The sequence below is a fragment of the Monodelphis domestica genome, chromosome 4 (genome assembly GCF_027887165.1).
Source record: "Monodelphis domestica isolate mMonDom1 chromosome 4, mMonDom1.pri, whole genome shotgun sequence".
In the NCBI taxonomy this organism is placed as follows: Eukaryota; Metazoa; Chordata; class Mammalia; order Didelphimorphia; family Didelphidae; genus Monodelphis; species Monodelphis domestica.
Genome location: NC_077230.1, coordinates 72,762,889 through 73,007,499, shown reverse-complemented (window position 1 = coordinate 73,007,499; position 244,611 = coordinate 72,762,889). Strand labels below are relative to the sequence as shown.

Sequence of the window (244,611 nt, the reverse complement as noted above, 5' to 3'; positions counted from 1 at the left end):
AACTTTAAAGTTCAACTATTGAACTTTAAACCAACTATCTTATTCATATAAGATCACATCCCCATTCTCCCTATCAATCAGATTTGAAATATTTGCCTAGTTCTCTCCTTTGATTCTGATACTCACTAAGTGGTCAATTTTTTGGGTTTCAACTTACAAAATCTTTCATAATTTTCTGCTTTTCCTCTCTTCTGACACTATGCTAATTCAAATGCTTACAGTGACTTTTTTAAGTAAATTTTTTTCCGAGTAACCAAACTCTTTTTCTCTCCTTTCCACCTTCCCCTAATTGAAAACAAAGGGCTTGTAACCTATAATCAAGTGAAGCAAATTCATACTATGTAGATTTCTATATCTATCTCAAGCGGTACAGTACGGGGTATTCAGAGAAGACTACAGCTTCTGGTGTGAGAGCTTTCAGAGCCCTTTTGGGGGCTGCTTTCTTCCTTTAGTGTTCTGTCACTCAGCTCTCACCTGTGGCTCCAAGAAGCTGAAGCTAAAGCATGCCCAGAAGACACACTCTGGTAAACCATTTTACAGGCAGACTAAACCAGGTTGAGGGTAACCCACAGGCCTCAAACTCATCAGTGAGCTGGGGGTGGTGGTGTCTATCCCAGGCCTGTGAAAATTTCCCTTGACAGAAGGAACAGATGAGAACAATTTGTTCCAACAGTCACTAAGGTGGCAGAAGTGCTGACCTGTGGAGTGCTTAGAGCTTGGTTAGATGTCAAAGAAGCCAAGGTCATCTCTAGGTCATCCACTGCATCCTGAGCCATCACCAGTCATCTTGACTTTTGTCCTGCCACTGGACTTTAATGAATCTGGAAGGGAGAGTGAGGCTGAGACTTTGTACAATTCTGTTTCACTTAAATACAATTTGTGTGAGGACCAAAAGACATCACCTACTGATGCCATTTTGGTATGAAGGACAACGACCACCACCATATATTTATCTATATAACCAATATCTATATTTAGTTATCTAGAACAGTGGTTCTCAACCTTTCTAATGCCGGGACCCCACAATACAGTTCCTCATGTTGCCATGACCCCAAACCAAAAAATTATTTTGGTGGCTACTTCAAAACTGTCATTTTGCTAATTATGATTTGGAATGGAAATACCTGATATGCATTATGTATTCTCATGGCTACAAATTGAGAGGTTGAGAACCACTGATCTAGAAATAGATATAGATACATATACATAGATATACATATCTGTTTACTTATATGACAGGTTGTTTATTATGTAGCTCTTTATAAGTAAATCAAGGATCTATTTGCCCTCAATAAAAAATGACAGCATTTGGAGAAAGAGTGAGCTGTTTGCCTTTTGGAGTTGTAGGTGGGAAGAGTAATAGAATTCAGCTGGGAAATACTGAATTTAAGATGCTTAAGAGACATATAGTTGAAAATGTTCAACAAGCTGGTAATTGAGATTGGAGCTCAGGATAGAGATGAACACTGCACATATATATCTAAGATTCATTAGTAAGCTAGTCAATAAGTACTTAAGTGCTTTGTTGAAGCCATGGCAGCTGATAGGTATTCAATACTATTCTCAATACTCTTATACTATTCTTTGCTGAATCTCCCCCTACCTATCTGATCATTCTTTCTCAAGTTTATTTTGTAGACCACCACAATCTCCCATTCTCTAAGTGTAAATTCATGATGTGTGAATTTTATCAACTTTTATGAAGCATTTGTGACTTTTTTTTGCTAAGTACAGGAGATATGAAAATGTATGAGCACAACATTTCTTTTCCTCAAAGAGTTTACATTCTTATTAGTTACATATTATAGTGGGAAGGTACCAAAAAGCACATGAAAGGGAGCTAGAATTTGAAAGGTGGTGAATGAACATGGGCTGGTATAATTTGGAAGTGATGTGGTAGCCTCATTTTGCACAAGACAAGGTGAAAGTCTAGTCCAACTTCAGTATCCCAGAAGTTTCATCTGAGTTCCGGTGGAAGGTGAAAGAGGGCAAGGGTGTAGTCCTCACAGTTTGAAAACAGCTGGAGCAAGGTATACAGAGAAAAGAAAGGGTCCAGGACAGAGCCTATGTTCACTCTTAGAGTTGGGCAGATCAAGGTCGTCTCCAAAATAATAGTGAGAAAGAATGACCAGATGGGTAGGAGGAAACTCAGAAAAGAGTAGCATCAAGGAAACTAAAGAAGGAGGGCATAAACAGGAAGAGGAGGGTCGCCAGCAGTATGAATAGTAACATCAGAAGGACAAGAAGCAACAAAATTTAGCAACTAAGGAGTCTTTGCTAACCTTGAAGAGAGCAGTTACAGTTGACTAGTAAGGATGAAAAAAAGATTACAAAGTTCTTGAGAAATGAGTGAGAGGAGAGAAAGTTGAAACAAGTAGCAGAGGCTTTATCTGGGAGTTTGGCAGTGAAGGAAAGCGATACATGGTATATTAACTTTCTGTTTTAAATAATTATTCCTACCATCTAAGTGCTAATTAGACTACATGCAGCCTTTACAGAACTGGGATGGGGAAGGAGGACAGCTGACACCCTTTTCCACCTAACTATTTCTTCCTTCAACCACCACCAACCCTGTCTGCATGCAGGCTCAGAACTGGTCACCCATTTCTCCTCTTCAGGAAGACACTGGTTGAGGACTAGTCCCAGGTGGTAAGAGTACCCACTCAACACTGGCTGAGCTGATGCAGTCTTACCCTTACCTTGTTGGGTATAAGGATAGAGGCCATAGAAGAGGAGAGCACATTAATGGAGAATAATGGGGATCCTCCCATTTTTCATAATATCTATCTCTTCCTCATCCCATTATTGAGAAAGTTCACTGGGAGGGGGAGGGGGCCTGTTTTAGTCTGGTGATGGGTGCCAAAGCTGTGCAGGTCCTCACATTTTGGCCCCCACATATTCCATCTTCCTCTAGGGAAGTCCTAGTTGGAAAGGGCCTGAAGGATAAAAAATAGCATTTCTTTTGGAGGCTGCCTACTAGAGTCAGGGCAGTATCTTGATTTTCACTCCCTACTTCTTCTATACCCAGCTTGATCCCAGTAGGGGCCATTCACCAATCCTATTCCCATCCCCTCACAAACCTCTAGGCCTGCAACTGAGTGAGAGATGCCTGGAAAATACATCATTTAAGGACACTGATGTAGATTCATCCCTGTCACTCTCTCAATTTTGGAAAAGAGCTGCCTTCTCCATCAAAAAACCCCAAGAGATTGTCAAAATACTCTTCCTTTGAGTAATTTGACCCCTGCCTTTCATCACCCTGTCACAGTCTCTGCCCAGTCACAGTTATGCCCCCTTTTACCCCACCAACCTCAGGTTGTATCTCTATATCCTTCCACACTAAAAGGAATACGGCGGCACTTTAAAAATTCTTGCTCTGTTGTAAATTTACACTTTGGGACAAAGACCCTTTTCCCAGTCCCAGTTAAACCCCAGATATTCATCCTCCTCCTTATTTTATATATGTTCCTTATTAATAATAAGGAATAGGTGGAATAGGTAACACTGAGACCTTTGCCCTTCATATAATCATTCCTTTCTTTACCTTCAATAGACTCAAAAGGAAGAAGAGGTTATCCTCCTTGTTTCTTTCAAGTACCAAATATGGAAGCTTCATTTATTCAGAAACTATTACTAAATGAGGAGGGTAATATTTAACCTGCCTGGAGGTCATCAGACAATCTGAGAAAACAATAGCCTAGTTCTCTGAGCCTCTCAGACTCTATATAACTTCATGGGAGACAAGTACATGCTCCATCGACAAAGTGAATCATCTCCTTCTCATCTTCATTTTGATAAAGCACTGATTTAAATGATGCCCTGGTAGGTTGATATTTACTTACCAGATTTCCTGGTCTGGTTTCCCTTCTGATTTTATGCCCAGCTCCCCAGTGTTTGCAGACAGAAATAGTTGAGTCTACTGCCCCTTAATGAAGTTGGTCCTCCATCATCATAGAACCTCAGAGAGATTCATGGTGTGGGAGTTGATAGGAGAAAGTCTGTGGCTATTTATGGCTAGAAAACTCCCATTTCCTCCTTTAGTAATTCAGAATTGTCATTTTCTAATTGAAAACAAACAAACAAACAAACTTTCCCTCCATCTTTTATTTCCTTGCACAGTTCAGCCTTGATTATCCCTGGTCTCAATTTCATTAAGCTCCCTGAACCATCACTATTGTTATTAAACTCTAATTCATCTAAGATGCCCTCTTCTAGTCCTTTTTTCCATTTTCTTTACCGTAAGGAAATAGAACTCCCTTCCCTACAAAAAGTTGGGCCCTGAAGAGAGTGCTGGGCATGAATCCAGAAAGATTTTAGTTCAAATCTTGTTTTGGATACTTAACTGTGTGACCCCCAAGCAAGCCACTTAACCTGTTCCTCAGTTTCCTCATCTATAAAGTGGAAATAAATAATAGTATGATCCAATGAAATAACATATGCAGAATGATTTTAAAACCTAAATTTAAATGTTTTTGTTTTTATAACTAGTTTTTATTATTAATATTCTATATATATGGTCACCCTCTTCAGGAAGATGTTTATTTTCTCATTCTCTCCCTCATTAATGTCCCTTTTAATAATCCCCCTTTCTTCTGTATTTCTCCCTGCTTCACTCCCTTTAAACTTATTTTTTCATCCTTATTGCAATTCCTTCACAGATATTTGTTCCCTTAATCCATTGTATAATCCAGATCAAATTGATTACTACCTTCAAGAATGAAACAATTTGGATCTTATCCTTTTTGAAAATGTATGTTGAAAATTGTTATTATATGTAATTGGAAAAATAAAATATCTTTGAGTAAAAATCAAATAAAAACAAAACAATGTAACCAACTTCACAGATTATTGTGGAGAGAAAATGAGATATCTGTAAAGTACTATTTGTGACACAAAATAAATAATATCAATAATTTAATCCTGTTTAGTCTTCTCATTAATAATTTAATTATAAAGATATAATAATTATAAGTAAAAAAAAGCTTTAATACATTTTTGTTCCCTCCCCTCCCCCCCTTTAAAGCAAGGACTATTTCATTGTTATTCATATCCTACTATCTCCTACTTAATGATCATTTAATAAATATTTGTGTCAAAAGGACAGGGACTTTGCTAGAGAAAATTGTCAGTTTGTGCCCTTGCAGACAATTTCTGTGGTTAGGCTTTAGTGACAAAGGGACAGGATGCAAATATAAAGGGTTCATAGAAAAGGGTCCATATATTTCTCTTCAGCTTCAGAAAGATTCTTTGAGAGATCTTGAATATGTGTGTATATGTATGGGGTCCCTGCAAGAAGAAAATGGAATTCAGTTGGTCTGAGAACTCTTTTCTGGGAAGAGTAACTCAAAGTTTTATGGCAGATTGAGCAGCTCTTTTATTTGCTAGCCAGTAAAGAGCTGGGAGGCTGAATAACAGTGAAAAGGAGTTGACTGACCACAATGTTTCTCACTCTAAACAAGTAAAAATAACAAAGCATCAGTGGCAGCTACAATAAAAGAGAGGCAGCAGAGAAGCAGTGGATAGCAACTTTGGAAAAAGAGAGTAATAGCAGAGAATGGGAACAACCCTAAAGAAAAAGGATATGCCATTATAGACCAGGCACAGAAATCAGAAGACACGGGAAATGCCATGGGAGTTGTAGGACTTTCTTGGTAACTACTGTACTTGTGATTGTACAGTTTGAAATAATATTTTTATCAAGTTTTAAACAGATATTGAATTTTGTTTGATTGAATTTCTGTTTACAAATGTAATAAGCCAAAGTGTAGCAAAGCTCAAAAAGAGCTTATATCCTATCAGATTGATGAATTTATTCAGACTTTATTCAACTGTTCAATCAAGATTTGAGATTTTAAATGTCTTATTTATTCTGAGAGTATGATATTTGAGTAGAACTTAAGCAGAATGACAGCTGTTAAGCCAGAGAGGGAAAAGAGCAGCAAGGAAGCTCAGGAACCTCACCAAGAATCTAGGACAAAGAGAGTCAACACAGTGAGGTCCAGATGTTCATCAAGGACAATGACAGGGGGAAGATAGGTGGCTCAGTGGATTGAAAACCAGACCAGGAGAGGGAGATCCTGGGTTCAATTCTGAATTCAGACACTTCCTAGCTGTGTGATCCTGGACAAGTCACTTAACCCCCATTGCCTAGCCTTTACCATTACTGTTTGTGCCTTAGACCCAATACATAGTATTGATTGTAATATGGAAAGTAAGGATTTTTTTTTTAAGGAGAGAACTATAGGAGAGCCATGAGAACTTGGGCAGGAAAGGTATGTCTGGTTACAGTGAAAGGCAGATGCCAATAAAGTTAAAACTCTTCCTCGTCTAAAAATATAAGATTTCCCGAGATTCACACCCCCTTCTCATCAGTGCATAAATATGTGGAAGATTATATCCATTTATTCATGGGAGCTAAGAATGATCCTAGGATGAAAGCCTGAGAATATCTATAATATAGATTTAGTGCTGGAAAGAAGCTCAGAGACCACCCAGGCCAACCTCCTAATTTTACAGATGAGAAAATTGAAATTTAGAGGCAGATAGAGATAGCTAGGTGATGTAGATAAAGCTCTAAGCCTAGTGTCAATTCAATCCAGCCTCAGATACTAGCTCTGTGACCCTGAACAAATCACTTCACCTCTTTTTTCTTTTAAACCTTCCCTCTCATCTTGGAATCAATACTAAGTATTGGTTCTAAGTTAGAAGAGCAGTAAGGGCTAGGTAGTGAGGGTGAGTAATTTGCCCGTCATCACACAGATAGGAAGTGTCTGGGGTCTGATTTGAACCCAGGATCCCGGTCTTTAGGCCTGGCTATCAATCCACTGAGCCACCCACTTAACTGCCCCATTTAACTTCTTTCTGTATAAGTTTCTTTAACTGTAGAAGGGAGATAATAGTAGTAGCTACCTACAAAGGTTTTTGGAAGGATCAAATAAGGTAAGATTTGTTCAGCACTTAGCACACGGTGTCTGGAATATAATAGGTGCTTTAAAAATGCTAGCCTCCTTTCCTTTAGAAAGGTGCAAAGACTTGCTTAATGTCACATAAATTAGTTATAGTCAGAAATTGAATTTAGGTCCCATGACTCCAAATTCAATACTTTTTACCAGTATGCTTTCCCTACTATTATTCACTTTGCTCTTCTATTGAAATTAAATATTATCCTATGGGAGACTTAATTCCTTCCTGGGTTTTTGATGGGCATTCAGCCCATTTTTGTCCCCCAAAATGAATCCAAATAATCCATGATTTCACAGAGGAATGACATGCTCAGACATTTGAATAGACTTATGAATGATCCTTGACTGGACCTTTGCCTTCAATCTCTTCCCCATCTTTCAGTTCACTAAGCCTTTATGGAGCAAGGGTTCACCAATTCTCACCATCCTCACTATCACCTGCTGACCAACTACCACTGATGGGCAGATAAGAACAAGAAGACTTTCTCAGATCAGGAAATCTGGTCCCACACTAATTGTACAGGGCAACTGGCTTGTTGTGATGTATCTAAGCAACTGGCTCTGTAGGTGCTGTGAGTCCTGGCTTCTCAGCAACCAAAACTACTAAAGACCTGGAAAGGGAACTTCTCACTACTAAAGTCCTTGTCACTTTCAAGTGATTTGACTTTAGAAATGGAGATATTTTTGTCATTGGGAATGAAATTAAAGATGTATTATTATCTGTCATGTACTTGCACCCTAAAACCATGGATCCTTTTTATCTAACTTAAAACTGAAAATTCTTACATTCCTTCTCTCCTCTTATTAGAATATGAGCTGTGGGAGAGAAATAGTTGTCTTGCTTTCCCACTTTTATTCTAAATACTTAGCACAGTGTTTTGTACATAATAAGAGCTAAATAAATGCTGCTTCATTTATTCAGTACACTCTATAAACTGCTTGGTGGATTTAGCTTCTTAAAGCACAATTCTCATCATTTTGAAAGCCTCTAATAGTTCTTTCTCAAGTTTGTATTCAAGGAGCTCAACAATATGACTCCAACCCACCTTTACAATCTTATGTCCCACCAATGGGTAATTGTAATGGATTAAAAATCTCAAGTCTCTTTTGTAGGGAGGTGGCATGTGGCTAGCAGCCAATGTCCTTGAACAAGAAGAACAGGAAGAGACAAAATGAGCACTCTGTGTAATAAATTATATCCAGATAAGTTTTTTTTAAATCACAAAGCATCCGGATAATAACCATTTTCCTACTAAGTTATCTAATATTATGCATGATGTGTGGATGACAGCCATCATTGTTCTAGAACAGTATAAATTGAGGAAACATCCTTCAGAAGCTTTCCCTTGATTTTGGTTCCTGAAGTGGTAGATATGAGGCATGGAGAATGATGACTTTGAATGCTGGCAACTAGAAGCCCAAAGGCCAAGCACCTTCAAGATGATCCTGTCTCCAGAATGTGGTGATGTACATATTTCACTTTTAATGGAGGATTCATCCAAGTCAACCCCTTTACCAGGAAAGCAACTTTTCCCTTCAACAGTGTGTCCTGATCTGCTTGCTGAAGAATCTCTATGAGCCTTCACAGAACGGACTGGTGTCTGAAGTGTGATTTTTTCTTTTAACAAAGATGGGCTTTTTCAGAAGAAAAGTTAAGAAAGAAAAGGAACCAGAGGTTCTTAAGAGAATTCCTGGTTGGCCATACACCAATAAGTGGTATTGTGTGGCTAAAGTGCTTTCCCAGGTGAGCTGTCCTGTGCAGTGGGACAAAGAGGAATGTCCCATAGACCCCGATGGGGTGAGTCAGTGGATTATTTGCAGACTTCGGCTTAAGCGGAGGGGTGCCACAGGCGGTTTGCTGTGGTTGATGCTCACTGTCATTGAGAAATTGGCTGTACAGCTGGACGGAGCTCAGGAGAAACTTCAGGACATACAGAACAAGAATACGAGAGCAGCTGCCCACACCTTTTTTGAAGAGGCCTTGAAAGCTCAGATTACCAAGATAGAAGCTCTGGAGGCGCAGTTAGTGCCTTCACTGGGACCTTTACTCTCAATGCCCACCTCTCCAACCTCGGAGGCCGAGCCTGAACTGCAGTCTGCGCAGAAGGCTCCTTCTCCCGCTTCGCATGCCTTTTCCCACTCCCCGACTTGGGCGCTTTCCCTTGCTCCCACCTCGGTCTCTTTCCCACCCCCTTTCCAGGGCACTTCCTCTTCTGGATCTGCTCCCTTTTCTCCTCCAGCCGCCTCTTCTGCCTATTCTCTTGATTCTTTCTCTTCTCCTTCTGATCCGACCCTTCCTGGACAGATTCAACCAGCACCTCCTCCCCGGGTTTCTTCTCCACACCAACAGGCACCCGAACCGTCACTAACGTCCCAGCCGGCACCTCTCCAACAGGCACTCACACCCGGAGCTACATCTCCTCCTCCCCGAGATTCCCAGAAGTTACTAACATCACTACCAACGTCTTCGTCAGCATCTCCCCAACAGGCAACCACACGAGCAGCTACATCTCCTCCTCCCCGAGATCCCCAGCAGTTAGCGACACCACCACCTACGTCCTCGTCAGCACCTCCCCAACAGGCATTCACACCAGCAACCGCGTCTCTGTCCCAAACTTCCCTACAACTACCTGCCCCATCAACAACTTCCTCGTCAGCACCTCCCCAACAGGCCCCTTCATCATCAAGAGCGCCTCAGTCATCCTCTCTCCAACCCGCATCTCCAGACTCTCAGGGAGCGAATGGCCGAAAGGTAAAGAAGAAACTAACTTTCCGGGAGAACGATAGAAACTGGGAAAGGACCTTTCTGGGGGATAACCCTAGAACACCTCCCTTTACACAGTGGGAGCACAAGGTGTGGGTCACGCCTAAATCTCCTGTCACAGACCTCCGAGGGCAACAGAGTGCATTAAGAGAGTTTCCAAGCTTTAGTGCTTATGAACTGGCTTCACTTACTGAGAAATACCAGCAGAAACCAGGAGAATCCTTGAAAGCATGGATTCTGAACGTGCTGGACAAAGGGGCAGATTCCCTGCTGTTGGACGCTAAGACGCTAAGATCTTTAGGGCCGCTGACTAACGACATGGTTTACAACGCAATCCTGCGGGGCGCTCCCCTAGGACTTCCCTGCGCTAGCCTCTTACACTGGTGCCTGAAGTGCTGGAAGCAAAGGTGGCCCTTTCTGGAGGACTATACTGAAACTTTGCCAAGCCCGTGGATGTCCTTGGAGGCGGCGGTGCAGCGCCTGCGTGAGGAAGCGATGATGGAATGGATTTATCTGGGGAAGGCTGAGGGCCTGGAAGGACCCGATGAGGTAATATTGTCAAATCACAACAGGGCCCAGTTAATCCACTCGGCTCCCTTGCAGTGGAAGTCACTCATCACAATGCTCTTATCTGAGCACACCGGAACCATCGGAGAAATGATTCCTATCCTGAGGGAGCATCTTTCCAGAAGTAAGAAGAAAAACACTGTGCAGTGCATAAACGAAGGAAGGAGACCAATACAAGCTCAAGCCAACTGTAGAGCTACTGTTCAGCAAAAGGAGAGAAACTGTTACTTAGGACTCTCCGTGGAAAAAGAAATAGACTCTATAATTGAAGCTCAAAAGGCAAAAATGGCAACCTGGGTTTAAGGCCCTTTTTAGACTTCTCTCCAGCTGAGAAATGGAGGTGAGTTATGAGTTCAGAGTTATGGGTTTTTCCTGGAGAAAATCTGCTATAAACATAAATTGCCTTTAATACAACTGAGGTGGTGGCTGTATGTCAAGAGAAGCAAGTAGTCACTGGTAAGCAGCCACACTGACCTCAGAACAAGCTCATCTAGAACACAGTACAAAGGATGTTATTGCTAGGGTAGATAGTAAAAGAGAAGGGTTTTTGTGCTGGAAGCCAGAGAGGTTATCTAAAATGCAACAGTCCCAGGTTGTATCCCTAGGGAGCTCGGGAGACTTCTAATATTTTTTTTAAAGCTTAAATTCACAAGTATCATAGTATCATTCCAGTGGAAACTGGGTGGACAAAAATATTGGAATCAATCTTTTGGAGTACCAGATATTGGGAACATTTGTCTAAGGAACCTGGTGGTACTCTCCCTCTAGCAAATTTGAACGCTTTTATGGTTCACTAGCAAATCTGCTGTCTTCTTTGAGGAAAGTATCCCTGTTTGTTGTTTCAATGTGTGTGCTCACTGGCGTTCTAATAATTTAGTTAAAGAAGTAAGCTTTCCTTTTCCTTCACAGAATATTAAAAATGTATCAGTCCTTGACCATTTTAATGAGAAGTGAGAACTTAACAGTGTGGGTTGGGGAGTTCAATATTTCAGGGAAAGAAAAAGTTCTGAAAGTCCAGATACATGGAAGAGTGGACTCTGAAGTTCTTTTAATTTAGCACAAATGGTTGATAAAACTTGGAATGTAATCTCATAGTTTGGCCAAAGTAGCAGGAGGACGAATTTTTGCATAAGATTGTTTGTCAAGGTTATTTTCAATTTTTCCTAATTGTTGCATTACTATGTGATTATATTTTAGTGAGAAGTAAAAAGTCTGCTTTCAAGAAAAAAGGATTTGGATCCCGTTTCATCATATTTGCCTCTTTTGGCATATTGCATTGAATTTTATGGTAAAAGATGAAAAACTCTTGGAATATGTGTAAATTACAGGAATTATTCTAGTATTTAAGATTAAATTAAGCTTAAGATTTCGGTAATGGGAGAGAAGACAAAAGAGTTTCAAAGACAAAATAAGTTTTATTTCATTTTTGTTTCAAAAGTTCTTACCTTCTGTAGTAGAATCATTCATTGGTTCCAGAGAGATGAGGGCTAGGCAATTGGGGTTAAGAGATTTTTCCATGGTCACATACCTAGACACATAGTGTCTGAGATCGGATTTGAATCCAGAATCTCCCATTTCTAGGCCTGACTTTCTATGCACTGAGCCACCTAGCTGCCTCCTGAAATTAGTTTTGGAAAGTGAGTTCCATATAGGTCTACTTTTAAAATACAGATGAAGCTAGTCATAATCATAGCTCACTTTTATATAACACTTAAGGTCTGTAAACCTTAAGGTCTACATAATGCCATCTTATGGATGAGTCATGGAAGTGGATCCTTTTCCCCCCTCCCAAGCAAGAGCTGGTATCCCATTTGCTTCCTGTCATTCATGATGAATCTTTTAATCAGCTGATGAATTTTGTGGAGATACTAAAGGAGCAATGCTTGCCCCTAAGGCCTTTTCATTTTGACTTTAAGGTTTAAGAATGACTTTCTGAACTACCGGAGGTTGCTTGGAGGATGTCCTTTTTCATATTGGGTCTCAAGTCATGAGCTCATTGCCCCTTAGGCAGAACTGGGTCTGAGATGAGGACTGCCTCTTGTTTGTGTCTTCTTTCCTTGGGTATAGGCTGCTCTGAGTTCTCTAAAAGGAGTTGGCATCTTCCTCTCCCCCCACCAGTACCTGTACTGAAACATTAGTGGAATTAGTAGCAAAGGAGACTGGCCAAGAGAAAGGGAGACAGACAGACAGACAGACAGACAGACAGACAGACAGACAGACAGACAGACAGACAGAGACAGAGACAGAGACAGAGAGACAGAGATATCTGAAGTAATGCCATCACTTAGCACTGAGTGATATTCAGTAGATATGTAATGTAAAATAGATAATAAGCAACTTTTTCAATGAAGCTTTTTACAAATGTTTCAGTGAGGTCTGAATACTGATCTCTCAATTGATTCTAATAACTCTGTGATTATTTATTTCTTAGCAATCCCTTTCCTGTATAGGGATAAAACTATGTCTGTAGTCTGTGTGCCTTTTTAATTTTGATTTATTTTCTTCAACTCCTTCAATGAGCACTCAAAATAGAATTATTTCATTATTTCTCAGGAATCTGAGGGGTGGGGAGGAGAGATAGAGAGAGAATAGCAAAATTGAAGCAGTTGGTGCCTTGTTCCCCTACTAAAGAGACAAGCAACCCCAGAGCAATGACCTTGGGACAAATCCAGGAGGAATGGGAAGGGTCAGCAGTTGGGGTGTTCTTAACCTAGCAGTTGTTGACTGGTTAAAGGGCTGTGTTTACAGAGCAACCACGTGCTTTCATGAAAGACACAAGCCATCCGGTGAAGTAGGTGCTACAGCCATAATTATTCCCATTTTATTGAGGACTACATGACAACCCAGGCTTCCCAATTCCTGATCCTGCCCTCTAGGTATTGGTCCAAGCTTCTGTTAAATATGTCTGAATAGCTGGACAAGATTAAAAAAAAGAGGGGGAATTATTCATAATGATATAGACAGCATAAAAAGTTCAAGAACATGTTACATTAGAAAATATCATTTTTTTTAATTTATAGCAGCTCTTTTCGTGGAGGCAAAGAGTTGGAAATTAAGGAGATGCCCATCAATTGGGGGATGGCTGAAAATGTTGTGACATATGATTGTAATGTCATACTATTGTGCTATAAGAAATAACAAGTGGGATGATATCAGAAAAACCTGGGGAGACTTCTATATACTGATACAAATGGAAGTGAACAGAACCAGGAGAACATTGTACATAGTTCTGATCAATTGTAAATAAGTTAGTTATTCTCAGCAATACAAAGATCCAAGACAATTCTGAAGGAGGACCTGTGTTGAAAAATGCTATTTACCTCCAGAGAAATAAATGATGGATCTGAATGCAGATGGAAGCATACTTAAAAAAAAACCACATGTTTTTCTTGCTTTTGTCTGTTTAATAACATCATTAATATAGAAGTATATTTTGCATTATTGTACATATATAAACTTTATCAAATTGCTTATGTCCTTAATGAGGAGGGAGCAGGGGGGAGTGAGAGAGAATTTGGAACCCAAAATTAAAAAAAAATGTTTAAAAATGTTTTTATAGATAATTAGGAAAAATCAAATAATTCAGATACTTGAAAAATATAATTTTGTTTTAAACTCTTACCTTCTGTCTTAGTACTAATTCTAAGACAGAAGAGTAGCAAAGGTTAGGCAATTAGTTAAGTGACTTGCCAAGGGTCACACAGCTAGGAGTGTCTGAGGCCAAATTTGAACCAATCTCCTCCAAAATCCAGGTCTCCTGCTTTATACTGTGCTACCTAGCTGCCACCCAAAAATATTATTTTTAAATATAACAAAATTATTCAAGAATTTAATGTGATATATTTGTGACTCCAAGTAAATTTAAGCCATTAAAAACTTGTACAGGGGTCAGCTGATGTTGATATTGTTGGTTTATTGAAGTTTTTATTGCATTTGCTTGAATAACTATTTCTGTAATTATTCTTGAAATACAAGTGTTTAAGCCTAGGGTGCCTTTCATCGAACTGACGGGATATAACATGAAGCCTTCAGAGAAAGTGTGGGACTGTGACCAGAGACACAAGAAGAACAACTGGACAATGCAACAGACCTATGAGACCACAGAACCCAGAAGATAGCTCTGGAAACAATTCGAGTCTTAAGAATTGGAAGAAGGGTCTGGATTGTGATGAAAATGAACATTTGGGACAATTTTTTGCAACGCTGAGGCACTGAAGACACTAAAGCTGGATTGTGGTGGTTGATTGTCCTCTGTAGCAATGCTACATGGGAGAACTGGTATGGTGGACTTAAATGTGAATCCTGACAAACTTTGTGATTTGTTGTTTTTACTGCATAGTGGATGATACCTAGAAATTTGGGTAGCTTGGACGGCAGGGGCTTGTGAGGGGGAGCAGATGGGGTCTCCATTTCATTTGGAGAGTTCAGATTTATTTAAATTTTGTCTATCTATCCAGTATTAAGTGCATCTTAAAATGATATTGCATGGTTTTGGTTTTTGTTCTGCTGTTATTAACTTGACTCAATGACATTGGTTTTGGAATTTGGTGGGATAATTATGTGACATGTATATGAATGAGATACAAGACCGGAAACATAAAAAGAAAAGAAAAGACCTAGAAATTAAGGAGTCACAGTAAGATATTTACTGATAGATAGGCTAGATATTTCATCTATTAATGTTTTAGCTGAAAACTAATTGGACATTGCTAATGTTGACGAAGAACTAAGATAGTTAAATGAGAACATGATATTTATGCACATACCTCTCGAAAAGCTCAAACTGCAGAACTTACTGTGTAAGATGGAACCCATTAGGAACACAGTTACTTCTTCACATTTATTTGTGGCTCTGTTTTGATCTTGGGATCACATGCTAGATCAAACTCACTAAATTAGATGACCAAACTGGTGCCTTAACCTACTGTTGATGAGGTGGGCACTGATGAATCAGCAACAAAATGAATCAGCAAGAAGGGGCAAATATCAGCAGTCACTAAAAGACATACTGCAGGCCCACTAGTGGTTCTGAGAGGTCTATCTATTGAATAGATCCCAGGTAGAGATAATGGAGCAGTGGGAAGGATTCGAAAAGCGGCCTCACGAAGGTGGTGGCAGGACTTTTCTGAAGGTCCCATTGTTTCCCCTCCCTTGAACAGGGAAGCCCTCACCTGGATGATGACGGTCCTGACAATTGCACCCCTGGATTTCATACATATTGCATGATTCTATAATTCTGGAACCTAATTTGACAAAGATTCAAAATATGATTTTTAAAAATAGGTAAGGTCAGGCTGTAATTCCCAGATCAAAATCTGTAGAATGTAATCAGTGTCATTATAAGAGTTCCTCTCTTTTCCTTCTTTCACAGTAAATTCTTCAGGTCTTTAAAGAAGATACTTATATGGTCTATTGCTTACACAATTGTACAAAATACCTTAAAAATGAAGTAGAAATCCTAACTCTTAGTCTGTTCTCAGATAAAGGATGCTTTTTTGAGAAGGAGCTCAAGTGGCTAAAAAAAAATCTCAAACCCTTTATAGAGTCAGGTGGCAGAAGCCTAAAAGGTAATCTGTTGGACTAGGCAAGACAGAATAGGAGGATATCAAGTTGGCCCATATTATGGCTAATAATCCTACAATTCTATACACTATCCAGATGATTGATATCTTTTGTTCCAAGTCACATAATGCTATAGATGATACCTGAGTGATAGCCACCACCATTATCCTAGATCCTGATACATTTAGAAAATCCCTCAGCCTGGAGGGTCTGCCTCTCAGGCTTGGTATGCATAGTCATGTGTATGAAACACCTACTCAGAGAAGGCTATTCAAGCACCCTAGGATCTAGACATATCTAGGACAAGCAGGACCAGGGATTTGCTTAACAAACCCATTTCCATTCATGGTGATGTATACAATTGCTTCTGATTTTAATTATGTGTCCTTCAGATCTTCCAACTAAGAATGTTTCCAACTAAGAATGGGTATTCTGATTCTTGTTTTAAATTTAAATAAATCTGACCCAAAAGATATGCCCAACTAAGCTACAAAGTATGTCACCTTTTACTATCTCAAGGTCTTTCCTCCTGGTACTTTTTTCCTTGCTAAAAAGTCCATCTTTCATGATCCATCTCAAATATTGATTTCTTCATGAAGTTCTCATTGAGCCTTCCAATTAGGTGTAATCTCTGCCTTTGGTCTTTATTAAAAACAATTTTGTTTTAAATCACTCTTAATTAGAGAAATGCAAATTAAAACAACTCTGCAGTACCATTTCATACCTATTATATTAGCCAATATGACAGTAAAGGAAAGTGATAAATGTTGAAGGGGATGTGGCAAAATTGGTACACTAATGCATCGTTGGTGGAATTGTGAACTGATCCAACCATTTTGGAGGACAATTGCCCAAAGGGCTATAAAACTGTGCATATTCTTTAATCTTGAAATGCCATTATTGGGTCTGTATCCCAAAGAGATCATAAAAAGAGGGAAAGGGCCTACTTGTACAAAAATATTTATAACAGTTCTTTCTGTGGTGGCAAAAAATTGGAAATTAAGATGTCCATCAATTGAGGACTGGATGAATAAATTGTGATGTATGTTGGTAATGGAATACTATTGTGCTATAAGAAATGATAAGCAAGATGATTTCAGAAAGAGCCGGAAAGATCTGCATGAACTGATGCAGAGAGAGAAGCAGAACCAGAATATTGTACACAGTAAGAGCAATATTGTACAATGATCTACTGTGAAAGACTTAGCTACTCTCAGCAATACAATGATCTGGGACAATTCCAAAGGCCTTATGACAAAGAATGCTATTCACCTCCAGAGAAAGAACTGTTGGGAGTCAGAAGCAGATCAAACCATACTATCTTTCACATTAGTTTATTTATGTTTCATTTGGGGGGGTTGGTTTTATATGAGTATTCTCTTATAACAATAACCAATATGGAAGTATGTTTTGCAGGATAATACATGTATAATCCAGATCAAAGTGCTTACCATGAGGGAGATGATTTGGATCTTATAATTTCGGGAAATGTCTATTGAAAAGTGTTATTACATGTAATGGAGAAAATAAAATATCTTTGAATTAATTTTTAAAAAGGAAATAATTTTGTTTTACTTTTCTTATGATAAACATAAGACTCCATTGAATTGGGGGGGGGGGGGCAACTAAGTGGCACAGTAGATAAAGCACTCATCTTCCTGAGTTCATATCTGGCTTTAGACACTTACTAGTTGTGTGACCCTGGACAAGTCACTTAACCCTGTTTGCCCCAGGTTCCTCATCTGTAAAATAAGCTGGAGAAGAAAATAGCAAACCACTCCAGTATCCTTGCCAAGAAAACTCTAAGTGGAGTCATGAAGAATAGAACATGATTGGACATGACTCAAGAACAACAATAGCACCTTGAATTATCATCACATACAGATAAATGATCATACTCACAATTCAACAGGAACATAGATTTAGAGCTAGGAGGCACCTTAAGAATCATGTTATAGATGCAAAAACTGAGGCAAGTTTAAGCAGGCAGTAAGCAAGAGAGTCAGAATTTGAATTAAGTATTTTGACTCAAAATCTAGCACTTTTCCCTATTGTACCAGAGTAGTACAGTGTAGTGTGTCAGGGGATAGAGCATTGAGTCTAGATTTCAGGAAGATCTAAGTTTGACTCCAGTCTCAGACAGTTAAAAGCTGTGTGATCTTGGCCAAGGCACTTAACTTCTGCCTCAGTTTTCTCAATTGTAAAATTGTTATAATAATAGCACTTACCTCCCAGAGTTGTGATGATCAAATGAAATAATATGTGTAACATGATTAGCACAGTGCCTGGCACATAGCAGGCTGTATATAAATGTTAGTTGTTTATTACGATGATTGTGTCCACGGGGAAGTCTAGAAGTCGCCAGTTTATTTACTTGAGAGGTAGAAAGCCCAGGTTTGGACCTTGTCACAGGAGAGTTTCCCCCTGAGGGAAGGTCCCACTTCGCCAGACAATGGACATCCACTTCAGGTGGGAGCTAAGAGTGACTCTTTGGCTCCAGAACCCTTTCCCAGCATATCACACTCTCCTTCCCATGATTGAACTCGGGACCTTCAGCTTGCCATACTGACACGCTGCCTATAGCGCCAAAGAGTCACTAGACTTCCGATTGGGCTTAACTCCCACCTGAAGTGGGATTCCATGTTGACAACGGTAATGATAACAATGATGGAAAGAGCATGGTTCATTTCTCAGTTCTCATACATATAAATTGTGTGACCCTTAGGAAGTCGCGTTAGCTCTCTGAGCCTCCATTTCTTCATCTATAAAATGGGCATAACTGTATCTGCATCATAACACCCTAACATGTGTCCTGACCCTTCTCACAAATCTCCTGACCCCCCCCCCCAAACTACCCCCTTTTGTGGTTTGTCAGTGTGTTAGTGAAGCCTTCAGTCCTTGAGGGACTTAATACAACCTACTTAAGAGCACTATCCTGCAGTCTAATTAACTGTGTTTTTTTAATTAAAAAATTTTTGAGCAATCTTGCCAACTATGCAAAGAAAGTGAAATGCCACAAAAGCTATTGAGCAGTTTCTAGGTGGTATGTTCCTTAGGAACAAGGATTGGAACTAAGCATCTCTAGTCTCTACGGTAGCTAACACAATGTCTTATACACAAAGGGAGAACTCAAATAAAGATCCTTGAATTAAATGGACAAAGTGAACTTAGATATACAACGGAATCTATAAAATAAATGGAATAAAACAAGAAAACAACGTGCTCAAATAACTAGAGCGATGCAAATGGGGGGGGGGGGACCCCTATATTAAAGAATGAAAGTGAATACTGAGTAATTGCAGTGATTGTGTTTAGCCCTGGAGAGGAGAGGAGAAAACATATTTCAGTCCCTTCTTGGCAGAGGAGGGAGGATTAAAGGTGGGGCCCACTTAAATAATGTCAGATTCAGTTAATATCCTGATTAATGGTCTCTTTATTTTTGATTGTTTGTGACAATAAGTGGCTAACTGGGTAGCGAACGGGGTACAATATTTTCATAAGTGATGGTGATATAAAAACAAAAGATATCAATTTATTTAAATATAGCATATTTTTCATATTTCTCACTCTTCCCCCCCAAAAAAAAACAACAACCCTTATATCTCCATTTTCCCTCCTTAACATTCCCAGAAAGGGATGCCTTGGGCTACATTTCATCACTTGGTCACCTAAGTGAAATCTGCTTTGGGTGAATTGATTGCCTGATAAGCCATGTTCCTTTTTCCTAGAACCTTTATGCTTGATGAATTCCTGATTTCAATGGACTCTTTCCCTCCCTTCCCCCACTCTGACCTTTCCACTGACTGCTGGGATTACTTCATGCTCTTGCAGATTTATATATCTGGAAATGCCCTCAGCCAAACAGACACAGCAGATGCAAAATATAATAGGTGGCCTCATTTATCCTTCCTCTCCATTGGCATTTGCCTTATCTCCTTCAATTGCCTTCACATTCAAAATGTCATGTGTTCTTGTAAATAATGCAAGGCTTCCAGAATGGGAGGTTTTCTAAGGGCTGATGTTATGGCTAGTGCATGCCATATTAAATGCATGACAAAATAGTTTTAGGTCAGAGAAGCAAAAAGCTTGCAAGATGAGCACTGGGTAAATAGAAAAGGCACTGCATTAACTTGGATCTTAAATCTTATTGATTCGGTCCCCATTAAAATTGAATTCAAGGTTAGGAAAACTTTAGTCAAACCAGACTAATTTATCAGTTTGAATAATGGAGAAAGGATTTATTAAGCATGTTGTTGTGTAATGACAAATTTATGTGTGTGTGTGTGTGTGTATTTTATTGCCCTTTAGGAGAAGGATTAGATTTATTCTCCTTGATCTCAGAAGGAATAAGTGCTTGAAAGAGTAGTAGAAGTTGCAGGAAATTGATTTTGTCATGGGACAGCTTTGAGGCAAAGTCCCAGGTTTGAGACAGAATGCAAGACTCCAAAGCTTAGTTTGAAAATAAAAAGAGAAATGTATTAATTTGGAAGTAATGTTGAATGGCCAGAAGACAGGTGTAACGGTAGACATTGTTCCCCCCTCCCCAAGGAAATGGGGTCTGGGGTTTTTATGATCCTTTGACAACAGGGATTACAGGATAAGAAAGGTGGGATAGGGTGAATCAGGAATGAGGTGATTCATTGAGTAGGGGGTATAAGGGATGATCTGTGGAATTCAAAGGATGATTAGATTAGGTACCACCCAATGCTTATTAGGGTGGAACTGGGAAATGCATGTCTATGTTAACTGAAGATCTAAGACAAAAGTCAAGGGAGATATTCCTTTCAGGGAGCAGAAAGGAAAATCCTATGTCCTTTCTGATCCAGAGGGCTTCTGGAGTTAGGGGTATCCAGAGGGAACCCATGGGTCCCATGACAATTTCAATGCATAAAAAATAACTTTCCCAAAATTAGAAGTTTTCAACAGTGGAATGTACTGTCTAAGACACTGTAGGTTCATCTTCTGTGACAGTCATCAAGTCTAAGCAAGATGATCACTTGTTCTGAAATTATTTCATACAGACATAAACAAATTGTGTTTATGATTATGGAGCATTTTCTATTAAGTAAATCTAGTAAAAAAAATGGTAAGTATTGGGAGTGCTCAGCATTTTAACTTGCAAGTACTTATAGCAGCTTTCTTTAAAACAGAAAATATTTCTTTATAAAATAAATATTCTGCAGCTAAGGCATTTTACAGTTTCATACTGATAGGTCTCTAGAATCAGAATTAGAAAAGATTTTTTGCCATAATAATGGGACAGATTATATTAGGTAAAGTCAATAGTCATTTACTAAACCCTTAACAGCATGCCGGCCACTATGCTAACTGTATATCAAATAATTAAAGAAATTAATAGAAAAACACAGTTGGGGCAGCGAGGTAACTCAAAGGATAGAGATGCAAGCCTGGAATTATGAGGTTTAAATCTGACATCTTATACTTTCTAGCTGTGTGACCCTGGGCAAGTCACAACTCCAATTATCTAGCCTTTACTACTTTTCTGCCTTGGAACTGATACTTAGTTTTGATTCTAGACAGAAACGAAGGAAAGAAGGAAAGAAGGAAAGAAGGAAAGAAAGAAAGAAAGAAAGAAAGAAAGAAAGAAAGAAAGAAAGAAAGAAAGAAAGAAAGAAAGAAAGAAAGAAAGAAAGAAAGAAAGAAAGAAAGAAAGAAAGAAAGAAAGAAAGAAAGAAAGAAAGAAAGAAAGAAAGAAAGAAAGGAAGGAAGGAAGGAAGGAAGGAAGGAAGGAAGGAAGGAAGGAAGGAAGGAAGGAAGGAAGGAAGGAAGGAAGGAAGGAAGGAAGGAAGGAAGAAAGAAAGAAAGAAAGAAAGAAAGAAAGAAAGAAAGAAAGAAAGAAAGAAAGAAAGAAAGAAAGAAAGAAAGAAAGAAAGAAAGAAAGAAAGAAAGAAAGAAAGAAAAAACAGTCAATGTAGTTAATATGGCTAGTCTCTTTAGCAAATGTTTAAATAATGAAGTCACATAATGTAACTAACCATAATACACAAAACAACTTAAAATTCATTGCACACAATCATAGCCTAAGTGACAGTGTTGCACATATATTACCAAAAATACAAGCCTCTTTAATAAATGGCACGTAGAACATCTGAAAGTTACATGCAATAATCAAATATATAGGACAGTGATGGTGAACCTTTTGGAGATAGAATGCTGGACCCCACCCTCTACAGATCATGCACAATGCCTACCCCTCCCAGAGACCATGTACTATGCCTCTCCAACTGAGTGCTGGGAGCCCTCTGCCCCCTTACCCCACATAGGGGAGGGGGAAAGTACTCCCATCAGGCAGCTAGGCAGAGGGGTGGGTGAAGTAAAGAATGTCCTTATCAAGTGTAGAGAGGGGGAGGAGAGTAGTCTGAGCACTTCACTCCCCTCCAGCTCTTCTGCCTATGAGCCGCCCACCTTACTCACTGTGTGCTCCCATTGGCTACCAGGCAGAGGTTCAGTGATATGAAAAAAAACAAACATCATCAGGCCCAGTGGAGGGAGGGAAGGAAGCAGCTCCAACTGAGTCCCTCTGCCTTTTTAGTAACAAATGGGGGGAGAGGGCACTAGTGTCCACAGAGAATGCTCTGGGTGCCATAGGTTTACCATCACTGATATAGGACATGGGCAGAAACACAATAGCAAGTAGTTGATCAACAAATATTTCAATGAATTGTCTAACATATCAGGTATGATATACCAGGGATACATAGACCAAAAAGTTAAATAAAATTAATTGATTTATTGGTTAAGTAAAAATTTAAGTAGTAAAAGAGCTTACCATCTATGAGGAGAGAGACAACACCAACTCCAGTATCTTTTAAAAACTTTCACAAACTGCCCCTCTTCTGTCTTTCTTACCTTATTATATATTCCTTCCCACCCTGTACACTGAGGTCCAGTCAAACTTGTATGCTCTCTGTCCTTCCATCTGCTATCTCCATGTCTTTTCCTTGATTAACTCCCATGCCTGGATTATACTCCTTTCTCACTTCCACCTTAGAGAATACTTTTCTTTAAAGACACAGCTCAAGTTACCACCTACTACTTGAAGCTTTTCCTGACCTTCCCTCCTTATATTCCTCACACTCACTCCCAATGCTAATGTCTTTCTTCCTAAACCAACTTGTATTTATTCCTTTTGTTCTCCTGGATCTGGAACCAAGAAGACCGGAGTTCAAATCCAATGTTAGGCACTTAATTGCTGTTGTGAAATTGAAAATTGTCTTCATTCTATTTTTGTTAAGACTTAATCAAGCTAGATTTAATATTCCCCTCCACTGTAAGTTTTACTCAGGTAACCTCAGGCCACTCAGGTCACAATTCTTATCTTGTAACTAGTACCTCCATCCTTATTTTGAAAGTTGGATCTCTACTTTTATAACTTTACTCACTACCCAAATTCTGGAGAAATTGTTGTGGCAAGTCCAAAACCTTCAAACTAATCCCATCACCTGTGAACTACTCCATCATCTGAGAACTAATCTCATCTCAAAATGCTGTAATGAAGAGGAGCTAATATGACATTTATCCCACCTCCTCATTGAAATATCTACTATTTTGGATCCCCTTATCTTTGTCAGGTAATCTGAATCACATGTTTTGTTTATGACTAAGGGAGTTTCAGATGGAGAAGTCTAAACAATTATATCAAACTTATATAAGAGGGTTGTTTTTTTTTTTAACTTTCTGGCCAACCAGAAGAAGATGCAGGTATGTTGCTGAAGATTTTGCTGTCATCCTATTAATTGCCATAAAAGACCCTATCCTTTACTTGGGGGTTTGACCCTGTTTATTGTCTAATGTAGCCTAGCTAATAAATGGATTGTGCTTAGATCTTTGCTGCCCCAGTCTATCTTTATTCAATGTGACTCTGTTGGCCATCATCAAGGAACCTAAGATTGGACTTTGGCTTCTGGAGCCAGGTAACTTTCAAATCTTTGTGAGCCCCAAGTCCCCAGCAAATAAATATAGTACACATATAGTTGGAGATCACTCAAACACCATCTGAACTACTTAGACTGCTGACTAGGTAAGGGATATTAGCCAGTAAAGAGATGAGTATTTCCTAGAATTTAGCAGTATTGCAATAAAAATATTATTTTTGAAAGGAAAAATCTGACTAGGAAAGTTTTTAAAATGTCTCAAAATTTTTATTTCATTTTTGAACACTGGCAAAGAGCCTAGAGGGTTAGAGTTCCTCTGGGTAGCATGAACTTTGCTCTTCCAATTGGCATGTGTGTGTCTGTGTTAGTAAGAGTGAATTGACCTTTTTTCCTGGCCTTAAACATAAACTGAGTACTCAGACAAGAACTTAACCCATTGCCAGCCACACTTACAGTGGAGGAGTATAGCAGTGTGAGCAGGGTCAATAGAGGAACCCTGCCTCCTCCCAGGAAGCTCCCCCTCCAGCCTAGTTAGGATTTCCTGGGTTGCATGGATTCATAAGCCAAGGAGCAGGTCTGTGACTAAGGTATCCTGCACCTGGTAGGCCAATCTGGCTGACCTGAAGGGTCAAGGGCTGAGGGATTCAGCTGAACCACATGACTCTTCAGATAAGGACTTCCTTAGGAGAAATTAGAGGTAAGGATTTTAGAGCTTTGCCAGCAATTGTTTTTTGTTCTTTCACTTATAGTATTATTTGTCTGTTTGTCTGTGGCAGTTAGAACAACCCCTCCAGCAATTAAGGGAGTTTGTTGTAGATAGAGCAACATCTCTTGCAAATAGGGGCATCACAACCATTTTTCCTACACCCAGGAAAAATCATTCTACAGATAAAGCGGCATCTCATAAGTCTCTGCAGCAGGTAGAGAGTTCTCTTTATAAAGGGGAAAGGGCTGGATTCCTAAAACTTTACCAGTTTTTGTTTCAAACTAACTGACTCCTTTTTCGATGAGCTAAGAATGACAATTTTTTTCTCTTTTGACCAGCAAAACTAGTATTGCAAATATTTCTAACAGTTTGCAGTTCACAATTTATCGAGCCTCAAAAGAGACAAAATGTAGAAAAATAATGGAATCCAAATGATCATGTCAAAAGGAATCCCTGTAGAAACATGGAATCAAGGAAAACTCTCCATTCAAATGGGAAAGATCAGAAAATACACTATTTATTACATTATGTGCTGATGATACCTGTCTACCTTTTTCTATTGCCTTGCCTTCTCCACCTTTTACCTCTCCTTTTTTTCCTACCATTGGAGAATTTGACTGGAAGGACTCATGCTAGTGTCCTTCCCTCCCCAAACCAGGTGGATACCATAGTGCCCATTAGCCCCTGAGGTATCGCCAAACTTTTATTCCTTTTCTTCTCTCCATGGAAGAGAGAAACTGAATTTTAATGAAGATCCTGTTTGGGGGGGGGGGGAGTTGGGGAAGGGGCAGAACTTCTTTCTTTGGCTTATAGTGCTGTGTTTTAATATGAATCAAAAGCAAGTGTATTTCTGTCTTACCACTTTCTTAAATTATGAATTGATTGTGTTTGTGGATGTTTATGATATCTCAAAACTATAGTTTGTTTTAAAAGAAAAAAAGATTTCATACAGGCCACTTTAATTAGTTTAGATAAAGAAGTTTTCACTTGTTTTAAAGGTCAGCTTCAGTAAGATTTTAAAGACAGTTTACAATTTGAACTTTCTTCTTGACCACAGAAGGAGGGAAGTTTGTTTAAATCAAGGAATGATTGAGGGTGAATGATACTTAATCCTTACTTTCAAGTAATTTAAATTAAAGTGATTTTCAATATTAGAAATTACAAAGTCATATTTAATTGGGTTCTAAAACTAAATTTTGTAGAGTATGGTTCAGTGGGATAAAACAAAATGGCCACCCCACCCCCAAATTATAATTATAAACCTGGAGTCAGAGAATAGATAGTATAAGAAGCAGGCTTTATTCTTTCTCATGAGGAAGAGGCAATTGCCCTGATGATAATGCCAGTGCAGGAGTGCAAATAGAAACATTTTATAGGTTTCCTGCCCCTCTCTGTCTGATACCCTATCATCTGGGGGCCGATTTACAATCTAGGGGAGAAGGTCTACCCAATCAGAAAACAGCAAGATACATAGCATGAGTTCCTCAGGAGCTTCCTCCATGGAGGGGATAAGTTGTGGAGAGATAGCCCTGTCTTCAGGAGTGACTCCTGAATATAGGAATAGGTTTATATATAATAAGGAATAAGGAAAAGGTTTATAGGAATGTAAGTAATGACACTAGGAATCTTTGAAAATAAGCCAAATCAACAACAATAAGTCTTAAAAGTGTTCCTATCTAATGGCCCAACATTAAGAGATTTCAAATGGTATAATATGTGATTGTAAAAGCAGAGGTGATTTAACTTCATTAAGGTTTTTCTTAAAACTAATTTAAGGTGAGACGTGTTCTCCTATTAGGCTAATTATGGAAAATTAGAACAGCTATAACAACTTCGATTACTATTTGAAATCAAGAAATTTATTGGTTGTGTAACCATAGGCACTTTATTTCTCCTCTGTTTATCTCAGATTATTAATCTATAAAGTGGATAAAAATATTACCTACCATATCGGGGTTGTTGGGAGGACCAAATAATATAATGATTGTGAAATGCTTAACATAGTGTCTAACATAAATTTGGTAAATAATTGTATGAGATACATTGTATAAGAAAATTATCTTTTATGCTAGATTCTGTTATTATTATTAATATTTATGAAATGTTTTAAATTAAACATTTTATATTTTTATAAACATTTTATATATTTATAAATATATTTAAATATATAAAATATTTTATATATTTATAAACAAATTATTAAAATTTGATTTTATATGTTAACTTATTATTAAAAGAATGAAGTAAAAATGTTTAAAAACTGTTTAGAAATGTAAAAGATAATGATAATAATTTTCTATAAATATGATAAAGGAAAAATCTTTTACAATATCCTTCTCTGTGAAAGACAAAATCCTAAGAGTTTACCAGTCCCGCTATGGATTTAAAGTAAATAAATTTGAGAAATAATATTAGAGTGTCTTGCAAAATACTGGCAAATGGGTAGAACTTCAGCACTTTAAGATTCCAAGAACTACACCTACACCTACACCTACACCTTCCTACACCTAGGCTAGAGTCAGGTAATTTAATTTTGGTAATATTTGGAAAATTTTGGAAAGTAATAGCAAGGGTAACCCATCCACACAAAAATCATAATTCAATCTAGAAATTACAAAGAGAACAGATTCAGTTCATATCTCTGCCCACAACACCACACTGCCTTGTCATGAAATCTTAACAAGAAATCTTAGTACACTAGTTATCAGTATTAGTATTATTAGTACACTGTTCTAAGATTTAAAACTCTAGGGTAAACCTTGCTAATGTGTGGAAGAAGCTAGTTAGAACACTTAGCTCCTGATCTCATTATTAAATGTGGGAGAAATGCTGATGAAAGAACATATGGAAAGTAGCTAATTGCTTTCTTCCCTTTAGCTCATTCTATGAAATACATTTTAACCTTAATCAGATTTTGCATACAGGAAATTTCACAATGGGATTTCTAATGATATATTAACATGAGATAAATGATAGTAGATAGTTACCAATACATAGTTTCCCTGAAAAGCTAGGAGAGAACTCACAAGTTTGCTTTGAATATAAAACTGATTTTATGATGATTTGTGATTATGAAAACAACAGTAATGGTCCTGGACCCATGCTGTGATCACTCCAATTTTTCGATTTAAGATTATATCTCATGGGACTTTAATTCAATATTGTTTTAAGCTTTAATTTCAGGTATGATTGCCTGCACTGTCATGAAACCAATAGTCCACTCTTTAAGACGAGTGCTACATGCTACTACGGGATGTCTGCCCATATGGAAAATTGAGGGGATGACCTTGGCATGGACAAACACAGGATCCTCTTCATTCAGTTTCCCCATCATGTTATTTGCTTTTTAACGAGGAAATTTCCCTACCTCAATTCTGGAACTGGCTATAATACCTTATAAATAAACTTGAACAAGATTCCTCATTAAATATGCTTCATGCCTACGAATCAAATGGAACTAAGGCAGTTTTTCCCTGATACAGGTTATATCAAGTTGGACTGTGCCCATGAGTGGACTGTCTTGATATTGTCATAACTATGTCCCTCATTTTTCCTTTCTCAGCAAATTTCTGTATTCCAGGCAAAGGACCCATTGCAACCATTTGTAACAGCATTAAATCTACTGATACAGTAATTAAAATGGAAACAATCTGAGAACTGTAAGTTTTTCTGCTTGCCATACACTTGGTATGGTCCCTGTTGATCCTCTCTTGACTCTTTTTGCTCCACACCAAAGTCTCCTGTGATTTTACCACTATTTCATGCTTCCCTGATGATTCTTCATCTCTAGAGATACCTGATGATCCCTTTTCCCTTGTCTACAACATTTCTTGGGTCTAGGAACTCCTGCAGGTTTCTCATTTCTCCCAGATGATTCTATCATTAGATAACTTAACTAATTATTATATTTTATATTTATTTTATTTTATGTAGATTATGTTATTACTATAAAATTAGATAACGTTTAACTAATATGCTTTCCAAAATGTCTTTGATGGTTGCTCATTAGCTTATACTTCACTAATTGGCATATCCCACTGTTTTTGATAAGATAGGGATAATTTCCTTTTAAGGGTAGGCTCATTGTTCTTAAAATTAGTTGGCCAGTTGGGGTAAACTTTTATTGCTAAGTTGTGAACACTAAGACATCTGACTTAATGGAAGCTCATATTAAAAAAACCTACATTGCTGGTAGAAAACATCAATTCCATATCCTAACCCACTAAATAAAAGAGTTTTTTGATCTTGTTACCCCCTTTAAGAATTGTGTGTTCACTCTCCACAAAACTAAAACTAGACTTGAGCAATTGGAAAAACATTAACTGCTCATGGATAGGATGAGCCAATATAATAAAAATGAGCATCCTACCCAAACTTATATATCTATTTAGTGCCATACCCACTGAACTGCCAAAAAATTTCTTTACTGATTTAGAAAAAACCATAACAAAGTTCATTTGGAATAACAAAGGATCAAGGATATCCAGGGAAATAATGAAAAAAAAATACAAAGGAAGGGGGCCTTGCAGTCCCAGATCTCAAACTATATTACAAAGCAGCAGTCATCAAAACAATTTGGTACTGGCTAAGAGACAGAAAGGAGGATCAGTGGAATAGACTTGGGGCAAGTGACCTCAGCAAGACAGTATATGATAAACCCAAAGATCCCAGCTTTTGGGACAAAAATCCACTATTCTATAAAAACTGCTGGGAAAATTGGAAGACAGTGTGGGAGAGATTAGGTCTGGATAACCTCATACCCTACACCAAGATAAATTCAAAATGGGTGAATGACTTGAACATAAAGAAGGAAACCATAAGTAAATTAGGTAAACACAGAATAGTATACATGTCAGACCTTTGGGAAGGGAAAGATTTTAAAACCAAGCAAGACATAGAAAGAGTCACAAAATGTAAAATAAATAATTTAGACTACATCAAATTAAAAAGCTTTTGTACAAACAAAACCAATATAACTAAAATCAGAAGGGAAGCAACAAATTGGGAAACAATCTTCATAAAAACCTCTGACAAAGGTTTAATTACTCAAATTTATAAAGAGCTAAATCAATTGTACAAAAAATCAAGCCATTCTCCAATTGATAAATGGGCAAGGGACATGAATAGGCAGTTTTCAGATAAAGAAATCAAAACTATTAATAAGCACATGAAAAAGTGCTCTAAATCTCTAATAATCAGAGAAATGAAAATCAAAACAACTCTGAGGTATCACCTCACACCGAGCAGATTGGCTAACATGACAGCAAAGGAAAGCAGTGAATGCTGGAGGGGATGTGGCAAAGTAGGGACATTAATTCATTACTGGTGGAGTTGTAAACTGATCCAACCATTCTGGAGGGCAATTTGGAACTATGCCCAAAGGGTGATAAAAGACTGTCTGCCCTTTGATCCAGCCATAGCACTGCTGGGTTTGTACCCCAAAGAGATAATAAGGAAAAAGACTTGTACAAGAATATTCATAGCTGTGCTCTTTGTGGTGGCCAAAAATTGGAAAACGAGAGGATGCCCATCAATTGGGGAATGGCTGAACAAATTGTGGTATATATATGTTGGTGATGGAATACTATTGTGCAAAAAGGAATAATAAAGTGGAGGAATTCCATGGAGACTGGAACAACCTCTAGGAAGTGATGCAGAGTGAGAGGAGCAGAACCAGGAGAACATTGTACACAGAGACTGATACACTGTGGTACAATCGAACATAATGGACTTCTCCATTAGTGGCAATGTAATGTCCCTCAACAATCTGCAGGGATCTAGGAGAAAAACACTATCCACAAGCAGAAGACAAACTGTGGGCGTAGAAACACCGAGGAAAAGCAACTGCTTGACTACAGCAGTTGAGGGGACATGTCTGAGGAGAGACTCTAAACGAACACTCTAATGCAAATACTAACAACATGGCAATGGGTTCGAATCAAGAACACATGTGATACCCAGTGGAATCACGTGTTGGCTATGGGGGGGGGAAGAAAATGATCTTAAAATATTATTTAAAAATTTAAAAAAAGAGAAGAATTTCACAGTGATGGGCACAGGCTTTTGGATAGATATACAGCATATTCCAAAAGTCTTAGTGACATTTAAAGCTATTAAAGGTATTTAAGCTTAAATACTCCAGAACATATTGATTTCAAAAAGCATATATTTACACAGTCTGCTGGTAGAGGAGTGTGATAATAGTGTATATATATATATATATATATATATATATACTGTAGTCTCTCGGTGATCGAGAATGACGATTGTCTTTGTGCAGTTTCATCTACGGTGTACCCTCATGTGGCTTTGAAGTCCAAAGGCTGAGGCGCACAGTTTGTGGCACATGGCACATGGGACGCCAGTTGTTACGGGAGGTGCGGCTGTGGCCTGGTGTCGGCGTTCACGCGCAGCGGCAAGACGTCGACATCGCTCATCTTCAAAGGTGGTGGCGGCATGGTGAATGTGGGTTCGCCAGCTGCTTCTGAAGAGGCAGCGAGTTCTAGTTGCTTTGGTGTAATGCCAGCCCACTTCAAGTTGGACTTTAGCTGATCCTTGAATCTTTTCTTTGGTCAGCCTTGTTTCCTGAGTCCAGCTGACAGTTCACCATAGAATACCTGTCTTGGTATTCGCTGTGGGTCCATGCAGATGACGTGTCCAGACCATCGTAGCTGGGTTTTGAGGACCAGGACTTCGATGCTGGTGGAGTTGGCTCTGTCGAGGACTTCCTGGTTGGTGATTCGGTCCTGCCATCGGATCCTCATGACTGACCGGAGGGAGCGTTGGTGGAATTGCTCCAGCTGCTTCATGTGCTTCCGGTACAGTGTCCATGTCTCACAGCCGTACAGGAGCGAGCTGAGGACCACTGCATTATACACTTTGAGCTTCATTGCAGTGCTTACACCGCTGTGTTGGAGGACTTTGCAGCGCAGCCGCCCAAGTGCCTGGCTGGCCTTTTGGATCCTGGCATTGATCTCGTGGTCTAGGGACCCGTCGTTGGCGATGGTGCTGCCCAGGTACTTGAAAGTGTTGACGTTGGAAATCTGCGTGCTGTCGATTGTAATGCACGGCTGGTTCGTTGGCCTCCCTGGTGCAGGTTGGAGCAGCACCTCTGTTTTGCTGAGGCTGATAGTCAGGCCAAACAGTTTTGTTGCAGTGGAGAACCTGTCCACAATGGTTTGGAGATGATTTTCTTGGTGGGCCATGAGAGCACAGTCAGCTGTGAAGAGAGCTTCCAGGATGAGTCTCTCTGTTGTCTTTGTTTTTGCAGTCAGGCGGCGAAGGTTGAATAGAGAGCCATCCAGTTGGTATTTGATATAGACGCCCAGGTCTAGATCCATCACAGCATGTCATAATACTTGGGTAAAGAATAGGTTGAATAGTACCAGAGCAAGGACACAGCCTTGTTTCACGCCATTGGAGATGTTTAAGTGATCGGAAGTCTCTCCACCAGGACTTCCCCTGTCATGTCGACATGAAAGAGCTGGATCAGTTTGACAAATTTTGCTGGGCAACCGAGCTTGCTGAGGATCACCCACAATGCGTCCCTGTTCATTGTGTCGAACGCCTTTGTCAGGTCTGTGAAGACAATGTAGAGACTCAGGTTCTGCTCAAGGCATTTTTCTTGCAAGACCATGTCGATGGTGCTAAGATCTGGTCAGAAGCCACATTGTGATCCAGGCAGGTTCTGCTCTGAAACAGATGACAGGAGTCTGTTGAGTATAACACGGGCGAGGATCTTTCCAGCAGTGGAGAGAAGTGAGATGCCTCTGTAGTTGTCACAGGCTGCTTGTGAGCCTTTGTTCTTGTATAGGGCTACGATGGAGGCATCTCTGAGTTCTGGGGGCATGTCTTCCTCTTCCCATATGCTGGTCAGCACTATGTGGAATGCCTGGAGCGCCTTTCCATTTAAGGCCTTGTACACCTTGGTTGGGATCCCATCTTTACTGGGTGCCTTGCCTGCACTCATTTGTTTAATGGCTTCGGCTGAACAGATGGAAGAAACCAATAAGAAGGTTCAATGGCTGAGAGGGTGATGCAGCGAAGCACTGTGGAGTGCTTAAGGAGTGTTGGAGCACAAAGGACAACATGGCCATCCAATGCAGCTGAGGAAGTCTCCAGACGTAACAATTTTTTCATACCACTGGACCCAGGCTTCCAATGCCAAGAGAGTGGGACTGTCTCTGTGCATCGGCTTTTCCACTTAAATCTCCTTCACGCACAAGTGTCTTTGTGCACACTCATCTATCCTGACCCCGTCCACCCTCTTCAAGACCTGCGGCGATGGGGGAGTGATGACGCAACAGGTGGAGGTGACCACTGGCAGTTGTAGTCACGATCCTGCACGTAGGCGGCCCACGGACCAGTGGTCCCTCAGCCCTGTGGGCAGCAGGGACATTCAGCAGCATCCTGGGCGACTGAGCAGCCCTCTCTAGGACAGCACTGCTCACCCTAATCAAGGGAGGGGACTAGAAAAGGTGTCCCAAACATTGCCTGCCCTACAAACACCTGGTCAGCACACTGCGGCTGGCGGGTCATCCCCTTTAAGCGGTCGAAATCAAAGAAAAAATACAAAGAAACTCCTACTAGGAGCCTGGAACATCAGAACATTACTTGATAGAGAGAATACCCCAAGACCTGAGAGAAGAACAGCTCTAATCGGTAAAAAACTGGCGCAATATAACATCGACATCGCAGCATTAAGCGAAACACGCTTATCAGAAGAGGGATCATTCAGTGAACCCACCACTGGATACACCTTCTTCTGGAAAGGTAGAGCCTCAAATGAAGACAGAATCCACGGTGTTGGCCTGGCCATCAAGACCATTTTGCTCAAACAGCTGCCAGACTTACCTGTGGGCATCAGCGAGAGGCTCATGAAGATCCATTTGCCTCTCAGCAAAGACCGGTATGCCACAATCATCAGCACATATGCCCCAACACTGACCAGCACAAAGGAGACCATTGAGCAGCTCTACTCTGACCTGAGTGCCGTCCTGCACTCAGTGCCCACCAATGACAAGCTGATACTACTGGGAGACTTCAACGCCTGCGTTGGCCAGGACCATGAAAGATGGAAAGGAGTGCTCGGCAAACACGGTGTGGGCAAAATGAACAACAATGTCCTACTGCTACTCAGCAAATGCTCAGAGTTCAAACTCACCATCACAAACACTGTTTTCAGAATGGCGAACAAATATAAAACAACGTGGATGAACCAAAGATCAAAACAGTCGCATCTCATTGACTACATCATTGTACGCCGGCGAGACATCCAGGATGTAAAGATCACCAGAGCCATGAGAGGAGCTGAATGCTGGACAGACTACCGATTGGTTAGAGCGACTCTTCAATGTGCATTGCGCCTCGCCATCCAAAACGCACCCAGACAGTTCGTGCATTTTACAATGTGAGTTGTCTTAGAGATCCATCTTATTTGCAAATATTCCAGTCCTGCCTGGATGACAAGCTGTCTGCCAAGGGACCACTCACTGGAAGCTCAACTGAGAAATGGAACCAGTTCAGAGATGCAGTGAAGGAAACATCAAAGGCAGTCCTAGGCCCAAAACAACACAACCACCAGGACTGGTTCGAGGAGAACAACACTGCTATTGAAGACCTATTGAGCAAGAAGAACAAAGCCTTTATGGAGTGGCAAAATAACCCAAACTCTGCTCCTAAAAAGGACAGATTCAAGTCTCTCCAAGCCATGGCGCAGCGTGAGATCAGGAAGATGCAAGACCGATGGTAGGAAAAAAAGGCAGAAGAAATCTAGCGGTTTGCTGATATGAAAAACTACAAACAATTTTTCAGTGCCCTCAAGACTGTCTATGGGCCATCAAAACCCACCACCACTCCCTTGCTATCCTCTGACAGTGACACTCTCATAAAAGATAAAAAAGGCATCAGCAACAAGTGGAAAGAACACTTCAGTCAGCTTCTCAACCGACCCTCTTCAGTCGACCAAAGCGCCCTTGACCAGATCCCCCAAAACCACTCCATTAAACAACTTGATGTGATAATAGTAATAGAGACTAAAAGGTACGTAGGCTTAAATAGCTTTAATAGAGTAAAGCTGAACTAAGATTTTGGAACATCCCAGATAGCTCTGTCCTACAAATAACCTCTTACTAATGTTGGGTAATGGCTTTTAATGGGCTCCAATTTCTTTGGGAATGGCACATGCTTGGTGGTCACAATCTGGCTTTAGACTTCTTTTCTAGTCTCATTTTCTCTCCAGCACGTAATTGGCACTCAGTAGGTGCTAAATAAATGCTTGGTGACTGAGTAAGAAAAACAAAAAAAGAATTGTGTGTTCATCGGCAAGTACAACTATTGTCAGTAATGCAAGGACCCAGGACAACTCCAAGGGACTCATAATGAAAAGTGCTATCTTCTACCATAGAATGAACTAACAGAGATGAAGACCAAGTACAGATCGAAGCCATACCAGTTGTCACTTGATTCCCTTCATGAATGAATTTTTTCTTGTATATGTGATATGTATCTTCTTTCACAAAATAATGAATATGGAACATATGTACTGCATGATAACAAATGTATAATTTATGTCCAATCACTAACTATTTCAAGAAAGGAGAGAGCTTAGATTGCAAAAATGTCAGAAAACAAATGTTAAAAATTGTTTCTATGAGTAATGGGGGGATACAATAAAATATTACTGGTGGTAAAAAGAAGTGTGTGTTCATGTATGAGAATATTGTTGTTGCTCGGTGCTTTCAGGTGTATCTGACTCTTTGTCATCCCAGTTGGAGTTTTCTTGGCTTAGATCCTAGAATGGTTTGCCATTTTCTTTTCCAACTCAGTTCCCAGATGAAGAAACTGAGGCAAACAGGGTTAGGTGACTTGCCCAGCAGGGTCAACAAGGTAGTCAAATGTCTGAGGTCACATTTGAACTCAGATCTGACTCCAGATCTTATGCTCTCTCCACTGCACCATATAGCTGCTGGCTTGAAAGAATAGGGATTGCTTGTCTTTGCATTTGTGTCTTTGTTATCAAGCCCAGAGCCTGGCACCTACAAGGGAATTAATCAATATTTATAGATTGCATAATTGATTTAAGTGTATGTAAACTGTATGGAAAGTAAATACAACACAATTTTTTTGGGGGGGGGGAGGGAGAACACTAGCAGAAGCTAGAAGGGTAAGGAAAGACTTCATATAGAAGGCTGAAGCTGAGTTTTCAAGGAAAAAAAAAGGAGTTCTAAAAGGCAGAGGTAAGAAGGAAGTGCATTCTAGGAATGGGGACAGCCAGTGCAAAAGCAAGAAGATAGGAGATGGCTCTGTATCTGTCTCTATATTGTGTGTGTGTGTGTGTGTGTGTGTGTGTCTGTCTGTCTGTCTGTGTCCCTGTCTCTGACTGTCCCTCATTCAGTCTTGAAGTTATCCTTAATCCATCTATCTCCCCCCACCCCACCCACCACCACCACCACCACCACCACGTTCAATCAATTGGAAAGTCTCAGTTCAATCACTACATTCCCTTTTCTCCATCCACACCCTGATTCAACCTCTCATTATATACACTACTGTAATAGCCCCCTAACCCGCGTCCCTGCCTCCATCCCCTCCTCTTTCCAACTCATCTTCCTTACAACAAAGCAATCTCCCTCTGGGACAGATCTGGCTGTGTCACAATCACCCCTCAGAAATCCAGCACTTCTTTATGCTGCTGGAATATGACACAAAGAAGGTAGAAACTTAGGATAAGGGCCTCCTGGGACAAGGCAGAAACTCCTCAGTTTGTCATTTACAGCCCTCCAAACCGGATGCAGTCTAGCCTACCAGACCATGATGAGAAATGAGTCCTCCTTCTCCTGTGTTCTACTAGCAAACTTGGACAACGGGTCTTTAGGCTCAGCATTCTCTCTCCACACCTGTTCTTCATCACTGTAGTACACTCCCGGGGCTTGGTACTCTGAGCCTCCTCAAGGTTTGACTTGGATACGGCTCAGGATTTCCTCGAGTTTTTCATAATCTTTCCTTAAATTACTTTGCATTTACTTTTCTGGGTACAGGTATCCCTCCGCAGTAAAATGGAGATAAGGTACTCGCTCCAGGGCAAGGACTGCTGGGCTGTAGTCTTTGTATTTCTGGTGGCTGGCGGACTGTCTTGTGTGGAGTATTTAATTAGCATGTTTGTTAAATTGAATAGGATAAGGGCAGATAGGGAGATAGAATGCCAGATCTGGAATTGGGAAGACCTGGGTTCAAATGTGACTCTGGGCAAATCACATCTTCATTTACCTAGCCCTTGCCACTCTTCTATCTTAGAACTGATACTAAGACAAAAGGTAAGGGTTTGGAAAAAAAATGGGCTTGGAGCAAGTTCAAATTCAGTTGATTCTAACTGGGCAACATTTCTTGCATTTATTCTCTCCTCTCTCCTCAGACTTACATCACTCTCTCACAGACAGAAGACCCTCACCACACTCCCCTACTCATAGCTTCCTAATGGTGTTGTCCACACTTTTTCCTTACCTAAAAATCCCAAAGTTCTGGACCTGCTACTCCTGCAATATCTGGGATCTTCTTTCTCCATTTCTTTGCCTACAAAATTCCTGCACATCTTTTAAAGTCAATCTCAGATGCCCACTCGTGCAGGCAACCTCCCTTGATTCTCTATCAGTAGCCATCTTCCTCGGGCTTCACATAAGATTTGTGTATTTGTACTTGGGTATGTATGTAATGTATTATCATCATTTAACCTTTCTCTGTCAGCAAGCATATATTAAGTGCTTCCTAGGTGCCAAGCTCTGTGTTAATTGCTGGGGATCCAAATCATAGCTGGTGTCAGCTTTGCCAAACCCTTCAAAGGTTAATGATCTCTACCGTGAGTTTTGACCTTCAAATGTAGCTTAAGTTTTCTATAAACATCCTAAGTGCTGATGCATGGTGACAAATGGAATTACCTTCTTTTCCTGCGTGCCTCATTCCCCCCAAAATGATTGCCACAGAAAACTCATTCTTTATGAGTAGAAGAATAAAAAGTCTTTTATACTAGTCAGCCCGTTATCATTGCCCGATCAGGAATTGTTCTTCGATAAACTTGTATCCTGGACCTCCAGGTCCTGTTCCTAATACTTGTATTCAGTCCCACTCACTGCTTAGCACTGAATCTCGGGCATCCTGATAGTGTGAGCCTATGGTACCTCCTTTTTCTAGGATACAGGAGGATATGAGATCCAGTTCTGAGATGGAGTATAGCAGTTGCCTTGATTAGAAAAAAGCTTTTCACTTACTATAGTAGGCATTAGGGACAAGTGAAACTCACATAATAAAAGTGGCACACGTACCCTTCCTAGAACTCGAGTGTCACTAACATGTGACATACATGATTGATAACAAACTGGCTTTCTTGTGTTCTCTTGGTGGGAATACATATGTAAACAATTTTTTTTCTCTTTGTTTTCCCCATGCCCATTTGTTTATCTCTCTTTTCCTGTCTGACTTTAAAAACATTCCCATATCTGTCCCTCACATGACCCTATATTTATAATTTTTTTTGACTGATGATTTACTTAAATGTATCACATATTAGAGTTTGCTTTTTTTTTTTTTTTACCAAAGCATGTCTGCTGTCTTTGGAAAGGTTTATTTGAAGAAATCAAGGGCAGAAATGTACTTTGAAGGGGTGGGGAGTAAGTGGGTCCTGACATTGTAAACAACCTGACTGGTCATTGCTAATTTAACATCCAGACTTTAATTCTTTTTTTTTTTTTAAACCCTTACCTTCCATTTTGGAGTCAATACTGTGTATTGGCTTCAAGGCAGAAGAGTGGTAAGGGCTAGGCAATGGGGGTCAAGTGACTTGCCCAGGGTCACACAGCAGACTTTAATTCTTAAACAAATAAAATCAGGGATAGAATTCTCATTTGATTTATACAACATAATCTGCAAGTTCTCACCTATCCCTACACAGAGGAGGTGCATTCCCCTCCCCACACAGGACAGTAACTTACTACCTTCTTTTGGTCAACATAGACTATACTTTTTCATACTTTTAAGAAGGAATTTTTACCAGATGCATGAATAAGTTAATGTTTAAACAAACATGTCCATCTTCAAAAATGGACAAATGTTGAAGGATAACTACCTGTTGCAGGGAAATGGACACTGGAAAAGATGAAGAAAGATGTCAGCAAGTTATAATCTTACTGTTACCTTTAAAATAAAATGTACCATTCAGCTTACTGGACATGAATGCAATTCTAGTGATTTGGTTGATTCTATGTTTTTATAACAAGAATGTAGTCTTTTGTTATTTTAATTTTGGTTATATTTTAACAATATTATGATTAAAATTCACTGGAGCCCATATCTTAATTTTATAATTATTTATTAAGTAGCAAAAAGCAGGCAAGAGAATGAGGGAAGCACGAGCCACATGCAACTGGGTAGTTCTCCTCCACAAGCTGGCTGAGCTAGCCCAGAGTTGGACCTCATGCCCTACTCCTAAGCTGGTGATTCCAAGGAAAGAAAGTAACTTTCTGTGTCCTCCACAATTTGTGATGTTCCTTTCCTGAGCCTCTCTGATTGGTGGACTCAGACCTCAGTCTAGGCAAGAGGTGAGTCTTTGGGTTGAGTAACTATGCAGCTTTTATTTTATTTATTTATTTGTTTATTAATTCATTTACTTATTTTATTGTTTATTTATTAATTACCATGTGGCTTTTAGAATGGCTGCACAGAGTATATACAGCATCTCATAGCATGGTAGACAAAAGGAGAGGGGCTCTACCCAGGGCCTCAGAGAGATATAGTAAAGAATTTCAGTCCTAAGAATTTTTTGCTTTTAAATCCAAAGGCTGTTTGGGGGGCCAAAAAGGAGTCATGTTAATATTAACTTTTCACAACAACCTCTAGGAGCAGCCAAGTGGTACAATGGATAATGTACTAGGCTTGGAGCCAGGAAGATCTGAATCCAAATCTGGTCCGCAAATCACTTTGCCAACTTTGCCTCAGTTTCCTCATCTATGAAATAAAATGGGCTGGAGAAGGAAATGGCAAAACTCTCTAATATCTATGCCAAGAAAACTCCATGGATAAAAAGTCCATGGGATCACACAGATTCAGACATGACTGAACAGCAACAGGGTACCACTTATCATTCTTACTGCTCATAAGATTAATGTGGTTCAGCCCCAATCTAATTAGGAGGCTCACTTAGGGTCATTAAAAAGCATTTAACTATTAGTTCTGGGTCAAGTTTGGATGAATAAACAGACTCCTTCCAAATGAATAACAAAGAAGAAATGTTTCACAAGAACATTTCAGTGTTGCCATTGTTCTGCTTATAATCAGGAAGAAGAATTTAACATTTGTATAAGGAAGAATACAAATTCTGATTCTTTACAACTACCCTATGATCCTAAATGATACCCAATTAACTAATAACTAACCTTCTTGTCCTTCTGGCAACTTTTTGTCAATGGCAAGATTTCTAAATATAGCATACGATTAAATAATTTACTCATTGATCTTGTAGGACACACAATTTAAAATGCCAAATATTGAACTTATGAAATTAAAAATGATCATGCATTGATATTGTCCATTAAAATTACAATTTGATTCTATAGCATCATAGAACCTCCAAGTTAGAACACATGTTGGAGGTCAATAAGTCCGACATGTATGTGAACTGGAAACCCATCTCCATGATTTCTGAGGAGTAGCCATGCAGTCATTACTTGAAAACCTCCAGTGGTGAGGACCTCATTACCTATCAGTGTTCACAATTCTCTATTCTGGGACAGCTCTAGTTGTGAAGATTTTTAAAAAATATATATATCGAGTTCAGAAGCTTCATGGGCGCACACATCAAGAGCTGAGAAGGACTTCCAAGGTGGTCTATTTCAGTCACCTCATTTTATAGACCAAGAACCCAGAAGCTCTGGGAGCTTTCTGTGATTTGGCCAAGGGAATACAGGATCAGAGACAGCTTCTGTATCCACCTCCTCTGAGTCTGAAACAAGTGCTTTCCAGTTGTACCACATGAACTTCCACCTATTGCTCCTAATTCGCCTCTCTTGGGCTAAGCAAAAACAGCCAGTCTCTTTAATATCAGAGTCCTTCAGATGTCTGGATACAGCTATCATATCTGCTTCCCTTCCCAGGTCTTGTCTTCTCCACCCTACACATCCCTAGTTCCTTCTACTAATCTTTTTATTATTTATTTATTTTTTTATTATTTTCATAAATTTATTTATAATTTTTTTCCATGGTTACATGATTCATGTTCTTTCCTTCTCCTCCTTCTGCTAATCTTAGTAAGGTATGATTGGCATCCTCCCCATTCAGATTTTTCTTTGAACAATCTACAGCTTCCTGAAATATGATACCAAGAGCTGAACATAATAATCTAGATGTACCCTGATATGGTCAAATATAGCAATAAGTCAATCAACAACTACTTATTGTTAACTATATGCCAGGCACTGTCCTGGGAGCTGGGGTTATAAATATAAAGAATGTAAAAAATGGACTTGAACTCTGGACTTCAATCCCCACAAGTCCTTGCTCCACTTCCCCAAAATGCTTTGTAATCTCACTGAATTCTCAGGTGGGCCGTGTAAAAAATAGACTCGAACTCTAGACTTCAGTCCCCAGAAGTCCTTGCTCCACTTCCCCAGAATGCTTTCAATTCTCACATGGGCCGAGATAGAGAAGGTATTTAACCTGATTGCAAAGGCTTTTGAACTTTTTTTTGGACTTCCGTTTTGGAGCAGAGGCGTCTCTTCCATGATGTGAGGTTATCTTGTCTAGGCCTCTAGCCTAGGCACGTTTTTTTCCTTACTTGTATTTTCTTTAATCTTTAACCTTTAATAAACCTCTAAAAATATAATACTCCTTGCAGAGAGAAACTAATTTCTACCTGCCTCAGTTTTCCCTAAATTTTAATCTTTACAGTTTTGGCTCTCAATCTTCTGATTTCTTTTCTGATCTTTAGTTCAGCTTTAATAGCTAGTGCCTAGAAATTTTTTTTTAATCCACGTTTCTCTGGTCAAGGTGATTTTTTTTTACCCTCGCAAAGCTCGTTCCAGCCATTAGATAGCTCCCCCACCCGGCTCAGCCGGCCGGCCACTTCTCCGTTCCTGCCTGCAGTCCCGGATCCAGACCTGTTGCGTTTGCTACCCACCTGGCTCCTGGCTGCTTCATTCTGCCTGCCTGTTTCTCCTGCTGCTGCTCCTGACCTTTCTCTCGCTCACCTGGCCCACCTGATTCAACCAAGATTGCAATCACCTGGCTCCCGATCTCCCGGCCCTGCCCACCTGTTTCTTCGCCCCAGACCCACGAGCGAGCGCGACCCCAGCCGGCTCATCACCCAGATCCTCGGAGCAGATCGACCAGCTGGTAACTAACAAATGGGGGTATTGACTACGTGGGCGGATGGTAGCAGGGGAGAGAGAAAAGGGAGGAGAATAAACAGAACTTTTCAAACAGAAACTTAAAAGCAATGGGCTGTTTAAAAGGATACCTTTTGACTGTTCTGGTAATTTCATTGATTTCACCTGTGTGCCAGAAGAAAGATTCAGCCCAAAGATTCAACTTTGGGTTGGAAAATGGGTGGCCCAGCGAACTGGGAGCCAGGCCTAGAGATGGGAGGTCTCTAGTTGAAATCTGGCCTGAAACACTTCATGGCCGTGTGGCCCTGAGCAGATCCCTTAAACCCCATTGCTTAGCCCTTACCACTCTGCCATCGGACAATAGACATTTAAATGGATAAACACACCTAAGGAACTTTAAAGACTGGAGGTTATAAATTTTAAGGCATTTCAGACTCCAATGGTTTGTAAAAATCTCTGTATTCTATTGCACTTTTTGTTTAAGGTTTAACTTTGTGATTTTAAGTTCATATATTACTGGATTCAATATTCTGTTACACTGTTCACGTAATGTACTGAGTTTTTAAATTCTGTTGTTTTTCCCCTATAACTGTGCTGAATAAATATTATTGTAATTAAGCCCATATGAAAAAAAAACAGCCTTTCTATTTTGATTTTGTAAATTGTCATATAGAGGCAGAACTGGTTAAAATTGCTATAACAACCTTTGGAAAATTAATGTGCTAATTATCTCAACTGATTTTAAGGTTTTTTTTTTTAATATAATTTTTGAAATTTTTTAACAATCTCTGGTTATTTTGCCTGCCCCTACCACGAGGTAAGGCCCATTCTAGTAGCTGAAGTGAAATACATTTTATTACTCTCAACCTTCCCACATTTCTAAATATATGAATGGAAGTTGGGGCAGTTGATCTCAGGGCATTTGTACCCCAAATACGCCTCCAAAAAAAGGAGCACCCCTTTATTAATACTCTTCAGCTCACTATTTTACTTCCACCAGAATGATATATAGATTTCTTGATTATGTTCTTAACCCAAGATGAGTTTTACTTTGTTTAAAAATATGTTTATTACCAAGGTTGAAAGATTGCTACATTTGTAAAAAAAAAAAAAGTGTGACAAATGTCCATCAATTCATAGGTTTTTTTTAAATGCCATACAGCAACTTATGTGAAATATGATAGTGTATTTGTTTGCTATTGTAATTAATTGGGCTATTGAGAATTTTGGGGATATTGATAACTACATATTTGTACTACTGTTCAATTCATTTGCCTCATACTTACAGTGGAGCATGGCCAGATATTAAGAGGAAATGGATCTCATTTTTGGTGAGAAAGCCTTGTAATCTTTATTTTCTTAGCTGACACAATGTGTCAATGATTATAAGCTACATTCTTGAATTTTAAAGCTCTTTTATTATTATATTTGCTTGCATGTTGTAAAGATTAAAATTTACGGAATATGGGAGACTGAGGCAGGTAGAAATTAGTTTCTCTCTGCAAGGAGTATTATATTTTTTAGAGGTTTATTGAAGATTAAGGATTAAAGAAAATACAGGATAAGAGACACGTGTCCAGGCCATAGAGAGGCCTAGACACAACCTCACCTACATTATGAAAAAAAGCCAGGCCTGCCCCAAAATGGAAGTCCAAGAGAGCTGACAAGACCTTTGCCACCAACTTAAATCCTTCCTCGATCTCAGCCTACCTCAGAATTCCCGTGAGATTACAAAGCATTTTGGGGAAGTGGAGCAAAGGCTTGTGGGGATTGTAGTCCTGTATTCGAGTCTATTATTTACAATGTGCAATATACTCTTTCAGTTTATTTTTTTCTCTCCTTTTATATTTGAAGCACATGTCACCAGCATTAAGATTTTCTTTAACTTTTTGACTTTTCAGTTATAAGTTTAAGATACATTTGCCAATGCATAACCCCAAAAAGCTAGAGACTATAAAAATGATGCCACTAATTATTTAAATAAATTATGGGACTTTGCTTAATGATTCTGTCTGATTCCAGGACAAGATATACACACAAGAGCCATTGCACAGAGCCAAAGAAAAGTCAATCCAGGATGGATTGATGCACTTATAGACAATACAAAGGTCTTGAACCTAGTGTGAAGACTCGAGGTTACTGTGTTAGACATAGGCTTTCCTTGTGTCCACACTCACTCTGAAGATACTCACAGAGGAGTATCCCCAAAACCTTGGCTTCTATAATCTGGTCCCTTTCTTTTCTGCCTTTCATAGTGTGGTACCTTTTTGTAGTCCTAGCTATTGACTGGGTAAATGCATCATTGCTTAGATCATTTTGATTGGGCCCTGATTCAAGGACCTGTTATAGATTTATTTTTCTTTGCACTTGGAATTTTACACATAAGACTTTGATAGTCTGTATTTTCCTCCAGAAATTTTTCTTTTTTTGGATTTTTCTGATATCTTTTTAATATCTCTTGCCAATTGATTCATATACCTCATACCTCAGCCATACATCCCTAAGTGATCCTGTTTTTTTAATCACCCTCTTAACCGGGGGAATGTAAAAAATATCATTATTTAAATTACAAAGTTTAAATTCCTTTTGAGAAGAATTTTAGGTAAAGAAGATGCTACTTCCCTGAATCCAGAACTGAACTGTTGGAGAAGACATAATGAAGATGCCTCCAGACCACAAGCTGCACAAAAATGAACTTTGGGTGTAGTTGATTGAACGTTTATTTGTATGTATACTTTCATGCCAAAGGGGACTGCCCCCTAACTGGCTTTTTGTCAATGCACCCAGCAATTATTGGTTTTGTTCTTTTTTTTCTCTTATCCTCAAATTATTGTAATCTTTAAATTGATTATGTTTTCATGATCCTTTGGAAAAAAAATTATTTTTTTCAAATGATCAAATGGGGAGTATGTAAAAAATAGACTCGAACTCTGGACTTCAATCCCCAGAAGTCCTTGCTCCACTTCCTCAGAATGCTTTGAATTCTCACTTGGGCCGAGATCAAGAAGGTATTTAACCTGATTGCAAAGGTTTTTGAGCTCTCTTGGACTTCTGTTTTGGAGCAGACGTGGCTCTTTCCATAATGTAGGTGAGGTCTTGTCTAGGCCTCTGGCCTAGGCACGTGTTTTTTCTTCCATGTATATTCTTAAATTCTCAACCTTTAATAAACCTCATAAAATATAATACTCCTTGCAAAGAGAAACTAATTTCTACCTGCCTCAGTCTCCTCTAAATTTTAATCTTTACAGCCGAGATCGAGAAGGGATTTAACCTGATTGCAAAGGCTTTTGTGCTCTTTTGGACTTCCGTTTTGGAGCAGACACGGCTCTTTCATGATGTGAGGTTATCTTGTCTAATTTCTGGCCTAGACACGTGTTTTCTTCTTTTGTAATTTCTTTAATCTTTAATAAACCTCTAAAAATATAATACTCCTTGCAGAGAGAAACTAATTTCTACCTGCCTCAGTCTCCCCTAAACTTTTAACTATTACAAGAATGAAAGAATCTCTACGTTTAAGGATCTCACATTCAAAGATAGTGGGATAAAGGCAGTGAAACTCTAAATGCTCCCAAATTCCCTGCCAAACGACATTAACATAATACCCTAAAATGAATTCTGGAGTGGCAGAACTAACAAAGGGACAGTGAGAAGCAATGTTCTATCTTAAGAGGACTTGGAAGGTTGGCAGAAAAGGTCTGTTGCACTGAGGTAGCAAGGACTACCATCTAGTGCATTCTATGCCCAGCAAGCCATCAGCAAAGCATTCCTCCACCACTACCCTTCAAAGTCCCAAGCCTGGATGTAAGGCAGAAGGGAAGCCCCAAATCCTGGCATGAGGCAGTCTGAAGCAGGCCATACCCAGTCCAGGGCAAGTCAACAACAGGCCTTAGGGGTGACTGAATCCGGGGCAGGAGATGGTTTCCAGAACTCTCACTCTACAGACAGTAGGAAAACTGGTCAGAAGATTATAAGAGACTCTTTACTGGGACTAGGTGCAAGACTCTGTTTCATTGCCCATGAGTAGTTCTGGGGTGGAATTCCACGGAAAGGGGGAGGGCAAGCAGAAGCAGAGACCCAGACCACAGTTCCAGGAAGGAAAGGAATACTCTTAGTCTCTCACAGGCCAGAGTTTAGACTACAACAGCAGTGACCACACCTCTCTTTAGATCATACCATTTTGGAAGAACTAAAACTTATAGATACTCAAAACTAGCTCTCAAAAAACCTGAAGTGTAAGAGAATGCCCCTCCCACCCTGAGAACAGAGCCCAACTGTAAATCAGAGATAAAAGTCAAAAAGAAAGGTTGGGGAAATGAGCAAAGATTTTAAAAAAGAATCTAACCATAGAAAATTACCATGGTGAAAGGGAAGATCAAAGCACAAGCTCAGAAAAAGATAATTATATTAAAGTAGCTACATGCAAAGCCACAAAGAAAAATGAGAATTGGTCACACACCCTTGAAAAGCTCAAAAATTATTTTTAAAAGCAAATAAGAGAGATAAATGGGGAAAAGAAATGAAAGAAATATAAGAAGCAGTCAACAGCTGAAAATAGGACCTTAAAAAAACAGAATAGACAAAATGTTAGGAGGCATAAAAATGCACTGAATAGAACAATTCCTAAAAAAGCAGAATTGACCAAATGATAAAAAATGGTACAAAAATTTACTTAAGAGAATGCATACCCTTTGATCCAGCAATACCACTATTAGGTTTGTATCCCAAAGAGATTAAAAAAAAGTTTATACAAAAATATTATAGCCACATTCTTTGTGGTGGCAAAAAATTGGAAAACAAGGGAATATTCCTCTGGGGAATGGCTGAATAAATTGTCCAATATGATGATAGAATATTATTGTCCTATAAGGAATGATGAACTGCTTGATTTCTATAACAACTGGGAAGACCTCCATGAATGGATGTGGAGTGAAATGAGCAGAACCAGGAGAACATTGTACACAGTAACTGAAACATTATCGGACGATCAAATGTAATAGACTTTGCTACTAATAGCAATGCAATGATTTAGGATGATTCTGAGGGACTCATGAGAAAGAACGCTATCCACATCCAGAGAAAGAACTGTGGGAGCAGAAACTCAGAAGAAAAACATGATTTATTACTTGATTATATAGGTCTAGGATTTGGGGTTTTGGTTTTAAGAGACTATTCTATTACAAAAATGAATAATATGGAAATAAGTTTTGCATGATTATATATATATGTGTATATATATATATATATATATATATATATATATATATATATATATATATATATATATATAAAACCCAGAAGTATTGCTTGTTAGTTTATGGAGGAGGGGGAGGAAGACGGGAGGGAGTGAACATGAATCATGTAAATTTGGAAAAATACTTAAAAGTAAATAAAATTTAATTAAAAGTAAATAAAATAAAATGTGATTGGAAAATAAATAAACAAAAAATTCACTTAAGAACTCTTTAAAAGGTAGAATTGGGGTCAGCTATGTGGCTCAGTGAAGAGAGAGCTAGACTTAGAGACAGGAGATCCTAGGTTCCAATCTGGCCTCAGATCTTTCTTAGCGGTGTGACCTTGGGCAAGTCACTTAACTTCAGTTGCCCACCTCTTACCACTTTTCTGTCTTGGAACCAATACTTAGTACAAAAGTTCAATGAATAAAATAATTCCTTAAAAATTAGAATAGAGCAAGTGGAAACCAATCACTCTAAGAGACATCAAGGTACAATAGGACAAAATCAAAAGAACCAAAATATGAAAAAAAAAATGTGAAATATCTCATAAGAAAAGCAACCGATCTAGAAAATAGATTTAGGAGAGAGAATTTAAGAATTACTGGACTACTTAAAAGTCAATAATAACAACCAAAAAAGAGCCCAGACATCATATTACAAGAAATGATCAAGGAAAATTGCCTTGATATTCTTGAACAAGAGGGGAGAAAAGAAATTGAAAGATTCTACCAATCACTTCCTGAAAAAGATCCAAAGTTAAACTCTCAAGAATATCATACCAAATTCTAGAGTTATCAGGCCAAGGAGAAAATACAGCAAATGGCCAAAAATAAACAAATCATATATCATGGAGTCATAGTCAGGATTACATAGGACTTAGCAACACTAAAGTGTTAGGGGGCTTAGAATATATTATTCCTAAAAGGCAAAGGAACTAGGATTATAAGCAAGAATCACCTATTCATAAAAAAAGTATAATCTTTCAGGGGATAAAATGGATGTTAAATAACATAGAGGACTTTCAAGCATTCCTGGTAAAAGGCCAGAGCTGAACAGAAAATATGATTCTCAAATATAAGACTCAAGAAATGCATAAAAAGGTAAAGAAAGAACAAAAGGAATTCAATAAAGTTAAACTACTTACCTTCTTACATGGGAAGATGATAATTGTAACTCTTAAGAACCTTATCACTAATAAGGCAGAAGAAGTCTACATAGATAGTATATGACAGAACTATACATGAATATTTAAAAAAATTAAGGAATGCACTGAGAGAAGACAGAAGGGAGAGGTATAATAGGGTAAATTTGCTCACATGAAGAAGCACAAAAAGAGCTATTACAGTGGAGGGGAAGTTGGAAAGGTGAGAGGCAACACTTGAACTTTACTCTCACTGGAATTGGATCAAAGGGAAAAACATTCATATTCAGTTAGATATAGAAATCTACCTACCTATAGAGAAGTTGGAGGGGAAGAGGATAAAAGGAGGGCTGGCAAATTGGAGGAGGTGGTGGTCAGAAGGAAAACACTTTTAAGGGGAGAAAAGGTGAAATGAGAAAGAGAGAGAGAAAGATAAACAGAAAAAAATAGGAGAGAAGGAAATAGTAATCATAATTTTAAAGTGAATGGGATGAACTTATAAAAGAGAAGTGGACAGCACTGTGGATAAAAAACAGAAATCTATTTTTTTTTTAAATAAGAAACAGAGATGCATACAGAATAAAGGTAAGGGGTTGGAGCAGAAACTATTATTTTTGGCTGAAGTAAAAGAAAAGTAGGAATAGTAATTATGATAGACAAAACAAAAGCAAAAATAGATCTAATTAAAAGAAATAAGGAATTAACAGCATTGAAAATGAAAAGGATGACTTTATCACCAATGAAGACAAGATTAGAGCAACTGTTCAGAGCTATCTTGCCCAATTATATGCCAGTAAATTTGATGCTCTCAGTAAAATGGATAAATATTTACAAAAAATTATTCAGATCAAGAGAAGAGGAAATAGATTCCTTAAGTAACCTTATCACAATAAAAAGTAACTGAATAAGTCATCAATTAACTCTAATAAAAATATTTAGGACTAGATTGGATTAACAACTAAATTCTACCAAACATTTGAAGAATAATTAATTTCAAAACTGAGTAAAAAATCCCCTACCCCTTATGAGGATTAGATTTTATGTTAGCAGAGGTATCAAGTTAATCATAAAATGTAATTCTAAGATAGGTAACTAATGTTAGCCTAACTGATGATTTTAGTACGCTTTTGTGAATTATTAAGGTTGAATTAAGTAAGATAACTGAATTAATATATACTTTGTCAGCATTAGCATAGGCCTTAGTATCAGTCTCACCCTTCAAAATTGTTATATCATGTACCATAAGCAATAATTATGGTCTTATACTTGTGATCCAGTATATGTCACTAGGCCTGACCCTGGCTTCTGTAAATCTTGAAATTTCTCAGACTTGTGAATGTTAAAAATTTCCACATTGAGGCTTGGAGATCCTTAAATCCTTGGAGGCTTGGAGATAGGATCCTTGGAGATAGATCCTTTTGGAGGAGGCCCTTTGAAGATCTCTTGAGAAAAAGTCCCTTGGGAGGCTGACTCTGGCTGGAATTCCCTCTGGGGAGACTCTGTTCCCCAGACATCTTTGCTTAAGACAAACCTTGTGGTGAGTGATAAAAGACTGACTGACTGATCTCTCTCTTAAGACTCAGGTCTAGGCCATGTTGGCTTAAGGCCCTTCATACTTATTCCTTTCTTATTCTTTCTCTCATTACTCATTGTATTATTAATTAAATTCTCTATAAAACCCAGTTGACTTGGGCATATTCATAATTGGGAATATATTCCCTGGCGACCACCTTATATTTGATTTAAAAACCAAGACACTGTAGTGAAACATATTTCTGCGGTCAAATTTACTCACCCTCTCTTATATCTATCACAATTTATATCTTCCACCATTTTAACTCACTACAGTTTACAACATCAACCATTTTAAATCTTACAGTTTATGACATATACTCTTTTAATTGTAACACTTCAAAGCCTGGTACCATCCAACACACCAGCCACTCTTATCTTTTGCATCACTAGCCCAGACTCCCCTACTCCCCCCTTTTCTATCAAGTGACTTTCAAGTCATCATCAAGTGACTTCTTCTAACAATGAGAAGTACATCTTGCTCTATTTTTAACATGGTCTTGGATTATTTTTAACTTTGTATATAAGTTGTGATATTCTTTGGGGTATACAGGAAGTCCTTTCACAATGGTTGGGGTCTTTTGGTATTTTAAAAAATTTTTTATTTAGTCAATTTAGAACATTATTCCTTGGTTAAAAGAATCATATACTTTCCCTCCCTCCCCTCCCCTCTTCCCGTAGCTGACAGGCAATTCCACTGAGTATTACATGTGTCCTTGATCAGAACCTATTTCCATGTTGTTGATGTTTGCACTAGGATATTCATCTATAACCCCAACCACATCCCCTGGAACCATGTAACCAAGCAGTTGTTTGTCTTTGGTGTTTCTACTCCCACATTTTTTCTTCTAAATGTGGATAGTATTCTTTCTCATAGATCCCTCCAGGTTGCTCAGGGTCACTGCATTGCCACTAATGGAGAAGTCCATTACATTCAATTGTACCACAGTGTATCAGTCTCTGTGTATAATATTCTCCTGGTTCTACTCCTTTCATTCTGCATCACTTCTGGGAGGTTATTCCAGTCTCCATGGAATTCCTCCAGTTTATTATTCCTTTGAGGACAAGAATATTCCATCACCAACATATACCACTATTTCTTCAGCCATTCCCCAATTGAAGGGCATCCCCTCATTTTCCAATTTTTTGCCACCACAAAGAGCGCAGCTATGAATATTCTTGTACATGTCTTTTTCCTTATTATCTCTTTGGGGTACAAATCCAGCAGTGCTATGGCTGGATCAAAGGGAAGACAGTTGTTTAGTGCCCTTTGGACATAGTTCCAAATTGCCCTCCAGAATGGTTGGATCAATTCACACCAGCAATGCATTAATGTCCGAACTTTGCCACATCTCCTCCAGCATTCATTACTTTCCTTTGTTGTCATGTTAGCCAATCTGCTAGGTGTGAAGTGATACTTCTGAGTTGTTTTGATTGGCATTTCTCTGATTATAAGAGAGTTAGAACATATTTTCCTGTGATTATTAATAGTTTTTATTTCCTTAACTGAAAATTGCCTATTCGTGTCCCTTTCCCATTTATCAATTGGAGAATGACTTGATTTTTTTTGTACAATTGATTCAGCTCTTTATAAATTTGAGTAATTAGACCTTTGTCATAGGTTTTTGTTATGAAGATTATTCCCCAATTTGTTGCTTCCCATCTAATTTTGGTTGCATTGGTTTTGTTTGTACAGAAACTTTTTAATATGATGTAATCAAAATTATTTATTTTACATTTTGTTATTTTTTTCCTAATTCTTGCTTGGTTTTAAAATCTTTCCTTTCCCAAAGATCTGACATGAATACTATTGTGTTAACCTAATTTACTTATAGTTTCCTTCTTTATATTCAAGTTATTCACCCATTCTGAGTTTATCTTGGTGTAGGGTGTGAGATGTTGATGTAAACCTAATATCTTCCATACTGTCTTCCAATTTTCCCAGCAGTTTTTATCAAATAGTGGATTTTGGCCCCCAAAGCTGGGATCTTTGGGCTTATCATATAGTGTCTTGCTGAGGTCACTTACCCCAAGTCTATTCGATTGATCTTCCTTTTTCTCTCTTAGCCAGTACTGTATTGTTTTGATGACCACTGCTTTATAGTATAGTTTGAGATCTGGGACTGCAAGGCCACCTTCCTTCACATTTCTTTTCATTATTTCCCTGGATATCCTTGATCTTTTGTTCTTCCAAATGAACTTTGTTATGTTTTTTTCTAATTCAGTAGAAAAAGTTTTTTGGTAGTTCAATGGGCATAGCACCAAATAAGTAAATTAATTTGGGTAGGATTGTCATTTTTATTATGTTAGCTCATCCTACCCATGAGCAATCAATGTTTTTCCAATTGTTTAGATCTTGTTTTAATTGTGTGGAGAGTTTTTTGTAGTTGTGTTCATATAATTCCTGTCTTTGTCTTCAGATAGATTCTTAAGAATTTTATATTGTTTAGGGTGATTTTAAATGGAAGTTCTTTTTCTAATTCTTGCTGCTGAGATGGGTTGGAAATATATAGAAACACTGATGACTTATGTGGGTTGATTTTGTATCCTGCAACTTTGCTAACTTTGTTGATTATTTCCACTAGCTTTTTAGTTGATTTTCTAGGATTCTTTAAGTAGACCATCATATCATCTGCAAAGAGTGATAGCTTGGTCTCCTAATTGCCTATTTTAATACCTTCATTTTCTTTTTCTTCTCTAATTGCTACTGTTAGTGTTTCTAGTACAATGTCAAATAATAGAGGTGATAATGGGCATCCTTGTTTTACTCCTGATCTTATTGGGAAGACTTCTAGTTTATCCCCATTGTACATGATGTTGGCCGATGGTTTTATTTTTTTTTCCATTTGAATAAGTTTATTTAGTCAATTTAGAACATTATTCCTTGGTTACAATAAGTATATTATTTCCCTCCTTCCCATCCACCCACTCTGCCCGCAGCCAACACGCAATTTCATTGGGTATTACATATGTCCTTGATCAGAACCCATTTCCATGTTGTTGTTTACATTAGGATGTTCATTTAGAGTCTACATCCCCAACAATATGCCTTCAACCCATGTATTCAAGCAGTTGTTTTTCTTTAGTGTTTTTACTCCCACAGTGTTTCCTCTGGATGTGGATAGTGGTTTTTCTCGTAGGTTTCTCTAAGTTGTTTAGGGTCATAGAATTGCCATTAATGGAGAAGTCCATTACATTTGATTGTACCACAATGAATCAGTTTCTGCTCCTCTCACTCTGCATCAATTCCTGGAGATTATTCCCGTCCCCATGGAATTCCTGGATGATGGTTTTAGATAGATACTGTTTATTGTTTTTAGGAAAGTCCCTTCTATTCCTATGCTTTCTAGTGTTTTCAATAGGAATGGGCATTGTATTTTGTCAAAGGCTTTTACTCCATTTATTGAGATAATCATGTGGTTTTTGTTGGTTTGCTTGTTAAAATGGTCAATTATGTGGATGTGTTTTCCTAATATTGAACCATCCTTGCATTCCTGGTATGAATCCTACTTGGTCATAGTGAAATACTCTTGTGATTACTTGCTGGAGTCTTTTTGCTAGTATCCTATTTAAGATTTTTGCATTTATATTCATTAAGGAGATTGGTCTAAATTTTTTTTCTCTGCTTTTGACCTGCCTGGCTTTGCAATCAGTACCATATTTGTGTCATAAAAGGAATTTGGTAGAACTCCTTCTTTGCTTATTTTGTCAAATAGTTTCTTTAATATTGGGATTAGTTGTTCTTTGAATGTTTGGTAGAATTCATTTGTGAATCCATCTGGACCTAGGGACTTTTTTCTTAGGGAGTTCTTTGATGGCTTGTTAAATTTCTTTTTCTGATATGGGGTTTTTAGGTAGTCTATTTCTTCCTCTGTTTGTCTAGACAATTTAAATTTTTGTAAGTATTCATCCATATCACCTAGATTGCCATATTTATTGCTGTATAATAGGGCATAATAATTTTTAATGATTGCCTTTATTTCCTCTTCATTAGAGCTGAAGTCTCCCTTTTCATCTTGGATACTGTCGATTTGGTTTTCTTCTTTCCTTTTTTTAATTAGACTGACCAGTACTTTATTTGCTTTTTCAAAGTACCAGCTTCTAGTCTTATTTATTAAATCAATAATTCTTTGATGTTCAATTTTATTAATTTCTCCTTTGATTTTTAGGATTCTATAATTTAGTCTTCATCTGAAGATTTTTAATTTGTTCATTTTCAAGTTTTTTAATTTACCTGCCCAATTCATTGACCTCTGCCTTCTATTATTTTGTTAATATATGAACTCAAGGATATAAATTCCCCCCCCCCCCCAGTACTGCTTTGGCTGCATTCCATAGGTTTTGAAAGGATGTCTCATCATTGTCATTTTCTTCAATGAAATTGTTAATTGTTTCTATGATTCATTATTTAATTGATTTTGGAGAATCGTATTGTTTAGTTTCCAGTTAGTTTTTGATTTGCCTCTCCATGTACCCTTACTAATTATTATTTCCATTACACTGTGACCTGAGAAGGTCGCATATATTATTTCTCCTCTATTGCACTTGTTTGCAATGTTTTTATGTCCTAATACATGGCCAATTTTTGTGAATGTACCATGTGCTGCTGAAAAGGTGTGTTTCTTTTTGTCCCTATTTATTTTTCTCCACATGTCTACTAACTCTAATTTTTCTAAGATTTCATTCACTTCTCTTACCTCTTTCTTATTTATTTTTTGTTTTGATTTATCTAGTTCGGATAGAGGAAAGTTCAGGTATCCCACTAGTATAGTTTTTCTATCTGTTTCATCCTTGAGCTCCACTAGTTTCTCCTTTAGAAATTTGGATGCTATGCCATTTGGTGCATACATGTTGAGTACTGATATTTCCCCTTTGTCTATACTGCCTTTTACCAGGATGTAATTATGATCCCTATCCCTTTTAATCAGATCTATTTTTACTTTGGCTCTGTCAGATATCATGATTGCGACTCCTGCCTTCTTTTTATCAGTTAATGCCCAATAGATATTGCTCCATCCTCTTATTTTGACCCTCTGCGTATCTATCTTCCTCATATGTGTTTCTTGTAGACAGCATATGGTAGGATTTGGGATTCTAATCCACTCTGCTATTTGCTTGTGTTTTATGGGTGAGTTTATTCCATTCACATTCAGAGTTATGATTACCATCTGTCTTATTTCCCAGCATTTTGATTTCCACTCCTAGTCCTGTCCTTTCTTCTTTCACTATTTCCTTCTACACCAGAGTTTTATTTTTAATTGGTCCCCATAATTCCCACCCTTATTTTACTTCCCTTTCTACCCCCCTCCATTCTTATTCCCCTCTTATTTTCTTTACAGTCTTCTTAAACTACTCCACCACCCTCTCCCTCCCTCGTACTGCTTCCCTCCCCACCAGTCCATTTGTTACCTTCAACTTCTGTATAGGGCTCAAATCAATTCTCTGTCCCAATGTATTTGATTGTTCTTCCCTCTATGAGACAATTTCAATGCACATAAGAATTGAGTATTTCCTATCTCCAACCTCTTTACCCTTCCTGTGTATTAATGTTCTACCCCCTTTCTGCCATGAGCTTCTTTGTGACATATAAATTTACCCCATTTTGTTTCTTTTCCCATTTCTCTTAGTATCCTCTTTTTTAAACTCTAGTTGAGTGTGCATATATATATATATAAATTTATGCATACATATATCTATATACATATTTATGTCTTGGCATTTCATCCTATACAGTTTGTCACTGTTCCCTTTCAGTATAATTCTTCTAGCAGGTGATAATAACAATTTTCAAGAGTTACCAACATCCTCCTTTCTTATAGGGATATCATTTTAACTTATTGGGTCCCTTAAAAAAAGGTTTTTTTTTGTTTTGTTTTTCTTTTTTCCCCCTTTCTTAATTACCTTTTGATGATTTTCTTGGGTTCTGTTTTTGGGCATCAAATTTTCTGTTCAGGTCTGGTCTTTTCTTTACAAATGCTTGGAATTCTTCTATTTTATTAAAGGACCATACTTTCCCCTGTAAGAACATAGTCAAGTTTTGCTGGGTAGTTGATTCTTGGTGGTAGACCTAGTTCCTTTGCTTCTGGGGCCTTTTGGTCCTTCAGTGTAGATGCAGCCAGATCCTCTGTTATCCTCACTATATTTCCATGGTATCTGAATGACTTCTTCTTAGTAGCTTGTAATATTTTTTTTCCCTTATTCTGGTAGTTCTTGAATTTGGCTATAACATTCCTGGGTGTTGTCAGTTGGGGATTAAGTTCAGGAGGTGATCTGTGGATTCTTTCAATCTCCACTTTTCCTTCTTGTTCTAGAATGTTGAGGCAGTTTTCTTGGATAATTTCCTGTAGGATGATGTCCAGGCTTTTTCTTTTGTCATGGTCTTCTGGTAGACCAATGATTCTTAGGTTGTCTCTCCTGGAATGATTTTCTAAATCTTCTGTTTTGTGAATGAGATGTTTCATATTTTCCTCAATTTTTCATTCTTTTTAATTCATTTTATAGTTTCCTGCTGCCTTGTAAAGTTACTTGTTTCTAATTGTTGTATTCTGGTTTTTAAAGACTGAATTTCATTCCTGGCTTTTTGGTCATCCTTCTCCTTCTGGTGTGATTTTCTTTGGAAGCCATCTTTCATCTTCTTTGCCTCATCTTTCATCTTCTTTGCCTCATTTTCAAGCTGATTAATTTTGGCTTCCAAGATGCTATTTTCTGTTTCCAGATGATCTATCTTGCTTTTTAAGTTCTTTTCCCAGTTGTCTTCAGCCTCTCTTAATTGTGTTTTGAATTGTATTTTGCGTTCTTCCAAAGCCTGTTTCCAATTCACTGGAGTTTCTGTTTTTGCTGGGTGCTCCTTGATCCTCCTCTGTTCTATTTGCTCTTTGTTCATTGCTTGGATTGAAGCTGTCAATTGTAATTTTTCTTTTTCTGTTGTTTGCTCATATTTTCCCCGTTTTTTTTTCCCACTGTAGTTGCCTGCACTATTGCTTCTCTCATTATGTGTTGTATCTGTGGGTTTGGGCTTTTCTGTCAACCTCACTCTTGGAGCTTAGTAAGGCTCTCAGAGCAGTCTGTGGGGAGGGTGTTAGAGCTTGGGCTTCTCTGCCTTTAGGTTTGATAAGATTAAGCCCAGCAGAGTTGAAATTTCAAAGCTGGATGTGCCCTGAGGCCAAAACATGGGGGGGGGGGGTGGCGGCATGATGGAGTGTCTTACCTGGGACTAGGCTGCCTGCTCTGAGCTTCTTCTCCAACTACTTCCTCACTACCTGTGTTCAAAGCCCTGAGCCTGGCATAGCTTTGCCCACAAGGTACTCCTTCCAGACTAGTGTCCTTTCCCATCCAGAGATTCCAGCCACTGCTGGAGGCCCAGTACTGTAGGTAGGGGAGGGATCCTGGAACTTTCATCCTTCCTTCCCCTTAAACCCAAGTGTTCTTGAATTCAGGCTTTTTGGGGCCATACCTCTTAAGTTGATTCCAGCAGGAGGGTTCCTTGGTTCTGTTCTGTTGTTAGGTTTTGTTTTCAGTCCCCTAGGAGCATTTGGTTTTTAATTGGTAAGGAAGGCTTTTCAGAGGTCTGAACTTTCCCTGCCTCTATGCCGCCATCTTGACTCCGCTTCTGGGGTCTTTTGGTCTTGACTAGAAGTCTAGCTTTATGGTGAAACCAGCCCTCGTGCAACAAGCCTATTTTTTTTTTTGGCTTAGAGACTTAGTTTCCTTTACTTGTATCACTGCAGTTAGAAATTAGGTGACAAAACTATACAAATTACTTGGAAAAATTGGGAAATAAATCCTAACAAATGCCTTTTATGACATAAATATGGTGCAAGCTAAACCAGGAAGAGCACAAACAGAAAAAGAAAACTATATACCAATTCCCCTAAAGAATATTTGTGCAAAATTTCTAAATAAAATACTAGCAAAGAGATTATACCAATATATCACAAGAATCCTACACTGTAGCCAGGTGGGATTTATATCAGGAATGCAGAGCTGGTTCAATATTAGGAAAACTATCAGCATAATTGATCATATCAATAACAAACCAACAGAAATCATGTGATTATCTCAACGGGTGTAGAAAAAGCTTTTGACATAATACAATGCCTATTCCCATTGAGAACACTAAAGAGCACAAGTAGACTCTATCTAAAGCCTTCAGTAAGCCTTCCCAATAAGATCAGGGGTGGAGCAAGGATGCCCATTATCATCACTATTATTCAATATTGTACTAGAAATGCTAACTATAGCAGTGACAGATGAAAAAGAAACTGAAGGAATTAGAATAGGCAATGAGGGAACAAAATTATCATTTTGCAGATAATATGATGGTCTCCTTAGAGAATCCTAGAAAATCAACTAAAAAATATTATCAAAATGAATAACAAATTCGGCAAAGTTGCAAGATATCAAATAAACATACATAAATCATCAGCATTTTTATATGTCACCAAAAAAGTCCAGCAGCAAGATACAGAAAGAGAAATTTCATTTAAAACAACTTCGGATGATATAAAACAACTGGGATTTTACTACTTTGTGGACACAATTACAAAACACTTCTCACAAATAAAGTCAGATCTAAATAATTAGAAAAATGTTAAGTGCTTGTCAGTAGGTTGAGCCAATATAATAAAAATGATATTTCTACCTAAATTGACCTATTTATTCAATGCCATACCAAAATTCTTCTGGAAGAACAAAAGGGCAATAACATCAAAGAAATTAACAGAAAAAAAAATTAAAGAAGGTGGACTAACTGTACTAGATATGTCAAATTGTATTAGAAAGCAATTATCATCAAAGCAATCTGGTTTTCTAGTGAACAGTGGTGGCTTGATGTAATACTTTAGATACATAATACACAGTAGCAAATGACTAGAGTAATCTAGCATTTGTTAAACCCAAAGATTCAAGCTTTTTGAATTGGTCAGTATTTGAAAAAAACTTCTAGGAAAATTGAAAAAATATTGCAGAAATTAGGTATAGACCAGTATCTCACACTGTATACCAAGATAAGGTCAAAATGGGCACATAATTTACACAAAAGGTAATACCATAAGGAAATCAGGGTAGTATAGAATAGTGGGTGTCAGATCTCTGGATTATAGAGCAATTTATAACCAAAGAGAGCATTATGAAATGTAAAAGGGATAATTTTTATATTAAATTTAAAAGGTTTTGCACAAACAAAACCAATGCAACCAATTAGAAAAGCAAAAAGGTGAAGAAAATTTATAAACAAGTGTGTGATAAAGGCCTCATTTCTCACAGAATACTGAGTCAAATTTATAAGAATATAAGTCATTCCTCAATTGATATATAATTGGAGGATAGTTCTCAGATGAAGAAATGACCTCTCCAATCTTATGAAAAAATATTCTAAATCACAATTGATTAGAAAAACGCAAATTAAAACAACTCTAAGGTACTACCTCATATCTATTATATTGATCAATATGACAGAAATGGAACATGAGACATGATAGAAAAGATATAGGAAAATTGGGACATTAACACTCTTGGTGGAGTTGTGAACTGATCCAATCAGAATAGTTTGGCACTATGACCAAAGGACTAAAACTGTGCAACCCTAACCCTAACCCTAACCCTAACCCTTTGATCCAACAAAACAACTATTAGTACTATATAAAAAAAAAAAAGGGGAAGGGGACATATATGTACAAAAATGTTTGTAGCAGCTCTTTTTTTGTGGTGGCAAAGAATTGGAAATTAAGGAGCTGTCAATTAATTGGGGAAGGCTGAATAAGTTGTGTTGAAAATTTTTTTAGCCAATCTGAAAGAAAATAAAGAGGCAAAGTTCCAAGCCAGTAACAGGTTTATTGAGAGACCCATATTTTTCAGCAAAGCTGGGTCATTAGACTTCCATATACCAAAGGCAAACTGAATGAGTTTCTCCTTATATGCTCTCTCTCACAAAAACTGATATCTCTCAACAATTATGTCAAGATAACTTTGTTGTCTAGATGTCTTTCTAGTCCAGATATCTGTGTGCCCCATATGGTATAGCCTTCCACTTAGAGGGCATGACCAGTGAGAGATATTTCCACATCTTTTTGGTCTAGATGGCTTTTATGGTGTCGATATCTGTATGTACCATATTTGCTCAAGGGGCATGACTTGTAAATCTTGCATGCTTAGAAGGCATAGACCTTTTGAACCAAACCTCACTGCAAAATGCTGGCTTAGAATGCTACAGTATAAAAAGGGAAATTAGATATCCCATATAAATCACTTCCTATAGCTAAATATTGATTGATTCTATTATCTGGGATCTTATTTAAAGAGGTCAAAGGATTCTCATTCTCTTCATGTAGCATATCATTTTAATGGAATACTATTGTGACATATGAAATGACAAGTAGCATTATAGAAAAACCTGGGAGGACATGAACATATGCAAAATGAAATGAGCAGAACCAGGAGAACATTGTACATAGTAATGGCAATATTGTACAATGAGCTGTGAATGACTTAGTAATTCTCAGCAATATAATGATATGAGACAATTCCAAAGGAGGAATGATGTAAAATGCCATCTTCCTTCAGAAAAAAGAATTGATGGAGTCTCAATGCAGACCAAATCATACTATTTTTCACTTTATTTCCTAATTGTTGGCTTTTTTAACGTGTCTTCTTCCACAACATGGCAAATATGGAAATGTTTTACATGATATCACATGTATAACCTACACCAAACTGCTTACCATCTTATGGAGAGGCATAGGATGGAGAGAATTTCAACTCAAAACTTTGGAAAATGAATGTTTAAAATTGTATTTACATGTAATTGGAAAAAATAAAATATTTTTAGAAGGAACTTCCATTCTAATACGTACAAATATTAGCATATACAGAATAAATAAGAAAAAGGTTAAATTCAAGGTAGTTCATGAGGGAGAAATGGGGTGCTTGAACAGCATCTTAAAGGAAGAGGATGACTCTAGAAAGCAGAACTGAAGAAATAAATTCAACATGGAGTATGGGACACATGGGGTACAGCTAGTGGAAAAGCACAGGGATGGAAGACAGTGTCATGTCTGAGGTACATAGGTGAGTTTGGCTCTGCAAAATGGAATAATGTTCAATGCAGCTGGAAAGGTAAATTGTGCTTAGGCTGTGAAGGGCTTTAAAAGCTAAACAATTTACATCTTAGACTGGAGAGCATTGGGAATCACTAGAGTATTGAATATGGTACCGATATGGATAGATTTGCAATTGAGAAAAATCACTAAAAGAGGTAATGTGCAGGATGGACTAGAGTGAGCAGAGCCTTGAGACAAGGAGAACAATGAAGAGGTGATTGAAATAATCTAGGAAAGAGATTGAGGACATTAATTCAGGTAACAGCTGTGTAAGTAAAGAAAGGGTTAAATGCAAGAGATGCTACAGAGGTAGAAATGGCAAATGATTAAATATATGAGGCGAAGGACAGTGAAGGGTCAAGAATAATGCAAAGGTTATGAATCTGGGAGATCTCAATAGAAATGGAAAAGTTTGAAGGAAAGGTGGGTTTGGGATAGGGAAAAAAGAAAAAATTCTGTTTTGGACATTTTAAAATTAAAATTTAATTTAATGAAATTTAATTTAAAAAATTTAAATGTCTTCAGAATATCTGGTTTCAAATGCCTAATATATAATTGATGATGCAGGGCTGAAGCCCAGGGAAGAGACTGCAGTTGATGGGATATATAGATCTGGGAGTCACGTGAAGAGAGAGAATCAAATCCTTGGGAGCAATTTCTTTGCTTGATCTCATTTGTAAAATGGGGATAATATAATAATAGCATCTATCTCCCAAGATTGTTTTAAGGATCAAATGAAGTATTTGTTAAACACTTAGCAAAGTGTCTGGCACAGGGTAGACCTTCTCTAAATGCTAGTTATTAATTAGATGAACATGAAATGTAGTAGAGAGAGGGTCCAGGACAATCTTGGGGAACACTTGCAGTTATACAAATATAATGGACAATCATTCAGGGTCCTATACTTCCACTAATGGAATCAAAAATAACATTTTTTTTGGCTGCCATGTCTCCACTCTCTACCTCTCCTCCCCACCCCAAATCAATGAATTTGTAGTTACTATGACTTTCTTTCATTCCCACCTCCAAGTCTTTCTTATTGAACTCTATATAGAACTACTCAATCCTATATACCTGAGGTAATTTTTTTAACCCACACTAAAGACTTGAAAACTTAATCAGGAAAAACATAACCATATATTTATCTCATTTGTCATTGGTTACATGGTGAGGCATTTCATCCACATCATCAAACTGTACCTGTGTGCAAGGGAAAAGGGACAAAGAAGAAACTGTCTTATTTTCAAAGTTTCTTCTTCATGTGGAAGTGAGCCAGGATTCTTGAAGGCTATATCATTAAAAGGGAAGTTCTGGCAGGTCCTACCTAAGCCTGAAAATGTTCCACTCTAGTATAGAAACAAATCACTCAAGCTAAATGTGGGAACATTCAAAGGGTTGGCCATTAAATACTGAACTCTTTTAAGAATTCACAAAAGCACAGAGGGGTTATAATCTGCAACAGTCTAAAAGTACACACATGGATGTGGATTCTTGAAACTTTTTAATAAGTTTATACTTTTAAAATAAAATTAAATTTATAAACTGTCTATTTCATAATATCATGAAGACAGTTAGAATAACTTTCTGAGAACCTTAATTTAAAATATTCTAGAGGACCTATCAATGATGTATCCTTTATAAAAGCCACAACCTCTTAAATTTTGAATTTTATTATATTCATACTTTTTCAAATTTTAATTCCACTGAACAATTTTGATGCATTTTGTGAATTTGCATGTCTGAACATAAAACTATTAATTATTTCACAAATCTCCATATTTAATGGTCCTAAAAGTGAGAAACTAAGCTTTATTTATAATTCAAGGTAATGAGACATAACAGTTGGCACAGTCAACACAAACATTTTTTTGGTTAAAAAAAAGATATCAGAAACTAATGAAAAAAATCTAGGATGATAAAGGAAAAGGGTTTCCAAAAGCAACCTACACTTTATTCACAATTTCTGCCATCTGTGCAAATGTAGCATTGAGAAGATACTCATACAGTATTTATAATATGGAGGGGTAAGAAAAAAAACTTAAAGCCCAGTACTTTTCATTCGTCACTCCTTACAGCCTTCCTGATTCGTCAGTCTGCCATTTCAATTAAAAATAGGATTTTGGTCAACCACACAATAAAGTGTATACCTGTGCCACTGTGAACTCAAGTTACGGTGGAAAGCTTATCAATTAAGTCATCGATGGTGCACACCAGAAGTTTAATGTCCTCCTTCTCCTTCATTCGATGATCACCATTTTTACGGAGGATGACATCTACATCTTGGCTGATCACCCGGTCAGCAACTTGCATGGAAGTATGCCAAGGAATGACATCATCCTTCATGCCATGGAGCAATCTTACAGGGCATTTCACAGGGATGGGGCTGTGTAACAAGCAGTGGAGTTCTGCCTCTTTAATGAAACTGTACTTAAAGAGATAATGTCCATCTTCACTGTATTTTGATGGTATCTTCCATGTACCATTCACTTCTACTTCTTTTTTTGCCTGTTGGGAAAAGTTGGGACATTAACATAAGCACTTAGGTTTATATCCCATAGTTACAAACCACAAAGATTGAGAAAAGAGGAAAAACAACAAAAATATCATTGCTTTAGTATTTCAAACATTTCATTTTCAAACAAAGTATTTAAACATTGTGTGGCTATATCATATATATATATATTATGTATCTTATATATATGTATATATATATGTATATATCTTAAGAACAAAATAGAGTTGTATGAAACTTCAAATCAAATAGCAGCTACAGACAGAGTTCAGGAAAAAACTTGCTTGATTTCAAAATGCAAATATCACAATACATAGAGGGAATATAAAGAATAAATAAGATAGACTCTACATTCAAGGAGTTGATACTTCAGTAGGGGAATAAGATATGTATATAATAGCTGCAATACAAAGTAGGATGAGCCCAAGAGCATTCAGATGAGCAATGCTTCCAGCCCAGTGTCCTCAGCTACCATCCTAGGAAAATGTGGAGATGTAGCCTGGTGACTGGCTGTGTGAATGCCCTGGTCACAACTTCCTAAAGATCCAGAAAGGAAAGTTCTTGCCATCAAAGTCTCTGATGTTGTAAATGTAACAAAAAAATGTCCACATAAGTTTTCCGAAGTTATATGATCCAAATTGTCTCCCTCCTTTTTCCCCTCCCCTCTCCTAGAGCTGGCAAACAATTCCATCTGGGCTATACTTTTATTATCATGCCAAACATTTTCCATATTGTTTATTTTTATAAGTAAATAATCTTATAAAACCCAAACCCCAAAAGATACACCCCAATAAAGTCACACCAGATTTCTTAAGAAATGCTGAAAGGGACCAGTAGAGAAATTTAGAATCAGGACCTGAGGATGAAGCCAGGAAACTATAACACTGAAATAGTAGTTAAATCTGACCAAGAGGACTTTGGTTTCAAAAAGCCTGTGGTCACAAATGATGTGGCCAATCCAAGTGAACAGAAAATTAGTCCTGAGCAGGTACTTTTTTTTTTTAACCCCTATTTTCTGCCTTAGTATCAATTCTAAGATAAAAGAGCAGCAAGGGCTAGGCAATTAGGGTTAAGTGATTTGTGTGGGGTCATACTTGTAGGAAGAGTCAGAGGCCAGATTCGAACCCAAATCCTTCCAACTCTAGATCTTGCACTCTATCTACTGTGCTACCTAGCTGCATCTCTGAATATGTAATTTATGGCACATGGGCCAGTTATTAAAACCTAAAGAAAATACTGATGACACTACTTTCACCTTTTCTTTTCTCTTTCCTATATTTCCATCTTCTTATGCAACAGCAGTATAGCTAAGCAAAACTGACCCATGGCCTAAAACGAGAGTACTGACACCTGATGCCTGACAGGGCAGAAATTTTCATTTGCCTGGTTCAGTTGTAAAACTATGTAGAACTCTAATGCCAATTTTGTTTTTATTACTGTAGCTTGTAATGCCCTCAAACCAATGTCTTAGAATAAGTTGAGAGGTTTGCCAGCCTCTATTATTTCAAACAGTTTATCTCTGCCACAAATTTGTCTAAGTACAACCAACTTAACATCATAAAATGTTGAGATAAGAAGTAGAAAAAAAGGTATCAAATGAATGTTTAAACAACAAGCAAGGGTGAAATCAAAACAAAAATGGACAGGTGCAAAAGATCACAAAAGATGTGGACAAAATAAAATAATGTGATTAGTAAAGAAATATACCATGGAAGCAGTTTGAGAATGCAACCATGTATGGCTTAAGACCAAATCTGACAGAAAGACTTTGAATAAATAAGAAAATAAAATGAAGTGAACCTTGATGGGGCTGCAATAGCTAAGGAACTATTTATGAGAGCGTAAAAATAAGCAAAACAGGAACTGAACAAATGCAGAAAAGTTAGAAAAAAAGAAGTGCAGATCCTTAATTAGCAATGTTTTTATTCAGACATATATGTTTTTAACTTACCTCAAAGGAAAGTTGATTAAACTGTGATACCAAGGTATCTGCTGCTGTAGCTATACCAATGAGAGCCACTACCTTTTCCGGGCGTGCAATTGCAGCATGAAGCATTAGCCAACCGCCCATGCTAGATCCAACCAGTATCTAGAAATAAAATATTTTTTTAAGAAATAAGGTAGTAAAATCCATAAAACAGAACACTTTACATGAGGATCATCACTGATTTTAAACTATGGGCCTCTGATACATCTGAGAAGATGTACAGTTGAAGGATTAACTCTCCAAAAGTGGTTGAAAATCAGCAGAATGGATTGGAAAGAGTGCTGGAGGCTGCAAAAGCTAGAACTTGACTGAATCTTACTTCAACATTTATTCCTGTGATCATCACATTCATAGTTTCACTGAGCTCTAGTTCCCTCATCTGTAAATCAGAGATAATAATAATAAGAAGTACCTACTTCAAAGGACTAATGTGAGGCAAAATGAAATACTTTGTAAAACTGAAAATGACCCTGTAAGTATGAGCTATTATTACTATTACATTACATAGTTATTGTATAAAAAATTTTTTTAAAGAGAAAAAACCCAAGTAGCAAAATTTTGCCTATTACCTCTTCCCCTTAAAATTAGCAAGAATCTCATTTATTATTTGATGTCAATACTTAATTACATAAAATAACCTGAGGTCCTTCTGCTATGTCATCAATTATAGAGAGAACATCTTTCCTCCATTTCCCCAAAGTACATTCTTGGATATTGCCATCTGAACTTCCACATCCTGCATAATCAAACCTGTAAAATAATAGAATATGTAAATAGGATTTTCTGTTAATTTTGATTCCTAAAAGCAGAGATCACATTCTCCCCACCCCGACCCCATACTCTACAATGCAAATACAAAGGGAATCTGTCATAATATATAAAGACACATAACAATTGAGATGTTTAAAAAATAAGGTCTTAGCTAAATCAAACAAAAAATACTTAGTACAGTAGTATTTACTTTATCTTTATCTTTATAATGGCTCAAATGGGGGGGTTTCATCCTCAAAATAGGCAAACTAACCAAATTTCTAGTAAAAATATCAGTGAAATAGATTCTCAGAAATAAAATATAGGTGAAGGGGATAGGGTTTTTTCTTCCACAAATACCCAAAAAGATATTGAGTTTTATAAACCAAGAATATATAAAATGTTCAAGTAATGTGTTTGCATATTCCTTTAATTGCTTAAATATGTAAAAACCAGATATTCTTAAGATTCTATATCTATTGCAGATCACTCCAATTCCCATACAATGAGGACGAATTAAAATAAAACTTTTGACCACAATTACTTTGAAGGTAGAAGGGTTAAGAACTGTTTTATTTTATTTTTTCAAAAGAAAGTTCACCATTTTCCTTATTTATGGCTTTCTTGCTGACTTCATCTACAAGGGGTATGCATGTTTCTACCTTCCCAATTAGAACTCAGAAAATAAAACAGAATAGACTCTAGAATCCACTTATTCCTATCTTAGTCAATATACTGCTTTAGTAAAAAAAAAAAAAAGTCATTTATTCATAAGAGCAGAAATAAGGAATTCTGGCTTTCTTGTTCAAATAAGTACAAAGGTCTTGGAGTAAGAAATAAGAATCTGGTTCCAATAAAAGTTAAGCATCAGAAAAAGCAAATATTTTTGCTACTTATAGTTTAGAAAATAAGACTACTTAAAATTCCATACAGCAGAAGTTGGATTTAATCTCTTTTTGGGATCTTCCTCTCCCTCTAGTTCCTTTACTGAATGTAAGTCCTTTCTTTAGTGGCTTCAAACAGTGGAAGTCACTAAGACTATAGCCAAACTCATCACCTTCTTCTAAAGCCTGTGCTTCTCTAAATTCATCATTCTCCCAATAACATTAGCTGAAAATTTTAGTCATTTTTTGACTCTTCTCTCTCTAGCTACTTATGGCTAGTTACTGGTTATTTGGATTCAGATCCTAAAATGACGAGAAGTGTGTGTGCTGGGGATGTGTGGGGAGGCAGGGACCCCCCAAAAGGTCATACTTTGTAGTTACTATACATATTCAATATAAACTAAGGATATGACTTTTCCCATTTATATTTAACAACCTTTGAGGAATCGGTTATTAAATATAAATGGCAGAAGTCATATTCTCTAGGAGTCAAAATGCTACCTTTTTTTCCTATCCTGGGATATATTTGGAAATAAGTTATTTGATATACAGAGTTGAAGAAAAACTGATAAGTCTGAGAATTATTTATGGTTTAATCTATATAATTTTATGTGTAAATATCTATAAATTTACATGTAAACTGCTTTCCACACATTCATAAGGTTATGATTAATAGCAAAATATTGGGGCTGAAGGCAACCAAACTGGGTAAAAGAGTATAAGTCAGATATATAACAACAGCAAGGAACCACCTAATTCTAGTAATTAGGCAGAAAAATTAAAATATATGTTCACAGTTATGACCAAGTCAAAGAATGTCAAATTATGTTCAGTGTCTTATGTTTAAAAGCATAGCTAAGTACTTTGGATTTCCATCAAAATGTCTGAATTAAGTTTTTGGTCACCTGAAGGGCAATTAATCTAAAAATTTACTTAGGCAAAATTTCTTATCATGCTAGATAACGGATCTATTTGTTAATTACCTTACATTCCTTGAGTTATATAAAATGATTAGGTGGAAGGGAAATGGCCCAAGAAGATATTTGGACATCAATGAGAAGGCAGCCTAAAATTAAAAAAATTACAGTGGATAATCAAGAGTTTACACTCCCCTGGAAGTATGAACAGGTTTAAGGATATTATTGGCTATTGCCCATTTAGCTACATACACTGTTTTTCTAGGATAGTCCATTCCTTTTATGGACCATTTATTGTGAACAAAATATAATACACTACTTTAAGATGTAGCTAACAATGCATTGTTTTATGATTTCATTGGAAGATAATATAAAAATAAACAATCAGTTTATGCAGATAATAGTAATTTTCTAACTGCTTATGGCCGAGTGGGTCAAGTGGCTCCTCCACTCAGAAAAACATGCCCTGGGAAGCAAGGTCATAGAGGTCTGATCTAGCTTACTTGGCACTGCAGTTTGAAGGTGATAAAAATTTCCTAGATATTGCCTGACAATATACAAATGTACAACTGGGGGGGTTGAATAATCATGGAACCAATAGAAGATACACATAAACATGAAGACACAAACTATAAGGTTACTAAAACAACTGAAATAGTCAAAGCTAGATTTCTTTAGTAAAGATTTTACAAAGGAATTCAAATGTACAGTTTTAAAGGATATTAAGCTATAGAAAGAAAAAAGGTATAAGCAAAATTTAAGAAGTAGGATGTCAAGTTACTGCGCTAGGGATCTTGAAATTTGTGATTTCAATCTTAATGTATAGTTACACTGATAGAAGAGGTCTAAAAGTTATGAATAATCTGAATAGCTAACAACTTTTGGCTGCTTCATTATCTAGAATAAGACCTTTTATTTGGAGAGATAACTGGAGAGTGAAGTATTCCAAATTAATGGATTTTAATAAAAATAAATCAGCCCTTTAACAGAACAAACCTTTTAATTCATTGAGAGAACCCTTTACAAAATATTTGACCTAGAAAGTAAATTACATGGGGGCAGCTGGGTGGCTCAGTGGATTGAGAGTCAGGCCTAGAGAAGGGAGGTCCTGGGTTCAAATCTGAATTCAGACACTTCCTAGCTGGATGACCCTGGGCAAATCACCTAACCCCCATTGCCTAGCCCTTACCTCTCTTCTATCTTGGAACTAATATAGAGTATTGATTCTAAGATGGAAAGTAAGGGTTTAAAAAAAAAAAGAAAGTAAATTACAGTACAGTGATCTCTCACCTATCGTGAGTTATGCTCCAGAGACCCCCATGAGAGGTGAAAATCCACAAAGTAGTGGCATCATATTTATTTTATTACTTATATATATATATATATATATATATAAATTTAAGGCTTTATAAACCCTTCTCACTCCCCTATAAACATTTTCCACACTCTTATAAACACTGAACCAATCAGTATCCAAGATACAGAACACAGTGCTGTGGTTGGTCTCCTTTCATTCCATCAGTCAATAGAGTGCCGTGTACAATCTCACAATCTCATGATGGCAAACATGCAAATGGTAGTGGCAAACTGCATTTCCATTGTGTACAGTATGGTATTCATCTGTAAAATCCCACGATATCACAAAAATTCAGAAATACAGAATTAGATTTTTTTCTTAAAAACCCTCAAGTGGGAGTAGAAACACAGAAGAAAAACTGACTATGGGCCAATGGGGATATGATTGGGGATGTAGACTCTAAGTGATCACCCTAATGCAATTATTAATAATATGGAAATAGGTCTTGACCAATGATGCATGTAAAACCCAGTGGATTTGCTTGTTGGCTATAGGAGGGTGGTGGTGGGAGGAGAGGAGAGAAAGAACATTAATCATGTAACTATGGAAAAATATTCTAAATTAATTAATTAAATAACATTTTACAAATTAAAAAAAACCCTCAATACAGTGAAGCTGCAGTAAGTGAACCGTGATATAGTGAGGGACATAATTTGGTCTTTTTTGTGATTACTTAGAATCATTACTGTGTGAGTGCAAAATTGGGTTTGACTATATCTTAAAGCCAAGAACTACCAACTTGCTTTCTTGCAAAATTTCCTGAAAGAGGCAAATGAGCAAAAGCTTTCTCCAGAAGGTCAAATGTAGCAGTAGCATGTTCTTTGGGGCAATGTAACAGAGCTTCCTTGTTACAAAATTAACTATTGAATCAAAGGCCAAGGTAGACCTTTCTGAAGGTCAGGAACTATTTCTTTTCTTCTTTCTTCCTCCCTTTCCTCTTTTCCTTTCTCTTTTTCTTCCCTTCCTTTTTTTCTTCTTAAACTTGTGTATATCCTGTGCCATAAAATTGCTTTAAATAAGGTTTGTTCTCATTTTCCAGAAAAAAAAATCACTTCTTCATAATGGTACTTGATGTCTTTCTACTTGTCAGTAATTTTCAATACAATACTGCTATGTCTGTATCAGGCATTTCCTTATTTTAATCTGCTCTTTTAGTACAGTTGTTGTTATGAAACAGAAGACTAGTATACCTCATTTCAAGAATTTGCACAAGAATGTATTCTGGAGAGTCCTTACTCTAAAGCTTACAAATTATTTTACATCATTAGAAAACAGTCTACAAACAACACAGAGACCAATATTTCCAAAGTCCCTTCTTAATGTTGATGTATGAATTCCAGGCACAAACATTAAAATCGCATTTTTAACATTATAATGAGATTGATTTACAAGTTCTATATGGTAGACAAATTTTCCCATGAAATATTTCAACTCACATTTCACACTGTTAACACATTGGTTAATAGGCTGACCCAATGAGGTAACCCATTGGTGGATGAGAAGGATGCTAACTATCCCTGGGAGTATTAGTGCAAGCTCTATGTAATTTTAAAAATAACTTTGCTAATAACCTTGTGTGTAATGGCTCTGAAGTATTCTTTCAACAAAAATGATGGAACCAATCAGGTAAAAAAAATTGAATATAATCTATTGTAGATTTGTATTCCTTAAGAGGCAAATATGGCATCTCTGAAAGCTTTGGGGACTCTTTTGAAACGCCAAGGAATTTGTTTTATGGGACTCTATATTATAGAACATGTAAGGATAGTTCCAATCCACCTTATTCTGTGTAAATCTGGGGACAACTGACTGACAAGAACCTGCTAGAATTGATTTTGACGAGCATTGAAAAGTAGGCCATTTTCAACATTACATTAAAACTATTTTGGGGGCAGCTAGGTGGCTCAGAGGAGAGGGAGCAGGCCTAGAGACAGGAGCTTCTGGGTCCAAATCTGGTCTCAAGAGATTTCCTAGTTGTGTGACCCCAGACAAGTCACTCAACTTCCACTGCCTAACTCTTACCACTCCTCTGCCTGGAAACCTATACACAGTAGTGATTCTAAGATGGAAGGTGAGAGTTTTAAAAAAATAAACAAGAATTTTAAAAAATAAACAAAACAGTTTTTTCCTGGTTGTTTTTCATCATTTTAGTGTGGCATAGTGGAAAGAGAAATGGATTTAGAGAAAGAAGATTTGAATTGAAATTCTGGTTGACTTGGCCTATGGCATGTTCTTAATTTCCCTAGACTGTTTCCTCAGCAGTAAAATGAAGGAGGTCACCCTAATAAAAAGGATTCTTCCAGTCCTAAATCAAAATCTACATCTAACATTCTAACACTTAACAAACCACAGCTACCCATCAGAAAATATAAATTGTCCATCAACTCCATGTTCTTTATGTGCTTTTACAATAAAAACAAATAAAAATCTCTCAGCAAGTCCCATTAAGTGTAGGACACCATGGTTAAGTGATAAGTACAGAATAGTACATAATAGCCTAGACATAGGGGACCTTCTGATCTTTTTACTGACATTAACATTAAAAAAAAAAAACCCTTAACTACATTTGTGTTCTTACTATGTTCAAATCGTCTGCAAAGAGAATAGATTAGGCATCCTTTCTTGGTCTCCATCTGACATTTTTAAACAGCTTCTGCATGCAAGGCAATATTGCTAGTCATGGGGATACAAAGATGTTTTACAAAAATTCACAACTCTGAGAAATTCACATACTAGTCACATAATCAAACAAGGAACATTTTATTGAGTGCTTACTATATGCCTAATACTATGCCAGATACTGGGGATGAAAATGGTAACCTGTCATTGATCTCTAAAAGTTTACAATTTAACTAGGGGGGATAGCATGCCTATCATAGATAAAATAGATAAGAGATGATTTTTGGGGAAGCAATTTGCATGAAAGAGGGGGGATCAGGGAAGACTTCACATAAAATATGGTGCTTGAGTTAAGTCCTGAAGGAAACTAGAGATTTTGAGAGGCAGATAGAGTACTCTATATGAGGAACAGTAACATAACATCAAAACATCAAAAAACATCTCATGTTTACCCTTTTCAAGTCATATATAAATCTTTGGTAAATATACTTTTGCTTTGCTTTTTAAAAAAAATCCTTACCTTCCAACTTAGAATCAATATTGTGTATTGGTTCTAAGGCAGAAGAGTAGTAAGGGCTAGGCTAAGTTCAGGGTCACATAGCTAGGAAGTATCTGAGGTCACACTTGAACCCAGGACCTCCTGTCTCCAGGCCTGGCTCTCAATCCACTGAGCCACCCAGCTTCCCACTCCTGTTTTTTTGCTTTTAATGAGAAGTTTATCCTTTACATCAAGAGGGAGGGGTGGGACAATTCAACAACATATCTAAGTCTTACTAGATCTAGCATCTCATGAAGCAAAGTGTTGGAAGTCAGAATTGGAAGAATCCATACAATGTATCTGAAAAGATCCCTAAAAGAAAGCTAAGCCTCTGAGAAATATAAAGAACAATAATGGTCCCAGAAGACAGAGTGGTGCATTCTTCCTTTCAGCAGAGAACTGGGAGAGGCAGCACTGTTCGTGTGGTAGAGAGACAGTGTACTAAGGGGTTTCTGCTTCCTTGCTGGGGTAGAGGTGGGGGGAGATGACTGCCAGGCATGATTCTGATATAAAAATATAAGAGGTCGAATCGCTGAATCTAAGAGGTAGAAGGGACTTTCCTGATCATTCGGTATATCCACCTTCCCTTCTCCCCATTGTAGAGCTGTGGGAGGCTCAAAAAGGTTATATAATTTGCCAGAGGTCACACAGCTAGTTGGTTGGGCTATATAAAAAAGCACAGGCATCTTCCCAAACCAGCGCTCTTCCTTTTATAGCTCCTTTAGAACTCCTCTTGTGGTGCTTGTTCACATGCTACATATACACACTTTATATGCAGAACAACATTCATAGCCTGATTTCAATTTACAGGGATGTGTTTTATCGTATCACATTTTTAGTGCTGGACAGGGTCTTACATACCTACTACATACATGCCAGTTACGTATCTGTGGTTATATGTGTCAGATAATGACTAATTACATTTTCCAAAATTTTATGTGAATGCTAGTTAAATGTATAAGAAATTTCTGACAGAGTAATTTTTGAATTATCTCTTTAATATGGAAATAAATCGAATGCAATACAATAACTAAATCACTTATCTAAAACAGTGCCCAAATGAGAGCTCACTAAATGTAACCACTCTTTCTTAGTGTGATCTCATCTGTTATCCTGGTTTCATTACTACTCTTACAATGAATCAAATCTATTTTTTGCCAACTTCTTAGCTCTCTAGTTCTATATTTCCAACTATTTACATCTTAATGGTACCACAGACATTTAAATGCAACATGTTCAAAGCTCAAGTATTCATAATATCACCACCATTTTCCCAATCACTGAGGTTTGTAAGCTCAGGCCCTGTTTCCCACTCCCATACATATATTTTCCCAAAACATAGCCAGGCCCTCCATAATGGCAGGAATTTGATCTTTTTTTTTTTCCTGTGTCCTTTTTTAACCATGTGTCCTGCATGGTAGGTGCCTAAAAAGTGTTTGTTGAAAGCCTTCCAATTTTACCTGAAAACTCTTTTATATGCTTACCTTCCTCCTCTCAAGACTAAAATCTCCATAGTTCAGGCCCTTATTTTCTCATGCAGGCTATTATAATAACCTATCTTACTGCTTTTGGCTATTTCTTTTTCAGTCCAATCATTAGTCTTATTATTCCTTTTTTGGAATTCTTTTAAAAAAGATCTTCCTAATAATGCATGTGGTTTTCTGACAATGTCACTTCTCTATTCCAGAATTTCTATGGATATTAATTGCCTACCTACCATACTTGATCCTAGCCTTCAAGCCCCAGTCTGGCTGCATGCAACCAGCTTTCTCTTAATACTATTCTCTTCAAGGCCATTATCTTTTCCTCATTTCCTGCAGGCCAATGCTGATACAATACCCTAGGCCAGTGACAGCAAACCTTTTAGAGATCTGTATGCTGGGCCCTGCCTGCTGGGAGACCAAGTGCTGCCTTGCCCCTACCCCAGACAATGGGAGGAAAAAAAGGAGGGGAATGGCCTCTACTCAGGGGAAGGAGGAAGTTCTTCCATTGGGCTGCTTAGCAAAGGGGCAGGGAGAGGTGGTAGAGAGGGAGAGGGGAGTAGCTCCACCAGAGTCCCTCTGCCTTTCTAGTAACTAACTCTGGTGGGCAACAGCATGCATTCCCACAGAGAGGTCTCTGTGTGTCATCTTTGGCACATGTGTCATAGGTTTGCCATCATGGCCCTAGGCCTTCAATCGATTCCCTCTTTTACTATGCTCATATCTCATTCATCTCTTCCTATACCCTCCCCTCAATATATGTCTCCTGAAGTAGTTCTTATCTTTCAAGGACCAATTCAGGAGCTATATCCTCAACAAAGCTTCCTCTATTCAACTTTCCCTCACTCCCCAAACCAATCTTTCCCCCTAAATTCACTATATATCATTTTGGCTGAATTTGACTAGTTACCTCATTCTCCTTTATGTTGAGATGGGTGCAGCTACCCAAGTAGCTTATAGATAGAGAGCCAGGCCTGGGGTTAGGAGGATCTGGGTTCCAATCTGACCTCAGATACTTTTTCGCTATGTGACCCATGCCAAGTCACTTAACCCTAATTGCCTATCCCTTACTACTACTCTTCAGCCTTAGAACTGATAGTATTGGTTCTAAGATGGAAGGTACAGGTTAAAAAAAAAAGTTAGTTGTGTATATCTTTTCCATTCAATTATGAACTACTCAAGGACAGGGTGGCTTTTAATATTCAATGAACCATTTCTATTTGAGTAGAATCTCAGATATTTACTCCAATTTTTTAAATAAAATAGTCTTCCCCAAATTCAACTACTTGGATAAAGAAGTCAATCATTTATAAAATCAGTGAAAAGTCTGCATTGCATTATATTATTAAGTAAATGTAGTTTCAAGGAAAAAAAACACATCAAACTAGACTAAAAATATTACCATCAAATAAAGAATACTTTTAACTGATAAGAATATAATTATTGAATCCACTGTTCAAAAGTAGATGGTGCTTCTAAGGTGCTTAATAGGTTTATTCTCCAGTAAATTAACCATTCCTTTTGTACTATTAATTTACTTGGCACAATGTTCTTTTAAAAATTACATTTACCTGAATTAAGTTATGAAACTGTGCGTACCCTTTAACCCACTTCTAGGTCTATATCCCAAAGAGATCAAAGAAAGAAGAAAAGGATTCATATTTATGAAGCTATTTATAGCAGCTGTTTTTGTGGTAACAAAAAATTGGAAATTCTTGGGTATCAGGTGATGTCTAACTGGGAATTGGCTGAATAAGTTATGGTATATGAATGTGATGAAATTCTATTGTGCTATAGGAAATTATAAAAGGATGTTTCAGAGAAATCTTGGGAGACTTGTATGAATTGATACAAAGTGAAGGGTATAGAACTAGGAGAACAATTGCACAATAACAATATTGCAAAAATAGCCAACTTTGAAAGAATTAGAAACTCTCATCAAGGTTAAAATTATTGCAAAATCAATGTATTCTAAATTCACAATAGGTAAGTAATACTATTATAATAATAACCATATAAAAAGACTAAGTTATTACCAAATAGTCATCACTACCCTATATCATAGCAGTGTTTTCTCCCTGAAATGTTTCCTACCTTATATAGGAATGACCTAGAGATTTGCAAAACTCTTCAACTGCCACTGCTTTTGTTCCATTCATAGTAGAAAGATAGCCTGGGATGAAAATAACACCTGGGGTTTTGCCTTTTAGCCTCTTATAAGCCAGATTTGGAAGGTCTGGTCGATTAAGAAAAGAAAGAGTTGTCTTCCGCCTGAAAACTAAAAACAAAACAAAACAAAACAAAAAAACTTTGAAATATCTTCCTTTACCATATGTATAAACATTTTATTAGAAAAGCCTCAGTTTCAAAATTGACAAACAATTCCTATTTCATGTCACATATTTCATGAAAACATCAAATAGTTTATTGATTAAAGAATCACACCAAATGTGTATAATAAGAGCTATATACAGGCCCATATTATCAATCTACATAATTTATATTATTTTATCTGATCATTAAGGGGAAATCAAGTAAGGACTATTGACCAGTTTTGCATTAATTTGACAACACTATGTAAAATGAATTACAGTGGTTAGAGGTTGGAAGAAACTGGATAGATCAAGAAAGTACAACAGTCCAGATGAAAGGCAACAATGGCCTGAGCTTAACGGTGGCAATCCAAATTCTAGTGTGAAATTTGTTGTTTCAAGTCAACAGGACTTTATAACTGATAGGATTTACGGAGTGTGGAAAAGAGGAAAACCAAGGATAATATTAAGTTTTCAAGCACAAGTAATGATAGTGCTATTAAAAGGAAAAGGGCAGGAAGGAAATTTGGGAAAGAAATTATTTCAGTTTGAGCTATTAGGACATATTGGTAGAAATCTTAGGATCATAGATCAAGAGAGTGGGAAGAGCACTTAGCAATTATCTAGTTCTATTTCCACATTTTACAGATGAGGGAACTGAGAAGTTAAAAAACTTGTCACAAAAGCAGTAAGCAGAGGGGGGTTCTGAACCCAAATCCTGTGACTCCAACTTCAGTGGTTTTTCTCTGACATCTGTTAGGATGGTATTCCCTTTCTATCCTTTATCACACATCACAGTAGTAACTGGAAATGTGATTATAGACCTCAGGAGAGATGATGCCAAGACTAGAAACAAAGATTTTGAAATTAACTCCACTGTCACTTTAAGAACATGGCTGATGTTTTCTGTTTCTTTTCTATTCTTCCATGATATTTAATTCAATATTTAGACACAGAAGAATGCTCTTTGAATGAATGTCAGTAAATTTCCCTAGCAAGATTAAAAAATGTCTTTGTTCTACCAATACTGGTTAGAAATGGTTAATCTTCTTATACATTAAACAACTCCTTTCGTACCATTCACAAAGTTAAAAAAGATTTGCACAATCCATTCAATACAACAAACATTTATTAAGTGTTTTTACCATAGGCAAGATATGTGGACTTTTTAAAATTAAAAAAAAATTTTTATTAAAAATGTTTTTAAGAACCCTTACCCCTCTTCTAAGACAGACTGGGCAATGGGTTTAAGTGACTTGCCCAGTATCACACAGCTAGGAAGTGTCTGAGGCCAGATTTGAACCTAGGACCTCCTGTCTTTAGGCCTGGCTTTCAATCCACTGGGCCACCCAGCTGTCCCCAAGATATGTGACTCTTAGGCAACTCAAAGTCAAAGAATTATAAGGAGGCTGCAGTCTTCTTAAGGGAAATATAACATGTATACAAGTGAAAATAAAGTAATACAAAATAATTTTAAGAGGAAAAAAGTGCTAACAACTTGAGAGATTAAGAAAGGTCTCTAACACCTAAACTACACTGTATCCATAAACTAGAGATTTTTCAAGGTGGAGATGAGGAAGTTTGCACTGCAGACACAGGTACCAATTCATCATTTTAAATAGATGAACCAATGCCTTGGAAGAACCATTTCAAACAAAACAGCATGTTTTGGTTGCTAAAATGTCAAAGGGTAGCACTTCTAAACGTCTATATCTGAGCAAAACATAGGCAGATAACAATAAGAACATTTAAAAAAATCTTCTAACATATCCAAGAGTTGGATTTAATATATAATTAAAGATAAAAACATTTTTTTACAAAAATGAATAACAATTCTCACAATAATAATTTAGCCTAGTAAATGTTATATAAAAGACAAAAGGAGTTCCCCTCACTATAGTTCTTCAAATAAAGGCTGAGTAACTGTGTTGAGTATGTGGCAGACAGAAACTCTTCTTTAGATAAGAGTTGCATTCAGTGCCATCTGAAAATCTTTCCAAGTTTGAAATTCTGCAAAAAAAATTTTTGTGGTAAATCCACTAAACCAAATTATCCCTGTAATACATTTGAATGCAACATTAAATATCCAAATTTAGTTAAAATAAAAAAAAATCTTTATGTTAATTTAAATATTGGAGTATAAGATTGCTGTATCTTTATTCTTTCTCCTCAGTAACTTTTAGAGTTAAATATCAATGTGGTCTTATTTCTTATAATTAGGTACAGCTATCACCACTTTAAAGATAAAGAAACTCACTTGTCTAAAGTTAAAAGTTAGTGACAAGAGCTAGTACTAAAATCCAGGTCTCCTAACTCCAAGCCAAATGCTTATCCCACTATCCTGCAAGAAAAAAACCCAACAACTTTCAACAAATCCTATTTGTTTACTGAGTAGAACAGTCAACATGATATGACTAAATAATGACTTGGATGGGATGTTCTTAAACATCTTCCTGACAAAGGCTCTTCTGGCAGTCTGATAAAGCCTATGGGACTCTTCTTAGTATATTCTTTTTAAATGTATAACATAAAGGAAATCAATTGTATTGAAATACTTACTATAATATTAGGGAAAAAAGAAAAATAGGGGGCAGCTGGGTAGCTCAGTGGATTGAGAGCCAGGCCTAGAGATGGAAGGTCCTAGGTTCAAATCTGGCCTCAGACACTTCCCAGCTGTGTGACCCTGGGCAAGTCACTTGACCCCCATTGCCTAGCCCTTACCACTCTTCTGCCTTGGAGCCAATACACAGTATTGACTCCAAGATGGAAGGTAAGGGTTTAAAAAAACCTATATATGTTCATGGACTCTAGGTAAAGAATTCTTGATTTAGGAGGATGGTGTTGGTACTATCAAATTTTTATATAAAGATACACAGTCTCTAATGAATGCTGTATACACAATTGCTAGTGGAGTTTCAAAAAAAGCATAAACTCCTCCATGGCAGAAACTGAATTAGTTAGAAAGACAAGACAGTTAAGGATTAAAAAGGAAAAGAACAATAGAAGGTTGTTTAAGTGCCAAATGAATACTGCATATAAGAGAAATGTTATAGGAGTTCTGAATCATGAAAGACCAATATGAGCTGGTAAGACTTTGAGGAAATTCTGGGATTTGATATAAGTCTTGAAGGACTTCTATAGATGGAAAAAGAGAGAAAACAATACAGTTAGAAATATAGCATGAGTAAAGGCAAATAGAAATGTGCAACATGTGTTAAAAGATGTCTACAGTTAGCGGAAAAACAATACTTTAATAACCAAATAAATCAAAGCATTAAACTGGCAGAAGAATGTTCCACAGTAGGAAGGAATAAAAATGAAGAATATTTGTATGGCAGTGATGGCAAACCTCTTACTGATGGAGAGTCGGGCCTGCCCACCATCCCACCCCTCCCAGACCAAGTGCCATGTCTGCCTCCCACCCACAGTATGCCGTGCCCCTCCTTCACCACCTAATGTTGAGAGTGCCCTACCCCCTTCCCCCTTACCCCACATAGAAAAGGGAGAAAGCGAACTGTTGGGCAGCGGAGGGATGGGTGAGGTGAGGAATGTCCTCAGAGAGTATAGAATGGGGAAGGGAGTGGTCCAAATGCTCTGCTCCCTTCCAGCTCTGCCACCTCTGGGCTCCAATTGGGCTGCTGGGCAGAGGAGCAGGTGAAGTGAAACAACATCATCAGCCATGATAGAGATGGAGAGGGGTGTAGCTCTTCTTGAGTCCCTCTGCCTTTTTAGGAATGAACTGGGGGAGGAGGGGCTGGGGGTTACAAGCCACATGCCCACAAAGAATGCTCTGTGTGCCATCTTTGGCACTCATGCCATAGGTCTGCCATCACTATTGCATGGCATCTTAAAGTTTGCAAAGCATTTTTACATATTGTCCTATTTGGGGGAATAAGATTGGAATTATGAATTGGTTGTGGATAATGTACAAAATAAATAAGTTGAAAGCAAATTGACACATAAATAAAATGAAATATTTGAAGAAATAATCTCAAACAACCAAGGTTGTCAATGTACCCAGGTTCCTATCTCCACTTAGCCACTGACTCAATCTGACCTGTAGCAAATGTCTTTAAGACTCAACTTGTACAAGTATAAAATGAGGAGGATCTAAAAGGTCATTTCTAGGTCTAGCACTATGATTCTATGAATTCCTCTCTCTCAATGTTTCTAAAAGTAATATGATTTTGAGCTCAAATTCCCAATATCTTTAGGTTCATTTTAGGACCTCTATTCATAAATTCAAAGGATTTGTTGTTAAAAGGATCCTCACTTAAAGAGGACCAACCTCCTCAACCAACCCTAGCCTTCTATATGCTACATTCAATTCAACAATTCAACTGTTGTGCAAAATAAGAAACTATGCACAAAGCTCTGGGAATACAAAGGCAAACAGAAAATGGTCCTTTTCCTCAAATTGCTTATATTACATCATCTAAATGGGGAATTTTCTTAAAACTCTTATATGATGGACACCTGGAGTAATCTAGTGAAATCTATTGGCCCTCTTTCAGTAGGCAAGAAATCAATTATGTTGAAATCGTTATTAAAAAAATATATATTTAAGCCAAATTCAGACAACTGGATCCCAGGTTATGAACTGGTGCTAACAGCCCAAGATCAAATTCAACTCAGATCACCTGCGTAAATATGCATGCAGTACATAAGGAAAAGTCCTTAACTATTTAAAAACAAAACACATGAAACAAGTGGCTCCCAAAACAACCTGACTATTGCACAGGCCATTTTTCCTCCCCTACTCCCCATCCTAGCCTTGGTCAGATTTGAGGGGGGAAAAATAGCTGAAAATTATGGTACTGAAAATTGTGTGTGAATATGGAATGGTGCTGGGATTTAAAGTTGAAGAGGACACTAAGGATAGACCCTAGAAAAGAGGAGGGAGAAGCAGGCAGCACCAGCAGCAAAAAAGAGCCCTGCCCTTCCTTAAGGTGAGGGTAGAATGGGATAGTATGATGGAGGAAGGGGGAAGGGCATTTATACAAGAGGCAGGAGAAGAGGCCCAAGGCTGGTCAGGTCCTGGAGGACCGTAGGAGGTCCCGCTCCTCGGGACACTGACCTGGGATCCTCCGTGGTGATCTCTCGATCCTTCGGGAGGAAAGCATCGCCGCGGGCCTGAAGGAAATGGAGGCCCAGGCCCAACTCTTTCTCCGAACCGACACCAGCAACCCGCTTCCCGCCATCTTCCCGACACCCCGCCCCCTGACCCTCCTCTCCGCGCCTGCGCCCTTTGATCCCGGGCAAGAGGGGGCCCTTTAGAGTTTGCTCATGCCCCTCCCCCTGAGCTCACCTCCCTGCCCAGACTGGAGCGCTCCGCCCCGCCTCCGCTCCTCCCCCGCGCCCCTCGAAACTGATTAGAGAGAGATGAGACCTAATGACTCTGAGCTCCCTCTACTGGTTGATCCCCGAATAAATCCCAGGCGTAGTTTGGGAGGGAGGCATGGCTGTGTCTTTGTGTGTCTGTGTGTGCCTGTGTATGTAAAAGGAGAGTCATGCCTAGAATGTGTATGTGCGTGCGTGGGTGTGTGTATGAGAAGGGAAGCATGCATGGAAGATCACGCGCCTGTGTGTCTGTATGTGAGAAGGAAAGCATGTGTAGAACATTGTGTCTTTGTATCTGAATATGTATTTGCTCTCTCTGTGTCAGCGTCTGTGCATGTATATGTATCTCCTTCTCTGTCTTTCCTATGTGTTTGTTTATGCAAGGGAGAGGGGATAACTGGATAAAATCAAAGAGATTTGATGTGGGTAAAACACTATGAGATGGGCTGGGGTCGAGAATAAGAGAGTTTGAAATCCAAAGGTAAGAAGTCTGGGCATGTGTTATTGGCAGTGGGTAGGACATTGAGCTACTACTGGCTTTTTGAGTAGGCAAAGAGGCAAATTTTTAGGAAGATGCATTTAGCAATTCCCAAATTTACTCCTCCAAACCTTTTCTTATTTCCTCAAACTTCTAACTTTTCTACTTTTATCTCAGCAAGATTGAATTCATTTAATTGTGAGCCTCCCTTATGAGGTTAAACTTCTCCCTCTTCTCCTCTTGTTCTTCTCTTCCCTTTGTTCTCCAGGAATAAGGTGACTCTTCTCCGTATTCAGAATAACTCCCCCCAAACTTAAGCTCTTCTTTTTTTATTCTTTTAAAATTATCTGTTCCCCCCAGATTACATATAGATACAATTTTTAATAATTGTTTTCTGACATTTTGTGATCCATGATCTCTCCTTTCCTCCTTCCCTTCCCCATTGCAGAGACTGTGGGTAATTTAAAAAAAATCATGAAAGAAATAAAGTGAAAAATGGTATTGTTCAATCTTCTTTCAGACTCTTATCAGTTTCTTTTATAGCGGTGGATAGCCTTTTTGTCCTGAGTCTCTTGGAGTTGTGTGGCTGATAATAGTTAAGATACTCACAGTTGATTATTGGACATTATTGCTGTTACTATGTATAATGATTTCCTGGTTTTGTTCATTTCATTTTGTATCACTCCACAAAAGTCATTCCGGGATTTTTTGTGATCATCCTGTTTGTCATTTTTTATAGCACCTTAGTATTCAATTAGTCATATACCACAGCTTGTTCAGCTATTTTCGAATTGATGAATATTTCTTCACTTTTGAATTTTTTACTACCACAAAGAAGAACTTCTATAAATATTTTTGCACATGTAGATCTTTTCCCCCCTAACTTTGATCTCTTTGGGTTACAGATGTAGTAGCAGAGTTATGTGAACTTTAAATTACTCCACCCTACTTAGACCTTGCTTTATGGGAAGATAAAGTTGTAATATCCTGACTGAACAATGAAGGTACTTAGCTCTTACCTTATAGTGAAGCTAGAACTTTAAGCTAAGTCTATTTTTAGATCTTAATACAAAAAGGTGTTAAGTAACTATAAAGGTTAAATTAATCACAAAAAGGTCAAGTAACTAACAAAAGGTGAACTTAACAAAGAAGTGTTAAGTAACTCTAAAGATATAATCTAATCAAAGAAGATGAGAACTAAAGAATGGGCATTTAGAGGAGAGGACACAAGGGTGAAAGGTCTATATATTTGGCTCACTTCCTCTCTCCTGGACTTTTGGTGGTGGAGAGGTGGCTGACAGCAGCATACTGAGCCTTTTGGCATCTTGACGTGGCTACAGCTATTTTCCTGTTTGGTGGTGAGTTTCTGGCTGAAATTTCCCTTCTTTACTTTCCAACTTTATCCTCTTAGAAGCCTTTCATCTTCTTCAGAGACCTAGAGGTGGAGATTTAAAACTCCCTCTGGCACAGGCCAGGTGCGAGAAATCCAATATCCTCTTCCCTCCTTCTCCTTAAATTCCTTCCCTCTATATTAATTAAAATTACCATAAATTTCCAGACTTACTTGGGTATTTTATTTGGGATTTTCCCCCTGGCGACCAATTAATTTGGATAAGTCAAAATCCTAAAATTATCTTTACAGTTGCTGGGTCAAAGTTCCCTTATTTTTACCCCATCATTGCATCTCTGGCATTTGATAATGCACAATGGCTAGTAGATCCTTAATAAATGTTTTGCTTATTTTTTGCTTTTCTAAAAAAATTACACAGTACTGCTGCCTTAGCAATGCAATGATTTAAAAATGCAAATGGTATTCACTTTTAAATTCTCTGTATCTAATAGAAGTCAAAAAGAGAATCCCCATAAATAACAAGAAGCTCCATATGCTCCTGGTTTGGGGATGGCATTGTTCTGATTTCATGGAATCCTGGCACACTCCAGAGCCCACTCAATCTGCAGTCATTTGAAAGAGCTCAGCCTAGTCATTCATACTAGAAAAATAAGTGGATTAAAAAAGGTATTTTGCCAAATGCAATTGAATGGAAACCCCATTGAATCAGTTGTTTTTATGCATATAAGTAGATATGTGGTATGGGAATTTTCCTGGAATCAGCTTTCTGTGTATATAGTCAGGCTATCTAGTTGTGAGAATTAAAATCAGCATTATTATTAATTTTTTTAAAAAAGATATAATATTCAATTTAAACAACCCAAAACATTTATACAAGTAATTAGCAACTTGCCATTTCACAATTAACAGAATGATGTAGAAAATGTAGGATCAATTATTTTTTAAAAATGATTTAATGGAACAAAACTGATTTACAGGTTCTTTTACAACAAGGTAACACCCAGGGACACATTAAGATCATACAGGATTCTTTGAAATAGAGAATAGAAATTATTCCTTCTTACGTGATGAGCATGGACATATATGTATTGTATGGTAACACATACACAATATATATCATATTTCCTTCTATCTTTGGGATGGAAGTGGGATGGGAGAGGAGAAAACAGATAAAAAATGTTAGAAAATGATCATTGATGAATACATTATTAATTCATCATGAAGTGATTTAATTAATGAATTAATTAAATGAATTGTTTATAATTTTATTTTTACATATTGTATTTATATACAATATATACAATATTTAATATTATGAAATTAATTAAGAAAGAAACTTTTGTAGAAATATCTATATGTTTGACCAGAGGAATTCACTGAAGATCCAGCATGGAATTTAAAGGATAGAGTTTAAATTGAAAAAAAGTATTCCTTATGTTTATGGAAGATGAGGTCCTCCAGATGCTTCTGTTTATACGTGACATTTTATGGGTTGCATTAAGGCCTGGAATGCTGCAAAATCTATGAAAGGAACTACTCAAAGAAAATTTGCCTGACATCTTCAAAGGAAATATTCAATGGGTGAAGAAGCATGGCTATTGTCTATAATAACTTAAATTTGGACACAGAACCTATTGGCAAGGAGATAGACAGTATAGATCAACAATTAAATAATTGAATAAGAGAATGCATACTGGACTAACTTTAGGAAATTATGAACCTCCTTTAATTATCCTAAGCTCTCCATGAAAGCAAAGGTGCATATTTTTAATACCAATTTTTCTTAATGTTACTATTTGATAGAACATGGAATACACAAATCTTCAAAGATTTAAAAATTGTCACAAAAGGCAAGAAAGTGATATGGATTTAAGCAGCTTGTAACATATATTCAAGAGAGAACTCCTAAGAATAGGTGTAAAAATAGTTATTAATGAATTATAATAGAAAAAAGTTAGATGAACTGCTCATGGGTCAAGGGTAAGAATTACGTAGACAACCAGAATGCTCCATTAGTACTTGCAAAATGTCAGGCAAAAGCAAAGAGAGATTTTGGAATGTTTGGGGGACATTCATAAGAATTGTACAAGTTAGACAATAATAGCTGTCCTGCATTTTTCGTGGCTGGAAGGAAATCCAGAATCAGTGAAATAAGAAATATGCTCTCATATACAAGCAGGTAAGATTATGGGTGTTGCTATAGAGATACAGATATCTACATCAAAAAAGTCTTCCTTTGATCTGTCCATACCATGATAGCTATCATCCTAGTCTTTCATGGCTCAACTCAAGAAGGTGATTTATAATTGGTCCCTCCATTTCTTTTCCTTTTGTTCTCTTAACTCTCTGCAGTCCAATGTCATTATTCAACTGAAACTGCTCCTGTCATTATCTCATCTGTACACAGCTATTTGGATGTTATCTCCCACCCTGCATTGGACTCTGATAGGGCATAGACTATTTTTACCTTTCATTGCATCCCTAATACATAGTGCAGTGCCTGACACACAGAAGGCATTGCTACCAATTTGTATTCCTATTCCTCCCATCTACAAAATCTTTGATAGTTATCTTAAAAGTATTTTCAATAAGGATAAATGCTTATTATTTTGATTATATATCCATAGATCTTAAGACATGCATTGAACATAGATGATGGTTGGACTCAGAATTAAATAGGGGTGAAAGAGTACATTACATCTGGGAAAATAGACTTTCAGGAATCCCAAGCTGCTTCTTGCTTTCAAAACCCATCTTTTAAATGCGAACATCATCCTAATAATTTCTATAAATGTCTAGAAATAAATGTGATTTCTGAAAAATCAAAATTGCAAGTGAGCAAAAGGAATATTTAAAGATTTAGGTATATAGACCATACCATACAATATTTAACAGCAATGGCCTGGAGGTTAATTGTTTATTGCAAAAATGAACTTTAAAGAAAACAAGCTGGACATGGCAACATGGAGGGATTTGGATGGCCCATGAGGCATCTATGGAATATTAAAACACCTAGTTAAACGGTGGAAATGAATTGGGTGTGTTCTTGAAGGATGATTTACAGAAGGTCATGGAAAAGAATCACATGGGATTAGAAGGCACAGAGAGGTAGGAATTTGCATCCTGGAAGGTATAAGCAAGACTGAGATTATAGATCCATTTAGGTACTGTAATAATCAGCTCAGAGGCTCCACCTGCTGGTATGTTTCACTTTCCAGCTTTGATTTAAATTGACCAAAAGCCATTGTATAGTTTGAGGCCTTTAGTCCAATCATTATGTACAGAAGCAAAATTAAAAGCTTGCTTCCCCTTTATTCCCTGTGGCCACGTTTGTTCATTTTTGTTTCTCCTAAAGAAAATAGGATATAGATTTAGAGGCAGAAGGGCCCTTGGAAGCCAAATAGTCCAGTCCCCTCATTTTACAGTTGAGGAACAGAGCCCCAACAGTAAGGGGCAAATTCATGAACTGAACCAAGGTCTTCTAACTAAATGCAATGCTCTTTCTACCTTGCTGCTTTTGGAACCTAGATTGCATAGGGAAGCCCTCTGGCTTGCATGGAAGTGAAAGAATTTGATTCCATTATTAAAAGTGTTAGGAGTCCTAGGAAAGAGTTGTGGCATGATCCTAGGAATAAGAATAGATCTGTTCTTCGTACCTCAACTATTTATTTATCCAAGCAGTGCTATTTAAGATTTCTGTCACTTCCTTATCCCCAGAAGTTTCTATGAGTTTGAAAGTAATTTTGGAAAGCCTAACAGTATTTATCCTGATGGAAACAAATCAGATATTGTTCAGAATTCCATTTTCAAGGATACATGGCGCAATTAAGATATACCTAAATTCAAGAATTGGATAGGAGAGTGGGTTAGCCTTTAGCCATGGCTCTAAATTTGACATTTTAAAGTAATGTTGGTCTTGCAGTTTATACTTCTCTTGAGGATATTGTGTGAAGTGGGTTTGGGGGGGCTAGCACCCCCAGAAATTACTCTGATAAGCAGACAGGAGACTTAGATAAGATGGTGACAGGAAGTAGCCTTTATTAGAGAAAGAGCAGACAGCAGGGAACATTTCTGGCTTTTACCTCAGCCATGTCTGCTGGCTTACAAGGATCCCTATTTTATAGGAAATCTATACAACCGGTGCCTGGACTAACCATCTGTGTTTGAGTGCTTGGTTTCTTATCTGACAAATTCCTTACCCCCTTTTTGGCTCCCAGCTTTCTTTGAATCATGGGAACAATTTCTCCAATGAACACTTTTTCAGTTTTAGTCACAATTCAGGAATGTACAAGACCAGAGCCACAGCCTTCGTACTAATTTTCTAGCTAGGAGTTTTATTATATCTTCTAGGCTCTGTGGCCTCCTCATTGGACTGTTTGTACTGTAATTTTCCACAGAACTTCATTTTCTTAACCCTTGAAATGCTGATTGCAAGTCAATTGAGAATCAGTACCAAAGAAAAGGAAAGGTGTTTGGCGCCTCTGAAAGTACTAAAGGAAATCAGAATGGGGGTTGCATGGGGGAAAGGTCTATTCCAGTAATGACAAACCTTTTAGGAACCCTGTGCAGTGCCCTGCCCCACCCCCAGACTGTGTGTTGTGCCCCACTCCTCTGAATTGGAGGGGGGAAGGAAGAAGGGAAGAGGGAAGGGGAGGGGAAACCGGGACTGCTGTCAGGCTTAGATGGGCCAGGAAGGCCAGGTAAGGCTAAAGGGTACACAGGCTAGAGACCCAGCACCCCACTCTGCATTTGAGGGCGGTTTGCACCCAGGGAAGCTGCCTCTTGCTGCTACAGGGTCTGCTCCTGCATCCATCCCCACCTGCCTATTGGGCTGCATCCCACATGGAGCTGGGAGCAGGGGGCAGTGAGAGTGCAGTTAGCCTTAGTTGGGTGGGGTCATCCTCCATACTGGCAACCAGAAAGGAAGCATGGACAGGGATGGGGGACAGGGAGGGGCGTGGCCTGAGCACTCTGCTTGGGGGAGGGAGTAAGCACAGAGTGGTGGGGAAGTGGGTGTATGGGGGAAGTGTATTGGAAGCTCAATTACTAGGCTATTTAAGGTAAAGAGAAAAGCTGGAACAATGACTCTAAGAAATAAGGTCTAGGAGAGACTGATTTATCAATTTTCCTCCCCACACCCCTTCCTAATTCCTTCTATTTGATCCTAACAGCTATTCAGAGATGGTGATAGCAGCTTTCCATAGACTAATTTCACTTCAAAATACTGGAAAATGATTTATTTTAAAGGAAGAAAGGGTAGGGAGTGGGGAATAAGGGTAGAGGGAATTTTGGGTTTCCCTAATCTATTATAAATTCAATATCAATAAAACAGAGTTGAATTGACTTTAAGAGAATATTGTTAATAATTTGAAAAGACCTTCAGAGCTAAGCCCAAGTCTTCAAGTTGAAACCAGTAGCCAGAAACTAGAGAGTAAATCTGTCAGCTTTCTTCCTCAGAGTTTCAAGGAAGAAGAAGGTGAGTAAAAATCAGTTTGTGTGCCAGCTTATTCAAACTGCCTTCTTCCTGGCCACATTCTTCTCTGGAATTTTTCTGATTGACAGATCTTCAAAGTTCCATGGCTTGCACTTGCTTGCAAGTCTTTCTGTAGCAGTAATCAGTTTTTCACAAAATCCCTCTTTTACTTTTGCACAGAATACAACCTGTATTCTGTATCAACAGTACTTACCTCTTAATCCTATCTTGAAGAATTCCTGTCTAATCTTTAACCTCTCCTATTTTAAAATATTCTACTACCCTCCCCCCCCCAATAAAAAAATCCTACTCTGTCTTAACTATTCTAACTATTCCTATTCTAAGTTTTAGGTGTAGGACAATGGTGTAGGTCATAAAATTCAATACAGAACTGTGTTTTGAACATAATAGCAAACAATGCAACAATTTAAACAATTTTTGACAATGTAACTTCCTTATATTCTAATGACTACAATTTGTTCTAAGTACAAATTTTTATAAACAACAACTGTTACTAATATTATTATGTAGCTTAATTTATATTAATAATGCTATACATCTGTCCCTAAATTATCTAAGATTCTGAACAACTTTTCTAAATCTTGCTTTATGTGTTAGTAATTAGAAAGTCAGTAAATTACCCTAATACTGTTGGTCTGTTAGACCATTAGTATTTAAAAATGTACATAGTTTTTTATCTATACAGATTTTACATATTTTCAGTTATAATATAATTTTGTATGTGATTTCTGTGCAAATTCATGCAGATAAGAAAATTCTCTTTGAATTTTCCACAGAAACTCACAAGTATATCAGTATGAATTTCTTGTGTGTTGCAATTATGAAATATTTTATATACTTACCCAGTCTATGAGATTCCTTTCCACGTTGTATTTATGTATAGTTGCATATGTGTGTATGTACCTATATGTGAAGTTAACATGCATGTTGCATCCTTACATGACCTCTTGACCATCAGTTCAAGATTTCAAAGTCTTTCCCTGTCTTTGGTGTTGATTGTAGAAATCTAGGTTTTTCCTCTGTGCAGCATTCACATGTTGTCTGTCATCTCACCTTGATTGAAATTCTGTGTTCTTTAGCATACAGGAACATGCATGCATGTAAGCTTTTCATTTGCATGTATGTAAGATTGATTTTTGTTTGTGCATGGAAGTAAGGTTTGACTTCTTCATGAGTGCCTGTCAGTGTTCATGAGTTGATTCTTCATGCATGGAAGTATGCTTTCCTGTATGATAATCTTCATGTGTGGGTGTATGTAGTATGTTGTACTTTATAAATTTTTCTCCAGACATATGTTATGATTTTGAAATATGATATTATCTTATATCATTTGATGTTTGATATCACAAGGGGGTTTCATTTTGTGTAGATTGCTTCTTTAAGATGTTCATATTAAGAGATTCTCTTGAATTTTGAATTTCTCTAGGAGATAGAATTTTGCTTTTTACCCTATGGGTTTCTGTGTTCTTGTTGGTCTAGATAGAGTGATACATGATATTATGTATTTTGCAGAGTTGTGTCTTCTTATTTAAATAACTTTGTTTCCTTTTCCTTTTTCCTCTACTTTTGCAAGTAGAGACCATTTTTCATTGGAGCTATAATCCTAATGTGTATGTATGTCTGGAGATACTTCATCTTTGCTTTTGCAGTGATTGTATCTGTTGTAACGTACTCTCATGTCTTTCCTTTATATTATTATATTCAAAGTTTTCATATGTGTTCTTCTTGTCTTTTCATTCATAGCTTTCCATTTATAGGGACTGTTGTCAAATATTGCTAGGACCATTGTTATTGATGCTATTTTATTCATCTTCATTGCTGGTAAGGTTATGGGTATAATGTAATTTTACATTTGAAGCATAAAACTTTTCTTTTGCTTCTACTTTTATAGATGTAGGAGTCACCATAATGACATTTAAAGGACCTATCCATCTTGGTTCTGTAGGAAATTCTCTATTAAAATTCTTGACATATACTTTGTCTCCTGGTTTTATCTTATGCAATGAAAAATCCAGTGATATTCTTTGTACTAGTAATCCTAGCTTTCTTAATTTTTCCAGCCTGTTTTGTATTTCCACTAAATATTCATGAAGTACACGTTCCTCTTTTAACATGGACAGATATGGTGGTTTTGCAGTTCTGCCATGACATAATGGTTGACCATATAACATTTCGAATGGAGATATATGCAAGTCACATCTGGGTCTTGTTCTTTTTTGAAACAATGCAAGAGAAATAACATCTGTCCATTTCAAGTGTGTTTCTGAACAGAGTTTTCCTATTAGTGTTTTAAACTCTTTGTTCATTCTTTTCACTTGGCCTGAACTTTGAGGTCTGTAAATTTTGTGGAAACTGCATTTGATATCCAGGTTCTTGTATATTTCTTGCAAAATTTGGAAAGTAAAATGCAATCCCCTTTCCCAGTCTATGGTATTGGGAATGCCATACCTAGGAATAATTTCTTTCAGTAGAGATCTCACTGCTGTGGCTGTATCATTTTTCTTGACTGGATATGGTTCAACCCATCTTGTCAGTCTATCCACAATAACCAATGCCTACTTGTGTCCCTTGTCATTAGGCATGTCTATTTGTAGACATTGAAAAGGCATGTAACTTAGAGGTCTGCCTCCTGATGCTATGTTTTTAAACTATCCTTGATTGTATTTCCTACATATGTCACATGCATGACAAGTTCTAATGGCATTTGTTACTATCCCTGGTGCTCTCCAGAAATGTCATACTATATCCAAAATATCTTGCACCCCATAATGTCCTTTTGAATGAATCAAAGTGCATAGATCTTGATATAATTTTCTAGGAAGAATCAGTTTACCCCCTTGAGCCACCCAGATGCCTTTGGCTAATTTAGCACCAAGTTGCTCTTTCCATGACTGAACTTCATCTCCGCAGTAAGCTTCAATAAGATCATGCTTGTCCACCAGAGAGAAATTCAACACATGATAGGAACCAAATCTTGCCACATATTTTGCTGTAACATCTGCTCTTTCATTCCCCAGGGATATTCTTTCTTTTCCATGAGTATGTGTCTTCCATTGGATTATGGTCACCTCTTTTGAAAGTTCTACAGCTTTTATAAGACGATTTAATTTGCCACATTCAATTGGTTTCCCAGCTGATGTTCTGTACTCTCTGTTCTTCCAAATAAATCCAGATGAGTGAATGGTTGTAAAAAGATAAGAGGAATCCACATATATGTTTACTCTCTTGCCTTTTGCCAACTGTAGGGCTTCAAGCAGAGCTTTTAACTCGGCACCCTGGGCACTAACATGACTTGATAATGGTGCATACCAAAGTATTTTGTCATTGTTAACTACAGCAGCCCCTGTGACCCTGCGTCCTCTATGAATGTATGAGGATCCATCAGTGTATAATTCCATATCAGGATCACTAAGAGGTGTGTAATAATTAAAATAAATATTTCTCCCTAGATATATATTTTATAAAGTTTATTGGAAAGTAGACAATGTTCCTATAAGTAACCTGACCACATGGTGCCTAGCCTGCCAGTCTCTTCCTCATTCCTCCCTCACCTGCCTGCTCTGTCTCTTCTCGGTTCTCCCTTTCAATTCTCCCGCGGTTCTCCCGTGGTTCCCCCGATTCTGCCCCAAACCTTAACTTTTATTGATGTACAGAATGTACACCGACACAACCCTGGCGCAACTATGGTATGTCAGGAATATTTGATAGATAGGTAAAGTTCCTCAGGAGGGGGAGGGGATAAACTTCCTTGACACCAGTGTGTCTTTAAGATCTTCTCTAGTGGGGGCAGCTGGGTAGCTCAGTGGATTGAGAACCAGGCCTAGAGACGGGAGGTCCTAGGTTCAAATCCGGCCTCAGCCACTTCCTAGCTGTGTGACCCTGGGCAAGTCACTTGACCCCCATTGCCTAGCCCTTACCACTCTTCTGCCTTGGAGCCAATACACAGTATTGACTCCAAGACAGAAGGTAAGGGTTATTAAAAAAAAAAAAAAAGATCTTCTCTAGGTTTGTACATCATTTCCACAACTTGGTTGCAGTCATGTAGTGATTCTCCACCTAATGGCAAATCTAGAATTAGAGTAGCTGGGTTAAATGGTACACATCTGTGAATGGTGATATTGTCATTGCCTAGCAAAATGATTTCATACTGAAATATCCTCGCATTTGTAAAAGAATGCATATTCTGCAATCATAGTAGTTTTTCAATTTGATGTGCAGAATATTCATGTAACTTGCATCCCAGTACAATATCATATGCTTTCTTCACAATGAGAGCAGTTGCAACAATGCTTTTCAGGCAATGTACCATTCCCTGTGCAACAAGATTGAGGATAGAACTGTAAAATGCAAGAGCCCTTAAATTCAACCCAAAATGTGCTAACATTCCAGAAGTGATGCCTTTAGCTTCATGGTCATACAAATGGAACTCCTTTTTCTAAACAGGTATCCCTAATGCCAGTGCTGTTTAAATGGCTTCTTTCAACTTTGAAAAAGCATGTAAATGTTCTTTATTCAATTTCAAAGGTTGTTTAACTTCTTTCTTTGTCAAGTCAAATACTTGGAAATAAAGGAATATCTTACGATATACTGTCTCGAGAAACCAGCAACTCCTAGAAATGTCCTAAGTTGTTTCTTGGTACCAGGGATGCCTAGCTGCTATCCTTTTACTAGAGATTTTCCTGGTGCCCCCCACCAGGATAAATCTGAGATAGTTGATTTTGGGGAGTACCCACTGGATTTTATTTTTTAGAAACTTTATGTCCTCTCTTACAAAGCTCTATTAATAACTTCTTTGAATCTTCCAAGCACGTCTTTGAGTCAGATGATGCTAGCACTAAGTCATCTACGTAGTGTACTAGCTTGCTATGCTTGAAAGTGATGTTAGCTAGATGTCTTTGAAGAAGTTGACAAAATATAGAGGCTGATTCACAACATCCTTGTACTAATCTAGTATAACAAAGTTGATTTTATCCCCATTGGAAAGCAAAAAATGTTCTGGGAGTCAGGGTGCAATGGTATAGTAAAATAAGCATTGCTTAAATCTAACACTGTGTACCACCAGGCTGTGTGATTATATCATTTGGTGAAGGTGTTACCGTGTATGTCTTTTTTATATTCACTGCCTTAAGATCCATCACAAATCTCCAACATTGTTTTCCATCTGCCTTAACTTTGTCTTTCTTAATAGCCAGAATTGGACTATTAAATTCAGACACTGTAGGCCTTAAAATGCCTTGTTCCAACAAGCTATTTATAATTGATGTTATGCCTTCTATGGCTTCTTTGCTTAATTTGTACAGAGGAATCTTAGGAGGAACACCATCCCTGACTTCAATTTTTACCAGTGCCACTGATTTTATTCTACCCACATCATTCTGATGTTTAGCAAAAAGCCCCTTTTGGAATATCATCTGGGATTTCACATACTGATGTCAAAATTTGAATTTTCTCAGGCTTTTCTTCCAATTGATCCAGATATAGCAATGGGTAATGTTTTAGAGAATGTTTGGGCAAATGCAGGCATATTTTTCCAGAACCTTTGCATTGCAGGGTTGCCCAATCTTACATAAAAAAAATATCATCCTAACAAGTTATCTGGACATGAAGGGATCAATAGGAATGTATGATCAATGGTGAGAGAACCTAGTTTAACCATTGTGCTTTTGAGCTTGGGGACCTGTTGTATTTGTCCTGTAGCTCCAGCTACTGAAACCATACCTCCTATGGTGGTATCCCCTGGAAATGTCTTTAGGACTGATTTTTGAATCACTAGCATCCACGAAAGCTTTGCATTGTTTCTTCCCCACTTTAATCCATACATATGGTTCTGGTTTTTGTGTAGCTATTGAGTTAATTGTTAATTATTCATTTTGCACTGTACTGTTATCTTCTACCATTTGTATGGTTGAACCAGTTAAATCTTGGCGTAAATCATTTCCTAATTGACCTTTATTTAAATTTGACTATATTTTACTTTCTACTTCACTGGAATATGAATATAAACCATAGCTATCTTTAATTTCATATAGTTTTACTTGGCCAGACCTCCCCCCTCCATTTAGAATGTTGGCTTCATCGAAGTTGCTTGAACCCTTAGCTATCCTGGCAGTTGTTATGCCCTCCATTCCATCCATATTTTCAAATCTAACTGCTGTTTCACTTCAAATACATTGACTATGATATCACCTGTATTTTCAGCTGTCTTCTTTTAGATTTGAAATTTCCAAGTTATTTACTGTAGGATGAAAAACTTTAGTGTCTGGGTTCAAATTAGATATTTTTCTAAGGAATTCCGTACCATATAGCTTTTTGAAGTTTTAATAGGTTCTAATGGGGTTTTATGGTTGTCTGTGAACTTCTGTATCATGTTTCTTATAGCTCCTGCAACAGTTTCTGCAATAGTAATCTTAGTCTGCTTTTTCCTATTGTCATTTTGTTGTAGGGAATTGAAATTCTGTTTCACTGTTTCTTTCAGTAACTCCTGATCATGTTTATGTGAGTTTTCATGAATCCTTTTTGTCCTAAATTCAATCCCTGTGCCCAATTTGTACTTCAAAAGTTTTCCAAATATGCTTTTATCTGTTCTGTGCTTTTTTTCATGACTGGCTACCTAGGGAATTTTGGGTTTCCCTAATCTATTATAAATTCAATATCAATAAAAGAGAGTTGAATTGACTTTAAGAGAATATTGTTAATAATTTGAAAAGACCTTCAGAGCTAAGCCCAAGTCTTCAAGTTGAAACCAGTAGCCAGAAACTAGAGAGTAAATCTGTCAGCTTTCTTCCTCAGAGTTTCAAGGAAGAAGAAGGTGAGTAAAAATCAGTTTGTGTGCCAGCTTATTCAAACTGCCTTCTTCCTGGCCACATTCTTCTCTGGAATTTTTCTGATTGACAGATCTTCAAAGTTCCATGGCTTGCACTTGCTTGCAAGTCTTTCTGTAGCAGTAATCAGTTTTTCACAGAAGGGAGCAACTCTGCAGGGGACTGCCCTGAGTGCCCACAGGTTTGCCATCATGGGTCTATTCCCTTCAGGATAAGGATGTCTTTGCTGTTTGTTATGTAGAGATAGGCTTCTTTTCTCTCTTCCCTGAAGGGCTTAGCTGAACTAATTTATATAGGAGAATTACAGGGATATTTAATCAGAAATTATCACTACTACTATTAATCCTAATGCTAATCATAATTGTGAATAATATGCTACTAATTATTAATTTTTTCTCCACACAGATATGAAAAAAGAAAACAGCCTTCAAGGTTACTTTAAAGTTCTACCTGAATAATATTTCAAAGACATAAATACAAACAACAACAAAAAGCTTTGTGTGACTTTTTTTGCCATGACATTAGAAGAGAAGCAAGTGAAACATCTGGTAGTTTTAGTTTAATTACAAGTTGACTTGCTTAAATACATCCATTTTTCCCCTTGAAAGAATGTTAATATCTACTCCTTTGTGTATTAATTATACCAGTGAAGGAAAGTGAAATTTTTTTGCTGCCATGGGAAGGATAACTCTTTTTAAAAACCCTTACCTTTCATCTTAAAATCAATACTGTGTATTGGTCCCAAGGCAGAAGAGTGGTAAGGGCTAGGCAATGGGTGCTAAGTGACTTTCCCAGGGTCACATGGCTAGGAAATGTCTGAGATCACATTGGAACCCAGGTCCTCCCATCTTTTTCTTTTTTTTTTTTGATAGGGGACTCAGTCTGTATATCACTGAAACTTGCACTTGTGATCTTATAGCAGTTCATAACAGGGGTCCAGAACACTGTTTTATTTTTTTAATTTAATAACTGTAGAATTAGCTTCCACTACAAATCTTTGTAGATTATATATTCAAAAACATTATTCTAAGGAGGATTTCATAGATTTCACTAGACTGATAAAAAGGGGTCCCTATCTTGGAGAGATGTCTGAGGGGCACTAGGAGATTAAAGAACTCACTCAGTATCAGACATTATTTGTCAAAAGGAAAACTTAAACTTAGGTCAAGTCAAAGAACCTATTCCTTTGCTTCCAATCTTGCCTCTAATGCTTACCACCTGGGTGGCCTTGGGCATGTTACTGAGGCTCCAAGACTCCAGTGTCCTCATCTGTAAAATGAGGACCTTTGGTTTAGATGGTCTCTGAAATCACTTCAAGATCTAGGTTTTGATGGGTTGGGAGCTGTCTCCTGACAGCTTAGTAGTCAGTGAATAAAGAGCTAGGATAAAGAGCATAGAAAGTCCTGGGTTCCAATCTGGCCTCAGACACTTTCGAGTTGTGTGACCCTGGACAAGTCACTTGACCCCAATTGCCTACCCCTTACCTTACCTTACTCTTCTGCCTTGGAACCAATACACAGTATTGATTCTAAGATAGGAGATGAGGGTTAAAAAAACAACAACAAACAACCCTAGGTTTAGTGATCCACATTGCCTTTCAAAAGATCATTTAGTCTAGACCTTTTTTTCAGTAAATGTATCTCACTTTTCTGGCAGTAAAGATTTATTTTAATTCAGTTCCCTAAATGTTGCTAGAGGTATAGACTTCTTCAAGACTGCTCAAATCCCTACTTCTTCAGGAGGACTTCCACGGTCTTTTCCTTCTAAGTTAACATTCCATTTACACTGGAGATATCTTTTTTTGTGCAGTTATCTGAATGTCATTTCCCTGATTAGAATGTGAGCTCTTTGAGGTCATGGATAGTGTGTTCAACTTCTTTGTGTTGTCAGCACATAGCACAGTGCCCGGCACTGACTAGGACAAAAAAGAAAGATGGTTCCTGCTCTCATTTACCTTCTATTCTACCAGAAGAATCATTCCTAATGAAATATGTGTAAATATTTTAGTACCTTATGAATCTTTACATCAAAGAGAAAACAGTCAAGTGAGAGATATTTATAGATCCTTATTTCCTAGCTTAGAAACAATGTTAAGTATTGGTTCTAAGGTAGGAGAGCAGTAATGGCTAGGCAATGAGGGTTGAATGACTAGCCCACAGTCATACAGTTAGGTAGGATCTGAGGTCATGTTTGAACCAAGGACCTCCTGTCTCCAGGACTTCCTCTCTATCCACTAAGCTATCTAGCTGTCCCAGGATATATAATATTGAAAAATTCTGAGTACTGTTTATAAAATAGACATTACTGATTTGTCTGTTCTTTGACAGACAAGACTTTTCCAAATAAGTTTAGAGGTAGCTAGTGAATATTGCACTTGGAGTCAAGAAGACAAGTTTTAATCCAACTCCAGCTATTTACTAGCAATGTGACCATGATTAAATCATAAACTCTTCCTGCCTCAGTTTCCTCATCTGCAAATTAGGGATAATAATAGTACTTACCATCCAAGGTTATTGTGAGGATAAGATGACATATTATAAAGCACTTTGCAGACCATAAAGCTCTATAGAAGGGCTAACTATTATTATTTTTTTTCCTTTCTATTGTTCCTGGACAATTATTGTTCTTCCTTCCAATAAGTGGAAAGATAAATCAATTTTAAAATATGAACAGGGCAACATTTTTAATCTCCCAATAGCTTATTTAAAAATACATACAAATTGGTTTTCTTAATCATGCAAAATATAAAAGTTTGATCAGAAAATTTGTATAATTGGGGGCAGCTGGGTGGCTCAGTGGATGGAGAGTCAGGCCTAGAGACAGGAGGTCCTAGGTTCAAATCTGGCCTCAGACACTTCCCAGCTGTGTGACCCTGGGCAAGTCACTTAACCCCCATTGCCTAGCCCTTACCACTCTTCTGCCTTGGAGCCAATTCACAGTATTGACTCCAAGATGGAAGGTAAGGGTTTAAAAAAAAAAAGAAAATTTGTATAATTTCATGAAGAAGGTGAACTATACCATGGATTAGTGATATATTTGTATGAATTGAGAAAATTTAGGATATTGCATTTTACTATTTTAAATCATTGCAGTTTTTAAGCTGTGATGTTCATAAAAGATTAACAACAGAAAAAACTTTTGCAATAACATTTCTGTCAGTTGTTCAAGTAGAATCACGTGGCATCCACCTGCAAAATTGAACTATTGGCAATCTGGTATTCAGAGTCTCCAAATATAAATTCAAATATATTAATGCCAGGCAGATTTTGAGAAGAAAAACTTTAATTATACTAATTCCATATTGTACTTGTAGGTAAAGTCATCATTTTCTAGTCCTACATTTACCACAGTTCCACTAAATAACAGAATGCATAAACATACATACAAATGCACAAATACACCCAGACTATCAGGACGGACAGACATTTGGAAAATATCATCAATGACTTGCCTGAAGTCAAAGTTTTATTCAACAAAAATGGACTGTAACACCATAAAAAAATGCAATGGCTAATTGAAAAGAAAGATTTCCCTCCTCAAATCCTTTTGGAGTTGAACTTCATTCGCCTTTTTTCGACAGACACCTATGCCTCCAGCTAACGATCACGTTGGAACGTAGTCTAGTTCTGGGATTAAAACCTCCACAAACTGACTTTGTACATTGGTTAGGGAAGGCTGCAGTTGAGCGGTGGGTTCCAGAATAAAGCAGAAGCACATAAGGAAAAGGAAAAAAATGCTTTGGGTTGCCTGAGAGGGCTTTAGCTGTAAACAGTGGAAATAATGCTGGATTTGGAGACAGAAAGAAGATCTACAACAAATTCTGGCTCTTCAGCTTCCTAGCCCCATGACCCTAAGTAAGTGAAAACCTCTTTGTCTCAGGCTCTTCCTTTGTAAAATGGGTATAATCATTGTATTAAGGACTATATGGGGTTACTGTAAGGAAAGCTATAAAGTGCTATGTAAGTGTAAGCAGTTGTTTTTAATTACTAGTGATTTCAGTGCAGGGATTTGGGAAAGTTTTCAGAGAAAAAAAAAGTTGATTCCATTGAATACTCTCTTCATTTAAGATTGCCTAAGAATTCTCTAACTGATGGTCTCGTCAAATACTTTAAAAAAGCAATATGCTTGGGAAATACGCTAGTTCCTAATAGGGATTGATTTGAATGGATCTGAGAATTAGTTATGGAGTACATAGAAATCTAACTGATTAGGGTTGGGGTAACCTTTAGCTATAGCCCATTTGACCCCCCCCCCCCAAAGAGCCAGTGTCTTTACAGCCCAGTTTGTGCTAAAGGTCACATTCTGAAACCAGTTCATAAGACATCCTCGGGCATTTTAGTATCATTAAGAAGCTAGAGGTTCTTTATGTCTTATTACAAAGGGCCAAAGTGTGGGTCATCATAGGAATTGCTGTGAAGTAGAAGGCATATCAACATTAAGTCTTTGGCTTTGGTACAATATTCAACCACTGTGGATTTAATCTCTCTTGAATTTCTTCTTGTCTCCCATCTTTCCCTCCCGCCCCTCCCTTTCTGTAGTATTAATTTATGAATACACTATAGGAAATTATTTTTTAAGAGCCAGTTGGTTACTAATATGTCAAATGCTACAAATTAACAATATACGTAATAATATCTTTTGGTTCAGGTGCTAAAATAGTTTCAGAGTACACACAAACACTTGTAAATGGCTTAGTTTTTCACCAAGACCACTCGTTTAAAAGTTTTTAAGAAAATTGCCTTATAAATGCTGCTGGTGCTGCTGTCATCCCCAAAACAAAATGTTTTCCTTCTTGCAGCAACTTCAGTCCTTTTGCTATTGCTCTGATCAAACTACAAATGAAAGCCTCATTGTCTTCTTGTGTAAAAAAAAATCCAAACACTTTTGTTAATATATAAAGGGAGTTCCAAACGTGTGTTTGTAAAGTATGGTGTGTGAATGCTATCCTTCTTGCTTGGAGTTTTTCCAAATGAGATTGAGTATGGCTTAATTCTGATATAAGGTTATTGCAATCTGCCCTCTCATGAACTGCTGCATTCTTTCATTACAACATGAAATGAGTATAGCCTTCTGCCCCAGTAACAATAACATCCATCCAGATCCTCATGGCTTCTGGAGATGGAGCCACCATGTAATAGATCCGATCATGTGTCTTGACACTAAAGGTGAGTAATGGATTAGGACTCTACAAGGAGAAAAGAAAAAGAATAGTAAGCAAATGACTTCAATGAAGATCATCAAATAGGAGTTAGTTAAATTCAGAGACACAAATTTCAGGGTTTCTCTTTTCTTTACTGTTTTCGTTCATGAAACAATGCTTCATAGCTGTATTTTATGTATTTCTTTCACCCTTTGGAATATTAAACATTTTTCTAACCTTTGCTTTAGTTTTCACACAGGGCTTTTCCCTTTGCTCTTTCCTGGTGTTAATAAAATCTAGGGAGGCATTTCTCATACTTTGGGGTCCTGAGACTTTACTTTGGAGTGATGCACATGGGCTGCATATTGGTGGTAGGTTTTGCTCTTAATTCTTTATTTTCTCTCACATCAGAGCTGTCTATTTGCTAGACTGAGCAATGAGGAACTAGTTTGACAGAGCCTTCAAAACGACAAAAATAAAGTTATTATCTTCTTTTTCCCAAAACTGGACCCACAAAAAAAGATTAATTCTTTTGGTCAATATTTTTCATACCATTCTCTCCCCCCTTAGCATTCTGATCATTACTGTCATCAGTCCAAGGCAGGTCAAAAAAGAAGGAAAAAAATCCTCTCTAATTCTATTACGTATTAAAAATTTGAAACTTAAAGCACCAGAAAATCTGCAAATGTAATTTACCTTATATGCATTCTTGAGGTGATCATAATAGACTTCTTCAATAGCTTGAAAATATATTACTCCTTTTAATTTAGCTTCATGTTTATCTGCAATAAGAGGGATTAGTGATTAAAGGGATTTTGTAAACAGAATCACACAACACAGAAGATCAAATGATTTAGAAATGAGGTTCTTCACCTGGAGTTCACAGATACCCCGGAGGTCAGTGGATAGATTTCCGGGAGTCTGTGAACTTGGAAGGGGAAAATCTTTTTTTAATAACTTGTCACTGAAATTTATTATTATTTTAGTTATGAATTAAAAAAAATCATTCTGATAAAGGGTCCAAAGGCTTCATCAGACTTGTAAAGTGGTCTGTGGTACCAATAAGGTTAAGAAAACCAATTTAGAATCATAGAATTCTCAGTCTGTAATAGAATAATCCCACAAGGGAATTTAGAGATTACTGTCTGCCTCCTTTTATTTTATAGCTGAAGAAACTGAGGCCCATTAAGAGCGATTCTATTTTTGTATTTATAATTAAAATATTAATCACTATTTTGTGAACTAGACAATAAACATTTATTAGAAAATAAGCTATTAAATTCATTTTTACTCAGATAATTTACTGTTAGCTAATTTAGAATTTGATATTTTTCCTAAGAAATATTTCTTGCCTTATGCCTTTTCCACTTTAGAATATAGTATTCTGACGTCATCATTCTTTCAGGATATGCTGTCCAGTTTTTTTTTTCAAATGCTGCCACTAGAGGTCAGGCAAAGTGAATTATTAAAGCTATTTCAGAGGAAAGGCTAGTCCAAAGATCTCTAAAAGAGCCAAAGCTCTCCCCCTCTTTATTTATACTGTCCAATAGAAACTTGCTATGACACAGTTTCTTCTTCTTTAATAAACTCTAGGTCAAATTCTGTGTACTGACCTATAACTACCTTCAGTCAAATTCCCAAATAACCATTAGCTTATAATAATTTTATATGTGGTCTCTTCCTAATATACAATAAAATATTACAGAGCTACTAGGTGGTCCAGGCGATGGAGTGCAAGGCCTGGAGTCAGGAAGACCTGAGTTCAAATCTAGCCTCAGATAATTATTGGCTGAGTGACCTCGATCGAGTCATAACCTCTGCCTCAGTTTCCTAGGCAGTAAAATGAGGAAAATAATATCTATCAGGGATGTTATGAGGATCAAATGAGATAATATTTGTAAAACACTTCAGCACAGTGCCTTGTACATTACAGATGTTTGACTTTTAGCCTGCATGACCTGCCGGCTGCCTCATTGCTATCTAATAAATAGAGTGATGCCTCATTTCAAAGATGATTCTGGGGCAGGTAGGTGGCTCAGTGGACAGAGCCAGGTGCTAGATTCAAATATGGACTCAGATATTTCCTAGCTATGTGATCCTGGATGTCACTTAACCCCATTTGCCTAGTCCTTACTGCTCTTTTGCCTTAAAACCAATACTTACTTTTTTTTTTCAATACTTACTACTGGTTCTAAGGCAGAAGGTAAAAGATAAGGGGTAAAAAAAGATGATGATTCCATATTCCTGAAGTTGAGGGGAGTAGTAGTTCAACCACAGAATACCATTTTGAGGAAAGGCAATAAGATGAAAGATTCAGAGACTTAGAATCACATAGTTTAATTAGATTGGAGGTGGAAGGGGTGGAGGGAAAGAATGAAGAAGAGCTTAAGGCAAAAACCCAGGTAATTAGATTAACAGAGAAACTGATGAATGGGAAGAATTAACAAAGTACAGATGAGGACAAATTAACTGTAATTTGAGCGTTTAAAATTTTTATTTTTGGAAAACTGGGGGGAGGCAAGTAGGAGACTATCACATTTTATTATGGCTGCTTTTATGCATATTCAGGCACTGAATTAACATTTCCTTTTTTAAAGGAGTATATTTCCATTATACTAACTAAAAAGGGTTGTTCATGACACTATCTTTTAAAAAGATATAAAATTAAATCTAAAACAAGGTAGCCCTTTTGAGGAAAACTTGTAATGGAATCATTGTATAGTAGAAAGAGTCCTAGCTTTGATGATAGAGGATCTGGTTTCAAGTCATCACTGTCATGGGCCATTTATGGATCTTTGAGTAAAGTCTCATCACCATCTTTCTGACCCATAATGCCCTCATCTGTAACACAAAGGAGTTAAATTAAATTAAATCATTTTTCAGGTCCCTTTTAGCTATAAATCTATGATTCAATGGAATGGTAGTTCAGATCAGGTCGTATATTACTGTGATTCACACACTCTTTATGGCTGGCCCCTTCTGGTTCCTAACAAGATAGCATCCCATAACCTCTTCTTAATTTTTTTAACCCTTACTTTTTGTCTTCGAATCAATACTACATATTGGTTTCAAGACAGAAGAGTAGTAAAATGCTGGGCAATGGGGGCTAAGTGACTTGCCCAGGGACAGCCAGGAAGTGTCTGTGGTCACATCTGAACCCAGGACCTCCTATCTCTGGGCCTGGCTCTCAATCCACTAAGCCACCCAGTTGCACCCCACCCTCTTCTTAATTTTAATGATGATCCAATCCAATCCAACATTCCAAGGCACTTTGCTAACCACTAGGTATATGAAAACAGAAATGAAAAAAGAAAGAAAAAAAAAGAGAGTAGTACATATATTATGATTTAGGGAGAAGGGAGAGAACATTAACCATTGGGGTACTAGTTTTCCTTCATCTACATTTCTTTACTTCTCTAATATTTCTGGGGCTCTGTTCTTATTCTAGCTTTCCCTCAAAACATCCTAATCTTTATTCTTTATTACTCCCTTCAATTTTCCCATCTGATTAATGTCTCTCTCTATTTTTCTACTTTCTAGTGATTGTCTAGGAGAGTAATAGGTTTTCAGGAGAATCCAGATCCTCCTCTGACAAAATGCTGTCACAGACCATGTTAATGGTAACTGATTTTCTCAAAATATTGCATATTGGTTCCAAGGCAGAAGAATGGTAAGGACTAGGCAATTGGAGTCAAGTGACTCATCCAGAGTAACACAGCTAGGAAGTATCTGAGGCCAGATTTGAACTGAGGACCTTCTGTTGCTAGGCCTGGCTTTCAATCTGCTGAGCCACCTTGCTGTCCCCTTTTTCCCTTTTCAAGTAGTTCTTATAATCAGTGGGTTGAAGTATTGTATCACACACCTGCATAATAGGAGAAGGTTCGTTTGTTTCTGTCAAAAACAAACCACCTTTTCTTCCAGGTTTTAATTTTTCCTCCCATTTTGATGAGAAATCCCCGGCAGGTCTTCTCTGTGATGGACACATGGTAACAGGTTTCTATATTGTGACCAGCAGTCTCTACGTGGCTCCGTAGATCAAAGTCTTCCTTTCTAACAGGCAGATAACGGGTCAAGGGCCGAGCCTATGATAGAGCAAAACCCATTTAACGTACTGTAATAATTATTTGAATGGCTTCAAGTTACACATACCTCAAAGTTGACCTCAGTTCTGAAACCAAGTGAAAATCAAAGCATAAAAATGACCACGTTAGAATTTTTGGGGAAAAAAAAAGAAATCATCCAACAACTGGGAACATAAAAGTCTTAAACATTCAAACAAAAAACAGTTGGGAATATCAAATATTTTTAGTAGGATGATGCTAACAACACAGGAGTAAAGAATGAAGGAGTCAAATAATGAGTATTTAATGTTTCTGCTCTGGTCTAGGTACTTTGCAAAGTGTTTACTGGGGATAGAAATATACGAGCAAGACAATGCCTGCCCAAACTGGAGCCTATACTCCAATAGAGTGGGATAAGGAATAGAATATATGTTCATAGATAATCAAAAGAGGATACTCACAAAAGAAGAACAAAATTACCTAGGAACAACTGAGCCATTCAGGAAGGATCTCTTGAATGAGATTTTTGGGATTCTTTCTTTCTTTCTTTCTTTTGATCAAACACTTTAGTTATTTATTGGCAATTATATGTAATAATAAATTACCACATAGTTTTTCCAAAGTTAAATAATGATCTTATAGGAGTGATACATTCAGATTCTGAATTCTTGAAGAATTCTTGATCCTTATTATGTATGTATTTTTTTAAACCCTTACCTTCCATCTTAGAATCAATACTGTGTATTGGTTCCATGGCAGAAGAGTTGTAAAGGCTAGGCAGTGAGGGTTAAGTGACTTGCCCAGGGTCACACAGCTGGGAAGTGACTGAGGCCAGATTTAAATCCAGGTCCTGTTGATCCCAGACCTGGCTCTCTAGTGTTACCTACCTTCTCCAAATTTCCCTTTAGTTTTTCAGAACTTCTGGCACTAGCCTTGGGGAAGGAATAGTGGAAGAGGCATCCCCATGATGATGGCAGGCTTCCAGCTTTCTAGTCCTATTTTTTCTAAATACCACAGTCCAGAATTTTTAGTGACTTATCAAGCGAAGAGAAATGATTTGGCGTTATGGCTAAAGAGCTCACATTAAAGCCAGGAGGACCCAAGTTCAAGTCTTGTCGAGCACGTGTTCGTTGTGTGACCCATGGCAAATTATTTAGCTTCTTAGTACTCTGGGTAATTTTCAACAATTTAAGTTATAGAGAAGGCACACCTCACATGAGTAAGGGAGGGATTTTTCTCATTTGGAAGTCAATAAAATCACAGGTCCAGTCCTATCTTTCAGAAGTCATATAGTAATCAGTCACACTCATAGAAATCATGTTTCCAAAGAAACTGAATGTTGTATAACCAAAATGATGGAGACTGATTTTTAATAAGAAATGAGGAAATGCATGTCCCTCCATTTTTTTTAAGATAGGAAGGGGCCATGAATGTGAAAACATATAATAAGAGAAATGCAAATGAAAATAACTCTGAGGTTCTACCGCATAACTATTTAATTGACCAATGTTTCCTGCCCATAGTCCCTTGATTGATGAGGTGAGCTTTCCTGAACTGATTCCTCCCTCCCCACTTTCTTCGTCATTGATGATGATGACGATGATGATTTTACAAGGGATGCTTCACTGGGCAGAGAAAACTGGAGGGATACATATGGAAATTAAGGTGATATCAACAACTAACAAGTATTAAATGCCTACTTTGTGCCAGGTACTGTGTGAAGTGCTGGAGGTAGAAAAACAAAAGAAACCAATACAATTAAAATAAAAAAAGAAATCACTTCCCATTTCTTAGACTTCTAATCATTGCAACTTAGCCCTTTAGAAAATACAAGCTGAGATGAATGACTGCTCAAACTATACTTTTACCAATACTTTGAACAGAATGGGTGCTTAGCTGAGTTTGCTTGCCATTTAATAATGCTGTGAACATGTGTGGTTGACTCCAGCAGTGATAAGGAGAAGAAAATGTGGCTCTGTAAAAAGGAGTCTGCCCCTCAGTTTTGGTGTTTTGAGTGATGGATTCATTTGAAGCCAACCTTCCGTCCTTCCCTCCTACCCTGGGCTCCAAGGAAGTCCAGGCATTACACACTTGAACTATAACTTTCTTTCCCACTTTTAAAAAATTTTGCCTAGTGATGGTCCTTGCTTCTTGGCTCCCCTCCATTATACCCCCACCTACTGAAAACAAACAAACAACAAAACAAACCCACGCCTACTATGTATAGGTGATGCTAACACAAAAGCTGAAGATTGTTATTTCAAGGGGAGAAATCAAAAGTTAAAAAAAAAAAGGTAAGCCTTGTTCACTTATAACAGTGTGGTAAGAAACCGGTTCAAAGTTTTTGGTCCATTGAAACTATATCCTTCCTGCAATAGGAGAACAAAATGCAAAACCTCAAAAAGAGTCTCTTACATATATAATTTAGTTACTTAATTGTAGAATGGTAATAGATATGGGATCATAGATTTAGAGCTAGATGGAATCTTAGAGATTTTCTAGTTCATCCTCTCTTTTTACAGATGAAGAAAATAAGGATCCGTTGCTTGTCCAAAGTTGTACTGGTAATAAACATCAGAGCTGAGATGTGAACTGGAGTCCTGGCATCAAATCTATAATTCTTTCCACAATATCACATCTACTTCTTAGGTATAAAAAAGTGGACAGGTTGACAAATGCAGGCAGAACAGAGCATCTATAAGGCATGCTTTTCTTTAAGGTGCTTGCCCCCCCAAAGAAAAAAATGAGCTTACTAATTTAAAAAACCTAATTACTTGAGCACAAAACTCAGTAATTTTATTTCTAAGACAATCCTGTGTTATAATAATTTTTTTGGAATGGCTATTACATTATAAATTGTTGGTAAATATTTTGAAGTACAAAAAAAAGTTTAGATAAAAAGACTCAAGATGAGTATTTAAGAATCCTAACAGCTTCAGAACATGAATTATCCATATGGACACTATGAAAAGCCTAGGGACACTAACTTTATTATGCTATTAAATGAAAAATAAAATTTTATGGAATCTTCCAGATCTGAGAAGTTCTTAAAATAGAATAGAAAGTATGTAAATAGTGCCTTTCTGACCAAGAGTGCAAATATTCTCTACTTATGCCATCTCATTTATCATCACCATGTTCCTATGAATGAAAGAGAAACAGTGATTACCATCAGTATTTCATAGATGCAAAAATGGAATAAAAGAAAGATGAGGCTAAATTACTTGGCCAGAGCCATATGGTAAATTTCACTGCCCTAATTAGATCCTAAATGTTCCATTTCCAAGATTCTGCCAATCCTATACAACATCACACATGCTGTAAGGTATGGCCAAAGATAACACTTCGATTTATTCTTAGAAATGGATACACTGAATGATCCAACCACTCTGGAGAGCAATTTGGAACGATGGCCAAAGGGCTATAAAACTGTGCATACATTTTGATCCGATAATACCACTACTGGGTCTGTAGCCCAAAGAGATCATGAAAAGGGGGAAAGGACCTACTTATACATAAATATAACAGATCTTTGTGTGGTGGTGAAGAATTGTGTAGAAATTGAGGGGGTGTCCATCAATTGGAGAAAGGCTAAACAAATTGTGGTATATATTGGTGATGGAATAAATACTATATGCTCTAAGAGATGATAAGCAAGATGATTTTGGAAAAGGATAGAAAGATTTATGCAAACTGATGCAGAGCAAAATAAGCAGAATCAAGAGAACATTGTACATAGTAAAGGCAAAATTAGACAATGGTCAATTGTGAAAGAATTAGCTACTCTCAGCAATACAATGCTCTGGGACAATTCTGAGGGACTTATGACAATGAATGCTATTCACCTCCAGAGAAAGAAGTGTTGGAGTCAGATGCAGATCAAAGCATACTTTCTTTGACATTAATTTATTTACTGCTTTATTTGAGGATTTTAGTTTTATATGCATATTCTCTTACAACAATGATCAATATGGAAGTATGTTTTGCATGATAATATACTTAAGATCCAGATCCAATTGCTTGCCAGCTCTGAGATGAGGGTAGGAAATGGAAGGAGGAAAACAATTTGGATCTTAAAATTTTGGAAAACATGTAGAAAATTGTTATTATGTGTAATTGAGAAAACAAAATATTTTTTAATAAAAGAGATAATAAATAGCAATAAAAAACTCCAAAACAAAAAAGAAAAATGGATTCACTCAAGCTTTCAAAGTTGTGTAAAGAAATAGTTACTTTTGGATATATTTCTGTGGATGGGTAGGAGGGGAAAAAGTGTCCCTTGCCCCCAAAGCTCATAAATTCAACAAAATAAGCTAAAGAAAATAACTTTCTTTCTCCAAGGGCTTGACTTAGCTAATGCACTTTTAGAACACAATTTAATCCAATTTAACACGTACATTTTTTAGCACAGTGACTTTAAAGTAGCAAACAAGAAATACTTGTTGATTGTCTGATTTAGTAGATCTGGAGAGGCCATAAGGGCCATTTAAAACATCTAAATTAATAGGAAAAGGGGGGGAGGCTGGACATTGTGAGTAAAGATATGAAGATAGGATAGTTCAGAGTTTTGGGGGAACTCTCTAATTTAGTCTGACTGCAGAATTTAGAGCAGGAAGTAATATGACAGAAGAGTAGAAAATTGGGATGAGTATTGATTATGGAGGGCTATGAATGTCAGGCCAAGGAATCTGAACTTTACTGAGGAAGCAGAGAGAATCTGAAGTCTTTTGAGCAGAAGTCACATGACAGATCTTTGCAAATATAAAAATTATTTTGGTAGAGATTAATAGTTTTAGATGGCAGAGAGAATAGGCTGGAGAAAGTATTAGTAGGCTACTGTAGTATTTCAGGTGGGCAGTAAAAGAGAAAACAGAAGAAAGGATGGAAGAGGATCATGAGATGATAGGTGTAGAACAAGCAAAAGACATTACAAATGATTTTTTCCCCATCAAAATGAAAAAAAAAAATCCCTCTTTATAGTTTTATGTATGCTTACAATATATTGGATATTTTTTCTCTTTATGATAGAATGAGAACTATACAGTGCTACTCTGAAAAAAGATAATTTTGTTTTTGACACAGAATGAATGACATGCCCACAAGAGGGCAACATACTCTAAATTTATCCAGATTTACCAGATATCTGACCAACCTGTGCTCTTTGTTTCTCTCGTATTTTCACTTCTTTTTCAATTAGCTTTTGTCGTTGGCTAGTTTCTTCTTGTAATCTTTTCTCTAACAGTTCTCGACGCCGTTTTTCTTCTTCTAGAGCTCGTTTTTTGGCTTCCATTTCACGTTCCTAAATACCACCATGTCATGCAGAAAATTGGTTTTAGAATTTGACGTTAGCACTCAGAAAGAAAAATCTTACAAGCAAACAACTCAGAAATCTTAATATAATACTTGATAATTATAGTAGCAGTGTGGTGTGTAACAAGAAAAAAAATGTTACTTATGAGTCAGGAGACCCATATTCAAATTTTGGCTATAAGACTTAGTTCTGTAACACGAAGCAAGTCACTTTATGTCTCTGGGCCTCAGTTTCCTTATTTGTAAATGAACATGATACTACCTATTTCAGAGGACTGTTTTAAAGAAAGGCTATAAACTTTAAAGTAACAAAAAATGAAACATGGTAAAACTTGCAGGAATTTTTGGCAACATGGTAAATTAGAATTAGGTAACATGCAAACAATTCTAGGGTTAACTTTCAGGATTACTGTAAATCAAAATTCAATAATGGAACACAACTGGCATCCAGGTACTGCTTCTTATACAAAGAGTTCGTCAATAACTTTCTGTAAAGTTTTAAAGTTTAAAGTTATTGTTCTTATTTAAAGTTCTTTCACTTTTTTTATTCCCACAAGGAAGATTCACTGCTCTCTAAAGTGAAAGTGTCATCCAAATTCAAGTCATAAGAACTACTTATGGAGGATTTTTAAAAATTGCCTACTACTACTAGTTTAAGGATTTTAGGGTGATTTTCATTGCTGTTCTTCTGCTTCTTGGGTAGATTAGTATATATGAAACATGTTCATTTAAATTCTGGAATGGAATAGAGTTAAAGGGAAAGAAAGGACCCTTTATAGATAGAAAAGAAGAGATCTTGGGGGCTTCTCAAAGAACCCCAGAGAGAAATACAGGCATCATGATTCAATTATAATATTATTTTTATACATTATTTATGTGACATGAAATATTATGTTAATTTTATAGTATTACATTAATATTTTATCATATTAACATACAACCACATATTATATTAAAAATCAGCATGGGCTAAATGTAGAAGTGAAAAATATGAAGACAATTATCTAAAATCTCTTGGAAATAATACAACCTTATCACTTAACAAAGAAAAATTATAGGGGACAGCTGGGTAGCTGTGTAGATTGAGAGCCAGGCCTAGAGATGGGAGGTCCTGGGTTCAAATCTGGCCTCAAGACACTTCCTGTGTGACCTGGGTAAGTCACTTAACCCCCCCATTGCCTAGCCCTTACCACTCTTCTGTCTTGGAACCAATACAGTATTGATTCCAAGATGGAAGGTAAGAGTTTAAAAAAAAAAGAAAAATTATATTTTTTATACTACATTCACCCCAGTTTCTACCAAATGTGACTTATATGTTTAGAATTACAGAGTTTCAGAACCAGAAGGGATCTTAAACATCACTTAGTTAAAACCTATCATTTTAACAGAGAAGAAACGGGGATCCCAGAGAGGTCCTTGTTATTATGTATTTAATTTCAGCAAATTAAATAACTTGTCTGAGATCATATAGTTAATGAGACACAAGCAGGATCTCTTAAACAGATATAGATTACTTACCCTAGATTCAAGCAAACGTGTTTTTTCAGCATGAGCCTGTTTCAGCAGTCTCTCCATTTCTTCTATTCTGGCAATATTTGATGTGCTGGCACTGAATAAAACAAGGGAGATTTTAGGGATATCATTTACATGTATATAATAAGAAATATCATGTTTTAATATATTTTATACATATACACACATACATACATGTGTATGTAATATATAAGTTCTAACATTTAGAAGAATTTTTTAGTTTAGCATGATAAATCCTTTGAGCACATACAGAATTATCCCCAAGATATTATTTTACAACCAATGGAGTGAGTGGTCTGACTAAAGTCTACTCAGATTATAGGTAGTGCCCATATGCAAGAGCAGGTGGCATTTCATATTGGTTAAAAGCAGAAAAGTCAATAAGTGGGACACGTTTGGAGCACAGAATCTGAAAACAAATGAATATGATAGTATAATATTTGATAAACACAAAGACTCCAACTCTGGCAGTCAGAACCACTTATTATTTGGTTAAAAACTATTGAAAAAACTGAAAAAGAGAAGTGATTTTTTTCAAGGTCACGCAATGTGTTATTGGCAGAACTCATATCCAGGTTTTTCTTAATATGTCTTTTTGCTATAATGCAGTTATGAGCATTAAAAAGGAGATTAGAAGGGATACTAGAAGTATTAATTAGAAGAGAGAAGCCATAAATATTGGGGGATGAAAACAGAAAATAATACAATACCATTATTCATGTGCTACTTGTCACTGTATTTTGCTGCAAATATAAATTAAAATACAAGTAGGTTGTGCTTATTGGTATTTAAATCTCTTAACAATACAGTAAAACCTAAGATCAAATATATGGTTGCTCTAGGAAAGGGTGTTAATTTCATAAAAGAATGATGATGACATAGAACAAACAACAAATCCTTTTACTTCTCCATAATTATTTATCTCCATTCCTTCCCATATCATATTCTTCCAAATGTGTTCTTTTCTCCTCAAGCTTCCAATATTGATCTTTCAACCTGTCCTAAAAGCTGAAGAACTCAATTCTTTTTACTAAGAACAGAAACTATGCAACATGACCTTGTCCATATCCTCTTCTCAATGTAAAATCCCTTGACATATTATCCCTCACTCTGTACTCCTTTATTCTAGTCTCTAATGAGGTGGCCTTTCTACTTTCCAAGGCCAACTAATCCCTCTTCCTGGTCTTTGATCACTTTCTGTTTTGTCAACAGATCACCCTCCCCAATTATCTGTTCCCCTCTCTATAATTTTTAATTCCTGCCTAGTTCCTGTTTATTTCCTTGCTTCCTACAGACATACCCAAATCTCTCTGACATTAAAAACAACAACAACAACAACAACCAACCTTTATTAGGCTGTACCGACTTTTTAAGCTATGATACTAGAACTCTTTTCTCAGTCAGATTCCTGGAAAAATCTGTCTGTAGACATCAACTCTACTTCTCCTTTTGCTCACATCTCAACCCTTGTTAATTTGACTTTTGAGGTCACCACTCATCTGAAAGTTATTTACCAAAGTTATCAGTGATCTATTAATTGCTAGAGCTGATGGAATTTGCTCAGACTTCATCTTAATTGACCTCTCTGTAGCATGGTTGACCACCATTAAATCCTATATATTCTTCCTTTCTCTAGGTTTTGGATGACAGCACTCTCTTAGTACCCCTCCAACATGTTTGAATGAAACCTTGGTCTCTTCAGTTGACTCATTATCCCAGCCCATAAGTGGGAGGTCCCAATGGCTATGACTTGGCCATGTTCTCCCTTTTCTCTAGACTCTTTCACTTAGTAACTGGGTTTCATTATAATTGCCATTTCTCTAAGGATATCAACATATATCAACTTAGATATCAATATCTATCAACAACTGCTTGTTGAGTTTTTAAAAAAAGATATTCCAAAGATTTCTTAACCTCAACATAATCAAAATAGACTTTATTCTACTTTCCCTCAAATCTATCCTATCAAATCTCCCTATTTCTATCTAGAATACCACTATATGTCTAGTATCCCAATTTCATATTCCTCACTCTTCCTTCATGGCACTCATTCAATCATCTGCCAAATCATTTATCTCCTATCTCCACAACATCTCTGGCTTTGAATCTTTTTTCTCTACCTATACTGCCATCACCACCCTTGTTCAGTCAGCCAATCAGTTAATAGGCACTTATTAAGCATGTGTTATATGCCAGGCACTGTGCTAAGCACTGGGGTATAGAGAAGGGCAAAATAAAACTCACCCAAAACTAAATCATCCCATCTCTCAAGGATTTACAATTTAATGGAGGAATGGGGGAGAGACTTTCCTTTTCTCAATTGGATATTGTAATATTCTAACTCATATTACATTGTTAAGTCTTGTTTTAATCTATCTCAGCTACTACAGCAATTTTTCTTGATTATGTCACTCCCTTACTCAGTAAAATCTAGTGGTTCCCCATTGCCTCGAGGACCAAATGTAAATTCTTTTTTAGTTTTTAAAGACCTTCACATTTTGTCCCCAATCTATGTTTCCAGGTCTCAATTCACATTACTCTTCTTTCTATACTCCACAGTCCAGGCAAATTGGTCTTACTATTGGAATTCTGTTTCCTACATACATACTGTTTCCTATATACCTACATACATATAAATAGCTGTCTAAATTTAAGAAAGACATGGAGATGTGAACACATACAAATGTACTGGGGCATTTGCATGGCTCAGTGGATTGACAACCAGGTCTGGAGATTGGAGGTCCTGGGTTCAAATTTGAACTCAGACACTTCCTAGCTGTGTGACCCTGGGCAAGTCACCTAACTCCAATTGCCTAGCCCTTATCCCTCTTCTGCCTTAGAAGGTAAGGTTTTTTCTTTTTTCTTTCTTTTTAAAAAATTTTTATTATAGGCACATTTCCTCCCCTCCAGAGAGTTATTTGCTAAACATTTACCAGCATACTCCTGTATTTAGACTACAAAAATAGGTCAGATGACAGCCAGGGGACAAATAGATCACAAGGCCTGGTGGTCTTTTCTTCACTGGAAGTAAAAGAGATTGTTGACTTTCATCTCATTCAAGTCCTCTGGGTAGCAAAGTAAGCTGGGCTCCAGGGACTCTGCTATTGGCGAGGCGTCATGGAGGCTCAGATGGGTTCAGGGATTGCCAAAGTCTGGGGAGGGCTGAGGACAAGCAATAAGTGGGGTTTAGGGTCCAAAGTACCACTGCAGTGCTGCAGTCATTCATTCTTTTCCAGCACTGTCAGTGCTTCACAGTATTTATGCTGTAAATCCATGGAGCTGAGCCTTTTTCTTGGATTTCCTGTAGCTTTGGGTATAAACTTTAAGCCAAGTAAGTTAATAACTATTATTAGTAGTAATAGCAATGATGCACGTACTGAAGTGGTGCATCAGCATGAAGTTGCTCCATATGCTCATTACCTCAGCATCTTCAATGGAATGGAAAATGTACACCCCATTGGGTCCTGAAGTCTCTTTGCTTTTAAGACATGTTGTTCTTCATTTCAAGCCACGTGCTTGTTTCATTGTGAATGTCCTGATGCAGGAGAAGCACATTTCCCCCCTTAATCACACAACTTTTTGGCAGCAAGAGATATTCTTACAAAAAGTGATGCCTCAACAAAAAAAGTGAAGGTCAAATGTACCCACAATGTGACAGAATGCTACATTCCACAGGACATTTCCTGTGGCATAATAAATCATGAGACTAAGTTTATGTCACCAGAATTCTAACATGAAATTATATCCTTAATTTATATATAATTTTAGGGTATGATACTATACAATTAAACAAAAATCATCCCAGAACCTTATTTTCCACTTTTTTTTTAAAATCTGGGTTTCAAAAAAGAAGACAAAAACAATACTTCCCTAATTTTATAACTATTCTAATATAGAGTTAAAAAAGAAAAAAGGCATCCTTGTTATATTCTTCTGAAGTAATTTTTTCCAAAACCATACCTCCTTTTTTAGAATTGATACAATGTACTGGTTCCAAGGCAGAGGCAACAAGTTTAGTGACTTTTCCAGAGTCACATATTTAGAAGTGTCTGAGATCAAATCTGAACTCGGGACCTCCCATCTCTAGGTCTGACTCTCAATCCACTGAGCCACCTAGCTATCCCCAGAGGTAACTTTCTTAATTTAGCAAATTCCATAGGGAGGCAGTGAGCATAAATAGATAAAAGTGGCACCAAAGCGTAGAAGACTGAGATTCAAGTCCTGCCTCTGACACAGACTGGCTGTATGACTTTGGGTAAGTAATAAGTAAGACCCTTTACCTCCTAGGGGTCCATGTAACTCTGAGATTCAGGCAAGTTAAGTACAGAAAGCTCGGGAAGATCTCATTCCAATGAAATCACAACTGCCAACTATTGTTACATAATTTCCTTCTTTTAGTGTTTTATTGGAAGGAACACTTTAGGAGTTATCAAAATAGATTGAGTATATCTTTAAAAATTTTTTTAATTTAAAATTTTTAAACTTAAAAAATTTTTAGTTAAAAAAGAGAAAAATAATTTGTACCTCTTTGACTGCTTTCATTGAGATCTCAGAGATTTTCATCCCATCAATGAGAGAGGAAATTATGTGAAGGTAGAAAAAGAATTGTATTTGTTCTTTAAAGCTGTAAGAGACCTCATAGACCCCTTACAACTCAAGGTCTTTTTCACATAAATTCCTATCTAGACAGGTATTCCCTAACCTGTCCTTGTGGAATTGCTTTTTTCCAAACCAAAGAGCAAGACTTGGCACTTATCCCTGTGGCATCTCATCGAATAAGAAGTGGTCTGTTGCTCCCCCGACCACAGAAGGCCTTGAGGATACCCATTCAGTCATTCAACAGTCCAGCTGGGCCAATATCTGACACCCCTATCATGTGCAAAAAAATTGTACCAGCTGACATTAAGACAAAAGCAAAAATTTGTGACCTGGAGGAGCTTAAATGCATTCATTTCCTTTTCCTCACTTCGTGCCATCTGCAGATTTAATAAACAGTTGATTTGGGTTTACATTATTAAAATATGTAGTAAAGAACTCCTCCTCCACCTTCTCAGTATCCAATTCAAATGGCAATTCCTAATACTTGATAAAGGGAAGGGAACCACAGGCATTTTGATACTGAAGATCAAGTGACCAAAATCTCAACAGTATTATTAATATAACAAGAAGGCATCTTTTCCAGTTCTCAGGGAAATTTAATATGATGCAAAAAAGCCACTGAATATGTAAAGTATAGGATTCTAGGGCTGGAAGGGACTGTACAAATAATCTGGCTCAAACTCTTTGCTTTTCAGATTAGGAAACTGAGGCTACACTATAGCTATATAAAGCACGTTTTATGGTGTGCTTGAAATGATAAAACAGCCTATAGATGTCTATATCCCCACATAAGTACAAAGCTTCATCTTGGGTACGATGCCAGGAAATCAAATCGCTACATTTTGGGTTCCCTTCTTTACCATTCAGATGTCCCCACCCTGCCCCATTCTTTCTACTATATAAAACAGTGAATCATCATTAAGAACAGGTTTAAATGTCTTTCTATCCCCAAATATCACATATAAAAGCATTAATGTTGTTTATGACTATCTGTTCAGTGTTTATAGTTTTATGCACACATTTGGTGGAAATATTTACTTAAAGATATAACATAAAGAACACACAAATAATTTGATGCAGTGGAAAGCATTTTGGCTTTGAGGTCAATAGATATATGTTCAAATTCCTGGCCATCCTGGGCCTTATCTTTAAAAAAAAAAAAGAAATTAGAAACACATGATCTCTACAGTCCCTTCAATCTCTTGATCCTGGGCTTATGACCTTTGAATGAAAGATGGAAAATGTTCAGTTTGTCAATGTCCATTGATGTCTCCCTAAATAATACACGATCCCGATGCTGTTGAATTTCAACCACTGAATGAGTTTCTCTTTTCCTTAAAACTCTAGCTTGCTGCTAGGTATAGTCATCATCAGTATAAATGTGTCTGCATGGTTTAAAGTATTACTCAAGTTCCTTTAATGAAGAAAATGGCTTGGAACCTACCATAGAAATGCAACTCATGTAATCCACAGTGTGAACTCAAAAACTACTTATATAAATGAGGGCCTCTTTTCTGGCTGGATGGCTAACATATATAAAATATAATACATGGTACTACCAGAGTATATGTAAAACAATTTTTCTGTTGCATCAGAGCTGACAAAAGTGGAAACTGATCTGTCTAACTTTCCAAGGATGCACGTACAATTCTATGCAGCCTTTCCTGAGATTAAGTGATTTTTCACCATCATTTCAACCTAGCAAATAATGATTCAAATACTAAGCTTCAGACTCTCCCCCTACCACCTCCATGAATCTCAGACATTTTGATCACAACGGGACACTTCTGAAACTATGTTAATACTGGTTCAATCATTAATGCTGGAATTATAATAAACTGCTTTATGAATGTTATGGAACAGCAGCTTCTATTCCTTTCTCCCATGCACACTGCTCTTTGGCAATAATGTTAGGCTAGATTTTGCTTTTAAAATGATGTAGTTTTTGATGTCTAAAATCCTACAACTCAAGGTTTAGTCATGAAGCCTTGGTAATACATCCACTAAATAAGGATAGTTTTTTCTTTCGTTCTTTTTTAAGATACTTTATTTTCTCAATTACATTGAATAACAATTTTTAATGTACATTTTCTGACATTCTAAGATCCAAATTATTTCCCTCCTTCCCTTTCCTTCTTTCCTGTCTCCCAGACACAATAAACAATTTGATCAGGTTTGTTCCACATTGTTCATTGTTGTAGGAGAATACTCATATAAAACCAAAACCTCAAAATAAAAACTAAAATAAAATAGAGTGAAAAATCCTATGCTTTTATCTGCAGTCTGACTCCAATAGTTCTTTCTTTGGTGATGAATATATTGCATTCTTTGTCATAAGTCCTTCAAAATTGACTTGCATCTCTGTATTGCTGAAAGTGGGTTCTTTTTTCAATGGATGTTTCTACCTAGAGGGAATCATTCCTGGAAAGGGAGGAAATGCTCTAAAACTTAAATGATGGTATTATTTCTAATTTACTTTCAAATTTATTTTTTTGAAAATATTATTTTGAAAATACTATTTTGATTTAATTTTACAACATTCCAGTTCCTGTTGGTAATAGAGGGCAAGACAATATTGCTTTAATTTAAAAACAAACACAAAAATCTTAACTTCAGACTTTGAATCTAAGGCAGAATAGCATTAAGGGCTAGCCAATGGGGGTTGAGTGACTTGTCCAGGTGAACCCAAATTTGAATCCAGGCCCTTCTATTTCTGGGCCTGGACCCCAATCCACTGAGCCACCTAGCAGTGCCCTCCCACCCCCACCCCTATTTAATTTTTATATTGTACAACAGGATCAGGACACAGAAATTTTCCTTGAAGGAGTAGAAATTCCCCAGTAAGAGTCAATATTCTCAACACAGTGCCATAAAAAGATTATGGTATAGTAAAAGGCAACTAGGTTTGGGGCTAGAATATGCAGGTTTAAATCCTATCTATTATTTATAAACTATGTAGCCTTGGAGCAGTCATTTAACTAATCCAGGACTTAGTCTTATCGGATGCACAGTAAGATAACTGGGAAATGAGGGGTTTGAAATGGATGCTCTGTTAGGATGTTTCCAGAGAAAAATGTGCTGATGCTATTATTTTCATTGAGGTATAAGGCCTTCCCAGATGTATGTGAGATTGAGACAACAATTCAGGCTCTGAGCTGTTATGGTCTATTTGTTTATCTTGATTTGAAGAGCTTCTGATAGAAGGATAGAATCAGAGACCTAGAAGTCAAAAAGGCCCTAGAGTTCATGTAATTGAACCCCCTTATTTTACAGATGAAAAACTAAGGCCCAGAAAAGTTAAGGCATTTGCCAAGGGCACACAGATAATATAATAATAGCTGGCACTGGTATCGTGCTATAAGGTTTGCAAAGCATTTTATAAATTTTACTGATGAGGAAACTGAGGCAGAGGTCAAGTGACTTGCCCAAGTCATACGGTAAGTTCTTGAGACAAGAGTTGAACTACTGTATTCCTGACTCCAGACCTCCCATTCTACCTACCACAGTACTATACAGCTGCCTTTGTGGGATGTACATCAGACACTTAAATCCAATCACAGATGCCCTAGATCAGCTTAAGGAGACCAACTTAATGCCAGGTTCCGACTCCTAACATACATCGGTAGAAAGCACTTACTCAATCCAGGGTTTCTGTAAAAACAGAAGACACCTAAAGTAGTGACTCTCAAGAACATTCCAATTCATTCCAATTTGAACTGGAGCCTCAAAACTAATGAATTCCCTCTATGCCAAAATTGCTACCTACTTGGCATCCCTCTTTCCCACATTGATGAAATAACTGTCCAACATGTCCTCTACCTTCCTACTTTCCCAATCCCTGTTAGCCAAAAGTTGCAACAGCTTGTTCCAATCCCTTTTCCCTGATATTTTCTTCTGTCCTTTCATCCCTATCCAGCCTGGCTCTACCTTTCTTCAGGCTCATTTTTATCCTAGCTACACTTCTGTCTGTCTTTTCCACCAAAATCTTTTCCACTTCTAATTATTTTGAACAAAATCAGCCATGACCTGTTCTTATCTTTAAGTACCTGGGTAGCTAGGTGGCTCAGAGGTTAGAGTGTTGGGCCTAGAGTCAAGAAAACTCATTTTTGTGAGTTCAAATATAGTCTCAGACAATTACTAGCTGTGTGACCCTGGGCAAGTCACCTAACCGTTTTTGCCTTAGTTCCTCATCTGAAAAATACCCTGGAGAAGGAAATGGCAAACCATTCTAGTATCTTTGTCAAGAAAACCCCAGTGGGGGTACAAAGAGTCAGAAATGGCTGAACAACAAAAGCAGTTTTTCTTCACACCAAAAATCATAGGATAATCTCAAGTTAAGAGTGCAAAAGACTTTACAGTTCATCTTGTTTTGGATTTTTGGAACTGGAATGGGCTTCAAAGGTCATAGAGCTCAATCCCTTCTATAAAACCTTGTTTGAAGACCTGAAGGGAGAGGGAACCTTCTGCTACCTAAATCAGTCCATTTCATTTTCAGGTCTTCATTATCTCTTCCCTGGACTATATAACATCCTAAGAAACCAATCCAATTTCCTATAGTTTCTCTCTGCTACACCCATTTCCAAAAAGAGATTAACCTTTCAAGTTACTCTATTTTCCAAAAGCCTTCAATTGCCTCCTTTTTCCTATCCAATAAAAGTTAAAATTTATTGCATGGCATTTAAGACCCTCCTTGATTTGGAACCAGACTGTCATTTCAGCTTCATCTCATATTATTTTTGTGACTTTAAATAGTCTATGTTCTAGCCAAACAGGTCTGCTCAACACTCCTAAATGTCCCACGCTACCTTGCTGCCATCTTTGCCCATGTCCAGAATGATTTTCCCCAAACCCTATGCTACTATATTCATTTGCTTCTGTATGATGTGTACCTAATTTGTTTCATGACTGACTTTTCTAATTTTTTAAAAACAGAAATAAACAGTCTTGGTAATTACTACTTTGTAATCATCTTTGCAACTCTGGTACTGTCAGGACCCTTTCTAGGATGATTACTTTGGAAACTGTGTGAAGGATAGATTGGAGAAGGGAATGAATATAAGTAGGAAACTATTCAAAGAGTCTAGGCGAGAGATGATGAGAGCCTCAACTAGGGCGGTGGCTATAAATGGAGAGAAAGGGACTGACTGAAGGATGTTGTGCAGGTAAGACTTGGCAACTAATGGATATGGGAAATGAAGGAGAGGGGAGATTTGAAGATGAATCCTAGGGAGTGAGCCTGAGTGGCTCAAAGGGTGGTAATGCCCTCAAGAGAAGGGGAAGTCTGAAGGAGAAGCAGCTTTAAGTGGAGTTTTGGTACCAAATTAGGAGAGTGCACATAATCTGGAGCAATCAAGTTGGCCTCAGATTGTATTAAGTTAAAACACTGACTTTAGAGTAAGAGGAGCTGAGTTTGAATGTTACACTTGACATTTATTAATTATATAGCTTTGGGCAAGTCATTGAACCTCCCTGAGTCAGCTGGAATAGCTGCTGCTAAATTCTAATCTGGTTCAAGAGCTATAATCCAATGAACATCTGTCCCTCCTACAGTGCCTTGCATCACATCCTGCAAGGACTATCTTTCAAATGGATTCAAAGATGAATCCATTAAGCTACACTTTGCTTACCCCAGCGGGACAATGTAAGACATTTTCATGTTTCATGAAGTGAAACAAAATAAAAACCTCTAAGTGTTTTAATGTTTGGTTTTAGCTAAGACTTAATGAACACATACTATAAAAACTGAAGACTCTGCCTCTAATGTTGGCATTCACTGCTTTGCAAAAGCAAAAAACAATGGTTACACATAGTCTTTCAGTAGGTTCAAGTCCATTAGTTTGACTCGGATTAAAATCATAAAAGAATTAATAAAAGAGAATCTACTGTATTATATCTTACATCTAGTAAGTATGGCAGGACACAGAAAGAAACGATTGTAAAGGGCCATTTTCCTTTGCTTAGGAAACATTTCTGTTGGTCCAGAAAACTGACTTTTGTTGAGGGGTCCATGGGTTTGGAACAGTGCATATGATGATGTCAGGTCTTTTGTTGTGTTTATTGGTTTTACTGAATTTTTTTTTCCTTTCCTTCCTTCCTTCCTTCCTTCCTTCCTTCCTTCCTTCCTTCCTTCCTTCCTTCCTTCCTTCCTTCCTTCCTTCCTTCCTTCCTTCCTTCCTTCCTTCCTTCCTTCCTTCCTTCCTTCCTTCCTTCCTTCCTTCCTTCCTTCCTTCCTCCTTCTCTTCCTTCCTTCCTTCCTCCTTCTTTTCCTTCTTTCCTCCCTCCCTCCCTCCTTCTCTTCCTTCTTTCCTCCCTCCCTCCCCCCTTCTCTTCCTTCTTTCCTTCCTTCCTTCCTTCCTTCCTTCCTTCCTTCCTTCCTTCCTTCCTTCCTTCCTTCCTTCCTTCCTTCTTTCCTCCTTCTCTTCCTTCCTCCTTCTTTTCCTTCTTTCCTCCCTCCCTCCCTCCTTCTCTTCCTTCTTTCCTCCCTCCCTCCCTCCTTCTCTTCCTTCCTTCCTTCCTTTGCTTAAATTCTTTAGTATAGAAGATGGCTCTCTGGGATGGGACAGGGTGGTGATGATACACAGAGGCAAAAAAAAAAATCTACTTTAAAAAACCTTAACCTTCAGTAATGGTTTTGTTTTTTTGAAATGGACAGATCTTTTTAATATCAGAAGCCTTACCTGGAGATATTGTCAGGAGAGCAAGCAGAGAGGCTGGTTTCCATGCTGTCAGAGCTATCCATGCTCAAAGTATCAAAGGCATGATCCTTATAGCTATGATCTGGGTATTGGAAACTATTCAAATAGACATTTGACTCAGATGCAGTTCGGTTGTAAAAATCAGAAGATTTCTGCCTTTGTCCTTCATTCATCTGTTGGTGATTATACCCTAAAAGAAACACATGCAAAAAAAAAGTTTCTTTCATTTTTCAGTCTTGCGATTTTATTAAAAAGAAAAGAGCTTACAAACCCATAGGCAGCAATCAAAACCATCTGCAAGTGAATCCCAAGTCCTCTTCTAATTTGTTTCTAGGCAGATATGATCAAAGCAAGTCAGTAAGCTCTCACACCTCAAGCAAAAGAGAAAAAAATCAAAGAAGGGGCTTTATGAGAGCCTTCTCTCAAGAACAAATCCTGGGATTCAGGTGGCTCCTTTCACACATTGTTCCTGAAGAGCTCTTGCTATTCACTTCATGCTCATGAAGATATAGAGCAAATAAATACAAAAAAAGACTAAAATATAGGCATTAAAGTAGCAAGACCTGGATGTCTCCCTCTGGAGTTGCTTTAAGTAACAAACTACCAAGAAGAAATAATGGTTCTTGTGGAAGTGAGAAGAAAAGTAAGCATTCTTGACCACTACAAGACAGCCAAGATGATCCATTTTCTACATAAGCAAGTCACATCATCTCTCTGAGCCTCATTAAAATGAAGGGCATGGACCATATGACCTCTAATTATACTTTCATCTCTCCAGTTGAGATCTTACACCTTCCTTCCATTTTCTTTTTCCACTTCTCTCAAAGGCCTGATATTTTTAAAACTTAATTAGTTTGCTTGTCACATTAAAGTTCCCAGGTTTTCTCCCTCTTTCCTCCTCCTCTCAGCACTAGAGAAGGCATTATTTGATTAAAAAAAGATATATGTAAATATAAAACTATGTCTTGCTTGTTTCTTATTATCAGTTCTTTCTATGGAAGTGGACATATATAAACCATTTGGCAAACAATATTTCTGTTGCTGTATTATAATGTTCTCTTGGTTTGCCTTGTTTTGATCTTCAGAATTGCATATATGTCTTTCCATGTTTTTCTAAAATTAACCTGCTCATAATTCCTGATGGTGCAGTGGTGTTTCATCACAATCATATGCCACAACCTTCTTTGTTATTGGGTTTATTTATTTATTTTTTAATTTAAAGGTGATCCTTCCCATAGAAGCTCTCCCTCCTACTTTCACGTCACTCAACACTGAACATCAACATCACATTTTCGCAATATTTTGGACAAAGACAGGTGACAAGACTTGTGTGACAGAGAAGCCTTAAGACCAGCTATTTCCTCTCTTATCCTACATCAAGGGAACTACAGACTTATTTGAACAATACATAGCTTTTGCTGTATTATAATAGGCAATTGTGATTTTTAAAATTTCCCCTCTTTTAACCTGGTGATTTATGCTTATGTTGTAAATCACTTCTCTTCTAACTAGCCCTAGCCAATAAAGAGACATGGTGTCACCAAAATAATAGGTTGGGTCCACTTCCTTCCAAGTACTAATTATCCATGCTGATGTCGAAAGATGGAGTAAAAATGAAATTCTCAGTTAACAAAACCCTTCCCTTAGCCAATGTCCTTTGCTCATCTAATGATTCCCCAACCCAGTAAAGTTTTTATTAGAGTTACTGTTAACTTGGCAAAGTTGGGTGACTTGATTTTCAGCTCCAGTTCTCTCCTGCTCTGGTAAGGGGCTGCTAACTAGGGGAGAAGCGGCCAAAATACAAGTGCTAGGAAGAAGGAATAAAAACTGAGCTCTGATTGGTCCATCAGTGCACTGACTAACTGTATTTATGACAGTTGACCATAAAACTTCTACTTAACTAGCAGCTGTGTCAACTTTAACAAAGTATTATTGTATTCTTATACACCTCTTCAGAACACGGATTGGATTCATACAGAGCATTCATGCTATTAAGTGGTTTGGGCCATTTCCAGTAATTAAGGGAAATTTTGCACTTAAAAGTCAGTAATTTAGGAGGAAGCATTAACATCTCATTAATATACATTGTCATTATGCATTCCAATTCTTTCAAAAATGAATAAATCAAGCAAATGACTTAAAGTAAGGCAATGAAATAAAAAGCATATTATGAGATTTGAGCTGTTCTGAATCTTCATCATAAAGGCAAGGAAATAAAGCCCTGACATGAAGATGAGTGGAGCTTTTGTCTTAAAATACACCAAAGGGGAGAATATTGTGCTACTTTCTAAAAATTTACCTTTGATACTTGAACCTTTGGAATGACTAATTGCTCCTTTTAAAGTGTTTTCCATGATTCATTATGAAAGAAGAAAAAAAGAATGATTTGAAAAGATTGTACAATTAAACATTCCTCTGGCCTTTCAACAAAGGCCCATCCATGGCTCATAAAATTTCCAATGGGCACCAGTCACATTAAAGAGGTTTCCTTACTTAGCAATGAAAAATGAATGCACAATACAGTGATGAGATAGAAAATACACAGGAATGAGTAATGAAAGGTGTTATTATTTTCTTCTTTTCTTTTTAAAATAAGGTTGGCATGGTCACCCTTCCTCTTCCTGAATGTCAATGATTTAAGTCAATTCATCATTTACATAGCAACTGAGATTTATTTTTAGAAGCAAAACATCATTTTAAAATTTATAAATGCACATGACCCACAGCTGCTATGAAAAAGGCCTTGTTTTGTTTTAAATACATTATGGAATCATGAAATACACAAACAATAGTCAACCCTCACAGCATCTTAGTGATACAGGCAGGATAGTAAAATTGCCTGATTTTAATATAGGGTCACTGAAACAATTTAATAATAATAATAATAATAATAGTTAACATTTTTTAGTTCTTACTATGTGCCAGGCACTGCCCTATATTTTATAATTGTCTCATTTGATCCTTACAACAACCCTAGGAGACAGGTGCTATTATTATTTCCATTTTACAGATAAGGAAACTGAAATAAACAAAGGTTATGACTGGCTCAGGGTCACATAGCTAACAAATGTATGAGACTGGATTTGAATTCAGGTCTTCCTGACTCTAGATTTAGTGCTCTATTCACTTTACTACCTAGCTGGAGTTACAATAATAATGGTAATAAAACCAGATCTCTTAGCTTCCAGTTAGTTGCCTGCTTTAAGTGGCCACCATTCAGGGCAAGTGGCTACACACTACCTATCAGGAAGCTTCTCCATACACATCTGTCTTAATTCAGAACACTGTCCTTCTATCCTAAGAACCTAAGCTAAGTGCCAAAGTCAGGGCATTCTAAAAAAACATTCAAAGAACAAACTTAAACTGTGTTGGATTTCAACAAATAAATAATTTTATCCAACCCAGCCATTGAGTTGATTCTTTTTGCATTGCTTTGAACCATTACAATGGTCTATAGTTCTATGGGAATATAATTACATTTCTATATCTCTATATAATTAACTTCAAAAGGAACTATTTTTAAATAAAATAAATAAAATGCAGATATGGAACCAAATGAAAGAATACAATAAAGCCAATCACTTAAACAATTTTTTAAAATTAAATGTCATTAATTAATTTATTTAAAATTTCTTTTCCAATTACATGATTCTTCTTGTCTCTGTCCCTTCTTCCCTCTCTGTTCCCAGAGTTAACAAGCAATTTCACTGGCTTATACATATATTATCACTCACAATCTATTTCCATATTATTCATTTTTGTAATAATCTTTTAAAACCTAACCCCCAAATCATATAACCAAATAAACAAGTGATTAGTCATATGCTTTCTTTCTGCATTTCTACTCCCACAGTTCTTTCTCTAAATGTGAATAGCCTTCTTTCTCAGGATTGTCCTGGTCAGTGCTATTAGTAGCAAAGTCTATCACATTTGATTGTCCCATAATGTTTCTGTTACTGTGTATAATGTTCTCCTGGTTCTGTTAAGCATCTATTTTAAAAGCTGAATACATAGATATGTACACATACACACATATAACACAAATATATCCATCTGAACCCTTATCTTTAATTAAAAAAAAACACACCTTATTTTCTATCTTAGAATCAACAATGTGTATGGTTCCAAGGCAAAAGGATCTATAAGGCTAGGTAATGGGGGTTAAGTGACTTGCCCAGAGTCACACAGCTAGGAATTCTCGGAAGCCACATTTGAATCTAGGACCTCCTATCTCTGGACCTGACTCTCAATCCACTGAGCCATCTAGCTGCCCCATATCTTTAATGTCATGTCACCTTCTAAAACCATTCTATCCATCATGTATCTACAAAGAAGTTAGAGATTAAGTTGTAAATCTTTAGGAATCTGCCATCATAACAACACTTGGAGCTCTACTCTAAACCCTGATACTCTAAACCCTGATATTAGGAATAGGTCCAAAGCCTTTAAAATGAATAACCTTTTTCTTTATTTACATATTCATTTGTTCATTTTTCACATTCATTTTTTTAAATTTTGAGTTCCAAATTCTTCTCTCCCTCCCGCTAGCTCCTCCCCCACACATTAAGAAGGCAAGCCATGATAGTCATATGATATTCATTATACATATGAAGTCATGCAAAACATATTTCCATATTAGCTAAGTTACAAACAAAAAAAAGGCAGTGGGAATAAAGAAATTGGGGGGGGGGGCAGGAATGCCTCAATCTGTACTCAGTTTTATCAATTCTCTCTTTGGAAAAATGTTTCATAAAATGTACAAATTAATCTTTACTTGCACCGAACTTTCCAACCTTGGATTTTGGACCATTGATGCTTCATTGTCCCCAAACTCCAATGCTTTAGCATGAACAGTGAGTGGCCAAAGTCCTGTATATCAACAGTGGTGAGTTTGATTAAAAATATTGGAGCACAAGCTTTCCATTTCAGGCACAAGCCTGCATGTGATTACATCACTGAAACGCTGCCTTTCCCTTTGATTGGCCACTTGAAAGCCTGAATTGGAAGTATGACAATAGATTAATGAGAATTGTCCCCCCCCATCCTGAAAATTACCAGAATTCCTACAGGTAAAAGAGTGATGTGTCCTTCAAAAGGAACCATTTTGCCAGTCTAACTATCTGTGTCTGTGACACTGTCATTGTTCCAAATATTTTTAGAACCCCGCCTTTTTTTTCTAAGTGGAATTCAATGAGAATTTATGAGCCACAGAAGAAAACCAATCCCATTCCTGCACAATCTTCCTTTTCTACTTCTCACATTTATTGTGTTGGTGACTTCCCTAGAGATATGAGACATTAGGAAGAAGGCATGTGGGGACAGAGGCTGAGTAGGACAGTGAGGGGTGCTTATTTGGAACACATCAGAAAATAGTCATGGATTTGGATTAAGACAAAATGGGTTGAATTCTGACCTTGACCACTTACCACCTAATGTGACCCTGAGCAAATCCCTTCCTTTCTCTGGGCTTTCAGTTTATGCAGCTGGAAAGTGGGAGGGTTGGACTAGATGTTTGGGTAGATAGAGACTATTTACATGGATGAAGAAGGCAAAACTCACGAGTATTTCATACAAATCAATACTCCATAGCTCACCTGCTGAGAAATTCACTCTTCCTAATCCCAGTCCAGAGGAAGAAATGGGAGGGTACAGTACATGTCACAAATGAGGAAGATTGTAGAGAGAAAAAGAAGATGCAGGAAGCGAGGATCATAAATGATGATCATGAGATGTGAAAAACCATATAATGAATAATTCCAAGATACAGAGATTAAGTCAATGAGAATGTTTGTAATAATATCAAGTGTTCCAGTTTATGTTAATAAATTTCTCAGTTTATATTTCCCCATTAGAATAAAGATTATAAATATACAGGGACTCAAGTTTAAAAAGAAAGGAAAATTAGTTACATTGCGCATGCTAATTATTAGGTCAAACACAAACACTCCTCAAGCCATTATCAAATGAGCATCAACAAGCCCACATCTATAAGTGTTTCTTTTTGAAAGGATGTCAAATACTTTAGTGTTTTTAAAAGGGAGTTACAACTTCCTGAGTCAATTCTACTTGGAGTAGAGGTTGAAGAAGAATCTGCCAACTCAACCTGAGACCCTGTTCCTGGTGAAACTATCCTTATATCTCTTCCTTTGGACTGACACTTGGTGAGTGAAAAGCTGACTCTTAACTGATGGATTTTTCTTTAGAAACTAGCATCAGGAGAGCCCTATCTTCTTGAGAGACTTTCCCAGGTCCTCCACTTTGCCAAGGCCACCTGAAACTCACTCTCCCTGCCTGGGTCAGCCAGGGACCAGGAGTAAATTACTTAGTGCTTAGGCTAGATGCCTTACCCTATCCTCTCTCTGATTTTCTACTTCATTCTTTCTATATTTTGTAAATAAATCTCTTTGGAATAAATTAAATTCCTGGCAACCCTATTTTAAATATAGCCCAGTCCAACCTTTTATATAATAAATAGCCTCTTTTCCCCTTTACAAATCAAAACTTTTATGATTGAAATAGACTTTGTAATAAACTTTGTATTAACTTTGTAACAATCTCCTCTTCCTTAACACGTTCTAAATGTATTCATTTTTTCTTTGTTTAAAAGGGATGATTTTTTCCTCTGACATTCATTTATGTTTTTCCTACCCTCCATCTCCCCACCATTTTTTTCCTCCCAATAAAATAGGCTCCTATAGAATGATTAAAAGCCTACATCTCCAGATGTCTCTTTCTAGTTCTGAAAAGGAATAACAGCATGATTTGCTTTGGGCTCACATCATGATCTATAACTTTTCATTATATGGGTCTCATGTTAAATCAATAATGCCTCTACCACTCTAGTGTTTCCAATATTGTTTGACCCTGGAATAAAGAACAAAACCTGGAAGGCCTTTCTATTAGTCACAGCTGCCCACAAATGAACAGCAGCTGCAAACATATATTTTAGTTCCTAGAATGTGTGGTAATTTTGCCCATGTTGGCAAATGAAAATTTAGATTCATGGGGATATTAAGTCACTATAGCATTGTACAATTTAAAATCAGAATATCTTTTGGCCTAGAGATGACTTAACGGCAACCTTTTAATCATTTGCTTAAATTTAAAAAAAAAAAAGCACACATTATGTAGTTCAAGAAGGATGCCATACCTTTTTTGGACTTCCCTGCATTTGAAAAAAAAGACAAAAGGACAAAGTCTCACTTTATTTTGACACTTGAAGTGTTTTTCATTACTCTCAGCAAGGACAAGCAACCTTTAAAACTAAAAACATTAAGATTCTGAGATTGCTATTTTAGTACTCTTTTCTTTCAGACTCTGCTTGTGTACTGTATGAGGTTTTCTGTTATGGACAGTTCCCAAACTGAATTAAGTGAGGGAGACTCACACTTACACCATTGACCTTGAGATATGAATGGCAAAGAAGAAGTATGTTGTCATTGGTTTTATTTTAGTTAATGTTATAATGGTAAAAGATAGCAACGTGTTACATTTAGTTAAGACGATGACCTGACTCCAATTTTTAAAATGTAATGAAATCAACCAATATTTCCCAACAGCATTAGGGCTAAGCCTTCTACTTTTTGGAAAGTCACCAATGTGCTCAGAGAAAACAAAAGAAAACAACCCTAATTCTAATACAAAAATTAATAACCCCCCCAAATAATAATTCTATCAGCTTTATAATTATGAAAAGAAGTGCTCTAGCATCATACTAAAGTTTCATTTCTCTCCAAGGAATTACAAAAGTAAGTCGCATAACAATTACATATTATCTAGAAGCATACTCTAAATTCTCTTTTCACTATATGCACAAATTAAGAAGCATTAATCATTAAGAGAGTAGTTAAGTCAATGCACTTTCTCTTTATTTGGGCAGGGAGGTAATCTGTCATTTCATTGTTTAATACCTAGGAAATATCTTTTTTACAACTTATTATTTAATCATTTTTTAATCCTTACTTTCTGTCTTAGTAATAACTCTAAGATAGAAGGAAAAGTGCTAGGTAAATGGGGTTAAGATGTCTTTCTTTCCAATAAGCCATACTGTCTTTTTTAATATTTAAATATACATATATTTTAAAAAATTTGAAGTTTCAATTTTAAAAAAGCATTTATTTAGTATCTAACTTTTTAAAAACACTTTACAAAACTTATTTCATCATCTTGTAATAGCTCTGTGTGGTAGGTGATATTATCCCCATTTTACATATGAGTAAACTATGAGAGAAATTAATGGACTTATCCAGGGTTATACAAATCTCCTCAGTTCCTGGGAACCATTCCTCTCCTCTACCTTAGATACACACAGAGATGGCAGTCAACAAACATTTAGTAAGTACTTATTATGTGCTAGGCACTGTGCTAAGACTTGTGTGTCAGATACTTTATTGTATCCTCACTCTGAAATGGTCCATTTCCATGATGAGAATTATAAAATTCCTTTATATGATCATTATCTGCTAACATTCCCTCTTTCTGATTTGCTCTTTTTTTTTGTTGTTTAATTTAATTTAATTTTCAATTCCAAATTCTCTTCCTCTGGGATCTTAATTCCAGATTGAGAAAGAACACAATAATGGATTTGAAGGTTCCAGAAAACACAAGAGTACATTAGTAAACTATGACATGATCTTGGGGAAATTAATTATTCTCCTTAAGCCTGGTGTGGACTTTCTAATTTGAATGTAATACCTGGGAAAATATAAAAAAATCAGAAATATGGTAATGCTGAAATATTTTTCCTTCAGTAGAATTAAAAGTCTCTAATATAATACATCTTAATCAAGGTCTAGCACAATATGTTGACACATTCATTTTTTAACTTGGGCTTTCACTATAAATTATTTCTTACTTTCCTCTTTAAGAAAACATTTTTTAGAGGGTAGCGAGGTGGCTCAGTGGATCAAGAGCCAGGAGAGAGAAGGTCATTGATTCAAATCTGGCCTCAAGATACTTCCTAGTTGTATCAACCTGGGCAAGTCACTTAACACCCACTGCCAACCCCTTACTGCTCTTCTGCCTTGGAACTGTGAGAGTAAAAATGAATTAATACTCCCACTATTTAATTAAATTTATGGGATTTAATAACAACAAAGTGAGAGAGAAAGGGGTTCCTTTAGCCGAATGAGCAGAGCACAGAGCCAGAGACCCCCACCTGCAGCACTTTACCAAAGCAAAAGCCCCAAAAGCCCTGATATGTGGGTTTCAGCAAAATTTATCTCCCAAATGTCAGGACACAAAGTGAGGACATAACTTAAAAGAGCCTGGGTAAAATGTAGTTCAGGTGTATCAAATTTCTATTTGCACAGACCCAAAACTTAGTATCAATTTTAAGAAGATAAGGGTTTAAAAAAAAAGAAAGAAAACATTTTCTAGATTTTTAAAAAAATATGATTTCCCCCAAAATCTTTAACCCTTGCAGCAGGTTGGTGGTACCATGGATAGAGCTCGAGGTCTAGAGTCAGGAAGATCTGAATTAAAATTCATCCCCAGACACTTACTGGATAGTTCTGTGACCCTGGACAAGTCATTTAACCCCTATTTGCTTCATCTGTAAAATGGTACACAGTCTCTTTGCCAAGAAAATCTTACATGGGGTCACAAAGAACTGGACACAAATGAAATGAGTGAATGACAACAAAAATCTAGCGTTTGGGCTGACTTATCATTACCTTAAACATTAAAGCAAATGCAAATGTTACCAAACAGGGTTGTGTTTCAGAAGATCAGTACCTTTGTGCATTCTCCTTGATTCTGTATCTTTGGCCATCATTGCTAGGGAGTGAGGGAGGACACTGCCACAGCTGTTGCTCTGTCCTAGAGGCAGGTGACCCTGCAGAAACCACAAAGGAAAACTTTAGGCAAACGGCAGGGAGAAATACTGCAGTGAATGTTAAGAGTACCGAAGCAGGAGACCTTTGTCTTTAGGCCAGTGAAACTAAAGGCCATTTCTTGTCAGAGAACCAAAAAAGTGGGCTCCTCACAAGGTGCAAGGAGACTGGAAGAATTTACTATGATACCCCTAAAAAATGCAGGTAGGGAGCCTCCACGGATGGGATGCTGATCAAGGGTTCGGTACTGTATATGAGGAATAAGGACTACGCTTAATGGAATTGCTAAGAGGAGCATTAAATGAAAACAATGTTGGTGCTGCAATTGAGGGACAGAAAATCTACCCTATTTATTAACATAGAGCACAGGTTTGGTGCTGAAAGGAACCTCAGAGGTCATCTAATCCAACTTGGCTTCCTTCAAAACTTTGTTCTTTCTTCTCCCCACTGCCTCCAACAACCCCACGTAGGTACTCTCTGAGATCACCTCCTATTTATACTTTATATATCCAATATGATCAAATGAGGTAATATTTATAAACGGCTTAGCTCGTTACCTGGCACACAGTAGAGGCTTAATAAATGCTTATTCCTTTTCTCTTCCCTTCCATTGTATGAATGTAGTTGTTTGTATGCTGTCTGTGTCAATAGAATATGTACTCCTCAAGGGCAGAGATTTTTTTTAGCCCCAGTGTTTAGCACAGTGTCTAGTACATGAGTACTTACTATATTTGTTGATATAGATGCCTGATTGACTGACATTGTATAACTGAAAAAAATTGAAGATCTAAGAGTTTAAGTAAATGTTTTTCTTGTTACTGTTCAGTCCTGCCCAACTCTCTGTGACCTGTGCATCATGCTGTCCATGGAGTTTTTTTGGCAAAGATAATGGAGTGTGGTTCATCATTTCCTTCTCCATGGATTAAGGCAAACAGGATTAAGTGACTTGAGCAGGGTCTCACAGCTAGTAAGTATCTGAGGCCAGAACTCAACTCAAGTCTTCCTGACTCTGGGCTCAGCGTTGTAACCATTGTGCCATCTAGCTGCCTCTCACACAGTATATAGTGGTTGAGATTTAAATGTACATCCTGTGACTCCAATTCAAAGACTTCTCTCTTGTACCAGGTTGTATCCCTATTGTCTTCCCTTAACGACTAGCAGTGTGGCAGTTTATTACTGTATGTGTATTTGCGTGTGTGAATGTGTGCTTTGTTTTGTACATTTGTTGACATTTAAAGTTCCTCTTAGCAATTATATTAAGCATGGAAATGCTTTGCTTTCCCACATCTCACCTTGGGGGTGATGCTTCTTCCCATAGTAGCACTGCTGAAATGTGGCGAGACCGAAGGTGTCGTTTTCTTCCGAGGTAAAGTATCACTGAGATAGAGGCCTTCCTTATGTTGTTTCTTTCTCTCTTCCAAATTTCTAAAGTGCTTTAAATTCAAATCACAAAGCAAAATAGACAATTCTGAGTAACTGAAATAGACCATTTAAGGGAATGGCATTCAGCACAGATCAGAATGAAGTTTAACTGGCTTGTAACTTGGCCACAGCTCATGTTTTTTATTATATCTTTACAACTGCTGTCACTAATATGTAAACTTGGAAAATATAACTATTCTAGAACTTTCAAGCTGGAAGGATCTTTAGAAAAGATGTAAATTCCAGCTCATCTTACAGATGTATTAAGAAGACGAGGGAAACTGTCTTGACCAAAGCCACACAGCCCCTTCAAAGCAAACCTGAGTTAAACCCTAGTCCCCAGACTAGATGCATGGCCAATGACAGAATTGACTATGAAACCTTTAAAAATGCTAAAAATGGCCAATCCTCAACTTTCACTTTTGTTAGTGTCTTAGGAAGACTTACAAATTATTATCATGATCCCCCTGTGGATGGTGGAGCATCCGGGCGACAGGTGAGATAGGTAGTTTTTCCCCCTGTCTCTCTTGAAAGTTCTTAGAAGTGAATGAGAAAATAAGAACAGAGGAAAAAAGAGGGTAAAAATAGAAAATGGAGAGAAGGAACAAGTAAGCAGGGAAGGTTTTTGAAAGTTGAACTACAGTTTGACCATTTTAAAACATAAACCTCAAATCCACATATTGTTCTCATATTTCGTGTTCTCTTGGGTATCTCATATTAAATGCCTTTGCCAAAGGGTTCCAACAGCAGTTTTCCTGATACTCCTTCAGAGTATTTTATTTCTTCAGTTTCCTGAAGAGAAATATATATGTTTTACCATCCTGAAATATATTCAAAATTTTCTTGACAAATACACATCATGGACCAGTAAAGAGATTTTCTTTGTTTCTTAGTGTTGGTGAACATCGAGCTAACAACACTTTCCAAGGAGATAAAAACTAAATGCACATATGAACAAAAATGTAAGAATCCACTGCCTGAGCCTTGCATCATTTTTTCCTCTGGGATGATGCATGTGGTAACAGAAAGACCACTGGGACCAGGAAGAAAGCCTCAGTTTGAACCTCGCCTTTGAGGCTAATTAGTTGGGTCATGTCAGGCAAGTTCTTGCCTCTCTTTGGACCTCTCTATCCTCTGTAAAATGAGAATGATGTCATTAAAACTATCCATCATAGTTATTGGAAATGTTGAAAAAAAAAAGATATAGAAACCTCACCTTTCTGGCCACCATCATGACCACTAAAATCCAAAGAACTGCTATGATTTTTCTTTGGTATACCATGCAATAAAGAAAAAGTCTCCATATCCTCCAAAGCCTGATCCCTGCCCTCTAGTTCAATTAGTGCTTTACTGAAAAATCTAGATTTGAAGACTCTTTTCACTGCTAGAGAAAACATTTTTGCCCAGAGTTGAGTTTCGAGGGTGAAAGGATGGAGACCACAGTTGTACAAAATCTGTTCTTCCATTCCTAGTAGCATTTCCTTGTGAATTCCAGTTATCTGCCCCATGTTTAAAGCCACAGCTTTTCTTTCAAAATGCTTAGGCAATACTAATCTATAAATAGATAGGGGCAATACTGATCTATTAAAATGTAGGAGCCACGATGGTCTTTTTTTTGAGGGTGGGGGCAATAAAAGGGTAAAGCATTATGAGGTGGGAGTTCAAAGGCCAGTGAGTCATCTAACTTTTAATACTCATTTGCAGGTATTCTTTATCAAAGGATCTGTAAACTTAAAAAAAAATTTTTTTATAACTTTTTCAATATAATCAGGTTCCTTATGTAAAATATGATCTTTTTTAAACCCTTCCCTTCCATTTTAGAACCTAAGGTAGAAAAATGGTAAGGGCTAGGCAATGAGGGTTAAGTGACTTGTCCAGCTAGGAAGTATCTGAGATCAAATTTGAACCCAGGACTTCCCATCTCTGGGCCTGGCTCTCAATCCACTGAGTCACCCAGCTGCCTGCTAAAATATGATTCTGATGGAGTTCCATAGGTTTCATCAGATTACTTAATGGGCCCCATCAGACAAAAAAGGTTAAAAATCTTAAGAATTTTTTAGCACTCACTAAGAATATTGTGAATTTTCACTATCTTAATTTGAATTCAAATGAATTAATTAATTAAGGATTCAAATCTATGTATGATTTAGGCATAACTATATATATAACTATATTTACTATCTGAATATCTAAATAGTAGAGGGCATGATGAGGATATGGAGAAAGGAATTATTTTTTTAAATAAGCTCCTCTCTTGAAAGTTGTCAGAATTCAAGTAACTAAAAATTGAGTTACTAAGGATGTAGGGCTAAAAACGCTGTTCATTAGTAGTCATTGTGGATTCTTTTCTATATTGGAACTCTTTAAGCAGAGGCTGGCTGGCTGCTGGCTGGGACTTTTATCATAAGGATTCCTTTTGTGTCTGGGTTGGATTAGATGGCCTCTAAAGGCTCTTTCAAATCTCAAATTCTGTGATATAATCCTGTTTGAAATTTTATAAGGTTTCAATAACCATTATCGTTTGAAGCCTCTTAACTATATGCTCTAGTAACATAACCAAAGCTCAGAGATGGGTTAGGACTGACCCATTAGAACCACATATTGGCAGGGTACCCCCCCCCCCAAAAAAAGACCAGTTTCCATATATTGTTTCCTTTGTCCTAACAAACATCTACAGGATCATCATGCACAAATGACTTCTTTTTCAAGGCAACTCAAGTTATCAGCACTACATTCTTTGTTACCTGTTGGTGCCTTCGGTGTTTTTTAGCTGGAAGAGGAGGAGGTGTATCATTTAAAGGAAAAGGTTCAACAGATGGGGCAGCCAAGACTTCAGGCCAATGGACTGATGGAATTTGAGCAATAGGATGAGGAGAAAGTGAGTGAGGAAATATAGATCCAGAACAGACAGAGGCTTGTAGCTTTATAAGGGAAGAGAAAGTATATGAATGTGTCTTACATGTAATGAAAAGGCAAGTTTCACAAACAAATCAGACTCCTAACTGAATAACACTTTTTGTTCCACTTTTTATAAGAACCCACAAAGAAGAGGCTCTTTAAAATTTTTTTCTAAAATTCTAAACAGTAAACATTTAATATAAACCAGCAGATTGTAGGTTCCAATTTTACTTCTATTAGTGTCATCATTCTATCTTCTCCCTAGAACACCTTAAAATTCATGAGGATACAGCATGTACACACACCTATCAAATCAAATCAAATATCAAGGAAAGTAATCATTGTATACAAATCAGGATTCCATATAATACTTTCAGCCAATTCTCTGTTTAGTGCTTTTAAATTTCTAAAGAGGTTTCTTAATAGTCAAATGATCAATATAAGATGCAGAGTTGGTTTGGAGGCTTTAACTTTCCAACTATCTTTGATTTTAACTTACCTTATATAAAATCACATTACATAAACATTAAACACAATGTATGTAAAGTGCACTGTAAACTTTATCGCATATACAAACATCAATTAGTAGTATTGTTGTTGCTGTTGTTTTTATTGCAACCCCAAGAATGAATGTTTTGCCAATACAACAACTGGCCTTTCCCCAAATCAATAAATTTGTCACACACCCTCCCATTTTCAGTTAACTCTTTGCAGTTAATTTATGACATGAGGAAATGCAGTGAATGAATGAAATGTCACGCCAACAAACCTCTTGATTTTGTAGCTGGCTCACCAGCACAGCTGTGGAAGGCTCAGTGGGATCAGCATCAGCATCAGCATCAGTGGGAAGCTGAGTAGAAGGGGATAGATTCGTGGAATTGCCACCTAGCTCATTAATTTCATTTACACTGATAAAGCCCTAAAAGGAGGAATTCAGAAATTAAATACAAAGGAAGCAAAAGCTGAGGCATGCAGGAGTATTAATGAATCAAGTACAATGGAGGTTAGTTTAGGGTGACACAGCCAAATGTCTGTGGTATTATTATTGCCAAATGTTTTATTAAAGAAGTAATGATCAGCATTTAACATGACTTTTATGGAGCTTAAATTTGAGGAAAAATATTCTAAACCTTTAATACTACTTTTTCCTTTTGGTGACGTCATGATAATGGTAAGTCATCAAAATATTGGTCTTAAAAACACCCAGTGGTATCATAATTCATTCTTTGGATTGGATTGGTCATCACCAAAATACAGTTTAATCAATTACTGTCATCACATACAAGTTTTTTAAAACATACTTTCCACCCTTTGCTCCAAGAGAGTGTTGCCCAACTCCCTATTCCTTGATTTTTGCCTCTGAAGTACCTATTTCTTAGCAAAAGCATACTTTAAGACTGAGGTAAATGGGGTCATGTTGGGGTTTCTGGGGAAAGGAACAAGAGGCAGAAAAAATGAGCTGAGGTAAGCCATTGGTTTCTGCATTACCAGAGAATAGGTGGCCAAATCCGTAAGAGACATGGCTGTGTTTTAAATCTATTTGGGACCTATCAACACAGAGATACTATAGACTAAATAAAAATCAAAATGAGTTTTTGCTCTCCCTGTCCATTAAACCTTCCATTAAAAAGGTGAATGGTTCACACACATCTGTGAACATTCACACACACATTATAAATGTAGAAGAGCACGAAAGGTAATTGAATTACTGTCACTTTTGTGAATTTGAGTGATTTAATTTGGATTAGGGGATTTCACATAATTCTGAAGCTTGGCAACTCTGTACTGGCTTCAACCCATAGGAAATGTCCATAAGAAGCCCATGGAAATAAAAACAAACAAACCATAGAATTGGTATGTCAAAAAGACAATGGGAGGAAAGGAAATAAGCATTTATTAAGAAACTATTAGTGCTGGGCTTTATGTTAGACACTTTACAAGTATTACCTCATTTGAGGTGCACAACAAGCCTAGGTGGTGGGGTGGGTACTATTATTATCCTCTTTCTACAGATGAGGAAATTGAGGCTGACTGAAGGGAAGTGACTAGCCTAGGGTCACCTAGTTTGAATATGTGAGGTCAGATTGGTATTCGGGTCTTTTAGACTCCAAGCACAACCACATTTAGCTGCTCTTATAAACATACCTGCAAACAATGATGAAAGACAAAAAGAAAGATCATTTGGGGGCTCTGAGTTGTTGCAGAAGTGTATATGAGGGAAGGATGAAATACTTGATTTCAAATATTTAATTTTTTTTTTAAGAAAACGTTATCAAATTGAGAATTATTATAAAACAATTTGAATTTACATGCCTTTCATTGAATGGGCATAGTATCAGTCCTTTTGGAAAGGAAATTTCAGTAAAGGCAGAGAATCCTTTTGTGCTCATGAAATAAAGGTACTCAGTGAATTAATGTTTTGACCCTGAACTTGTGCGTATGGCTTAAAACAAACAACCAAAGGCATATTACTTTTCAATAGCTGGCATCAAAATGGTATTGAATGCATAAATAGTTTGGAAATAAGTAATGTAGGTTTGCTCCAGCTTTGTAAGATCAATATACAATTTTAGCACAGGTACATAGAACTGGGAGGTAAATATTATTTTACTTATTTATTCTAGTAAATTTAGAAGTAGGGATCAAAGTGGTGACCTAAACTTAAATTCTTGTTATTTCTCTGATTAGCTGATTAAAACATGGTGTCAGAGAGGTCAAGGTTGCCAGGATGACACATTCATGGGTCAGTTAGCTGTATGCTGTACCATGGCCAGAAATTACACCTTACAAATCTCATTGGTCACAAATAGAGATTGGCAACAATAGAGGGGATAGGTTATCACATTATAAATCCATTGCCACTTCTAAAAGAAATTTCCTAAGAAGATTAAAGCCCAAATCTTCCAAAAGGTAGATTAGTAAATTTTACATATACAGGTCAAATCAATCCAATTCGACAACCACTTTAAAACACCCTTGCGTTACAAAATGACAAAAGAGAAAGAAACAGGATCAGCCTTTGAGGAACTTCGTAGGTGTGTTGTTGTTCAGACATATGCAACTCTTTCTGATCCCATGGACCATAGCATGCCAATGCTAATCTATTGGGTTTCCCTATCAAAGATACAAGAGCGATTTGCCATTTCCTTCTCTAGAGGATTAAGGCAAACAGAGATTAAGTGATTTGCCCAAGTTCACATATCTAGTAAGTATCTGAGGCTTGATTTGAACTTGGGTCTTCCTGATTTTTGGCCCAGTGTTCTATCCACTGAGCCATCTACACATGCCTTGTGGATCTTACATTTATCCATAGTTTAATAATATATATACAATAAGTAAATCTTTACACAGTAAATTCAGACTAATTCTGTCAGTGTGGGAAGCAGGAAGATTATTAATAACAGTGTGTGTGTGTGTGGTGGCCAAGGTAAGGTCTTTTGTAGCAGGAGGAAGCATTTGGGTTAAGACTTGAATTAAGCTAAGAATTTCAAGAAATGGTATTAAAGGAGTCCAATTAAGAAGGATCTCAACTAGGTCTGAAAGAAAGTGCATTATCAGTACTATGTCCGGTACTATGTATAACCCTCATCCCCATCTTGGTCAAATAAATAAATGAAATGAGAATGTTTTCATCATGTCTCTTTCATAGGAGAGAGCCCCATAAATGCTAAAAATTGAATACTGGGCTCTGACTACTGATATTCCTGGCTTCCTTTAAGTCCCAACTAAAATCCCACCTTCTACAGGAAGTCTTAATTCCCAGTCCCGCTTAATTCCAATGCCTTCTCTCTACCACCTGTTTCCTATTAATCCTGCAGGTAGTTTGCTTTGTTTATAATTTCCTTTGTATGTTGTCTCGAGAAATAGATTGTGAGTTCCTTGAGGTCAGGGACTACCTTTTGCTTCTTTTTTTTTAATCTTTTTTTATCCCTGTAGGTAACTGGCACATTTGTTGTTCAGTTGTTTGATCATGTCCAAATCTTTGTGATCATAGCACACCAGGTCCTTTTCCAAGGGGTTTTCTTGTCAACGATATGGGAGTGGTTTGACATTTCCTTCTCCAGTGGACCCCTTCTCAAGAGCTTTTATTTATATAGGTTATATTTATTAATATTTACTATATAACAATTAAAATTGTTAAAAACAAGTTAAAATCTTAGAGTTATTATGTATGAAAATAAATTCCTAAGGATCACTGGAGACCGTATTTTCACCCTCTAAGAACTGTTGATATAGAATAGGGTCAAAGGGACAGAGATATGGGATGGATCTGAATTTTCTTTAGTGTAAGGAGCAGGTAGGTCAGGATACTCTTTCTATCAATGCAAGCCAGTACCTTTTCCACAACTTATATTTTCTTATAGAGTTGCCTAGAGTCCTGATAGGCTTAAGTGTCTTGCCCAGGATCACACAACCAATATATTTTAGAGGTGAGATTTAAGTTATCCTGGTAGAAGAAAGAGATTACACCCTTTCCCCTCTACATCACATTGTTTCTCTATGGAATTTCAATTTGATTTTCATGATGTTCTAATGGCTACTAAAACGACTTTAATCTGCCATTTGTTTTATTGATAACTACCATATCTCTACACAACACACCAAGTAAAATGCTATTTATATGCTAATACTAATCCCTCTTTGCCAAACCTTCTAATCTATAATTTCCTTAAACCATTCTTAGCTTCTGTATACTTCTCAAATGGATTCCCACTTTCTCCTGGAATCCAAATCCAATAACTACTCTTTTTCCTCCCCACTCCAAGGCAGGATTATGGTAGAAGAGGAAATAAAATTTTGGAGAGTGAAATAAGAATACAAATTGAATTCCACAAAAAGGAAGAAGATGTTTCACATCCATACTGTTTTAGAAGCATATTCCTGACTCAGTACTTGGTACACTTAGATTACTATTAATTTCTTTGTATTTCTCAATCAGAAATTAAGTACGACAGAGAGAGAGAGAGAGAGAGAGAGAGAGAGAGAGAGAGAGAGAGAGAGAGAGAGAGAGAGAGAGGCAGGAAGGGATGAAGCATGTATTAAGTGCTTTCTATGTACTAAACATTGGGGATAAAAACACAAATGAAAAGACAGTTCCTGATGACAAGGAGCTTACTGACAGGAGCAGTCAGATCATGTTTCCTTTTTTCCATCTCTATGTTTGGTTCCTAGCAAGAAATGAAGGAAGGCCAAACCACTATTCTGGATCCAAAACCTTGTCCCCTGCTGTTTCATTGTTCCTGCAATCTTCCTGGTAGCCCTCCCTGCCATTTCCTATTTAGTTAGTTAGGTAACATGAAAACTGACTGGGACAGTGGTTTCAGTCAATTTTAAGACCAATAGCTTTAAATTTAAGATCATTAAATTAAAAAGAACATACTTTGAACATACATTAGAGATATGCTTTAATTATTATACCAAATTACAGAGCTGAGATGATTCACAGAAGTCTTCTAGTTTGGGCCTCTCATTTGACTCAAGAGAAAATGGAGGCCCAGAAGGATTAAGTAATTTTCCCAGTCACATAGTTAGCAAGTAGCCATGCCAGTATTTAACATCAGGTCCTCTGACCCCAAATTAGCAAAAGCCTGAATCTTGATTGAATAATGATAATTATATCATCCATAACTATATTGTTGGAGATGCTTACTCTGTCTATATCAACAACAACACTTTTACATCTTGTTAGACAGTTTTATTAACTTTTGAGGCCAAAATGTTCATTTTGCAGATATTAGCCTTCTGATAAAAAAACACTCTGACTGTGGGAAATCTGGTTCTAGAAAGACAAGACACAATTCTAGAATCATTCTAGAAGTCCTTCCAACTTGATAAGTCCCACCAGAGCTGATGTTACACTGAAAACACTGGATCACCTCCATTTTATTCTGATGGAACTGAATTGGACTAGAAATTCCAAACCACTTATTTGACTCATTTAAGAACTATAACTAAATTCATTGAATCTCTAATGATGAAAAAAAAATTCCCCTCAATAAAACTGATTAGTAAACTTAGTAATAGTATTCTGAACACCTTGAGAGTAGGAACTGTATCTTATTTCATCTTTTATTATTAGCACCAAGAATAATGCCATAGACATTTTTGTTGTTAATCATTTTTCAGTCATTAGACTTTTGATGATCCCATTTGGGGTTTTCTTGTCAAAAAATACAGGAGTAGTTTGCTATTTCCTTTTCCAGATCATTTTATAGATAAGGAACTGAGGCAACGGGGTGAAGTGACTTGCCCAGCATCACATAGCTAGCAAATGTCTGAGGCCAGATCTTAACTTGAAGATGAAACTTTTTGAGTCCAGACCTGGTACTCTTATTTGCTGCCTGTACCAAGGATGCAGAAGGCAAGTAATAAACACTTATTGAAATGTGAAAGTTCTGGCTTCTCGAAGGCAGAGACTGTTTTTCTATCTTTGTTTTTCCAGTATAATGATGGGAACAATAATAACTAGGATTTACCTTGTGCTTTATGGTTTACAAGGCACCTTCCATGTTATCTCATTTGATTTTCACCAGTGAGGTGGGTGCTTAAGTTCAGAGTGACAAAGTGCCTTGGTTGACTTTGGATCTTCCTGCCCCAAGTCCATTGCTCTATTCCCTGGGTCACCTAGCTGCCTAGAATCTAGCACAGTGTCTGGAACAAAGTGGATGCTTAAAAATTATACAGGTAAAATTGTGATAAAATGAACTTTGAGTAGATAAGAGAATAGCTCCCACAGATTTATGGAATTTTGTTGTATCTAAAATTGCAAGAAATTAAAGTAACTAACAGCTTGAATTATTCTATTGTTACACAAATATAATTACAAAGCTTTTTTATTTTATAGCTGAATTTCTCCTAGAAATAAATGGATTTCATCAATGGAGGTGCTTTCATGCATTTGGGTTTCACAAATAAACATGCAAAGCTTAACTGGTTAACCACTACCCATGTAATCAACTGTTCAAAGTAAAATGTAACATTGCAAATACATAAATAAATAAGAAAGCTCTGAGACACAAAGCATGGACAACAAAGGTAAAGACCTTAGAAAAGCCATTTCACAGTTCACTAGGTAAGAGTCTATTTTCCAAGTTTTTACCATTTAAGATGGCTTTAGATGGGGCAGTCTTTAAAGTTCACTTTCAAAGAGGCATCAGAAGAATTAAAAAGCAATGGGGAAAAAGAAATATGATAACTTCTTATAAAGTACCTTTGAGTTGCTTCCTCAAGTCCTATGTGGTTTGCATTTAATAAAGGAATAGGAGGGAAAATGAAATAAAGAGTGAAAATAGGAAGATGTCAGTTATGCAGAAGAAAGGCAAGTGCTTTAGTGCTTTAGATTTCTAAAGAACTGGTGAGATTATAAAGTGGGATAATATAGGAAGGATACCTTGACAAATGCATTTTCCAGCAGCAACAAAACTTACTAACATTGCAGACATGGATCAGTATGTAAATGCAATGTATACTTTACCTGTTGTGTGTGAAAACTGTAATGCTAATCGGTACCATAGAAATCTTGTAGCAGCTTATATATACCAAACCCTAACCCTGTTTTCTTCTAAGCAACATTAAAATCAACAAAAGATTTCCCAGTATTCCTGCATCACTAAAAGCATGCAAGCTTTTTCAGTCTGTTTCCAAACTGTGCAATGTATATGAATGATTTTAATATTTAAATAACAGGTAGGTCTCGATTAAATGTGAACAATGGATCTCTTGAAGCAGTTCCATGTATTTGTATCCAAACTATTCTGAGTTATAATTATATGAAATTTGGTAATTGATTCCAGCCCAATAGAAATATATAGCATGGATCTAAATATTGTGACCACTTCAAGGAAGTCATTATTTTCCCTAAATAGGAGTTCTCTTTTCCCAAATAATTTTGAGCTTTTGGGGGGTCAGAAGCAAAATAATCTTGAAGTTGGTAGTAATTTTTATAGTCTTTAAAAGAAATTGGGAGGGAAAAGGTAAAAAAATATGAATATGGGAATTACAGGGGATATTCTTCTTGATCTATATAGGAGCTTTCAAATAAAGAAATGAGAGAAAGAGTAGTATAAACAAAGGAGGGGTAGAAGGGGCGTGGGAAGTAGAAGGAAGGCAAGGAAGGAAGCATTCAAACCAAATCAGAGAAACACTGTGTAAGGAACTGACATTTAAAGTGTTTCTTTCCCTTCTCTGAAACTCAGTCGGAAAATCAAGTCAAGAAGAAAGAGACATAATCTGAGCACTAAAAACAGACCAATACTGGTTCTGCCCTAAGCCATTTCTAAACTTCTAAGTTAGTATTATTCCTAAAGTCAAATGAAATTTTGGAGAGGTCCAAAATTTTTTTTTTCTGGCGTGTATTAAAATAAATTTAGCATGTGGCTTTCAGTTATTTTTTTTAACATAAAAGATAATCACTGGAAAATTCTGAAGTATGTAAAGGAAGAGGCTGACTACAGTCAGATCATAAAAACTTTTATGTCGTTTCTTTTTTATACATCCTGTCTTTGTCAGAAAACGAGTGGCAAATATTCCCAGGGACTTAAAATTGAGATTAATGCAAGTTCAAAGTAACCAAAGACATTGCTTACCTCTTTTAGACTATTAGGGTTGACTGGAAACCTCTTTCCTCCAGAAAGGCTAGAATATTTCTTTTCCAAATTGCAAAGGTTCTCCTTTTCCTGTAAGATCACAAGATTCCATTAAGATCAGCCCACCCCAAGTAAAACTGTGTCATCTATGGCAATCCTCCCTTATTCGGTGTTCTGAAGTTTTCTTTCCACTCTTTGGAGCTCAGTGTTCTCTTGAATTACTCTTTCTTTCTTTATCTTTGGCCTACTCTTCAGAGTCTTCCCTTCAAAATGTCTAGATAATGTACCTTCTTCTGGAGGATTCTGGTTTGGCTAACTAATCTTATATTCAGGGTGCCTTCAAAATTAAGTCCTTAAAGCTTTAATATTAATCAGTACCCTAGGAATCTTGTAGTTTGCATATGCTAGTCCCCAGTTAGGTTTTTTCTTTTTCTATGCAACAATAAAATCATAAAACAAGATTTTCTAGCCTTCATATTATTAAAGCTTTTGCTTAGTTATTTTTTAGTCATGTTGGACTCTTCTTGACTCTGTTTGGGGTTTTCTTGGCCAAGCTACTAGAGCAATTTGCCATTTCCTTCTCCAGCTCATTTCATAGATGAAGAAACTGAGCAGAACAAGGTTAAGTGACTTGCCCAGTGTCGCATAGCTAAGTAAGTAAATGAGGTCATATTTGAATTCATGAAGATGAATCTTCCTGACTCCAGGTCCAGCACTCTATCTATCCCATTTTACAGATGAGGAAAGGCTGAAAGAAATTAATTGACTATTTCATGGTTGCACAGTTAGTAAAGGCTAGACCTAGCTTTCAAACTCAGTTCTTCTGACTCGAAGCACCAATCTTTTCATCAGATAACTTCCACAGTCACAATTCCTCAATTCAAAAGAGTGACAATGGTAAGAATTTCAGGCATTGGAACAAGGTAATAGAATACATGCATAGGAACTGGACCCCCAAGTCACACCCCTCACCAACAAGACTAAATTCAAATAAAATCATTATAAGACAAAAGAAAATCTGTATCTGGCGGTTACACTAAATATTTGATAGAAGAAAAGCATTATCTTCCTAAAGTCTACACTAAAATATATATCGATGCAGCTAAATCTCTAGATATGAAAATGTGTTTCTAATCTGAGGGTTTAATGTATATCATAATGCTACAAAATGCTATTACCTTTAATACATAAAAATGTAAACAAACTACTAATTAATAATATTTTTAGATTAATGCAACTTGGAGAAAAATGAAAAAAGAGTAAAAACAAGAGAACCCTTTTCTGACAATGTTCAGGTTGCACTTACTCTTTGAAGCATTAGCATTAAATTATTTTTCTCTTTCACAAAATGATCTTGTTCCCTCTGAGCTTGCTGGACAATGTGACTGGCTTGCTTCTTTAATGCAGAAATTTTCTCCTGGTAGAAAACAAATAATATTCTCGATTGTGGTAAAATGGACCATAAAAGCGTAGCTCAACATCTATAAGGTATTGTAAGTCATCTAGTTTAACCCCTTTATATTAGAGATGAGCAAACTGTGGCCCAGAGTAGATGACTTGCCCAAAGTCACAGTTTGTAAGGGTTAGATCTGGAAATTGGAACTCTAGTTGTGACTTTAATGCAGACTCTGAGCTTAAATGCAGCATCCAACTGCCTCAGAGATTTTTTTTAGAAAAATAGCAGTATAATAATACTTGATTAATTTTAACATTATTTTTTTCAAAATTTCGAGTTTCAAATTCTCTTTTTCCATTTGATACTTCCCCTACCCTTTGAGGTCTCAGATTCTAATGTTGGGATTCAGTCTAGAGAGGGGGATGTACTGTGCCTTAGGAAAGATTACAGGACATATTTGCTCTCCCAGGAATCTTACTTCACTTGAGGCTAATGGAATTTAATTTTTAAAACTATTTTAAGAAATTAAGAAGGCCACAGGGAATCTCTTTATAGACCATAGCAGAAATAATCTTGGGAAATGCCCTTGTTTACAAACAAATATTCCAGTTTTGTTTTTTTTAACTGAGAATTGAAGAAGAAATCTTTCTTTCCCCATTCCCTTTTTTTTACTTTTATCAATGTAGTACTGGAAGGGTGCAGGATGAGAATTTTACCCTACATTTTCACCATTTGATAATGAGAGACTAAATATCTGTGGTGTAGAAACTCTTTCTTAGTCCCAAAGAGCTATTTGAAATGATATGATAGTCAACAGCACAATAGGAAATTCTCCCTCCCTCCCTCCAATTCCCAATGAATTTGCTACCATTTGGAGTGCTATTATGGACATCAGAGATTATGGCTTCAAAGGAAAACAGGTTGAAACAAATGACCAGAGAAGTAGCATTTCCTCCACTCTACATCTTAGTTCTTACAAGGGAAAAAAAATTAAAAATTTCCTTTTTATTAATGATGAACTCATGGTTCAATATAACAAAGACAATGACATTTCCTCAATGTAGTTTCAGGCATTTATTCATTATTATAGTTGTAATTCTATGGTCTTCCCAAAATTATTAGGTATTCTCCCCCCGCCCCGCACACGCATACATGCTAATAAGTAAAAACAACTAACAATTAACAGACTAACAACAATATAGGACTATAAATTGTAGAAAATGCTTTGCAATGATTAATCGTGTTTTTTTGATAAAGGCAATGATGTCTATTTTTTCTGTGACTGGAAAAAAACAAACAACTTTTAAAAGGCATCTAGAAGAATTACCTTTCTAGTGACGATATTCCTTTGATATTCAGCTACTTCACGTAAGAGCTGTTGGGTCAACTTCTCTTTCTCTTCATCTAGCCGGCTTTCATGCTCTAGCTGCTGAAATTCTAGATCTTCAAAATGTTTGCTTTCTACATCCAACAGGTCAGCATCCTTTGAAGAAAAGGAATGGAGACAACAGCAAAAAATACCAGGATTGACTAGAGTTTTCTTTATGTTTACTGAGAGTTGAAATTCTTGGAAACAAATTGGGTTTGGTACAAACTATTCTTTCAAATTACAGCCCTGACAATGGCCAAAATGTAGAGAGTTTTTCTTTTTGGAGAATTAAACACATAAACTAGAAGGTGTCAGATTGGGTTTGGAATGAGTGGATGTTGGTTTTGCTTATTTCTTCATCATATATTTTCCTTTAAGATTGATTACATGTCTGATTTGTAGACTTAAGAAGAAAATATGAATCCCAATGATTTATGTATTATGAACAGAATTCAATAAAAGGCATAACCATATGACTAGAAGGGCAATAAATGTTTTCAGTCTTCCCCAGAAGAAAAAATGTCATTTTCGAATCCAATTTCCAAGAAATTTAAACATTAAATATACTGTATAAGAACTATTCTTCATGCCATACAAAGTCTTTTCCTCTAGATAATAAGCTTGAAGAAAATTAAAATGAAAACTAAGGTAGATGAGAATATGGAGAGTCATTTGCAGTAATTCTTTAGATGAGGAAATGATTTTTCTCTAATCTATCTGGCTTGGACTTTTCTGTTTTTCTTCTCTCCCTTTTTAGTATTCTAAGCATTTTCCTAATGCTTCCTTTTACAAAGGAAAATACAGTACTCATAGCATTGGTTTGAAGCTCTAAATCAGCACAATGGCCTATAAAGTTGGTCAAAAAGACAAGACAAAATAAAAAGTCATACAATTTGGTTAACTCTGATCTTATGCTTATATTTTAAGAAAGACAACTAAAAACGATTCTTGTATTGCTGCTAGAGCTATTTCATAGTAAGGGGGCTATTCCATTCCTGTGATTATTAACAATCCTCTAGCAACAAGAACACAATATTAAAACAGACCAGGATTTTCAAATATGAGAATAAAAAAGAAAGAAAGCCATTCTAAAGTTGGGTTTATTTATTTCTTTATTTTTAGGGATCTGTGCTTTTTGGGGGGATGTCTCCAACTTTTAATCACAAAATTATGTTCTCTGTTTATAATTTTCTTCTTTTCTGTGACAATTTTCAGATTAGGATCCAAACATGCCATTACTAAAGAAGATCAAGATCTATCTATCTGTCATCTTAAAACAAAATGACAGCCAGTGAAAATGTAATTTTTAATGGAGGCAAGAAACTTATTCCAACTATAGATGATATAGGGATAAAAGGTTTGCAAGAAAATATGGCAAAGTCTGTCATCTTATAAGATACAACAATACTTGTGTCATTTATATAAGGAAAGATCATCCTACTTTGCCAACACATGTTGTTGCTCAAGGCCTGCCACATTTTCCCTAAGAAGTTATATAGTTGACAGAACCACTAGTTACTAACTTGAATTCTTCATGCCCCAATTTTCTTATTTCTACAATGAAGTAATTATACTTTGTAGCTTCTAAGGTTCCTTCCAACCTAAATCAAGGGATTAATTTTTTTAAATAATGGAAATTAAAGCAAGAGTTATTTAAGTAGGCAATAATATAATTATATATCCAAAGAAGGTCATAACTGAATTATGAATTGTAGCAAAATAGCAATCACAGGATGACAGATTTAGCAATGGAAAGGACTTTAGAGATAATCTAGCTCAATCCTTTAATTTTATATAGATGAGGAAACTGAAGCTTTGCTAATGTATAGTACTTTAAGGTATAATAAAGGTGTAGTAAGGTGATCTAGGATTAGAACCCAGGTCTTCTGACCTCAAATCCAATGCTCCTTCCAAGTCTCACTGAAATGCAATGGTACTACTAAGTCCAAAGCCCAAAGGCAATGAAAGAGGCCTAAGTAAAATGTAATAAAATCACTTTAACTTTCTACTGCCTTTATATAGGAATGTGCAACTTTTTAGCTACAGTTGTCAGGCTGCTGGGGAACAGTAGGCAGGAATGAGTGGCATTGATAAAAATATAGACAGTTCACATCAACTTTAGAGGCTACTGAGAATATGAGGTGGACTTGGGATTTGTCCCCGGTTATCGGAGCATAGATTTAGAGAGGAAGGGCAACTTAAAGGCCATTTGGAGGACCAAAGGGGATCAATCTGGTCATATAGTCAGTGAGTTTCTAAAGTCTTTATGACTCCATCCCCATAGTTTGCCTTACATGCATGCTATTCATGAAATCAAAGAACTTTAGAGATCATAAGTACTTTAGCTATTAGTTAGTGACCTCGATTTATGGATGAAGTGCCCTCAGTTTACGGAGACCCAAAGGAAGGAAGTGACATGCTCACAGTTAGACAGTTAGATGGTGGCTAGGTGGAAATCTCTGAACATCTCATCAATGGCTCTTTCCAATTTTATACCTATAGATAGAATAAAGTAATAGTGAAAGGCCAGAATCCTCTACTGAGCCAAGTATCCAGCAAAAATAGTACAAGTTTTTGACAACTCTTCCAGGAATTCTGTTAGGTGTCATTATTCAGCAACTGTGGGAATCATACTGCTTCTTTTGCTATTCTAGCCTTATCCCAAATTGTGATGGGTTGATTTTTTTTGTTTCTTTTTTTGTCATGGAAAAACTTCATCAGAGTTTCCATATCCACTACCATAGCAACCACAAGCAATTAGACCACATATTTCTGGCCAATTTCAACTGGATCTGAGTCAGTAATTCAGAAGTGAAAGGTCCTGGATTCTTTGTGATTTGCATACATAAATTGTACACATATCATCATACTTATTTCTAAATTTCAGCTCAAAGTTTCTAAAAATATAAGAGAGAAATAAAGAGGAAAAAAGAGAAGAAGGAAGGAAGGAAGGAAGAAATTAAGACCAATAACACGTCCTCTCTGTCAAGGTACCTGTTTTCTCCCAGGAATGTTTTACATCCTTTAAAACAATTTTACCAAAAACTTATTGGCATTTTACTAAAGTTAGTCTTAACAAAAGTCAACCTGATTAAATCTGTTTTTAACTTAATAAAGGCCCTGGGGGAAGAGATTTTATTTTAGTACTCTTTCTAAGTGTTGAAGCTGGAGGAGAAATGAGTTTGTGGGCCAGTTAACCCAGAAAGTCTCTAGTCTAAATGAATGATCACAAAATGAGCTAGCCTACTAAGTCAAAGAGACTGGTGGAAGGTGACGATAGGAGGATAAAAAAATTAAGGTACCCCTAGACAGCAGGGAGATAGGAGTTTTTTTATATGTAGGTCAGTTATCTCTTTCAAGGAAAGGGTTTTTATATGTCAAGAATTTCACATTATCAATATGTGAGAAAGGAAAGGAGTCTTGGAACTTTTATGATGCAGAATTAGGTCATCTGCAATAACTTCCTTTTTCTGTAATCAAATCCCTTAGAACACTTAAAAAAATGTTTAGAGCCATTGTATAGAGCCCAGAGTAAAATGAGCAGTAATTATTTATATCAATTATGTATGCAGGATATTGGTGAACTTGATAAAGTACTATTTGAACCAAGGTTTATACAGAATAACAAAACAATTAGTATAAGGAAGGAGGGAATAGAATGTATATAGTCTTATATATTTACTGATCTTAAGTAAGGAATTCCAAGTTCAATGGCAGAACTGTCTGGATATAATCTTGAAAAATAAACACATCTGAGAAGAATGAATGAGCAGAAATATGTCCTTCCCAAACTTTAAAAACGACTTAAAAAAAAAAAAAAGATTGACAAGTAACACTAATATAAATAGAACAAATTACTCTTGCAAATCTTATTTTCTAAGGTGTTTTAAACACAGCTTTGTCCCTGTAATTGGTACTGACATACAGGTAAAGTTCTAACTTATTGGCTTATATCCAATTTTCTATAATAATTGATTAGAGAACAAAGTAATTTTTAAATTCATTTGGAGCAACAATACTAAAAGAAAAAGATATTACATACAGTCTTTATTCAACATTTCAAGAATTTTAAATGAATGCCTTAAAAAAATCAGGAAGTTCTCAACTGTAATATCAAGTTACATTTCATTGAAAGATTTTCTTTATCCTACTAAATTTACAAGGGGTAAATGACTTAAGTTAATAATAAAAGCTCACACATTGTTAAAAAACAGTCTTTTAAAGAATCCCCCAAGAGCTGCTCTCTTACAATGGTTTACTTTATAACTTTCTAAAGAGAGAAAAATGGGTCAAAATGAAGAAACTAGTCCTATTTTTCATTCATTAGTGTTACCCCCTTGGGGCTAAATTTCTTCACATGATCATTTAAACTTTCAAGACAATAATGCATTTTCCCCAATATTTTAATTTTAGTTGTTCTTTATAGAGAACAAAATCCAGCATTCATGTTGCTATAAAACTTTAAATTTTAGGGTCACATATTTGTGAAACTGGGTGGGCCATCTAATTTCATTTTCATCTATAAAAAGCTGGCTCAGTAAAATGCAAGCCCTTTGAGAACTAGTATCATTTTTGTCTTTGTTTTCCCAGCATTGAAGCAGTGTCTGGCACAGAATAGGAATTTAATAAATGAACAAATGAATGAACATTTATATGGTACAGAATTTATGGAATAAAATTTCAGCCAGTACAAGTTACACTAGTGTTCTATGGTTCATTAAGATTTTATTTTTATGGGCAACCAGATGGCTCAGCATATAGAGAGCCAAGCTGGGAGACAGAGGCCCTGGGTTCAAATGTGACCTCAGATTGTGTGACTCTGGGCAATTCACTTAACCTCAATCATCTAGGCCTTATTACTCTTCTGCCTTGGAATCAATAGATAATATTGATGCCAAGATGGAAAGTAAAGAAAAACAATTTTTTAAAAGATTTTTTTTCACCAAGTAGATCACAATTTATGGTACAGTTTGAGAGCACCAGGTACTCTGGAGCGAGGCACAGAAAATAATGATTTTGGTGTGGTGTCAGTAGAAAGCTGAAAGAAAATAAACAAATATCAAAACAGGAGGTGAAAGGAAGATAATTTGAAAACTGGCTGCTTTGGTGATAGATTACAAAGCAAGCTTAGAAAAACATTAAACAGCCAACATAGCAAACAGCAATCACTAGAGAGCAAACAGGAAACCTGGGGAACTGTGTCAATGATTAATGCTAGTTAATTTCAGTGCTGGAATGCCAGGTATCCATTACAACTTCTCAACAGCTGTGACTCCTGTACTAAAACAGATACCGGGAGATACTTTTACTTAATGCCTTTGCTCTAGGATACTTTTGCCATCGAAACTTAGACACAATAACCAACAAGGCAAAGTAGGGTTGTTATTTTTTTTTTCATGGCAGGTTGGAGAGGAGTGGTCATGAATACTTCATGACTTTCATTTCAGCTCCTTAAAAGCTCTTTTCAAGGTCTCCATGCACTTCAATAATGCATCCATTAAACCAGCGGGTCGCTAAGGACAGATTTTGTTCTACGTAATCTATAGGAATGAGAGGAAATTGGACACTAAAAAAAATAAATAAATAGAAAGGGAATATGATAGCTTTTTAAAAAGAGAAAAATTTTTTTAAAATTGAAAAAAATTTAAGTGGTGCATTCCTGATTGCTACTGACCCTCTTCAGTTGCTGCTGTAACTGTTCCCTCATGGACTCAGGGCAATTGTCAAGCTGGGTCTTCTGCTCGGAGTATATTTCCTGCAGCCTCTCTAGTTTTTCCCTCTCAGCATCAAGCTTTACCTTCTCCTGAAGTTCAGAAAATAGAAGAATAGAATTACCTTAAGCCCCACAATCAGGAGTGAGTAATCATTACCAGTTTGGATGACAAATAAAAAAGATGAACCAGACAGTTTGTGGGAGGGGAAACAGACAACTGGATTAGTCACGAGGATAAAGAAGCATGAGTTACAAGGTGGAGTCAGATACTTTGGATTCAATTGTTTCATCATTCTTAAATTGAACACAATCTGATTAGCACTAGCCCCAGACCATCCTTTCTTTCCTTACCTCCTACCTGCTAGTAGATAACAGGTATGCTGCCCATCTTTTAAAAAAGGACATGATATCAATAGGTACATTAGTCTATAGTCAATCAACAAAATCCCCAGAAGTGAAGACTAAATACATAAGGTAACCACTCATCTCTGTGCTATAAGCTCAAAGGAATTTATACCACATTCCTGTTTGAAGTTAAAATTTCTCAGGGAACAAGCAGTATATTCTCTGGGTCTAAGATGTATAATTTTAGAAATTCTATTAATTTGTTCATGTTGCTTGTGTATCATTCAGAAAATTTTTCATTTGGTAGGTTAAGGGCTTGAAATAGTTCGAGGAATTTTCCAGATCCAGCTTCTAAGAAAGGAAAAGTGATTCTTTGGCTCAGATAGAGGATTTAAAGCTAGAACTGACTGTGACGCTATTTTGTTCATGGGGTTCTTAACCTGGGGTCCATCAAACTTGCTTTTAAAAAAAAATTGTGAAAACTGTATTTCAAAATGGTTGGTAAACTCATGTGTTTTATTTGATGCATTTAAAAACATGCTGTTCACGGGGTCCATATATGGTAATCAGGAACAGAGCGAGGATTTGAAAATAGGTGTTCTCACTCTAAATCCAATATTATTTTCACCTCATCAATCATACCACCCTATACCAGGCAAGTGGTAAAAGAGCTAGTGGAAAATATTAGTAGACAAATTAATTTCTGTTACTTTTCTGCAAGGTTGAGAAGGTGAGAAATCAGATGGCATCCATATCAGAAGACAGAAAAATGAAAACATGAGACTGACTATAAAAGTAGATGTGTCTCAAAAGATGACGGTGCTATCAAACATCAAAAGAACAAAAGCAATTATGATTTTATCTTTCATTGGAACAATGGCTGGCACAGAATAAACAAATAAATGTTGAATGAATGAATGGCTAATAAGAACGAGTAGAATACAAGATAGTAAGGAAAACATCACCACTTCTCTTCCCATCTTTATCATGCTTGACATGGGATAATGTCAAGATAATGCCTTTAGTCATTTCACAGGACACCAAGAGAAGAACAGAGGAGAGAAATCACTTTTAGTGTCCTGGTGTTTGTCTTAATATCTTTGCCCCCAAAGGCCCAACCAATTAATATCTTAGCCTGGGCTGCTCGGCAAATTACTCTTAACCTTAAGTGTCAGAAGCACTCAGAGCATCATTACCACTAAGTGGCCCAAAGCTAACAAAACTATTATCAACTGGACTCTGAGTGTTTCACGTTCTCTGAAAATAAGGAAGGGTAATTCCTGTCTCTAAACAAATTACTGGAAGATTACATACACATTATGTCTCAAAAGTCTTGGTGACATTTTAAGCTTTAATAACCTAAACAATTAAGTTAAAACATGTTAAGCTTTAATAAGCTTAAAATTGCATGAAAACTTTTGGGATACTCTGTATATAGGGCAGCTAAGTAACACAGTGGATAGAGTGCGGGGCCTGAAGTCAGGAAGACACATCTTCCTTAGTTCAAGTCCTGCCTCAGACACTTACTAGCTCTGTGTCTCTGGGCAGATCACAACTCTATTTGCCTCAGTTTCCTCATTTGTAAAATGAGCTGGATATGGAAATGGCAAACGATTCCAGGGTCGCTGCCAAGAAAACCCCAAATGAAGTCACAAAGAGTTAGACACAAGTGAAATGACTGAACAAGTATAAAGGTCTATACTATGTCCCTACTGAAATTCCCTTTTTGAATAGTCTTTATTTTACTTTAAAAAATTTATTTTTTATAAACGTTGCTATAGCTTAGAGTCACAATGATCTTAATAGCTAGCTGTGTGACATGGGCCAAATCACAAAACCCAATCTTGTATCCTTCTGCCTTGGAAGTGATACTTAGCATCAATTCTAAGATAAAAGGTAAGGGTAAAAAAAAAAAGACTTATGGGAGAAGTTTCCAGTACCTTAAGCCTCAGGAAATGGAATAACCCTCACTTGACTCTATCTTATAAACTGACAGAATTTCTAGTTTCCATTTCCTAAATCTTTCTTTGTTAAACAAAGTGTGATATAAATTTCTGTCAGATCTCACTGTAATTACCTAGAAACTTTATTATATTTTTCTTTTACTTTTCTTGTACCTCCTTTGCTACACCCTCAGATGAATTGTTTCAGGGACTAATTTGTATATGTTAAAGAATTCTAAGAGTTAGAATGGGAAAGAAATTATATCGGTTTTTTATTTTATTCTCCAGGGAATATCACCATTATAGTTTTTTCTGATAGAAAGGGGGCTGCCTATCATAGCCACATTTTAGATTTAAGGTTGATTAAAGACAAGGCAATAAATAGTGGACCTCATTTTGCATCAAAGCTCAATTTTTACAGAAATCAAACAAGAGGTTCAGAATCTCGGGAAATTGTGGTGTTCCAATTTCAAGTGGGTCTGGTAACCAAATCCCAGCTGCCTTTCAGTATTCTGCATAAATACTAAATTTTGCCTATTAGACTCTAATGTGATTTTATGGTAGCTGTGACTTCTATTAGCAGCAAAAGATAGAAGCATTTACTTACTAGGAAAATTAATTTGACAATGCAAGCTTTAGTTTTGGAATCTGAGACTTTTTTTACAACTGAAACAACTGAACAACAATTAGGATTAAGTGCCACTTCCTCTGAATTAGGACCAGTGCCTGCCCTACCTTAATGGCAGATAGATTTCATCTAACAATTCCTCTCTATTTACATCTATTATTAACACTTTATTGTTAAGCTTCTTTATGGCAGAGGCAAAAAAAAAATCAGGGAATGGTCCCTCTGTCATCAATTTCATTTAAAGTACTATATAGAAAAAGAACTAGCGTTTTGTGAGTTTAAATTGTTAAGTTACTTAAAAAACAAAAACTCTTGAAATTTATGGTGGTCCCAGTTTGCAAGCAAATTACTATTTCCATCAAAATTACCTTCATATTTTTGTGACCACAGTTTTATACTGATGCCTGAAAAAACAACAACATAGTAAACGAAAATAATACCTTATAGATATGTAGTGCCTTCTTTTTGAGAAGATCCAAGGCTTTTGTAATTGCAGGCAAAGGGGTAGCTAAGAGAAGGAAGAAAGCAGACACCATCTTCCCTATCTGTGGCTTCACTTAGGAAAGCTCAGCCAACTTCTTGGAGCCCAAAGCAATAGGTTATCAGAAGGATGCAGAAAGGAGAAAAGGGGTCAGAAGAACAGAGTGGTAAGTGATCAGTGCCTAAGTCAGAAGAGGGAATATCACTCCAAGAAACCATTTAGGTATAGACATTGAGCCAATAAGAAAGTAATATTTCTCTCTTTTATTTATAGGTCAGGAAGTTCTTGCAGTTGTGCAGCTCAATTTAAACAGGTGATAGAGGAGGAAGTATCACCTTCCAGTTGGGAGGCAAAACAGATGACCATTTGAGATTTATGGGCTTTAACAATATATAATACAATAATATAATACTAAAATTAGATTTATTTTTTAAAATTAAGACAATTAAACAAACTCATCTATTTTTCCTTTGGAGGAGAAACATTTGGGCAATCCAGGTCATTTCCCTGTAAATGAATACTATTTTCATCACTTTTTCTTTCCATCTCCCCCATTTAAAAAAAATTATTTATCATTACATGCATTAAAAAGAGCTTTTTCATATGTAAAACATAACAAAAATCACTTTATCAAACCAAAAATCTCTAATACATGTAGTTTTTCTTATCTGTGCTGCCATCTGCACTTTCTTCTATTCTCTTCTGTGCATTTTTTTTTAAACCCTTACCTTCCTTGTATTGGTTCCAACGCAGAAAAGTGGTAAAGGCTAGCTAGGCAATGGGGGTCAAGTGACTTGCCCAGGGTCACACAGCTGGAAAGTGTCTGAGGTCAGACTTGAACCTAGGACCTCCTGTCTCTAGACATGGCTCTCAATCCACTGAGCTACCCAGGTGCCCCCCCTGTGTATTTTCTTTTAAATGTTTCAGTGCATTTTTCTTTTTCCTTTTTGGGTAATACTACTGTTAATCTCTCTTTCCCACAGTTCTCTCTCCCCCATAAAGAAAAAACAAAACAAAACAGAAAAACAGAACTCTTCTAACAGACACACACACAGTCAAGTATAACAAATACACACATTGGCCATGACCAGAAACATGTTTCACTTTTCTGCTTCAAGTCTATCACCTCACCATAAGGAATTGGGTAACTGGCTTCATCATCAGTCCTCTGGACTCATAGTTTGTCATTGCATTGACTAAAGTTCTTAAATATTTCAAGTTGTTTGTCTTGTACTTTCTATGGTATAAAGTGTTCTGGTTCTGCTTATTCCACTCTCAATCAGTCCTTATAAGTCTTCTCAGGTTTCTCTGTAACTATCCCTTTCAATGGTACACATTCTTATACTATTATTGATTCAGCCATTTCCCAATTGATGGGCATCCCTGGAACTCTATGCACCACACCCCCTAGCTGTCCATTAGGGTAGTATTACTACCCTAGAGTTAATCCCTGATCCAACTCTTGCCCAAGAGATAGACCTTACCTCTTCACGTTCTCATTTCCCCAGGCATCCCAGCTTCCTTACCACTATTCTTCATTCTTCACTTTCTCTTTACCTCCTCCACAAGCAGATATTTTATGGACTCAGTCTTTTCTTATAGTTCTGATTAACATCCTCTGGCCCTAAGGTTGCAACAGATTATTTGGTGCAGGCTGCCATATTAAAGGGCAGCTAAATGGCTCAGTGGATAGGTTGCTGGGCTTGAAGTCAAGAAAACCTGAGTTCAAATCTGGTCTCAGATACTTAATAGCTGTATGACCTAGGTAAATCACTTAACCACTGTTTGTCTTAATCTTCTGAAGATAGAAATGGTAAATCATTCCAGTATCTTTGCCAAGATACTGAAGCTATGAAGAATTATTCACAACTGAACAATGAAAAAAACACAGGCTAAAAAGGCATTTGTGGGTAGAGAAATAAGAACTAGGAAGACCTGTGTCCAGAATTTAGCCCGAATGCATTTAAAAAAAAAATCTTTTCCTTTCACCTTAAAATCAATACTGTTTATTGGCTCCAAGGCAGAAGAGCAGTAAGGGCTAGGGAATGAGAGTTAGATGACTTGCCCAGGGTCACACAGCTAGAAAGTGCCTGGGGTCACATTTGAGCCTAGGACCTCTCATCTCCAGGCCTAACTCTAGATACACTGAGCCACCCAGCTGCCCCCAACCCCAGTACATATTGACTGTGAACTTTGGAGTAAGTCACATAACCTCTGAGTATTCTAGGACAATGCTCTCAAGTTCAAATAGAAATGGGGCCACTATTCATTATAATCTCTGGGGCCCATATGCTGACTTAGTTTTAAAAAATAAGATTATCTATGTGAGATTTTTATTTATTTTGCCAACTAATTCCTATGTACATTTTAATTTGACTTGGTAGCATTAGAAAATGCTGCCTGCTGAAAATAGTCCCACTTTGGCTCCAGGAAACTTGCTAAGTCCATCCATTGTAGAGAAGTTCCTGACTTTCAATGATAGAGGGAGTTTCATCATCGGGGAGTTTCCAGTACCAGTGATATCACAGGTGTGACTTCTTGTCTAGTCTCCTATGATTGTTTTCTTATAGCTCTCATAGTTTCTACGGGCTAATTATATCTCAGCCTTTCCTCATATACTGAATTACTGGGTATTACTTTGTGCTTTGATTTGCAAAAATGATCAGAGTGTAACTATCTGCTGGGAATTATTTTTTACTCAGAAAATAAAGCAATTAGATTGCTCCAACATGGATAGAAAGAAAGGGTACTGACGTGTTTCCCTTTGGCTAACACTCATTTTGCTTTTGTGGATGCCCCTCAGTGTCACCAAAAAGATAGGGGGAAAAAGACAGATTGGACATCATCTTACCTCTTGGCAAATATAAGAACTTTTGGACCTCTAATTAAATAATTCCAGGGTAAAGACAGTATGTGGTGGAATTTCATTTTTTTTAACAGAAACATTTAAGTTCTGCCACATTTTGAATATGTGGGTGGCTCCACTTTATCCTAGTTTGATGGTTTTTAGGCTCCTTGACAGTTTTTACAAGGGAAGATTGGGGTACTGGTAGAGTACCACAACTTTAAAATTCAGGGTCTATTGGTGAAATTTTGCAAAGAAGCCATCAGAACTCCCTTTACAATGGACTCTCAGGGACCTTGCTCCTTTCCTGAATATTCAGACCTCGAAGTTCTAAGCATCAATCTATAACTTAAATTTGCAATTTATTATTCATCTTTATTACCAATTAATAATCAAGTATGGGGGCGGTTAGGTAGCTCATTTGGATTTTGATAAGATAAAAAAATCTTATCTTCCATCTTAGAATCAGATATAGAGACAGGAAGTCCTGTGTTGACATCTGGCCTCGGACACTTCCTAATGGTGTGACCCTGGGCAAGTCACTTAATCATCATTGCCCAGTCCTTACTTGCTCTTCTGCCTTGGAACCGATATTCAGTATTGATTCTAAATTTGAAGAGAAGAATTTAAAAAATTATAATCAATTACTATGCATATTTAGTCCCAGGCAAATTCTCTCCTTCTGTGGTTAGGGTTTAACTTAAGGTCCTGTTTATTTTAGTTTCAAATCCCTTGGCATTACTGGGATCTTCCAAATAAGGAGTTCTCTTTGAAGTTAAAGAAAGCCTCACCAGAGTGACTGGGCATCTTCGGAATACTGACTATGTCATGGCAAATACTTTAGATTCAAAGGAATTAACACCATGCAGAAGAATCCTGGGACAAGTTGAAAATTTTCCTTCGACCCTCCATAGTAAGGAAGAGTCAGATATTTTGGCAAGGTGGGGATAAAATTTAAGCCACCAGTTCAAGGTGAAGCAAATTGGACTTGAGTTTTCAGAAAGAGCCTTAGATGAAGTTTCTCTCAATAAGATTCTACTTTGTTAGAGTAAAAGAACATTAAAAAAAAAAACCCTCATCTTCTGTCTTAGAATCACTACGGTGTATTGGTTCCAAGGAAGAAGAGCAGTAATGGCTAGGTGATGGAGTTAAGTGACTTGCCCAGGGTCACAGAGCTAGAAAGTGTCTGAGACCAGATTGGAACCCAGGACCTCCCATCTCTGGCCTGACTATCAGTCCCCCTAGCTGTCCCCAGAGGAAAGGAACATTTCATTTTGGTTGCACAAAAACTGACTATGAAGACAAGAATAAGGTTTTTGCACAATTAATAAAATACCAGAGCTTGTATACATAGACCTTGAGAATGGGGGGGAGCCTTCTATAACATATCCTCAGTTTGACTCACTGACTTATTAGAGGACATACAATGAAAACCAAAGGGAAGAACATTTACTAGAAAACATAACTTTAGAATAAAATTCCCTTATTTATAGATTCAGTCTGAATATCTACTCTTCTGCTCAAAAAACTTCTGAATTTCTATATTGCCTCTGGGATAAAAATACAAAATTTGGTATTTAAAGGCCTTCACCATTTGGCTTCACTTCATCTTTTCCAGGCTTATTAAACATCATTTATAATCACCAGTTTATAAAGTACTTTAAGGTTTGCAAAGTACTTCATATGCTATCCTATTTGATCCTTGAAAAAATTCTGTAAGATAGGTATCTCCATTTAAACAGGGAGGAAACTGAGGCTGAGAGAGGTTAAATGACTTGCCCAAATTAATAAGTGTCTGAGCCAAGATTCCAATTCAGATCTTCTTGACTCTCCCTCTCTCACTTTCCATCGCCATCACTTTCCTCACTGGGCTCCCTAGTTTCCTGCCTATTATTCCTCCTTGCTGTTCTTCCTACAGGACATTCCATCTTCGATTTCCACACCTTGGCATAGGCCATCCTCTGTTCCTGGAATACTCTCCTTCCCCATCTTCACTTCTTGGAACCCCTAGCTTTCTTCATGGCTCAGCTTGCATATTAAAAGCAACTTTTCCTCTTACCCCCAGAAAGTAAGGTTCCCTTTATTTCACAATCACTTTTAATTTATTTTGTATATATTCTCATATTTCTCTGTGCACATGTATTTTTTTCCCCAAGGCAGTCCCTGAAAAGACTATCCTGTATCTCTCCCTGTATTGGGCAGCACTTGGCACAGAACCTGGCACCTAGCAGGCATATATTAAATGCTAATTTCATTGATTTGAATATTACTGAGATAGGTAGGAACTTAAATGCGCGTGAACTAGCTTTCCCTTTGCCCAAATGGCTTTTATCCACAGTACACCAAAGCGTCACAGCAATGACAGAGGGATGCATATGCATCTATGTGCCATTTCTCTGGATTCCACAGTTGGTGATCAAGAAAAAGAATGATGAGGATAGCTAGTACTCATACATAGTGACTTAAGGCTTGCAGAACACTTTACTTAGGTTATCTTATTTGATCTTCACAATGAACCTAGCAACAACTATTATTTCCATTTTACAGAAGGGGAAACTGAGGCAAGGAAATTAAATTACTTTCCCAGGGTCACAGAGCTAGTGTCTGAGGCAAGATTTGAACTAATATTTTCTTGACTCTAACTCCAGCATTTTTACCTGCTGCTCCATCTTGCAACCTGTTATTTGTTCTTGTGCAAGCAACTAAGCTCAGGTTCATTGCCTTAGTGAGGTATATATGGAAGGAAATAGCTAAGAAGGACTAAGAACAAAAATGGGCAGATATCAAGTCGTCAAACTGAAGGATGCAATGGGCTCGTCAGACACTGACTAGTTGTGTGATCCTGGGAAAGTCATTTAACCCCATTTGCCTCAGTTTCTTTATCTGCAAAATAGTGTGGAAAAGGAAACAGCAAACCATTCCAGTATCTTTGTCAAGAAAATCCCCCAATGCTGACTTTAAATGATCACTCTATTGCAAATATTAATAATATAAAAATGGGTTTTGAACAATGATAAACATATAACCCAGTGGAATTGCTTGTCAGCTCAGGGAGGGAGGAGGGAAGGGGGAAAGGAAAGAACACGAATCATGTAACCATGGGAAAATATTCTAAATAAATAAATTAATTAATTTTTAAAAAAGAAAAAAAAAGAAAATCCCTCAAATGGGGACCATAACTGAAACAACCACAAAGGCCTCTGTTAACTCTTGATTATGTGTTCAAGGAAAGAAAAAAAAGAATGGCTAGCAAAAAAACAACAGATAATCAGAAATCCTCTTTTGACTTGGGATTTATAACAGAGCTATTTCATCACAGTGGTAAACACCTTTCGTGAGCTTGGGTTATGTGAGTTGTTAACATCCTTTTTTTTATGAGGAAATCCTTTTAGATGGCATTTTACTTTGCAGAATAATTTGCTTTTGTTGCCCATAAACAATAAGCCCAGTAGGATTTTGTACTCTTTCTAATGTTCAGTTCATTGTGATTATATAGAGTAGGTCTACTGTGGAATATTTATTGAAGAAGCCTGCCTTTCACTCTTCTATAACTTCATCAAAAGATGCCCCCAATGCATGTTGGGTATATTTTACTCTTGGAATCACCATGCATCAATGGCACATGACTTTGTAAAATCTGGGGTCAGCATAAAGAAAGTCTTTTCAGTATTTGAGTTCAACTAATTTGAGAGTCTTTAAAGCGTTTGGTAAGCCTAAGTACCACAAATTACACAGATGAGAGCAACAGGTAGTACAATGGTATCAAATCTATATTGGGGGAAGGGGGTTAAATGGATATAGAACTAGGCTTGAATCAAGGAGGCCTTGAGTTCAAATCCAATTTCAGATACTTCCCAGCTATGTGACTTTGGGCAAGTCACTTAACTCCAATTGTCTGGTCCTTACCACTCTTCTGCTTGGAAACCTGAGAATTATACATCTTACCTAGTTCAGAAAACTGAAAACATTTGCCCTAAACTCCTTTTTCTGCCTTTATCTTCATCCAAACACATCTTGACCGTATCTCTCACTCTCTTCTCTCCCCTCCTTAGTTTCTGATAATGAGATGGACTTTTCCCTTGCCAATACCAAAATCTCTAATGGTACACTTTCCATCTTCACTAGCTGACTGTCCTCTAAACTTCAAGTCCTCCCTAGCTATTGGACTCCTTCCTTACTACCTTCAAATGTGTCCATGCTTCCTTATCTTTAAAATATCTTTATTAGACCTCATCATCCTTTCAAATTACAATCATATATTTATCTTTCTTTTCTTGGGCAAATTCCTAAAAAACAAAACAAAAAAACAAACCATACAGACTCATGGCCTAATTCTCCTCCTTTGAAATCTAGCTTCCCACTTCATCATTCAACTGTAGAATCTCTCTCCAAAGTATCCAGCAAATTCTTAACTCTATCAATGGCCAAATCTGAATGTCTTCTCCTGATCCTTCTCTAGTTTTCTCTCTCCTTCAACTTTTTGGTGAGCTTGTTTTAAGGGAATCTATTGTAAAACCTTTTTAAGACTTACCATGTATTTCCAGTTTTGAAAGTAGTTTTAAGTTCTTGTTATCAAGCAGAATAGCATAGAAATGTGCATGCCAGCAAACAAAAGACCCCAAATTTTTCAGCTAATTTCTGTCATGAGAATCATGCATTTATTAGAAATCACTCTAAGTAACCCAGACTCCAGAAGACTTCCTAATTTCTTGAATTAAAAAAACAAAACAAAACTTGTACCTTCCATCTTAGAATCAATACTGCGTATTGGTTCCAAGGCAGAAGAGGGGTTAAGTGACTTGGCCAGGGTCATATAGCTAGGAAGTGTCTGAGGACATATTTGAACCCAGGACTTCCTGTCTATAGGCTTGGCTCTCAATCCACTGAGCTGCCCAGCTGCCCTTTCTTCTTTGTTTGTTTTTTTAAGATAAAAAAAGCTTAAGCTGATTGATTTAAATTTCTGTTTATTCTCATCCTCCAAAACTCTTGTGTTTTGGTTTTTTTTTGGTTTGTTTTGTGTGTGTGTGTTTGTGTGTGCAAGTATTATTTTTACAGCATTTTAAAACTTCTCAGGAAAGATGTGGAAAGTTCTATAATCATTACTGGCTTCTCCAAGATGCAATACTTTCTATGACCACACTTTTCCTGGTCAGAATGATGTTTTTAAATATCCAGGTGTTATGAACTGATAATTTTTGTTCAGTCATTTCCAGTTGTAGCTGACTTTTTGTGACCTCATTTAAAATTTCTTGGCAGAGATACGGGAGGGTTTGCCATTTCCTTCTCCAATTCATTCTACAGATGAGGAAACTGAGACAAACAGGGTTAAGTGACTGGCCTGGGGTCATACAACTAGTAATTGTCCCAAATCAGATTTGAACTCAAGAAGATGTCTTTCTGATTTCAATCTGGGCCCTCCATCCATTCATTGCACCACCTAGCTATGCTCTGAACATCATGAAAATAGCTGCAGTTAATTTAGTTCTAGCCAACAGTCTCGGCACTTTTAGCATAATAGGACTTCCTCTACTTCCAGATTGCTCCTTTCTCTACCCTCTCTTCATCACATTCATTTTTCTTAGCATATGATTAATAAAAGCCTTTGAACTTTCTCCCCCCTCACTAACAACACAATGCTTGGCACATAGTAGAAATTAATAAATTTATTTGCTGATTTGAGTGACTGACAGGGAAATAGACTGTCTCATTCTCAAGCATGTCAGTATCCTAACAGTCGCAAATGCTAACCTTGTTCTTCCTAAATTTCTAGAAGAGCATCAGCTTCTAGCCTAAAGGTACTGGTGAAACCATCAACCCAATTCTACAAAATTTTAAGGAATCACATAGCTGTTTCTAGTTAATGAGTCAGTGAGCATTTAAGTAAAAGCTTATCATGTGCCAGGCATCCTGGTAAGTGCTGGAGATACAAAGAAAGGCAAAACAAAAGCAGGTTTTGCTTGTTGAAGTTGAGGTCATTCTTTAATTTTCTCTTCTCCAATCAAATATTAGTACTTATAACATCCCTTAAGTACTGAGGTGTATATGGGGGTGAGGTGTGAAAGAGATTGAAGTTTGCTTTCCTTCTCTGCCTCATTTTCCCCTTTTAATGGCTATAAAGACAAATAGGACAGAGTAGAATAAATAAAGGGCCTGGATAATCTACAATCCCTGGATCATTACCAGGTAGTGGGGGGTTGGGTAGGGCTCCCTCCAGTGTGGGACCTCCTCTGCTTGTGAACAATCTTTTCCAGGGAAATCTCCAACCAATGTTTCAAGAATACCTCTCACCTACAGCCATGTCACTTATTGGATTTTTACATTGCCCATTTCATAACATTGAGAGAAGGTACACAGGGATAACTTAGCTGTGTCTGCCAAGATCAGTACTTGTGATTGACACTACTATGCTAAAACAAGCATCTATCTTTTCAAAAATCTATAAAATGAGATCCACGATTGTACTTTAATTCCTAATTGGCAAAATTCCAACAATAGAGAATCATACCAAACAATATCTCTACTATTTGGATTCCAAAGAAATAAAAGGGTTAATCATTCTAAAGGAATAAGAGTACTGCTAGGAGCACTAATTAGAAAAGCATCTGGGTCTTTGACCTTGGATAGATGGGTAACTCACTCAAGTTATAGAACCAATCTCTCCCATATTATCTCTTTGCTCTATGATATTGTCATTCTAAGAATGTGGCCAATAATACCAAAATAATGGCAGTCAAGAAGTAACGCATTCACCCATCCCCGCCATCTTCTGTACTCTCTGCACCCAACTTCTGCCCGCCATGGCCGCCTACAAGCTCGTACTACACAGAGAGAGCACCTGGAACCTGGAGAACCACTTCTTCACTAGCTGACTGTCCCCTTAATGGTGTCTAACCTTCAAGTCCTCCTTAGCTATTGGACTCCTTCCTTACTATCTTCAAATGTGTCCATGTTTACTTATCTTTAAAATATCTTTATTAATCCTCATCATCCTTTCAAATTACAATAAAATATTTCTCTTTCTTTTCTCAGGCAAATTCCTAAAAAAACAAACCATACAGACTCATGGCCCAATTCTCCTCATCTTCTATCCTTTGAAATCTAGCTTCCCATAGACTCTCTGTGCTTCACCTCTGTCCAGAAGAGAGCAATTCATACTCTTTGGATAGTCCTAGATGCCATTGACCAAATGTGGTTGCCTGTCGTGAGGACCTGGTGCCTCAATGAGCGGCATTATGGAGGTCTGATGGACCTCGACAAAGCAGAGACGGCTGCTAAGCACGAAGAGGCCCAGGTCAAGATCTGGTGACGATCCTACCATATCCCACCCCCTCCGATGGAGGCCAACCACCCCTTCTACAGCAACATCAACAAGGACCGGCGCTATGCAGGTCTTACCGAGGATCAGTTGCCCTCCTTTGAGAGCCTGAAAGACACCATTGCCCAGGCTCTACCCTTCTGGAATGAGGAAATCGTCCCCCAGATCAAGGAAGGAAAGCATGTTCTGATTGCAGTCCATGGCAATAGCCTTGGAGGGATTGTCAAACATCTTGAGGGTCTGTCTGAAGAAGCAATAGTAGAGCTGAACCTGCCCACTGGCATTCCTATCGTGTATGAGTTGGACAAGAATCTGAAACTCATCAAGTCCATGCAGTTCCTTGGGGATGAAGAGATTGTGTGCAAAGCCATGGAGGCTGTGGCAGCCCAAGGCAAGGCCAAGAAATGAAGAGCAGGCTACCAGCACATGCCCGCAGTAGCCAGAACTTCCCTTTTCACTGTCCCCACCACATCTCTCCCCTGCCTGCTCTGTACACTGACCATCGCCTTAAGGATCAACATATAGCTGCAGGTGGGGGACTGATGGCTCCTTCTCGCATTTCCTTACTATTTCAGACCCATTTCTTTCTCTCCTGTGGATCCTCCCCTCAACCACATTAGTCAAAATACCTGCTGGGTGCTTTGGCACACTAAGGACCTGGTCTGGGGTTAGGGATGGGGACATGGTAAGAAGTGACCAATGTGGGGGATTGAAAGAAGCAGTTGTTCCAGTTATTCCTGTGAGCCAGTCCTGCCAGTAGGGCAGCCCTCTCAGGGGCTGTTGCAGTAAGCTGTCATTTAACAAATAATGAAAATCTAAATATTGATCATTTTTCCTCCCTAACCCAAGAAAAACGGATCTGGGAGGTTGAGATTATGTACTAATGTTTACTTGTTGTATTTACTTCCACAAGAGACCAGAAGAGACTGGTTGTTTTTAGTGTTTTGTTTTTTTTTAATTAAACTGTCCCACATGGTAATCATCAGAGAACTCAAGCTGCACCAGAGTGCAGAGGAGTTCTTGATTTCAAACGGTGGATGAGTACATCCCACTGTGCATTTTATAGCCCCATCTCTGTTTGGTGGCAGTGAAAAGCCCCCAAGTCTTGTCAAAATGTGTCTCCCATTGCCTTCCAGTCACACAGACCTACCACCAGGGTCCTCATCAATTTTAGCATAAGTACTAACCCTGCCCACCCCCATTCCACCCCCCCCCATTTTTTTTTGTTATTCATTATAATAAAGGAGTGATGTGCAATAAAAAAAAAAGAAGTAATGCATTCATTTTCAATAGTTTAGTGATTGGGAAATTCTTCAAAATGTCATTTACTAAAATACAATACAGATATTTCCATAAGAAAAAAAATGCATTTGATCAGTATAGAATCATTTAAAGTTCCCATGGTGTGTTCTGTTTTTACCTTGGTCTTTTCACCAACAATGTTCTTTTCAAGCTCTGCTATCTTCCTATTTAGATGGTCCAATATTTCCTTTTCTTTCATGAGTTCGGTGGATTCTGCTTTCTGTTCACCATCCAGAAGGGCACATTCCATATCCACCTGACAACACAAAATACTTCCCAGGTTTATACTTCCAAAGCATAAGATCATTGGCCTAAAGGTGGCAAGGACTTCAGAGGCCATCTAGTTCAACCCCCTTATTTTACAGATGAGAAAACTGAGGTCTAGGCAGGCGATCACTTGTCCAAAGTCAAAGGTAAGCATTAGATAGGAACCCAGGTACTCAAATGCAGAATCAGTGCTTCTTCATCTGACCACTACAGGGCCATTTACATCACCAGATCACTTGGAGAATCATGCCTGAGATAGTTTACTCTCTCAGCTGTATGGTGAGCTCTGTGGAAGGCTTGAGATCTTAACAGTTTTATAAAAGAGGCTATTTTTCCTCTTCCTTTATTTCTTACTTCATGCCTCTTCTACCCACTCCTTGGAATAATGGGTCTCAAACAAATCATTATACTCTTAAAAATCACTGAGGACCCCAGAGAGCTCATATGTGTTATATCTATCAATATTTATTATATTAGAAATTCAAAATGGCAAAAATTCTAAAATACTTAATTCATTAAAAAATAAATCTATTACATGTCCATATGAATGATGTATTTTTTTAAAAAAAACTTTGTTTTATAAAAGAAAAAATAGTGAGAAGAATGATTTGACATATTTGTGCAAATCTCTAAATATCTGACTTAACAGAAGACAGCGGATTTACACATCTGCTTCTACATTCAATCTCTTCTGATAGAGTGTTTTGGTTGAAGTATATCAAGAAAATTCAGCTTCACAGCTATATAATTGTTAAAAAGAAAGAGTATTTTAATTGAAAAAAATAATTTAGGATTATTATGAAAATAAATATTTTGACCTTATGGACCCCACCTGAAATAGCCACAGAGATGCCCAGTGGTCCACTGGCTCCACTTTGCAAACAACTATGTTAGAGGACACACATAAGATATCATATCAAGTTCTTGCATTTAGGCTGAGCACCAGCTAATTTGGGAGCAGCTGCATATGTCTTGACTTCACTAAAGTCAGAAGTGAAAACTGCGCACAGCCTGAAGTGAAAGCGAAGGAATCCAAGCAATGATACGTGTAGGAAAGTTTTTAGGGCTTGCCAGCCAAGACGATAGGAGTAAAAGATGAGTGAGCAGCTTCCCTACTCCCTTTGAGGTACTAGCCACCATTTAGGACCAAAACTCAAAGAAAATGGGTATTTCAGGTAATAGGCTCTGTAGGGTAAATCACACACTGTACAAAAAGTCAGTTAATGTGTTTCATAAAGGTACTAAGAAAATCCAAACAACTTTGATGTCTTTGCCTCAGTTTGCTCACTACCATCCATCGGTATTCTTGTTATGCACATAGTGCAGGCTTAGGAAATGTGTCCTGATGAAATAATAACCAGAAAGTGTTAACCATCAACCCCCCCCCCAAAAAAAAAAAAAGAGAGAGAGAGAGAAAGTAGTTACAAGGAGAGAAATGATTTGATTTGCTTTCTACCTCTCTAGAGGATTCATCCATCTGATCATTGAGGTCTTTAATCTTTTGTTCAAGTTCCTCCAGGTTGTTTAGTATTACCATTCGGGACTCCTCCATGTGAGCCAACTCCTGACTCCTCTGCTCTTCATTTCCACTTTCGGGTGTCTGTAATGAATTCACACGGAGAGAACAATTTAAAATTCATTGCCAAGCTGTTGTTCAGTCTTTTCAGTCATGTCCAATTCTTCATGATCCCAGCCCAGCCTTCCACATAGCTGACCATATAGCTGAGACAGTAAGCTATCTCGGTCAAGAGTCTCCTACTGATTTGGTGATGCAAATGCCCCTGCAGTGGTCAAATGAAGAAGCACTGACTCTAGGGTTAAGATTTTCTTGGCAAAGACAGCAGAATGGTTTGCTGTTTCCTTCTCCAGCCCATTTTATAAATGAGGTTCACTGGGCAAACAAAATTAAGTGACTTATCCAGGATCACATTGGTAGCATGCAACTGAGTCAAATTTGAACTCAGGTCTTCCTGACTCCTGGCCTGGAACTCTATCCACTGTGCCCAACTAATAAAAGCATTGGATGCCAAAAATTTATTTGTAAAATAGTATAAAAATGGAGATACATTTCTTTATAATGTTATCACTGGTGGCCAAGTTCCAAGTTAGCCAGCCAAAGGCTATTTTGAGACATAGAATGTTAAGATTGGATCTTAGAGTTGCCTGGGCTAACCTTTTTAGACCTCACCATTTTGCAAATGAGGAAACTGAGGCTCAGGAGTGTTGAGTGACAACTAGTTGAAAAGCTAAGTTAAGGAGTAGATACGTGGCTCAGTAGATATAAAGCAAAGCCTAGAGGTGAGAGGTCCTGATTTCTCAATTCTCATTCTAAAGCTCTTTAAATCTCCAAGAAATCCCTTCTAGCTTCCTACAAGAAGCTTCTTCGAAGCATCCTGCTTGTTTTTAGTGCTCTACTAGCTAGAGTCATAATAATAATAGCAGAAGAGGGGAGGAGGAAGAGGAGGTGAAGTAAGGAGAAATGTAAAACTACAAAAGATTTTACAGGTGTTAATTCATTTGTCCTCATAAATAACGTATTCCCTTTTACCATTCTGAAGGTAAACTAAAAGAGTCAGCCTCAGAATTCTTAATAATGAAAGTCATGAATAACTTAAAAAAGAAAAGATGGCCATGCCCATTAAAAAAGAATTCTTATACATTGCAAAGTGAATTAATGAATTGTTTTCATTAGCTCATATTTTGAATGAAACCTACAAATTCATTTGCTTAAGGAACTCTCAATAAAGAACTGTTTTTGATCAATCCAGACCTGTGCTAGCTAAAAGCCTCAGAGACTTGCCTGGGGGCACTGAGAGGTTGAGGGACTTGCCTAGAATTAGAGATAATAGGAAGAAGAGGTGGGATTTGAACTCAGCTCTTCTTGAATCAGAGGCCAGTTTTCTATCTACTTTGCCATATTGCTTCTATTGGAATCTTTGTTATTCTAGAATTGGAGTATTTATAATTCTATTAATTGAGCACTCAGTATTTTCACCATCTGGTATAAATCAATTAATAAACACTTATTAAGCATCTATTATGTGCCAAGCACTGTGCTGTAAACACTTTTGTTAAAGAGGCAAAAGACAGTCTGAGCGCTCAAGGAGATTCCAATCTAATTAGGGCAGACATGCAAGCAAATATATACAGACCAAGCTATAGATAGGATAAATAGGAAATAATTAACAAAGGGAGGGCACTGATATTAAGAAAGGTTGGAGAGGGCTTCCGGCAGAAGGCAGGACTTTCCTTAGAATTTAAAGGAAATCAGGGCAATCAGTAGGTAGAGGGAGGAAGGATAGTATTCTAGGAATGGGAGACAGCCAGAGAAAGTGCCTAGAACTGGAGAGATAGAATGTCTTGTTCATAAAACAGCCAAGAGACCCGTAGACCAGTGTCACTTTTTGGAAGGATACACGTCTAAGAGCAAGTTCTAAGAAGAATGGAATGGGGTGGGGGGGTGGGGGGCAGGTTATGAAGGACTTTGAATCCAAACAAAGCATTTTGTATTTGCCTCTGGAGGTAACAGTCAATGGAGGTCAGTGTGTATGTATGTGGAGCATGCTTGAACCGATTATTTAGGAAAATCACTTTCTTGCTCCTCCCAATTTTCTTGTTTTTTAGGTACCTTATGGAATAAATAGGGACTTCTGGACTTGTGTGAGCTGACCTGGGAACCAAAGTAGTATATAAAATATTGTTTCTATGGGGAAATGGAGAGAAAGGAATGAGTGATCCAGGAAAATGTGTGCCCCTACAGCTACACCAGCTGCTTGCCACCCAGTAAGAAAGGAACACAGTGCTGCTAGGAGGAACATCCCTACCACAGCTGTGGAGTCCAACGGCCTCCCAACAAGAAAGGAACACAGTGGTTTGGCTTAGGAAATGCTTCTCCCTTTCTGAAACTCCATGGGGAGCCCATTCCTTTGCTAACATGACAGAGACCAGCTATTCATATAATGAACAACCCATTAGAATTTATTTTTTAAAAAGCATTTTCTTGGCATTTATGTATACATAGTATCGGCATTACTATCCCCATTTAAAAAATTAATTTTGAATTAATTTGAAAGAGATTAATTTTTGTTGAAATTTTAATTAATCTAGAATTAGTTGATTTTAAACTTTAGTTTTTAATTAATTTGAATTTAATTGATTTTTTTTCCTTGAAGGTAGGTGAACTCCTTTCTAGTGAGAAACTTCCTCTACCAACCTGGCACTTCAAGTCTTAAGAGAACTGCCTAGGGAACTTAAAGTTTAAGTGACTTGCTCAGGGTCATATAGTCAGTATCTTGTCAGATACGGCATTTGAACCTAGACTTACCTGACTGAGAACAAGCCTACATCTATTATTCCAAATGGCCTCTCTATTCCTCTTTACAGACATATTGGAGGATTGACACAGGTATGCTTCAAGTAAGTCTAAAATAAATAGGATGTTCTCATTGGCAGTCAGTACAAGAGGTACTGGATGGATGGAATGCTACTAAGATTATAAATGAAAAAGTCGCAATCTAGGTATACTAAAAATTCTACAAGATGTGAAAATGGAAGCCCAGGGTGCTAAGATAACTTGTATAAGGCTTTCTTATTGATTGGTCATTTTCAGTCACATCTAATTCTTTGTGATCCCTTTTAGGGAATTTTTTTGGCAAAGTTATTAGACTGGTTTGCCATTTCCTTCTCTGGATCATTTTTACAGATGAAACAATTGAGGCTAACCCCTGTTAAGTGACTTATCCAGGGTCAAACAACCAGTAAATAAATCTGAGGCTAGATTTGAAATTAGGAAGATGAATCTTCTTGACTCCAGGACTGGTGCTTTATCACCTAGCTGCCCTTGACTAAGGCTACTTGGTTTAGAAACTGCTTGAATAAGGCTTCAAGCCAATATCTTCTGCTCTATATCCTCTGGCCCTGTGTTATACTTAGGTAAAATGTTCATCATCTAAGGAATTCCTAAATCATTATACTGCATATATATTTTTCTGTTTTCAGAAAATTCTTTTTTTATGCCAAAAATTCAGGTGCTATACTATGAAACATATTAATACATTAAATCACAGATAGAATCTATTAAGACAATAAGTTCCATAAAGTCAGGACTGTCTCTTATTTACATTTTATATTTCTTTCAACACTTAGGCTTAATGTAGTATGGCAAGTGGATACTGCTCTATAAGTGAACAAAGTAGGAAAGAGAAATATATATTCTCTGGTACCTAAACCATTGTTAAAAAATTAATTCTTAATTCAGAATATGCCCTAAAGGCTTTCTTTATAAAACTAGTGTCGTCAGCAAAATGGTTAACACTGTCACATGTACTTCCTACCCATCCTCAGGTTAGACCCATGTTGGTGAACCTATGGCATGTGTGCCAGAGAGGGCTGCTCCTCTCCCCCTCTCTACACTCACTGAGGATATTTCTCACTTCAACCGTCCCATTGCCCAACAGCCCTATAGGAGTGCTTCCTCCCTTCCTTGTCTGGGGTAAGGTAGAGGTGGGGGGGTATTCAGATGAAGAGCGAGGATTGCCATTTGGGCACTCAGTCTGTAAAAGGTTCTCCATCACTGGTTAGATTATTAGTCTTTTAGAATAGGAACTCCATGTATTTTAAAAATACAGTGCAGGTTCTATTATTTTGTTATAAATTCTGATGTGATATAGTCTTATGCTTCAAAGGTCCAAAGACCAAAAAAGGGCAGTCTTTCACAGTAAATAACTCTCAGAATGCAAAATGATTGCATTGTGAATGCAAATTTGTTCAATGCTATGAATGCCAAAAATTTGGCATGCAAGATACCGTACAATACACATTGAAAGAGAAGCTAACTGCATAATTATTTTTTTTGGCCTGATCAAGATAGCCAGCCTTTTAAAATGTCTTTTATTATGTTTCATTCAAATGATTTTTTTAAAAAAGTAGCTTCTGCTTCAGTTTCCCTAACAGTAAAGTGGGCATAATGATGTCATTTAATTCCCAGGGTTGTTGTGAAGATCAAAGAGATGATACTTGTGAAGTTCTTTTCAAACCTTAAAATACTATATAAATGATAGTTATTACTATTATTATTGAATTAAAAAAATCAGAATTTTAAAAATCCCACCACCCTGCTATCCAGTTGCTTCTTTTATTGCTCTCTGAAATTCATCCCCTTAACAATGAATGGCATTCTGAAATCACTGACAAGTAATCCTAGCAGGAAGGCCTCATTTAGTCCAGTATCCTGTTTGGTTAATGCTGACATTACATCTTAGATTTCAACTTCCAATGTGGATTAAAAATAGAATCTCTCACTTGTGGAAGTAAAATATTTCACAGGCTACAAACAAACCTATAATATGACTGATTCTGCAGGTAAGTCACTGAAGGGTTCAGTAGAGGGGTAGGAGGCAGGCAAAATGATTGATAGGGGTCTGAAAATAATATACAAGAGACTGATTATTAAAATGGTCAAACTTAATGGTGATCAAAAGGGTCAAGTGGATGAAAAGACAAAAGCTCTATGAGCCTGAACATTTCCCCCTAAAATAATGCTAAAGCAAAGCAAATTCAGGGGGAAATCTATTCATTGGAATAGCTCATGTAAAATGGCATGTGGTTAAAAGGGCAAAAATATGGAAACAAAAAATTACCTGCAAATGAGGATTATCAATTAACTTGTAAATCTAAGATTTTAAATAGCATCTTATATTAACCAGAAAAAAAAAAAACAGTTTGCACAATGGCAACAACAATCTAACTGGAAAGAATTATAAAAAATTGAAACTCAATGCTGTAGATTAGAATGATCAAGACCTGGCCCACAGAAGAAATATGAGAAAGCAGCCTCCACACTGCTTATTATTATTATTCTTATAGCTCTGGAAGAGGGAGAGAAATGAAGGAAGTATAAAAATTAAAGGCAATAAAAATTTATTTTTAAAAAGAATCTTTTCTAAATAGAAAAAAAGTCTTCAAAAGTGGTCATTAGCTCCATGTTCAAATCCTACTTATGGTATTTAATTACCTGTGTTGACCTTGGAACAGTCCTTTAGGGCTAAACTTCCTTACATATAAAATGAAAAAGTTGATCAAAATGTCCTTTCTAACTCTAAATCTTCAATCTATGATTTATAGTGTTTCAAAGGTTTTTGTTTTTTAGATGATTAGCTGTGTCCAACTCTTTGTGATCCCATTTGAGTTTTTTTTGGCAGAGATACTAGAGTAGCTTGCCATTTCCTTCTCCAATTCATTTTACAGATGAGGGAACTAAGGCCAATGGGGGTTACCTGCCCAGGATCATACAGCTAGTAAGTGTCTAATGGTTATTTGAACTGAGGTCCTTCCAACTTTAGAGCCAGCACTCCATCTACTGTGCCACCTAGCTGTCCTATTTTAGTTACAATGTGTTTTTCATACATTGCCTCATTAAGTTCTTCCTTTTATTTGAAGAACTGAAGGCAAGAAGGCATTTCTTTCTATCAGCAGAATAAAGAATAAAAGGAGCTTTAAATATGATTGAAATAAAGATGATATTTCCAAAGACAGTCAGTACAAGGGGATGTCCTGGATAGATGGAATGCCACCAATACACATAAATGTTTTAACAAATAGATCTGCCTTATCTCTATATTTCATAGTAGGTTCCATATTGGGAGTAACTTGATCTCTACAGAAAATGGCTAATTTTAGTTCTTTCCACATAATCCCCTTTTTAGAATTTTTTAAAAAGTTGTTTTAGGCAACAAATGGAGTCTTTCCATAAAAGACTGAAAACTTTCTCAAGGAGCTGAATCTCAGTTTCTACTTGCAGTTGGCTTATAAAGGCAGAGTCAAAAGGGCTCCATTCCTAAATAATCAAATTTCCAAGGTCATTTGTATCTTCAAAATTTTGGCTCACTTAAACACTCAAATTCTCTATGAAGTTAAATCAGCCTATGATATTTTTCCTCTCCATAAAGTCAAAAGTCAACTTTTAATGAACCATGTATTTTATCAAGCAAGTACTACATTATTTTAAAAGATACTTTAACAAGGAGCAAACTATTCCCAAGGCTAAGCAAGTCAATTCAGTCCAGTATTTGTTTTTCCCAAGAAAAGTCTACTACCCTCAGGTGACTTCTCTCTCAATTTATCAAGTAGGCTCACTTTGGTAAAAGCAACAAAGAAGAGAACTGTTTTCCGAATTGGTCAATTTCTGACCTGTTTCAGTGCCACCATGCTGAATGCTCTCTTTTTTACTTAAGTTTCCATTGTCCGGAAAGAAACACTTTGGGGCAAAGAGATATTGCTGTAAACTATAACCATGACATTCCAAATCAGCAAATTAAATCAATTAGGCACACCTACTTCAGCTGGTATTACCAGTGTTCTCATCTGAACTCTGTCCAAGAAGAAATTTATCTATAAAAAGATATTTCCCAGAGAGTACAGGAATGGCCATTTCACCAGATGATGCTGAATGTTTGCTATTTTCCCATATGGTTTAGAGGTACCTTCTCTCAAATTTCCTGACTCACTAGTGGGGGATGTGGGGGGGAAAAAGGGTCAGGATTCTCCAGACTCTCTTTCAGCTATTAACACTCAGTAGGCTCTCCTTAGACATTTAAAGATCCAATCCAGCTCCTGTGGTTCTTCTTATCTATTGGCCTCTAGCTCATTCACTCTCCTTTCTTTCTTAAAGAGTTCAATTTCTGACTCTTTTTCTCTTCATTCTACAACAGACTATTTTAACAAAAACTCACACAGACAAAAACTTCCAGGGAGATCAGAAGAAGCAATACAAGGACACTCTAGGTCTCTCTGAAGAATTTTGGTATCAGTTATGAGACATGGGAGGCACTGGCATAGGACCATTCAGCCTGGTGCCCATATCAAAGAAGATGCTCTGCAATATGAGCAAAGCAGAATTTCAAAAGCTCAAAAGAAACATGAGATCTGCACATTTACTGACATCTCCATCCCAAATGTTCATACAGCTATTTGTGCTTGTCCTGTGATAGAGTCTTCTAAGCTTGTATTAATTAGTCTGATCAGACACACTGTACTTTGACCCCAACATAGCAATGTAATTTTGGTCCTTTTTGAGTATGAAGGACAATAACCAAGCAATCAATTCTTGTTATTTTAGTCGAGGGTGTCAACATGGAATCTAAAAACCCCAAGCTTGTAGTCTAGTAAGATCTGATGAACCCCAAGTGACTCTTCTTGTCTCCAGAAGCCTCTCCCCCTGTCTCACACTCTGCTTGGTCCCACCTGATGGAGATTGTCTTTTACCTTAGGATCCATTATTCAGTCTGAAACTGCTAGCCTGAGATTTCCTTCAGGGTGGATTCTCACGTTAACAGGGAACAAGTATAAGCTTTGGGGTCTCCAACTTATGTTAGTCCTAAAACTTGAGGTTCATCAGATCTTACTAGGCTACAAATTTGGGGTTTCTAGATTCCATGTTGAAAAAGGTTTTGATAATTTTTGATATTCTCTGAAACACCCTGAAGTCCAAATTCCTTAATGCCTATTCCTACATTATACCTCAGATATACCTAGGAAGGTTATACTCTTGATCATGCAATAGTGTTCCTGTTAAAATCTTTGACATTCCTTTATCTAATCACAACCCACCATTCTATGTCTCTATAAGCCTTACCTTCTAAAATCTATCCATCCTTACATCTCCTAAATTTCATCATTGTTGTTCCTTAACTTTTCTTTCTTCCAAACTCAACTCTCTAATCTCTTGGTTTAAAGAGTCTCACCAACCATGCTTTGATAAATTCCAATCTTGGATTACTCTCATTGTTGTTACTCAATCCCCAAAAGAGTGGGAGAAAGTTATGAGACCATGTTGACTGGTTCTCCTTTTACATAATCCCTTAGTTACTATATCTTCCTCAAGTTTCTCCCCACTCCAATCCATTTCCTTTTTCTTCCAAAAGAATGTTCCCCAAGTTTAGGACCATCTCACTCCCCTACTCAATAAACTTCAACAAATGCCTATTGCCTATAGAATAAAATATAGCCTCCCATGTATCATGTAAACCTTCCCAACCTGGCTCCAAGCTACTTTTCCATAACATATATTACTTCCATTCAGGAACACTATTGTCCAATGAAACTGGGCTTCTTACTATTCTTCATTCATAACCCTCCATTTCCAGTTTCAATGCCTTTGTACTGGTTGTCCATTATGCTAGAAATATATATCCTCTTCAACCCTACCTTTTAGAAGTCCTAATTTCCTTCATGTTTTAGGTGAGGTGCCATCTTCTTCAGGCAGCCTTTCCTCTTCCCTGCTAGCCCTGCTATTAGTGCTTTTTCCCAAATTTTCTGGTATTTATTTTGTACACATACACATAAGTTCATATTGTTTTTTCTTAAGGGCAGGCACTTTTACATGAAAGTGACTGTCATCTAGCCAGTAAGTGCTTGTTGATTTATCATCAACAAAAATTGTTTTAAAGATTTTTTATAATTTCAAGATAATCTCATTAGAAGAGTTGTGTAATTGGATTCCCAAAGCACAGATCTGGAACATTTTCAATTCAGGAAGAACTGTGAAAAAATAAAATGTGAAATTCAAATGAAGAATTTCAGTGGAATTAGAAAGACTGAAAGTACCACACATCCTATGTGACATGTAATAAGAGAGTGATGTGAATTTAATATGAATTTATACCCCTCTTTCCTTGTGGAAAGGAAAGTTTTGAAAATCCATTTTGGTCCCAACCCCAGCCTTTGTTTGGGTACATACACATTCATACTATGGGAATACCCTAGAGCAGGGATGGTAAACCTATGGCATGGATGCCAAAGATGGCATGCAGAGCACTCTCTGTGGGCATGTGGCTGCCCTCTCAGCATCCAGAGTTCATTACTAGAAGGGCAGAGAGACTTGGGTAGAGCTGCTCCTTTCTCCCTCTCTACTGTGCTTGACAACCTTTTTTTCACATTGCCAGCTCCTCTGCCCAGCAGCACAATGGGAGCACATGGAGGTAAGGTGAGTGGCTCACAGGCAGCAGAGGGGAATAGAACTGCTAGGGCCACTCCCTTCCTCCTCCCTACACTTGCTGAGAACATTCCTTACTTTACCTGCCCCTCCACCCATCAGCCCAATGGGAGAGTTTTCTCCCTCCCCTGTTTGGGGTAAGTGTAAGGGTAGGGTGTACCCAACACTCAGTGAGGGTAGGAACACAGCACATAGTCTCTGGTGGGGCAATGGGCACAGCACTTGGTCTGGGGGGTGGGACCTAGCATCCAGTCTCTAAAAGGTTCATCACCACTGCTCTAGAGGTCTTATGGCTCCCTGGTGTCCTGGAACATGCTTGTCCCACACACTTGTCCCACGTGACCCCTGGTATCCAGAAGACTGGCCCAGACTGAGGTCAAGTCTGTCCAACCAAGAAGACCCAGAAGGAGTAATGCATGAGGGTTATAAGTTTAGGAACTGAGGAAGCAGCAAGGCTCTTGGTCTGGAGATCTGTCTGCTGAGGCAACTTGCCCCATGGTCTATTAGAAGTGAAAGGAGAAGCAAGATGAGCAGCAAATTCAAATTAGTTGCTTTCACTATAATTATAAATTAATATATAGTCTCTAGAGAATTTTAATTCTAACCTGTTTTTTATTCTCCTTGGAAATATAGCCTCCAGTGGATCTAATAATTGTGTTTTTATAGCTAATAATATACCCAGCCCTTATCTTTGGCCTGAGATTCAGCTCATATCTTCATATGTTTTCCACTAGATATTACATAGCTATCTCAAACAAACATGTTCAAAATAAATACTTATCTTTCTCCCTAAAACTATATCCTTCTCCTAACTTCCTTACTTTTAAGGACTGTTCTTTTCGGTCACCTAGGTTGAAACTTAGGAATTCACTTCAACTTTTATTCTTTCTTATGTTCTATAACTAATAATTTCTTGTCTTCATCAATTCCATTTGCACAACTGCCTACATCTGTCTTCTTCCTTCTTTGCACCAAGACCTTGAATCAGGCCCTCAGTGTTCCTCCCTTGGATATTGCAATTGCCTCAAAACTACTCTCCCTATCCCCAGGCTCTCCCCTCTATAACTATTCTCCATATAACTGTTCATTTGATATTCCTAAAACACGCATCTGACTATCACTCCTGTGCACAAGAAGCTTCAGTGTTTGCCCATTGCTCCAAAGATACGATTCAAACTCCTCTGTTTGGCATTTACAATAATTCCCAATCTGCTTTCAACCTATCCATCTTTCCAAACTGATTATATATTGGTTGGTTCCCTTTGTGCACATCATTATTCTCCATACACAGTATTCCGTTTCCAGTTTCTGCATTTCTGCATATAGCTTGTCCATGCATGGAATAATCTCCTTTCTTATCTCCATAGCTTGGAGCCTCTAACTTAGCTCACGTGTCACTTCCTACAAGAAACCTTTGTGTCTCTCAGCTGTTAGTACTATCTTCTCAACCTGCCACTATTGCTTTGTACTTAATTTGTATTTATTTTGAATTTACTTATCTGTGTACATGTTGTTTCCCCCAGTAGAATGTAAGCTCTTTTATAATTCAGGGACTGTTTTGTCTTTGTCTTTCTATCTCCAGCGCCTTATCTTTGTATCACAGTGCCTGATACTGAGTAGGTGCCGGTTCAATTGAAATGTGTCCCAAGTCCCTTTCTCAGGTTGAATGTAAATCATTTCTACAGTTGTAATTTTTTGGGCAATGGTGCCCATTTAAGAAATGTCCAGTGGAATTGCTTGTCAGTTCTGGGTGGGGAGATGGAAGAGGGGAGGGAGAGAATATGAATCATGGAAAAATATTCTTTAAAAAATAAAATAAGAATTATATTAAAAAAGAAATGCTACATATAAAAAATGCTCAAAAATAGATGTCAGAAATTTCCATCAGACTTTCAACTTCACTTAAGAAATACCTAGCATGCTAATGTTAAGTCAGTCAGAACACAAAAGAACTTAAAATTCAAAAGAATCTAAGTTAATGCATGTAAACCTAAAGCAGTATGTGATTTTTTACTTTCATAGCATTACCTTTGGAACGATACTTAGATAGGCAGACTCATTGGACGCCTTCAGTAAGAGAGAGGAAGATAATGGGGGAGTCTTGGCATGGTCACTGAAGGATTCATCATTTCTGAAACTCCTCGTGGAAGGTAAGCTGGCAGCATTCTGACTGAAGCAACTGAATCCTGACAACTCTGAATCAGTAATGGAGGCCTTCCGGTGGCACCTGTATCTTGTTTCTGGAGGTAACAGTGCCTCTTCAAACACAGACTCCTCATCAGAAAGCTGCAACTTCTCAAGCTCCTTGTTGATCTTCTGCACATCGGCAACAGTGGTCATAGCACCTGAGCTACTGTCAGGCTTAGTATATTCTGCACAAAGACTAAGGATCGTCTCCAGGCGCTGTCTCTCCTACCACAGAAAGAGAATGAAAGAGAAGATCAGTGACTCTTTCAGGGACAAAACAATTTTCACATGAGACTAATCCCACAATCAGAGATGCTCAGTGCTTCCATGATTACTCTTCAGTGACTACATTTATCAATCAAAGAGTAAAAGAATCAGTAAATAAAATAGATGGGTAAATGATAAGCAAGACAGATAGGTGCTAATAACCAGTATATAGGGATGGAGGAGATGATAGACAAGATGATAGACTGGATAGACATATTAATAGATCATGGAGATATAGATGGTAGAAATATAGAGAGATAAGAGAGATAAAAGGTCAAATGGATGATAGATTATAGATGACAGGGACAGATAGATGATAGAGGTAGAGATTATAGGGATAGATAGATGATAGATAAGAGATAAAAGGTCAGATAGATAATAGAGGTAGATATAAAAATGATAAAGATAGATGATACAAACAGACAGACCGACAGATAGATAGATGGATAGATAGGTAGACAGATAGATAGATAGATAGACAGAATGACAGATAGATAGATAGACAGACAGAATGACAGATAGATGGATAGACAGACAGAATGACAGATAGATAGATAGATGGATAGATAGATAGATAGATAGATAGATAGATAGATAGATAGATAGATAGGTAGGTAGGTAGGTAGGTAGATAGATAGATGGATGATGTTTGGATAGACAGACAGATAGATGATAATTATAGACACATAGATTACACTGCACCTTTCTCTTCACACTTCAGTTCTGACATTAATACTCTTTTGTATTAATCACACTGCAATGCCCAATACAAAGTAATTCAATGGATATTCTCTTGATTGATCAGTATATTTTAATTATTTTTGGTTTCTCTTCTCTTTCCTTCATTCTCTACTTCTCTCACGACTAGCTCCAGAAACACCTGGTTCTTTCAGGAAGGCAGTTTCATAACACTTAGGCTTAAAGCTATCTTTCTGAATTGCTACAGAAATAGTCATGTAACTTGTCACCAATGAAAGTAGACTCCAGAGAAACTGTCAGTTCTAAAGTTGGGTTCTAAAGAACTTTTCAAATGCTTAAAAATCTTCAGGCTTTTCAAAGATACTTTGTGCCTTGAATTAAAGGTTATTTCATCATTAATACCACATGGTGAACTAATACAAATTAAAGCAACTTTGGTGTTCTAAACATTGGATGGCAATTCATACAATATCCACACTTGCCAAAATGGAGAAAACAGAGTAATACAATGGACTAGAAATCATTGTTAATGTTGATTGAGCAATCGATTTGTAGAGAAATCAGTGGACATAGAGGTAATCTTCATTCACTTTTCTTATATTTTATGCATTGTCTGGGCTCCCTGGGCAAAATTATCATTTTATTTTAAGAAAACCATAGTGCACATTTGTGACAAATGGAGGATATTATATTTCTTAAGAAACACTTATTATAAGCTTAGAAAGAAATGGTTTAGGAAAAAAAATCACCTTGAAAGCTTCACCCCATGCATTAATTCCAAATTTGGCCAGATTTCCCCATTAGCATAGTTGGAAATCAGTAGCTTTCTCCAGGAAAACCAAACCAAACCAAACTCTTTGGAGGTTTGCCTATCAATAATAACACAGGAACCAAACCACAAATGAAGTCATCACTGCTGCTCAGTTTTCAAATATCAACTGGCAACTAATTCAAAGATTAACACAATATAAATAGTTAAGTTGGTAGCAAATAGCAAAGTGAGTGTCCCACCCTTACCCTTGCCCCAATTAAATCAGTTAGATGCAATAATAGCACATGCAAATAAATCAAGGGATGTTGAACTTTCTACCTCTCTTCTATAAGACAAAATACAATACTGGATCAAAAAGAACATTCAGACAAATTGCTGTGATTGCCCACCTCCCTTTTACTCTTTTACTCCCTGAATTTCTTCAATACTCCGACTCTCTTCATAGTCTGTTCCTATGACAAGGGTCCTTAAAAGAAATGATCTTGTTTCTAAAGTTCTCTACCCAATCCATGCAGCAACACCACCGCTTATGTACCTCTGCAGCTGCTGTCACAGCTCCAGCTAATGCCAAGCCCGACCCACCTCAGCTTTATAGGGGAGGAGGAGGGAGGAGGTTAGCAGGATGTCAATAAACTGTCATGTCAAAGTTGTTCCAACCATCTAGGAAAAACTAGGTGGGGATACATATAATATGTGGATAACCCAGGTGGGAATGAGTACATGGGAGATTGCAGTCTAGAATTTTTCAACAATATTTCTTTTCTCTAATTCAAATTAATTGGATCAAAGTGGACTTGGAATCTGGAAGATCTTGGTTCAAATTCTGCTTCTGACCCTTATGAAATGTATAATCATTTATGAGTTACATATTGAGCAAGTTGACCCTAGGTATCCTTCACTGTAAAACAGGAATAATAATACCTGTAGTAAAATACCTACCGTGAAGCATTATTATAGGGCTCAGATAAGGTGAGGAAAGCATTTAGCAACTTATAAAGTATTACATAAATATCAATGATGAATAACTACTGTTACTCTTCAGAAGAGCCCTTTACATCACATTTTAAGGCTCATGGCAAGTAGAAATGGGCATTAGAGAGTTTGGACCACCTGGAAACCACCCATTTTTATCTAAAGATAATCTTGATAAATGCATAAGGAACTTCTGCACAACGCAGGATACATATTTCCTCCTACATCTCCTTCCTAAAATAGTTTCTGTTGAAGCCAGTGCTATTGCTTAAGTCACTAGGGAATAAGTGATCTCAGTGTTAAGAGGAATGCTATTTCAGCCTGTGAAACAAACGGTATTCAAAGGCCTGAGCACAGGAAGTTTGGTCTGCTGGTATGTGCTGCTCTCTATTCTTATCTCTCCATTCACAGCCAATCTTTCCAAGTCTGAACCAGATGCACATGCAGGAGGGCTGCCCACAGATTAAAGAAATATATTTCATCCATACAGTGCCAAGTCATGTGAACCCTTTACGATCTGCTCCAAAAACAAATAAACAAACGAACTGAAGTGCGTCAGAACTACCAGAGGTTTGTATAAGAGCAACCTTTTAAGGAAAAGCCAGAACAGTAAGAAAAACCAACACAAGCCATGTCTCCTCAATCCGCTTCACCCTGAACTAGGATTTCTTCTCCTGTCCCCACCCCACTATGCACCAAGTCAGTTCCTTTCATCCTCTATCACTTAAAACTTATCTTCTCCTTGGCTCTTTCCCAGTGGACATTTATCAACCCTCAGGAATGCTCAACCTCCACTTATCTAATGCCTACCTAACCAAGGTAGGTCTTGGTTCCTTTCTTCTGAATTCCTATACCATCCCAAAAATAGATTTTAAACATATAAAAGGCACAATTCTAATTTATCATAACTTTGGCCTAAAAATTATAGCTATAAAAACATTACATACTCAATGAATTTTCCTTGCTGTGGAATTTAGGGAAGGGAGGTTTAGAAGGACTTATATGATCCATATCTTTTTTTAAAGCTATGAATGTGAGCACAGCTAGCTGGCTCAGTGTATGAAGAGTCAGGCCTGGAGATGGGATGGCCTAGGTTCAAATCTATCCTCAGACACTTCCTAGCTGTGTGACTGTGAGCAATTCACTGAACCCCCATTGCCTAGCCCTTACTGTTCTTCTGCCTTGGAACCAATACACAGTTTTGAGTCTAAGATGGAAGGTGAGGGTTTAAAAAAAAAGCTATGTATACAAGGGCACTGTGTGAGATAATCTTAACTGAGTTTTTAGCTAAACTCAGTCACTGACTATATGATTTTGGGCAAAGACTCACTTTTTCTGATTTATAATGTTCTCTCATAGAAAATGAGCAGCCGGACAAGATGATCTATATAATATCCCTCTCATCTCTAAAATGTTAAGTTTTAAGTTTGCAGAGATTCACCCCCTCCCCTAATGCCCTTCATTCAATAAGGCTATGGTCATATTACTTGCATCATAGAATTAGCTAAGAAAAAGCTAATGACAGAATTCCATTAATTAATTAACTGATTAATTAATTAATATTAATGTTAGAAGACAAAGTGATGGAGCAATCCTAAGAAGGCTGCAAAGATAATCCTAGGTTGGAGCAGGGAGGTGGATGCTTCCCAGCTGTGTGATCCTGGTCAAGTCACTTAACCCCAACTGCCTAGCCCTTATCACTCTTCTGCCTTGGAAATGATACTCAGTATTGATTCTAAGACTGAAAGTAGGGGTTTTAAACAAATAAATAAATAATCCAAGGCTAAGTTGATTAGGATTGTGATTAGAATGGCAGTTAGTCCATGCTTGAAGTCTTTCCGGTTTGGTAGTTTTGCAGGCATCTAGAACTGACTTTAGCAACCCAGGTAGCATCGGAGAAGGATTCCTGGTAGATTAAAAATCTCTAGAAAAATGAGGAGCAATTATTATTATACATTCCTCACTAAATATCTACCTCTCACTCTTGTTTCATCAATTGATTGAAAAAGTTGCCACCAACATCATCTTTCTTGGCTGTCTGTCCCCTTAGCCTAGGATGCACAAATGGGAGGACCATATTCTGGACTTTGGATGCTTAGAATGGGGTATGTTATGTGCCTGTAGAGAGTTTAGTATGGGTTAGGCTATGTATATGGAGGTTTTCATTCCTCCTCTTCATATAAAGTCTCAGGCAAGCCCTTGAGGTTCCATCATTTCTAAATTTCTCTACTGTGCCAAGGAAGTCATCCCAGAAAGAACACAAAACACAGAATCAAGGAGAGAGAAAAAAAGCTGAGTCAGAAAAGGCCTACATAGAAAGGAAACTCAAGATCATTTAGGTCAACAGCTGTGTGGTTTTTCAAACTGGAAGTATCTACCTGAAAAAAGGTGAGTTCCTTATACAGACCATTGAATTCTCTGCTCATAGGAGAGGCTTTATAAATGTTTCTTACTCATGCTGTACTAATGACTTGTGCCCTGGGTCAGCTCTGGTCAAGTCACTGGGCCCCAAATGGACTCCCGTAAAACAAAGGAGATCAGACAAGGGTGCCCTGGGAGGCCAAATAGGGTAATGAAAGATGTCTGACCTGGAATTGAATTCCAATTCTGCCCCTGATTATCTGTGCAGACTGGCCAAGTCACTTAGCCAGAGATTCCTTCCAAGTCTAAATCCATGAACCAATGATGCTATGTCTAAAGACCCTTCCATGCTGTGCATGACTTCATGATAATAACTCCCCACTCCACTCCCGCCTCCAAACAGAACAAGGCCAATAACTTTTCCCTTTTAAACCTCTATTGATTTTAAGAATCTAAGACTTAGCAAAGTTTTTTTTTTCTTGACCAAGAGTTTCCTTTAGATTGAATATCCAGTCTTTGTGCACAGAATAGCAGTCAACTCTCAATCATTTGAGACACTGAAAGGAAAGGGAAGCTGTATATATCTTGTTATTGTTTCATTGTTTCAGTCATATCTAATGCTGTGTGACCCCGTTTGGAGTTTTCTTGGCAAAGATATTGGTTTGTCATTTCCTTCTCCAAACCAAAGAGTGGTTCGCCATTTCCTTCTCCAGCTCATTTTACAGATTAGTAAACGGAGGCAAGCAGGGTTAAATGATTTGCCCAGGGTCAAATTAGTAAGTGTCTGAGGCTGGATTTTAACTCAGGGAAGATGAATCTTTCTGGTGAACCTGAGCAAGTCACTTAACCCCCATTAGCTAACCCTTATTGCTCTTCTGCCTTGGAATTGATATTTAGTATTGATTCTAAGAAGGAAGATGAGTTTAAAAAAAATCTTCCTGATTATATGTACTTTATTCTTAATCCCTCTAGAGCAGTAATGGTAAACCTTTTAGAGACTGAGTACCCACACTGCAACCCTCATGCCATATATAACCCCCCCCTTTCCCCCCTCCTTATCCCAGACAGGGTAGGGAGGAAGCACTTCCATTGGGCTGCTGGTCAAAGGGGCAGGTGATGTGAGAAATATCTTCAGGCACATGTGGAGACGGAGAAGGGAGTAGCCCTCCCTCCCATCCACCATCTTCTGGCAAGTGTGCCATAAGTTTGCCAACATAGCTCTAGAACATATCCTCTGATTTCAGAGATAAGGGAGTAAATCCTGAAAAAGGCAGCTGGGAGAATAAGGAAATCTGAAATCAGGTTATGCTAGGACAAATTTAAGAAAGTGAATATCCCCAGGCTTGAAAAAACTTAGAGGTGACATTTTTTAAAAAATCCTTATCTTCTCTCTTAGAATCAATACTGTATATTGGTTTCAAGGCAGAAAAGTGATACAGGGTAGGCAACCAGGGATTAAGTGATTTGCCCAGGGTCTGTAAAAAATAGACTCGAATACAGGACTACAATCCCCATGAGCCTTTGCTCCACTTCCCCAGAATGCCTTGTAATCTCACCTGGGCCAAGATGGAGAAGGTATTTAATCTGATTCAAAGGCTTTTGAGGCTTTCGCTCTCTTGGTTTTTTTTTTTGGACTTCCGTTTTGGAGCAGACGCGTCTCTTCCGTGATGTGAGGTTATTTTGTCTAGGCCTCTGGACTAGGCACATGTTTCTTACTTGTATATTCTTTAATCCTTAATCCTTAATAAACCTCTAAAAAATATAATACTCCTTGCAGAGAGAAACTAATTTCTACCTGCCTCAGTCTCCCCATCTCCCCTAAATTTTAATCTTTACAGGTCACATAGTTAGGAAATGTCTGGGGCCAAATTTGAACCCAGGACCTCCTGTCTCTGGATTTGGCTTTCAATCCACTGAGCCACCTAGCTGCCCCCAGAGGGGACATTAATGATAATAGTAGTAGTAGTAGTAGTAGTAGTAGTAGTAGTAGTAGTAGTAGTAGTAGTAGTAGTAGTAGTAGTAGTAGTAGTAGTGGTGGTGGTGGTAGTAGCAGCAGCAGCAGCAGCAGCAGCAGCTAGCTGGCATTTTTATAGTTAGCACTTTTAAGGTTTAGAAAATATTTTAGATATAAAAACTCATTTGATCCTTGCAGCAATCCTGTAAGAAAGACATTATTATTATCATCCCCATTGTACAGATGAGAAAACTTTGGCTGAGACAATTTAAATGCAATCAAATGCTCTACCAGTGCCTAGGACAATTTAAGTGACTTGTGTCAGGACTCACAGCAGGTGAAAATATAGGATTTTTTTTCTCCATTCCTGCTGGCTCTTACTAGCACTCTCCACTCACTATTCCTCCTAGCTTTGAAGTTGTAAGAGGCAGTGTAACAGAATGGAAAGAAGGCTGGATTTGTACTCTTACAGCAATGACCAATATGGAAGTGTGCTTTTTTGCATGACAATAAATTTTTTTTAAAAGAAGGCTGAATTTGGAGTCCGAGAACTAAGCAGCATCTTCAATAAAGCAGGTTATTCACATCAGCTGCCTGGGGCTGCTCCTCTCCACAGCCCATCTCTAGACTGCTAGGGCAAATTCTCTCTAGAATTCAGTCAGCTGTCTTCTTTCCTGCCAGTGGTCTTAATCCTCAAAGGTTCTCATCCCCATGTCACCACCTGTGAGTGTATAAATCTGCTGCATCCTAGATAAGCTGTCTACCACTGGCCAAGAAGATCCACTGACTGTGGCTGAATAACGTGGAATAACGTGGTAGAGGGGAAGGAAGGGGGTGAGGGAAAAAAAGAGAAATCTTTTCTCTCCTCCCTCTACCTACCACCCTGCCCTCTTGTAGAATTGCAGGCTCCAGAAAGCTGTTCTCTACCTCAATTGTTCCTTGACTATTTCCAGGGCCAATCAATGCCAAGTTCTCCTTCCAATTGAATTAGACAGGTTTTTGCATTTAGTTTAGCACGTGAACACTTTGTCTCCTGTTATCTACCCCTTATTCTCTGTTTGTTGATCTTATGATCAACTTGATTAGGTGAGAATCCAGCCAGTTAGGTATTAAAGCCTTCCCTAGGAGTGTCCCCTCCACTTAAATATTTGCTCTTCCCAGGAAGTCAGAGAGGGTGCTTTGGGAATATTGGTCCATAGTTCTAACTCATGATAGTTCTTCATTCATCTGTCCTTTTGTCTGTCTTCCCCAATATCTTGATGGAGTTCATATAGCACAGTTTCTAAATGAAGAAATGAACGAATCCCTTTTATAAGAGATAGCTGGGAGGCTGAGAGATCACACATCTCCAAATACATGGTGATAACATTTTTAAAACTGATTCTATTTTACAAGATTCTTAGATTTCCATTTGTCTAAGTATCTGCGAAGCCCTGCTTTAATCAAAGAAATTTTAAAAATGAAAAAAGAAAATCAAGCTCTTCATCTCAGAGGGCAAGTCTGGTCCCAAAAGAGCTTTCATTTGGGACAGGCAGTCAGGGGTTGTCTGGTGGTCACAATCTAATCTACTACTAAGAGCTTCTAAGATGTCCCAAGGAAAATGCCTCTGATTCTCTGCAACACGAGGGCATCCTAACTGGAGATCTGTACAAAGCTTTCCAGTGGATCATTCCAACATACAGGGCACCCAGCATTTCCCCAAAGGATCCTAATGAGGCATAGGGCATTCTAAATGAAAATTCTAGCTCATGCCTTCCTGGGACAAGAAATCACATAAAATCAGAAGATCTCGAAAGAAATGGGGCACTCCCAGAAAGAGATTAAGTACTTTGCATTCATTAACCAGGCTTTCTAGTCCAGTAGGCAAAACTTCCTTTAGGGAGAGGCAATCATTCCGTAAGCATCTCAGACATACATTATCTTGTTCAGTCTCATGGCAGTCCAGTTTAGAAGCAAGACTACTACCCAAGCCCTCAAATTCTCACCACAATGATGATAATAATAATAATAGTATTTTGTCAAACATTAATTATTAATGGTAATAGTTATTAATATAAGTATTATTTTACTTAAAATAATAATAACAATAAACTTAAATGAATAAATAACATTTGGAAAGAACTTTTTTTCCCTTTGAGTATCACAACAACCTTGTGATACCTGGTTCTTTAAGTCATTATAATCTGAATTTTACAGATGAGGAAGCCGAGTCTGAAAGGTTGCAATTTTCCCACAGTTATATAGAAGGATCAGAGGCAAGATATGAACTCAGATCTTCTTGATTCCAGATCTAGTACTGGAATCTGATTCCAGATCTACTACTGGACCAGACAGGCTTCTTTTCACTATGTCCTTTCTTCCCTGCTCTGGTCTCCCATTCTGCATGTTTTTTAGAAACATGGATTATTGAGGCAAATATGTGGCTCAGTGGATAGAGAGTCAAGCCTAGACATGAGAGGTGCTGGGTTCAAATTTGATCTCAGATACTTCCTAGCTGAGACCCCGGGCAAGTAATTTAATCCCAACTGCCCAGCCTTTACCATTTTTCTGCCTTAAAACCAATATACAGTATTATTTCTCAGATAGAAGGTAAGAGTTAAAAATTTTTTTTAAAGAAATATGGACTATAAAAATCAACTGTTAAAGTCCTTCAAATACTAATAGGCAGAATTATTACTTGAGGGTAAAACTTTTATTATAGGCAAGATGTTTATTTTAAGCCAAATTTGTGATATAGTTAATTAGTTATATTGTTTTTATGTCTTTTGCACGTGCTTCCTACTGCAGGGTATAAGAAGGATAGTAGTGAACAAAGGATTTTTCTCTTTTACACCACCAGCCAAACTGGCTTTTAAAAGTGTTCTGTTTTAGAGGCGATTATTCCCACTAGGAAAAAAAAATCAAACTTTATGTATTTTGAACCGCAAGGGAACTTAGAAGCCAGAGAATAATTCTGTCAGGGATTAAATGACTTGCCCAAGGCCATACAGTCAGGGTCTCTGAGGCAGGATTTGAACCCAGAATTTCTGATTCCAAATCCAGCTCCCCATTCACAATGCTACAATGCTTCAAAGTATCAGAAAATACTAAAAATATAGGCAGTGTTGGCAAACAACCAGGCACTGGAGACATGACTTCCTTCGTACATCCTCTTTCTGCAAGCAAACCTCAGATGCCTGATGAGTTTTTCTTGGTGAGGAAAAGAGGAGAGAGGAAAGACTATACACTGGGATAGTCTCTAGAGACCATACTCTGCTACAAATTTGCAGAGTAGTCTTAGAATATTTCTTTTTTCTGATTCATGAGGGATAAAGAAAGAGCATGGAAATGGAGAGTTGCTGTTACCAGCTTTCCTAATCATCCACCAAGTAGCTAACTAAAGTGGTCTTCCATGGAACATAGGGAAATGAATGCTCTTTTAGACAACATCTTATTCCTCAAAGTGAATTTGGCAAAAAGCTCAGTGTCTAACATTTAGTCCAACTGAGGCAAGTGTCTCTTTCTTAGAATAAAATTTCCTTGAAAAATCCATCCTATGGGGGTAGCTATCAGTGGATAGAGAAGCAAACCTAGAGAAGGGAGGTCCTGAGTTCAAATTTGATCTCAGACTCTTTTGGGCTGTGTGGCCCAGGGCAAGTCACTTGACCCCCAGTTGCCTGGCCCTTACTGCTCTTCTGCCTTGGAACCTATACTTATTTCCTGATTCTAAGAGAAAGTATGAGTTTAAAAAAGAAAAAGAAAAAAATCCATCCTATTATATAATGCTCAGATCTCTCATTTGACATTCCTGTCTCTCCTCTCCCACAGTGTATGTACATTTAATCTTAATATTTACTCACATCATCTCTTACTCATGACTCACTGGGAATCATTTTAGACCACTCTTCCTTATCCTTCACACATACATAGTTCACATATTTTAGGTAGCTGTCATATCCTATCCTTTCTCATACTTACAAGCATTCCTGACTCACACCCTATAGATCAATCCTTCACCCTAGAGCTTTTTCTCCCGACAATCATTACTCATCTGTGTCAACACCTTCCTGGAATTTGCATGTCCCTTATCATGACTGAAATCACCTAGGTGTTCCCTTTCAAAAAGCATCCCCATTGGGTATGTTGCTGCTAATTCCAAGAGTTCTTTATTCATTAAAAAAAAAATACAGTCATATCCTGGCACTCTCTCTGGATTTTTAGTTATTCCTAAATACCTTCGTTTTAAAAAAGAAAGTCGAACTAGTTTTCTTTTCTGGAGCACTATTTGCTTTCATTTTTAAAAAGTTGACCCTTAGGTCAGCTCCTTGACCACTTACTCTGTACTGTCATATCCCTATGTAAGATTCAGAAATGCTGTAGATGAAAAAGAAAATTTCATGGACCTCACTGACTCAGTTTCCCCCACTTCAAAATGAAGAAGTGAACTAAATTATCTCAGAGATCTCTTCAGAAGTTTTACTTTTTCGAAGGTTTAGCTCAAGTGCTTACCTCTGACTCAAAGCCATCCCATTTCATATATTTTGTCTCTAAAGGAGAAAGTAAAAAGGGCAGGGTATTTTATTTTGGCATTGTATTCCCAGGAAAGAGAGGCTTCTTTCTGGAGTTTGATTTGCCAGGTATGGGCAAGACAAATGAACCAGAAAGATCCAACCACCTCTTTTGACCCTGTCTCTCTGAACTTAGTCTGGCTTTCAAGTGACAGCTGATTTTTCGGTCATATTCAAAGCATTTCCCTCTTTCATTCCAATGAAATACACTTCATAAACTCACGGTCATCTTAGAGCAGGATTTTCATGGCAGATAAAAAAATTAGTTTCATAATTTGCTCTGATCACTAGCAAAAATCCAAACGACTGAAAGTAAGATTTACATGAAATCAAATGTTCATTAAAGAAACAGAACTTCTTAACTCTTGTTTCCAATACTGAACAAGTTTGAAAGGGGAAGGAGAACCGTACCATTTTATAAAGACTGAGAAATTTTGCCCTTTTAGGAAAAAGTGGGAATTCCCAATACAAAAAGCCCAGCCAGGAGCACTCCCATCACTCTTACCCTAAGGACAGTCAGGAAAATCAGTTCAGCTGTTTTTTGTTGTCATAGGAGGGTAGGAAGGAATAAATGTAGGAGTACCAGAGTACAAACCATATTCAAGAATTCCATCTAGAACTAATCCCTCTGAGCCCTGGGGAATAAATACATTGCCACAATCAAACAGATTCTCATTGACCACTTCCTTTGGTTTCGCTATTTATATCAAGTTAACCAGGTTTAGGGATTTGGGGTTTCTTTCTTTCTTTTTTTTTTCTGAAAGACAGTAGTGTATATAACAAAAGAGGTTAGAATATGCATGGTGCTTTATTAAAGCCATATGCATCACTCCTTGTACATGTGAGTTATTGGCAAGGAAAATCATGGAATCTCCACCCCAGGAGAATCCTAAAAAATAATGTGGACAACACTCTGTTTGGAAGGATCCAGGTCCTGACCTTCTCTGAATGAGGCTGGACTAGATGCCTCCTCAAATTTCCCTGCAGCTTTGTGATTACAGGCTAAATAAAAATGAAATCTGAAGCCTGTTCACTTGAATTCCTTGAAATGCTGCCAAAGTTTGATGTGAAAAGAAGAATTCTGAGGTAGAGTGAAATGAGGGTGAATGGGGAAAGCAAAGGAATGAGCAAAGAACTTGGATTCATGTCTGGGATCTGGTCTTTGTCACTAGTTCAATTAACTCTGACTGTGGACAGGGTACTTTACTCATGCTAGACAAATCCACATGCCAGACGTCTGTGACATCTAGAAATCTTATTGGATAGCATTTGCTATAAAATGCAAACATATTCAAGCCTTGATATTTAACTATTAGCTTTAGTACAAGAGGAGTTATAAAATGATCAAGATTTGGGAGGGGAGAAGAACAGGCCATTTCCCCAACTCTTGGTCCTCCTCACTCCCAGATCATAAATAATTTTTTTTAAAAAGGTAAAAATAAACAATAGAGGGGGCAGCTGGGTAGCTCAGTCCCCATTGCCTAGCCCTTACCACTCTTCTGCCTTGAAGCCAATGCACAGTATTGACTCCAAGACGGAAGGTAAGGGCCTTAAAAAACAAACAAACAAACAAATCAATCAATCAATCAATAAACAAACAAACAAACAAACAAACAAATAAATTAATGAATAAATAAATGGATGAATGAATAAATAAATAAATAAATAAACAATAGAAAAAAAATTGTGTCTATCCTGTTCCTATTCTATTCACTACTTCTTCCAAATTCTAGCTGCTTTGACCCCCTAAACCTGCTTTTGGAATTTGGCAAGGGATCTTATTCATGAAACCTCTTCAATCTTCTCCTTCAGGAAAAGTAGAGAGGGACCCACTTAGGAGGGATCCCACCTTGGCAAAGAATCCTCCTAGATTCCTTCACACCTGTGGAATGTGCTGCATTTTGTTAATTAAGGGGCAAACTCTAGTCTATTTTTTTTAATGATCCTTTATGACAGGAAGGTCCGGAAGCTTATTGATCTTTTGGCTAGGTATCAGGTTGGATAGGGCACTAATTCCAGAATCAGGAAGATCTGAGTTCAAAATCCAACCTTGGGCACTGTGTGGCCCTTGGCCAGTCACATAACCTTTATCTGCCTCAATTCCTCAATTGAACAATTAGGATAATAATAACAACTACTTCACAAGGTTGCTGTGAAAATCAAATGAGATAATATTTATAAAGCACATAGTATAGAACTTGGCACATAGCAGGCACTGAAATGTTTATTTCTTTCTCCCTTTGTCCCCTTGGCTATTTTTATGGGAAAACAAAAATAAAAACAAAACACATGGTTTGTCCATTTGAAGATAATCAATGTGATCTACTTTTAAATTCATTTGGCTTCAGGGACATGGATAGGCAATTTTCAGTTAAAGAAATCAAAACTACTAATAAGCACATGAAAAATGCTCTAAATCTCTTATAATCAGAGAGATGCAAATCAAAACAACTCTGAGGTATCACCTCACACCTAGCAGATTGGCTAACATGACAGCTATGGAAAGTAATGAATGCTGGAGGGGATGTGGCAAAGTAGGGACACTAATTCATTGCTGGTGGAGTTGTGAATGGATCCAACCATTCTGGAGGGCAATTTGGAACTATGCCCAAAGGGCGATAAAAGACTGTCTGCCCTTTGATCCAGCCATAGCACTGCTGGGCTTGTACCCCAAAGAGATAATAAGGAAAAAGACTTGTACAAAAATATTCATAGCTGCGCTCTTTGTGGTGGCAAAAAATTGGAAAACGAGGGGATGCCCTTCAATTGGGGAATGGCTGAACAAATTGTGGTATATGTTGGTGATGGAATACTATTGTGCTCAAAGGAATAATGAACTGGAGGAATTCCATGGAGACTGGAACGACCTCCAGGAAGTGATGCAGAGTGAGAGGAGCAGAACCAGGAGAACATTGTACACAGAGACAGATACACTGTGGTACAATCGAACATAATGGACTTCTCCATTAGTGCCGGTGTAATGTCCCGGAACAATCTGCAGGGATCTAGGAGAAAAAACACTATTCATAAGCAGAGGATAAACTGAGGGAGTAGAAACACCGAGGAAAAGCAACTGCCTGACTACAGCGGTTGAGGGGACATGGCAGAGGAGAGACTCTAAATGAACACTCTAATGCAAATACTAACAACATGGCAATGGGTTCGAATCAAGAACACATGTGATACCCAGTGGAATCACGCGTCGGCTACGGGGGAGGGGGGGAGGAAAAGAAAATGATCTTTGTCTTTAATGAATAATGCATGGAAATGATCAAATAAAATATTATAAAATTTAAAAAATTCATTTCGCTTCAAAATTGAAATCTGATCTGCAGAGCCCTAACAAAAACAATGTGAGCTCTTTGGGGGGGGGGGAATGCTTTCTTTTCTTCTTTGTATTTCTGGGGCCCAGCACAAAGAAAATGCATGTTGATTGACTGGTCCTCAGTTTCTTCATTTTGTTAAGATGAAAGGACAGTCTAAAGTGGTCTCTACTTTCCTTTCTCATGGTAAAAAATATATTATGGTTCTTTATAGTCCAGTTATTCTTAGTGTGAGGCAGGGGTCAGGGAGACTTTCCATCCTTATCTCAATTCATTTAATCATAAACTGCCCAGAATTCTCAATGTGGTCAGTAAAATGTAGAAAATAAGTACAAACAAATCTTTAAGAGATAGGATAGAAATCGTTCTGATTATTGGATAAAAAAACAGATAATGCCATATGAAAAATATCTTGTGTTTAGCTAAATCAGACACAACCCTGGGTCTGTGTAGAAGACAGCAAGCCAGTCCAAAATCAATTTTCTGTCACCATACCAGATCTAGCTCATTATTAGGGTGAATCATTGTTTCCGAAGCTAATTTCCTCAAGAGACAGTACTCTCCTGAATCCAATTATTAGTTCATCAGATCTCCAGTCTTAGTTGTTCATCAACTATTTATAAATTCACTAAAAACATATCACCACAAATCTGATGAAAATAGTCTCTACAGAGAGAACGCCTTTAAACTTTTCTTGAAATGAAAACAAAAAAAAAATCTGAAAAGTTATCAAAGCCATTAAATCTACAGGTTTGTTAGTTGGCCAAATGGGTGGTTAATTTGTCTAATCTGATTTATCTGGAAAATAATTTTAAAAACATGGGACTCACCAATATCATGAAGAACAAGTGATTTTTCCCCCTTTTGTGTCAATCATTTCTCCTATTTTGTACTTTAAGCTTTCATTTTATTTACCTATCTATCCTTTGAGAAAAAATATTAATAATCACAAGGATCATAGATATAGTTAGAAGAGATATTATTAGGGATATTAATCATTGAACACTTTTCATAGTATCAATTCATTCAGCCTTTTAAAAGATGAATCAAATATCTCCCATGATTCCAGCACCGGGTTCTAATCAGGTTACCCTCTAGATCCCTGACAGGAATTCAGAATAACTAATCGGCAGTGCCCAGATTTCAGGGCATGCTCCCTTCAAGACTGAGTGATGATTTGTAAATTTGTGGCACCATCAAGAGGCAGCAGCTTGTACTGCCATCACAGATCGGCAGCCCAGTTTGCTACCAAGTATTAATAAAGGATACTGCTCTTTCAAATACTGCTATATAAGATTACTTCCAGAATATGTTGGAGACTAAAACATAAGGTTAAAGAAAAAGGAGATAATGAAGTTTTCCAATTTGCCACCATACCAAAAATTAGATAAATAAATGAAATGAAATCTCTGCTTTTATTCCTGGTGAGCTGGGGCCAGCTGGCACTCCCATTTTGCTAATGATTAAATGCTTCAATATTTACACAAGGGCTGCAAATGTGCCAGCTAAGTGCTGTCTAGAATGCGCAAAGACAGCCCTTGCCTTGTGAGTCCAGTATGCAGATGGTGATTGCAGAGACAGCTTTCTATGGTCTTCATTTGGGGGTTATCAAATTTATTTAATTGTATTCAACACCTTGGAGGTTTGTTGTCTGTCAATCATGCTATGGCAACAGATCACCATTACCCAATGCCCCTAAATCAGGACAATTTGACTAAAAGAAGTGAGCAAGAATGGAGAGAGGTGGCCAGACAAGTGATAATTGGGAAGACATTTTAGGCTAGTAATAATCATTATAATTGCTAGCATTTCTATAGTGCTTTAAGGGTCATAACATACTTTATATGTTATCTCATGTAATTCTCCAAACAACTTTGTGGGGTAGATAGTAGTAGTATGCCCATTTTATAGATGAGGAAACAGAGGCTGAGAAAAGTTAAGCGACTTGCCCCAAGCATTAAGTATCTAAGGCAGGAACTGTAACCATTTAGACTCCAAGTTCAATATTCTAGGCAATATTATGCCAACCAGCTTAATTAGTTAAGTAGATACCTCAGAAGTTAGGATGATACTACAGGAATAACTCATCTTTACCCTTAGGTCAAACTTAGGACTATAACAGGGCCAAGCTCTTCTGCCTAAATTCTGATTCCATTTCACATTACTTAGAAGATCATTTGGCTTGGGTCCCACTAATTCAGGTACTAACCTTTTTAGTAGCAGAGATCCCTTTGGTGAAAGGGTTCCTTTCTCAGGATAATGCTTTTAATGGCATAAAATATATAGGAGTATAAAGGAAAACAATTATATTGAAATATAGTTTACAAAATATATATTTTAAAATATTCATGGTTCCTACATTAAGAATATCTGCAAGGGGGGGCAGCTGGGTAGCTCAGTGGATTAAGAGCCAGTCCTAGAGATGGGAGGTCCTAGGTTCAAATCTGGCCTCAGCCATTTCCCAGCTGTGTGACCCTGGGCAAGTCACTTGACCCCCATTGCCTAGCCCTTACCACTCTTCTGCCTTGGAGCCAATACACAGTATTGACTCCAAGATGGAAGGTAAGGGTTAAAAAAAAAAAAAGAATATCTGCAAGGATTTCAGCCATCTTGGTATAATAATGAACTTTGTGTGAGGAAGAGTTTGAATCCTGCTTTAGGCTTTTTTAGCTCTGTGATCCTGGGTAAGTCATTTAACTCCTCCTGATGTCCGTTTTCTCATCTAAGAAATGAGAGAATTGGACTTGGTGACCTCTGCAGTCCTTTTCCAGCTCTAAAACCCCAACTGCAGGACTTCTGAAAATGCTTATATTCAGGATGCAGTAAGAGGAAGACTGCATCAAAGAGGAGGAAATTCCTTTGGGTCAGATCTGGAAGACAGCATAATTTCCAGCACTTGTGAATGCTTTCGTATGTTAAGGGAGTTTCCCTTCCCCAAGAGAAGATTTACTCAACTCTTAAGCAATAACAAAGGAGATTGTCTCTCTCGATCTCCTGCCCCTCCCCTGCACTTTTGGTTGTTGTTCAATAGTTTCAGTTATGTCCAACTCTTCCAGACCCCATTTGGGGTCTTCTGGGAAAGACACTGGAGTGGTTTGTCATTTCCTTCTCCAGTTCATTTAACAGATGAAGAAACTGATGTAAGCAGGGTTAAGTGACTTGCCCAGGGTCACACAGCTAGTAAGGGTCTGAAGCTGGATTTGAACCCAGAAATATGAGTCTTCCTGACTCCATGCTCAGCACTCTATCCACTGGTGTCACCTAGCTGCCTATGCATATGGAACAGTTACTACCAGTCTTGACTGATGTGTTGGTCAGTTTTGCTGAACTAATTTCCTCACCACTTTTTCTAGTCTTCATCACAGGAGTGCTTCCTTGAGTAGGAGAAGGAGGAAGTAGAGATTTGGAAATTAAGATATTTAAAAAATCAGTTAATTAAATAAAAACATCCACAAGCTAAGGACCTAAAAGAAATTCACTGAGAATTGTCTTTTTCCTGTTAGTTTTCAAGGAAATGTAAATGCTTGTGGAAGAACAGGAGTGTTTGGGCTACCTCATCTAGCTTCTTCATTTTAACTATGAGAAAACTAAAGACCAGAGAGGTCAAGTGATTTGTCCCATATCACACAGTATGGCTTAGATCTGGGAATCAAACCCAAGACTGACTCCACAGGTTGTGGTTAACTGTATTCATGGCTCTTGAGCTACAGAGACTTTTGCCTTTCTCAAGGGCAGCATTTACTAAATACATTAGCAGGTTCTTGAACTGTAATAATAAGCTCTTACATTTACATAACACTTTAATGCTTGCAGTGTAATTTACATACACTAATTCATTTGATCCTTAGGTCTTTCTTCCTTTTGCTTTTGGGGATAACCAATCAGCTGTTTTCTTCCTGAAATGGCATTAATGCTGTGTGTCCTTTCTCAAAGGGCAAGTTAATGGAGTATATGAAGGCTGGCTAAAGGAGTTTTGAAGAAAGTCATTAATGTGAGGAACTATTATCTCAACCACCCTAGTGCATGCAGGCCCTCATCACATCTTGACTCAGTTACTACAAAAGCCTCTTAATTCATCTCTTGACTTTGAGTATTTCCTTACTCCAATCCTTCCTCCACATAGCTTGTGAGGCGATTTCCCCCAATTACATATCTGACCATGTCATTCTCCTACTTAATAAGCTCTAGGGGATACTCATTGCTTCTAGAATAAAATATAATCTCTTTTGTCTAGTTTTTAAAGCTTTTTCTACTTGTCCCCAATTTGTTTTTCTATCCTCATTAAATGTTATTCCTCTTTCTACACTTTATAATATAGTACAGCTAGGTGGTCCAATGGATAGAGTGCCAGGTCTGGAGTCAAGAAGACATCTTCCTGAGTTCAAATCTGGCCTCAGACATTTCTTAGCTGTGTGACCCTGGGAAGGTCATTTAACCCTGCTTACCTCTGGTTCCTCATCTGTTAAATGAACTAGAGAAGAAAATGGCAAATCATTCCCAGAAAATCCCAAATGGGGTCAAAAAGAGTGGGACATGACTGAAAAGACTCGACAACAATCCAATTGGCTTTCTCTCTATTTCTCAGGAGCCTCTGACCTCTAACTCTGTGCCTTTCTAAAGGTATTCTCCATTTCCAGAATGTACTTCCTCTTCATCTCTGCCTTACCGAGTCCCTCTCTTACTTCAAGTCATAGCTTAAAGGCTATTTTCTACACCGATCTTGTTCTATACTTCTCAAATGCTAGTATTTTCTCTCCCACACTAGTCCATTTTTATTTTGCAGATATTTTGCATGTATGAGTTACCACCTCTGATAAGTACCTTAAGAGAAAGGCTTTATTCTTTGTCTTTGTATGCTTAATATCTACTGTTATGATTAGTACATGATAGATGTGTAATAAATATTTGCTGATTAATTTTATAGATGAGAAAACTGAGGTACAAAGAAATAAAATAACTTGGTCAAGGTCTATTTGGAAAAAGTAAGGCAGGATTTGAACTAAGGTTTTCTGAGCTTCGATCTCAGCATAATCATGTCATGACTAAATCTAATGAAATAGGGAAAATAGGAAAATTTGGTAAATAAAAAAGGACAGTAGTTGCGAACACGAATCAGACTGATGAAAATTCTAGACTTTTGCACATTTTTTTGACTCTGCCTCCAAAGCAACTCAACCCCCAAAGAGCACAGAGAGCTGAAACTGTGAATACAAGTAAGAAGAGGAAAGTTACCAATCGCTCCATCTCCTGTTCCCTTAGCCTTTCTTCTCTCTGCCTCCGGTGATAATCCATCAGATCTTCTCTTCCTGAAATGGAGCTAATGCTGCTTTTCCTTTCCCTAAGGACTGGCTGTGGAGTACTGGAAGTCTGTCTGAGGCCATCCAAGTCAGTGTCATCAAACTCCATGGAGCCACGAGAAAAGTCCCTCCTGCCAGCAAATACTCTGTTGAGCTCTCCAGGAGAAATGGAATTATTAGGGCTCGTCCCTGAGAACATGATCCTGTCAAAGTCATCGGATGCACAGGATGAGGTGGAAGTCAGCAACATTTTCCTAGCCACTCGGGGGCTTGAGGGAATGCTAAGAGTCGAACTAACATATGGATTGTTGTCTGATGCGGAGTTCTTATATGGCAAAGCCCCTGAGCTTAAAGAAGAAAAATTAAGGTAATTGTCACCATCTGTTATGCTTTGAGGTAGATCCTTTTCCCCAAGTTTCTTTCTTTTGGAATTACCTAGAGAATTTCTTGGGGGCAAGCTGAGTGGCATTGGCTGGTTCTCGGCAGCTTTGTACAACCTGGGCAGTGAACGGCTGTATGCTCCCATTTGACTTAGGGAGCTTCCTGAATATTTCCTAGTTCTTAAACCAGCATTCTCAGCTGTTATCTCCTTGTGTTTTGTCATTTTGGGCTGAAGAGTCAGGCTGTCCTGAATGTTCATCTTCCTGGATTGCTTTGGGCTGGAAGGCATGCTTGTGGCTCCAGACCTCCGGAGAGGTGAGAGACCAGCATCGCCACCGGCGCTTCCATTCCACATGGTCAAGAGGGAACCTGGTGCCTTCTGGCTGTCCGACCCCCCAAGAAAGTAGACATTGTCGTGCGACTTATTCTTTGAGTTGTATTTGGAATAAGGAAGCTTACTAGCAAGCTTTAAGGACCTTTCATCCGCCCAGCCAGCACAGTGTTCAAAGTCTGCTGTCCCAAGGGGATATCCACTAAGAGAGGGGGAAGTACCTAGAAAAGGAGCGGGAGGTTTGGTGGAAATGTTTTTGTCAGTGCCATCACATAGGAACTGCTTACTTCCCTGAATTTTGGCAAAGGAGGCATTTCTGATACCAGAACCCATAGGAGATGGACTTCTTTTTGTAGATATTGGTTGTGAAAGAGTTAAGTAGGAGCCAGAGTACTCTCCATTAGTTTTAAATCTTAGACTAGAAGTGTATTTCTTCTGGTTTAGGCTATCCATTATGCCTTGGAGATTGTTTTCCAGAGAATTCACCACAAAGCCTTCCTGTAAGCTACCATTTTGTAAATCCAGTTGGTTTTGCATGTGGCTGTACTCGGCCATAATTGTGTTGAAATCTGTATTAAAAAAAAGATGAAGAAAGAGGAAGACAAATTTTATTCAACTTTAAAAAAATAAAGAAAAGTTAAATACAAGATCCAATTGACTTCTAGTTGAAAATCTTATATCCTGATTTTCAAAAACAAGCTAATAGGCTCAAACTTCTTGGTTTTATAATAAGCTCCTTGAAGGTAGGGATTGTCTTTTTCATATTTATATTCTCAATGTTTAGACAATTGGCGCTTAACAAATGCTTAGTGACTAATTTTTGCTAAAAGGCCTAAAAATTATACTGCAGATTGCAAAATAATGATAAAATGGAACAGAAATGCTTTTGTAACAATAACTAATAATAGTAATAATAATATCAAAGATGGAAAAATAGTCTCTAAACCAAATAAAAGTATTGAATTTTACTAATGCATTTTAATTAGCCTATGTCACTGAAAAACTATAACAGCTCATGGAGAAGTGACTCTTAATAATTCTACTGCAAATATTGGAAGGTATTTCCCCTTCATTCTTGGAAAGAAAATTCTTGAGGTTCCCAAATTCAATCCTTGGCAAATATACTTAGCCTTTCTTGCATGAACAAAGAGGTTTTGGAAATGACATTGATGGGTAAATGCATGGCATTCTTATTCAACAACAATATCAACAACAATGACTCAATAAAGCACTACATCAGTAAAGATAAGCCAAGAATCTCAGGAAAAAATATTTTGAGAACAATCATAACTTGTTCATTCAAAGTGGAGTATTTATTTTTAAATTTTATTTATTTAATTAATTAATTTAGAATATTTTTCCATGGTTACATGATTCATATTCTTTCCCTCTCATCCTCCCTCCCCCCTCCCATAGTCAACGAGCAGTTCCGCTGGGTTTTACATGTATCACTGATCAAGCAAAGTGGAGTATGAAAGATGGGAATTGCTCAGGGGCTGTCTCTTACATCTTAGCTTTCCATTGGTGGAGACAAAGCCTTTGTTAAGTTCTATAAACAAGTAGCTAGTTCACATTTTCTTAGGCAGAGGGTAACCTCTAGAGCAGTTAACCTGAAGCCCACAGATCCATGGATTTCAGCAGATTTGTGAACTAGAATGAAAAAAACTATATCCTTATTTTCACCAACTTCTAACTGCAATTAAACATTTCTTTCGATTATGAATGAAGGCATCATTATGAAGTGGTGAATAGGTTTCAACAGATTGCCAAAGGAGTCAATGAAACAAAAAAGGTCAAGAACTGCTCTTTAAAAAAAAAAAAAACCCTTACTTTTCAATAATGTGTATTGGCTCCAAGACAGAAGAGTGGTAAGGGCTAGGCAATGGGGGTCAAGTGACTTGCCCAGGGTCACACAGCTGGGAAGTGTCTGAGGTCAGATTTGAACCTAGGACCTCCAGTCTCTAGGCCTGGCTCTCAAACCACTGAGCCACCCAGCTGTCCCCCAAGAACTGCTCTTGAAGAACACTAAACAGTCAAACCTGTGGGACACTCTGCATTTCTAGGCTTTTTAACATCACCATTTCTGTTAGGGAAGCCATGATTCTTTCAGTTACCTTGAATTCCTCCCTCTTTTTCAACTCCTTTATCTAATCAAGTACCAAGTCCTGTGGGTCCTGCCTTTGAACTACAGTATTCCTTTTTCTCTATTCCGGTCTCTACATCCCTGGTACAAGAGCTCATTACCTTGTGGAACTGCCTCTTAACTGGCCTCCCTGCCTTCAGTCTCCAGTCTCTTACCTTCTTTCAAACATTTGGTGGTACTACAATCCTGTGCTCATTATTAGCATCAAGAGTCTATATCTGTATGTATAAAGTGTTTGGGTTTTTTTTTTCCTTTTTGGTAAACCTTCAATGAAACGTCTTCTTTTAAAAATTCCCATAGATGGGGGCAGGGAGTTAAAGAGCAAAAACCATTTAACAGTCCAAAATGAATTGGAGAAAATGGGTAGGCCTTTTATTAGATTTGGGACCTGTCTTTACCACAGTGAACACAATGACCCAGGCAATAGAGGCTTGCTGGAAATAGCAATTTTATGGGGAATTCAACAGAGAGCATGTTCTTGGAAGAAAAAAAAAAGATGTCTATCAGCTTGGGATGTCCTGGCCTGAAAAACAAGGATCCCAGACTGATTAAAAGAGAAAATAAACTTGGGCAGCTACCACCAATTCCACAGCTTTAATAAGAAACTAGGTCTATATAATAGCCTAGAACAAGAAGTTAAAAAAAAAAAGATTTTTCTCAAACAACCATAACAACTGGCTAGTGAATTTACTTAGACTAACCAACCCAAACAAACAAAAAATTAGTCATAGGACTCATTCATTTTAGAAACTCAAGGAATCTAGAAAATACTCATAAGTATTTTTCTCCAAACTCTTCCTGAATCAAGAATCCTGTTTGTCTATCATGAATCTTGCCTATGATGTCTCTAACAACAGATGATCTAGACCAGTGATGACAAACGTTTTAGAGATGGAGTGCCATGCCCACTCCCCTCCAGAGACCATGCCTCTTCCTCACTACATGCTGAAGGTACTCCCTGACCTACCCTTACCCCACACAGGGTAGGAAACTTTCCTACTGGGCTGCTAAGTGGAGGGGCGAGTGAAAAGAGGAATGTCCTCAGCAAGTGTAGAAAGGAGGATGGGAATGGTCCAAGCACTCAGATCCCCTCCAACTCTGCTGCCTGTGAGTCACCTTCCTTAACCTGGTGCTCCCCCATTGGCTGCTAGGCAAAGGGCAGGGGATGTGAGGGCTAGGGGAGTAGCTCTGCCCCAGTCCCTCTGCCTTTCTAGTAACTGAACTCTGGTGGTGGTGGTGGTGGGGGGGGGGGGGGTTTGGGAGAGTGGCTGAGTGCCCACAGAGAGCTCTCTGCATGCCATTTTTGGCACCTATACCATAGGTTTGTCATCACTGAACTAGATTCTAGGGAACTTACTGTCCATTTAAAATAATCAATTTCACTGTTGGACAGCTCCAATTATCATCATGTTTTTTTCTTTATTTTGAGCCAAAACTTGTCTGCATGTAACTATCACACAGTAGTATTAGCTCACCCCTCTAGGGTAAACCCTCCCAGGAGTCAGAACCATCAACATCTGTAGAAACATGAAGAAGGCAAAGAAGTTCAAGGCAGGATTCATGGAAGACAGATGTGAGTGGTACTGGAACCTAGCAGCAATATGGCCCATGGCCCACAGCTACCCAAAAGTAGATTTAAAACTGACATTCGTCACGTGCACATGTTTTAATGTTACTCATTTTCATCTACTGCTTTCCAACTGACTCAGAAACTATAACCATTAATAAAATTCTGTTACATAAAAGAATTCCTACCAAAAATAGTGAACATATAAAATAATTTTTATTAATATTTACTTTTCTTTTAAAATTTAAAACAATGATTTTCTAATTAACTAATAATTTTATTAATATTTCAATCTGTTTGATTTACTTTGGACCTTGGGTCATGAGCAACATTACATACAGTAGAGCAGTGAGACCTCATTTGGCAAAATCCAAGACTGGAATGAGGATCCCAGTACAAGTTCTGCTTCTGCTACTTAGGACCTTAGGCGATCTTGGGCAAATTGCTTTATAAATCTTCCCACTCTTCCTAAGGACATTGACCTAGATTTATGTGTGAACACTGATGTATATACTATTGCTGCATTTGTTTTAATGCATGAATCCTTGTGAGGATATGATCATTATTGTTTATGCTTGATGTTCCAAGTAAATTGTTACATTTAATGTATGCGCAATCATTTTGAGTGGCTGGGTTGGTGTACATAGAAGTGTAGTGGTAGGGGCTCGAGAACCAAAGTGGTGAGTATGAAGAGTATATTCCCTTATAACAAAGTCATCTCTAACACTCTTGAAGAAAGTTTGAGTTTAGCACATAATTGTGGATGGCCTTTCTGTGGGAACCTAGACTTGCCACTGTCAGGGCAAGTTGGAGTAAGCAAAATCACTGGGACACTGAGTAGGTGACTCCCATACTCTTTGTGAGAATTGTGAGGTCCTACAGTGTGGGTAGGGATACTTTAGGAACACATTGCACAAACAGGGTGAGAAGAACAAATTTAACATTCAAAATGTTCATGGCTATGTAGCTTTTCCTTTCTTGCCACTTCAAACTCTACAGTACTAAGCCATAATATAATAGATAAAAAACATAAAAATCCAGTGTGGAAGGGCATCTAGATGACTCAGTGGATAGAGAGACAAACATGGACACAAGAGGTCCTGGGTTCAAATCTGGACTCAGAGACTTCCAAACTGTGTCACCATGAGCAAGTCACTTAACCCCCATTGCCTAACCCTGTCTGTTCTTCTGTTTTGGAATCAGTATTTAGTATTGATTATAAAACAGAAGATAAGGGCGTAAAAATTACAATGAATTAATATGTTGACTCCAGAAAACAGAACCATAGAGGAGTAGAGACCAAATTCCACACAAACTGGGTATAGTAAAAGAATCAAATGATAGGAGCAATGAAAAATGAATGTATATGTCATGTGTGTATGTAGGTGTAATCATGGGGGAGAACCATCTGACTTAAAGTTGGTATAATATTGGGACAAAGGAACCATATAATCAAACCATCTTTCCTAAGGACACAGCTTTTACCACATCATTGTCCCATTTAAAAACTTCTTAGCCTGATGCAATGAATCACTCTAGGAGAAAGAAGATATGGGGTCTCCTCCTGGCTCCACTACTTAAGGGACTCTGGAAAATTTGGGTAAATGGCTTAATTTCTTTGAGTCTCAGTATCCTTACTTGGAAGCCTAAATTCAAACCCAGGTTTTGTGACTCCATATCTAGTATCATCCTTCTATTGCACCAGGTAGTCTCTCACTTATTCACGGACTCAAGTATTTCAGCTTATTGAACCAGAAGGAATAGATATCTAGACAATTTGGTGATTTGTTGAAAATCATATAGCTTATCGGTGATAGAACTGGGATTTCCAAAGTATTCTTCTCACTTCAAATCCATTGCTCTTCCCATCATGCACACTGCCTCTCAAGTGATCAAGCTACAAGTATCTGTTTGTAGCCACTGTATTCCAGGTACTGTGGTAAAAATTGAGGATAGAAGTGCAGAATGCCTCTCTACAACATAAATAGGAAGTTAATAAACATATAGAAAGTAGACGCAACACTCTGCTAGGAGCTTTTGGTTAAGGACATTTGAAATCAACCAAATGGACAAGTACGGTAGCTCTGTTCTTATTCCATATGAATAATAAAAGGTAATAGACTTGTTTTATAATATTGAAATAAGTGTCTGACTGAAAATACTTTATTTCAGCTATGGGTGAAGAGAGTTTTCTGGTTTTTAAGCAAAATAATTCAGATTTGACTACTGCTTGTCTATAGCTATTATAAAGGTGAACAAAGCATCTTGATTAGTGATTGAAAATGAGAATTATCATTAGTCATACCATACTTTGAGAATTTTTAACCAAAATATAGACTCATTAATAACATTATTATGGTTGTTGTTTTGTGTTGTAAGTATGAAGAAAGAATAAAATGTCTTATCTCTACAGAAAAAAAAAAGAAAACAACCAAATGTTTCCTTCCTTCCCAAGGCACTTAGCCTTTTAAAACAGGAGAATGCAAACCATAACAACACTTCTTCAGTTTTAGGAGGGCTATCTAGCTGCTCTTCCTTGATTTTTCCAGGCCCAGACACTCACAGGGCTAAGTTCTTCCATAAAAGGCTATTTTAAACAATGAAACCAGCTGAACACACTGCTACATTCCCCCAGCTATTCAAAATGACTCTCATCCCCAAAAATGCACATCGGGCAAAATTACCAATTCTGTTTAAAAATTTTATCATTTGTATGAGAGCACAAAACCACAAAAGCATATGAAATGAACCATTACTAATAAATTTGGTTTTGTATCCCTTACAACCTAGCTCAAGCCATCTATCCATCCAGTTGCTAAATCTTGTCATTTCTTTCTCTAAAACAGCATTCCATGTTCAATCTCTGCACCAGCCACTGGCTGGCCCCCATGCCTTGAATATTCTCTCTTTCTGACTTCCTATTTTCTGACCTCTAGGAATCACTGGCATCCTTTAAATCTTCCTGCCTACACCTAGAAGGCTTTTATCTTCCAATTACTCATTTAGCTGAGAGGTACCAATTTATGCACACTTTCTCTTCCCCATTACAATAGAAGTTCCTGGTTGCAGGCATGGGCTGTTTTCACTTTTGCTTTGTAACTCTAACACTTAGTACAGTGCCTGAGGTACAGAGTGAGTGCTTAATAAATGGATTCTTATTCCAAGCATTGAGATGGGAAGTCCTGGATTCAAATTTGACCTCAGATGCTTCCCATCTGTGTGACTCTGGGCAAGTCACTCAACCCCAATTGCTTGGCCCTTAGCACTCTTCTGCCTTGGAACCAGTAATAATTAGTAGAGGTTCTAAGATGGAAGATAATAGTTATTAAAAATAAATACGTAAATAAATGCTTCTTGTTAATTACCTAGATACCCAAACATAAACCACATGAATTTAGTTGAGTATATCACTAAATCTATTTTATATATGTAGACATCAAAGCATTTATTTTGGTTCTAGTTTTGGGACTATAACTAAAGTTAAACAAAGGTAAGCTGACCCAAAATGGGCATTGTTAAAAAGCAACATAAGATTTTTTTCAACTCTAAAAGTCTATGATTAGAAGAATTAAGAGTCTCTGGAATTAAGAGTCAGGAAGACTGGGATTCAAACCATACTTCTGATATTCATCGTCCAAGTGACCATGGACAGTCGGTTTAAGCTCTCTGAGCCTCAAACAATTCTCAGGACTCAAATGGTTAATAATAAATCTCTTTTGACATATTCATTAGGTCAATGTTTCTTGAACATATCTAGATTTTTCAATGAACAATAGCAGCAACAACAATAATAGTGATAGCTAATATTTGTGATATTGTTAAGTCATTTAGTCACATTCAACTTCTTGATCCCAAGGACCATAGGTATCTTTATGGAGTTTTCTTACCAAAGATATTAGAAATATTTGCCATTGCCTTCTCCAGTGGATCCAGTGGATTGATTATTTCTCAGTCTTTTGGATAAGATCAGGTGCAGTGGATCCCATGGACCCTTTAGTCAGGCAATCGGAGATGAAGTGACTTGCCCAGGATCACATAGCTACAAGTGTCTGAGGCTGGATTTGAATTCAGATCTTCCTGACTCTAGGGACAGCATTCTATCCATGGAGTCACCTAACCAACTGTCTCTTAGTCATATAAAGGTTAAGTGACTTGCTCAAGATTACATAACTAGGAAATACCTGAGACTGGGTTTGAACTCAAGTCTTCCTGACTCCAGATCCAGGACTCTTAACTACTGAGCCACAGCTGCCTCTAAGGTAACATTTCTATAGTATTTTATGGTTTGCAAAGTCTTTTATTGTATTTCATTTGACCCTTACAACAATCTTGTGAGATACGTGCTACTATCTTATTACACCCATTTCATAGAAGAGGAAACTGAAGCTGAGAGAACTTAGGCTATAGGGATCTTAGGTCACACAGCAAGTAAGCATCTGGGTCATCTTCCAAGTTCAGTGGCCAGAATCCATTCCCTTTACTATCTTTCACTGCAGTGTATTTATGGTTTTATTTTGTGGTTGGGGTTCCGGATGAGTTTGCTCTTACAACAGTGACCAGTCTCGATTGTGTTTTGCATGAAAATAAAAAGAAAAATATTTAACATTAATAATAATTTTTTAAAAAGAACACATTTTCTCTTACATCTTCAGCCCCTTGGAACCTTTAGTTTTCTTCAATGCTCTGCTCAGGTATCCCACACCCTGCTCTTCCCTCCTCCCCCACCTTAATCTTGTTATCTTGTTTTTCTCTTCTCACAATGCCTGCTATTTTTTGGTTGTGGGATTCCTGCTATTAGTACTGAGTTCCGAAGAGGCCAGATCTAAGTGCAAATGTAATTAGGATCACCTTGTCACATTCCAGGTAATTAGATCTGTGCTCCTCTCCTTCCCCCATCCTGGGAATAAACTGATAAAGCATTCATTCCTTTCTGCTTTCCTAACTTCTTAGGTCCTAGACTTGAAATGTTTTAGACTTCCTATGTAAAGTCTTACGTAGTTAACACTTGAATCCTCCCTCTACAGGAGACCTTTGTGCCTTTCTTGCAAATGGAGGAGTCCTAAGGGCTCCGCTGTGTTTGTGTGTTGCATATAGACTCAGAGAACAGGCTTGACAAAGAGAGGAAACCAGTGGCCATATGGTGCCCATCTGAAGCACCAAAAGGAAAACACACACCGATGAAGTTAAAATGTGTGGGAACGTTTTACTTTATTTTCTAATACAACTGATGGCTTTGGGGTTTGTTTTGTTCTGTCCAGGCCTGTCAATTGCATTGGTGTAAAGCAGCTTTTCTCAAACTTCTGGGTCTTGGGACCTTAGACGTAAAAACTGAGGCTATCAAAGACCTTTGACAACAACAGCAGGACAGGCAGCAAGAGTAAATATTTCTATAACATTTAAAGATTTGTGAAGCTCTTTACAGATTATCTCATTTTATTTTCACAATAACCTTGTGCTTTTGTCTATATGGGTTATAGCTGTGCTTAACCATGTTAGAAATTAAAATCGATGCTTAGAATAGCGACATTAATTCATTTAAGGCCGCAATAAGACAAAAAATGTTAACGTAAATAACATTTTTGTGAAAAGAAAAACTTAAAAAAAATGAGCGAGAAGAGTAGTATTGTTTTACATATTTTTACAAGTCTCCATGATATCTGGTTTAATAAAAGACAGCTGGATTGTCTTATCTGCTTCTGCATTCAGTCTGTGGTGATATATTGTTTTGATTGAGGCAGATGAAGAAAATTTAGCTTCACAAAGATGTGTAGTTGGAAAGGGGGTAGAATTTTAATAGGCTAATCGTGTTTTAGTATTGTTATGAAAAAAAGCTTGGGTCTCACAGGCCCCCTGAAAGGGGTCCCCAGACTACACATACACATGAATCATTGGTATAGACAACTCTTGATGGGGCAATTGCTTCTACCAATGCAGATGGGACGCTGTTCTTGGATTTTTAGTATTAGATAACTGGCTTGGGGAAGGAAGTTGAGAAAGGGTCTGGTATCAGAGGAAGGGACCTAATCCAACTCTTTCTGACTCTGGAACGGGCTTTCTATTGATTAACCAGCCAAAGGCTACATCCTTCCCACATCAAAAAATGCTGCAGACAGGAAGGGATCTTTAAAAGATACTGTGTGCTCAGAAAACACACAACCACCACCACTATGGCAGCAGCAACCACAGTAACAACAACAATCAATATAAATAAGATATTTTTTAATGGAAGAAAAGACTTTTTAAAAATAAATCATAGGAGGGGGCAGCTAGGTAGCTCAGTGGATTGAGAGCCAGGCCTAGAGATGGGAGGTCCTAGGTTCAAATCTGGCCTCATACACTTCCCAGCTGTGTGACCCTGGGCAAGTCACTTGACCCCCATTGCCTAGCCCTTACCACTCTTCTGCCTTGGAGCCAATACACAGTATTGACTCCAAGACGGAAGGAAAGGGTTTTAAAAAATAAATAAATAAATAAATAAATCATAGGGGGCAGCAAGCAGCCCAGTGGATAAAGAGCCAGGCCTAGAGATGGAAAGTCTTGGGTTCAAATATGGCCTCAGACACTTCCTGGCTTGCATGACCCTGGACAAGTCACTTAACCCCCATTTCCTCACCTTTACTGTTCTTATGCCTTGAAACTAATACTTAGAATGGATTCTAAAATGGAAGGAAGAGTTTGTAAAAAAATGAATCCTATAATGGTTTCTACTCAAATGCTATCCCTTTCAACCTTTTTTTACTAGTAATTCCTTTCAAAGTGCATCTGTCAAATATACAATCTAGTAATTCTTAGTAAAACATTACTTTCAAAACTCTAAGTCTCGTCCTATGCATTTGAACTAAGCATGAACACCCTAACTTCTGTGACTTGGGATTTATGATAAGGAAAACAAATTCAGGCACAATGCAAATAATCTATTAAAAATCTCACTTTTCTCCTCCTGACTCAGAGGGATTTTTTTTTTTTAATTCTTACGTTCCATCTTAGAATCCATACTAAATATCAGTTCCAAGGCATAAGATCAGTTAGGACTAGGCAACGGGGGTTAAGTGACTTGCCTAGGGTCACCTAGCTAGGAAGTGTCTGAGTTCAGATTTGAACCCTGGACCTCCCATCTCCAGGTCTGGCTCTCAAGACAACTGAGCTATCTAGTTGTCCTAACTCAGAGTTATTTTAAGGCCCAGTCTACACAGCTGCCCCAAACTAAATCACTGGGGAAATGGGGTCGGGAAATCCATTACCTAGATTCAGTATTGTTATTTCATTTTGTCCTGTACATACTGGGTCTGAAGAAGACTCAACCCATTAGAAAATATAATATAAATAATGCCATTATTATTATATCATATCATAATAAGAATATCTACCATTTTAAGGTCTGCAAATCACTTAATGAAAATAATCTCATTCTATTTTCAAAATGACCCTGAGAGATAATAGCTACAGTTACTATCATTCCTTATTATATAGTTAAGAAAACTGAAGTGACTTGCCCAGGGTCACAGTGTTAGTAATTGATTATTATAGAGCCTAGATAGTAACCAAAAAATCCACTTTAGATAGTTACTTTTGGGAAGTGAGTTTTTAAAAGGTTAAAAAAAAATGAAATAAAAAATAATAAGATTGACTACAACTCTGTGGTCAAAAACAACAAAAAACATAGAAGAATCATAAAATCCACATAAGTAGTATTATATTATGTTAACTTCGAATATACATTTTAGGGGTGTGAGATTAAAATATGTAAATAGAAGATGTTTACAGGCACATTTACAGCCTTTTTTGCACTGTGTCGTTTCATTTTCCATGCTGTTTTTAAATTTTCTTATTCTTTTCTTTATAGAAATAAAAGTTTAAATACTCAAATGAATCCCAAATCTCATCATTCTGAATGTTCCCTCCACGGTGAGTATTGTCACATGTCTTCCTAACTGGTGTGACTCTTGTCCATTTTCCCCCCAATATTCATTTCCGTGCTGGAAGACTGCTTTGGTTTTTCCTGGTATTGCCAAGATACCAGGGATTAACTCTGGCTGTCTACCTGACATCCCTTGCTCTTGCCATGTGTCCAGTCCATTTTCTATTTCTGTCATGCAACTCCTGGATGACATTCTCTAATCCTGTTCTTCTCTGGAGTTAGTCATTGGTCAAATGCTACAAGCCACTCACACATGTTCTTTCCATTGCCTTCTGTGTGATATTTATGCCTTCAGAGGCAGTGATGTTTACATCTACAACCATATAACATCACCAGTATGTCAGAACTGAAAAAAAAAATAGCCTTTTGGCTTTATGAGGATCTTTGAGGTCAAATAAAGGGTCTGGAATTCTGTCTCCCCTCAGGCTTGTTCTCCTTCTCTTTAATTCTCTACTTAGTTCACTGTCCATCTGTAGTGCATGTCCCAGACACACATACTGTTGGACAAGGGCTAATCTAGTCTCCAAGATCTATAGTCTCCACCCAAATGGAATCTGGGAAATGGAAGTCATTGGATTTTTTTTTTAATCATCCACCAATTTGCCAAACCCCTTTGAACAATTAACAGATATTTTCTGATATGTCCTGGGGCTTGATTTAATCAGCACGGTGGTATCTTCAAAGAGGAACACTGGGAAGACCTCATCATCTACAGAGAAAATCCCTTCAATTTGGACTTTTTGTTGGATTTCCTCTTGCACAGTGGCAAATTCTTTTGCTGAACACACACATTCCTTTTCTATGCCTTACCTTATGACCTAATATCAAAGGTCAACTAAATAGTGTTGTTTCTAATTTTATATTTTCCTAGAGATCAGAATATGAATGGGAGACGATTTGCTGGAAAAGAGCTTGAAACCTAATGCTTTGTTCTATAGAATGATTTTTTTTTTTGTAGTCACGAGATAATTCCAATGTAATCTTGTATTTTCTATATCTTACAGCTAATTGTCAGATGCTAAGGAAGTGGATAAAGCAAGAGGAAGACTCAGTCTTCCTGAGTTCAAATCTAGCCTCAGACCTTTACTGGCTGTGGGACTCTGGGCAGGCCACTTAACCCTGTTAGCCTCAGTCTCCTCATCAGTAAAATTAGTTGGAGAAGGAAATGGCAAACCATTCCAGTATCTTTGCCCAAACTCTGAATGGTGTCACTAAGAGTTGGACACAACAGATATGACTGAACAACAAAATAGTAGTTCATTTTGAATATCACTTGCTGAAGACTTATTGGTCTCTACAAATATTGCCATCGAGGATGTTCTCCATTCATATCTACATGACTAAACAATTTTGTATGGGTGGGATCCTAGGTATATAGATCAGTAATATTGATGTTTTCTTGGCCAATATTAGTAAATCTGGACTTTTTCCATGCTCTATCTTGCTCTCCTTGAAATATCTTAGATAGGAATCCAGCAATACCTACAAAATGTATTGTTTTCAGCATGAAGATACAGACATATATGCTTAATTATATATGCATCATTAATCCACTCTGGCTGCTTTTCTTATATTCCTTCTATTTAGTACCATTTTCTCAAGAAATTTAGGAAATGCAATATTAGGGTTTAAAAGTGCCACTTTTTTAATTGATAAAACAGTTTGCAAGAAACTTTAAATAGAAGTTTACATATTCCCACAAGGGTATATACTCACACATATGAATGGATGAGTGGATACTTAAAACTTTTTCCATTCATTCATCGAGGTAGCACAGGTTGTACCACATGAAACATGCATGGCAACGGGCCTATGGGGGCCATCTCACAGAGGAGGTGCTGAGCTCTTCTGGAGGTTTCAAGGTATTCTTTGGACCCTGAGGAGTAAATAGTCCCTTCGTCCTTCTCCTCTGCAGCAAGAAGGTAAGATGCCTTTCTAACATGAGTTAGAAAAGAGAAATAACTTCACCAAAAGCTCTTACTTCAATTCTCTAGGACATGAGCAAGTAATTCTACCAGGAGGGATGGGGAGGGGGTCCATTCTTCCCTGACCCAAGCCATATTGCACCTATGAGCATTATAGCAAAAGTATGTATCTTGCCTAGAAAAGCCCGAGACTGGACCTCAGGGCTCTGGCTGCCTCTTCTCCTTTACCTGATTATAGCAATGTTTGTATGACTATGTATGTGCAAATGTATATATACTGTGTATATACACCGGGCCTGGGATCAGGAATACTTATTGGCTGAGTGACCCTGGGCAAGTCATTTAAGCTCTAACTGCCTCAGTTTTATCATCTGTAAAGTGAAAATTAAAATAGCACCTACTTCCCATAGTTGTTGTGAGGATAAAATGAAATTATTTTTGTAAAATGCTTTGTGAATCGTAAGCATCAAAAAATGCTAGTATTGTTATGTTACATTATATATGTAAATATACACATATTTTTCAGTAATTGGGAAATGATAATTTTAGTCTTGAAAATTAAAATGTGGGTATTCTTTGTGTCTTCCCCTATTTCATTCTTTCATCTAATATTTTTATTATATATATAATATTTTATGTATTCTATTTTAATTATGTTATATATTATTTATTTTAAATTTTTTTAAATTTGAAAATTTGAAAAAACTAATTATTTTACAATATATTAATTATATATTATATATTAATATATATCATATATTAATATATATAATATTTTTTAGCATTACACTTCCTCAGGGATCTTCTAAATTGCCAAAATTGTAATACACTGTGAAAAGAGTTAGGAAGCCTGGCTTGCAGGTTCAGCTCTTCCACCAGCTATCAAAAAGCAATGAATAAGTGCTTGTTCTGTGTCAGGTATTATGTTAGGCAAGAGGGATAAAACAGGGGGGATTTATACCAGGAATGCAAGGATGGTTCAACATTAGGAAAACCATCCACATAATCGACCATATTAACAAGCAAACTGACAAAAATCACATGATTATCTCAATAGATGCAGAAAACAAGTCCTGCTCTAGTTGTGTGAGTCTAAGCAAGTTATTTCCCTTTGCTTACAGGGACTCTTTCTAAAAAAAAAAAAAAGAATGGAACCTCGTAATCTTTCAGTCGCCTTCTTCCTTGAATATCCTATGTTTTTATGCATTGTGTTCATCATTTTCACTATCATTATTTCTATTTTCTCTTTTAAATTGTGGTCTTCAAAGTAACTACATATGACCATTGGTTGTTCACTAACTCTTGTAGTATTAATGTTCATAACACGACAAGGTTTGTGCTTTTTTTCTAGTTAAGTAATTGGTTATAAACGGTTAATGAAATCTAGATGTCTGCCCAGGATATTTCATCATTCCACAGGTTACTTTTTTTTTTCTGGTCTCACATGAGGGAGGTAGAGTGAATTTAAAAAGTCTGAGAAATACTACATTAGTCTAAATGGTTGCATATTCACATTGTTAACAGAGGTTAAGTTTTATACTGAAAAACAATGGATGAGATTCATATTTCACTTTTGTCATTGGTTACAGCACCTCACGGTGCCTAGCGTACAACAGGAATTTAATAAATGTTTGTTGATTGATCGATTTCAGTTTCCTACTCAATCCATCCATTAGCAGCTGAGAGAGATGATAATAATTGGTGGCTAAGGAAAACACCAGTATTTTTAGCCATAGTCTCTTTTAAAGTAAATTCCAAACTCCATATCCATCTTTATCCCAAGTTCTCCAAACAACCTCAGTTGATGCTCTGCCCTCTTAACTCCCTCTCTGCAAACATACCCCTCCAGCTTCACAAATCCTTCAATTCTGAAAAAATCTCGTCCACCCCCATTTGGCAAACAACTCCATCTCAGCAAATAACCCTAGACCCCATCTTTGCAAACAGCCTCCTCTCTACAAATATCCCTTCCTACACACAGCTTTGCAAACATCCCAAACAGTCTTTAAATATTGCTGAAGGTCCCCCATGTCCTCCCCTCAGACATACGCCCCCCACTCTAGCTTCCTGAACTCCGTTCATTTACTTTAAACTTCCTCCTTTTAAAAAAAATTACATCCCCTGGGAAAGAGACTAAAAAAATAATGATTTGCTAGGAAATAGTGTCCTTGTTGTAAATGCCCCTTCGGTCCCTTCCACTGCTTCCTTTGAAGGGGATGCTAACTGGTGAAGCCATAGATAATTAAATTCTGGTTAAATTGTTCAAATACTCTCAGCACAGAGATAATGCTTTTCTATCAAAGAAAAACCCAAAATATGTAGATCCATAATGAAATGAATGCTTGTTTTTAAGCCAATTGAGACGATGTTAAAGTACAAGAAGGAAGGGGTGAAGGACATGTTTTCCCCCTTGCAGATGCCCTATCTATTAGCAGTCATAAATTGTATTGCATTCCCTTTTGTCTCCTCCTTGAGAAAGCTGCCTATGGAGGCAGCTGATATCTCTTCGCTGGCAACAGGCATATCCTCAAAACCCTCCATAAGTCTAAAATAATCAAGAAGAGAACCAAAACCTTCATCTGGTGCCAACCAGACTAGTATGGCAAGATTATGATATGCATAAACTTAAAGGTTTTCACAACAAATGATGAGATAGATGTAAGAGCCATATCTTGATGCCCTCTGTTAATGATAGAAATAATGCCGCAAAGAAGAGAAAGACAAATTTTGGTACATGATGTTTAAGAAAGAGCTCTGGTCGGGGCAACTAAGTGGCTCAGTGGATTGAGAACTAGGCTTAGAGATAGAAGGTCCTGGGATCAAATCTAGCCTCAGATACTCCCTGCATGACCCTAGGAAAGTTATTTAACTCTCATTACCCTCTTCTGCCTTGAAACCAAAAAAGACATTATCGATTCTAACATGGAAGGTAAGAGTTTAAAAAAAGAGTCTGGTCAAAATGTTTTCCTCTAAGAAATTCTGAGGAGAGCAGAAACACTAGATAGTTAACCATCAAGATCATTAATCCATATGTACCAGAATGTAGAATAGTAGCAAAAAAATGGGCAAACTACTTTTCACATTTTATTTGCATTAAATAATAATCTCCAGTTAGGATGTGGGGAAAAAAAACAAATAAAAAATAAAAATAAAAGGAACTAAAAAACACAGAATGAAATGTAGAAAAAGTATTAGCTGTGGAGTTGAAGGATTGGAGTTGAAGGGTTTCAATACTACCTCCGATGCTTAAAACCTCTATGACCTTGGATAAATCACTTAATCACCCCGGATCTCACATTCCTTATCTGCAATATTAGACTAGACAAGATGGTCCTAAGGTCCCTTCCTAGTTCTAGATCTATGATACTGGAAGAGCTTTTTTCTTCAAACGTAATAGATTCTATGAAACTAGGAGATCACTTGCTATCATGAAAACAAAGAGGTTAGGAGTATGAAGAAAGGAGAAAGAGGTGATCTAGCTGGGAATCTGACCTTAGTTTTCCAAAGAGTCAGGTTTTTGTAATATTTTACAAAGTATTTCTTTATACCAGCTAGCCTGGGGCATCTAGGTGGTATAGCAGACAGAGTGCCAGGCTTAGAGTCAGTAAGACTCATCTTTCTGAATCCAAATCCAGCCTCAGACATTTACTACTGGTGTGATCCTCTCTAAGTCACTTAACCCTGTTTGCCTCAGTTTCCTCATTTGTCAAATGATCTGGAGAAGGAAATGGCAAACCAATCCAGTGTCTTTGCCAAGAAAATCCCAAAGAGGGGTCATAAAGAGTCAGACATTACTGGAAAACAATTATGCAACTAGGCTTGGCATCAGTCATTCTAAGATCATTAAAGTAATACTAAATACCTAAATTCCCACATGTTCTAACATTCGGTGACCTATAATATAAGCATATTTATTTATTTCAGGTAGCACATAAGTAATATTAATTATATTACTTTTTAATTTTTAATTAATATTAATTATTTTATATTAATCAATTTAATAATAATTAATAATAAATAATTAATTTTTAATAATTAATATTACTTATGTGCTACCTGAAACAATACATCCTGCAGAACTGCAAGACCTTAAAAAATTATTTCCCATATATTCATGCTGAATATATAAGGTTGACATATTAGAATATCTTTAAAATAAATTTATTACATTATAGATTGGGTGCTGAAAGTGACCTCAGAAGCCATTCATTCATTCATTCATCTATTCCAAAGTTTGCATCTTATATATGAGAGAACTAAGGCCTAGCAAGTTTAAGTAACTTACCTAAGGTAACACATACTGTATGGGTTAGAAGTAGAATTTGAATCCAGGTCCCTTAGGCTGCAGAGCTAATCCATTTTCCAATGCAAAGATTCCTCTTTGCTTTGTGAAACTTATAGAAGTTTATATGGTGGACAATTTGTGATTCCATATACCCTGGAATGCCAATAATTTTAGTGCCAGGCTTGCCAATTTTCCTATGCTGAGCTGACTAAAATTCTATAATTTTCCCAGATATTCCTGACTCTCTATTCTTGTCAAGATTTAGGAGATTCTGCTCTAGTGCCCTGCAGGTAAACTGGTTGTTGAACCTGCTCCTGCTTCTCTAAAATGTAATTGATTATTGAACCTTACAACAACCCTGGGAATTAGGTTCTATCCCCATTTCACAGATGAGGAAACTGAGGCAGACAACGGTTGAATGGCTTACCCAGGGTCACAGTAAGTGTCTGTGGTTAGATTTTAACTTACTCCCTCTAAACTCCAGATCCAGTGCTCTACCTACTGCACCTAGCTGCCCCACTGGGTCCTGTCTGCAATGTATACTTTTATGGAATTCCCTAGGCTACTGAGAAATTAGGTGACTTATCCAGAGTGACCTCGCTAGTATGCGTCACAGAGTGAACCTGAACTCATGTCTTTATGACTTTGATTGCCACTAGGAAATACTTCCTTTCTTGGGAACTTTAAAGTGCAAAATAAATGCCAATTATTAAAATCATTTCTCAATTTGTAGCCTCCTTTTTACGTGCTTCTTTGTTTACCAGCAAGTTTACCACATGGTGGCGCCAGAGAGGAGAAGCTGAAATTGGCTTTTCATCAATAAACACTTGTTCAGTTGAGTAGGTCCTGACTTGGGATCAATTTCACCTACTCACTCCTCTAAAGAAGGGCTGCTGGCAAAAGAGGAAAAGGAAAACGACAACATCCGGTGCATGTTGACCTGGATAATTGAGAGCTGGCATTGGAGATGAAATTGATTGTCAGACTGAAATCTGGAGGGGCAGCTACTGCTCTCAGCCTGTGGCATTCTCAGACCATGGTAAATTTTTTCATCATGGTATCCTGGGAAAGCGGCAGGGCTGCACAGCTCATGCTAATGTGATACGTTACGGATATCTCATTCAACACAGTGTATATGCTGCATTTCGCTATGCATTCCCAGAACCTATAATTCCCTGGACCCTGCTGTGGAAAAAACTTTGCTTCTGTTAATGGTTAGGCAGGGACTTGAGCTAGCCAGAAGGCAGTTAGACTCTCATCTCCCATTCCACAATACATATCTCAGTCTCCCCCATGTCTAGGCTGGCCCTGAAAGGATGCAAGGCTTGGCTTTCTTCCCACTTTACCCTGCCTTGGTTTTAGCATAGGCAGAACATAGGTCAAGGCAACTGATCTTCCAGCCACCAGATTTTTGTTTTTTGTATTTTTGTTCTCTGAGTGAGGCCATGTGGCCAGACCAGCCAAGGACAGCTTCACATACAACAAAACAAAACAAAACCAAAAACCACGCTCTAGTAATGTGGATGAAAGGGAGAAACTGGAGGGAAATACCGTCAGTGTGGTAGGGTCCCTTCCAGCTCTAAATCTATGATTCTATAATATTTTTAAGGTCTACAAAGCCCTTTCTTCACATCAACCCTGCAAAGTAGGCAGAACAACTGTTATTATGTTAGGCTTAGACCAGAAAGAGAAATAATTTCCCCAAAGTTCCATAGTTATTAAATTTCTACCCCCCAAAAGCTGAAAGGATAAGTTGATTAAACCTATATTTCAAGTTGCAATGCATCTATAAATCAATCCCTTCTTTCCTTTATCCCTCCACTCTCTTCCCTCCATTTGCTCTCTTCTTCTCTCCTTCTTTTGCTCCCTCCTTTTTTTCTTCTTTCCTTTCTTCCTCCCTCCTTTTCTTTCCCTTCCTCCCTCCCTCCCTCTCCCTTTCCTTCTTTCCTCTCTTCCTTCCCTCTTTCTTTCTCTAACCCTTCCTTCCTTCCTTCCTTCCTTCCTTCCTTCCTTCCTTCCTTCCTTCCTTCCTTCCTTCCTTCCTTCCTTCCTTCCTTCCTTTTCTGTAATAGATGGCGGCTCATCCTAGTTGTAAGGTGGCTGGGTTCTCAAAGACTATGCCAAAGGAGCACAAACTCTGGAGCACCCTACTCAGCTCAGAATGTTTCAGGTAGAGGCCATGCAGTGATATAGGAAAAATCCTTGGGCAAGTCACTTATCTACTTTGGGACTTCATTTCACTTGTAAAATCCAAAGTTTAACTAAGTGTCCTCTAATGTCACTTTTAGTTCATATTCTATGATCCTCTAACTACGTCTATTTTACAAGGACCAACCTAAACTAAGTTCTGAAAGACATCACCAGAAAGTTTGCCATTAGGCAATGATTTTGTCCAAGGCTACTAGATTGTGCAGTGAACAGAATTCTGGACCTGTAGTCAGGAAGATCTGATTTCAAACCAAGTATCAGTCACTTACTAGCTGTGTGACCCTGGGAAAATTACTTCATCTTGTTTGCCTCAGTTTTCTCATCTGTAAAATGAGCTGCAAGAAGGAAATGGCAAACCACTCCAGTCTCTTTGTCAAGAAAATACCAAATGGGATCATGAAGAGTTGGACACAACTGAAAAATAACTAAATGACAACAACAATTGAGTTATACTCATTTACCAGTTCATGGAACTAGAAGACTATGCTTAGAAAGGTGTAATTAAACATCAGAAATACAGATGAATCCAATTTATTCTAGATGCTGTGTGTTTAAGGGCCTTTCCTACAGTGCCAAGAATGCAAAGAGATGGGAATTAGATAAAATATCTATGAGAATAATAATATTTAGCTTTGCAAAAGCTTAAGATTTCTGCATCTAACAGTTAGTCCCCAAGATGTGCATATAAGAAGCAAAAAAAAAAGTTCAGGAATTCTAGGAAGATGGTTACCTAGAGGAAGTTAGCTCTTTGCCTTGCCACATCAAATAATGATATTAAATAACAATAGTTGCTAACATGTATATAGCAGTTACTATGTATCAGATACTGTACTAAATGCTTTACAACTATTATCTCATTTGATACACAGAACAACTTTGCAAAGTCGGTGCTATTATCTCCATTTTACAGATGAAGAAACTAAGGCAAACAGAGGCTAAATGATTTTCCCTGAGTCACACAGCCAGTAAGCATCTGAGATCAAATTGGAACTTGGGTCTTTCTGACTCCAGGCCCTGGGCTTTGTCTACTGAACCCCCTAAGAAAATACATAAAGAATCACAAAATGCTGCTGATTCAACAAAGATAGGAAGAACCTAATTCCATACTCTTTCTTACCAAAAAACCCACAAACCTCTCCTCCCAGGTTGAAGGCCAACTCACTGACCTCCTCTTCATTCCTGACAACTCCTACTCAGGCCTCTCTGTAGCAAACTGCTATCAGGTCAAGTATAGCAATACATCTCATCTCTCCTGTCCACTGCAGCAACTTTAGGTACAGCCTTCTGGGGACCGATCACTTGGCAGAGTCCCAAAGGGGACCCTGCTCCTCCCAGGTAGGCTGAGAGGCCTAATTGTCCTGATACTAGCACCCCTGACTTTCCCTCCCATCTCTCACAGCCCACCCACCTAGAAGCATGGATCCTTTTGGCAGCTTCAGATTTAGACAAAGACTTTAGGAGTTAATCCCATGGCTGTGTTCCAAGGGGAATCCCCCACACTCAGGGAGACTTGAGGTCTCTGAATCAGACCAAGCTCATGCTTCAGAAGAAAGGGGACAGCTGTGCAGAAGTGTGGAGACTGGAGAAGGAAGGATACCAGAAGTATATAGCATTGCTTGCAATTTGTAATACAGTACAGGACTAAAAAGGGAGCCAGCAAGAAGGAGAGAAAGGAAGAGATCTAACTGCAAAGGTTTTTGGAATACCACTGCCCCACTGGCCTCTGAGGTGGGGTCATCCACCTTCCCACCTCCTCCAGGCAGCCTAAAGACTAAAGAAATTCTTAGAGAGGAAATCCTGGTCAAAATAGAGGGCAGCGGTCTGAGTCACTTCCACACCTGGGGAGACTCTGACCATGTCCCAACCTGATAAGATAAGAGAACAAGAACCAAGTTAAAACAGTACTGGTCATTCATAAAAGAAGGGACTACTAACAAGAAGCAGACCAAAGAAAAAATCACATGAAATAGAGAAAGAAAAAAAAAACAACAAATGACTAATGAATCAATCAGTATTTATTAAGAGCCTACTATGTGCCTCCCACTGGTAAATGCTAGAGATAAAAAGGCAAACAATAGCCTCTACTCACACTCACAATCTAATAGAAGAGACAACATGAAAACAATTTTGTACAAGCAAAATATATACAGAATAAATTGGAGGAAATCAACAGAGAGAAGATGGTAGCATTAAGGGAGATAAAGAACAATGTCAAAGAAATAGGAGTCAATTTGTGATTTTATTGCCATAAAGAATTCAAAAATGAGATAAATTCCTCTATTGATGAACAAAAATGACTGCAATGTGTAGCCTTCATTATCTGAGGCTCTGAAGAGCTAAGTGACTAGTCCAGGATCATATATCCATATTTAGAGGTGGAACTTGAATTCTGATCATTCTGACTCTAAGGTTTCTTCTTTGATGAACAAAGAAATAAGCTAGAAGTTAGACATCTGAAGGAAAAATCTGCCAATCTAACAAGAGGCTGGAAGAACTAAACTGGAACAAAAGAAGCAAACTCTTTAACTAACAGTACATTCTCTAAAAAGAGAACAGAAGTTGAAAGAAAAAATTAGAAAGAAGGAAAATAAAGAAATAAATACAAATAAAGCAAGATTGGAAAAATGCATGAGAGTACAACCAAACAAGAATACTCAATTTCCAGAGAAGATTGAAAATGATCATCTAAAGATTATAGAAAAACCATATAAAAAAGAAAACCAGGATATCACAGTCCAAGAAATAATACAGAAAATTTGCTCAGAAATAATAGGAGTAGACAGAAATGTACAAACATAAAACAGGGGGCAGATAAGTGCCTCAGTGGGTAAGAGCACAAGACTTGGAGTTGGGAGGACCTGGTTCAAATTTGGTCTCAGATACTTCCTAGCTGTGTGGCACTGGGCTTAACCCTTTCTCTAGTCTTTGTCTTTTTGTCTTAAAGTTATTACTAAGAAAGTAAGATTTTTAAAAAATATATAGTTGAGAGAAATACATGAGGCATCAACAGAAAGGAATCCCAAGTTTAACTTACCAAGAAATATTGGAACCAAACTTCAAAACTACTACATAAAGGAAATATATGCAACTGCAATTGGGCTTTTATGTAAAATATTTCTAATACTGGTAATAGCTTACTTAGTACATACCCATGAACAGAATATTTTGAGTGCTTTATTTAATTAATCCTAGGAAACTAAATAACTGGATATCATTATCTCCTATTAGGGAAATTCAGAAACGAGTGTCTAATAGAAAGGATGCTGGCCAAGAATTCAGGAGACCTGGGTTTGAATCTTGGATCTACTATTGAAACTTGGATCTAATCACCTGGACAAGTGATTTAATCTGACTGGGCCTCTGTTTCTCCATTTGTTTAGAAAGGAAGTTGAATTAAAGGCCTCCAAGATCCCTTTCTGGTAGGAAAGAATGATTTTGACAACTTTCATACTTTATACCACAAACTTATCTGGAAATAAAGTTTCCTAGCTTCCTGGTCCAAAGCTTTAAGTATACATCTGTCCATTCATTAAGATATGAAGACTATTCCAATTTTCCTGGATATCTGAGGACAATATAGACCATCTTTATAAGCCTGTTGATTTCTCTTTAGTTACATCTCATTTTTCCCTTACATGCTTTCTATCATATCTCCCTCCCTCTCATTTGGCCAGGGAATATCAACAATTTTTATGAGCTGAAGTCTGTTCCATTAATCTCTGTGTATACATACCCTGTACTCCTATAACAAAGACATTTGGAGTTCAGTTAGTCTTGCATATGGCTAGCAGCACCTGGGAGACTGGATGAGGTAAGTGTTTGTTTGAAACTGATTGGTTGAAATGCTTCATTTTGTACCTGAGTTTAGAAAGGAGCATCTGTTGTGTCTGTGAACCCATCTGCTGTCCACTTTACCCTGGACGGTATGGTACAGACATCAGTAGAGTGACATAGGTCATGAACAATAGAAATGAACATCTCTTCCTTGGGGATGCTTCACCAAGACATATGTTATATGTCCCCTGGGGCTAATGCCAAATCAGCCTCCATTCAAAGGCTACATATGGTAAGTCCTGAATGCAACATCCTATATCTTTGGCACAGAAGGAGGAGACACAGGTCTCAAAAGATTCCTTTTCCCTGCCTGTGGATTTTGTACCTCTATCAGCTCACCCAAACATAAAGAAAAATAGCAGGCAATTACTTGTAACTTAACACCTGTAATATACTTGGTGATTCTTAAATACAAAGATTTCCTACAGGCATAAAGAATCTTAAAATGCATTCTTCCTGGGTAGAGCCAGCACACACTGTAAAACAAGTTCTCCAAGGAGCCAAATTAGTGTTATGAAGCCTGTTAAAATATGCCCACGGGCAATGATGCAGTATTATGGGGGATTGTAGATTAAGTAGATCATTTGGAACTTGTTTCTGTTTGATGCAGAAGACATGTACAGGTTAATAATCAGTTAAAGGGATGGGAAAAGACTTAAACATCTGCATGGGCAATCTAACTCATGAAATACATGTGCTCTTGGAATCGGTGCAAAATAACTCTCCTTCCAAGCTTGCAGTTTGGCAAGCTCACATGCTATGGGCTAAAAATTAACAGTCATAACCCCCATTGCTAGTCTAGTAAGATGATTTGAAAGAAATCTGATTCTCTCATTTACTTTTCCAGTATAGTTTTGGATTAAGAATAATCTTTCTTTTCATAACTGGGAAAAATAGCTGGGGAGAGGGGAGAGGATGAAGCAAGTTAGCTATTCATTGGTAAATCAATTAAAAGTTGTCCTCTTCACCTCTCTCCCCCTCTATTTCTTCCACATCCCCTATTTCTATAAATAAAAGGAAGTTCTTTTGGAAGCTCTGGCTTCAGTCAGGCTCCTGGAAGAGGAATTATGAGCTTCTTGACATAATTTTCTCAGAATTCTCTGATTCTCCCATCTCCATTATGGATCCAGAGTGCACCCCCTACACTCAAGGTCTTGGGCCTCATTTCTAGGAGCAACAGCTGCCAGCTGCTTGAAACAGATTGAAGATTGCAAATTGAGCAAAATGATGACTGTTCTAAAACCAAACATCTCATTTTTCCATTTGTCAGTGAGATTGGGATTTGTAAACCTCTAGGTCTCAAGAGGTGAAGGCTGCACTAGTTACTTATATTATTCAAGTGCAATAATTCTTCTTTCTCCCAAGTAATAATGCATGTGCCTCTTCTATGGATAATCCATAATGCCTTTAAATGACCAAGTTAAAGACATGAAAAAGGCCACTGTTTGATTGTTTTTTCAAAGGAACTTAGGTCTTCTTCCTTATAAATATTTACACAATCGAAGACAATAGCACCCAGGAAATGAGCCCTTCTTTTTTAATAGTAGACAACTTAAACGTTTATTCATTCAAAACCCAACAACTTGTTGCTATCCTCCTAGACTCCAAGAATCCCCTACCACTTCCAGGGAACACATTTAACCCCTTGGTGATTCATTGAAATATCAGACTTCTGGCAGAACTGAATAAAGAATCCAGAAGAAACCCACAGGTTATCAAAACATTCATTAGTAAACCAAATAAAACAAAACCCCAAACACCTAACATATCAACACAGCTATAAATGGCATTCATAAGTAAAAACGTGTAAGTGGAAGGGGGGGTCACATCAATATTAACTATCAATATTTTACTGAGTTTTTAAAAAAGAAATCTAACAAAATCGTCACTTTGGGGGGGGGGGGTGACTATTCTCTATTTTCCACTCCCCTCAGCACTTGGGTGGAGCAATATTTACAGTGGTAAATTACCTAACAGCCGGAGACTTCTGGGGAGTTAAGGGGATGAGAGGTGAGAGAAGAGATGAGAGATGAGCCTCGGGCAAAACGGTAAGGGCAAGAGTAGGGAGGATAAAAGGTAACAGGCTTAGTCAGAGATTCCGAGATTTCGACCTGGAAAGGCCCTTGAAGGTCATCTAGTCCGCCCCTAACCCCCATTTTACAGACTAGGAAATTAAAGCCCTGGGAAGTTCCGTGCCTTGCTCCAGGTCACACAGGAAATAGAGAGCAGACTCCCATTAACACCCAAATCCTTTGACTCCAAATCCAGCACTTTTCTCCTCCAGTCTCACTTTTCCCCAGTCTGCTAGGTTTTCCTTTTGCATAAGAAGGGTAGACGGATTTATGGGGGAGGTAGATTCAATTTACAAAGCTCTTTAAAACAGGAAACACCAGCCCTTGGAGCTACTGCCTGTCAGCCTTTTAATTTCCTGGCTCTGGCTGGGGTGAGCCAGGTCTTCTGCGCTTTTAACAAATGACTGACTGGATCTGTTATTAAATCTCCCAACCAACAACAAAAAAAGCGGGGAGAGGGCGAACATCCCCTTCCTCAACCAGCTGGGGCTAGCAAGCAGGCTGTTTTCCAAAGCTGAACACGGGGATACTCCAAACTCTTAGAAAAGGCAACAAAAGCAAGCGACTGGCTTCGGAGGGCTTAAGTGACTTATAGGTAACCCTTACACACGCAGAGTAAAGTAGGAAAAGTCCCAGCCGGGAAGCTCCCTCCAGATGCCAAGTTCTCTGGCTCGGTTTCTTCCTCCAAAAGCTCCACTGCTGCCCAGTGCTAGCTCTCATTACACTTCAGGACAACCGCAGTTGTGCACCTCTGTCCCAAAACCCCATCCAAAGAAAGGTACTTCTGGGGTCCCTGCAAATCTCTTAAACTCCCTTTTGAGAGTTCTCAGGAGAGAATCACGGAAAATGTCTCCCCTATTTGACAAACACCGTTACCCGGGCCCCCACCCAACACATATTCCCACTCTACAGAAACCAAGATGAGGGAGAAGACTTTTAAGCATCTGCTTCCCTCCCCCGACAACGTACTCTGGCCCCAGGACCTCTAGATCCAGCGCCAAGTGGAGGTCCCCCAACAGTCCCCACATCTCCTTGGTACCCCCCAAAAGACACGCAACTTTTCTGATTCCCATCAGACCCCATACCTTTCTCTACTCAGCACCGACACCCCCCCCCCTCCACCCCTCCGCCCTGCTTTTGTTTCTAGTACCGGGGGTGAAAAAGAGCAAAGAAACTTCTTCTCGGTCCCCACTAACCTTGTCATCTTCTCTGCTGCTTCTTGCTGTTGGTTCCTGGCCGTCTCTCCCTCTCGACTCGGCCCTTGCCCTGCCCTGCCTTGCCCTGCCCTGCCCTGCCCTGCCCCGCTCACCGAAGTCCCAATCTCAGTCCGTCCGCTCCAGATGCAGCCCGCCCTCTACGGACCTAGACCGAGTAGCGCTCACCCCCCACCCAAGGGCCCGCCAGATCTCCTCCACCTCCTCCTCCTCCTCCTCCTCCTCACCGCCCCGCAACCGGCTCCAACCAACTCCAGCCAGAGAGGGAGAGAGAGGCCCTCGAACCCACTGAGACTAGGGAAAGAACCCTTCTCGCCTCCGCTCCCGCCAAGGGGCAATAGTCCTAATCACTAGTCCGTGACGCCGAATCCCTAGCCCGAGCTGGGAAGGGAAAGGAAAGTACGTGTCCGGAGTTCTCTCTGGAAGCTCCCCCTTCCTCTATTGCAGTGGTTGGCTCTGCTTCTACCCGCCCGCTTCAGTCCCCTTATTTATGACCCTGGTTAGGACTGTTGTTATTCCTATTAATGAAGATGGGGATAAAGACTTCTGGAGGCAGATTGCCAGGATGGCTGGGCTGCTGGCGCTTGTTATTACGCCCCATTACGGGACACTGTCTGTTCAAAGCGCGGTCGGCAGCCACTCATTAGTGATTTTTGTGGAAGAGGGGCGGAATGGGGTAGGATCTACATTTTACTCCACACCCGCTAATTGAACTTCTCCCGGGAAATTCCTAGTGACTGCAACCACCTTTTGACAGTTTACCTGTGGGGCAGTTTCCTTAATGTGTCATAAAGCTGTAGACAGCAGATTCATTACGGGATGGAAGGGATCGTTTGTATGCTGGTAAGTGAAATTAAAACAACAACAACAACAAAACATCGTAGCCAACACCTTCAACCTTTTCCAGTTGTACAGTGGGAAGAACATCCGAGAACTGGAATCAAATTCCACCTCTTGGGTTTCAACGAGATAAAAGAGACAAATAATTCATATGTACAAATTATAGCCGCTCTTTTTGTGAAGACAATTAAAAACTCTTGGGGTACCCATCAATTGGAGAAGGGATGAACAAATTATGGTATGTGGATGGCGTAGAAGGCCAGTTTCAGAGACACTTAGGAAGAGGTTTATAAATTATTGTGGAGTGGAGGGAGCAAAACCAGGAGAACAATTTCTACAATAGCAGCAATGTTGTAAAAACAAAATTTTAATGACTTGAAAAACTCTGGTCACCTCAATGCAATCATCAACCATATTCCAGAATGGGGCAGCTACATGGCTCAGTGGCTCATGGGATAAGAGAGCCAGGCCTAGAAATGGGAGGTCCTGGGTTCAAATATGGCCTTTGACACTTCTAGCTGTATGACCCTAGGCAAGTCTCATCACTCATTGCCTAGGCCTTACCACTTCTCTGCCTTGGAATCAATACACAGTATTGGTTCTAAGATGGATGGCAAAAGTTTTTGTTTTGTTTTTTTTTAAAGGAAAATATCCACTTTTTCACAGAAAAGTGATGAACTCAATATGCAGGATGAAGCACATTTTTGGATATGATCAATATCGAAATTATTAGTTAAAGTTGTTTTGTTTTCCTACTCCCTCCCCCCCAGTAGAGGAATATGGAAGAGAGAGAAAATAAATACTTGATAAATGGGAAAAAGTAACGGGAAAAAAAGGAAAATGAGGAGTTTTATTAGGTGACTCCTGGGGTCCCCTTCAACTCCAGATCAGATTTTGTGAAAACAAATACAAATGCTTAACAGTTTGAGCTCCTTTCTGTTAACCCATCCTTGAGGAAGCTGCCAAATGAATACTATATCAGTCAACATTTATTAAATAGCTACTGTGGCCAGGCAGCTAGGTGGCGCAGTAGATAGAGAATAGGGCCTGGAGTCAATAGGACCTGAGTTCAAATCCAGCCTTAGACACTTGCTAGCTGTGTAGACCTGGGCAAGTCATTTAACCTCTGTTTGCCTTAATTCACTTGAGAAGGAAATGGCAAACTTCTCCACTCTTTGCCAGGAAAACCCCATGGACTGTAGGTATGATCCTGAGGAGCTGTACATGACTGAAAGACAAACAAACATGTATCAAGGATGGTACTTAGCAATGAGGATACAAAAAGAGTTATAAGACAATTCTTGCCTTCAAGGAGCTTACAGTCTAATGGGGGAGACTATAAGTAAACAAATATGTACAAAGCAAGCTATTTACAAGAAAGGAATACTAGGAATGGGTCAGGAGGAAGTAATTAACAGCGGGGAAGCAATAGGATTAAGAAGGATTGGGGAAAGTTTTCTGGTAAAAGAAGAGGTTTTAATCGGGGCCTAATGGAAGACTGGGAGGTCAGTAGAGGGAGCAGAGGAAGGAAAGAATTCCTGTTTTGTGGAAAAGGCAGGAGGCCAGTATCACTGGTTGGAATATTTTTGGGGAGTGAAGACTAGACAGCCAGGAGGGGGAATGCCAAACAATGCATTTTGTATTTGCTCATGGAGGCTACAGGAAGCTATTGAAGTTTAGGTTGTGTCAGACCCATATTTCAGAAAAATCACTTTAGTGGCTATATGAAAGATGAATTGGAGCAGAGAGATATTCATGCATTCAACATTTAATACATATTTATCAAGTGGTATAATGGAATGATTGTTGGATTTGGAATTAGAGAATCTTAGATCCTTTGCTACTCTGGGCCTCCTCTTCCACATCTGTAAAATGAGAGTAGCCATGGACTAAAGGACTTCTGAGTTCCTTCCTAAATCTAAATTTATGGTCTTATTAGCATAAAGTGTCAGACCTCAAGGACCTCATTATATCATTTATGAGATAAGACTCAATAGTTATTTGGTCCTTGATAAATCCTTTAGAGAAGAGAAAGATAAGTACTGTAAGATTTCAAGGGATGGAGAAAGAAAATCACTTTTCTGTAGAATGTAAACTTCTAGATAAAGACTTTTTTTTTCAATCTTGTATCTCCAGTAGCTAGCCCTCTGCCTTGATGTGTTCTGGGCTGGACATCCCCTTTTTAAATTAAGTCTGATATTGAAGAGATCATTCCACAATGAACAAAATAAGACTTATGTATGCTTATCACCTAATCCTGATGTTGAAGCTCATAGGTCACTCTTCCCTTCATGTGTCTTCCCTAACTATCTCCAGGTAGAATATTTGCTTTATACATTTCCTGCTCTTTCTCTCCATTATCCCTCTCATAACACCCCACTGGGTCCTAGGAAAATATGAAACTGAACACATTGGTCAGGATCAGTCAATGGACTGATCAGTCCAATCAGGTCAGTAAATGGACTTCTTACAATTCTATAAATTACTTTGGGACTATTAATGCCTCTATAATTATAAGTATGATTATTTTTTAAGTCTTTATTCTGTTTTAGAATCTATAGTAAGTATCTGTTTCAAGGCAGAAGAGCTTTAAAGTTTAGACAATTGAGATTAAGTAATTTGCCAAGGCTCACACAGCTAGGGAGTGTCTGAAGCTACATTTGAACCCAGGACCTCTCATTCCAGGTCTGGTACTCTATCCACTGAGCCATCCAACTGCTCCTATGCTTATTTAATTATCATAAGGAAAGTATTCATACTAAAGGAAAGAATGGGCTTGTCTCATCCTATTTTGAAATCAATAAGCTTTCCCTGATAGAAAATAAGTTCCTTGTGGGCAAATACTAATTCATTTTTTTGTCTGTGTGTGGAACAGTATTCTCCCTTCTTCTGGCAGGGCACCTCTCATTTTCCAAGATCATTTGAATATCGGTGACAGTGTCCTGTCATCTCTTCCAATCCTTTTGGTGCCCTAGAGTGTAGCTCTTGGGGAGGCAAATATCTCAAATATATTGAGGGCACCTATGTGTTCTCTGACTATAACTTTACTTTCTTTGGTAGCAATGCTGTTAGCCATTTTGATTACAACATTTCAGGGCAAAGGTCATCAAAAAACAAACAAAATAAGAAAGGCAGCTCTGCCTTCATATTGTCATCCTAACCCACAGTCCTATCTTTTCTTTGTTCTTCTTCTTCCCTGTGTAGCTTTAAAAAATATCTTTTTTTTGTTTTTTTAGCCTTTCTTATCTACTAAGATCATTCTGAGCTCTCCTAACATTTATTAAGCACCTACTATGTGCTAGGTATTGTGCTAAACACTGAGAATAAAGAGAAAGACAAAAAATAAAAGCAGACCCTGCTCTCAAGGAGCTCACAGTAGAATGAGGAGAGACAGCTTTCAAACCAAGTACAAAAAAAAAGATGGATATGATAAAGTGGTCACATAGAGAAGGCACTAAGATTAAGGAAGACTGAGAAAGGCAGAAGGTGAGACTATAATGGAGTCTTGGAGAATCTTGAATGTCAATACTTTTTAAACAATGGGGAGCCATTGAAGGTTTTAGCATCTTACCTATTTTTCTTTTTTTGGCAAATGGGATTAAGTGATTTACCCAGAATCACACAGCTAAGAAGTATTTGAGGCTAGATTAGAATTCAGGAAAATGTCTTTCTGACTCCAGGCCAACCTTCTCTCCACTGAACCACTTGGCAGCCCCCTAGCTTTCTTTAAAAAAAAAAAAAAAGCAATTGAAAATCATTACATGCTCAACTCAGTAGCAAAGCACAAGTAGAAACTGGTGAAGACATCATGTGGCAAATAATCAGCATAAACTTGTGAGAGACATGGAAAGACCAATAACCCAACATGTCTTTGCTTTCTGAGATTGTTGGTTGACTCCATTCTCTGCTTTGTATTTTAATCCTATGACATTCTTAAACCAAAATTTTAAATTAATATAAACCTGTCTTCAATCAAAGCTCTAGAAAAATTAGGAATGTTTCATGAAATTCTGAGGCACAATTTTTTTTTCTCATTCTCAGTCTATTGAAATTAGATAGACAGGAAAGGGATGTTGTGTGGTGTGAGTGTGTGTGTGTGTGTGTGTGTGTGTGTGTGTGTGTGTGTGTGTGTGAATGCTGCCCTTAGGTCTAGCTCACAGGATCCCAGTGTTTATGTGGCCCCTCTTTCTAATCACTTGAAGATCCAGAATCAGTCCATTTTTCCTGCATTGGAGGCTCCAAACAATGAACTTAACCTACCTGTTTGCAAACCACAACAAAAAAAACCTCCCTGTTTGCAAACCACAGCAAAAACTAAATGAAGTGGTATAAAAATCAGGAAGCAATTCTCTATGTAGCTGAATTGCTAGCTTTTCATTTTTCCTTTGATCAACCTGACTGGGTTCTGTGTTTCACTGCCTGGTCCCCCTCTTCAAGGCTGATTTAGTTGTACCAAGAAACTCTTGATTTTGCAGACTTCCTTCGAAGTTAGACCCTAGGCAACTCTTTAGTTTCTCACCTCACAAAGGACCAAGATATTCTCCCTTATATATTATCTCTTTCAACTGCCTTGTTTTACTGATGAAAAAGTTAGGTAAAGAGCAAAGAGTAGTTTATTATTCCCTTCTCTAGCTCATTTTACAGATGAGGAAACTGAGGTTTGCTAAGTGACAGAACCAGCTAATTAGAAATTTGAGGCAAATGAGGTGAAGTGATTTGCTCAGGGTCACCCAACTAGTATGTGGTTGAGCCCAGTTTTGAACTGCAGGAGATGCGTCTTCCAATCTCCAGACTTGGCTTTCTATCCATTTTGCCACCAGCAGGTCTTCTGTAGATGGGATTGGAGTAGAAAGCATTCTGGATAGATGGAACAATATAAGTAAAAGCTAAGAGGCAGAACATTACAAGGAGAGTTTGGAGCATGACAAATAGTCCAGTTTGGCTGAAGGGTCAAGTAAGAATGTGTGAAGAGTGTAGTACAAAAAGTTTGGTAACTGGAACTGGATGGGACCAGATATGGAATGCCTCTTACTCAAGACTTTATTCCCCAGATAATAAATGATGTAAAAGTTTATAAGCAGGAGGTTGAGCTCTGTACCAAGAGCATTCCTCAGGTTGTAGTCATGGGGATATAGCTTTATGGGAAGGATAGAGTAGAAAAGTGAGACTATTTGATGGTCATTACAGGAGACCAAGTAAGAAGTGATGGGGTGGGGGGAAGGGGCAGGCAGAGTAACAAAGTGACTCAGTGGATTGAGAGCTATGATGGAGGCTGGCACTAAAGAAAAAGTGCTAGGCTGAAGTGTATGAAATTGATCACCTCGACAGGGGAGGGGCCCCAAGAGATTGGAATCTTGAGGAGGAGAAGACTCTGGCTGATAGAGGAGTTGGTCTGTCTCAGTTTTAAGAAGCCGAAGGGAGAGGGTGAAAAAAAAAAGACTTTCTCCTGAGGGTTACCCACTTTTCCTGCTGGTGACTGGAAATCTTCCCCCCAACACTTCCCAATTGAAGGACTTTCTGAAGAGAAACCTGAGCAGACTTTGCCTCAGCTCCTGTTGCCCAGGGGTGAGTCAACCTGCCTTTCTCTCAGGGGGCTCAGGCTGCCAAGGTCTGAGTTCTGTTACAAGGGAATCACTTTAAAAGACTGATATATATTAATTAAGGTCGCCAAGGAATTCAGCTATGTAATTCCTAAATGAAAACTCAAGTTTGCAGTCAATCTTTTATGGAGTTTAATTACAATAGGAGGAAGAAAGGAATTAGAGATAGAGAGAGAGAAAAAGGGAGAGAAAGGAATAGGGCTTAAATACCCCTTCTGTTTAGGCTGGGCCAAAAGGCCCAAGCCCTTAGATAGCTGGGGCAAAGAAAGGAGATCAGTCCCTATTACTCACGTGACCAAAATGGAGAAACAGTCTCAGAGGCCCCCACCTTCAGCTTCCTTCAGAGCAAGCTTCTCAGAGTACACTGCCACCACTCCGATCAACTCCTCAACCACCCTGAGTCTTCAGACACCCCCCTGATCTTTAAGGAAACCATCCAAGTTGCCTCCCCTCAGTTCTCACATCTACCAATCACTGTCCATCAATTTCCCTGTGCCAATGGAGGCTCTAGCTTAACCCAGGACCGCCCAGAGGCTTTGCACATGTCTGTTGAAGGTCATATTTTCAAATGATTAAATCTTTGCTCCTTTGCTACAGCCCTTTCTAAATCCTGTTAACCTGAGTAGGGTAGAGATTGGAATAATTAAATTTTGATCTAGGCTGCAGCCCTTACTCAATCCTGTTAGGACTGAATAGGGTGGAGATTGATTCCAAGTATTTCCATTGTATCAATTCTAAAATCAATCATGACTCAAAGAAATTCCTGTTCTATGCTTAAGCATAGGTCAAAGTCCTTTCCATTGTTCAGCAAAAGGTTTCTGTCCTAAAGTAATCTTAAGAAGGGAAGAGAAGGAACCTCCCATGCCAATGGGGTTCCCATTCCAATAGACTATCAGTAAGAAATTTTCCAAGTATGAAATATCCCAATGGTGAAATTTCCAACATTTATAAGTCTAAGGAATTTTGAGGTTCACAGTTCCCCCCAAACTCGAGGAGGGAGGGGAAAGGGTTTAGATAGAGACAGACTCCCTTTCCCCACATTCCTTTCCCATTCTTCCCTGCCTGTTATTCCTTTTGTATTACCTGATTGAATTGACATTAAAAAGTTATCTGTTCCCTAAGCTGAGTGTGAGTAAACAGATCAAGGGGAGACCTTTTGGTCTCAAATAGTGGAGGGGGGACAAGAGGGACAAGAGCAAATTGGGGAGAGCAGCTTTAGCTTAGGAGGGAAGGCAGAAGGGGGAAAATCTTCAAACCCTCTTCTCTCTCTGAGGTAACCCTAAATATCAGCTGTCTCCACTGAGCCTTGCTTTGAGAAGGAAGGTTCTCTCTTTCCCCCACTCAATTCTGAAAGACCAAACCCCTGGGTTACAAATTAACCTCCCTTTATAATACAGAGCCAGGCCTAGAGTTAGGAGGTCCTGGGTTCAAATCTGTCTTAGACACTTCCTACTTGTGTGACCTTAGACACATTGCCTAGCCCATGTCACTTTTCTTCATTGAAACCAATATACAGTATTGATTCTAAGACAAAAGGTAAAGGTTAAAAATATAAAAGAAGTAATGAGGAAGACTAAACTTTTTTGGCAGTAGTAGGAAAAAAAGGTGCCTTGGAGGGATGTGTGTGGCAGTGGATTGAAAGGGACATAGATGTGGGAGACATTTTGAAAGGATCAGATTTAGAGGCTGACTGGTTCGGGGGGTTGGGGGGAAGATGAGGACTCAGGATGTAACAGAGAAATTTTCTTTCCATAGAATTCAAGGATTAAAATTTAAAAAACTATATTCCTTCCTTATATGCACGTAGCCCAGTTTTGTCTGCCAAAAATACAACCTCAGTTATTGAATCTTCGATGACTCTCCCTGTTGAAGAAATCTTACTAGCAATAGTGACAGGCCTGACCATATTATGATATTGCTCAGTTAAGTCAAGTGGGAAACTGGAAATTCAACTTTCTAGTTAGCTGGTTCTGTCGCTTAGCAAATTAAATTGCTCGCCTGATCTGTGTTTTCATAAGAAGAGGATAATCGCATTGACCTCCAAAAGCAAGTTATAGTACTGATTTTGTGCCAGATACTGTGCCAATCAGTTTACAGATATTAGCTCATCTGATCCTCATCACAAAATAGGATGAATAAAATGATATAAAAATGTGCTACATTCTTCACAAAGATATACTTTCGATGTCTGGTAACTGCTAGGCAGTACAGTGGATAGAGCTTGGACTCAGTAAGATTCATCTTCCCAAGTTCACTTTTGGCCACAGACACTTACCAGCTATGTGACCCTAAACAAGCCACTTAACCCTGTTTGCCTCAACTCCTCATCTGAAAAATGAGCTGGGGAAGAAAATGAGAAACCATCCTAATATCTCTGCTAAGAAAACCCCAAATGGGGTCACAGAGAGTCAGATACAACTGAAATGACTGAACAACAACAACGAAACTGCTAGGTAGTCATTTTAGAGCAATTATTTAAGCATAGTCGATAGTAATCTTTTTTATTAAAATTATTTAATTGGAGCTTCATTTGGATTTGTGTCTACTAGATTGAAAGCCCCCTGAAAGTATGGACTGGGTCTTTATATTTCTCTGTTGCTAAATGATTCACAAAGCACTGGGTCAGGATTCTTACACTTAGGATCTGTGTGACTCTGGGCAAATCACTTTGCCTGCCTCAGTTTTCTTAACTGTCAAATGGGGATCATAATGGTTTCTACCTTATAGGATTGTTGTGGAGATCAAATGAGACAGCATCTTTAAAGACTCTTAGCACAGTGCCTGTTGCATAGTAAACATTTAATGAATGTTTGCCCCCTTTTATTTCCCTCCCTCTCTCCTCTGGTACCCATTATATTGCCCTGCACATAGTAGGTTTAGAAGAGTATTTCAGTAAGTTATCAGAGTGAGAAGTCATTAAAAAAAAGCCTAATTCTTCAAACTCTCACATGTGGTTATAAATGAAGCACTACTGAATAAATAAAAAGGGGAATAACCAAAGAACCTCAAAGAGGAATGCCCTTTCAGATAAAGAAAAGGAAAGTACAGATCTGAACAAACAAAAAAACTCCTCTCCTAACAAGATGAAAAAAAAACATTAAGAGATGCTGAAGAGAAGTCACCAAAAGGGGGGGGGGGTTCAAATGTACTCCAACAATGTCCCCAGAAAGGAAGCTGGATCTAGCATAAGAAACATCAAAATAGGCTAAAAAACTCTTCAAAGGTAATAAGGAGAATGTACTAAGAGTGAAGAAAGATTTGGCCTCACAGTAAAACATCTGTCATCAGTAAAAATGGAACAAGACAAACTGATAACAGAAATCAACAAAATGGGGGAAAAAGTGGAAAAGTTATGTAAAGGCCTGGGCTCAAAAGGAAATAAAATTCTCAGCCTGGACAGTAAATAGGCAAAAGAAGCAGGAGAAAAAAAATGAAACAGGACCCAAGAACAACTCAACTGGAAACAATCTTAAAGATGGAGAGGGAGCTGGGTTGCATAGTGGTTAGAGTACTAGGCCTGGAGTTGGTAGGATCTGAGTTCAAATTTGACTAGAAACTTTCTAGCTGGGTGACCTTGGGTAAATCATTTAATCCCTTGCCCTTCTGCCTTAGAGTGGTTACTTGAAAAAAATAAAATAAAAAGATGATGATGGAACTGGAAAAGACTTGGAGACAAGAACTTGAAGAAAGGAAAGACTGTAAGGGAAAAAATTGTGTAGTGATTTCTAGAGGCTGACTCTCAAGGTATTTTTATTAAATTTGTAGCATTGAAAGATGCTACCCACTGCATAGAAGAAACTGAGTCTCAAAGCAGATTGATGCATTACATTTTCCACTTTATTTCTTTTATTAGCTTTTTCTTATATGTGGGATATGTGACTTCCTTCATGGCATAAGAAATATGGGAAATACATATTGCATGACAGCATGGTAAAACCTGTATCAGACTATTTTTTCTCAGGGAGAGAGGAGTAGAGGAAGGGAGGGAAAGAATACAGATAGCAAGATGTCAGAAAACAATTGTTAAAAGTTGTTTCTACATGTAATTGAAAAAAGGGGGGAAATATTTGTAACCTCAATGTTAGTGACCATTGATTGGTCTTTGAAGGAAGGTGTGTAATTCTGGAAATAAAATTGCTAGTATTAAGCATCTTAAGGAAAATGCTCATAGCCCTATCACAAATTATACATCCTAAATGAAACTTCCTAGTCCGCATATCTATTGCCAAATTTTGTCTTTTTGACCTTAACATCCTTCTTGTTCTTCTTCTTCTTCAAAAACACTTAACTTCTATCTTAGAATCAATGCTATGTATTGGCTCCAAGGCAGAAAAATGGTGATTAAGTGACTTGCCCAGGGTCACACAACTAGGTAGTTTCTGAGGCCAGCACCTCCCACCTCTGGTCTCAATCCACTGAGCCACCTAGTTGCCTCCCAAATACCACCTTCTTTATGAAACCATATCTGATATCTAGCTCCATCCTCCCAACCCTAGCTACTAGGATACCTTCTTCCCAAATTACCTTGTATTCATTTTCTTTATATTCTATATAAGTTCATATTTATTCATGGTATATTTCCCATTAGAATGGAAGCTTCTTGGGGCTAGGGAATGTTTTGTTTTGTTTTTTTGTATTTATAAATTTTTTTTTTTTGTATTTCTAAAGCTTTAAATAGTATTTCACACATTGGTTGTTCAATTGTTTTAGTCATATCTGACTATGACTCTATTTGAGGTTTTCTTGGCAAAAATACCAGAGTGGTTTGCCATTTCCTTCTCCAGCTTGTTTTATAGATGAGGAAACTGAGACAAATAGGGTTAGGTGATTTTCCCAGTCATACAACTAGGAAGTATCTGAAGCTAGATTTGAACTCAGGAAGAAAACTCTTCCTGACTTTACACTTTGCTTTCTATCCATGGGGACACCTAAATGTGCTTTCATATAATATGTAATTAATAAATGTCTGTTGATTGATCAATATATATAAGTATAGGAGACAAAAGAAAAAAGTATTAAATGCCTTCTTCAATGAGTCTATCAGACAGCAGAGCATATTTTAGATCACTGACTATGTATATTCTTCCAAAAAGAACTAGCTATCAGATTCTGGGAGATACTATTTAAAGACAAGTGGGAAGAAATCAGTATTGCCCATTGTCCATTCTTCAAGCACAGAGATTTACAGTTTCAGAACCCATCAAATTGGATTCTTATGTGGCCTTTTTTTTTTCCTGTTGCACAAGCTAATTTTGTTTTATTTACTATTTGCCAAGCAAATCCTTCATTTTTTAAAAAAGAGGGACATTACTAACCCACTTTAGAGGGACTACAGAAATATTCAATTCATTATGCAGTCATCTTTCAATTAACTGCATAAATGGAAGGGAACATTAACACTTAATGGCTAATCCACTCTTGTCTGACTCATCAAAGTGAGGATTTTCAACAGGACATGATAATAGTTTCATGATTTGTTTCAAAATAATCTTTGATGAATTTCCAATTTTAATCAAACTTTATATTCACCAGTGCCTTTCTCTCCTTTTCCACTGTCCTCATCACCTCACACTTGACTGTCAAAATAAAATTCTGAGGGGAAGTAAATGGTTCAATGGATTACAAGCAAGGCCTAGAATTGGGAGGTCCTGAGTTCAAATTTGACCCCAGACACTTCCTAGTTGTATGACCCTGGGCAAGTCACTTAACCCCCATTACTTACCCCTTACCACTCTTCTGTCCTGGAACCAATACTCTGTATTGATTCTAAGATGAAAGGTAAGAGTTTTTAAAAAATAAAATAAAATAAAATTTTGACTTATCTAGCTGCTTCCAGGTTCTCCCCCTCAATCCATTCTACACACCATTGGCAAATTAATCTGCTTAAGAAACTGCTTAGAACATACCTCTCCTGAAAATGTTTAATATCTCCCTATTGCCTACAGGATATAATCTCAGTTCATGGGAGAACAGATTGAAAGCTATTAGGGATATGAGGAAACGCAGACCCAAAAAGGTGATGTGGTTTTCCCAAGGTCACCCAGATAGTGGCAGAGCTGGGATTCTAGCCCACAACCTCCTCATCCAGCATTCTTTCCACTGTACCATGCTTCCAGAATCTAGCCACCACCACTCCAACCTTATCTCCACTGCCGTGATATAGACCCAACTGATAGCATACTGGAATAAGGGAAAAAATATTACTGGGTTCCAGGATTTAGACTAGAATCTAGTGCTAATTTACATTCTGATAATAAACCAGGCTACTTTTGGTAATTCGTTTAAACTCTTTGGGCCTCAGTTTCCTCATCTATAAAACTAGAATAAACCTAGGTGATATCTAAATTTCCTTTTAGTTCTATGATTCAGAGACTCTCCAATCTATTCATTATTACTCAAATATATCATCTGTATTGTTTCCTTCCTCATCCTTTGCTCATACCATTCATTGCCTTAGATTTGTCAGTCCTTCTTACCTCTCCTTTATGATTGTTTAAAGTCCACCTCTGCCTTCAAGGTTTTGCTTAAGCTTCACTTCACTCCATGTAGGCTTCCTCAACTACCAGAGCCTCCCTCAGTGATCTTTTCCTTTCTGAATTTTGTCTCATTTTTAATCTGCACCATTTATCAGGCACCAGCATATGCTATTCCCTTTCTTATGGGTATTACAAGCATCACTGCCTTATTACAAGGAATAACAAGGCAAGTGGGAAGTATTATCATTCTATGTTTGCAAAAATAAAATAAAAGGAAAGGAAAACCAGAATACTGTACAGAAAAGTTGAGTTCTGTGTGTCTATTTTGATAACTGACTCATTCCAAAAATATCTTGGGGGAAAAAAAGAAACCGATTCTATTTTGAGCTTTAAGGAAATTAATTACAAGGTTTCCCCCAAACAATGAATGGGTTATTGGGGTCCCTTTCATCCTGGAAACTGTGGTTCAATTGTTCAGCTATGTCCTAGGTAACAAACAGCTTTCCTCTCTGATGGTTTTCCCAGTTCCTTTTTGGCTGCAATCTGACTTTACATGTTGATGAGTCATTGAAGTGGGTCAATCCAGCTTCACCCCCCCACCCCCTCCTGACAATCAGCTTTCGGTCTGAACAAAACCACAACATGTTTTCAATGATGTAAGAAAAGTGGTGACCTGAGAATACATAATCAAATCCTAGACAATGTTTTTAATTAAGAAACCACCACTTTTCCTGGTTGCTTAGATTTCAATATTTCAAGCAGATAAGAAAATACTCACTGAATTTTTTCTTGTAGATAGTCATTGTTCATTGTTCAGTCATTTCAAGTATTCCAGTCATATTTGACCCTTTGTGATCCCATTTGAGGTTTTCTTGGCAAAGAAAGCAGAGTGGTTTGCCATTTCCTTCTTTAGCTCATTTTACAGGTGGGGAAACTGAGGCAAACAAGGCTAAATGTCTTGCCAGGGTCCCACAGCTAGTAAGTGCCTGAGGCTAGAATTGAATTCAGGAAGATGTCTTCCTGACTCCAGGTCTAGCATTTTATTCCCTATGCTATCTA

At 37.6% G+C, this 244,611-nt stretch overlaps 3 protein-coding genes and 1 pseudogene across 10 annotated transcripts; 2 read left to right on the top strand and 2 right to left on the bottom strand.

Moving 5' to 3' along the window:
• The first annotated feature begins 8,165 nt into the window (after positions 1-8,165).
• LOC103094520 (BRD4-interacting chromatin-remodeling complex-associated protein-like) lies at positions 8,166-17,411 on the top strand. 3 transcript variants are annotated; one of them, XR_008911105.1, is made up of 3 exons: positions 8,167-10,633; positions 11,491-11,581; positions 14,269-17,411. XR_008911105.1 is itself a non-coding variant. In XM_007493656.3 (2 exons), exon 1 carries the CDS (start codon positions 8,593-8,595, stop codon positions 10,594-10,596), a length of 2,004 nt encoding a protein of 667 aa, XP_007493718.1. In that variant the 5' UTR covers positions 8,166-8,592; the 3' UTR covers positions 10,597-10,633; positions 14,269-17,411. The 3 variants fall into 3 exon arrangements, 2 of the variants coding, with proteins under 2 accessions (XP_007493718.1, XP_016288943.1); XM_007493656.3 differs by lacking the exon at positions 11,491-11,581 and having other exon boundaries at positions 8,166-10,633; XM_016433457.2 differs by having other exon boundaries at positions 11,491-17,411.
• A 42,956-nt stretch (positions 17,412-60,367) lies between these two features.
• Positions 60,368-81,595, bottom strand: ABHD10 (abhydrolase domain containing 10, depalmitoylase). Its single transcript, XM_007493655.3, has 5 exons — positions 81,303-81,595; positions 76,008-76,191; positions 66,006-66,117; positions 65,332-65,469; positions 60,368-63,373 (listed from the first exon to the last, which is right to left on the bottom strand). The coding sequence occupies exons 1-5, from the start codon at positions 81,424-81,426 to the stop codon at positions 63,032-63,034; spliced, it is 900 nt and encodes a 299-aa protein (XP_007493717.1). The 5' UTR covers positions 81,427-81,595; the 3' UTR covers positions 60,368-63,031.
• Positions 81,596-98,973: 17,378 nt separating this feature from the next.
• Positions 98,974-230,815, bottom strand: PHLDB2 (pleckstrin homology like domain family B member 2). Of its 6 annotated transcripts, none has more exons than XM_007493652.3 (19): positions 230,732-230,815; positions 202,694-204,039; positions 182,408-182,791; positions 170,846-170,989; positions 169,241-169,378; positions 154,225-154,353; positions 148,509-148,664; positions 147,092-147,202; positions 145,786-145,875; positions 137,970-138,119; positions 137,047-137,223; positions 134,173-134,313; positions 132,783-132,882; positions 123,030-123,237; positions 111,739-111,829; positions 110,063-110,209; positions 104,712-104,931; positions 101,546-101,631; positions 98,974-100,894 (listed from the first exon to the last, which is right to left on the bottom strand). In XM_007493652.3, the coding sequence occupies exons 2-19, from the start codon at positions 204,023-204,025 to the stop codon at positions 100,754-100,756; spliced, it is 3,945 nt and encodes a 1,314-aa protein (XP_007493714.2). In that variant the 5' UTR covers positions 204,026-204,039; positions 230,732-230,815; the 3' UTR covers positions 98,974-100,753. The 6 variants fall into 6 exon arrangements, with proteins under 6 accessions (XP_007493714.2, XP_007493713.2, XP_001362449.2 ...); XM_007493651.3 differs by having other exon boundaries at positions 230,619-230,782; XM_001362412.5 differs by lacking the exon at positions 137,047-137,223 and having other exon boundaries at positions 230,619-230,782.
• LOC103096982 (phosphoglycerate mutase 1-like) lies at positions 167,303-169,029 on the top strand (annotated as a pseudogene).
• Positions 230,816-244,611: the final 13,796 nt, after the last annotated feature.

Bases quoted from the DNA above. Each gene is read 5' to 3' on its own strand.
- LOC103094520 (XM_007493656.3), top strand. From the start codon at position 8,593: ATGGGCTTTTTCAGAAGAAAAGTTAAGAAAGAAAAGGAACCAGAGGTT.
- ABHD10 (XM_007493655.3), bottom strand. From the start codon at position 81,426: ATGGCGGGAAGCGGGTTGCTGGTGTCGGTTCGGAGAAAGAGTTGGGCC. The intron at 66,118-76,007 runs GTAGGAAACATT...ATTATTTTACAG, and splicing joins CTAGGTCATTCCTATATAAG to GTTTGATTATGCAGGATGTG. The intron at 65,470-66,005 runs GTTATTTTATGT...TTTTATTTCTAG, and splicing joins ACATAGCAGAAGGACCTCAG to ATACTGGTTGGATCTAGCAT.
- PHLDB2 (XM_007493652.3), bottom strand. From the start codon at position 204,025: ATGGCCGAGTACAGCCACATGCAAAACCAACTGGATTTACAAAATGGT. The intron at 170,990-182,407 runs GTAATGCTATGA...AATTCATTACAG, and splicing joins ATCTAAGTATCGTTCCAAAG to ACACCCGAAAGTGGAAATGA. The intron at 169,379-170,845 runs GTAGAAAGCAAA...TTGTGTTGTCAG, and splicing joins TGGATGAATCCTCTAGAGAG to GTGGATATGGAATGTGCCCT.